We start from the raw sequence: 242665 nt of genomic DNA, 5'->3' as shown, positions 1-242665 counted from the left end.
AGTAGTTAAGTCCATTACAATGACATTGTTAATTTTTAGCATTTTTGGTAACTCCTCTGTTCTTCGTCATAGAACAACGGGACGTTCGCCAGTATGCTTATAATTCCTCAATGATTATTATGGATGGTTTTAAACTAATATTGAACACATATCTCATCCTTTTCTTGGATTGGTCGAAATGTGAACATGTTTTCCTGCAGAGTTCATGTGAACTCTCTCTGCATGCCAGCAGACCAGGTCATTAGTTTTCTTTATCTTTTAAAGGTGAATAGTTCATCTTTCGTTCGTTGAGAAGTCACATCCGAGAATCTTGGGGCTGTGGCCCCTACACTCCCTTATATGGGCTTTACTTCCTATAGCTGGTGTGTAACGCACACACAAAGAGACATCACTAATTCATGTCTTGGGGCCTCATCAGACAGCTAAGCTTAATTTACAGCTAGGCCTCTTCTCATCTTCCTCCTAACCTAAACATTCCTTACACCTTCACTCATGCAACATCTGTTATCACTCCAGGGCACGCTCCATCATAGAGCGTGCCTTTGGGATGATGAAGATGAGGTTCCGAGCCATCTTCCTCCAAGCGCTGGAGGTGCACCACACCTTTGTGCCTCAGGTATGTCATTACCCAACAGAACAGAATTATTGTTAAATGGTGAATACCACTAAATTAAGTTAATTAAAATAAAATTACAATTACTTTAAATTAATCTTTTTTTTCTCGTTTTCTACAGGTCATAACAGCATGTGCCGTCCTGCACAACATTTGCCTGGGTGCTGGTGATCATGGCCCCAGAGGATGAAGTGCAGGACGACATGCAGAAGAATGAGGGGGAGAACGGGTTGGAGGCAGCCAGTGGAGCACCGTGGCGGGACCAGCTGTCTGCCGAGGTGTCTGCCCTGGAGGAGGGTTTACTCGACCATGATTACCTTTAGAGGGCAAGTAAAATCATTTTAAAGCTATTCCTATTTTAAGTGTTTTGTAAACAGTTTTGTTTGTTGAAGTATTTTGTGGTGGGATGTTTAAATGTTGTGCAGTAGTATTTAGTATTAATATTTTATTCTTGCCTCTCTTTTAAACATTTTAGTGACATGGCAGCCGTCGATTGCATCAGCCCTGCAAACCCCGATGATGGACGATGTGGTGGACAGTGGAGACATGCATCCCACACCCACACGCTTGCGTACACATTGGTCTGGCAAGCGTAGGCCCAATCAGGTCAAGCAACTGGCGTATTTGTTGCCGTTGTAGTCGAAACTTATGCAATATAGCCGCGTTGATCAATATATCCATGGGATTGAAGTTGATCCTTATGAAATTATGTATTATAACTAAACGACTCCGAGGACGGCGAGGTCTTTAGTTCAGCACGAGGATGCGTTATATCGCTGCCATAGTTTTGCCACCTTCTCAACCGTCACCGGCGTCCATTTATGACATTTTAGCCACTCAGACCCTAAATGTTTGACGATGTGCCAATTTCCCAAATTGCTTGCAGGATTGTGCATGCCTTAACATTGACTAGGCATAATGGGCTAATTAATTGACACTGTAATATACCTAGGCTACTTCTGAGGTTGAGGTAAAGCTTAGCCTTGTGATGAAATGCATGCACATTTTATTTTCTGCTTGTGTGTTTCCAGCAATTATTTTCTTCATGAATGACTTAAAACCATGGGTGAAACACAACACTGGCAATGTGCAGTTCCATGCGCAACAGGGATTTCTGGGTTACTGTACAGTGGTGGCGACTAGCATCAGGAGCAGAAACATTACTACGGTAGAACTACGGTAGTACTACGGTAGTAAGGTCGCTCCAGACTAACCTTACCAACGTATGACGTACAAAAGAGATTCGTAGCAAAGAACTTTTCGGGAAACACGTGGATAACTGAAAGATGCCCTGGTATGTTGAACTCACTTCATAGTATAGGCCCCTGCTCTGTGGCTACTTCGCTCTGACGACATCATGTTAGAAGCCTCACAATTGCAAGATATTGTTGATCATTTGTGTCGTCTTGGTCTCATGATGTCAACATGTGAACAGCATGGTGACGAGGACTGTTTAAATACCAACTCTAATTCAACCAGGACATTGATTGGTCAATTAAAGGATCAAACAGCTGTTGTGAATGTTGCCGTTCAGCTCCGTTAGAGAACAGCAAGTTGTGTAAAAAAGTACTGAAACATTGAACAGTTGGACATGTGCATTGAAACGTTTTGAGAAGGTCAAATATAGTTCACCTGTAAAGGTTATAGTGCATTTTAGGTTCATCCTGAAATTTCACCTGAAAGCCAAATATCCCTAACTTTTTGTGAGTAGTGTATATATTAGGGTTGCACATCTCTTTGTGATAAACGGTTCGATATGCATCTAGATACACAGGTTATGATTCGATTAAAAAAAGATATCCTTTTATTACAGACCGATTCGATTCGAATCGATTCCATACAGTGTAAGAACGATACGATTCGATTCTACGGTTAATATTTGTTGTAGATATTTTATAAAATAAAGAAGCCGATTCTATGAAAGTGACAGTACAATAGTTTCTTTTTAAATATGTAAAATACCACATATCCCCAAACATTGTGGCTGTATGGCACTGGCAAAAAAAAAAAAAAAAAAAAATCACATGTCAATGTATTTATTTTTAGACATGGACCAAAAAAAGTCTGGCTGAATCGTTGGATGGCGGTCACAGGACAGTGTCGTGGACGCTACCCGTGCTGCGGCCGCCTCTTGTGGCGCAAGTTGAGACACAAGCGATTGACATTCAAAGCCATCGGTCTGTCACGTGCAGTCGTGGAGTGCCTGCGGTCACACGGCAGCGTCGCAGCCGCCTACCTGTGCTGCGCCCGCCTCTCCACCTCCACCTCCTCCATGTTCTGTGTTGTCCCTTGTTTATAACTCATACAAGCTAGCTAGCTACGGCGTTTCGCGGGCAGCTTCAGCTCTCGCGTTGTTTTAGAGACGCTGGTGTAATGCCGCCAACCGCTTCAAAGTCTCGCGATACCCGATCAATGACTCTATAACCGATTCATCTAGGAATTCATTGATAATTCGTATTGATTGAGGAGGCTGCTACCGATGCAGCCGTATCTCTCACTTGTTGAACCGAATATCCGGTCGCATCGGTTTATCGTTCACAACCCTAGTATATATTATACTGGTTTCCATCTGCGCACAGCATAGAAGTCCTCCTTTTGTAAGAGACCAGGGCCCAGTATTTCAAAAGTGATCCGACTGGATTATCCTGGTCGGATTGGATTAAATCTTGATCTGATCTGAAAACTGGGTATTTCAACACAGATCCAGAGAATCCCGATCCTGAAGATCAGGATTCAGCTTTGGTAATCCAATCCTCCCTTGAATCCAGATAAAGGGCTGGATTTGGGTATTTCAAAACGTAAGGCAGAGATCTGGATCAGCTTGATACCAACATTTCAGGATCATTTGGATCCCACCTCAGAGGTGGATTTGACTTGGATTGACAATGTCTCAGCTCCGCTTCTCCTAGATATTGTTACTCAAGATGTTCATTACACTTAATCTAAATTGTCAGTGCATTACTTGAAACAAATTGGAGTAATTTAAGAACATTTAAGGTATAGCAAAAGTGTTTGTGTGAGGGTTGTGTTTCTGCACTGTCTGTTTTTTCTCCGCCTCTTCTGTCTCCCTTACAGAGCCGGGCAGGTGGGGCTGACGAGGCACACCTGCTGTCACTCAGCTCATCACCACTTCCATAAAGCCTCTGGTCTTCGCTCTACTCCTCTGCCAGATAATTCTGTCTCGTCGGTAGAGCTGACCCTCATAAGTATAGTTTATTCTGTGTGCTGCTCGTTGATTCCACTGTGTAATTTAACGTGTGTTTTTCTCTCTCTCGTGTTTTTTCAGTTTCACTTTCCTTGCCGCCTCGTCGCCTGCGTTCCTGAGTTGGTTGCCTATGTGCCTGAGTGTTTTTGTTCTTCTGGATTTTCCCCGCTGCCTCGCAAGCCACCACTCGTTTTATTCGTGGACACCTTTTGTTAGCCACCACTCGTTTTATTCGTGGACACCTTTTGTTGAAATAAACTTTGTTCCGCTCATACATCTACGCCTGCCAGTCTGTGCTTCCGGGTCCTACCCCCGCTTAGCCGTAACAGAATTATCTGGCCAAAGAATGGACCCCGCAGAGATATCGGCGCTCCGACAGGCTCTGGTGTGCCAAGGAGTCCTTATGGGGCAACACGAGGAGGCCCTCAAACAGATTACGGACACACTTAAATGCCTTTCTCCTGGATTCACCCAATTCGAGGCTTGTTTGGATCAAATGGCCACACACCACCTCGCCACTCCTGCTCCGGCTTCAGCTCCGGCTCCGGCTCCGGACTCCGCTCCGGTTCCTCCACCCAACCATCCCCGTGAGCCCTTCATTCCCACACCCTTGAAGTAGAGTTGAGGACCTTCCTAATGGAGCAAATTAGTCTCTCCCATACTCCACCATGATGGGAACCAGTTGGAGGATTAAATGTCCACTTGATACCTCTCTGTAGGAGTTCCTCGTGGATATGAGGAGTTCTTTGGCCTGCCCTCATCTTGCTATAAAGTAGTGTACGGCATTGATGAAGGAATTGGTGTCCATTGATGTTGCTATTTCAATATGGATAGCTCTTAAGGCTAAGCATGTAAATATAACACCATATCTTTTCACTTGACTTCTTGAGTTTGTATGTGGCTAGTCTGTTTCACATACTGCCCCCTGTTTGAAGCTGGAAAACTCCTCTGGGAATCTTTTCCTTTGACAAAATGTGATTATTTCCAGCTTCCTTGACACACTGCAGCTCTTTCTGCAGAAAGTCCTTCTGTTTTCTCTCATATGACTTTGAGTCAGCCAGCAGTGCGCTAAGCTTTCCTCTTTTTGCAGAGACTTAAAAGCAGGTCTTTTAAGGCATAAAGTATAAATTATCACCAACCTCTGTTTCAACTTTATTCCAACTCATTACCACACATTTTAAAACATATCAACATTAGTTTCCAAAACATTTCACTTTTCAGAACAGAATAAAAAGAAAAAGAATGTGCCCTCAGTTGCATGTGAGGCAGGTAGCAATGGCGTAATCTTTGCAATGGCGTAATCTTTGCAGATGTATGCATTGCATTTTGGCAAGTTTTCGATGTTTTGAGATCACTCTGGTGAGGGCAGAATTTGCACCTACTCCTTTTGGGTGATGGGCCAGGAGGGGCAGCTGGGCGAGGGGGAGCTGCTTGTCAAGTCAAGTCAAACTTTATTATAAGAAATCACAGTGCAAATAGTACAAATTGTGAGGTCAATACAGAAGGAAGAGCAACAGAAATATAGCTTAATGCTGACCTTGCGTCGCTCAGTTGTCGCCCACGCTCCACCATGAACAGGCTCCTCCTGTTGTACTTGTTGACCCTGATTCCAGACTGGCTTGATCTCATGTCGCTTGTCGTATGCAGAGACGTTGAGAATGCCGTAGAAGACAACGAGGGGCCAACGGCTAATGGCCTGTCGTTCTTTTGCATGTGTACACACTGGTGGTAACCTAAAACAAAAAAACCAAACCCAAAAATATTCTGAAATGTACGTTTATTTTCCTACACACAAATTCAATGCATTATCCTTTCCACATATAATATTACAAATATTATGAATAATAAATGTGCAATACCTTGTCATGGTAATCGACACCCCCTTTGTTGTCATTGTAATCTTCGATGATTTTTGGCCTTTTGCCATCCCTGTTGCTCACAGCATCATGCAGAGTGCTCATCAGAAGAATATTTTTTTATGTTTTTGGGGTGATAGGACATCAGAGCATGGGTCTTTGTGAAGGAAAACCTTGATGAGAACCGAGCCCTGTCCGTTTTTGACACCAGTGCAGGGGGAAGCTCAGGTTTATTCCTCCGTACTGTTTCCACCATGTAGCTTTCTTTTCAGCAGCTCCAGGCCAAGGGCATGTGAAGTTGTCACAGGTTTTTCTTTTTCCTTTGGAGAGAACTTTAACCTGGACAACTCTCATGCCCTGACTGTGCACCAGGTTTGCCAGTGTATACCTGCATGTTCCATGCGTAGCTGGACCAGGCATCGCATGCTGCCCCCATATTTCCCTCGGGATGTACTGTTTGAATGGACAGCGACCTCTCAAGGGGACCAGGCACTCATTCAGTCACATTAGTGCCCAGATCGTACATCAACGGCAGGAGAGACACCCACTTGTCCCCTACATCTGGAATTGGAGCAAGTTTGTCTCGTGCATGGCAATCTTCTCTTGTGTATATATCATCAAATCGAATCACTCGAGATTTTCTGAAACATTACACTAACTGTAGCTTCTTTACTGGATAGGTAAACACCAGCAAGAATCAACATACCACATACCCATTTGTGCCTGTTTTTTTGAGCAGTTTCTTTTGGGATTAAATGTGTGAATCTCTTGGGGACTTGAATCTTGACTTTCTTCCTGTCCATGCCACTCTTTGCATTAGTCACTTTTGTTCAGTGACAGACGTGAAGGTACATGTCGTGGAAGGTAAAAACAATCAAACATGCTAGACTTTCTGTCAGGACATCTTGATGCAACAAAAGAGTGAGTGTGGTCAGTTTGATTTCAATTCAGATTCTGATTCTATGTTTTATTAGGTTTTTATAAATGTATTTAACTTATCAACCCACAGCTGCGGCACAAGTCATTTCTTCACCTTCACACATTTGATTCAATATTTTTCAGTTACATTTTCACCATATCTAAACACACGGTTTCCATCACATCTTAATTGTGATATATGGTGGAACATGTAGGTGTGTGTGAGCATTCACCTGGAAAGCATTTATACGTTTACTGATATTTAGTTTTACTGTAAGTTAAAATAAGGGTAAAACATACTTTTCATTTACATATATTGAATTTGTTCTTTTAGGGTTAGGTTAGCTGCACGGTGGTGTAGTGGGTAGCACTGCCGCCTCACAGCAAGAGAGGCCTGGGTTCGAGTTTGGGTTCGGGTTTCTAATGTGTGGAGTTTGCATGTTCTCCCCGTGTTAGCGTGGGCTCTCTCTGGGTTTTCCGGCTTGCTCCCCCCATGACCAGAAACGAGATAAGCGTTTGAGGATTGATGGATGGAATTTGTTATTTTAGATCAAATTGGATTATTGGCAGGAATCGCCAGTCACCTCACGATCGGATTTGATTACGATTCAGAGAGTCACGATTCATTTTTTAAACGATTCTCGATGCACGATTCATGATGCATCTCTATTTTTTATTAAAATATAATGATCATTTTTCCTTCAAATCTTTCAAAACAATTCCTATTTGTATAATACAGTTGATGTGCTACATTACTTACATAAAATGTGGGAAGATTGCCCCCAAAAAATAAAATTAAAAAAGAAACAATGATGAATAATCGATTATAGACTTTACTGCATCGATGCAGAATCGCATCATATAATTGACTATTTCTCCCACCTCTACATTGCATTATGTCATTGTTGGAAATAAAAGAGTGTCCCATTAGTTTGACATTTGAATCATTTATTAAACCAACGTCCATTACACTTCTCGGGTCTTCCCTCGGACAGAGTGTGAGTGACAGTGGACATTAAGATACAACTGAAAAAACCTGGAGGATTCACATTGGCTGTCACCTTCTCTTCATTGTCATTTTCTTTACATTAGACAAACAGCATCGACACAGACTACTAACTCATCATTAGTAGGGACCAAGTTAAAAAAACAATCTGAAAAACAGATTAGAAGAGCTTAATCTTTTTTTTCTTCGTGAATTGTAAAGCTAAATACTGTAACACTTATTTTCTGTAAATTCAGTTTGTTTTCCTTATTATTTTCCATATATTCTCATATTTTAGTAAATTCAAGTTGAAGAGAGTGAAGACCTATGTCTGCATGCTAATCGGTAGATTTGCTGGGTCTATCTATAACCATCTCTTACATAAAACAAAGACACTCACAAACACACACCACTTGCACACGCATACACACTGACAAAACTCCAAGGCTTCTCATTTACTATGACTTTACAAGAAATAATGAATTTGGCCATATTCATACCTCATAAAAACGTTAAGTTATCAAATGAGGGACACATTTGTTATGGTGACTAAGTGAAATGTGTGTCCTTTTTGAATTTTCTCTCTTAAACTGTCAAACAGATGAGATCACCTTCATGTCAAAAATGGACCTAACTGTGGACACATTTCAAGATCTAAAACTGCTGTAGCATTCGAGCACAGCATGGCCGGATCAGTGTCTCAATTAGGGGATGGGAAACTAACTGGAATCCAGTTTACTTACTTGCAAGTGTAGTTCATGCATTGCATTGTGTTAGTTAGTAAGTTTGTTGCCAAATCAACTGCATTTTCTGTTCGAGTTAGGGCAGTGTTTAAACCTGATAACCTGACTATGAGGGCAGGACTTTGGCAATACATTTTTTCTTGCATTTAGCAACTTAATGGCTGACTTGTGTGGGACACATAATCTCAATCACACATCAATCAATCTTTGTCTGCATATGTCTGGTTTTTCCAGACATTAACAAACGTTAAACTATTTCCCCAGACATATTCCTTCTTTTTGGAGTATAAATCAGATTAAAGTTACAGATAATGGGGCGTAAAACACATTGTGGTGCTTGGATTATGGGTGTAGATGTGTTTAAATAGAGACTTTTAGACCACTATCAATGTGAGGAAAATTTACACTGACAAGACTTGGGTGGAGAACTTCCACAGCAAGTTCCACTGGTGCTTTTCTCTTCTCTTGTTTCTATGTATACTTACGTTTACATAGTCTGTACAGTGTCAAAGTTATATAAGTGGAGGCAAGTGTATGTCAAAGTGAGAGAGTTACGTATCACACACACACGCAGACACACACTCACACAGTAGCACTCGTCAAACTCTTCACAAAGTAAAAGGGTGTAGCATTCACAATCAACCCCGCCCCCACCACCACCTCAAATGCCCATACATGCAATCATACACACACTGGAGGCTACAATACTGAGAAGGCATTAAGGAAATCTCCACAAATAAATATAAATAAATAATATAAAAATAATCAAAAGAATAGAAAGTCTGTTAAATACAGCAAAAATCTCAAATCAACAGAATAAACAGTACTTGGTTGTAGACAAGGAGCATATGGATGCAAGGCATGTTTTGTAAACAGACAAGCAGGTACACATTCACAAATAATTTGTGAGCAGCACGGCCTGTTGGGGTTCAGTGGTGGTGGTGGACTTGCTCTGTGGGGTCAGGGGGGCGGGGTTGTGGTACTTCTCCAATCCCTCAGGAAATATAAGCACGCTGTTCTGTTCCTAAACATTATGGATGGGGCCTTATTGGCAGTGCTACTCAGCCTCTGAACCACTGTACCTGTTGCTCATGGATTCAGGAGGGCTGTGGTCAACTGGCAGCACCAAATAGTGTACCAATAGAGGGCACTAGGGCTCCACCCTCCTGGTCCGCATCATTAATAAATTATTTATTTTTTAAATGTATTAATTACCTTCAATCCATTATTAAAAGTATGTGGTCAATACGTAGCTTGCAATGCATCAATAAGCATCTTGAAATGTAATTAGACATGTTTGTTTGTGGAAGCTGCTGGCAACAGAACTGCACAGCCTCAAGGGTTCTGGTCTTGTGAATTAACAGGGATCAGATGAGACTTTGGGCATCGAGGCTCAATGTCCCAACTTCCACATACACACTCATTAATAGGGTTGCGTGCACAGTTTGCTCTTCAACATGGATAGATAGATGGGAATCGGTACGCCGTCCCAAATCTCAGCAAAAGTGAGATTTGGGACTGCGTCATCACTGACAGCAGCATATGACTCATCTCGAGAACACATTACAATATCGGCTGGCTATGTTGAATTGATGAATTAATTTCATACAATAATTTAAATCAATCATTGAAAATTGTCAACCTTGGAAATTATGAGGTTGAGGATTTTCCAGTAAACAATTTGGTTGCGTTGGGGGATGGATTTGACCAAGAAGTTGCAGTAAGAAAGATTGAAAAGAAGGAATTGTATGGTTGTTTTTGCTTTTCCTTGGATTAACAGTTCAGATGTATTTGACTTCAATTAGCTGTATAAGACTTGATGATATTATCTTGAGTGTTCAAAACGAGAGCTTTGATTGGGTGCAAATACAACATATGTCGTCGAAGATCTTTAGCTGTAAAACTTGTCAAACAACAGTCCAGCGTGAGGTTTGCCAGAAAGCTTGAAGAATGTTGTAGTTAAGAACAAAGTAGGGCTATGAGTTATTTCATGAGTTCTCATTATACATTAGATTCACTCAGATCATAGCATGAAAGGTGTTTTTTGATTAAACCCATGTTCAGTTTACATGGTACAACCAAGGAGAGGTAATCATCTGTCAGAGCCAAGGGAAGAGTCACTTCTGCTGCTAGCATCCATTCAGCCAGAAAGGAGAAACCATTCTGGACTTCTATGTGTTAAGTGATTAGAACATGGACAACAAAACCCACCTGTTATTCTCCCCAGTGCTTTAGCTGTAAAACTTGTCAAACAACAGTCCAGCGTGAGGTTTGCCAGAAAGCTTGAAGAATGCTGTAGTTAAGAACAAAGTAGGGCTATGAGTTGTTTTATGAGTTCTCATTATGCATTAGATTCACTCAGATTATAGCATGAAAGGTGTTTTTTGATTAAACACATTTTCAGTTTACATGGTACAACCAAGGAGAGGTAATCATCTGTCAGAGCCAAGGGAAGAGTCACTTCCTCTTATTTTCCTATTATTAGCTGATGAACTTCCTAGCTATGCTGTAGTTAGGGGTAGTGTCAGTGTTTAGTACAGGTGTGCATTAGGTGTGTTAGTCTATAGGTTTAACATCACTGTTACTACTGTTTTTATTGCTGTCATTTACATGCATAATTTCTGACTATGTTGTAATCTTTGTTTTTTCTGTACACATGACATATATTACACTGTTTTACCCTGGGAGAGGGATCCCTCCTCTGTTGCTCTCCCTGAGGTGTCTTCCGTTTTTCCGAGTTAAAAGGTTTTTTTAAGGGAGTTTTTCCTTATGGAGGGTTGCGGGACCGACGATGTCATTGTCAAGCCCTCTGAAGCAAATTTGTGATTTGTGAATCGTGGCCATATAAATACATTTGAAAAATTTGAGGTGAATATGTCTCCAGACATGAAGAGAGCATTTTATGAATGCACTGATCCGGTCCCAGTATTAAATTAATAAGCTGTATGCCTCACTGTGTGACTGGGATCATTCTTTTGTAAGACAAGACCAGGCGTGACTTAAAAATGTGTAAACCAAAATGTAATAAATAAATACCTACATAAAATGTACTGAATTGTTATTTATTAAAAAAATAATAATGGTATTTGATACTAGCTTTAATAATAGAATGTAATTACTACATAATTACTAGAATGCACTAAAAATGGACATGGACATGATTCGGACATGGTCTACGCTAATGTGTCTACATTAGCATAGGTCATGGTCTATATGGTGGAAGTGCCTTGAATACAAAACAATACTAGGGGTGATTAAGTGTCCATGTTCTTCTCACCTAGCCAACAGAGTGATCAGCTTTTCACTGTCTTGTCAGGTTCCCTCCATTGCACAGTCCCACAGGGGAGCCTCTGATTTCTCAATTGTGGCAATGTAAAACACAGCTTCACCTTGATACCTGGTGTCTTAGGCAGAATGGTGCAGTCAGGCTTTACATCTCATGGTAATCTGGTGCTTAAACTTCTGAATGCATTGCTTAGCCAGTAGTATATGTCTGATGGACTTCAACACCAGCGGTAACACGTGTGTAAAAGGTATGCTTGATTCAATGCAATTGTCTCGCTAGTAATGCTTGCTTGGTGTTAGATGGTATTTAACACTGTAGAAGGTGGAATCCTGGGGCAAGACTTGTATGTGTTGAAGTCCGGAAAACCCAAGTGAATAATCAGTCCATATGAAACAAATAAGTTGGATTTAAAATTAACTTTTCAGATCATGAACTCTGAATGTGCCAGTGACACCAACATGTTTCCAGTGAAATGATTAGATCCCTGCTAATTCCTTCATACTGTAAGTGTATACTGTATCAATGCATGTGAAGGCATACACAGTACTGTTAGCATATGGAAATCTTGGAACACCAATACTGATGATTTCTTACATTAATGTCAATTAAGGGACTACATTTACAGAAACAGAGAAAAACAGCTGGTTCAACTCAAAATGTACCATGGTCAAACTCCAAACGAGGCAGTTTTGTTAGTTCAGGAAAAGTAAACGTAAATGTTGGAGAGGTTAAGTGTTCATCCAGTGGAAACAATGTGTATGTATGATGTTCCTGTGCTGGGGGTGTGAGTAGGGGCCTGTCATGGAGTGGGTTTAAAGGGAGCATTGGGGAGACTGTGAGATTATGGATTGTGTGTGTGGTGGGGGGGCTATAGGATTCCATCCATGAAGCCGGTGTCCAGTCGCTGGATTAGCACCCGGATGAAGGACATCTCCTTGCGGGTGTTCTCAAAGATCACCCTGGGGTCATCCGACTGGCAGCGCAGACAGTTGGGAGCCATGACCATGGCCAGGTTGTTCACATCCATCTTGGTGATGGCAACATTGGCAGGCTGGGAAAATACCTGAACATATACAACACACAGCAAAGTTGCCTCAAGTCAGATTGAAGATATTTTATAGACATTTTTAATGCTTTCTGGGGTAATGTTTAAGCTACTACTTAAGCCATTTGTATCTTGGCAATATTCACCTTCCAATGTATTATTTTTGTAAATGGTCACAAAAAAACATGGGTTTGCATACAGTATGAAAATACTAGATACTCAATCAAGTGTTATCATGACTTTTATCGTGTGATCGGTTGTGTGAGTGTGCACCTCTGTGTCTGTCCAGTGCTCATCTGATCATATTATGGTTGGCCAGTACTGACTGCATGATCAAGGACCTCTCGCGGTTGTGCTGACTCTTCACTAGCTCCCTGCTCCAGCTTTGTGCCATGTTTGAATTGTAATTCATTTTTGCAAGACTGTATGAAATGTCTTATACAACAACTTTGACCTGATTGCCTGCATACATCACTGCTTGTTTTTGAGTTTGAATAAAGTCCGTTTAATGATGCCTTACAGCCCATTGGTGTCCAGATGTGGAGTTTGCCTGGTTGTATTCATTCAATCATATGTTTTGGCAATGATTGTTGCTGACAAACCTGATAAGCAGTACCTTCCTCATTTTCTTTAAAAACACCTATAGCTGTGAGATAATGCATGCGGCAATATCCACAGCAAAAAAAAAAAAATCACCAGCAAAATGTCTTTATAGATTCAGTATTCATGTGTCTCTGGACACAGAACAGCTTTAATAGGAATGATTCCTTCTTGAGATACAGCTGTTAAACTAAATTCTATTCAACTCTTTTGTATTGAAATGGAAGCAACAGCAACATCAGGAAGAAGGAGCATGAGAAGCTCAAAAATAGCAATGGCTGAAAGAGGAGCTAGTAAAGATGTGGAGGGTATAGGCATTAGTGGTAATCGGAGCACTGAGGGCTGAAACCCCCAAACCGGGACAGGGGTTCCAGCAGATTCTAGGAACAACATCCTAGATCTCTGTCCAGAAGAGTGCAGCCGTAAAGTTATATTAGAGATATTTTTACAATCTCACTAACACATCAGCCGATATGTTGTTGTTAGTGTAGGGTTGTGACTTTATGATTTAGTACAAGTTGTAGTACGTTGTGTGTGTGTTACCTGTAGGAAGCGGATGAGGTAGCAGAGCACCAGTTTGTTGATGTGTGGCAGGCCCAGCACCACATTGACAGCTGCCTCTGGGTTGTCATAATGACTGATACAGTCCTCATAAAACTCATGCGGGATAAGTGGCTCCTCCAGCTCCCTGTACCAGAGCTTCAACAGAGACGCTGGGGATACAGAGGCAGCATGAGAGTACATTTAAAACCTGATGATCATTTGCGCTCATGTTACACCACATGTACATTGTCTTGTTTGAGACTCAGATTGTTAGTGTGAGGACTAAGTTATTCACCTCATGTCCATGGCACCAACTCCCTGCACATGGCAGCAAACCAGGTCCAGAGAAGACATGTTCAGGTGTACCTCCACCAGGCCGTTAGTGTGTGTGTGTTTTTACCTGGAATGTGTGGGTCTTCCAGTCCTGTGGGGATTTTCCATTGATCCACTTGCAGCTTGAGGGCATTGACTTCATCTATGTCCCCTGGTACCCTGGAGATCAAAGGTCACAAGTGGTCAAAGGTACACTTCAGCCCTTAAATTTACAATGTCAGTATTTTTACCCTGTTTTGAACATAGTTTTTGTGTAAAAATGTAAAATACTGCTAACAGTAAAGGAGAGAACTGGAGCTGAGTGGTGTTTCACACAAGAAATTACACTGTTTAACATTTTCTACAGAGTTCAGATTAAACATTTTTTTGTGCTGTAGCTCAGTATTATTGGGGCCAATATTCAGTATAAAGCAGCCACCTCTTGCACATTGTTGGACCTCTTGCACATTGTAGTCTGTGTTACACATGCTGAAGGATGGTGGTTCCATATAAAAGGTTTTTATTTACAGCCTGTAACATAACAGAAACGTCTGTACTCTGCTTTTGGCTGAACGTACTTCCTGTTAAATCAGGAGTATAGCGCCTGTCAATAACGTCACGATAGCGTTACTGACACTTAGTGGTGAGAATAAATATCACCATGCAGTGACTCTAAGAAGCTGCATTTCCCATTTTAAAGTGGCACAAAGCATCTAAATAAATACACCTTACCAGAAAAATAATAGTGGGGGGCCTTGTAAGAACAAGAACTGATAACAAAAATAATTGGACATAATCTGAGCAATTACAATGCCACACCTGTTGCTTACTTCAGTGTCTTTGTCTTGTGTGGAATAGTTCTTGTTGTACAGTTTACATTTATTATGCTGTCTGTTAGCACCTAGAAAGAATTGTTGTCTCATTTCACTGTGTACCATATAAAGATGGAATGAAAATAAAATCTGACTTTATTTGGCTTTAATCCAATTGCTACCCAATCTTTGTTTGTATGTACACAGGATGTATTTCTAACTTCCATTCTCTCTGCCGGCCATCAGGGAATGACTCATCTCTGATTACGTGGGAGTCTGCGGGAAACCTGCTTTTCGTTTGATTTATCATCTCAGTAAACCTTGTAAAAAAATCAAAACATTAAAAGATGTTAATTTAATAAATAATGGACCTATTTAGATCGAAATAGACCATAAAGCAGGGGATGCTTTAGGCGTGGCTACCTTGTGGACAGGTCGCTACCACGCCATTGTCAGGTCTGATCCACCCAAAAGTCGATTTGAGGGGGGATGGCATCCCCCTTGTTAGCAAAATGACCAAAATGTATCGCACTTGTTAACCCCCACCCCATCCCCTAGTTGAAAGATTTAAAACCACTTGCTTCCACGACATTTGTAACTTCGCTGGATGTAAAATAGGCCACACTTCTTACTGATGTTCACATTCACATTTATTCTACTGTGAAAACTTGAAAACTTGAAGAGAAATGTTTTAAGGATCAAGCCTGAAGAATAACAAAGAAACAATACCCTGTATCTCTTATTTCCAAATATAATCAAGTATAACATTACTTAATAAAGTACTTAATCTATTACGACCACAATTGCATGGTAGACCAGCATTAGAATGGACATGAGCATTAAAGAAATCGAGAGAAATATCTACTCCCTTGCTGTTCTGATTTTCAGGGGCTATCCCCGCCTGTTAAAAAATAACCAATTGCCTCATGGTTCTACCCTCATGTGGCAAAATGGCGTTGGTCAAAATTGCGAACTTGAGGCTTCAAATTCGTAAAACACAAACCAACGGGTGATGTCATGATGATTACGTCCACTTCTTTTATACAGTTTATGCTTGGGGAGCTCTAGAAATGTAGCAGTTTACAACACAAACAAACTGTGGACATAGTTTTAGTAAAGAAGCTAAGGAGGTTTTCAGGCACTGGCTCTTGTCTTCCACCACCTTCATTAACAAGAAAAACCACTGTATAGAACACCAACTACAGAATGTATTCTTGTTAATACACAATGTTGTCACAACAATCACAATAATAATCAGACCAGCACTTCCTCTCACAATTTAAACTTCCATTCAGAACAAATGCATAGAGGAAATCAGAGGAAAATAGAGGAAACCCTGTGGCTACTAGCCACCACCAGGCCCACCAGCAGCTAGCAACCACCAGGGCAGGTACTTTGTTTGAGTATTGTTACTCAGAGCTAAAAATGCCACCTAAATTAAGAGCAGAAGGAAAATCTGATGAAGATCATGTATCACTCACACAAGTATCAGAACTGCTACAACAGCAGAAGGACATGTTCACAGCTTTACTCCAACAACAACAAGAACATTTTAAAGGCTTTGTTAAAATAATAATGGACTCCACGAACACCAGGATGGAAACATTAACACGAGAACTACAAGACATAAAAACAAGCCTTCAATTTACTCAAAAAGAGGTGGATGACGTCAAAACAAATAACGCTAATCAAGCTGATCGCTGCAACTCCATGCAGACAGATTTGTTTAGAGTGTGTGACAGTTTACTAGTTGTCACTGACAAGATGGAGTATTTAGAGGGACAGTCCAGACGAAACAATTTGGTCTTTGATGGGATAATGGAGTCACCAGGAGAAACCTGGTTGGAGACAGAGGAAAAGGTGAAGAAGGTTCTGGCTGAAAAGCTACAGTTAAAGAAGGACATGGAGATGGAGAGAGCCCATCGCACAGGGAAACCCGGAGGTGACAGACCCAGGTCCATAGTAGTGAAGTTTTTTAGATATAAGGACAGATCAACCATTCTACAACACACCAAGAACCTGAAGGGAAGTAAAATCTACATAAATGAGGACTACACAGATGTTGTAAGGAGAAAGAGGAAAGAACTGATGCCAGATCTGAGAGCTGCGAGAGAGAGGGGGGACATTGCCTACCTACAGCACGACAAACTGATCATTCGTCCTCGCAGCAGTACTCCAAAATCGCCAAGAGCAACAAGCCTAGCAGGTATGGGTAACCCCACACACTTTTAATAATAACAAACACAACACATTCTGGAAATAATAATGTTACACAAAGGATTACTGAATATGAGGATCTAGAGCTAAACCCTTTTCAATATACTGAGCATCATCCACAGGACATAGAAAATGACATTGATCCAGAAAACAACTTTTTCCCTAACATCAAGAACAACTGCTACTATTACACTGAATAACAGTTCAATAACACTATAAAATCTGGAAACAAAATATCAATAATCCACTCTAACAGCAGGAGCCTGTATGTCAATTTTGAGAACATAAAAAAGTTTCTAAGCCAGATCACACAGCCTTTTAGCATCATTGCTGTATCAGAAACTTGGATGAACAGTGAACGGGCTATTGACATTGAACTGGATGGATATGAATTGGTCTATGTAAACAGAAAAAACAAGAATGGTGGTGGTGTTGCTTTGTTTGTGGACAGGAAATTCAATTTCAAGGTTGATGAAAAGCTGTCAGTAGTAGTGGATAATCTTCTTGAATGTGTTATAAAAATATAATTGTGAGTTGTATATACAGAACACCAGGTTCAAACATAGACTTGTTCAGGGACTGGATGGAGTAAAATTTCTCAAGAATAAGTCAGAAAGTCATGTTTATCTGTGGTGACTTTAACATTGACTTACTAAACACAAAATGACAGAAGAATTTATCAACACTTCATACAGTATAAGTCTATATCCTAAAATCACCAGACCCAGCCACATTACTTCCCATAGTGCCTCACTCATTGATAATATCTTCACTAATCAAATAGACAATGACACAGTGAGCGGACTGTTAGTTTGTGATGTCAGTGACCACTTGCCTGTTTTTACAACTTACAACAACAGCCACATAAATAACCAACAGGATAACAAACTACAATATAAAAGGGTTAGGACAGAAGAGTCTATGGTTAAATTAAGAAATGATCTGCTAGCACAAGACTGGGAATGAATATATAAAGAAAAAGACTGCAATGAAGCATATGATGAATTCTTAAAAATGTTTTGTGTATTCAATGATAAAAATTGTCCAATCAAACAATCAATAAATCATAAAGATAATCAGTGGATCACAAAGGGGCTTCAAAACGCTTGTAAAAAGAAAAATACATTATATCAAGAATTTCTAAAATATCGAACAACAGAAGCTGAAAACAAATATAAAAAATATAAAAATAAGTTAACTAGCATTATGAGAATACGTAAAAAGGAATATTACAATGAAATATTAGAAAATAACAAAAACAATATTAAAGGTATTTGGAATATTTTGAACAGTATAATAAGAAATGGCTCTAGACAGACTAATTACCCTGAATATTTTATTGATAATGATTTAAATGTTGATAATATGGAGGAGGTGGTTAATAAGTTTAATAATTTCTTTGTAAGTGTTGGACCGAAATTGGCAGAAAAAATCCCCGATCCACAAATGACTGGAAGTACCAATGAGGAGGTCATAGAAAGGAATCCTTCTTCTATGGTTCTCAGAGCAATAGAAGAAAAAGAAATTATAGAAACTGTTAATAAATGTAAAAACAAGATGTCATCTGACTGTCATGACATAGATATGAAAACAGTTAAAAGGGTTATTGTTGGGATTTCTAAACCACTCACTCATATCTTCAATTTATCATTCCAAACCGGGCAATTTCCTCATAAAATGAAACTAGCAAAAGTAACACCGCTGTACAAAACTGGGGATCGTCACCCCTTCACAAATTACAGGCCTGTTTCTCTTCTTCCTCAATTCTCAAAAATACTAGAAAAACATTTTTTCACAACAGATTGGACAGTTTTATAGAAAAACACAACTTACTCAGCAACAGTCAATATGGATTCAGATCAAACCATTCAACATCACTTGCTTTAACAGAACTCATAGAAACTATAAGATAGATAAATAGCAATATGCAGCAGGAGTATTCGTTGATCTAAAAAAAGCATTTGACACAATTAACCACAATAGATTGATTTATAAATTGGAGCAATATGGGATCAGTGGGGTTGCCTTGAATTGGGTGGGAAGTTATTTGAGAAACAGGCAGCAATATGTGAAGATGGGAGACTGCTCGTCAGAATGTCTGGATATTGCATGTGGTGTCCCCCAGGGGTCAGTGTTGGGACCAAAATTCTTTGTCCTATATATTAATGACATCTGTAATGTGTCTAGTCTAGTTAAATGTATTTTATTTGCAGATGACACAAACATTTTTTGTTCTGGTGAAAATTTGCAGCAACTTTTGGATGTCATCACTTCAGAGTTAAGTAAAATTAAAAAATGGTTTGACAAGAATAAATTATCACTAAATTTGAACAAAACAAAAATCATGTTATTTGGAAACTGTAAAATCAAATACAGGTACAAATAGATGGTGTAAATATTGAAAGAGTAAATGAAAATAAATTCCTGGGAGTGATAATAGATGACAAAATTTGCTGGAAACCTCACATTAAATATATCAAATCTAAACTGTCTTGCAGCATTTCAGTTTTGGTAAAAGCAAAGCATGTCCTAGATCATAAATCACTCTATATTCTGTACAATTCACTGATTCTTCCATATTTAGAGTACTGTATAGAGACATGGGGAAACACATACAAAACTGCACTTCAGCCACTTTTCATACTGCAAAAAAGAGCAATGAGAATTATTCACAGGGTTGACTATGGGGCACACACCAATGACTTATATTGGAAATCTAAAACTCTAAAATTGTTTGATTTGGTGGAGCATAAAACAGCCCAAGTATTATATAAAGCAAGGAACTATCTGCTACCAAGAAATATTCAGAGAATGTTTCATGAAAGAGAGCAAGGTTATGATTTAAGAGAGAAATCAAATCTAAAGGTTGGCAGAGCTCGCACAACAAAGAAAAGTTTCTGTATCACCATTTGTGGAGTAAAACTGTGGAATAATATGAGTACTGAAATCAAAAACATTTCGAGTGTTATCATGTTTAAAAAGAGACATAAAGAAATGATTCTCCAGAGGTACATTGAATAATTCACACAAGGTGTTTGCTTACTTACTATTTGGATTAAAATGTGGCAGAAAATGGTACATAGTATAATGGAGGAATTAAATAATAAATGTATGTCTTTGTGCTATGATTTTAATTAGAATATATAGTTAAAATTATAGGGGTAGGATTAGATAAGTTTATACTTCTTCCTACTCCTTTTCGCTCATGTAAACTGCGTTGCTTATGAGATGTTACTTTTTTGTGTATACATTTTTTGCTGTTCACTTATTTCCTTATTATATTATTATTTTATTTTATTTATTTTATCTTTTTAGATTGTCGTTTACATGATAGATTAAAGATATCAATCAATCAATCAATCATAAATACATAATATCCTTACTGTCATTTTTTTTATATCAGCTGTTCTCCTCAGCTGGTCAGTGACCAACTTTTTCTCTTTGCCTGATAAGTGGGATCAATAGTTAATAGGAATAAACTGATGATGGCTTCAACAGCCTGAGAGAAACCACAGATGAATCTCTTCTTCCTTCATATCATTACTTTGTGATTTCCAATGAAAGAGCTGTATTGTCTCCTCTATTCACAGTCCCTTCTGCTCTTCTCTCCACTCACCTGAAGATGCCTTCTGTCTGGTCCCCATTGAGACCCAAAACCTCCTCAGAAAGGCGAGTCTGCACCCAGGGTAGCTGTCTGTCTGGATAGCGTTCCTTCTGGAGCATCATCACCTCGTCCAGGGATGAGCCGAACATGGAGGGACTGAAGATGGCGTTCCTTGCATGCTTGATCTCCTCCAGACAGGGCTTCTGTAGGCCCTTAATATGGACAGGGGCAAACACGCACGCATGCACGCACGCATGCACGCACGCATGCACGCACGCACGCACGCACGCACGCACGCACGCACGCACGCACGCACACACACACACACACACACACACACACACACACACAGTGTTAGTTAATGTTAATGCAACAGGGCAGGTGAAAGGCAGCTTGGGAACTTGGAGGATGTGAGTCAGAAAGGAGTGGGAGGACTGTGAAATATTCAGATGACAGTGAAAAACATTTTTCCTAACAGGTACTTAAGAGGTTAGCAGATTCACACCAGTCAAACACTGTGAAGTCCTAAAAGTGACAAAATTATCTCTCTACATGCCACCTAGGCCTGCTAAACACAGTGTAAAAAGACATTTTGCTGCCATCTCCTGGATTATCACATTTCAAAAGTAAACTACTAAAGGCTCAAAATAAATGGATATGGGTTATTGAATATGCATTAATACACACACATCTCCACACTGCACATTTTAAAAAGCTTTATAGGTTGGTGGTGGAAAAAATAATTTATATGAAGATGCTGCTGCTTACAAAATGTTTAAAACTATGGTACCAAAGTACTTACTGAATTATTTTTCACTAATAAGAGACATGGCTGCCTGACAGATGTCATATCTTTTGATTCACTAGCCTAAGGGCACAAACACACTTGCCCACAGTGCAGCAGTACATCAAAATCTGTCCCCTGATTACAAAGCACATTCAAAGTAGCCTTAAAGACATTTTTAAAAAGGACCAGGTAGCATACCCTTTTAATTCTGAACTTTTTTTTACCAAGAACTCAAGAGCCTGTTGACATTTGTTTCCCCTGCCACCTGCTTTTTTGTTTTGTGTGCGCTCTCTGTCGTGCTGTGTGTTGTGTAAAGTACAAATAAGCCTTCTGCTTTATTGGCTTTTCATCCTCTATGATTTGTAATGTATGTAATGACTGCAATATGTTTTTATATTAGCAAATAAAATCAGTCAATCAAGCAACACACACACACACACACACACACACACACACACACACACACACACACACACACACACACACACACACACAAACAAAAGGAATACTTCACCGGTGGAAACATGAATCTGTAACAGGTCTGTAGTCTCAGTGGGTCCCACTCCTGGTCTGTAATAGGTCTGTAGTCTCAGTGGGTCCCACCACTGGTCTGTAACAGGTCTGTAGTCTCAGTGGGTCCCACCACTGGTCTGTAACAGGTCTGTAGTCTCAGTGGGTCCCACTCCTGGTCTGTAATAGGTCTGTAGTCTCAGTGGGTCCCACCACTGGTCTGTAACAGGTATGTAGTCTCAGTGGGTCCCACTCCTGGTCTGTAATAGGTCTGTAGTCTCAGTGGGTCCCACCACTGGTCTGTAACAGGTCTGTAGTCTCAGTGGGTCCCACCACTGGTCTGTAACAGGTCTGTAGTCTTGCATGTGCATCAAAGTCTGATATCACGTCTTCCACTGTGCTCCATTAAAACACATCAGAGAGCCACACTGTTGTAGTGGATGACCTCTTCCTTCATTACCATAAACACACACCAGTGGGCATGAACTATAGACAGGTGAGGAGAGTCAAAAAGTATTGAGTAATGGATTAAAACATTGCTGGTTTACATGATTTATTGACAATAAATATAGAATAACACCAGCCATATTCTTTAAAGAAAATGAGACATGAAAACAGACAAGACACAAAGCTACTTACCTTCTTGGCACCAGTCAAAGCAGCTTTAGTCAGTTTCCTGTAGCAATATTTAGCATAGCTGCTAATGGCCACTCCTGAAGAAATAAGAAATATTGACTTAGATGAGTTCCTATTTTGTCATGTTTGGATACATTTTGGTTTCACGGAAACAAATTCCAACTTCCTGAGCGTAATGAAATTGTTAATAAACTTCGGCTCAGAGCGGAAGCAGCCTGCAAACTTCAACGATGTCAATGAGTCATGAACCAGGGGCCCGTTGCACAAAACTAGAATTAAGACATCAAGGATAAGTGACTGAGCTGAGCTCAATCGATCCAAAACAAGAGCGTCCAGGGTTAATTTGGTTGCACAAAGACCAAGCCAGGATGAGCAGACACGGATTCATCAAGCCAGGTGAAACCAATCCTGGATAGGTGCGCGCTCACGGCTCCCTCAAATAGACCCCGCCGTCAATCACAGATTCACTGATTCACCATGGCAAATAGAGCGGCATACGTTTCCCCACCGGAGGCAGAAATCCTCATGGAGGCATACGAGGAGGTCAGGCTGCTCTCACTCAGCTTTCGTACTCAAAAGTACGATAAGTAAAGCATGATATTTTCATATGCTTTCCTACGTATTACCACAGAGCCTTGGTCACGCTATGCTGGGTATTAGAGAGCATCAGACGTAACTCTAGACCTAAACCGAACCATAACTCTCGGGGGGGTTTAGCTCAGGAGGTAGAGCGGGTTGACTGGCAACTGCAAGATTGCCGGTTCGGTCCCTGACTCCTCCTACGTAACATTTACCTAACCTTAACTCTAACCCTAACCAACGAAAGATCATATGCATTCACTGAACTAATATGAGAACAAAATGCAGATTTTTCGCTAGGAATGTCATCAAACGTACTTTAATACTCTCCTCCTCTAAAACAACGGGTAACAATATTCTGACTTTATTCACGTAAATTTATGACTTTATTCTCGAAGTCTGAATTTTGTTTTTCTCTGTGGCTCTAATATTCTGTCATTTTATATATAGCCTTATAGTCTATGGGAAACTGTAAATTATCTAATGATAGCAATATCATCTAAAATCATAATTTATCCAAAATGATTGAAATTATTGATCACAAACATTTAAACAATGACAGTGGGTCTAGTTATATGTGATAACAATGTGTAGTGGGCAGTGGAATAACTATTGGTTTCCGTTTGTGGTGACTGCTGACTGAGAAAAGGGATGAGATTAAATAGATCCTGGAATTTAGCCTGGTCTGGAGCAGGCTCACTCCACAGAATAAATCTCTATGGTAACTTATACCATAACATATCCTACTGCCCCCTATACCGCTTTAGTGCAACCGGATCACGGATGAATTGAACCAGGATAACCAAGATATCCCGGCTTAATCCCTTATCCTAGTTTTGTGCAACGGGCCCCAGATCACCACTTAATCCATGTTTATTATAACATTCAGCCAAGCAGTCCCTAAAAACTGTCAACTACTTCACACTGACACCGGCTGCACTTTAGTCTCATTATAATAAGAATAATAAATATGTGATTCCGGTTCCGGTGGCGCTGCTCTGTTGCGACTCGGACTCGTGCTGCCACTGCTGCTTTTTTGTCTCGTTTTATCAGTTTTATTTAATGTCTATCAGTCGTTTTTAACGGGTACGTCTGATTAGCCTGTATGCTGTGCTCACCATGGCGTTACGGGCACAAGGACTTTTTTTTGCTGCTGCTGGGAACATGCCAAACACTCTCACAAGGTGAGAGTTGCCACTCACTTACGCCAGAGACGTACTGCTCTCCCTCCGTTATACGAGAACCGATCCACCTTGAACAGTACATCAAATGCAGCACTCGAGGGGACAAGGTGTTAGATAAATGTTACGGAAACATAAAAAATGCATACGGGGCTAGATCAAAACCCCCATTATCAAATTCGGACCACAACACCATTCACCTTATGCCAACCTATAAAACTGTTTTTAAGAGCAGCAAACCACAGACAAAACCCATCTATGAATGGTCACACGAAATCATAGAGACACTCAAGGGGTCCTTTCTGTGTACAATTTGGGACATATTTCATGATTTGGACATTGATGAGGCTGCTAAAACTATTACGGACTATATTCTATTCCATGTTAGCTGTGTTATCACAAAAAAGGTTGTCACACTCACAGTGTATCCAAATAACAAGCCCTATATACCTAGTGAGATTAAGGACTGTATTATTCATAAGAAACTGGCTTTTAGAAACAAAGACTGGATGAGCATGAAGGCCATACAGAAGGAACTTAATCACATGCTGAGGGAAGCAAGGAGAAAACACAAGGACATTATTGAAAAGAATTTTACCTCCATGAACTCTAAAATCTTATGGGACTCTATGAAGGCTGCCACTAATATGTCCACTTGCCCAAAACGTCTCATAATTAATAACAAACATGAAATGGCAAATGAGCTTAATGATTTTTTCCTAAGATTTGATAAACAGGATTTCTCTTCTGAATGCAATAAAGTACTACTGTCTATTACAACCGATGCCTACCCAAAACTAGTAGTTGATCCTCTCAAAATACAGGCATTATTCAACCAGGTATGTAAGAGTACATCCACAGGCCCTGATGGTATCTCAGCTCTTCTCCTAAAGACGTTTGCAGACGAACTAACCCCAGCCGGGTGCCCCATTTTTCAAGCATCCATAGATTTACATAAAGTCCCCGCCATCTGGAAAAAGTCTACCATTATTCCCATACCAAAAAAATCCTGCCCCATTGAAAATAATGATTAGGGACCGGTTGCATTAACCTCAATTGTCATGAAGTGCTTTGAAAAATACATGGTGACAAAACTAAAAGCAGAGATTGGGCCTAAATTAGACCCACAACAATTTGCATACAGGCAAGGGAGGGGCACCGATGATGCAATCACTGGCTTCACCCACCTTGCCCTGAAGCATCTCGAAGCCCCTTGGGCCTATGCGCGCCTTCTGTTCATTGATTTTAGTTCCGCTTGTAATTCACTTCAACCATATCTATTAATTAAAAAGATGAACCAGATGAGTGTAAGCCCCTCCATCATTAAATGGTTCCACTCATTTTTAACTCAGAGAACTCAGAATGTCAGAGTTAATAGCACCTTCTCTGACTCTAAGGCCATCAGCACAGGTGCACCCCAGGGCTGCGTCAGTTCACCTGTTTTTACGTTGTACACAAATGACTGCATCCCCAGCCACTCAGAAAATTTTATTTTTAAATTCTCTGATGACACTGCCATCTTGAGGCTGCAGCACCAGAATACTGCCCTTCATCATACTTTACAGAAGTACAGAGCTTTGTTCGGTGTTGTGATAAGAACCACCTCACCATAAACATCAAAAAGACAGAGGAGATGGTGCTAGACCCTAAAGTCGTAGGGGACCGTACACCACTGTGCATCCATGGGGGAACAATCAACCAAGTCAGCTCTTATAGATATCTTGGCGTCCATCTTGATAACTGCTTTAGTTGGCAGGTTCATGTTGATCACCTGTGTGCTCGTCTCCAGCAAAGATTATGCTTCCTGCGTAGACTCAGGGTGTTTGGTGTCAACCAGAGAGTTATGTTATTATTTTACCAGGCGGTGTTAGAGAGTGTTCTGAGGTATGGGATGGCTGCTTGGTACGGCAACCTTTCTGTCCAGTTGAAATAAAAAATAATGCGCCTGATTAAATCCGCTATGAAGGTGATGGGGAGGTCTGGAACGCTCCCCATGCAGTCCATCTACGAGCAGTCTGTGCTCAGACAAGCTGAGAAAATCTTGTCTGACCAGACACATATTCTGCACACAGAATACCAGCTTCTTCCATCAGGTTGACGCTTCAGAGTCCCCGCTTGTAGGCTGAACTGTTTTAGGAATTCATTCCTGCCCACCTCAATTAAGATGTTAAATGCCTCCAGGACCAAACAAACTGTGCAACTGTACTATTGATTATGTCTCATGGTATAATACTGTAGGCGAGGGAGGGTTTGGGCGGGTGTATGTGTGTATGTGTGCATCGCACTGTTTCATGTACAGTGTACTGTGTATATTGGATATGTGGCCTGTGGCTCATATGTATGTATTGTCTTTATCTGTACTGTTACTACTGTAAAGCAGCTTTTTATATGACATTGGAGCATTGGAGTCCAAGAAACATTTCCTGCCAAGGACAATAAAGTGTATCTTAAATCTTAAAATCTTAAATGTTATTATGAAACTTGAACATGACTGACAAAATACTAGGGGTGTGAATCTTTGGCTTCACAGTGATTCGATTCGATTAACGATACAGTAGTTAGCGATGTGATTCAAGGATGATTTTTTTTGTAACGATTCAATTTGATTCTGTAAACCACGATTCAATTCAGTAACTTGTAACCAAAATTCTATGTCCACTAAATAAACATGCAATAATGCGAGTGAGACTATCTGTATTCTTCTGAAAGGTGAAAAAATAACATATTTATTCTATAAAAAAGTAATCCTGCATAATATTTTATGCTGAATACAAAACATTGTAAACATTGCTCAGTTATTTTTAACATTTTCAGTAGACTACATGCTGGCAGGGGAGAGAGTGTCTTAAACGTATTAAAACATTAATCATAAGTAAGAATCACGATTCATCCAATTAAATTAATTTATATTGATTATTGTTGAAGCCGAAAAACACAATTCATTCTATTTAATGATCGATTTAGTTGAATCTATAGGACTGACAATCGATTCATCGATTAATCGTTACACCTCCACAAAATACTGTTTAAGTGAACTGTTTTAAAGACAACACTAGCAAGCAATGATACTTTGCCCTCATTTGGATTATTGAAAAAAATAAAACAAACACATTGTAAATACTTCAGTCTTCCTGAATAAATTGGTTTCTATTTTTGTTTTTGGTTACTGAAATACTATTTGACATCTTTCTACATTTGCCTTATCTAGCTCCAGGTCTGTTTCTAGTGACTAAACCTAACAAAAAACATTCGCTCCTAAATTTGATTTTGTATTTGAAAAAAAGCCATGCACAGGACTTTTTGAAAAGCATTCGTCCTACTTTCGCACTGAGCTACCTGTTAAGGCTGAATTATGCTTCCGCGTCGACACAACGCAAGGGGGCTTGCGGACTCCTTACGTCCTTGCGGACCCCCTTACGTCAACGCAAGGGCCTGACGTGTGCCTCCCAAAAATCCTAGACGCGCGTCGAGGCGACGCAACAGCAACGCAACACCAACGCAGCGGCATCGGCTGTGATTGGTCCGCTAACTACATCCGCTGGAGACCGCTATCCGGTTTCCACTCATAAACACCGCCATTTAAACTTTTAAAATGCTACTTTTATTGTTTTCACCTCGTTTTATTGTTTGCACCTTCTCGCTTTTGCACAAATAAATAAAACACCAAGTTCTGAAAAATTGTGGACGTTTAAAGCCGGAAAGTAAACAAATACGCTACAACGAGGCTACGACGATATACGCCAAGAGTCTCGGTCGGTCGGTCAGTCTTTACAAAAACTATAGCGCCCTTTACCGGTGTGGCATTGAATTGCATTTCGACACGTAAACCCAACGCAGAACCATCACTGTCTCCAAGCAACTGCGTGGCCGTTGCGTTGCCGTTGCGTTATCACTACGCGGAAGCATAATCCAGCCTTTAGAGATGATGACGTTAACCTGCTATTCATCCTGTTGTCCTTTAGGGGGAAGCAGAGAACCAGTCCAGCTGGTGCTGAGCCAAAACAGGAAGACCTTTAAAATGCATTGCTGATTTGAAGCTCTAGTCTACGATTTGAAAGGTTTGAAAAAAAAGCATCCCCCCCCCACACACACACACCCCTTCCCTCTGTGCTCCTCCGAGCTCGTATCATTCTCCCCTCGCAGCCTCCCACCTCTAACCTGACTCTCGCCAGATGAATTTCGTTCCACCTAGCTCCACTCATCCATCTGGGATCGCTCCATTGGAGAGGTGTTTCAGAAGGCTGGGCCTTATCAAAAATCCTTGCATATGATTGGCACTCGTCCGTCATCTTTATTGACGTGCTACTTCAACCACTCACATCGAAGCCAACCCGTGACGCTGATGAGAGCGACGCAGGGAAAATCAAAACAGAATACTTGGATATAGAGAAGGGGTTGTAGCCGATTCCGTGGTCTGTCCAGGGACCATGGTCTCTGGCACGGACCAGTGGTCACAACCACTAGGGGCGCTAAAGACACTGGTCCCGACCAGCTCCTCAGTGGTCGCGACCAGTAGCTCTGTGGCACGGACCAGCTGGTCTCTGGCACGGACCAGTGGTCACAACCACTCGGGGCGCTAAAGACACTGGTCCCGACCAGCTCCTCAGTGATCTGCCCTGTGGTACCTGTGGTCTGTGAAGCAGCTTTAGTATTTTCTCCCCTTTACACTCGTTTTGGCAGCACTGTCAGCTGGATAAATGTCAGATATCATAATCTTTTGTCTATAAAATACACTTTATCAGAATTATTATGATTAATATTGTTATTATTATTGATTATGAAGATCCATGTGGTCGGGACCAGCTGGTCTCTGGCACGGCCGGTGGTCACAACCACTAGGGGCGCTAAAGACACTGGTCCCGACCAGCTCCTCAGTGGTCGCGACCAGTAGCTCTCTGGCACGGACCAGCTGGTCTCTGGCACGGCCAGTGGTCACAACCACTAGGGGCGCTAAAGATACTGGTCCCGACCAGCTCCTCAGTGATCTGCCCTGTGGTCCCTGTGGTCTGTGAAGCAGCTTTAGTATTTTCTCCCCTTTACACTCGTTTTGGCAGCACTGTCAGCTGGATAAATGTCAGATATCATAATCTTTTGTCTATAAAATACACTTTATCAGAATTATTATGATTAATATTGTTATTATTATTGATTATGAAGATCCATGTGGTCGGGACCAGCTGGTCTCTGGCACGGCCGGTGGTCACAACCACTAGGGGCGCTAAAGACACTGGTCCCGACCAGCTCCTCAGTGGTCGCGACCAGTAGCTCTCTGGCACGGACCAGCTGGTCTCTGGCACGGCCAGTGGTCACAACCACTAGGGGCGCTAAAGATACTGGTCCCGACCAGCTCCTCAGTGATCTGCCCTGTGGTCCCTGTGGTCTGTGAAGCAGCTTTAGTATTTTCTCCCTTTTACACTCGTTTTGGTAGCACTGTTAGCTGGATAAATGTCAGAGATCATAATCTTTTGTCTATAAAATAGAATTATTATGATTAATATTGTTATTATTATTGATAATGAAGATCGGTGTGGTCGGGACCAGCTGGTCTCTGGCACGGCCAGTGGTCACAACCACTAGGGGCGCTAAAGACACTGGTCTGTCTTGTGGTCCTTGTCATCTGCCTGTTGTCTTACCAAGTGGTCTTTGGAGTAGTTGTACATTTAATACACCTTCTACCTTTTCTCATTGTGTTGGCAACACTGTGCTGAATCAATGTAAAAATAATTATTTTGTCTGACAAATATTTTTACTATCAATAGAAATCATAACGGAATAGAAATAACTTTGTCCCCGAGGGGAAATTTGCCTTCGGCACAGTGCTATATTTGTTGCTTCACAGAAACAACACAAAAAACAATTATAAAAACATCTCATCTCAACAGTTTAGTTGTTCAACAGCTTGGTTGAAGTCAGGAAAAATGATAACTTCAGTCAGTATGATTTCTATTGATAGTAAAAATATTTGTCAGACAAAATAATTCCCTTATTATAGGGAGAAGGTGTATTAAATGTACAACTACTCCAAAGACCACTCGGTAAGACAACAGGCAGATGACAAGGACCACAAGACAGACCAGTGTCTTTAGCGCCCCTAGTGGTTGTGACCACTGGCCGTGCCAGAGACCAGCTGGTCCCGACCACACCGATCTTCATAATCAATAATAATAACAATATTAATCATAATAATTCTATTTTATAGACAAAAGATTATGATCTCTGACATTTATCCAGCTAACAGTGCTGCCAAAACGAGTGTAAAGGGGAGAAAATACTAAAGCTGCTTCACAGACCACAGGGACCACAGGGCAGATCACTGAGGAGCTGGTCGGGACCAGTATCTTTAGCGCCCCTAGTGGTTGTGACCACTGGCCGTGCCAGAGACCAGCTGGTCCGTGCCACAGAGCTACTGGTCCCGACCACTGAGGAGCTGGTCGGGACCAGTGTCTTTAGCGCCCCTAGTGGTTGTGACCACCGGCCGTGCCAGAAACCAGCTGGTCCCGACCACATGGATCTTCATAATCAATAATAATAACAATATTAATCATAATAATTCTGATAAAGTGTATTTTATAGACAAAAGATTATGATCTCTGACATTTATCCAGCTGACAGTGCTGCCAAAACGAGTGTAAAGGGGAGAAAATACTAAAGCTGCTTCACAGACCACAGGTACCACAGGGCAGATCACTGAGGAGCTGGTCGGGACCAGTATCTTTAGCGCCCCTAGTGGTTGTGACCACTGGTCCGTGCCACAGAGCTACTGGTCGCGACCACTGATGAGCTGGTCGGGACCAGTGTCTTTAGCGCCCCTAGTGGTTGTGACCACTGGCTGTGCCAGAGACCCGCTGGTCCGTGCCACAGAGCTACTGGTCGCGACCACTGAGGAGCTGGTCGGGACCAGTGTCTTTAGCGCCCCTAGTGGTTGTGACCACTGGCCGTGCCAGAGACCATGGTCCCTGGACAGACCACGGAATCGGCTACAACCCCTGCTGTGGATATAGCAGCAGTGCAATCAGCAACACACCAACACGGATGAAATAGCAGCATCAATGTTGACGCTTGCTTCCTCGATGCAAGCCGCCATTGTTGTCTGAATCAAAACAGTCTCACAGTCGCTTCTCCGCTACGTCGCATCTATGAAACTCCCGCCCTGCATCCTGATTGGCTCATCCATAAAATCTGGTGCCGACATAACTCCCAACGAAAGCGATCCCAGATGGATGTGAGTGGAGCTAGGCGGAACGAAATTCATCTGGCGAGAGTCAGGTTATCCCACCTCCCTGTTATTTTACGAAAATAGTTCACCGAAACGTGTTTCTGAAAACATTTTATGCGAGAAATAAGCTATGCAGTTGGTCAGTTTAAAAGATTATCGAGAGCTTGCGGGCGGCGGCGGCGTCTCTCGAAACTCGCCGCGACGGCATGCACGGCTTCTTACATAGACAATAAATGGGAACATTCCCTCCGCTTATAAACTCAGGCAGGAGGCCATTTAGTTTCCTGGGACTGTGTCCGGGACTTCCACAACATGTACAAAGCAGTAATAGTCTTTATTACGGCCATGAATGAGGACACATTATCGGTGTTAATGCAGCGGGCACCGGTCGGTGCCGGTTTCTCTCTCACCCCGACTGCAGTATGTCCCCGATCCCAAACTGCTCGGCGATCGCTCGCCACAATCCCCCCCCTTCCTCCCCGCTGACGCTGCAGCCTCAGCCAAAATCACGTGAGAGCCCTGCTCCATACCTGAACTGCTCAGGGCAACAAGCGTCTTGTCCGCTCGTAGTTTCAAACACGGAAGTGAGTTGGGACGAGACGTGAGCAGGAGCAGGAGAGTGAGCAAGGATTGGATCGAACATTTAGCCAATAGTAGCCATGCAAACCGGATGGGTACTATTGGCTAAAGTTTGGCTCAAGTGAAAAATCGTAGACTAGAGCTTTAAGACTACCAATGTGATGTCTGACTGCACCTCCTGCTGGGAACTTCTCTGGTGGCTTTAGATATGATTGTTTTGTTTGTCTCCACATCCTGAGGAACATGTTAAGCTGATCTGCATCTCTTTAACGTTTTGTAGCCCATATTAATAAAGGCCTTTTACTTAAAAAAACTATTGTCTGGATTCTGATTTTTTTACGTAATTGTCTGACCTTCCTGGATTTAGTTGTGGGAAGTTATTTAGTAATTGACATGTTTCTTGTTGGTCTTTATGTCTGTCAATATGGAGCTTTCTACAGCAACTCATATAGCAGTAGCAGTCCCTCTGATCCACAGCCATCCACAGACTGTCCTCAGTCCAGCTCAGATCAATGTACCCTCAATATAAAACACATTTTTAAAATGCAGAATCTGCGTTATTGTATTGATGAGCTTGTGCTGTGGCAAATGCCACAAAAAAAATGTGTTATTCAGCCATTTCTGTGAAAATAGATCTATGATCCAAAGAGCCACAAAATCTGTATTGGGATCTCTGGATGCTGTGAGATAAAGAATAATCTCCAGCTGACAGCAACTTTTTTTTTTTTTTTATCATTTTGATGTGGACATATGCCAAAACTGCAAACATACTATTAAAGAAACCTACTGAAAAAAATGGTATCTATTTGGATTTGTATTGCTATACAAAAAGAATTAAAGAATGCTGACAACCAGAACAGCTACTAAATTGACTTTGTTCCAAGGTCAAGACTGAACATTAAAGCCAAAATGGCTAACACACAAAAACAGTTGATGGACAGGCAGCTGTACTGAGATCACCACCAACAGTATGAAAACTACACAATGCACACATATCTGTAACACTGTAGTGTGTATGTGTTGCTCCCATCACCCTTGGTGTCGTTGAGAGGGTCCATGTGTCGGCAAATGTAGCCCTCCAGGTAAGTGTGAAAGCGGGGTGTGGGGGGAAAGAAGGCCAGGCAGATGGCCATCAGCTCCCAGCCTCGCTCCAGGCTGTCATAGCGGAAGTTTTCCGTGGTTTGACGGCACAGCTGGATGTAGAGCTCATCACGCAGACCCTGGTTGCTCCACCCACGCACCACCACCTGACAGAGAAAAGTCATTACTATTGTGGTTGATTCAAATCCAAGTTCATTCTCCAGGCTGTGGATTGTGCTGCTGTTGAAATATATTGTGTTTGTGTTTCTAATATTTTGTCCATCTCAATGAAGGTATACTACGTATTAGAAACATGCACTTATTCTGAGTTGTTCTTTTCATCATTGATATTATATTTATTTTATTGATCCAGTTTGAATTGTACATGAATTTCAAATATGATGTCCATAAAGGAGCAGTTTGCCATCAGTTTGTCATAGTATCATGTTGTTTTGTCTGAAACCAGTTCAACACATCTCTCGTCTCACAAATGTAATGTTATCTTACCTGATGTGGTTTATTGCACTCTTTTTATCAGCCGGGAATGAAAGAACGAGCAAGAGTAAGATTGTGAGTAACATTCCATCCTGGTAACAAACACACAGGCATTGTAGTTTCAGAGAGAGATGTCACTTACCAGGTTTGGATGTGTCGCCTTTATAATTATACATTTTCACAGTCTTATACTTCAACAGTTATACCACAAAATGAAACTTTACTGACATGCACAATTATCTGTTAAAATGACAAATGTCATGTGTAATTCATGGTACAATTCAAACAGGTTAAAAAATGTGTGTCTTTGACTCTCGCTAAAACATGGTGTGTTTTACTAAAATTAACAAATTTTGGTTTGTTAACCATGTGTTTAAAACTGTCTGTTCTGTCCAGATACAAATGTGTTTCCCTATAAACATGAATGTGAGTATTGTTTAATTGTATGTGAACAGAATTTTGTCAGAGACAGGGTTGATACATGAGTGTAGAGAGGAGACCAGAGGAGTGGTTTAAGCTGTCCGCAGACCTCCAGAGCCACGCAGAGGGAGTCAGCCTTGGAGCGACGGTCTCCCATGAAGGTCTGAATTAGCTTAAAGATGTCCACTGCTTCCCTCTTCACGTTGCGGTCTGAGGTCACAATCATGGGCTTCTTGATGGGCTCACTGCTCCAGGCCAGCATGTTAGCAATGGACACCTTTCTTCTAAACAGACCCTGGAGAAAAGAGTAAGAGGATGGAGACAAACGAGAGAAAAGGGTAAGTGATATGTCGGAGAAACAGTGAAAATATTTCTCATGCCAAATGAAATCCAAAGCACAGATAACTGCAGAGGTTCTCCTTCTTCTGGCATTTTTGAAAGTTAGAAAATGGCTTCAGGTATATGACCACCTCCTTCTCGGCTTGACGAGGACCACCCCTGATTTACATGTAACTGGGGGAAAATGTGACGTATATAATGCAAATTAAATTAGTCTTGAATCTCATCTGGAGTTTATGGGGCCTAAGATTAAAATGAGTTAGCAGTAGTTAGTTAATTAAAGAGTACCAACAATCTCATACTTGTCAGGAAGGTGGCTAAGCTACACTCCAAAGTTAGGGTTAATTTTAGGCCATTTTCAAAGAGGCCTCAAGATATGTGAAGGAAAATGGATTCTATAGATACCCATTAGTCCCCCCTTTAGAGACGTGCCCACTTTATCCTAATCCCATGCAGTCTGGGCCAGAAACCAAGCTGTTTTTGTAGGCAGGATAACTGTATTATTTCCACATGTTCTAAAATGGTGTATATGAATATTTCTGCATACTAGGGTCCCTAAATAGTCTTATAATTGCATACATTTAGTGTGACTTAAAAGCAAATACTCTTGTATATCCAATGAGTCAACTGTATTAATGTATGATGATGTTAGTAAATGGACCTGCATAAATATACCGCTTTACACTACATGTCTACATTCACCCATACACACACACACATATTCATAAACTGATGGTAAAGGCTGCCATGCAAGGAGAGGCAATTGGTTCAGGAGAAATTGGGGTGCAATATCCCAAGGACACTTATGTGGACTGGAGGAGTTGGGGATCTAACATCCGATTGGAGGATGACTCGTTCTGGTTTGGAGGTACTTTACAACTACAAACTAGAGGCCAAGGACATTTAGAGGACGTTTGCTTTACGAGATATATTGACAATAAGGGGGATTCTGAGCAGTTTCCTGAAGATGTATTTCTCTACGGTACACATTAGAACAAACTATTCAAATGTTCAGATATTGCACAACATTTTGGCGACATTTTATAAACAGCTATGACAGAAATACCAACAAAAATCCACAAAAGTATGAAACACACGTCCTCAAGACTACCTGTGTGTGTTTGTTGAAGTGCTTGGATGCCCAGTTTTCGATGTCGGTCTCTGAAGAGGGCTTTCTCAGGGTGAATTCTGGGAAAATACCACAGCTGGCACTCGGCATCATATTTCTGGCATTTCGACTGGCCTCAAACTGGGCACAGGCTCCGAGGTCCTCTGACTGACAGGTGAAGCAACATAGGAAAGAGGAAAGAACATTTATAGTGGCTTGAGAGCTGAAAGTCTCCATTTAGGTTTGGATAAGGAACCACATTGCTTCAATTTGCAAGGTTGAATAACCTCACGGCACAGAGGTAACATGCAAAATACATGATACTGGAGAGGCCTCTAAAGACATCCATCCATCCATTCTCATGTTTTTATATGGCGCCGGTTGCAGGAGCAGCAGCCTGTACAGCGTCTTGTAGATGTCTCTCTCTGAAGCAAACTCTGAGGATATAATTCACAATAATCTGTGGTTCAACACAAGCAGTCATGTTATAATGTTACATACCTTTTCTGTGTTCTTTTCCCTTCACACTGACAGTAGGGCATAGTCAGTGTGTAACTATTGTAATCAAAATAACATTGGTGTCTACATTCAAATTATTTCTACAATATTATTATTTATTTATGTTCAGAAATGAACCACAATGTTTTGACGACAAACCAAAACTTGAAAGAAATATACACTTGAAAGTGTATATTTCAGAACCATCTCTTCACTCAAAGACGTCACTTCCTGACCATAACAACACTACTGGGAGCAACAAAATTCCGAGGGCTGGGGTAACCACGAGTTTGCATACCACTTTGTTCTCATGTTTTTCCTTTAAATTTGCCACTTTTTACAATGGCTCTTATACACCATTGTAGTATTTTAGTGAAACTGCACGTAAACTACAGAGCATATATAATCAGTGTTGGGAACGTTGCTTTAAAAAAGTAATATAGTTTATTATAGTTACTTGTTCCAAAAAGTAACTGAGTTAGTAACTGAATTACTTTATAATAAAAGTAACTAGTTACCAGGGAAAGTAACTATTTGCGTTACCGTAAAAAAAAAAGTTGCTTTATGTCAAAGAATTTGGATTTTTCTGAGCAGTTTTCACAAGTCAGTTGAAATGAGTAGAAAAGACATCTCCACCTTGAAAATGCCAACTTTTCATCGGATTGCTCCGGACTCACCATCTCTGCTGCTTCTTCGAATTAGGGATGGCCAAAACTAAAAATATTTTTGACCGACCACCGAGCCTCAGTAACCGGTTGAAACCGGTTAACTGATCAGATTAAAATGCGCCCCCCCCCCTTGATTTCGATTCGCGCTTGCTGCTTATCGCTCTCCCCTTCTGTCTCCGACTCACTCACACACACTCTGCCCCGGCGCCGCCCTTCCACTCACGTCACTTTTTAAAATCCCCTACAGCGCGAAACATCGAGTCCCGCGGCTCATTTAGGAAAATGACAGCTCCGAGATGCTGCTTGTTTAGTTTGAGGAGATGGTAGTGCTAATAATAATAAAGCAAGATGATTATTATCATGACCTTATCTGTAACCATTGAAAATCCTGAAATGTAGTAATGTCCGAATCCAAGCCCATCCAAGATAAAACGGGCACCTTCGGAATGCGTAAAAGACGCACCGGCGTGAAATGTTTTTATTTGGGCTATTAAGTATAATTTATGAAAAATTCAGTGTTAGGGATAAGTTGTTCATTTCACACAAAAAAAGATCTAGATGGCAAACTGTAGTCTTGTAGTCTACTCCTATAGTCGCGTAGCGTGTAGTCTTGTGTATAATAATTGAGATCGCATTCTCCGCACCTCGCATGCGGGAATAATTAAAACTTGAGGAGAAATTATACAGTGGGAGACGCTGTGTCTGTCATATATCACAAAACAGGGTCAGAGCGCACAGCAGTAGACATAATGACGGCGAGACCCCGGTGCCTCCACGAGCCGCCGGGCCGTTCATCATCATCATCATCACCACCGTCATCACCATCCGCGCTCCACAGCTGCACCGGATTCCCGTCCAACACCAGTACGGCGGGACACCAGGGCGCCGCTCAGACCAGCAGCAGCCCCAACTCCAGCTCGCGGCAAGTTTGCACGTTTCTCCACGGACAACAGGCTGCCGAGACCAGGCACGAGCGGCGTGCAAGCAGAACACGATCCTGACTTTTTTTTTTTTACCGACAACCGACAAATTCAATTCATAGTAACTCACCGCATTTAACGTTCAGTAACGATAACGGCGTTGTAACGACGGAAACAGTAATTAGTTAGATTACCCCGTTACTGAAAAAATAACGGCGTCACCTAACGTTCTTTTAAACAGCGTTATTCCAAACACTGTATATAATATAACAATCTCACATAGTTGGCATGCAAATGCAAACATTAACTTGATGGATTATTATGTTTATTCAATTCTTCTTGCCCCTAAAGTGTTAATGACAAGTTTGACATTAGACATTATTTTTGTGCTTTTGGGTTTTTGTATTTTTTGTTCTTCATATTTATTATTGTTAGCGCTTTTCCTACATGCTGTTTCTTTTCCCCTATAATAATAGCAACAACAATGGATAAAAAGACAGAGATGGTAAGGTATATACAGTGCCGTGAATAAGTCATTGCCCCTTTTAATTTCACAAGACACACCCAGGAATGATTACAGCCAGGCCTGTTTAATCTGAACACTTAAAGGTCCCAGGCTATTATACCCATTTTCATCAATTTCACACAGCTGTCAGAGGTCCAACAACACTGTATTCGATATGCATTGCCCCAAACCCATCCATGGTCCTGAATTTCAGCCTTCTAAAAGTTGCTCAAATGAGCTCTCCTGAGAACAGGCTGTTTCTGTGCCTGCACCTTTAAATGCTAATGAGCTCCGTCGGTAAGAGGATGCCGCTTACGCTAGCGGTAGCATGTGCCAATGTTTACGGTGGATGTTTCGCTATGGCTCGCCTATATTGCTCAGGTGAAGTTGCTGGGTCCCGTATGGTTGGGGCAGATCCTTTTACGAGGGTCAGTGTCAGCTTTGTACTGACTGGGTTTGGGTAGAGTAATGGGGGGGGGGGGGGGGGGTTGGATGCAAAAGCAGGCAGGAGATAAAAAGTAACGGCAAACAAAGTGACACCTTATGGAGACTACGAGGGCAAATACGGCATTGAGAATGAAACATTTACGATCAACCAAAAACAAAAAAAGGACACAGGAGGCTGGAGACAGGCGTGGCGCAGCGCAGGGCGGCACAGTGCGTTGGAGCCGGCATAATGCAAGTTTCGACCAGCACAGCCTTGCGCATGGTCAGTTTGGCCTGTGCCAAGATGGGTGTGGCGGCGCAGCAGGGGGAGGCGTCACAGATTCGGCTTGGCACAGTGGAAGTTTCATGCCAAAAAGCTGCGCCGAGACTGCGCCAGAAAGCCCGCCAGCTCCAACCTGGTCTACTCTCGGCACAAGGCGAATTACAGCTGGCGGAGTGGCAGTTTGGCTCACCGGCGCGCAGTGCGTACACTTCACCAAGACCTCACAGGCAGGTTTCCACTGTTCCAGGCACATTTAAATGCAATAAATAATCACAACACACACTATCTAATGCAACTAATTGAATCAACACGTGAATTTATATCTCTATAGATTGTCCCGTCACATCTGACGTCAGATCAAAGGCGGATGGCACACGTAACGAAAAACTCCGCCTGACTGAATTAACACAGCTGAAACTGTGATGCAAACTAACGAGTTCACATCTCTCTCAGCCATCTGGCCCTGCTGCTGCGGTCTTCTGTCATTGGGTTGTCAAGTGACGAAACTTGCACTGCACCTCGCCTTGGCGCATTAAAGGTGAGGAGAGGAGCTCATTTGATTGGTCAAAATCTGAATCGGCTGTGTTAATCCCACTCCACGCCTTCTCTCCTCCTCGTCTCCCACTCACGGCTTCTCTCCTCCCTCTTTCCCACTTGCGGGGTAGGAGTGACGGGAGGAGTGACGGGAAGAGTGCCTGCGCTGGACTGCGCCGTGCACGAAACTTGCAAAGTCCAGGCGGACACACCCCGTTGGCGCGGCGCAAGTGCATTGAGCCCCGACTGCGCCTGGTGTACGAAATTAGGGCCCACAGACTATATACACAGGGAGGCAGGGAGCTGACAAGGAGGTGAAATACATTCAATCACTCCATTAAGGGCAGGTAGGGTAATCAACACAAGAGGGTGGGGGAGTCAAAACAGTGGAAACAACAAGGACCAGGAAATTACAAAATAAAACAGGAAATCAACCCTTGAAAAAAACAGATCATGATAAAAAAAAACACCAAAAGCACATCCGTGACTCATCCAGGAGGTCCCAAAAAGAGCCAGAATAACATCTAAAGGACTGGAGGAGCTTTTTCTCATCAATTTCCTCTAAAATATCTATTTTATTTTAATGTGAAAACATCTTCTACAAACAATTGAGTTTATCTTCGCCACAATATTCATTTTACAAGATTACATTTCAACACATCATGATAACATTAAAAATACTTAAGCTGTTTATTACTGAATAGAACCTGCACGCATTATAATGTAAATCAATACGACCTCTGTGAACGTGGTTAGCTGTTAGCGCCGTTATTTAACAAATCAGGACACCAGCATTTCCTGAAAACTTCAATAACTATTTGCTGTTCACATTATGGATCTGCGACTAGAAAGAGTTAAAGTTTAGCGCAGCGAAGCCCTATTAAAACTGTATCGTTTTTTCTTTTTGTTTCACGACTTGTGTTGCCTTTTTGGAGGCCTTATCATATTCAGAAGTTGAAAAAAATTTCTGAGCCCATGGGGACTGGCGAAAATCGCAACATTTTAGAGGTCTTGTAAAAAAACCTCTCTCTAGCTCTCTAGCGCCACCTAGCGCTGTTTAGGCCACACACCACACACCGTAACTCCGATTGACACAAAATTGGGTACACATGTGCAGGCAAGTGTCCTCTACAAAACTGCCATCGGGACTACTAAAGTCCGCATACCAAAATTTTCCACCATTTAGAATTTTGTGAAAAAAACGTTTTTGCTAACTCCTCCTAATGCCTAGATCCGATTCTCACCAAATTTGCTGTGCATCATCATTAGACCAAATTGGTCAAGTACTATCAAAAGCTTTATAAAATATTGTTGCGTTCAGAAGTTATTAGCCAATGAGGAGCGGGGCTCTAGAAATCAATACACATAACTCCATAACCTTTAACTCAATCATCATGAAACTTGCAGCACATATCTCCCTGGAACATATCCTGAAAGTTTTATTAAAATTGACCACTCGGGGCGCTACAGTAAATCAGCCATTTTGGGCCATTTTAGCCAATTGTAGGGTTCGTATTTAACGAACTCCTCCGACACCTTTGTTCCGATTCATGCCAAACTTGCTGAGACTGTTCTAGAGGCCCCAACATTGCAAAATCATCGAAAGGTCTTACAAAAGTCCTACAAGAGCGCAATCATGGCACCCTGAACATGGACGAATTGCATAGTTCGCCACAAAAATCTAAACTGTTATAACTTCAATGTATATTGTCTGATATGATCAATACTTCACATGTTTGTCAAAAGTAGCACCCTGAACACGTCTGCACTGCAATATTGACTCATTTTCAGAGCGCTACCTACTGGTGATAGAAAGTTTTAAGTTTTATACTTCAGCAAACTCTTCCTAGCAGCTTTATCAGATTCACCTCAAACTTGGTCATCATGTACTGAGGTCTTCAATGATGAAAAGTTATCAAAAGGTCTTGCATAAATCAAAGGGTGTGGCCAGTGCGTGGCGTTTTTGCCAGTGTACAGGAAGTTGTTGTAACGTCAAGATACAATGTCCAATCTTCTTGAAACTTGCAGAATATGTTGACATTTCTCCCTGGAACATATCCTGAAAGTTTTATTAAAATTGACTACTCGGGGGTGCTACAGTTAATCAGCCATTTTAGGCCATTTTTCCAATTGTAGGGTTTGTATTTTAACGAACTCCTCCTACAGCGTTGATCCAATTCCTGCCAAACTAGCTGAAACTGTTCTACAGGCCTCAATGATGCAAAATCATCGAACAGTCTTACAAAAAGTCAAAGGGCGTGGCCAGGGCATGGCCAGGGCATGGCGTTTTGTCCAGTGTACAGGAAGTTGTTGTAACTTCAGTATACAATGTCCAATCTGCTCAAAACTTGACATGTTTGATTAGAGTCTCACCCTGAACACATGCATTTCAATATTGACCTGAGGTCAGAGCACCACCTGATGGTAACTGGAAATATCATGTTTTACACTTTTACAGCTCCTTTTAAGAGATTGAACACCTTTAACTTTGACGTACCTGCATGAAACTTTGTAGGTACATAGAACATGTAGAGATGTACAAAAAAGCCTCCTGGACCCATACCCTAAAATGTACAGGAAGTCAGCCATTTTGCATTTTATGTGAAAATTTAAGCGATTTTTCGCCTTTTTCATGCAGTATATTTTAACGAACGCCTCCTACAGGGTTCTTCCGATTCCTACCAAACTTTGTGAACCTGTTCTAGAGGCCTCACCGATTAAAAATCATCAAAAGGTTACATAAGTCAAAGGGCATGGCCCTCATGCTTCGCAACACTCTAAACTGTTATAACTTCAGTGTCCATTGTCCGATCTAGTTCAAACTTCTAACGTTTGATGAGAGTCCAACCTTGAACGCGTCTCCACTGCAATTTTGACACAAAATCACAGCGCCACCTAATGGCGACATGAAATGTGACGTTTTTACATTTGTGTACGGTCCCAGTGTCGTGGAACTTTGCACCCCAGTCGAGCACGACGACTTCAATCGTCTGATACAGTGATCGACACGATTCAGGCAAGGGACGACCGGCGACGTGGCAGTGGCCGGGGAATACCCGCGATGTGGCGTTGGCCAGGCCAGGCGGTCCGACACTGAAGGTGGTCATAGCACTAACCGAGTTGCGTGTGTGCGAGGGCCCCGTGCATCACTGCTCGCAGTTTAAATTTTTCCTGAATTGGTGGCTGATCTGATGGTATGTCGCTAACAGAAAGCATAGAGGATGGATATACGAGCTGCTACTCTGAGTCTCTTAGCTTTTTTATCTTTAATATTTATTTTAAATGTGTAACTGCAAGATAGATAGTTCAACATCAAGTTAAAAGTCAATAATTAATATTTATACTGCAAACTCTGCTGTTTGTATCAGGAAAACACAAGTTGAATGTTTTCAGTTATTCTTAGAATTGTTATGGTATATTAAGTACAAATATCAGCAATCGGTACCGGCAAGTACTGAAATTGAAGGACTTGTGGCAAGAAAAAGTATGTGAACCTTTTGGAATTTCATTGTCTGAATAAATTTATATAAATGTATAAAAGCTGTTCTTCGTCTAAGTCAAGGGTATTGACAAACATAATGTGTCTAAAATAATAACACAAAAGAAATCTGATCTTTCATGTCTATTGAACACACACATTCAACATTCAAAATGGCAGTGGAAAAAGTAAGTGAACCCCTTAGATTTAATAACTGGTTGAACCCCCCTTGGCAGCAATAACCTCAACCAGGCGCTTCCTGTAGCTGTGGCTCAGACCTGCACATCGTTGAGGAGGAATTATATTCATATTCTTTGGACATCTCATGTATGGCCCTCTTCAAGTCAATCCTAGCATCTCTATTGGGTTGAGGTCTGGGCTCTGACTTGGCCACTCGGATTTTGTTTTTCTGTAGCCATTCAGTTGTGGACTTGCTCCGGTGTTTTTGGTCGTTGTCCTGTTGCATCACCCACCTTCTACGCAGTTTCAGCTTGGTAGAGTAGCAACAGTCCCAAAGTGTCTCCATTTGTAGATTGTTTGCCTAACTGCAGACTGGTGAATTTCTAAAGTCTTTGAAATAACGTTGTAACCCTTGCCAGCTTTATGTAAATCAACAATTCTTGATCATAGATCCTCTGAAAGCTCTTTTTGGCGAGGCATGGCTCACATAAGCGTGTTCTTCTTGTGCAGAGCAAACTCCAAAAGTTTGAGGGGTTTTTAATTGGTCAAAGTAGCTGTAGTCCACACCTCCAAACTTATAATTTTAATGAGACTACAGGTGTCCTAAAACCTGACTCCAATTACTTTTTTGAGGTCATTTACTCAAGGGTTCACATACTTTTCCCACAAGCACTATGAGTGTTTTTGGGTTGTTCTCAATACATAGACATAAAAGTTCAAACAATGTCATGTTATTATTTCAGACACATTATATTTGTCAATACCCTTGACTTAGATTAAGATCAGATCACATTTTATGACAAATTTATTCAGAAACCCATAAAATTCAAATAGGTTCACATACTTTTTCTTGCCACTGTATACTCCTTTTGTCTTTTATCTTTCTGTTCCCGTATACAGAGAAAATGGGAATATTTTGGATATAAACTACTGTTCAAAAGTTTGGGGTCACTTGGAAATGTCCTAATTTTGAATGAAAAGCACGTTTTTTTCAATAAAGATAACATTAAATTAATCCGAAATAGAGCCTAGACAATGATAATGTGGTAAATTAATATTCTAGCTGCAAACAGCTGATTTTTATTGTAATATCATCAATATCAATATAATGTAATATCTACATAGGTGTACAGAGGCCCATTTCAAGCAACCATCGCTCCTGTGTTCTAATGGTACATTGTGTTAGCTAATCGTGTTAAAATGCTAATTGATGATTAGAAAACCAATGTACAATTATGTTAGCACAGCTGAAACCTTTGAGCTAGTTGAGTATATGGAGCATCATCATTTAGAGGGTTCAATTATAAATGGCCAGAAAAAGAAACAAGAATAGACTGTCAAACTTGACAGTCTATTCTTGTTCTGAGAAATGAAGGCAAGAAATTACCAAGAAACTGAAGATTTCCTCCATCGGTGTGTACTACTACCTTCAGAAAACAGCACAAACGGGCTCTTACCAGAATAGAAAGAGAAGTGGGAGGCCCCGGTGCACAACTTAGAAAGAGGACAAGTACATTAGAGTCTGGCAGCTTCATTAAATGGTACCCGCAAAACGCCAGTCTCATCGTCCACAGTGAAGAGGTGACTCCGGGATGCTGGCCTTCTAGGCAGAGTGGCAAAGAAAAAGCCATACCTGAGATTGGCCAATAAAAGGAAAAGATGAAGATGGGAAAAAGAACACAGACATTGGACAGAGGAAGATTGGAAACAAGTCTTATGGAAAGATGAATCTGAGTTTGAGGTGTTTGGATCACACAAAAGAACATTTTTGAGATGCAGAACAAGTGAAAAGATGTTGACGCCATCTGTCAAGCATGGTGGAGGTTATATGATGGTCACGGGCTGCTTTGGTGAAGTGTACAAGGTAAAACGGATTTTGAATAAGGAAGGGTATCACTCCATTTTGTAATGCCATGCCATACCCTGTGGACAGCGTTTGATTGGAGCCAATTTCTTCCTACAACAGGACAATGACCCACAGCACACCTCCAAAATATGCAAGAACTATTTAGGGAAGAAGCAGTTCGCTGGTATCCTGTCTGTAATGGAGTGACCAGTGCAATCACCAGGTCACCCTATTGAGCTGTTGTGGGAGCAGCAGAAATTGCCTGGGTGACCCCAAACTTTTGAATGGTAATGTATTTACAAGTGGTAAATAATCACAATTAATCTGATTAAAATGTTTAATCGTTTGACAGCCCTAATGTTGTACTGTTGCCGTGACTGTTTTAGTGGGCTAAACTAACTTATGGCGTTAGTCTTAAGTAGTAACATTATGAAGCACAGGGAGCCAGAGTTAATGAGTAAAAACTTCAACATACTCTTGTCACAGCATGTATGAAAGCACATTGCTATCGCAAGATGAGTGACAACTTTGTACTTTGTTATAACCAATGTAGCAATAAGGTATGATGGAATAAGTGAACCAGCTAGCTAACTTGCGGACAGCTGGTTAGTTAGCCAGCGGCAGAAGGACAAGCTACCTAGCTAACAAGCTACCTAGCTAACTAGCTAACTAACCGCTCTCTATCCAGTGAGTTGCAAAAACAATTAATGTCCCCACTGACCACCACGGAGAACAGTAATTGTGTGTTGTAATCCTTTTCTATTTCTGTGACTGTATCAAATGATATTTCCATTTTAGTACTGGATACTGTATTTGTTTTAACCACATTTGCACATCCTTTGTTCTACTATTCTAGGTGTGTGTGTGTGTGTGTAGCCATGGTGCTACTGTGGGTGCAGTGATAGTGTCCAGTGGACAGGCAGCAGTGTGATAGTTATATAAGCCAGTCTAAGGCTCAGCAGCATTAGGTGAAACATCCATGACTTTGTGTCTCTATGTCTGTTTCTGTGTCAGCCCTGTGATAGATTATCCTTCTCCCCACAACCCTTAATAAGATAATGGGTGACAGATTACGAATGGATGGATGTTTGTTTCACAATGAAAGTCACATTACTAACCTGACAGCAAGAAGAGCTGAAATCACTTTATAATAAATTGATGGGTATTTATAGCCTGAAAACAACTGGTTTATCAAAAGTTGGGTCTTATGTTGGTAGTGACCTTCATCTGTGTTATAATATTTTACTACAAGAAACATGACCGGACAGACGATCACAAAAGTTGTACACTAATAGGAATAATGACCAAACTCTGAAAATAAGACCTGAGTTTGAAGAAAAATCAGCACACGGACTCCCAGCATGGAGAAGTACCTGTGACGGGTGGAGAAAAGGCTCAGGGGAGGCCAGGTTGGTCTGGACAGAGAGGCTTTTCTCAAGCAGGGCTTGGGGGAAGCCAAGCCTATCGAAGGTGCTGCGTTTCCACTGGTGGCCGTCACTCTGCGCCAGCGCCTCATCCTCACTGAAAGCCCTCACCACTGGACCTGGTAATGGCAGAGGCACCGCCCCGTCACTCTCGTAGCCGTCTTTGGAGCCGCCGTGTTTGGCTGCCCCACCGGTCTGCTCCGAGTCCCAGCTGCTCCTCTGCTTCATCACCTGCTGGGCCTCCCACGCCAGCCTGGCCTGGGCCAGCATAGCTTCGGATGCTGTGCCTGCCAGCTCCCCTTCTGGCCCCCCACAGCATGCCAGCTCCTGGGGTAGAGATGGCTTGCGGCTCTTGCGTTTGCGGTTACCCCCAGGAGAAAAAGTCCCAGGACCACCTGTAGAGGAAGAGGAGAGGGAGTGGGTCTGACTGGATGTCCAGGATATCGAGTCTTCATAAAGCAACCTCTGGCCTCCCTCTCCCCCCTCCCCACTGTAGTCCAGCAGTAGACGGGGATCCCTGATCAGAGACTGGCTGTGCTGCAGAGTATAGGACCCCCCATATGAGCCACCATAGCCCCCTGTAGTGCCGTAACGCAGCAGGCGGTCAGCAGTCTTGAAGCGAGGGCTGGACGACGACTGCTCAACATACACCAGCTGCTTGACATACTCCTTCCCCACAGGACTGTACTCCAGACTTTGGGTCTTTTCTGGACACTTTTGCCGGGTCAGAACCAGCTGGCCATAGGGTGACTGGCCCTGCTTCGGGGAGTGATAGAGAGGGGTCAAAGACTTGCGAGCAGGTGACTTGCCGGTGCTATAGAAAGAGTCAGAAAGGTGAATGTCAGTGGGAGGCTCCTCGTAGATGGGAGGGGGCTGGTACTCTGATGGCGGCTCCTCATACAGAGGAGGTTCATAACCGTAGCGGGGAGAGGGAGGCTGGGAGTCGGCTGAGGACCGGCGGTGGGTACCAGTGCCACCCAGCTCGGCCCGTTTTAGGAAGGGAGACTGGCGGCGGTCAACATAGAGAACAGGGGAGCCGTCAGGTTCTTGAGGTGGGTTTCCTCCAGAGGAACGCCGGGTTCGTGAGCTGGTGCCCCCTCCAGAAGGAGAACCAGGGGTGGGGGCATCGCAGGGGGAATAACCATTTCCTTGGTGGGCCAAGAAGCTGGGCTCTCTGTCAGTCACCTTGATTAGCATACGCTCCTTTGTACCAGTGTTCCACCTGAAGGGAGATGTCCTATGGGGAAAGGACAGGAGAATCAGGGTCAGACTGATGAAGAGCTGTTTGTCACATTCACATGAAAGGGCTTGTGTCTATATATATGTGTACTGGTGCTTGTCATCCAATTAGGTACGATACAGGACATCAAATGTATTTGAATCAACAAGTTTAAATGTTTATCAGATGTCATAACACTCTAAAGAGATTTAAAAAGGGATTTCCCCAATTCAACAATCACGGCTGTCTCTACACAGTGTGTCAAGCACAATTTTTTCAGCAACTACATGTCACTTGTCAGATGTAGAAATGAGTGCTACATTATGCGTGTCTTTGAGGAGAGACTATCCAAAATTATGGTTTGTTATCTACATTTGTAGAATTGATTGTCAATTGACAATTTGATGTTGAAGATGATGACAGGGCAAAGAAAGTAGCAAAGATACATGTAAATTTCATCCATACAAAAAATAAAACACTACTTTGGAAAGAAAACACTAAATGCATGGATCAACAGAAGAGGTTAAATAGACACAAAAAGAGTGTGATACAAAGGGCTACAAGACATGAAAATGTGTAGCGCATTGCTACAAAAAATGTGGTTATTTCAACTTTTGTTTAAAACGAAAGAAAAAAAATCTATTTTCCAGACTCAGCCAACACGGGCGACTTTAAGCCTAGACAATTATTGTGCAGATTGTAGGCAATTTAGTACATATGAAAAATTGTGTAAGTAGTCACCCGCCATCAAATAGAAATTACCATTATCATAGTAATTTTCATTTAGAATTTGGCTGCAGTTATGTTATTATGAATTTGATCATGTTAAATACATTTTGTCATACAAGATCCTAAAAAATGCATTTAACATTTTCAAATTCATAATTAAATACGTTTCTGCCGTTGTAGCAAAGATGTCAAATCTAACTATGATGAGCTCATCTTGCTCTCAATCGAGACTTGACCAGTCTTGCATTTGTGTCTCAAGGGCATTTTACAAAAGTTAGTCATAAGAAACAGTTTACATTCTAGATAGTGTTATTGGAATTCTACTTGGCTCCTTCAGTTTTCCAAATACATACCATATTCTTGATCAGTTGAGATTCTCATTCCTCTCAGTGAGTCAGACAACAGTAAGGAGTTGGGATGTGGGATGAGGAACAAGAAGTGAACTGGACAACAAATAGTGATCCCCAGTGCTTAACCGTGGCAATGTGACTGTTTGTGTTGTTGTGTGAAGGAGAGGGAAACCAACAGGTCAGGATTAAGTATTACAGAGCTGTGCTGGCATCTATCACAACACACTCCATCCTCGGAGCTCTAACTTGCTCTCTTTCTTACAGTCCATCTACTTCTCTCTAAAATACACACAAAAAGGGAAAGGTCTTCACACTGCATAGGTCAGTAAGGGGGTTCCTATCACATGGCAGCCGGCGAGTGAATTCGTTAATGGGCCTCGTGACTGGTGGAGGTTAAAACATGGTGGGTACAATGCTTTTAGCTTCGGTCCCAGTGGTGATTTGATATCAATGCGTGAATTTCTTTTTAAATTATTTTTATTGAATTTTCCTTGGATGCATTTCAACAGCGAATGTCAGGGCACAAGGGAATCACTTCAACACTTAAAAAGTAAATAAATAAAATAAAAATAAATATGTAAATATTAAAGTAAAAGCAATGCCAAGATCATACAGAATCAAATCATATCAAAACATTGCAAGTTAAATAAAATATGAATACCATATGAAAGAAATACATACAGTACATTCCCACCGCACTAGACACAGTAATAATCTTACTCTATATTTACCCTTTATCCGCACATCACACCATCAGTTTAATATGACATACAGAGGTCCAATGTTTTGGAATGGACTATCTCCCTCATTAAGATCCATTTCTTCTTATTCACTCTTTAAAAAGCAGTTAAAAATACATCTCAATTTCTCTTGAATTTCCCACTCTTTCCTCTCTCTCTTTCACTCTCTTCATATCCCACATCCTTACTCTGTCCTTTTATGAGTTTAATTAATTAATTAATTTTTTGTATATTATTTCTCTCTAACTATTGTCCTTATTTGTTACCGAATTACTTTGCACTTTATCTCTCTATTTTTTTCTCATTTCTGTTTTCTTTTGCTCACATAACATTGACCATGTATGCACTTTATCTCCTTTTTATGTTTATTTGTTAGCCATTGAAATTTGTCTTGTTGTAATTTGTTATAGGGGTGGAACCTATGTACAAGCCAACCGGCTTCGTTCCCTCCTTGCACCATTGAAATTTGTGTGCTAAATAAATAAACTCTAAACTCTAAACTCTAAAGAAATAGAAAAGAAAAGAAAAGTAAAACAAAAACAAAAAGGGGAACAAAAAGACACAAATACAAACACACAGAAAGGGAAGGACTGGGGGTGGGGGGTCCAGTTATGCATTCAATCACTCGTCCTCAGCTAGGACATAGCTACAGTGGGTCTGCTGAAAGACTATCACTCCAACTGAAGCCCATCTAACCGCTTCACAAATTCAACAAAGCCATCCCACGTCCCATGGAAGTTCTGAAGAGCACCATTAACAGTATACCTGATCTTTTCTAATTTGAGATGACACATGATACTCCTGATGAGATGTGTGTGGGTGGGTGGGGCAGAATTTTTCCAATTTAGCAAAATCAACCGCCGCGCTAGTAAGGAGGAGAACGCCAAAGCCTTGCGCTGACAGGAGGTCAAGGATATGTTTCCTGAGGTTACCCCAAAAATGGCCACAAAGGGACAAGGAGTAACCGTTTTATTAAATATTTTAGAAAATAAATCAAAGAAAGAGGACCAGAATCAATCTAGTTCAGGGCAACCCCAAAACATATGGTATAAAGTCGCAGGAAAAAATGTTGCATCTGTCACACAGGGGGTCAATGTCTGGATACATTTTTGACAGGGCAGTCTTACAATAGTGTAAGCGGTGCAATACCTTGAACTGGATAAGACTGTGACGTGCACATATGGATGAAGAGTGTACACGATCCAAGGCTGCATCCCAAATGTAATCCGAGATGTCAAAGCCAAGCTCCTCCTCCCAGTGCTGTTTTATAATAGTTAAAGAGGGCATGTTAACTGAGATTATGTATTCATAAACTTTGCCCAGCCTCCCCCTTTGAGAGTGTAAAAGCATTTTAATAATATGATCCAGATGAGTTTTAGGTGGGAGAGAGGGAAAATCTGGGAACTTCTTCCTAATAAAGTCCCTCACCTGCAAATACTGAAAAAAAGGAGACAGTGGGAGAGCAAATTTTTCTTTAAATTGTGTGAAACTGGTGAAGACACCATCTATGTACAAGTGCTCCAGTTTTTGGATGCCCTTATCATGCCAGATTTTAAAAGCAGAGGAATGGCTAGAAGGGGGGAATAAGGGGTTGTAAGAGAGCGGGGAGAAAAGAGAGATGCTCTGCAGGCCAAAGGAAAGTTTAAATTGTTTCAGAATTCTCAAAGAATGCCACACAACAACATTATGTTTGGGGATTGAAACGGGAAGTGGAAGCGATGCCCCTAAGAGAGCAGAGAGGGAGTACGAATGACAAAGGGAGGCCTCAATATTAACCCATTTGCACTGTCAGAAGATAAAAGCCAGAAAGACATGTTGGATAAGTTTGACGCCCAGTAGTATAGTTGAAAATTAGGGGCAGAAAGGCCCCCAAGCCGCTTGGGTCTCTCAAGGAACTCTTTACGTATGCGTGCATGTTTACCCGCCCAGATAAAGTCAGAAATTAGTCATTGTAAAGTTTTATAGAATGAACGAGTAATAAAAATGGGAAGACATTGAAAAAAAATAAAGACATTTAGGGAGAATGTTCATCTTCACTGAATTAAGTTTGCAAATTAAAGAGAGAGGAAGGGCTGCCCAACGTGCAAAGTCAGCTCTACAGCGCTCAAGAAGAGGAGCAAAATTAGCCTGAAATAGTTTTGAGTATGTCCAAGTGATAGTCACACCAAGATATTTAAATAAGTCCTTTACAATCTTAAATGGTATATCAATTTGCTGAGGGGGGGAGGGTGTTATGGGGAAATATTCGCTCTTATTCAGATTGAGTTTATACACTGAGATGGCCCCGAAGGTACTGAGCAGAGATAAGACGTGAGGGAGAGGGGTATCAGGGTTAGAGAGAAAAAGAAGGAGGTCATCCGCATAAAGGGAAACCTTATGCGTCTGACCGCCCCGAATGATTCCCTCTATCCTATCATCTTGTCTCAAAGCTATGGCAAGAGGCTCAATAGCAATGGAAAACAGGAGGGGACTTAAGGGACACCCCTGTCTTGTGCCTCTACCTAGATGGAAATGGTCAGACACATGATAATTAGTAAGTACAGAAGCCATGGGTGATGCATATAAAAGCCTGATCCACGAAATGAAATTTTGACCGAAACCGAACTTCTCTAAAGCAAAGAAAAGGCAATCCCATTCGACGCGATCAAAAGCCTTTTCCGCATCTAGCGAAATTACAGCCTCAGCACCCGAGTGTTGAGAAGGAGTATGCAAGATATTGAGCAGACGTCGTATATTACAGAATGACTGTCTACCACGGATAAAACCAGTTTGATCATTAGAAATGACAGAGGGAAGAATCTTCTCCAAACGGAGACCTAGGACTTTAGCTAGAATCTTAAAATCCTGATTAAGGAGGCTTATAGGTCGAAAAGAAGAGCAGCACTGGGGATCCTTGTGCTTTTTCAAGAGGAGCAAAATGGTGGCGTGAAATAAAGTCGGAGGAAGAGTTTTTGTTTGAAAGGATTCGGTATACATCGCATGCAAGAGGGGTACAAATTTGTCTGAAAACATTTTCTAAAAGTCGGCTGGAAAGTCGTCCGGCCCTGCAGCCTTCCCGCTTTGCAAAGAAGCAATAGACTTTTTTATAAATTTGGGGGTGATTGTTTCTTCAAGGAACAAAACATCCTCAGGGCTTACTTTGGGAATATTCAAATTATTAAAAAATCAACAAACTGGTCTGGGTTAAGCTGAGATTCAGAAGCATAAAGATTTGAGTAAAATTTTTTGAACTCATCGTTGATGAGCTTGTGATCAGAAGTGATAGAGCCGGAGACATTTTTATAGAAGGAATTGTGCGAGAGGCAGCTTTTTGACAAAGCTGATGGGCTAGAAGTCTAGTGGGTCTATCCCCGTCTTCATACAATTTATGGCGGGACTTAAGTAGCGACTCCTCTGCGCGCTGAGTTGTTAAGTGGTCAAACTCTGTTTGTAAAGCGATCCTATCTTTAAGGAGTTCGGGAGTAGGGTTTACTGCATATTGTTGATCTAGACGGAGAATGGAGGAAGTGAGGTCAGAGATTCTACTTTTGCGAAGCTTATTTACATGGGATGTATAAGAAATGATTTGCCCCTGCAGAAAAGCCTTCAAAGCTTGTAGATTGTACCCAGCAAAGTAAAAAAGCATCAATAAAAAAATGATCAATCCGTGAGAATGAATTATGTACAGAAGAAAAGAAAAAGTAGGATCTGGAGTTAGGGAATTTGAAACGCCAAGGGTCCACATAATTATAGGTCTCCAGGAATGATTTAACTACCTTAGATGATTTAGAGGCCAGATATGGTTTATTGGAGGAACGATCACGGACAGGGTCTAGAACTAAATTAAAATCGCCACCAAGTATTAGATGGTGTGTGTCCAAATTTGGCATCAAACTAAAGAGGTTATTAAAAAAGTTTGCATCATCCCAGTTAGGGGCATAGATGTTAACCAGTGCAAGGGCTGTATTATACAGGGTGCCAAAGACCATCACATAGCGACCATTAGGGTCCGAAATGACGCTGAATACAGAAAAAGGAACATCTTTATGGATGAGGATTGCAGTACCTCTGCTTTTAGAATGAAAGTTAGAGTGGAACATCTGCCCCGCCCACCCTTCCTGATCCTAAAGTGGTCTAATGTACGAAGATGTGTCTCTTGCAAAAAGGCAATTATTCAGACCGTTCACATTCCAGCTGACCAGATTCGTATGCAATTTCCTAGAGAGAGTGCTCATCGGTGTGATTACCTTTCACCAAGGTGAGGAACAGTGGTAACTGGACCTGTGGGGCAGGATGGGGTGGGGAGGAGGAGGGATGGATGGACAGAGACGCAACAACAAGAAACACATCAAAAGAAAAAGGATGGATGGACAGAGACGCAACAACAAGAAACACATCAAAAGAAAAAGTGAAAGAAATAGGTATAAGGAGAACCAAACACAAAAAAATTACTAAACTGACGTGAATGCACTTCACCCCTCCAAATGAGGTGAAGGCAACCTACCCTACAACACTTTGTAACTGTATGTATACATACTGCGATACCTATTTAGCAGCATCCCGACTAAATAGAAAACAAACAGGAGAATAGCAAACTTTTATATGACTAATGTTTTAGAAAATGAGCTAGATCTTTAAACCAGAGACAAATAACAAATCAAGGTAATTGAAGACCAAAATCAGAGCTCAAAAGTAAATGTATAGAGGTGAGAGAAAACAAACAAAGAACAATAATAATAATAATAATAATGATGATAATAATAATAATAACAATTTAAGTGGCAGAGAAAAAAAGGAAAAACACAATAAAAATATCAATAACAATTTAACAGCTAACACACATTGGTTCGTTTTTGAAAACTGTAACACAAGTCAAGTCATTGAGGGGGAATAACCCATCGACAGCTAGTCGTGCACACTGACTGCGGTGGGAGTCCGACAGGAAATGTATATATATAGGCTACATTTTAAGCATACACAACCAGTCATGTAATGCGTGAATTTCAATTGCTTTTATTAGAGTGATACAGTAATTTAAGACGAGCAAACGTTCACCTTTGGTAGTTGTTTTGCTAATCAGATTTCCACGGCCACCCGTATGACGTCTCTCTCGTTCCGCAAAGGTGTTATCTAAACGCAGACAAACAAAGTTCTATCTAAACGCTCCAGTTCACGGCATGTTTTAACTTGCCTTTCCACCATTACGGCGGAATCGTCTGTCTAAAGGGGCTCAATGCACACAAAATGTGTTAGAGACACATTACGCATTACATCTCTGCTAATGGAGAGAAGTCAGAATTAGGCTGGTATGGTCCTTAAAATTGTAAGTGTCCCAACTGTGGGACAAATAAAGGATCATATGTATTATTCTAAATGAGGACAGCCAGGACACAAATATTATTGAATTTCCAAGGTTGTATTTGACAAAAAAAGGAATATAGGCTTCCAAAGGAATATGGCTGTATATGATCAATTAAATTATTAATTGTTGGAGTTATGGAGGAGAGGTTGGATCTATTTCACTCCTTTTTGGAGATGCAATATTTGTTTATGTTGATTATAAATCGTGTTTAGAAGTTTCCTGTCAAATCCATAGATAGATATAGATAATAGAATTTAAATTAAATCACAGCGATTGGGTTCCACGTTTGAGTCCTGATTCGGTTCGGGGTTTCTTCTTCTGTGTGGAGTTTGCATGTTCTCCCCGTGTAAGCGTGGGTTCTCTGTGGGTTCTCCAGCTTCCAGCTTCCTCCCACAGTCCAAAGACATGCAGGATGGAGATACATTCATTGATTCCTCTAAAATTGTGAATGTGTGAATGTGAGTGGTTGTCTGTCTCTACATGATAGACTGGTGACCTGTCCAGGGTGTACCCTGCCTTTGCCCAATGTTAGCTGGGCGACTCTTACCAGGATACGCGGTTGACGATGGATGGATGCAATCACTGTCCACTCACATTTTTAAACACAATTCCAATTAGTATATGAATGTAAATGTTGAATATGCATGATCGGCATATCGCCTTTTTTCACGAATGGCCGATATGTGTGTTACTAAAAATGTAAATGTTGCTGTCACAAGGAATTGTGGGGTGGCTTTTTGTCCTTTTTGTAAAAGTCAGGGCTGTGTTCGAATAGTCTACAAGTGTCAGCCATGGTGAATTCTCTAAATGCAAAGGAAAGAAGCTCCAATGCTTCCTTTTCAGTTAAACAAGCAATATAGGCCTATAATAAATAATTAAAAGGTAAACATGGAACTGAACCGTTAAATTCGCATTATTACACAGTGTTGGTGCGTTGGTTTACTGGCAGCAGAGTTGATTGTAACAGCAGCAGGAAGGAGGAGCTGCTGGTCCTGAAGCCAGTCAGTGAATGAGCTGTTTGTAGAACTAACAACGGAGAAGTGGACGATGTAGTCCACTTTTTGCAGTCCATTATTATAGTTTCTCCAACGCAGACCCACGTCAACCTCTGGTTTCGATCATCAGCGGGCACATTATAATAACGTAGTTTAGTGAAAGTGCAGTCGGATCCTCTGAGCACCGCGGCCGTCTTTTCCTAAATCCTGATCAGTTTCCCTTGTCATATTTCCTTCACCTTGGTGACCTTTTGCCACCGAGGTCAAGGAAAAGGCGTTAGGATCTACACAATCTACACTTAACAAAAATATAAACGCAACACTCTTGTTTTTGCATGAGCTGAAATAAAACATTTAAGACTTTTTTGAGGTACAGATAATCCATCCACCTTCATGGTGTGGCATATCAAGATACTGATTAGACAGCATGATTAGTGCACAGGTGTGCCTTAGACTGGTCACAATAAAAGGCCACTCTAAAATATACATTTTGTCTTTAGAAAACGAGGCGATATCTGGTGTGAGCACCATTTGCCTTACGCAGTGCAACAAATCTCTTTTGATTTGAGTTAATCAGATTGTTGGTTGTAGCCTGTGGAATGTTCGTCCACTCCTCTTCAATGGCTGTGTGAAGCTGCTGGACATTAGCAGTAAGTGGAATATACTGTCATATATGCAGATCCAGAGCATCCCAACATGCTCAATGGGTGACATGCATGGTAAGTATGCAGGCCATGCAAGAACTGGGATGTTTTCATTTGTTTGCAGGAATGGCACAACAATGGGCTTCAGGATCTTGTCAGTGGCGTGGCGTGGGGAAAATTTCCGAGGAAGCCAAGTGAGACACAACCTCTAAGCTGTGTATGTTTTACGGGGTGGGAGCAGAAAAACGGATGTTGCAGTTTATATGTTGCTATTTCCCGTGGTCGTCGGATGAACTATTAGAGCGCCCAGCATCATTTTACCAGGACTTACGCACGCTGAGCACCGACTCAATACTCAACTTAATCCGGAGTTGCTGTTGTAGAGGCAGTTTAGTAAAATTATTTTTTACTAAATATTCCAAATCTCCACCCTCCATAATCGCGCTTAAAAAATTAGCTAGCTTTTCAAGAGATGAACACAAAGTCACGAATCTTCCATTATTTCATTCATTGACGTTGACGATAACATACTGTGATTTGATTGGCCTGATGCCAACGAGTTCGCGGCTTCCCTTTACACTGTCCTGACCAATCACAGGGGTGCAGTGTCGTGACAATAGCCTCACCTGATTGGTCAATCATTATTTATTTTTTTCACCAAGGGAGGCCAGCGCAACTTGGCCTCCTCACAGACAACAGAGTGCAATAGCATGTTTTCAACGCTCATTCATCCCGTAACATTTAGAGGGGCGCTGTTTTACACATCATGAAACGCTCAATAATTAATGAAGACGAGGAGGAGACGACAGACACATCATAGAGGGATTACGTAAACTGTTAAAACAGTGATTTTATTAAATGATGTTATATTCTGAAAAAAACTGAGGAAGCCTGGCTTCCCTTGGTCTCTGCAAGAAAATGCCACTGATGGTATCTCAAACCACTCACCCACATTACGCCATACTGTCTGCAATCAGGCTGGTACAGTGAAAACCGGGATTCCTCCTTGAAGAGACCACTTCTCTTTCCTGAGATGGTTTGACAGTTTGTGCAGAAATTATTTGGTTATGCAAACCAATTTTTGCATCAGCTGTTCGAGTGGCTGGTCTCAGGCGAACTTGCAGGTGAAGGTGCTGGAAACGAAGATCTAGCGTGGTTATACATAGTCTACGGTTGAGAGTCCAGTTGGATGTACTGCCAAATTCTCTGAAACGACTTTTGAGACGGCTTATGGTCGAGAAATGAACATCCAATTCACAGGCAACATTGTTAGAGTGTGTGACGGGGTTACAGCTGTGAATGTAGCAGTTAGCCCCGATATTAGCAACAGAGAGTGTGTGTCGGCATAACAGCTGTGAATGTTAGGGTCACCTTAGCCCCCTCTTTGTATGGGCTGATGCATGGGATGACAGGTGATCTGTTTATTTGCTGTTTATCTGTCATAATTTATGTAAAGCTGATACATTGTGTCTATCAGAAATCTGATGTTTATAGGACGGATTATGGACCTTCGATAATGGATTTTTTATTGTTATTGTCATTATTATTTATTGCTCCCATAAAGTGATACATAGGGGAAAGTGACGTCCCTCAGGGGAGAAAAACAAGGTGAGCGTGGACGTACAGTTCAGTGGTTTGATTTCCATGGGATCCAGGAGGAGACTTTTTGTTCAGTTTAATTCTGACTTTTACTGGGTTTGCCTCTGTGCTACTAGGTTAGCCCTTGTGCTACTGGATTTGCTCAATGAGGCTCCCACTCATTCTTTGGCTTAGTGAGTGTGTGCTCATAAACAAGTTAACTTCACTCTCTGTTCATTTGTCTGTGTTTTCTTCCATTTTAGTGTTTTGTATTATCCGTTGTATACACAGCTAACTGGTTTACAAAAATGGCAGTTGCCAGCATGGCAGAGGCTTGTATGTTCTAAGAAGTACGATTATTCCTTGTTCTTGTGGTGTGGACACATACTTAAGCATTTTAACCTCCAAAATGTATTGGTCCAGTTGCAAGCCCGTTAGGTGACGCGTCTTACCTGTCTGCCTCCTCTCTGTTGCCCTGTTTTTCAGAAAGCTCCTGATCGAGGGAGGAGGAGGTGCTTCCCTCACGGCTGACCCCACTGTTACGTCCCGGGCTGTTCTCAGCTGACACTCTCCCACCTCCACCTGTAGGACGGGGGTTGGTGGCATCAGTGTGCTGCTTCAGAGTTTGCAACTTGGCCAGGGGGATAATGTCGCAGCCCTGGGGCCGGTGCCACACTGTGCGCTGGGTGGAGGCGTTGTAGTAGTAGAAGCGTGAGGTGTTGGGATCAAACAGCTCCCACCACTGGTTGTCACCAGTCCGCTTGATGCAAACACCCTGTGGCGGGTCCCATACGCACTCGCCTGTCAGCAGGTTGGCATACATACGCTCTCGCGTGCGTGGCTCAATGATCTCCACCCACTCCAACCTGCAAGGGGAGAATTCAGAATTAGACTTTTAGCAAACTGCCGAGGGTTGTTGGAATGAACTTTGGGAATCGAATATAATTTGAATGGTAAAAAAAATCTGTACTATTCGAATGCTGAAATTAGTATTAGATTTTGTTTTTTTTAGAAAGGTTTTCTAACGTGAGGAAATCTCCCCCTCCTCGCCTTGGCCTACCCGCATAAATGGATGCTTTTGACACATGAAGTCTGATGAAAAATAAAGTTTTCTGAATCACAATCTCACTATCAGAAATAGCTGACAGCGGCGCACATGCAGAGGTAACTGCCTGGCAGCACTCGGTGAAATGATAACAAAGATATCGACGGACCTCTAGATGACGATGACGTCATGACAAATATTCATGCTGCTTACTGGGACCAACAGCAGGATGTACGTGAGAAAGTGAAAGTAGAGCCGATGGTGAGATGAGGGGGGTGTAGCCATGGCAACGGGGACACAGCGTCCCCAGGAGAACGGCAATGTCGTTTTTTTACTGTCACGCCGGTGAGGTAATGTCTCGTCTTGGGTTTTGTCTTATTTCCTGTTTTATTTTGAAAATAACTCCCCTCTCGTTTCAGGTCACTTGCCCTTCCTCATGTGTTTCCTGGTCTGATGTCATCCCTGATCCCTGATTGTTGTCACCTGTTGCCCATTATCCCTCTGTGTATTTAAGTCTGCGTCTCCCCTTGTCTTGTGCCAGTTCGTCCTACGTCTCTCGTCTTGTCATGAGCCTACCCCGATTCACAGCCATCAAGAAATCCCAGTTAAGTTGTTTTTTTGTTTATGTTTGTAGTCATGTTTTCCTCCTTGTGGAGTGATCTTTTGTTTGTAGTTTAAGTTTTTAGAGTTAGTCTATTTTTCCTTGATCTTTTGTTTTGTACGTTTGCCACCTTTTGAGTTTTTTGGAATAAAGACCATTTACACTACCTCTGCATCTGAGTCCTCCCTCCTTGCCCGAAACCTGACATTTACTTTCTTAATTATTACTTATCAAGAAAGCTGTCAGCTGTTAGTAATTCAACATATTTATTGGTAATGTTTTTGGTACGCCCTCTAGTGGACAGGACGTAAAACAACCACATTGCCGATAATGGCATTGGCAACGTATAAGCCTGTGTAGTGTAGTTAATATTAATAATAGGCTTAATTTAAATAAGCATTAAATATTGTAATATAATTTGAATATTGAAAACAATATGGAATGAAATTTGAATAGTATTATAGAGGAAAATTGACAGCTCTAGCCTGCAGCCAGTGTCTGAACAACCTTAGTTAAGCCCTAATAGACAGCAGTGAAGCATTGCAAACTTCATCAACACCTTGGATACGATGTTTATGGAAATAACTGGGCTGTTTACTGTGATAACTGTCTTGATTAGCTTAGCATTTTTTACTAGCATTAGCCAACACTCAGCCACTGGCTGCACTTGAAACTCCTCACCAACAATATATATGTCACCAGAACACTGTGTGAGATTTATGAGTCTGACACCCTAGTATGAAACCAGTATTAGTGAATTGCAGACTATTAACAGGGAAATCACAGTATAATGTACAGCGGTGCTAATGTAGATGATCATCATGCCAATCAAAATGTCATCAACAGTGTTGCCTTGGTTATTGACTGACAGGATGCAAGTTGTAGAGACGAGTTGAGCCGAGAAAGAGTTTGGTTTACAGGCATCAGTACTACAGAAACAACAAACACCATCAATAAATAAATCCATCTTTACTCCAACTGTATGGGCTCATTCTGTATCTTTTACTTTACATCAACTACTGACTAATATATGAACTACCATATAATGTGTCATCTGCTTCATTATAAGATCTTACAAACCAAACGGTAAGATATGAGGACAAGGTTTTCATCTTGTAAGTGCATTTGTAACATTTTACTCAAATGTAGCACATTGACAACACACGTTCCAGCCATATACTAGGTTTCACCTCGTCTTGTTTTAACATTAGTTAATTTTTTCAGGAAAGCCCTGTTCACACTCACAAGGTTCCACATATTCTCACTAGACAACCACAGTCTATTTAGCTGTTCACTGAGTAGCAATTGAGAGCATTGCTCAAAGGCACTTCAGCTGTGGTACTGAAGGAGGGGCAAGTGCTCTTTCACATTTTCCACACATATTTATCCTGTCAATCAAACTGATGACCTTTTCAAAGACAACCGTAAAGACATCCATGGTATTTCTAACTTTATACATCCATTCTCGTTTACCTGTTTATTGATAATCCTATAAAGGGTCACAGGAAGGGCTGCAGCTGATGCCAGCTGACAGGTTGCAAATCTCTCACAAGGCTGACACATCGAGACACGACCATTCACGCTCACATTCACACCTATGGGTTATTTAGAGAATCAATTAACCTGCATGTTTTTGGACTGTGGGAGGAAGCTGGATTACACATGGTAACACAGGGAGAACTTGCAAACACAACACAAAAGGAACCCAAACCCAGGTCCGACCGGCGCCGGCCAGGGCGGACCGACCGGTGGCAGCCAGTGGATTCTGGACAGAGCGTCATTGTTATTCTAAAAGGACCGGTCCAGTTCCGTTCACACACCGAGTCTGAAGTGAGGTCCCACCAATGATCTGAAATAGGACTGTAGCCTCAGTGGGTCCCGCCCCCTTTAGGCATGTTGAAACCCCCTCTAACCAAAGCTGATTTCTTTGGGTTAATGCATTCATTTTTGTTGATGCATTAAAGGGGCCCTATAATGAAAAATTTACTTTTCCATGGTTTTCAAACCTAAAATTGGTCCCTGGGGTGTCAATAGGTCCCCACAGTATCAGAAAAAAAGACCATCTCCCTTTTTTACTCTCTCAATTTGAAAGAAATCCTCCCGATAAAGAAACAGTTTGCAGAATGTCCACGAAATGACGTCAGCAGCAACATGAGCCGGTGACCGCAAGATTGCCGGTTCGATACCAGGCTCGGTTTGATACCAGGCTCCTCCAATTCTAACCCTAACCTTAACTTTTACCCTAACCCTAACCAACAAACCAAAGATCGTATACATTCACTGAAGGATTAATATGAGAGCAAAATGCATATTTTTCGCTAGGAATGTCATCAAAACGTACTTTAATGCCGAAACAGCTTTAAAATGCTGCATTATGCTGCATTATCCATTATGAATGAAAGGAATGGAAGCCATTTTTCACTGCAGGAATCGCGCATGCGCACTGGCGTCATTTTGATATTCGTAGGATAAAACACGGAAAAATTTTACATAACTTTTCGTACGTTTCCATACGAAAATTCATGAGAATACGTTGCAGTGTGATGTACAGACAAACCAGCGAACCAAAATGCCCAAATCAACGGAAATCGAGTTGGCAGTCCTTGGCTGCAGCAAGCCCAGGGCTGTACGTTAACTTTTTCAGCACATAGCACTAGTGCTACAGAGGCTGACAGTTTTTTAGCACAGGACCAGAGAGTTGTAGCACACCCTAAAAATGCAGAAGAAGCATCTTTATTACACTTTAACTCATTTTTACATAACAGGCGTTCAAACACTGCCAGTCTAAAGACTGTCTGCTGGCCACTGCTTTGTAAATGGCCTCCTGGCCCTCTGGGAAGTGGCCAGCCATTTTTACGCAACCTTGGGTCAAAGTCATGGACGTCGGAACTATTTTCTGAGAGGGGGGGCAGAATTTTTGTTGGGAGGGTCATGGGAGAGACGCACACAATGATTAACTGGATAAACGGTCCGCGTATGTTGCGGCCATCCGACTTTCACTTTGAAGTCAACAATCGCAAAACGGATAACGAGTCGTTTCTCGTTTTTCGCTTCAAAATAAAAGAACGAAAAACGGAAAAATGACTTGTATCCCGTTATTCGTTTTAAAAACGGAAAACGAGAAATGGAAAACGACTCGTTAACTGATATTAGATACTGTGTTTATGAATGGGATTTGGGGATGAAATAACAGTGCCATTTTTCATTCCAGATTTTGCCGTACGTCTTTTTTACCCGGAAGGCGCTGTGTTATGCCGCGAAATTACCTGAAAGCCTACTTTGAGTCATTTAGAGGGAGCTGTAAAACACTGTTCATAAACGCTCTGACAGCGTCTGACACTCGCCTTTTGAAGTAAACCTACTGTTTTAAACACGCACCAAAAGCGTTATGACACGGACATTAAAGCGGAGCCTCTGCCTCTGCCTTTTCGCCGCCGCCACTCAGCTGTTGATCCCGGGAGCCGCTCCATGAGTCGGTGTCCAGCTCATGGAGCCTGCTAACAACAGCGATTAATTAACATAGTGTAGAGTTATGATTAGCGTAATGCGTAAGTCTCTCCTGCTTCCTAGTGTTGCGCAGCCAGGTTTTCAATCTGTGCAAGGCTGAGAAAGAGCGTTAGATGCCGCGGGGAGGCTGATGGGGGGCGGATGGGACCGCACCCCTAGTTCCGACGTCTATGGTCGTAGTACCATCGTTCTACACAGAAAGATTTTTTTTTTATGGCTAAATCTGCCCATAGCACCCCATGCTACAGGGCAGATTAATTCTTAGCACAGACATTTTTTAGTGTAGCACGTGCGATATGTATATGTCGCACTGTACAGCCCTGAAGCCACACAATTGCTGATATTTACTCGCATCGTCTGAGCATTTACGATGGAAATGTGCGGACACGCGTCCGTAAATGTGTGTTTTTACTACGCACTTCACCGACAGGAGCTTTGACAACATGGGTCGGTACAGCTCAGGATATGCCTCTAACCTAAGGCTAAAGTTTGGATCAGTACCGACAGTCTGAGAGCCAACCACAGACACTGAAGCGGTAAGTTTCTAAATATTATGTTATATGCCGTGTTACAGTTTACCGTTGCTTTCTTAGCATTGGCGTGTTGCGCTAAAGTTAGCATTGGCGTGTTGCGTTAAAAGCTTCCATTGTATTGATATTGAGGACCGTTAACGATATGTCGTACTGGGGCTTTTCCAACGTGAAACACCTCAAACCTGTAAAATAACGCCTAGAGATCAGTTTGCTTGGAAACGTTTTGTAGCTTGAATGCGGCAGCAAGAGCAGCTGATCAGTGTTTGTTTATACATGGAGACGCAAAGACGACATCAAAAGACAAAAAAAAATCTTTTTGCACCGTTATCCGATTTTACGAGCTATTGGCGCATCACAACATCAGTTATAGTAAAATAGTAACTTGTTCCACATTTCAGATGTAGTTGTAAACTCTAACTGTCTGTCTGTCTGTCTGACTGTCTGTCTTCTTACAGAGCAGCAGCTCACATCAGCAGCTCACATCAGCGTCCCACACCGACCCACCACAGCAGCTACTGTTGGCACTCACCTGTCTAGGAGGACTCTTCAGGCTACTTACCCAAGTAAAGGTGTGTAGCCTGACATGTAGCCTACTTTAGATCAGGTTTAACAGCAACTACTAGTAGTCGTGCAGATGAGTATTTCTATTATGTGATATCATGGGTTTCATTCCTCCATACAACTCTGTTACAGCTACCCAGGCTACTGTGTCCTAAAAGGACTCTGGTGTTGGCACAGCCATGGTTCCAGCAGACCTGTTTGACATTCACTCCAATAATGAGACCATCAAAGAAAGCTCGCCTGGACCCGGTACACTCTGAGAAATAAAAGTGCTAAATATAACCATATAAGTACACTCTCAGAAAAAAGGGTTCCAATAGGGTTCTTCTACAAGGGCTGAGGTTCTACCTGGAACCATTTGCTTTTGAAAAACCCTTTCTTCGGGAAAGGGTTTTTCAATGGTTCTTGATAACACTAAGGGTTCCAGTAAGAACTATTTTGATCCAGAGAACCGTTTTTGGAAGACAGAGTTCTTCAGGGATTGTTGAAAGCATGGGTATAAGCTCCTGTGTCACCAGGGACATACTTTCTGATAAGACTTACCGATAATGGTGCAAAATACAATTCCTTGTGACTACTGATACAAATACTTTTCATATCCATTGTTTTTTTTTGTTTATTTGTTTTTTTTTAAAGCAAGCTCATCTTCTCCAGATCCTGTTGATCAAACTGTACCATAATTGCCCATCTTGGGATTTGAACACCTGCCACTCAGTCTAAAATCACTGGCAATAGTGACTGAGCTTACCAGCTAGCTATGTTGAGTCATCAGGTCCACCATACTAGTCTATTACCTTACACCTTCTGATCAGACATACAAATAATGGCAGTATAACTGAAATGTTCTGTTACCAATTTATTTTCACAACCATTAATTATAAGAAAGCAAGATCTTCATCAGCACATCTTGTTGACCCAGGCAAAGATTAGCTGTGACTGGGATTTTAACCCACACCCTCCAAATCTAAAGTCTGTACCATTACCCACTGAGCTATCCAGCAGAATGTGTAGATCAGGGACTTCTCTGACTCGCCACACTCACTCACACAGCCAGGTTGACAGCTCCTTCATGTCAGTGGTCAGACAGAGGGAGCTGATCATGTGTCTGTTTAGCTCTGTCTGTACAATATGTGACTTCTGCTTTTAGGTCACAGGTTCAATTCCCATATCAACAGATATCATACCTTGGCAAGGCCCCCAATGGCAGTCTCAAAATTTGTGTGCGGAAATGCAGTTGTGCATTTGGAGGATGAAAGCACCAGTATTATAAATGAAACCTGCAATCTTTAGGGTCCGGGCAGCTAAGCTGCCAGGACACTATTGTAGGAATTCTTCTACTTTCTTCTTTGAGAATTAGCTTAGTGAGTTAGGAGCTGGTTCTTGGTGCCAATGAACCTGGGTTCAAGCCCTGACAAAGGTGATGATGACAACACATCAAAATACCAGATGGTCTTTGTGAAAGTTTTAGAGTCATGGTAGATGATTGATTAAACATCAGTTATTCACTTATGGAGCAAATTTAATCAATAAAAAAAAACAAATTGACAACATCTCGATCCAATATGTGTATTTGTGTATTTTCCGATTTTTGTCTTGATAACTGATTTTTTTTTACAGTGGTTTCAAATCTGCCTGCACAACAGTGAATGGCTTACTCAATTTGTGAAGCCACTGTTGAATTGCCACTTGCCAATTAGCTCAGCACAATAGACGACGGTCTTTGGTTCTAGAAGTTGTGGATTTCAGCCTCAACTGGTGCAAAATGAACATTAAAATGTCAACTGTCTTGCCTTCCTATTCTCCTGTTTGTTGCTCAGAATTGCCTAAATTTGCCAAAAATAGCCCGGACCCGACCCATCGCTGGGCAGCAGATGATTGTTTATTTTTTTAAAGTTTAGTTACACTACTCCCTTCTTCAGGAGGAAACGACACACAGCAGATTACTAGCAGGGGTAAGGATATTACCCCTCTTTCTGGGGCATCTAAGTGAGCTATACAACTCACTGGACAAAGGCTTTTGAAAGTTTGTTACAAGTCAGGTGATCTAGGGATAAAGTTTGAAGTTGTGAGTTCAAGGCCTGAGGTCCGTTTCAGAAAGCAGGTTTAGTGAAAACCTCGAGTTAGTTAACCCTCATGATCATCTCGCGAGACTTCTCTGACGGTAAGCGCTTTGCGTCATTTCCTGTTTCTCCGTGATAGTCGCTACAGGCTGTGTTTTTCTCTCTAGCCTAACTCTGTTAATTTAACGTAGTTTCCCTGTTCAGCGGCTTACTACCGCCAAGTTTAAACTAAGCACACGCTATCCCTGCTTCAGCAGACACATCGCTCACTCTCTGAGTTGCCTCGCTAAATTTGCTATTGTTTAAGCGCTATCTCTGCTAGCTACTTTAGCGCAACAGCTAGCCTAGCGGCTACGATGGCTTCTCTCTTTCCCTGTCCTCCTTCTCTTCTCTCCTGCCCGGTGTGTCTGATGTTTAGCTACTACTCTGCCTCCTTTACTGATAACGGTACATGTAAATGTAGTTCACTTTTTGCTTTGGAGGCGAGGATGAATGATTTGGAAGCGCGGTTCCGCACCAACAATCCTCCGTCGGCTGCCGCTGTAACCAGCCAGCTGACGCTAGCTGTACATGGTGCGGACCGACATAGTGTAGCAGCTAGCCGTCCCTCGGCAAACCCCGAGCAGCCGGGAGGCTGGGTGAATGTCCGAAGGAGGCATAGTTCTAAACCGAAGCCCACGGTTAACCACCATGTTCACGTGTCCAATCGTTTTTCCCCACTCAGCGACACACCCGCTGAGAAGCCAACTCTGGTCATTGGTAGCTCCATAGTGAGACACGTGAAAATAGCGACACCAGCGACCATAGTCAAATGTGTCCCAGGGGCCAGAGCGGGCGACATCGAAGCTCAATTGAAACTGCTGGCTAAGGATAAACGTAAATACAGTAAGATTGTTATTCACGTCGGCGTTAATGACACCCGATTACGCCAATCGGAGGTCACTAAAATTAATGTTGGCTCGGTGTGTGAATATGCAAAAACGATGTCGGACTCCGTAGTGTTCTCTGATCCCCTGCCAAACTTTACTAGTGATGACATGTATAGCCGCATGTCATCTTTCCACCGCTGGCTGTCGAGGTGGTGTCCAGATAACGATGTAGGCTTCGTTAATAATTGGCAGCCTTTCTGGGGAAAACCTGGTCTGATCAGGAGAGATGGTATCCACCCCACTTTGGATGGAGCTGCTCTCCTATCTAGAAACATTGCTGATCTCATTGGTAGTCCTAGAACATGACAAACCAGTGTTGAGACCAGGAAGCAGAGTTGCAGTCTTACACACCTCTCTGCGCCTCCTTTAGAGCAGTCATCCACCCAAAACCAAAACCACATAAGAACGGTGTCTGTCCCCCGACCAACCAAATTAATCAGGTCAAACAGAAGAGTTTTCACATGAAAACCTAATAAAAATTAGCACTTCCGATGTAGTAAAACAAAATAAGAGAATTACATGTGGACTCTTAAACATTAGATCTCTCTCATCCAAAGCAGTATTAGTCAACGACTTAATATCAGATAATCATATTGATTTATTCTGCCTGACTGAAACCTGGCTGCGTGATGAAGACTATGTTTGCTTAAACGAAGCTAGTCCTCCCAGCCATATTAATACTCATATATCTCGAGGCAGCAGACGTGGAGGAGGAGTTGCAGCCATTTTTGATTCAAGCCTGTCAATCAATCCTAAGCCAAAACTAAACTATAACTCATTTGAGAGTCTGATTCTCAGCCTTTCGCACCCAAACTGGAAAACAATGCAGACAATTCTGTTTGTTATTGTGTATCGTGCTCCTGGTCCATACTCTGAATTCCTATCTGAATTCTCTGAGTTGCTATCAAGTTTAGTCCTTAAATCAGATAAAGTAATCATTGTGGGGGATTTTAATGTCCATGTGGACGTTGTAAATGACAGCCTTAGAGTAGCATTTACTTCCTTAATAGATTCTATTGGCCTCAGTCAGAGCGGACAGAAACCAACTCACTGTCATAGCGACACTCTCGACCTCGTCTTATCTTATGGTGTTGAAATCGAAAACTTAATAATCTTTCCTCTAAATTCTTCTTTATCTGACCATTACTTGATAACCTTTGAATTATTGTTGCTGGACTTCACTCCTCTAGGAAAAAACTACTACTCTCGGTGTCTATCGGATAGAGCAGTAGCTAAGTTTAAGGAAGTAATTCCGCCAGTCTTGAGTTCACTTCCATGTCTTAATGAAACGGAGGACTTCTTAGCATAGGAAGTTAGCTCCCTGGTATAACTCCCAAACTCGTAAATTAAAACAAAAACTGCGTAAACTTGAAACCATCTGGCGCTCCACCAAACTAGAAGAATCCCGCCTAGTTTGGCAGGACTGTCTTAAAACGTATAAGAAGGCTCTCCGTAATGCCAGAGCAGCCTACTACTCATCTTTAATAGAGGAAAATAAAAACAACCCTAGATTTCTTTTCAGTACTGTAGCCAGGCTGACAAAGAGTCACAGCTCTACTGAGCCATGCATTCCTAGAGATCTTAGTAGTAACGACTTTATGAACTTTTTTAATGATAAAATTCTAGCAATCCGCGACAAAATTACTTGCATCTTGCCTTCAATTGGAACCGCGTTACCCTCAAACTCAGGAGTTTTAGAACTAGCATTAAGACCTGATATATATTTAGACTGCTTTTCTCCAATCAACCTAAACCAACTAACGTCAATGATCTCTTCTTCTAAACCTTCAACCTGTCTCCTAGACCCGATACCAACCAGGCTACTGAAAGAAGTCTTACCCTTAGTTAGCGCGTCGCTATTAGATATGATCAATCATCATATGTCTTTATTAACAGGCTATGTGCCACAGTCATTTAAAGTAGCTGTAATTAAACCTCTTCTTAAGAAGCCTACTCTAGATCCAGGGGTTTTATCAAACTACAGACCAATATCAAATCTTCCTTTTCTCTCTAAGATCCTTGAGAAAGTAGTCGCCAATCAACTGTGTGACTTCCTCAACAATAACAGTCTACTTGAGGACTTCCAGTCAGGATTTAGAGTACATCATAGCACAGAGACAGCTCTGGTAAAAATTACAAATTACCTTCTTATTGCTTCTGACAAAGGACTGGTTTCTGTACTTGTTCTGCTAGATCTTAGTGCTGCATTTGACACCATTAACCATGAGAATCTAATATGTAGACTGGAAAAATTAATTGGCATCAAAGGAAACGCATTAAGCTGGTTTAAGTCCTATTTATCCAATCGATCTCAGTTTGTGCATGTCAATGAAAAAATCCTCCAGGCACACTGAAGTTAAATACGGTGTTCCTCAAGGTTCTGTGCTCGGACCAATTCTTTTCAACTTATATATGCTTCCTTTAGGCAACATTATTAGAGGACACTCTATAAACTTCCATTGTTATGCTGATGATACTCAGTTATATCTATCGATCAAGCCTGAAGAAACCAATCAGCTAGTTAAACTCCAAGCATGTGTGGATGACATAAAATCCTGGATGACCTGCAATTTCCTGATGTTAAACTCCGATAAAACGGAAGTTATTGTACTTGGGCCTAAACTCCCCCGAAGCTCGCTGTCTAAAGATATAGCGACTATTGATGGGATTGCCATCGCCTCAAATACTACTGTAAGAAACCTTGGAGTTATCTTTGATCAGGACCTGTCCTTTGACTCGCATATTAAACAAACCACGAGGACAGCCTACTTTCACCTGCGTAACATTACTAAAATTAGGCCAATGCTGTCTCAAAAAGATGCAGAAAAACTCATCCATGCATTTGTTACCTCAAGGCTGGACTATTGTAATTCTTTATTATCAGGCTGCTCTAATAAATCTCTTAAATCTCTCCAGCTGGTCCAGAATGCTGCAGCTCTTGTTCTGACTAAAACCAGAAGAAGGGATCACATTTCTCCAGTATTAGCTTCTCTGCACTGGCTGCCAGTAAAATCCAGAATAGAATTTAAAATCCTTCTCCTCACTTACAAGGCTCTTAATGGTCAGGCACCATCATATCTTAAAGAGCTCATTAAACCCTACTGTCCTCCTAGAGCACTACGCTCTCAGAATAAAGGGTTACTTGTAGTTCCTAAAGTCTCCAAAATTAGAACAGGGGCCAGAGCTTTCAGCCATCAAGCTCCTCTTCTGTGGAACCGTCTTCCGGTTCTGGTTCGTGAGGCAGACATTGTTCCCACATATAAAAGTAGGCTTAAAACCTTTCTCTTTGACACCGCTTATAGCTAGGGTTAAGCTGCTATAGGCCTAGACTGCTGGGGGATTATAGTGGCACACTGAGCCTCTCTCTCTCTCTCTCTCTCTCTCTCGCGCTCTCTCTGTGTATGTTCCCCCGGAGTCCCTATGCTCTCTTGCCTAGCAGGTCTCCCTGGACCGTGGTGGAACCTGATCCGGACTGCACCGATGTTGTGGTCTTGTTTGCCTCTTACCGCCTGTATTTTTAATTAAAGTAATTGACTAAAATCGGCATCTCTACTGTCACTAACTTGACTACTCCCGGGAGTCTGGCTATGCTTTCTGGTCCAGCAGAGTCCACTGAGGTCCTGACCGATGCAGACTGCTAACTGGCCTGATGCTGGAAACACCACATTGTAGCTCCACCTGCCCGCTGTGTGACTGCTCAACTACTCCTGCTTTCTGGTCTACGGCGACGTGGTTGGGATGGATCCATCTCGGCATGGCTGTGCCTGCTGCCATGGACTACTACTGTTGTTACTATTGCTTCTGTTAATACCACCACTACTGTTAATGCTACAACTACCATACTACCAACACCAAATGCAGTTGGAACCCAAGGGCCTGGGCTGCACGAGATTTCTGCCTAAAAGCCTATTAAGGCAGTTTTTTCTCGCCACTGTCGCTGTCACGCTTGCCCCTGGGTGATGTTGGGAATTTCAAATTGTGTTGACTCTTGAAATTTTGAGCGTATTCTAGTCCTGCTCAATGTGTTAAGTGTCCTGAGATGACTTCTGTTGTGATTTGACACTATAAATAAAATTGAATTGAATTGAATTGAATTAAATGAGGGAAACTCTGGTTTTTCGGTTTCACAAAGCCAGTTCAGCATAAATCTGAGTCAGTTACCCGGGTAACATACTCCGTGAACCTAACCTGCTCACTAGCAGGTTTGCTTCCACGAACCGTGAATTTCTCCCTACATGTCTCCGCCTTTTTCCGTAATCTGAACCAACTGTGAAAAAATGTGGCGTCATTTCATCGTCAACCTAATTTATATGGAAATAAAAGTGATTCTAGCAGCTTTGCATCGGGAGAGAATTTTGATTGCCTTTCCTTCCAATCACATTAGATATTATCTAAACAATATTCTCCGACATTTTCAACATTTCATATCGTGGACATAATCCGCAACCAGATTCTTTGCGGAGCTAGCGTTTTTGCGAACGGGAGATTTATGAAATGTTTAAGTACATTTCTGTGTTGACATACCTGCTTATATTTACTGTTTAATATGTGAAATATGATTAAAATCATATGCCTTAGTCAACGTATTTGCGCAAATTTTCTTCTGCTTTCAACTGACGCCACTTTCTTTCTGGGCATGGGGGGATTGCAACCAATGAAAATTATAATTCATTCAATGAACTGTTTTGTGAACAATGGGAGTTGAACCCCTGTCCCCTGCACTGTGGGCGGCGTTGCTAACCATTACACAACAGTGTTGCTCTGCAAAGTTGAAAATAAAGACTTATTACCTTAAGATCAATAGACTGTTTCATTCAGTTATACACATTAGATCGGGCCGTAATTGTCTGCCATGCCAACTATCGCTACTTTGCTGCAGTTATGTTGCTCCGCTTTCTAAGGATGAGCTCGTTTTCTACATAAACACGCAGTAATAGTAATTCAGGATGGATTTTAAGGTTCTTTTACTGGTTTTTAAATGTCTTAATGGCCTTGCGCCCTCTTACTTATCTGAACTGCTTTTACTATCAACCCTCGCGGACCTTGAGGTCCTCTGGCACCGGCCTTTTATCCATACCAAAACCCACGGTGAGGCAGCATTTAGCCACTACGGCCCCCACCTGTGGAACAGCCTGCCGGAGAACCTCAGGTCTGCAGAGACTGTTGACATTTTTAAAGGCAGGTTAAAGACACACCTTTTTAATCAGGCTTTTAACTAATATTTACATTTTTATTCCATTCTTATGTGGTCATATTTTATGTTGTTCCTCTAGCTTGTTTTTTAAGACGATTTTCATCTTAAATAATTTAATTTGTTTTATTTACCTATGGTACAATTTTTTATTTTTCTTATCTTACCTATTCTTATCCTGTTAACCGTTCACTCCATTTATTTATCTTTTGTCATGGTCTTAATCTTATCTTATGTCTTAAGGTTTTAAGGGTTTTACTCCAGAGTTTCCTCAGGGGGGCTGCTGCTGGGGGTACTATCGTTGGGTCCCTTCGGCCCGACCAGCTGTTGTCTGTCAGAGTCGGAGGGCCTTGGCACTGATGCCCCCCGTGGCACAGTCTGTGACTCCTCCCAGCGTGGATGGCCCCAATGACAGCGCTTCCTCAATTCTCAGTGCCTTGCCATGTCTCCCTATTGCCGGTATTGTGTTTGTGTGTGTGTGTGTGTGTGTGTGTGTGTGTATGTGTGTGTGTGTGTGTGTGTGGAGGGTGGGAGGGGTTTACTTTATTGTTTTTATCTTTGTGTAAAGCAGTTTGTGCTGCGCACTTGGTGTATGAAAAGTGCTCTATAAATAAAGATTGATTTGATTTGATTTTGATAATATCTAATAAAGCTCTCCCAGCTGCCATGGTGAATCGTAGTATCGGAGCTCCATTGATGATGGCTTTGTAGAATCGGCAGGCATGCGCGTAACTCCGAGTTTACATACTCAGAGTTGACTGAACTAATTCAAAACCGCTGTTCTGAAATCGAAAACTCAGAGTTGCCCATCTCAGAGTTGGTCAACTCAGAGTTCAGGGTTAGGTTCAGAGTTTGTTGAACCTGCTTTGTGAAACGTGCCCCTGGTTGATGCAGAGTGGCCATGTTAATGCCTACTGAGGTGATGTGTGGGTTAGTGACAGACAATTTGAAAAATATTAAACACTTATTTTACAGACAATTTTACTCATGTATTTGTCTCCTCATACTTTTCCATGATCGGCCTCATCCCTAAGCCAGTCAGCAGGGTACAGCAGGTACCCTGCTGACTGGCTTAGTCAAGTTGTGAAGCTGCACATAAGTTCAGTGTCAGAGGCCAAGACTTAACTGATGCAAAAATCATATTGTAATGCTGACTTTGGGGCTACCGCATCAGGGTTTGTTGATGACGGGAATTGAACCTGAATCTCCCAGGGAAAAGGGCAAGGTTTGGTGTGTTGGACCTGGGAGCTGGCCCCATGGTGGCTGTCATGTGTGAGTTAAGAGCTGGTTGCCCCATGGATTGCACCATATGGTCTGGTCTTCCCCCCTAAACATTTTGAGTTCTTGTTACATAACACTGAAAAGTATTTCAACATTATTTAAATCAATGTGAAAACTTTGTGGGGTTCCCTCACTTTCTCATGATTCTGTTCCACTGTCACAATTATTTGTACAGTATGTACTCTGATACCTTTCATTCAACCATGCATTATTTTATTGTTTGTAGATAGCTTACAATAAGGCGCAGTAAGTGCACCTTGGATTGATGGAACTAAAACTCTTTTTTGTCTCCCCTTTCTGCCATGCCACCATTGCTGGAGATTACACAAATTCACCTACTGAGGACAGCATGATGTGTCTGGCCTGTCATGTTGCTGATTCCACTGACCTATGCTGACTTTTGACCTGTTCTTCCCTGGGACCTTCACAGCCTCTCCTGTTCTGTTGGACTATCTTTAAATAAATGTTTTTCTCATTAAAATGTTTTGAATGTTTGTTCAATGTCAACATGATAAATGACCACAATATAATAAGAACTAAACTGATCTGTAGAATACAATATTGTTCTTTATAGAAACCTCAGAAGACAAGACGGTTATTAGTGAAAACTGTTGTTTTCAGAACCCCCTGTGTGAGGTCTAGATGAAACCCTTGAAACATGAAAGGGTTCTTGGTGGAACTCCCTTTGCGGGTTCTAGATGAAACCCTTGAAAAACAAAAGGGTTCTTAGTGGAGCTCCCTGTGCGGGTTCTAGATGAATCCCTTGAAAAACAAAAGGGTTCTTAGTGGAACTCCTTGTGTGGGTTCTAGATGAAACCCTTGACATACGAAAGGGTTCTTAGCCCTTGAAAAATGAAAGGGTTCTTCGTGGAAGTCCCTGTGTGGGTTCTAGACGTAACCCTTGAAATATGAAAGGGTTCTTAGTGGAACTCCCTGTGCAGGTTCTAGATAAAACCCTTGAAATATGAAAGGGTTCTTAGTGGAAGTCCCTGCGTGGGTTCTTTGTAGAACCTCTAATGAGAGGTTCTGGATGGAAATCCCTGTTTGGGTTCTAGATGAAACCCTTGGAAAATGAAAGGGTTCTTGGTGGAACCCCCAGTATGGGTTCTTTGTAGAATTTCCCATGGGGGGTTCTGGATGGGACCTTACACACAGTTCTAGGTATAACCCTTTATGTTGGGTTCTAGGTAGAACCCTCCAAAAGGGTTCCAGGTGGAACCTTTATAAAAGGTTCTACCTGAAGCCAAAAAGGGTTCTCCTATGAGGACAAGCCAAATAACCTTATATGGTTCTACTTAGCATTTTTATTTCTAAGAGTGTACACAGCCTCTCCTGTTCTGTTGGACTATCTTTAAATAAATGTTTTTCTCATTAAAATATTTTGAATGTTTGTTCAATGTCAACATGATAAATGACCACAATATAATATTAACTAAATTGATCTGTAGAATACAATATGGTTCTTTATAGAACCCTCAGAAGACAAGATGGTTATTGGTGAAAACCTTTGAAAAGGGATGTTTTTAGAACCCCCTGTTAGGTCTAGATGAAACCTTTGAAACATGAAAGGGTTCTTGGTGGAACTCCATGTGCGTTAGATGAAACCCTTGAAATATGAAAGGGTTCTTAGCGGAACTCCTTGTGTGGGTTCTAGATGAAACCCTTGAAATACGAAAGGGTTCTTAGTGGAACTCCCTCTGTGGGTTCTAGATAAAACCCTTGAAATACAAAAGGGTTCTTAGTGGAACTCCCTGTGTGGGTTCTAGATAAAACCCTTGAAAAACGAAAGGGTTCTCAGTGGAACTCCCTGCATGGGTTCTTTTTAGAACCTCTAATGAGGGGTTCTTAGTGGAACTCCCTGTTTGGGTTCTAGATGAAACCCTTGGAAGATGAAAGGGTTCTTGGTGGAACCCCCAGTATGGGTTCTTTGTAGAAACTCTGTCTGGGTGGAACCTTACAGACACAGTTCTAGGTATAACCCTTTATGTTGGGTTCTAGGTAGAACAATTGTTGATACGATGCTAAAGTAACTTGGACCATATCAGCTATTTTGACGAATGGGTCATTCCATGCCAACTAAGCCACCCATATACATGACTCCTCTCAGATTTTGCTGAAAAGTGATGAAAATATGCCTTACGTTACCAAACAAAGGAATCTGAAGTTTCAGGTCAATATCTCAAACGGTTTGCCCGTGGCGTCCATTTGAATTTCAAGTGCCACACCCCTTTTTGACACATTGGAATTTCGCATTTCATTGTTGGCATTTTTGGAGGCCCATAACTTCTGTTCTAATAGTGATAGAAGGCTGAATTGGTGTGTTAGTTCATTGTAGTTTGTACTACACAATTCTGCAGGCATAATCAACAGTCCTTACTGTTTGGATGAGAGGTGGGTCACCAAAGTCCTAAAACATTTTGAAGGCATGTGTGGTTTTTCACTTTTTGGGTGCCCCTAGCTCCATAATATGAATTTTATTCTTCATAATGCACCATTTTGGAATTTTATTCCAGAAGTCTGGAATGTAGATCAGGGAGAATTTATTGACGATAAAGCATGATAGTGGAATAGTGGAAATAACGTAAGGTTTCTAATGAACCAGTCATCATCATCTATCATGATAGATACAGGCAATGTATTTTCCTGGCTGGAAAATGGAGTTTGTGGCTGATCTGACTGCGAGTGTTCTGCCTCCGGGTGTTCTGTATCCAAGTGTTCTGAATCCGATTGTTGTCCTGCATCGACATCTGTGAACATTGTATCCTGTGATATTCTTTTCATATGTATCTTATTTTTGGAAATTGGTATAAAGCAATGATGCGATCGTGTTCCACTGATTGTTTTTGCCAATGCGTAACGTCTCTCCAATTCGTATGTTTCCTCGTGTTTTTTAATATCTTCTGCACTAACAAAGAACCCACATAGCAGTGACATTTGGCCCAGATTTGGCATGAAGCTGGCACAGGTGGCATTCAGTCGGCGCTGGCATAAGGCATGTGAACCAAACATGGCCCAAGTGTGGCAAAGGTGGCACTGTCTTGACTCTGGCAGACAAGATCTGGGCCAGTTGTTGAGTGTAGTATTCGGCCCACATATCAAATCAGAACACTGGGCCACATAATGTGAGGGTGGACTCAACCACCCTTAAAATGAAGTTTGAGATATGTTTGAGTGAGTTGTTGTTTAACCCTCTGGGGTCTGGGATATAATTGGCCGTTTTTTAACTATTTTTGATTTTGCCATTATATTTAACCTTAAAAACTATTTACCTTGCCCTACCTTTGGTGTCATTATTTTCAGCACAACCTCATATGTGTGACTGTACAGTTATTTTTTCATTTTAACACAATGGACCTAAAATCACAAAAAAAAAAAACGTAAAATCAGATCATTTTTATTAATGAAGAGCTGCTCCACATTCAGCAGTCTCCTCACAAAACAAAAAAAACATTTACACCAAACACTACATAACACACTAACTATAGAGTGGAGAAGCCCCCTTCCGCTAGACTTGAAAAAAGAAAAAAAATCTGGACGCACGAGAGGGAGAGAGAGAGAGTGAAACATGCCACTTAACGTATTGAACCAAAGAGAGAGAGAGAGAGAGAGAGAGCGCGAGAACGGCCCAGTAGACGTCCCCGGAAACACAATCCCATTTCTGGCTGTCGAGTGAGTCCGCCTACCGGCATTGTTGACTGTGCCCACGCACACCGGTGAGGCATCCAACAAAGACGTGGTGAGTGAAATGCATCTATTTTAAGTTTCCGATAACGTTTGTTTTTGAGACAGTGCGTTGGCAGTTGGCATACAAAGTAGGGATGCAAATTATCGAGTAATTCATTAATCGATAGTTGTTTTATCTTATCGATCGATGATCGATTAATTGATAAGCGGCAATTCTTCTGAGAAGCTGAATTTCCCTCTGAATAGGTTCTATCTACTGTATACGTAACATAAAATGCTATCTTCCTTATGATATAAAGAAAAAATGCAAATCATATTTTGAATAATTTAATTTTAATGCATCAATTTGGTGAATTTTCAGAACCAAAATATGGCATATCAATTACTGACCAATTTCTTAAAAAACTGCTGGTTCTGATCCAAATGATGACATACTAAATGGGGTTGAGGAGTTTAAGCATTTAAGAAAAGATGAAAACAAAAATGAATAAAACACAGTGCTGAGCCTATACTATTAGTTTATTATGACTATTATTATTATTATTATTAATAATAATAAAAATAATAATAAAATAAAATAATATGGAGATAAAATAATGTAACTTTCTGCGATGCAAGTGAAGCGAGTACCAAGCGAGTACCAATCGAGTACCAATCGGAATGTAGAATAGAGATGATTGACAGTTGACGTATACAGAGAGTTCCACAGAGAGTTGCCGCTTGAAACTAGCCGTCGGCGGCAGTGAATTTTTTTTGCCAGCGAGTAGAATTCAGCGAGAAAGCGAGTGACGGGCGACTAGCGACATATGTGAAGGGGGCTATACGCGCCGTCAAACTCGCCAGCTGAGGGGGGGTTGGCGCGGGGGACGCCTTGCCATGGCAACGGGGGAAAACAGAACGTTGATAAGCCAAACCAGCCGCGAGGATTTCCCCTTATAATAAGCGCTGCTGCCCTCCTGTTTAGGCCTATCATTAGAGCCGCTAGTTAAGTCCATTTGCCTTGATGACATAATTTTGGGCGAACATCGACATTGACGAAAGGCGGTGCGCCATAGCCATCTAGTCATCTATGGATAACTATTATCCAAGAAATTATGGAAGCAGTAACATAATTTTGTCATGGTCCTTTTGGTCACGTTTGTATTGGCGAGCACTGCGTCCATAGATTAATTTTACAAAAACATCACCATGTTTATCTGAACGTTCAACAATGTTTCCAATGAACCAGTCATCATCATAGATACAGGCAATGTATTTTCCTGGCTGGAAAATGTAGTTTTTTGGCTGATCTGACTGTGATTGTTCTCCCTCCGGGTTCTGTATCCAAGTGTTCCGAATCCGATTGTTGTCCTGCATCGACATCTGTGAATATTGTATCCTGTGATATTCTTTTCATCCGTATCTTATTTTTGGAAATTTGTATAAAGCAATGATGCGATCGTGTTCCACTGAACGTTTTGGCCGAGGCGTAACGTCTCTCCAATTTGTACGTTTCCTCGTGTTTTTTTAATATTTTCTGCACTAACAAAGAAGAATGCTGCAAGTCGCTTGTCACAGGCGGGTCTCTTTCATCGGGGATAAGGGGTTAATTTGTGATTTTCAGGAAATGAATGGCCAGCAGTCTAAATATTTAATTGTTTGCCATCACTGAGTAGTCTGGTTTTCACCATACTAAGGTCAATCTTTTAAGATTGAACATTAGTCTGGGGAAGCTGCGCTTTGTTTCTACTGCTCAAGAGGCGGGATCAATGGGCATCGTTCAAATGAACGATGCCCATTGTGTTTCGTCATCGTCACGTCACCGGCCAATAGCGTGCCAGGAGAGAATGGCCGGGAAGCTGCGCTTTGTTTCTACTGCTCAAGAGGCGGGATCAATGGGCATCGTTCAAATGAACGATGCCCATTATGTTTCTTCATCGTCACGTCACCGGCCAATAGCGTGCCAGGAGAGAATGGCCGTTTCTGATTGGAGCCAAAGATTCTGGCAATGTAACAGCGAAAGTAAGCCTGAGGGTGTCCAGCCTAAACTGCCGAGCGAAATCCAAAATTTCCCGGAAGTTCAGGCAGGGTTCACCCAGCCTAATCACTGAGCATAATACTAAGTTATTTCCACTATTTTCATGCTTTATCATCACTAAATTCTCCCTGATCTACATTCCAGACTTCTGGAAAAGTCCAAAATGGTGCATTTTGACAAATGAAATTCATATCAAGGAGCTTCATAGTCAAAGGTTTTATTTAATTAAAAGAAAGAACAAATATGTATCTTTATCTGGTATAAATCCCATTAGGATCATCAAGTGCCCACGTGGTCATTTGGGGGTCCAAATATGGGGTTCCAAAAGAGTCACCTCTGCCCGGGAGGGTTTTTGGACCCCCATAAAACCCCCACCAGTGGTACCATACCCTTCAAATTCATTTTGGCAAGAGCAAAGGTCCCAAATATAACAAATAATCCTGTTTAGAATAAATATGATCATTAATCGTGGTGCTAGGAGCACCCAAAAACTGAAAAATAATTTTGGCCATCAAAAAGAAATTGGACTTTGGTGACCCACCTCTCACCCAAACAGTAGGGAATCTTGATTCTGCCTGTAGAATTGTGTAGTAGACATTACAATGAACTAACCGACCAATTTTCAGCCTTCTATCACTATTAGAACAGAAGTTATAGGCCTCCAAAAATGCATACAAATGAAATGTGAAATTCCAATGTGTCAAAAAGGGGTGTGGCATTTGAAATTCAAATGGATGCCACGGGCAAACTGTTTGAGATATTGACCTGAAACTTCAGATTCCCTCGTTTGGTAACATAAGGCATATTCTCACCGCTTTTCAGCAAAATCTGTACATGATTTTGGCTGTTTTCACATGGAATGACCCATATCAGTTTTTTCTTTCTTTTTTCCCGATGACTATAATGCAACTTGGCTTTAACTCCCTCAAGGCAATTGTCCCTTCAATAGTTGTTTTTTAATCTGTGGTGCACAACATTTGAAAATAGTCCAATTTTTAATGAAATTATTCAATTGTTTTTAGACGCAAGAACATTTTATTCCCTGGAGAGGAAGATGACGACGATGAGAATGATGAGATGAAAGGCATCAGGAACTTGACAGTCAAGAAAGGGGTAAGAAGCATCAATCCCTATTTAAATGATGATCTATTTTGTTACAACAGATAGTACTAAGATTTGATTTGATTTTTTTAACAGATTGGATTCATTGCCGAATGATCCAATGATCCCTGGGCATATCCACCTTGCTCACAGTCGTGACCTCCATCCAAGCAAATGCTGACCGTCTTTAAATGTGCAGAGAACTGGTTCATGTGTCACAGGGCAGAGTTTTGTTTTATCATTGTTTGTGTTGATTTTGGTTGGTTGTGTTTACATTATTCCAGTTGCGTTTTGCATGTTTATTCATTTTTTTCTTTTCACCTTGGTTCTATTGTATGCTTTTATTTTGAAATGGTATTTGTGTGTGTTGATGCTGTTTTTTTACTTCCGCCACTGTGACCCCGCTCCTGGTCCTGGTTCATGCACTGACGGTGCTCATAAAGGTGCAGAGTCCTGGTTCATGGACTAGTATTTAAATGTACAGAGTCCTGGTTCATGTACTGACAGTATTTAAATGTGCAGAGTCCTGGTTCATGGACTAGTATCTAAATGTGCAGAGTCCTGGTTCATAGACTAGTATCTAAATGTGCAGAGTCCTGGTTCATAGACTAGTATCTAAATGTGTAGAGTCCCGGTTCATGTACTGACAGTATTTAAATGTGCAGAGTCCTGGTTCATAGACTAGTATCTAAATGTGTAGAGTCCTGGTTCATGTACTGACAGTATCTAAATGTGCAGAGTCCTGGTTCATAGAATAGTATCTAAATGTGTAGGGTCCTGGTTCATGTACTGACGGTTTTTAAATGTGCATAGTCCTGGTTCATGTACTGGCAGTATTTAAATGTGCAGAGTCCTGGTTCATGGACTGACAGTATTTTAATGTAAAGTCCTGGTTCATGGGTTCAATCTTAAAAATGCATGTGTACTGCGTGTGATGGGTTTGAAAATAAGTAAACATTTGTACTCGTACTTGTTGAAGCTTTTTTTTTTAAATCTGGATCGAATATGAAATCAATTATGGCACATAAATTAAGTGGCTGAGTTAAGGTTTAATTAAGGCTGTTATCAGGAACCACATCTAAAAAAATGGTTTGGCCCAGAATAGAGCCAGTTCTAGTTGTACAGTTTGGCTGAGTTACGGGCCTTATGTGGCCCACGTTTTGGATGCCGGATGTGGGCCACTAAAGGACCGTAATTAATTACCACAGTGGATAAACAAAAGTAGTGATTTGTGACATAATCGACAATGCAGATTGAATTGCAAGGCTGCTTTATTTTCTTTGATTGGTTAGTACTGGTTAGTTTATGAGGAGACAAGCCAAACAATGTTCTGTTCGGTATTCATCAGAATGTGCATAATACAATATAATTTTGAATTTGAAGTCCCTAAGAAAAGTGTCGAAGTCAGGGACAGTGCCTAAGGACTGGCAGAAGGGCAGATGGGTAGTGGCCCCCCTGTTCAAAAAGGGGGACCAGAGAGTGTGTATCAATTACAGGGGTATCACACTGCTCAGCCTCCCTGGTAAAGTCTACTCCAAGGTGCTGGAAAGGAGGGTTTGGCCCAGTGTTTCCCCTACCATTGTACAGGCCTGGCGGGGCGCCAGGCCAAGGAGGCCTGCCGCCAGGCCAAAAAAAAAAAATCAATACGCCAAAAATAAGCTACCTATTAATTAATTCATAAATCAATAATCATTTACATTAGGAGCGCCTCCGTGCAGCACAGTAGACTTGCTCCGCAAGATGCGCAGCCGCAACAATCCTCGCCGCGCGCTCCCGCTACGTTCTTCTTCGTGTACTTTACACGCTTGATGTTGTTCTGATGCCGTTCCGCCTCGTCAAACCACCACGATGTCGCTTTCTACTTTGAAAACACGGAAAGTTGACACTGTATTTTGACAAGCTGTTGCACTCTTCAGACTCGTGGTGTGAGCGGAACCGGACCGGTACCGGAACCGGACCGGTGCATTTATAAGAAAAATGCCGCTGTGTGTCTCCGTCCAAAATCCGCTTTCCTCGCGCTGCCTGCTCGCACAGATCCGCTCGTGCGCACATTCGCTGATGCAGGTCGAGTGTTTAATATAAATATATGCAGAGACGGCGCTCCTTCAAAACAACATCAAGCCATGCGTATGTAGTATTAGGACGTGATGACGTATGTACAACCGAGCAGGCTGGAGCAGTGTGAATGCAAAGCCGCGGGGGACCCCCCTGGCGCAATCGTGCCGAGGCACGCTACTGATCGCGCCCTTAGGCAGCCTATGTTAATAAAATAAGGATTGTTTTTTGATAAGCTGTGGAACTCTGAGTTAACCTATTCCTACCTGAATTTCTATGAACTATCAGGCTGTTGAGTAAACCTATAACTTATATTTTACTTGATAAAATAAGACAATATATGCACTCATATGTCGTTATAGTGTTTTACAGTATCTGTAGCTATTAATGTGATGCTCATCATTTTCCAGCCATATTTTTCCGGCCCCTAATTTTGGATCATTTCCATCAACCGGCACCTTAATAAGTCACTCTCCCCTTGAATCCTTGAAAACCTTGAATACACTCTGGTTGAACAAAAATGTTGAATGCAAATATAATAATTGCAGAATTGCAGACTGCTTGCTGTGCCACCTGACGTAATCCAACTGCACCAATACACCCTCCCACGCGTCTCGTCTGTATAGGGTTTTTTCGGCGGGTACCACCGGGCCTGAAAAAAATTCTAGGGGAAACACTGGGTTGGCTGATAGTCGAACCTCTGATTGAAGAGGAACAATGTGGGTTCCGTCCTGGCCGTGGAACAATGGACCAGATCTTTACTCTTGCCAGGATCCTGGAGAGGGCCTGGGAATATGCCCATCGAGTCTACATGTGTTTTGTGGACTTGGAGAAGGCGTATGACCGGGTCTCCCAGGATAGTTAATGGGAGGTGCTGTGGGAGTATGCTGTGGGTGAGGGGGGTCACTTCTTAGGGCCATCCAGTCTCTGTACTCCCAAAGCGAGAGCTGTGTTCGGGTACTCAGCAGTAAGTTGAACTTGTTTTCAGTGGGGGTTGGCCTCCGTCATGGCTGCACTTTGTCACCAATCCTGTTTGTGATATTCATGGACAGGGTATCGAGGCGTAGTCGGGGGGGGGGGTTTGCAGTTCAGTGTGCTGCGGATCGCATTGCTGCTTTTTGCAGATTTGGTCCTGCTGGCATCATCGGTCTGTGACCTCCAGCACTCACACAGCCGAATGTGAAGCGGTCAGGATGAGGATCAGCACCTCTAAATCTGAGGCCATAGGGCTCAGCAGGAAATCGGTGGATTGCCTGCTCTGGGTAGGGAATGAGTCCTTACCCCAAGTGAAAGAGTTCAAGTACCTCAGGGTCTTGTTCGCTATAGAGGGGACAATGGAACATGAGATTGGCCGGAGAATCGGAGCAGCGGAGGCGGTATTGCATTCGCTGTACCCTCACCTATGGTCATGAGGGATGGGTCATGACCGAAAGAACTAGATTGCAGGTACAAGCAGGCGAAATGGGTTTCCTCAGGAGGGTGGCTGGCGTCTCCCTTAGAGATAGGGTGAGAAGCTCAGTCATCCGTGAGGGACTCGGAGTAGAGGCGCTGCTGCTTTGCATCGAAAGGAGACAGCTGAGGTAGTTTGGGCATCTGGTAAGGATGCCCCCTGGGCACCTCCCTAGGGAGGTGTTTCAGGCGCAACCAGCTGGGAGGAGGCCAAGGGTATGCCTGTATGTATATGAAGATGAAACAAATACAAAATGTGCCTGAGACTTTGTTCTTACATTTTGTATGCAATTTTTAACAATATTGTTTTGTTCTTACACTATGGTCTATGGTGAATAATTTCTAATACACTCCAGGATTTCCACCAGTGCTTTATAGGCCTGGCGGGCCGCCAGGCTGTTCTTGCCCCCCCGCTAGGCTAAGCGTTGCTTGTTTATTTATTTTAAATAGTTTTTTTATGCACCAGAAACAGTGATACCAAAGACGGTACAGCGCTTTTAACCACATCTGAAAGCGCAATGGCGACATCTTATGGTCGATACAGAACATACTGTATAGGGGGTGAGAGGCCAGGTGTATTTTCTGTCACCTGAACCCCCAAAACCACTGCCTGTCTCTACCCGTTTACACACGAACAACTCTTACGCGACATGTCCCGGAGAAATGGTAAAAAAACATTGGACACTTTATTTTTCCGAAGTCGGAGGAGCACTGGAGGAGACGATGAGCCCCCTTGTTCCAGCCCAGGCCAAGGGTAGTGCATCCCCAGCGAGCAGACAGAGCCGTGCCTTGATGATGAGGCAGAGCTAGTGAGAGTTAGCACGGATGTTTGCAAGCCGTCAAAGCAGCCTTCTGCGAGCCGCGATGGTAAACATCGAACTAGCGGATTTAATCCAAAATCCCCAAAAATCGTATTTCATCGGAGCCAAGGAAGTCTGCAGGAATACTTTTCAGTTTCTTAGGGGGTGAGTTTCCGTTAACATCCAAGTTATCTACTTTGCTTGGCTAGCTAAGCTAGCTCATTACTGTCGTTTTCCAATTATATGCACATCGAAACTAATAATAATAATAATAATACATTTTATTTATAGGCGCCTTTCTAGACACCCAAGGACACTGTACATTTGTTAAAAACAGTGCAACACAAACAATAATACAAATAAGGAGTAAACAAAATGATCAAATCAGTTTAAAATAATAACAGCAGCACAGTGCAAATGAAATCAAAGGGAAAAGGCAGTTTTGAACAGATAGGTTTTCAGTTTGGATTTGAAGAGAGGGAGTGAGGTAGTGTCCCTGAGTTCCGGTGGTAGGCAGTTCCAGAGACGGGGAGCAGAGCGGCTTAATGCTCTGCTCCCCATGGTGGTGAGACGGGCAGGTGGGACAGTCAGGTGGATGGAGGAGGAGGATCTCAGAGTGCGGGAGGGCATGGCAACGTGGAGGAGGTCAGACAGGTAGGGAGGGGCGAGACTGTGAATGGATTTAAATGTTAAGAGGAGGATTTTGAATTCAATGCGGAACTTTATTGGGAGCCAGTGGAGCTGTTGTAGGACGGGCGTGATGTGGTGGATGGATGGGGTCCTCGTGATGATGCGGGCAGCTGAGTTCAGGGCTGTGTTCGAAATGCCATACTAACGTACTGCCTACTACATACTCAACGTGTATGTACTACATACTGCCTACTAAATGAACGTTTGAGTATGCTTTTTAACTTTATTGACATCTCGTCATCTTCTCTAGCGTAACTGAATTGATTCTATTCGCAGTTCTAGCTCCTGTTTAATGGAAATGACTTATCAAAATATAAAGCATGATTATTATTACGCTTAATTAAATATTTCTAAATATTTTTTAAGTAAAATTACCATTGTCGAATGTTTTCTACAATTTATTATGCTCTGACGCTTTCCCTGTCTTCCTCTTACCTGAGTAGCTGCTTCACTCGCCATTCATCGCAACTTATAAGCAGCTTTTATCGATCATTAATCTTCCATTCAGAGATCATATTATACCTCTGACCACGGAACACCAGCACCTTCACCGCAGAGACGACGGAGGGAATCGGCCCGTGCAGCCTGAGAGGTAGGATCTGAACCAGTTTAGTGGAGTATGGGTGATGCCAATGGAGCATAATCTATTGAGGAGGGTGGGGTGGCTGATGGTATCAAAGGCCGCACTCAGGTCGAGGAGGATGAGGATAGTGAGTAGACCAGAATCAGCTGCCATGAGGAGGTCATTGGTGATTTTTAAAAGTGTGGTTTCGGTGCTGTGGAGGAGACGGAAACCAGACTGGAACAGTTCGTACAGGTTGTTAAGTGATAAGTGGGAGTGGAGTTGACTATCGACTGTTTTCTCAAGGATTTTGGAAATGAAGGGCAGATTTGAAATCGGACGGAAATTATTGAAGTTGGTAGGATCTGCACCAGGTTTTTTCAGGATTGGGGTTATTGCAGCTGTTTTGAATGATGTAGGAACAGTTCCAGTGGTGAGAGAGGAGTGGATGATGGCAGAAATGAGGGGGACCAGAGAGGGGAGGCAGGATTTAACCAGAACTGTGGGGAGGGGATCCAGCTGACATGTGGTGGGCTTGGACTTATGGATGAGGTCAGAGATCTCTGAGAGGGTGGGGAGCTCGAAGGAGGAAAAGGGGTGGGTGGGTGGATGGGTGGAGGTCAGAAATGACACTGGAGGAGTTTGAACCAAGATCCTGATGGATTGTCTGGATTTTGGTGTTGAGGAAAGACATAAGAGAGTTACAGAAGGCAGTTGAGTACAAATGGGGTGGTATGGAAACTGGGTATCGAGTGATATTGTTGAACTGTGAAAACAATGACTTGGTGTTACATACATTTGAACAGATTATGCTGGAGTAATAGTTTGATTTGGATTTAGCAATACAGTCCTGGTAATGCAGAAAATGATTTTTGTACATCTCTTTGTGAACAGCCAGTCCAGTTTTACAGTGAAGCCGCTCAAGCTGCCTGCCTTTGGCTTTCATGAGCCTACGTTCGGGCGTAAACCAGGGAGCAGAGAGGGAGAAAGATGACAGATCTGGTTTTTAGTGGAGCAAGGGAATTGAGGATATCATGAAGTCCTGTGTTATAGTATGAAACCAGCTGTTCAGGGGTGGATAAGTCTTCAATGTCCATGAAGTTGACAAAGAGAGAATCCATGTTTATGTCCTTAATATTACGGAAGGAGATGAGACGGGGGGGACTTAGTGATGGAGAGAGTGAGATCGACGTTGAATGAGAGGAGGAAATAGTCAGTGAGTTCAGCTGCTGCACGGTCAATAGGAGTGACACCAGAGCAGCATATTAAATCCAAGATGTGTCCTTTGGAGTGTGTGGGAATATGGGTGTGCTGCTGAAATCCGGAGCTCTCAAGGCAGGACGTAAAGTCTCTGGTAAGAGGGTGGTTTATATTGTCCATGTGTATGTTAAAATCTCCCAGCAATATTGTGTTTGGTGAGAGAGTGGAAAGATGTGTGAGAAAAGCAGCAAAGTAATTTAAAAACTCGCTACTTGGTTTCGGGGGGCGGTAAACAGTTGCAACAGTTGTAGGAGTAGGTCCAGGCAGTGCGCATACAGTGGATTCGAAGGAGCTGAAGGCAGGGACAGACAGCGGCGAAACTTTCCACGTATCGCGGTAAATTATCGCGAGACCTCCTCCCCGGCCGGAACAGCGGGGTTGACAGATGTAGACAAACCCCGGAGGAGTTGAGTCGTTGAGTTCGGAAAAGTTGTTGGGCTGTTGCCATGTCTCAGTTAAAAAGATAAAATCAAACTTTCGGTTACTGAGGAGATCCTCCATGAGATGCCCCTTGCTCGTGAGTGAGCGGATGTTTAGCAGATCGAAGTTGACAGTTGTGGTGTTGTACTTGACAGCTGTGTTAGCCGACCGGGCTAGGCTGTTTGGCACGCTGTGATTGGCAACACGGCCGGTGTTGGGTGGAGAGCGACGGGAGTTGGACCAGATGGACTTGATTGTTTTCAAAGTGTCCTCTCGGACGTATCTCCAACGGGGCAGGAAAGCGGTGTCCGGATGGAGGTGTAGTGGAGTCGGCGGAGGCTTGAGCAGGTGGAAGCGCAGTCTCAGGAACTCCACAGCTGAGTACTGGAGCAGTCCTGTCACGGGCTGGCGAGCAAGCACAGACCAGGTGTATATCCTGTCAAACCACATTGTTGGCGTGGACTCGGGCAACTTAGGCGTCAAGGTTCAAGTTCAGGTGAGGCTCGATAGCTGGAGCAGAGCAGGTGAACTAGTGTTGCATACACAGTCACGCAGGAGTGACAATCGTGTCGTTAAACTGTTGCGAATAAATGGTGGACGTTTTCCCCGAGTGAGAACAAATGCGCAGTCGAGGGTGGGTCATGAGACAGTAAAAACGTTTAAATAAGTTTAAAAGTGCTGGTGAGCAGCGGTGGGCAGCGGCAGCCAGTCGCGCCAGCGTTCACTCCCATCCCGTAATGTCTCAACTAAGCTGTAATGGGAGGTTTTTGGCTCGTAATGTGGGCATCTGATTTAACAGTAAGGTGCCAAGGGGCCTGTTGGCATTGCTTGAATTGACTGTGATGCTAATAGTTTAGCAACTAGCCTACCTGAGGACAATAGGCTAGTTGCTAAATCATTAGCACTAGCTACTTAGACGGTGCCTGCAGGCTAAAGGCCCCCACACACCGCCCAGACGTCCAACTGCCTTATCCGACCACTCTCCGCCCACTCTGTTGCCTCTCGTCTGACCCGTTCGGCAGAAAAGTTGCGTTGTACACACCACTTCGACGTGCTTCCGACAACACAGCAGCGTGTACGTTCTGCGCTTGCATGAGATGCAATAAGCCTCCTTAACAGCGGGTGGCGCTAGTCCTTCTTACTCCGGTTGGAGTAGCACTGAAGAGTTATATTGTACAGTGGTGGTCTCTTCTCCACCAGTACAATCAGCTGCTCTTCCGTCTCTTCGCTCCACGTAGCCATTGCTTCGATAAATGTGCAGAAATAACCAAAAGTGCGATGCAACGACGAAGTAAAATCTGTACTCTGCGCCATCTCTGTTTATGTGGTTTGTTGTTTACCATTGTCACTTCCGCCCCGCCCCACACACCGCCATTGGATACTCTGATTCGCTAGCACACCGCCAATCAGAGTATCCAATGGCCCACCTCCTCAGACTTCGTATGCTCAGTCTGATCAGACAACGTCCGCTCGGCTCCGAAAGCTTCCAACGCAGCTGTACACACCAAACATATGTGTTCCCGACCTCATCCGAGCCTCTCCAAACGCTTCAGACGTCCAACGGTTGGGCCGGTGTGTTCCTGCCTTAACAGATACCAGATATCAGAGTGACATCTGTAGGGGGGAGGGCTTATCTGAATGAGATGCAAATGAGCACCATTGTGTTTCCTTTCTGGCCAGGTGAGGGGAGATTTGCAAATCTTTCAGGCCAGTTTTCTCAGTGAACGGTTTTCAGAGCAGCATACATTCAAATGGCCACAACTTCGTCTTCATGTGTTAGACATCATTGGAAAGCTTAGAAACTACACTTTCAGAATCTGTGAGTAACTCAAAATGCCCCGAGGTCGACTTGTTCCGGGTTTTGCCGTGGCTGGTCACATATTTATTTACTTATCATGCAGTTGTTTGTAGTCAAGCTAGGTAGATGGCTTGCTAATTCTGTAATTCTTTACACTGGATACAAAAAATAATTTGAGCAGCTAGCTCGTGAACAGTAACAGACCCTCCACCTCACTCTCCACTGCTGGAGAAGTAAAACACTTTACAGCCCAACTGATGTGTGTTGTCACGATAACAACAAACTACAATCATGTCTATTCATTTAAATAAGTTGGCAAACATCTGTACTTTCACATTCATTTCCAAACAGTCCACAAAGCCTCTCCAACAGTCTTTATCAATTTGTGGGTCATGACCAGACCCGTTTTCAGTGGGTCCAGGCCTTTGCCTGGGGGAAAAATGAAAGAAAAAAATCCTGTGCTATTATTTTAAAGGGGATTTTTTGTCATCTATTATCACTCCATAACAGTAGGTGGAGACAATGCCCTGTAATGCTAAGTTTGCAGTGTTGGTTGTCATAGATTCAGTGAGCTAAAACTACATAATTTGACGCTGTATCCGAAACCGCATACTACCGTACTGCCTACTACATACTGCGTTAGTATATACTGTATACTGCGTACTGAATGTGGGATTCAGTATGCTACTTCAGCAGACAGACGCCGTTCACACCGCAGTATGCAGTATGCAGTATGTCGTCTCAGAGGCAGCTGCCCGCCTCCAGAGGTTTTCCGCCGGCCAACATGCGTCGTCGTCCCGGGGGAGACAGCAAGCTAGTTATCTTAACCGCTGTTTGTAGTGGACAGTATACAGTATAGCGCTGTCTCGGGAGCTCTGCATGTACAGAAATCACCAAATATTAATAAAAAGTCTGAATTAACTGAGTACTTTTTTTTTTTTTTTTTTTTACAACAGCCTGGATTTCTATTGTACCTATATAGCTTTCGTCACAATAATCAAGTAGCCTATGCACTGTACTTATGTAAACAAATATAAACGCCGTACTGCTCCGGAGTATGTAACGACGTCATGAGGCTTATGGACGGTATAAAAGGTGAGCAGAAGCGGGAAAAAACTGAGGGAGACAAAGGAGAACAGCAAAAACAGCAAAATACTGTAAATGTCATATTTATCAGTAGTAAGAGGCCACAATGTGGCACAAAGAAGACGGAGGTGGGAGAGGACCAGGATGAATCTTCTTTCAATCATATGTGAATATGAATATGAAGCCAATGTAAGTAAACCAAACATTTATAAGTGTCAGTTAGGGGCAGTTGTAGTTCTTAACCTGGGCATACAGTTGTGCCAGATAAGTCAATAAATAATATTCAGAGATAAACACGTTTATTAAGAAACAATTTATAAGGCCTTCTTGAAACAGTTAACTTAAAATAAGACAACTTGAACAGTCATGTGAAGTGATACAACAAAGAAAAAGCATTTGCCCCTGCTCCCACAGGCTGCGCCTCGAGGGCAATATTTAAGATTAAATGCCCACACTCCTGTGGTCCGCCTCTTCTTGGGAGAGGGGGACTTAAGGCGAGACTTCCGCCTTTCAAGGCGGACAGTAAATGCCTTGGTCCAGGCTTTGGGGTGTGGCAAGGACCACGGATGGGGAGACGCCCTGGAGGTTGCAGTCTTCCTCTACTGGCTGGCCAGTGCCACCTCGTATCGGGTGGTATCGGAGGGCTTCAATATCCCCACCAGCACAGTCCACGATATCGCGCATCGGGTGGCAGACGGCATCATGGCCATCTATCCCAGGGTGGTGCATTTTCCTGCTGCAGATGTGCTGGAGGGCATTGGGGAAGGCTTTGCCCACCTTGCTGGCTCCCGTGCCTTTTGCCGTGTTGTTGGCTGCATCGACGGGACGCACATCAGGATAAAGCCACCTGCAGCAAACAAGGATGATTACCTGAACAGGTATGCTGCATACAAAGTTCTATTTAATCCCATCTTAATTAGGGCTGCAACTAACGATTATTTTCATTATTGATTAATCTGAAAATTATTTAAATAATGAATCGATTAGTTGTTTGGTCAATAAAATGTTAAAAAAATGTTGAAAAATGTTGAAAAATATCAATCACTGTTTCCCAAACCACACGATGACATCCTCAAATGTCTTGTTTTGTCCACAAACCAAAGAGATACTCAGTTTATTGTCATAAAGGAACAAAGAAACCAGAAATATTCACATGTAAGAAGCTAGAATCAGAGAATTTGGACTTCTTTTTTCTACTCAAACCGACACTTTGAGTATCAAAATAGTTGACGATTAATTTAATAATCGATTATTCTTCAATTTATCGATTAATTGTTGCAGCTCTAATGTTAAATTTTTCTTTTTACACAGGAAGCTTTTCCACTCGATCCAGCTTCAGGCGGTCTGTGATCATAAGGGTTTCTTCCTGAACACATTCACTGGTATGGATGGTGAATCAATATTTAACAGGATGATAATAGGCCTAATTACTTTGACCTGGATTACATTGATATGTGATTTTTACATTTTTTTGAGGAATATCGATTGCTTTTATTTGTGATTTAAAAGGTCTGTATCAGAAGTGTTTACAATCAAGTACTCATTTTCTTTTTTTTCACGACCACTACTTACAGGCCTACCTGGTGCAGTCCACGATGCACGGGTCCTGCGGTGGAGCTCGATGTACCATCGGCAGCTCTACCCTCCACCGGGCTGGATCATCCTTGGGGATGGGGGTTATCCCTGCCTGGCGACACCCATCTCCCTCATAACCCCGTACAGGGAGCCGGTGCAGAATCCTGTGCAGGCCAGGTACAACCGGCATCACTCCAGGGCCAGATGTGTGGTGGAGAGGGCATTTGGGATGATGAAAACCCGGTGGCGCAGCATCTTCCTGAAGGCTCTTGAGGTAAAAAAGAGCATAAGATGTGTGTAAATGTAACTAGTACGTAATGGCTGACAGCTGAGCAGTACATTATACAGAAGTACAGGTAAAAAAAAATAGTTTACACAGCATTTTAATAAATTAGGATTAAAATGATTTTGGTTTAATAACTTTATGCAGTTACATAACTCACCTCTTTGTTTCTGTAGGTTAAATCTACCTTTGTCCCGGTGGTGGTGTCCACCTGTGCCTTCCTCCACAACCTCTCCATCCACAACGGGGATTTGGTGGAGCCAGATGTGGAGGAAGGGGTGGACCATGGAGACGAGGAGGAGCAGGCATACCAGCCCGGAGACCAAATGCCAGGGGACAATGTCAGAGACAGACTGGCAGCAGAGGTCTCAGCTCCTGGAGCCGTCGTCCCTGCACTGCAGGAGCATGACTATTAGTCAAATAACTTATTTGTATATATTATTTTGTATATAGTTGACATAAGTATAAGCCCTGTGAAGACAATCTGTAAAAATAAAATCTACTAATCAAATAGAATCTGCCTCGCCAGGATGTTTTTAGTTAAGGAATTTTTGGAAATGTACCTGAGGGTTAATAGTAACCATTCTCAAAACAGTATTAGCAACTAGGCAATTAATGTCATGCGTGTTCTCCCAAAATCTTTTTTTTTTAAAACAATGAGCCTCATCCACCTTCATTGTGATACAAAATATAACATACAATAACATTTATGCAAGATGTCATACTGTTATATGACATCTTGCATAAATGTTATATGAATATGTTTTCTGGGATGACATAATTTGAACACCAGTGACACTAGAAACAAATATAAACATAGACATAGACAAATGCAATTTATTTTTTAAAAACTTTCTCCAACATCAGCATTAATGACCTCTCCCTTCTCTCCTCCCTTTCTGCATTCTTTCTCTCTGTGCTCAGTCCACTCTCTCCATTCTCTCTCCCTCTTCTCTTCTTTCTCCAATCGCTCTCTCTCCTTCCTCTCCTCTCTCTCCAGCTGCTCTCTCTCCCTCTTGTCTTCTCTCTCCAATCGCTCTCTCTCCTTCCTCTCCTCTCTCTCCAGCTGCTCTCTCTCCCTCTTGTCTTCTCTCTCCAATCGCTCTCTCTCCTTCCTCTCCTCTCTCTCCAGTGCTTCTCTTTCTCGTCTTTCCTCCCTCTCCATACATTTTCTTTCCCTCTCCTCATCCTTCTCTGACACTCGAGAGAAGAGCTGAAGCCACTCGGACCCCCTCTTCCTCTTGGCCACTGGTGGCTCTGAGGTGGCTTCCCTTGGAGAGGGAGGAGAGGCCACTACCACATCCTGGCTGGATGAATCAATTGAGACCGGAGGCACAATGCTGGGCCTCCGGCCCAAAAACTCATCCATTAATTTAAACCACCTCCAGGATGCGGCAGTGGCCTCTCCTCCCTCTGTGCTTACTCCCGTCTTGGGGGCTTTCAACTCCTACACAACACAATATACACACACACACACACACTTGAAGCATCTTAAACATTTATACAACCTCATTTATCTTTTATATTTTCTAATTTAACATGTCTTGTGTACCTCTATGTTGACAAGTGATTGCATTGCAGAAGGTCTAACAGAACGTGTGGAGGCCATGTTTGCCAGCTTGATAACTTACCTTATATTTTTGTTTAAGGTTCTCCCATTTTCGTTTTGCCTTGGTGGGCTCCACCTTCCCCACCAAGGCATTCACTCTGACAAACTCTCTGAATAAAATAAAATAAACGTAGTTACTTCAACAACAAGTTAATCCAACGTACCGGTATTATAATTCAAAAATCTAACAGAGGAGCACGACAAGATGAATTATGTAAGACTATCGCCTTCATTAAACGGCTTCGGAGGAATTATGATGGTTAACTGACTTATTGCAGGAGCTACGACGTCTCCCTCTGTCCCTCCCTCTCCCGAGCAACATCAGCGCCCACGAACCGATATCCCTACCGACTGTCCCTCGTCTCAGCGGCACCGTGACAGAAATGCGCGCCGTAACATGTAAACTATTTAGCTTTTATATACTTAACTATTCAATTATTGAACTATTAACAACCAAACTTACTCGAAACCCTTTTGGGCGGCATTTCGCCTTCCACTTAAAAGGCTGTCGTTGGCTGCGCGCCACTCGATCAGCCGCTCCGTGTCCTGCTCTGTCCCTAATTAAAAAGAAATAAAACACGATACGTAACGTGACATTAGTGTTTAGTTGTTTTCTGATCACTCGCGTACACCAAATTAAGAAGGAGAACATTTAAATGTGATACTTACATTTGTATTCCCCTGCACCGCTCTCTTGCTCCGCCATTATTGGATTTATCCAGGCTCCAGCGCATTGCATTGTGGGAAACAGTAGGCAGAGTAGACTGGTCGGATGCATACTGGAAATATTCTCTGAATCAGTACGACATCCGGGAATTTTTCGCATACTGCAGATTTTACTTTTGTTTGCATACTGCATACTGCATACTACATTTTGGCCAAATCAGTACGTACTAGCAGTATAGTATGCGGTTTCGGATACAGCCTGAGTCTTTTTGAAAATACTTCTCAGTAGCACTTTTATATTTCATGTATTTTGCATAAAAACACCAACTGAGTCTGTTACAAATGGCTGTTACTGAAATGTTCTTATTGTTATGTCAGCCTTATGATTGATGCTTGAATAAGTGACTGAATAGTATTTAAAGGTCAGTGTTTGTTATTCAAGTAGTTAGACTTCTTTATTTCATGTTCGTGCATGAACGGACTGTTGAGTCCGTTTTTGTGTTGGCATACTGTGATATTCTGTACTATCACAGGTTCAAATTGCACCATCTATTCATTGCATTAATTTGAGTTGTACACAGTGGAATATTTTCCTAGATTTGGGTCATTAAGGCATGTCATTAAAGGGTGATGGTGGGTCCCGAAGCCAGACCAGTTGAGAACCACTGCCTTAGAATAACAGGAAGGACCACAAGGACAGAGTCCTACTTGAGGATCAGCAATATGAACAACTTTATTTGAAGGTGCGACTGAGGGTGACACCAGAAGTGCAGGTAATAATCTATTATTGAACTAAACACTGCATAATTACAGTGAGTACAGTTGGCGAAAGTTGAAGTAGGAAGCTAGGTCTCACTGCATGAAAAGTCGGATTTTCGTCCCTGTAAACGCCCGGAAATCTCCCTAATTTTCGGGAGTTAACGACAATTTACAGGCTGCGAACGCCGCGTTCGTCTGTGCCGAAAATTGTCGAAAACGAACCACAGCGAAGGCTCTAATTAGCATATGAATAGCAGCGAAACCACGCCTGGCCAGAGATGGCTTGAATATCGTCACTCAGGATTGGATGAAACCACTAGTTTTAAACAAGTATAATCGCTCGTGATTGGTTGGCAGATCTGGTCATTATAAATGTAAAGCCAACCCACGTTGGCAGATCTGTCACTATTGGTCAACCTGATGAGTCATTATAAATGTAAACCCCACCCCCGTTGGCAGATGTGTTACTATTGGTCACACTGGGTGTTTTAAACAAGAATAATCACTAGTGATTGGTTAGCAGATCTATCACTATATATATATACATATATATATATACATATATATATATATATATATATATATATATGTTTATATATATATATATATATATATATATATATATATATACATATATGTTTATATATATATGCTTTCTGAAATGTTGTTTCGTTGTGAAGTTATTAGCCAATGAACATCAGAGGGTCGGGGCTCTAGAAATCAATACACCTAACTCCATAACCTTTAGCCCAATCATGACAAAACTTGCAGGATATGTTGACATAGCTCACTGGAACATATCCTTAAAGTTTTATTAAAATTGACCACTTGGGGGCGCTACAGTAAATTAGCCATTTTGTGCCATTTTAGGCCATTTTAGCCAATTGTAGGCTTTGTATTTTAACGAACTCCTCCTACAATGTTAATCGGATTCATGCCAAACTCGCTGAGACTGTTCTAGAGGCCTCAACGATGCAAAATCATCGAAAGGTCTTACATAAGTCCTACGGGAGCGCAATTATGGCGCCCTGAACATGGACGAATTTCATGCTTCGCCACAATACTCTAAACTGTTATAACTTCAATGTACATTGTCCGATCATGTTCAAACTTCTCACATTTGATGAGAGTCCCACCCTAAACACGTCTGCACTGCAATATTGACTCACAATCAGAGCGCCACCTAGTGGCGACATAAAATGTCATGTTTTTACACCCGTATAAGGTCCGAGTGTCGTGGAACTTTGCACCCCAGTCGAGCGTGATGACTTCTGATACAATGATCAACACGACGATTAAGGCAAAAGAGAGGATTCAGGCAAGGGACGACCGGCAACGTGGTGGTGGCCGGGGACGACCCGCGCCGTGGCGGTGGCCGGGGACGAGCCGCGCCGTGGCGGTGGCCGGGGACGACAGGCGCCAGCCGTGGCGGTGGCCGGGGACGACCCGAGCCGTGGCGGTGGCTGGGGACGACAGGCGCCAGCCATGGCGGTGGCCGGGGACGACCCGCCCCGTGGCGGTGGCCAGGCCAAGCGGTCCGACACGTCAGGCGGCCGTAGCAATAACCGAGTTACGTGCCATGCGAGGGCCCGTTATCACTGCTCGCAGTTTTAATTCACATTATTTTTTTTAATATAAAAATAATACCCAATGAATTTGAGTCGTTTATATATCTGGTGCTGAACAACTGCTATTCTTATTAGTTCTGCTGGCAATTTCTTGGTGATTCCACACTTTTCCATTACCCTATAGAGTTCTCTGCCAGTGTATCACCTTATTGCTAGCCATTATCCGTGCTTGTGTGTGAGAGAGAGAGAAAGAAGTGAGAAGGAAATGGTACACTAGCTGTCACCGTGAATGTTTGTCAAATGGAGCAGAACGAGCCAGTTAAATAGAGAGATCCAAAGCGGAGATAGTAGGATTAATTGGCCATAACTGGTTGATATGTTGGTGTTCCAAATGACCCAGTTTAGCTGGTGCCCGTCCTCCATTGCCTTGCAGGGACAGGCTCTATTAGCATACACTCTGAAAGCTACTAAAGTGTATTCAAACTTGACAGGGGGTTTCAAAAGGCATCATATCTAGGAACCTCAAAGCCTGGCTTTTAAATACACACTCTTCCTGGTTATTTAGTAACAATACAAAAACAATTATGAACCACTGGTTTATATCATAGATTGTATATAAGAAGTGGACCTTGTCATCTTGATGTCACCCATTGGTTTGTGGACTATAGTTTTGAAGCCTTGATTTTTCGGCATTTTAGCCTTTGCCATCTTGGATTTAGTGGGACCTGGTCTCACAGTAGGGCTGGGTATCGCCACTGATTTCCCGAATCGATTCGATTCCGATTCACAAGGTCCAGATTCAATTTAATATTTAATATCTCAAACGGTTTGCCTGTGGCGTCCATTTGAATTTCAAGTGCCACACCCCTTTTTGACACATTGGAATTTCGCGTTTCATTTGTTGGCATTTTTGGAGGCCCATAACTTCTGTTCTAATAGTGATAGAAGGCTGAATTGGTGTTTTAGTTCATTGTAGTGTGTACTACACAATTCTGCAGGCATAATCAACATTCCTTACTGTTTGGATGAGAGGTGGGATACCAAAGTCCTAAAAAATGTTGAAGGCATGTGTGAGTTTTCACTTTTTGGGTGCCCCTAGCACCACGATTAATGATCATATTTATTCTAGACAGGAATATTTGTTATATTTGGGAACCACTGGTGAGGGTTTTATGGGGGTCCAAAAACCCTTTCAGGCAGAGGTGACTGTTTTGGAACCCCATATTTGGACCCCCAAATGACCATGTGGGCACTTTGATCCCAGATAAAGATACATATTTGTTCTTTCTTTTAATGAAATAAAACCTTTGACTATGAAGCTCCATAATATGAATTTTATTTTTCCAGAAGTCTGGAATGTAGATCAGGGAGAATAAAGTGATGATAAAGCATGAAAATAATGGAAATAACTTAGTATTATGCTCAGTGATGGCAAACAATTAAACATTAAGACTTCTGGCCATTAATTTCCTGAAAATCAAAAATTAACCCCTTATCCCCGATGAAAGAGACCCGCCTGTGACAAGCAACTTGCAGCATGAGCAAGTCTGTAGGCCACTGCTGCAAACCATATTCTGACACCAATGGAGATGTTTCAACGGGCAAAAGAAAACATTAAGAACATTACATTCTTCTTTGTTAGTGCAGAAGATATTAAAAAAACATGATGAAACGCACAAATTGGAGAGACGTCGGCCAAAACGATCAGCGGAACACGATCGCATCATTGCATACCAATTTCCAAAAATAAGATACGGATGAAAAAAATATCACAGGATAAAATATTCACAGATGTTGATGCAGGACAACAATGGGATTCAGAACACTTGGACACGGAACACCCGGAGGCAGAACACTCGCAGTCAGATCAACCACAAAACTCAATTTTCCAGCCAGGAAAATACCTTGCCTTGATGCTAGGGGTACCCAAAAAATGAAAAATCACACATGCCGTCAAAATTGTTTAGCACTTTGGTGACCCACCTCTCACCCAAACAGTAAAGAATGTTGATTCTACCTGCAGAATTGTGGAGTACAAACTACAATGAACTAACACACCAGCTTTTTCAGCCTTCTACCACTATTAAAACAGAAGTAATGGGCTTCCAAATATGCCAACAAATGAAATGCGAAATTCCAATGTGTCAAAAAGGGGTGTGGCACTTGAAATTTAAATGGACGCCACGGGCAAACCGTTTGAGATATTGACCTGAAACTATAGATTACCTCGTTTGGTAACATAAGGCATATTTTCACCGCTTTTCAGCAAAATCTGAGAGGTGTCATGTACATGGTACCCCGATATTGGCTGTTTTCACATGGAATGACCCTTATCTTTGATACCTGCGATTTTTCAAACAGAAAAAGTCCTTGAGCTCTTGACTTTACTTAAAGCTCTAGTCTACGATTTGAAAGGTCGTAGACTAGAGCTTTACACACACACACACACCGCTCCCCTCTGTGCTCCTCCGAGCTCGTATCGCCATACGGATGGCTACTATTGGCTAAAGTTTGGCTGAAGTGAAAATCATAGACTAGAGCTTTAATAATACATTTCTGAATAAATAGTTAACAGTACATCGTAGTCTGTCTTCTCTGTAGTCAGTCTTAACAAATCTCAAATAAACAAACACGCTAACAGACACATCGGGGAAAGTTCGCTGACAGAGCCCACTCTGTAGTTGTGACTGCGGCAGACTCGGCACTGAGCTCTGGGGTCCAATGTGAGTCCGGGACGTGTTGCCTTCCACCAAGAACTCCTCGTGTGTCCTGTTTCCGTTAAACTGCGCGGGGCTGCTCACGCAAGTTGCTAATGGACATCATGTGTCTGCGTGTCTAATTTGAATGTGGTAGAAACAGTGGTTTGATAAAAGGCAAAATGCTGCATTCGATGTGCCGTCAGCCTGTCATGAGCCGCAAATCTTTCGGAGACGAACTAGGACCTGTAAGGGCCGCTCCAACGCATCATGAAACATGTTTTTACTGTGTGTAACTTAAAGAAGAAGGTTCTGGTTTAGTAAATAATTGCAAAGTTTGCAACCCTGGCGAAACAACTAGGCTACGGGCGGTACAGATGGCAAGTGCTCCACGGCGTCGCCGGACTCCATGCTGGAGGGGATTTTTTTTTTAAATTGACGCGAGTGGAAGGGCGGGGGCGGGGCAGTGTGCCGGAGGCAGCAGGAGAGACAGAGAGAGTTGCGAAAGAGCAGGCGGCAGGCGTGGCACAAAATTACTGTTATTTGGACCAAATGTGCAGTACTTTAAAAGCAAATTATTTTCTATCGATGTTGACGATAGTGTTGCGTTCCATATCTCGTTTGAGAAAATATCTATATATTTAAAATATCTATATATCGCCCAGCCCTAGTTTACAATTTGTTTTTTGTAATTTGGTTTCATAGATGTATTGACCAAATTTAACGTGCTGAAATTTTAGTAAATGTATTAGATTTATTTTGACAATTGAAAGTCCAGTATGAATTTAATTAACTTAAAAACTTGTAGTAAATGTAGCACATTAGTCTTATTAAATTATAGTTTCTTTCAGTTACATCTACCAAGTATTTTTTTCAGGTAGTTTTGAATAAGGATTGCTATTGCATTGAGTTAGGCTTTTCATTATATCTACTCAATTTTAAATGTCATGGTACTGAATTAAGTTATTCAGGTCTACTTAAGTTTTGCACTGACATTCACTCAATTCAAATGGTATATTACATTGATTTCACAAGTTTCTTATTAATCAATCTTTTTAGGGTAAAAATGTTTCACCAAAATAATTGAGTGGAGTATAGTTACATTTTTTAGAGTGTTGGGTTGACCCATCAAACCCATCATCACTTTCAGCAATTTATTCTGTCATGTGTCAACCTGGGACTGACAGTTCAAGCACATAATATCAAGTCTATTATTGTTTGAAAAGTATGTTTTGTTGATAAAGTTGTTACTGTAATCATAATGAATACAATTATACTAGTGGCGCATTACACTTCGCTGCACCAGAAAAGAATAGATGTTTATGTTGTCACCACAAGATGGCGCCCCCTGACATTCTGCACCCTAGGCGACAGCCTATGCCAAGAATTGGTCCTGCATGAAGTTTTTATATATTGGGCAGTTTAACAATACTAAATACTAGGGCTGTGTATAGGCAAGAATCTGATGATACAATATGTATAATGATACAGCCGTTATGATTCAATACATTGAGATAAGCACAGTGATATATTGCAATTTTAGGAAAAATGTCACAGTAAAAAGATCTCACCGCCATATGCATACAATCACAACAATGAGTTAAACTATGATTACTGCTTTGGTTGCCTTGGAGATGCTGCATTCACGAGAATGGACCGTCAACCCAAAAACAATGCTTCTGCGCCATGATGTCACTAAACTTCTCACTGGTGATTTTAAGTCAGGATTTGATATTTTCTATAACATCAAATGCTTTGTACAGTGCGGCAGTGACGGCGCGAGGGGGGGCAAGCAGGGTCTCAAGACCCTCCTGTCAAAGGCTGCGCCCCCCCTTTTGCCCCCCCCTCCCCTCGAAATATTTATAGATTAAAAACTATAACAAATATAGAACAAATTAAGACACCGAGACATTAACAATCAATCATCTGAAGAAATATTGTTTATAACGTTCCTATGGTGATTGTTTTTTTTTTTTTCCTGTGTCGTGCGATTTGATTGGCTGGTTTGCACGCAGACGGCAGGCTTAATTTGACGTTCACGTTAGCGGTGGTTGATGCATAGCGAAAATGACCGATTTGTGATAGCCAAAAAGCGAATAAGAGTGGACGATGGTGGTGGTGATTTACGGACGCAGGACAGAGTGATGACGGACTTGGAGGATGAGGATGAAAGCGAGGATGACGAAGGGGCGGTAGTAGGTGAGGAGTGTGACGGAACCGAGGGTGTTGCGAAACACAAAAAATTGTGGGTTTGGCCAAGGATGCAGAGGCAGTAGTAATTCTTTTTGGACAATGTTTTATTAAGAGGGCTTGCAGCAAAACAAGCAATTCCGGTCCAAATATGCAAATACAAAATAACTAGATTAAATTTAGAAAATAACAAAAATAACAAAATAAAGTACTACGGCAGTTCTACGCTCTGCTGTAACCTCAGCAGTGAGGTCTACAGCTCTCCAAAAATCTGTCTCGTGACCAGTACATATGTGTGTCTCACACTAGACATCATAACCCTCCCATACAAGAAACAGGGGGGTAAACATATAGAAGGCGGCCAGCACCATTATGAAGACACAGGGGAACATTAGACAAACAATTACACGATGACAACAAATAACACTCTGAGACTATACATAGATATCTATTGCACCTGCCCACAACAATTATTATGCAATATACATGTCGCATAATTTATGTATGAAGGGATTCCTAACAAAAAAAGTTGGCTTGATCAGGGCCTACTCTCCCCGGAAACCCCCATACTAAACTCCACATTGGTACGGAACCAATCACGCACGGAACCTATAAACGCTCTGTTGTTTGTCGTCGGCACTCTTTGCCTGCGGACGCAGGAGCCAAACGAGACGGCAGCCGGTAAATCTTTTGTTTGTTTAACTTTAACATTGTGATATATTTTTAACAAATAAAAAGGCGCAACATTACATTTCAACCTTTCATTGTTCGTGTCATTCTTTAAAAGAAATGTCCATGACGTTGTGCAACTACTAAGACATGATCACTGCAGATGTGGCATCAGTATAAGTGTGAGACCATGATATGTATGCGTGTAACGTGCGTGCCGCAGCTGAGTCGGGCGTCTTCCTGTGCGGTCCTCTGGACCGTCACAAGGAGAACAGACAGAGGAGGAGGAGGGGAGAGGAGAAGAGAAGAGAGAAAGACAGCATTGGAGAGCGAGTGAAGCACAGTTTAGAGGACAATAAGGGAGGAAGAGGAGAGGAAGACAGGAGTGGGGAGTGCGTGAGGAGGAGAAGAAGGGAGGAAGAGGAGAGGAAGACAGGAGTGGAGAGTGAGTGAGGAGGAGTTTAGAGGAGAAGACTTGAGTGGAGAGTGAGTGAGGAGGAGTTTAGAGGAGAGGAAGACAGGAGTGGAGAGTGAGTGAGGAGAAGAAGGGAGGAAGAGGAGAGGAAGACAGGAGTTGAGAGTGAATGAGGAGGAGTGTAGAGGAGAGGAAGACAGGAGTTGAGAGTGAATGAGGAGGAGTGTAGAGGAGAGGAAGACAGGAGTGGAGAGTGAGTGAGGAGGAGAAGAAGGGAGGAGGAGGAGAGGAAGACAGGAGTTGAGAGTGAATGAGGAGGAGTTTAGAGGAGAGGAAGACAGGAGTGGAGAGTGAGGAGGAGGAGTTCAGAGGAGACGAAGACAGGAGTGGAGAGTGAGGAGGAGGAGTTTAGAGGAGAGTAAGAGGAGGAAGACAGGAGTGGAGAGTGAAGGAGAGGAGAACAGAAGGAGGGAGAAAACATATTTAGTGAGTAAGAGACAGTTGTAAGAGTATACGATACACTGTGCTACAATTCTCAGTTACACTCTTGTAAATCCACAGATGTTCTCTCTGGTGGATTTGTATTGTTTTTTGTGCTTGTTGTTTGGCACTTCATTTCATTAAAAGTAGTTAAATATGCTTGTGTTTGTTTTATGATAAACCTTTAGTAACATGCATTCAACAATATGTAGTGTATCAGCACAGCCACGGGAACAGTACATCTATTATAGTATTATTTGTTGGTGTCAGAATTCACTAGCACCTCCTATAAACAATCAGATCCCCTCATTGCCCCCCCAATAATAATTTTCTGGTGCCGCCACTGAGTGCCGGACATGGATTTCTTCAAATAGATATGAAAGAAACATGATTCTAAGTTTACTGGAACTTGAAAATACAGGTCAAAGTTGAAACAGGAAGTGGGTCTGTAAATTGTGATGGTTAACAACCAACAGTTTAGGTAATAACTTTAAGTTTGCCTTCAGGGGTGTTTCAACAAAGATAGACTTGTCACTGACCAATACATTCTAAAACACTAAGATAGATCTTATTCTATCCCATTAGGGTTGGGTATCGTTTGAATTTGAACGATTCCAATTCCGATTCCTTGTTTTTCGATTCCGGTTCCAAACGATTCTCGATTCCGATTCTTTTAAGAGGCAGGGTAAAAAAAGTTTAGGATATTTTAAATGAGCTAGCTAACCAACGGTCTTTCTGAATGAAATAGTCTGACCTTCTCCATCAATTTTAATTCTATGAACATTTTTACTTTATATGAACTTTACTATGAATTTCTCACAGGGCTGTTTTCAAGTACAATATAAATATCAAATCTATGAATTTGAATATAAATATTATGAATTATGAATACATTTTCACAGGGGTAGACTTTCCTCAAGAGAGCTTTGTTTTTGAAAACCTTATGAAAACGCGTTTACAGTGTATGATGCTGCAGGTACTTTAACATGTTACCGTGCTCCCACTGATGGGCTAACCTGGTGCAGAATAGCAAATAAACAATAAGAAACAACTTGTAAAACCTTCCTTTTGCACCGACATCTTCCCCTTTGCCGCTAAGGTGAACGGAGTAGGCTCAGCACATCGCAGAGTCGTGGAGTCACCAGCCTGGCTAACGTTAGCGATCTCAGGTCGTAAATTGTCTATGAAATAATACGCGGGCTAATTTGTTAGCTGCCTTAATGTTGGCGCAAGACATTATTTATTGTTTAACTTTCCGGATCCGGACTGCGGTTCAGTCACTGCGGTGCCACGCTGAGGGTCGGACCCGGACCCAGACCCGGAGCCAGAGGAAGACGCAGCGGAGGACAGTCGGAGCAGCGTGTCAAAGACGGGGCACACATTTATTTCTACTCCATGAACTTGGAGGAGGTGCTTTTGTCCGTCGTGCACCCTCCTATGCACAAAATAATCTTGTCGCAAGTGTTACATTTTACCGAGATTTCGTTGTTTTTATAAAAGTGAAGCCACACTTTGGACCGCCGACCCACGCTATCCATGCTCGGCTCGCTCGGTTATGCAAACACTTCCGGTGGCATTTCTTCGTTGGTGTTCAGCGGCTTCTTCTTCTCCGTTCGGCGGACTGGCAACAAACCGCATAAACAAACTAGTGCGGGCATTTAGGAACCGAAATTCAAACATCTCCGTAACTGTCTGGAACCGGACGTTAGGAACCGGTTCCTATTTGGAACCGGATCTCGGTGCCCAACCCTAATCCCAGTATACCAGTAATAGTTTCAAACACACTGAGACTTATTGTGAACCTGCCTACCTGAGAAGATTATCATTAATATCTGATTATCATCGACAGATAGAATCACCACACTGTAGTCTTACGCCGGGTTCACAGCGGTTGCGGAAGCACCAGACGCGTTATTTCTCCGCGACAGTCGACAAGCGCTTCTGCTCAGCTGTTGTTCATTCAGAGCTATTTTTTTCATTATGTAGTAAATAACCTCATGAAATGAATATGCCATGTTTCTGTAACCAAGAAGTTTGTACACGTCTTTTATTCATCCGTTCTGGAGAGAGAGAGAGAGACACAGACAGAGTGTGTATGGTAGTAGACAGTAGTAGTGCAGATATAACTTTGAAATACACATTTGTTTATCTACTCTTCACATTTATTAAATGTATTTTCTCTTCCTGTTTCCCAGTCCAAGTTTAGATACACATATATGATCGCATTTGTCAATCACGGTATTTTATCTTGAAAATTGCTTTTATTTTGAAAATTCACTGGATTGTCTCATGTTTCTCTGTGTGATTTCCTTCCAGATTTGCAAAAAATAGAGCAGACGCTGAAACGATCACTTCACGGCCGCACTTATTCGCGGCGCTCCGCCTCTGGTGTGAACTACACTATCGCTTAACAAGGGCGCCGAAAGGAAGCGGGCTCCGCTACGCGCCTATTCGCGGCGCTTCTGCGGCCGGTGTGAGCCAGGCGTTACACTTTGGACATGTCAGACAGACAAATACAGCATGGCTGCTACAGCCATTCACCTTTCACAGACAAACTCCTTTAAAGTGATGGTTCGGGGTAAAATGCACCCTAGGTAATTTCCACCATGAAAAAGTTTTGCTGATTTACCTGTACCATCGCGCTATTGCTAAGCCATTCGGCTGATCGCCCTATCTTGACCAATGCTGACCATCGCTAAAAATGCTTCCGAGGGGGTGTTTGGCTGGATGGCATGGTGGAAATTACCGAGGGTGCATTTTACTCCGAACCATCACTTTAACTCAAATTTTACAAACCCAGAATGCACCGAGGATCTGATTCTCTAACAAACTTCCAGTGTAAACCATCCCAAATCCTGTCACATGAAAGACATCAGTAATTTCTGTTTAATTTTACATTCGTCCTTGCAATGAAATTTAATTAGTTTTGAAATCACTAAATATAGTAAATTTCTAATGGTGTAAAAAACGGATCACCACTGGTATGTTATGTCCATATCATGACATAACTTCAGAGGTATTTGTAGGCGCATGATGGGCAAGAAAAACTGTTTATTAAAAGGGAACTCATCAAATAGAAAAAAACATGATGAGTCCTCTGTATACTTAGAATGAGCTCCAGTCAGTATGAACGAAAAAGTGTTGCCCCGTCTCCTGGGACCTCAGCAGTGTTCAGTATGGGCTCCTGTGTATCTTTTGGCTATAGGCTCAGCTCATTACGACAGCGGCCAACATGATTTATCTCATGCGCAGAGGTATCAGAAACCTGCTACTAAATTACTACTGAAACAAGAAGGTGATGTTGGGACCTAACCGTTAGGACTACACAATGCGGCCTACAAAGCCTACACATGGACAAAGGGACAAAGGGGATTAAAAACTACACCGCCATTTTAGTTTCACATCTCACCCAGGTGAGAGATGCGACGCCACCCAACTGGTGCCCTATTGGCTGACAATCTTCAGGGAACCCCGGGGGGTCCCCTGGAGCGGCCTGAGCTTTATAAACCGAAGCCGCCTGGAGAACGCTCTCTTACTCACTCTGACTCTTACTCTGCCGTCTCTTCCTACAACCAGCGCAACACCACGTTGCAACGGGAGGCGACCCCCTCCTGCAGCGCACCGCTGCAACAAGAGGAACCAAGCCGGTTCCTGCCTTCCAGCTACCAGACGCTGTCTGAAGTAAGCTGACTAAATCGCCAAGCCGCGATTATATCGCCGCTCGTGGAAGGAGGAAACACCAACTGTTTCCTTTATTTGAGTTTGATCAACGAGAGGAAACCCGCTCCGCTCTCGTCTGGACGAAGCCGACTCATCACGTCCCCCGCTGACGCCGGGGCCCACGAACTACCGCCGTTACGGAACGCCGTCATCGCCAGGACGGACTCGCAGCTTACACAACAACACCAGTAAGAGGCTATCAGTCTGGGCAGAGACATAAATTGATAGTGTAGGATATGCGTGTAATTCTTGTTAACGTGTTTTAAGTTTTGATCACGGACCGCCGAGTCCGGTGCTTCCCATGTTGTATTTGAATGCTGATCGTGGGTTGATTTCTGTAAACAGTGCTTTTGACTAAACCTCAGCCATACTCGCGAGCCCGGTAAGCGTCTACTATCAGTTAAAAGAACGGTCCCGTTGAATGGACGCCAGTTCATTCACGCGCCCGTGTGGTAGTAACACGCCTCCCGAGCCTTAAGAGTATTGCGCGCGCATTCTCCCCCTCTCTTTGTTTGTGTCCCGCTAACGCACACCCACACATTCGCCGCCCGCACATATCCTCCGCCAGCTGTTTCCAGCTCCGGACGTTAAGGACATAGCTCCATAGCTCTCTCTCTCTCTCCCTCTCGCGATCCTGTCGGACGTCAGTGGCTCCGCCCCTGAACGCTGTGAGGAATAGCTCCATCTGGTGGCCGCACATAGCCATCTCTCCCTCTCGCTCTCTCTCGACACACACGCACCCACACACACATGCACGCACGCACGCACACACACACACTCCACGTGTGTCCCTCCTTCTGTTTAGCTTAGTTTTGTGTGTTAGGTAGTTAGGTAATAAGGCTTTGTTAATTGCAGTGTTATTGATTGTGATCATTATTACTGATTTTAATAAATCTTATTATATTATAACTAGCGGTCTCTTGTGCTTGTTGTGTATATGTCACTGGATAATAGCAGGTTGTGAAGGCTAGTGCTTGAATTTCACGCCCTTTTGAATTGTTAGATTGTTTTTATGCTTCCATGCCAATGATCACGATGATTGGCATGTGAGTATAAAACCTTTATATTGAGACTGAATACAGTTTTAGGTTATCTTTTCCCTGATCCCAGGGTGGTGCCCCGTTTATTCATGATTATATCATGATAATATATTAAATATAATTATTAATATCGATAATCATATTGACATTAATAATTAACTGTTGATAACCAAATCTGCTCCTGCTACAACCCCAACAGTGATGTGTGAAGTCGTGGGAGACTAAGTATCCCCGCATCTTTGACCTGGAGGGAAATTACATTGCAAAGCACAACATGCACAATAAGTGACATATCAAGTTCATGAGTACAAAGTAGCATATTCTACAGAACCACAAAGACAAGTCCTGGAGCGCCTATTCATCTTGTGGAGAGTGGGTGGTGGGGGGGTGGGGGCTCCATGTCCTGTGATCCTAAAGAGGTTCATGCCTCACCACTTTCTCTGTCACACTTTATTGTGGGTGAATAAAAAACGTGGTCTGCATGTGAAAATGCAGGATCATTCACTCCAGCATGTCCTGCTGACACTATTAGCAAGTTATTTTCTCCATTATCTGAAGACACAAGCAACATTTAAAGGACCAGGAAGGACGGAGGGAGCGTGGGCTACGACGAAGCGAAAAAGGTTTCCACCGGCCAGAGTGGAGGGGAAGCACCGTGGGAATGTAGAGGGGTGTATGTCACGACGCACTCCTCTCCCAGTGAAAGCTCTAGTCTACGATTTTTCACTTCAGCCAAACTTTAGCCAATAGTAGTCATCCGGTCCGCATGGCTACTAATTGGCTAAATGTTCGATCCAATCCTCGCTCACTCTCCTGCTCACGTCTCGTCCCAACTCACTTTCGCGTTTGAAACTACGAGCGGACAAGACGCTTGTTGCCCTGAGCAGTTCAGGTATGGAGCAGGGCTCTCACGTGATTTTGGCTGAGGTTGCGGCGTCAGCAGGGAGGGGAGGAGGGGGGAGGGGGATTGTGGCGAGCGATCGCCGAGCAGTTTGGGATCGGGGATGTGCTGCAGTCGGGGTGAGAGAGAAATCCGACCGGCACCCGCTGCATTTACACCGATAACGTTTCATTCATGGCCGTAATAAACACTCTTACTGCTTTGTACATGTTGTGGAAGTCCCAGACACACCGGGAAACCTGCCTGAGTTCATAAGCGGAGGGAGTGTTCCCATTCATTGTCTATGTAAGAAGCCGTGCATGCCGCCTCGGCGCGGCGAGTGTCGAGAGACGGCACTGCCGCCCGCTAGCTCTCAATAATCTTTTAAACTGACCGTTGTCGATCTAATATAAAGACAGATTCAGCAACTACATAGCTTATTTCTCGCCTAAAATGTTTTCAGAAACACATTTCGGTGAACTATTTTATAAAATAACTGTCTACCTGTAAAATAACAGGGAGGTGGGAGGCTGCGAGGGGAGAACGATACGAGCTCGGAGGAGCACAGAGGGAAGGGGTGTGCGTGTGGGGGGGATGCTTTTTTCAAACCTTTCAAATCGTAGACTAGAGCTTTAAAGGGATAGTTCGGAATTTTGGACATAAGACCTATTTTCCAAGTCAGTCGGTGTGTTCGAGACGTCTGGAGACGTTTTCAAGAAATTTCATCCAGTTCTTCTAGTTGCCGAGTTCGCTTGTGCTATGGCTAGCGCAAGTCAATCGTTCTAGTTTTAGCATGGCATTAAAAACACTCATACCGACTCCACAGTGCACCCGAGGCAAATCAATAAAAACCCTAGATTGTTGATGTACATATCTGTGTTGATAGAATGTTTGAAATAAAACCAACCTTGCATTTTTAAGGATTTATGTCTCAGCAGCAGCAGCGTGTCATACTTCCTAGTAGGCTATGGCAGCGGCGGACTGATATCACCTAGCACTTATAAGTTACCGGTTCTATAATAGTTTGTTTACCTGCTGTCATTGCTACAGACGCAGAGTAGCCTGCAGTGCTAGTTTCTTCAATCTCACAGAAATGGCCACTTTTGGATTATATACTGAAACTTTTGAAGACTCTGATGAGGAGTTTTTTTCCACCCAAACCCAACCGTACCTGTACGAGCCTGAATATACAGAGGAAGAATTGCGCGAGAGGGATGCTCAAAGGGCAGAACGTGAACGAGCGTCTGTGGAGACCGAGATAGCCCCCGCTGGAGCTGAGAACCGGGACCGAACAAACGGAGACTGGTGGTGCCAGGAGGGAATCCCCCGCAACCCGTCCGAGGGTTTACGGTTCTCCGGATGGAGCAGAGGTTCGGGTTCGCGGTGCGTAATTGTGGGTTTGCGTGGCCGTGGGCTGCCTGGTCTTTGGGTGAGGTCCAAGGGCTTTTCACCCAGGTCTGACAGCATGAGGCCCGACAATTCGACCCGGTTCGATTGCCTATTTACGGGCAGTATTTGGGGCGGCGCGTCTTAGAGTTTTGAGTCCGACGGAGAGTCCCCATGTGTGGATTCGCGGAGCCGCCCGCTGCCCGGTGTTGGTCCGGGCTCCAAGGGCTTTTCACCCAGCTCTGAGGGCAAGAGGACCAACTGTTCGGCATGGGTCAGGTCTCTATTTACCGGATTCCCCGCAACGCGCCCGAGGGTTTACAGGTCTACGGACGGAGCAGAGGTCCGGGTTCGCGGTGCGTAATTGTGGGTTTGCGTGGCCGTGGGCTGGCCGGTGTTTGTGTGAGCTCCAAGGGCTGACAAATCGGCGATGTTCAGGTGTGTATTTACCGGCTGGATTCCGAGCAGTGCGTCTTAGAGTTTTGAGTCCGACGGAGCAAAGTAAAATTCCGCTGCTGCTGAGAAACTAGTCCCTCAAAAAATGGATGATTCATGCGATGCAAGGTTAGTTTTGTTTCAAATATTATTCTATCAACACAGATATGTACATCGACAGTCTAGTGTTTTAATTGATTTGCCTCGGGTGCACTTTGGAGTCGGTATGAGTGTTTTTAATGCCATGCTAAAACTAGAACGATTGACTTACGCTAGCCATAGCACAAGCAAACTCGGCAACTAGAAGAACTGAATGAAATTTCTTGAAAACGTCTCCAGACGTCTCGAACACACCGGCTGAGTTGGAAAATAGGTCTTATGTCCAAAATTCCGAACTATACCTATAAGTACCCCTCTTGACTATTTTAAAGGACTGGTTGGCTTTTTTTAATCAGGAATTTTAGACTCTGGACATTCCTGTCCAACCCAACGAATTTTAGTCCCCCTAACTATCCCTGTTGTTCTGCCCCCGTATATGTGTGTCGGAGCGACTGAGGGCCTCTTCTGACGCCTTGGGGGGTGGAGGACGGACCAAAAGACTGGGACATCGGGAGAGACTTGGGGCTGGGTTAACTATTTTAAATTGTTTTTTGTAATAAATCTTTTAAACTTTTAACCCAATTGTGTTTTTAACTCTGCTCAACCCTGGTTTTAAAAGAACCTGTGTTTTTATTAGAGTCCTAGGCTCTTTTTAACCTAGGTGGCATTGTCGGCAATACTTTTAAGCATTTTATCTATATTATTTTGTATCTATTTTAATATTTGCAATTTTTCCACGTGTGTGTCTCCCCGAGTCCGAGCGCATCTCCCTCTCCCTCCTGTTTCAGTGAATGTGTCATAAATTTAGAGGAGTGTCTGATTAGGTGGTGTCCCTGATATGTTTGGGATTACAAAATGGGGGTTGTTATCAATCTGTACACCCCCCCCCCCCTGGACCCCCCTCGCGTTGCCTGGTTACCAACTCAGAGCACCACTGCTATGAAAATTTCTCGGGGAAACACTGACTTTAGTCCATAAATCATCCATCCATCCATTTTCTACCGCTTATACTGTAGGGTCACGGGGGGGCTGGAGCCGATCCCAGCTATTAGTCCTTAAATCAGATAAAGTTATTATTGTGGGGGATTTTAATGTCCATGTGGATGTTGTAAATGACAGCCTTAGTGTAGGGCTGCAACGATTCATCGAGTTACTCGATTAACTCGATTATGAAAATTCCTCGAGGCAAAACATCTGCCTCGAAGCCTCGTTAAATTCCTATGACGCGCCTATGTGCAGGGATCCGATTGTTCCACACGGACCGTTGTTCAGGAAGCACCAGCGCGTCATACACGGTCATTCATTCTGAATTTAGTTGGCGCGATGGCGGAAAGTCAGACTCAGAATGTCCGTAAACGACAGAGAGTATCGGGGCTAAACAACGGTACCCTGCTTGCCCATGTGAGCGATTTATTTCTGACAACAAAACGAATGCGTAAAGTTGTAAAATGTGTGACTAGATGTCTCCTCGTCTCCGTGGCGCATTTCTCCGTTTTGTTGTATATCGATCACTTTTCATCCGCCATCTTGCGAGTGACGTATAGAGTTACGTTTATGCATCGGACGCTCGTATTGGCTCCCGTAGCGGCTTTTACAGCCAATCGGAAAGCCTGATTTACGCTTGGCTGTGAGTCGTTGTGTTTGCCCAAACGGACGGAGGAGTTCAGAGCAGAGAAAAGAATGGTCAAACAGTTACTGTAGTGATAGAGAAAGCTAAATACATAAATGGCACAGAAGAAGTATACACTATATACACACATATTTAGGGCAGGGAGAGGAAAGGGCCATTGCTGGCAAAACAAAACGTAAATTAAATGTTATCCATGTTTTATCCAAGTTGATTTAACTGTATTGTTGTTAAATTCTCACTGGCACTTAATAAATGGGCTTAGTTTTGGAGCCAAATTTTGGAGTTGGAATGAATATCTCTGTTTATTTTTTTTAGAAATGCTTGATCATTTTACAGCCACATCATTTTCGTTATGCATTATTTGTTTTGTTTGTTTAAAAACGCAAATTTTTTTTATCCGATTCCTCGATTAATCGATCGATAAAGTGCTAAATTAATCGATTACAAAAAGAATCGATAGCTGCAGCCCTACCTTAGTGTAGCATTTACTTCATTAATAGATGGTATTGGCTTCAGTCAGTGTACATAAACCAACTCACTGGCATAGCCACACTCTCGACCTCGTCTTATCTTATGCCGTTGAAATCGAACACTTAATAATATTTGTTCAAAAGTCTTCTTTATCTGACCATTAACATAACCTTTGAACTATTACTATTGGACTACGCTCCTATCAACAAAAGCTACTACACAAGGTGTCTATGGGATAGTGCTTTAACTTAGTTTAAAGAAGTGTATCTTAATACAACGGAGGACTATTAATGCCTTTATGAACTTTTTTAATAACATAATAGATATCAGAGACAAAATTACTCATGTCTTGCCTTCAACCAGAACCACGTTATTTAGACTGCTTTTCTCCCATCAACCTTAACCAACTAACGTCAAAGATCCTCATCTAAACTTTCAACCTGTCTCCTAGACCCGATACAAACTAGGCTACTCAAAGAAGTCTGACCCTTAGTTAGCGCGTCCTTACTAGATATGATCAATGTGTCTTTATTAACAGGCTATGTGCCACAGTCCTGTTAAGTAGCTGTAACGTTAGTCCATTTATAAACAAACACAATATTCTGTGAACCATTTGTCATTATTGCTGCTTATGATTAATGCAATATAATATGGGTGACACCATTGGCACAGGTTGCTGAAGTAAGTTTAATTTTCCAGAATGTGTTATAGGCACAGGTTGCTGAAGTAAGTTTAATTTTCCAGAATGTGTTATAAGGTTCAACTGGTTTAGCATAAATCATATGTAGACTGGAAAACTTAATTGGCATCAAAGGAACCGCATTAAGCGGGTTTATGTCCTATTTATCCAATAGATCTCAGAAGTGCATGTTAATGAAAAATTCTCCAGTCACACTGAAGTTAAATATGGTGTTCCACAATGTTCTGTGCTCGGACCAATTCTTTTCAATGTATACACTCACCTGCCACTTTATTAGGTACACCTGTCCAACTGCTCGTTAACGCAAATTTCTAATCAGCCAATCACATGGCAGCAACTCAATGCATTAAGGCATGTAGACATGGTCAAGACGATCTGCTGCAGTTCAAACCGAGCATCAGAATGGGGAAGAAAGGTGATTTAAGTGACTTTGAACGTGGCATGGTTGTTGGTGCCAGATGGCTGGTCTGACCCACATAGGAATGACATTTGGCCCAGATTTGGCTTGAAGCTGGCACAGGTGGCATTCAGTCGGCACTGGCATAAGGCATGTGAACCGAACATGGCCCAGGTGTGGCAAAGGTGGCAGTGTCTTGACTCTGGCAGACAGGATATGGGCCAGTTGTTGAGTGTAGTATTCGGTATGTCAAATTAGAACTCTGGGCCACATAATGTGAGGGTGGAGTCACCCACCCTTAAAATTAAGTTTTTGAGTTGTTGTTTAACCATGGGTCTGGGGTATAATTGGCCGTTTTTTACTATTTTTGATTTTGCCATTATATTTAACCTTAAAACGATCTACCTTGTCTTGTTTGGTGTCATTATTTTCAGCAAAAAAAATCAGAGTAGGAAAAAGTTAGATTTTTTACTGTGAAAACCAAAATGATATGTTTAACGAACCATTTTTATTATTCCTGCTGCTCCACATTCAGCAGTCTCCTCATTCAGAGCGGTCACATATAAGATCGGGGGGGGGGGGGGGGGGGTATCTTCTAAAATCCCTGTTCACATGCCGTTGAATAATTCCAATAATGGTCAGTGACCTGGCTGACTCTGCTTCGTTAGATGGCGCTGTAGCCCTTTCTACAAGACGGTGTTAGAACTACTTCCGGTACACGGCGACTTAAAAACAAACTATCTGGCGGCACACAGACAAAGATGGCGTTCGAGGAAAATGAGTTGTTGATTTCTTCAAAGCCATGGTATCGTTTGACTAAGCATTCAAGAAAAGATGAAAACAAAAATAACTAAAACACAGTGCTGAGCTTATACTATTAGTTTATTATGACTTTTATTATTATTAATATAAGTGGGTGACTATTCCTCAGCCTTCCTTGGTGATTTGGTTTTGTTCACATACGTCGCCACTCGCCCATCTCTGAGTGACAACTGTCAATGAATATGAATGTGTTCTAGCGGAATGTGGGCGGGTACGGAGATCAAATTAAATAATTGTAACTTTCTGCGATGCGAGTGAAGCGAGTACCAATCGAAATGTAGAATAGAGATGATTGACAGTGACGTCAGAGAGTTCCAGAGTTGTCGCTTGAACTCGTCGCTGGCGGCAGTTACATTTTTTTTGCCAGCGAGTAGAATTCAGCGAGAAAGCGAGGAGTGACGGGCGAGGTGACGGGCAAGGAGTGACGGGCGAGTAGCGACGTATGTGAACGGGGCTATACGCGGCGTCAAACTCGCCAGCTGAGGGGGGGTCGGCGCTGGGGACGCCTTGCCATGGCGACGGGGGAAAACAGAACGTTTATGAGCCAAACCAGCCGCGAGGATTTCCCCTTATAATAAGAGCTGCTGCCCTCCTGTTTAGGCCTATCATTAGAGCCACTAGTTAAGTCCATTTGCCTTGATAAATAATTTTGGTCGAACATTGAGACTATGGTCAATGTGTGTGAAACACTGCTGCCAGCGTCCCGCTTCCCGTACGCCTTGTTGTTGTCGTCAGAGCCCTGCCTCGCTTGTGTTCGTGCATGTGCGTCAAGTACGTCTGGCGTCAAGCGCGCCCTCACGTGGACTGGCGGGGAATTACGGGTTCAAAATGCAATTAATTGCAATTAATTTATTTTAATCGAGTAATTTCTTATCGACAATTAATCGATAATCGATTAATTGTTTGCATCCCTACTATTTGCATAAGCCTATTGATGTGTATAATAGCGAATACAAATTACATTTTATGAAATTATGAGATATTCCACTTCACATGTATTCGGCGTGCATCTGTGTTAAGTGCCATTACTTGAACCGAAAGTTTGAACCTGTCGCTGGTGGCAGCATGGCTGTTTTACCGTCTGGAACTACAGTCTAAATATGGTTTGGACACATAGCTGGAGAAACACCACTAAGTCACTAACTCACTCAGTAGGCTACCCCTCGGCATTCCTCCTCCACACAAACAGGCTCCGCGACGTGCTGCATCACTCTCTTTCACACACCAACATGTCGCAAACATCTGAAATGCCTCGCATGTATTTTTTTTCACCCGTTAGCTCCGTTAGCACGTACAGAAAGTTTCTGTGCCTGTAACACCTGTCTCCCTTTGCGTCCGAGCCGGTGTCGTGCAAAGAGTACGACCAGAGCCTGGCTGAACGCTGCTTTTACTGTCGGAGCGTTGTCGTTCAGAATCTTTAAAAGGCACCAGAAACAACACACATCGTGATATATCGTTGATGAAATTTCTTGCAATATATCGAATATCGCAGATATCGTGTATCGTGATATTATCGTTATCGTGGGCCAAATATCGTCACAGTATCGAATCGTGAGTTACCCGTATCGTCCCACCCCTATTGTTAAATATATACAGAAATGTAAAATAAATATAACCCAATTTATTTTAGTATTCCATAGCTTTTTATTTCAATTATTTTCTACTCAAAATATGGAATTAAATCTACCCAAAAAAAGTAGATGCAAATTGTTACCTCAGATTTATTGGGTAAATTCTATTAGTTAGTTTTAACAGTGTACACATAGGGTCTGTACTCACAAAACGAGGCATTTTTAAGTTTGTAAGTACATCAGGAGTTTATTTAAATGAACACTTGCCTGATAGCTTCTACTGCTAAAGCTACCGCTATTGTGTAGACAGCACTTCCTGTTTACCCAGCTTCTTCTTCTTCGTTGTTGTTTAATGGCAGTCGGCGTTTACACAGCTGTTTCCGTGACGCGAGTTTCACGCCAGAGTATGAAAAAGTTTCGCTGATTTTTTTATAAATGCTTCTATTATCAGGTTGACAAGTGTTGACATGATAATACAAGCAAACTCGCGTCACAGAAACAGCTGCCATTAAACACCAACGAAGAAGAAGAAGCTGGGTAAACAGGAAGTACCGTCTATGTCCGGTTGTCCCGCGCATTATTAAACAAACATGAGAGTGCAGCATCAAATCTTTCTGTGTAGCAACGTAAAAATGTGTGGTTTTAACCTGCTGTACAGATATCGTCTTTGCATGCCTGTTTTACTGTGCATATAAGTTTAGTGATAATGCAGTTATGATGCTATGTAAAGCCCTTTGCGACAAATTGTTTGTTAAAATGGGCTATAAAATTAAAATAGCTTTGCCTTGCCTTACATTGGATAATTCAGTGATTTAGACTATTCTTTGTCTGTTTCAGGTTGAAGCACAATAAAATTCAGTAAAGTTATGGAAAAATCTTGGATGTACAATGATAGGGGCAACGCCCGTAGGAAGGCATTAAAGAGAGTCAGTGATTTGATTGAAAATGAGCAGAATAAAGAGGGGGTGGGGGGTGCCAATTCTGAGTTGAGTGTCTGTGTTGATGATTCAGAGGAATCTGATATGCAAATCATTGACGAAGAAAATGATCAGGGTCTTGAAATTGAGGATCTAGACGTACATGCAGAGGCTTTAGTTTCTGATGAGGATTTGCCTGGTCTTGGAGATCAGTATCAGAATAATGATCTGCAGAGCTCACTGGCAGATTGGTCTGTTTCATTTGGCATTTCTCTGATAGCTCTATCAGCGCTTCTGAGCATCCTTAAAATCTACCATCCCTCCCTGCCCAAAGACGGACGAACGTTGCTGAAAATGAAAACAAGCTTTACAATTAACAGTGTAGCAGGTAGGGCTGGGAATCGATCCGAATTTCCTGGATCGATCCGATTCCGATTCATAAGGTCACGATCCGATTCGATCCACGATTCGATCCGATTCGATTCGATATCGATCTATTTACAGACATAATGCAAATAAATACTGTCCCATAGACAAAACAGCTCCATGTGTTTGTGATTGTATCTGTGTATGTGTAAGAGGGACACAGAGAGAGAAGAGTCAAGAATCAAGTATTTATTTGAAATTTAAGTAACATATCCATGGCAGAATTAAAACAATGACCAGAACTAAACAACAATGACCAAATAAAATATTAATAAATTAAAATTAAGTGGCCCTCTATATTAGAAAACTACAAGAACCCCTGTACCCAGTCTTTGACAACCAGAGACTTGTGAAATGCCATACAGGTTGAGAGAGAGAGAGAGAGAGAGAGAGAGAGAACTTTCTCTTCGCTTGAACTCAAGTTTTGGTGGACGGTCCCTAGACCCGGACTGGCAGAGCGCAGCCGCTCAGTCCGGCTCCGCGCGTCAACACCGCCGCCGCATGAATGACGGCGCACTTGACCGACGCAGAGGAAACACTTCGCCGCTTCACGGGAGCGGAGTCAGCGGAGCCTTCATTCCAGAAGGTGATTTTAGTGGTGCCGCTTCAGCCATCTCGCTAGCTTAAGTTTCGGTTTCGTTTAGCCGGCACTCGCTTTTTATAGTGCGCCTTGCGCGTCAAAGAAAACAGTGCCTTTAGTCACCTGGAAAAGATCGATCCAGACATTTTTGGATCGATCTCGTGCTTTTTGAGCGTGAATCGATATCGGATCGCGGATCGATTTTTTGAACACAGCCCTAGTAGCAGGTGGCATGTTCCATTATCGTGGAATTTTAAATTCCATTGAGAAAATTCTAGATAAAGTGTGGTCTACTGTGCCTGACAGACATGCCTTTAAACTGCAGTTGAATTTTGATGGTTTACCCCTTTGGAAGAGTACTAGTCATAGGCGTAATTTATGGGGGGGATGGGTGGGTTGCAACCCACCCAATAATCCAAACCAGCCACCACAACCCACCCAATATGATATCATAATTATTGATATTGAATGTTAAGCATTATAATCACAACAGTGTGGTAGATTTTCTCAATTTACCAGTAAAAAATAGTGACGTTTGTCTGTGCCCCCTCCCGCTCTGAGATTTGGTTTCGCCCATCTTGCTCGGACCTGCGCTTGCTCGGACCTGCGCTTCTCTACTGTCTCTCCCGGTCTCTCCCCGTACGTGTACGAAGCATCAGCGGTGGTATGAAGAAAGCACGGGAAAAAAAGCAAAAGAATAAAAGTATCTTCCCAACAGGAGGTAGCTACTGCTAGGGCTCCAGTGCCACCACTCACGAGTTAAATCATGTTACTGAACAAAAGTTAGTCCCCCCCCCCCAGCCGGCGAGTATGACAGTGCGTGCATGTATAGCCCCGTTCACATGCGTCGCTACCCGCCCGTCACTCGCTTTCTCGCTGAATTCTACTCGCTGGCAAAAAAAACTCACTGCCGCCGGCGGCGACTTCAAGCGGCAACTCTCTGTGGAACTCTCTGTTGACGGCAACTGTCAACCATCTCTATTCTACATTGTGATTGGTACTCGCTTGGTACTCACTTCACTCGCATCGTAGAAAGTTACATTATTTTATCTCCGTCCCCGCCCACATCGCATCGCCTGTCCTGGCCATTCCGCTAGAACACATTCACATTCATTGACAGCTGTCGCTCAGAGATGGGCGAGTGGCGACGTATGTGAACGGGGCTTTAGTCAAAACCAAAACACCAAGGAAGGCTGAGGAATAGTCACCCACTTTTATTATTATTATTATTATTATTATTAATAATAATAATAATAATAATAATAATAATATGAATAATAATAAACTAATTGTATTTTAGTCATTTTTGTTCTCATCTTTTCTTGAATGCTTAAACTCCTCAACCCCATATAGTATGTCAACATTTGTATCAGTACCGCAGTTTCTAAGAAATTGGTCAGTAATTGATATGTTGATATTTTGTTTCTCAGAATTCACCAAATTGATGCATTAAAATGAAATTATTCTAAATGTTCTCCCGGGGGGACATGCCCCTGGACCCCCCTAGAGGATCGCAAGCCCCCCCACCATAGTCTCCAAAGATCCTGTGGGAAACACTACAAACCCATTTGTAATCGGGACAAAATAATTAAAGTTAGAGGCAATTAAGGACCACAAGTCTTAAAAAGAACACTTGCACACGCTTTAATGTGTATTCTGTACAAGTTCAAGAACCATTCTTATGCATTTTCTGAGTCAGTCACCTTTATTTTAGGCACAAACTATTTGGGCTGGTAAACCCAACCTGCCACAGTGGCTGGTGGCCAAAGAATTTAACTTCAGGCCCTGTGTGTGTGTGTGTGTGTATATATATATGTGTGTATATATATATATATACCTGCTTCACAGGTGGAAATCTCAACCCCCCCAATGTTCAACTCAAAGTTACGCCCTTGGTACTAGTACTCAGTTCTGGCCAATCCTTGGTATGTTACAAGGATACACAAAGAAACCAGTTTTGATTGGACTGTTTTGTGGTACTTCTAAGCCAAATTCATTGGCTGAGTATCTTCATGATTTGGTAGAGAAGTTGAAAACATTGAAAAGTGGGTTTCTGTACAAGCAGAAAACCTTGTTTGTTAATGTTGTGTGTGATTCCCCAGCCAGAGCCTTTATAAGAGGTTTAAAGGGTGTCCACAAATCTAATCGAATGACATTTCCTGAGGTCAATGCGAGGCGCAGAACTGATGACACTTTTAGACAAGCAGTAGATGAAGAACACCACGTCCATCAATCACCTCTTGCAGATGTAGGCATTGATATGGTTGCTTGCTTCCCATATGATTATATGCATCTGGTTTGTCTGGGTGTAATGAAGCGTCTGTTAGATTTGTGGATCAGCACCACTGCCCCCCTGCGCTGTCGTATTTCATCTAGTCTTCCTTCCATGGTTTCAGATAGACTTTCACTGAGAAGTTACATCCCAAGTGAGTTTGCTCGAAGGCCACGGACACTGGCTGAACGATGTAGGTGGAAAGCCACAGAATTCCGACAGTTCTTGTTATACACTGGTCCAGGCGCTGCGCTACTATTGGGCCTGGTGGGCCTGGGCCCACCCATTTTAGGCCTGGGCCCGCCCGTTTTGACTCATGCCTACTGATTAGTGAGTGATTTTCTTTCTAGCTGTTCATCGAATAAGCAGCCTGAGGAAAGCTTTGAGTGAAAGCTTCTCAGCCAATCAGCGGCTTCTACCCCGTGTGGACTACTAAGCCCGCCCACAGGCTGCATCGTCACCAGCAAGTGATCCAATAAAATGAATGACTTTGGCGCGCAAGCTTTGAAATGAGAAATCAGACAGAACAGACAGACCATGATCCATGAGATAGACACAGACGGTAGCTATAGAGTGCCGAAGCGGAAGCAGGAAGTAACGGCGCCATGGGTCCTTTCGGAGCGAAAAAAATGAATGGTGTTCAATGGACGGAAAATAATTATTATCTGATCCCCCGGTCGTTATGCCTTGGATTACACAAATGTTGTTTATAGGCTTAAATTATAATTTTCCATGTCAAGAGTTTGACCGTTTATTGTGCAATTCTTCAGTTAAAATTCATTGAGAAAACACAATGATAAAGACTACATGTTGTGTCGCGTATGTGACGTCACGTCATCGCCCTTTCCCCATCGGCGAAGTTGAGGCTCTCCACATGACCCGACTTATAGTGGTTCTCCCCCCTTTCGATACTTTTATTCTGCCCTTGGAAAAAAGCGGTGAAGTGGAGCAGAGAAACAGCCATCTCGGCGGACTTCGGACTCGGCGGGTGGTGACGTATATCATTCGCGACGAGAACAGCGAGGGGCTGTAGTTCACAAAGCGGCTCACACAAAACCTAACTTTATCAAAACTCTTCGCGCTTAATTGTCGTCTTCTTTGCGTGAAAAATTTTCTTTAAATATCACAAAGAACATATGTGAAATCCATGGCACAATTCAAACGGGACCAGAAAATAATTTGTATCTACCCATTGAATCGCATTGATATTTTTTTGCTTTTGAGGACCCATGTCCCGGAAATGGAGGGGCGGGACTTCACCACTCTATTAGCTTATATGAAACTTAGCATGGCGAAGCAAAGCAGCTTGTTTTCATTTCAATTTTCCAAGAAACGCTCCGAGGAGCAGGAGAAGAAAACTACCATTTTAAGTAACGTTAGTGATCAATTACCATCCAGCTCAGCCGGCCTCTCCACGTCAAGTCCTCCCCTAGCCACTCCCTCAAACCAGCAAGGCAAGTAACGGTTAGGCTAACGTTAACGTTATAGTTTAACGTTAACGTTATAGTATAAGGTATAGTGTCCGTATGCACAAGAGCCACACAGGTAGGCTACTGAGTCGCTGTCCTCAGTGCTGAAACAGAGATGAAGGGGAACCCCGTTTTTTTTTTTTTTTTTTTTGGCTTATTTTAATTGGCCCATCCACTTTTCTTGTGGCCCACCCACAATCAAAATCCTGGCGCCGCTAGTGCACTGGTCCGGTTGTGCAAAGGGGTGTGCTACAGCCTCAGATCTATGATAACTTCATGCTTTTGTCTGTAGGTGTGTACATTTTGGCAAGTCCAAAGTATTGTTGGGAGATGAATGACCTAGCTAATGCTCTTTTGGTTTCATTTTTTGAACATTTTGGCAAGCTTTATGGTGAAGAATTTGGGGTTTATAATACTCACGGTCTGGTGCATCTCAGAGAAATGCCAAAATCCATGGAAATTTAGATCTTATATCAGCATTTCCATATGAAAACTTTCTCGGAAAAAGAAATTGGTTCGGGGGCCATGCAGTCCTCTGACTCAGGTGATGCGTAGATTATCAGAGATGGAAAATAGCGAGTACAGTCCTGATGTTAAACAAACTCAAAACCTGGATAAAGAGCATATGGATGGGCCACTTCCAGAGGGCTTCTCACGACGGGTTCGGCAGTTTAAAGTTTTTGCCTTTGATGGAATAGTTGTGAAAGCCAACGAGAGAGATTCTTGTATCAGAATTGATAACAAGTTGATTTTAGTCCAAAACATTGTTGAGGATAAAGGAACAGTATACATTGTAGGAAATTACTATAAACAGGTGGAACACTTCTTTACATATCCAGTTGACTCAAAAGAGTTGGGAATTTATGTGGTTTCCAACCTCTCCAGCAGTGTCAAGTGTTTCATATTTGGAAAGAATCTGCAAAAGTATGAGGATCATCTTTAAGACCATACAGGGCATGAAAGCCACTGATGAGGCCGAGATGGGCCTTGATCAAAATTTGCTGCCACTGCCAGATGTTGGTTCTCTCCAGAGCCTAGAGGAACAACTACAGAGTAGCCCCGACCTTCAGAAACAATTGGTATGTTGGCATATGATACAGTACCACATTTCATCGAACTGACACGGCTTCCATAAATGCACTCTTATCTTAAACCTTTGTTTAACAACTTTTCCAGTGTGTGCTTTATTTATTTGTCTGGAAAAAGAGAAGAAAAGTTTAATAAATATGGGATGATATGATTTCAGGTAAACACACTGGCTCTCAAAGGTGGAGTGGACATTCGGGAGTGTGTGTGGAGGATCATGGCATGCAATGATCACAAACTCCCTGGCAAGAACCATTAACATGAGAGGGATCAATGGAAAAATTGGTTTCCAGCGCTTGCAATTAAGAAATGTTGTTATTGGTAAGTTGGCCTTGATACCTGTAGTGTCATACCTATGTTTAATTAAAGAGTCTGATAGGATTTTCCTAAAAAAATATATATATTGACTTATACGAAAGAAATGCTGTTTAATCATCAACTATGGGCTTCTACTCATGTGTGGTGGTGACTGTATCTGTAGAGTCCTAACAACTGCTGTCAGGGGCGGGGGGGCACAGTTGAGCCAGAGAGGAAGGGCTCAGTTTGACTGTATACAAACTGCAATTTGTATACAATTTTTATTGATTAATATCGATACTGACTACTCATAAATAGCTTTTTGTGTAACACTGTCAATGCTTGTTTTTACATGTACATAAATTACAAACAAATGCATTGAAATTTCTTGTACAAAGCAGTAAATGTAGGGGAAACACTACAAATATTGTCATCAGGATCAGTTTTACTAGAATTACAGTAGCCATATTACCTAATGATACAAAATGTTCATGTTTCAAATCATTTGTGCTTTGTGCATGTATGTTTGAAATTGACTCAACCATCAAAAGATGGCTACATCTGGCTCCAGATCCAAATGGTGGCAGAATGGAGAGGATGAAACGAAAGCAGACAATGGATAGTACAACAGGTTAAACTCCTGGTGAGTCCTGGTTCATGGACAGTTTTTAAATATGAGAGTAATGTGGAGAGAACTGGGGGGGCAGAGTTTTGTGTTATCATCGTTTGTGTTAGTTTGCTGTGTTTTAACTATTCCAGTTGTTTTGCATGTTTATTTTTTTTTTCTTTTCACCTTGGTTTTATTGTATGCTTTTATTTTGAAATGGTGTTTGTGTGTGTGTTGATACTCTTTTTACTTCTCCCACTGGCAGTATTTTAATGTGCAGAGTCCTGGTTCATGGACTGGCAGTATTTTAATTTGCAGAGTCCTGGTTCATGGACTGACAGTATTTTAAGGTGCAGAGCAGAGCATGACATTTTTCGGGAATTCCCGCGGGTCACGTGATTCCCGTGGGATTCCCGCGGGATGGGAGTCAAAGTTTTATTAATCCCATGATTGGGACGGGATGGGAATACAAATCAACGGGAGCGGGCAGGAGCGGGAACGCCATTAATAGATGATGATTTTCAGCCGTGTTAAACAACCAAAAGGACAGACACGTCCATTTTTGTAGTAATCTTTCAGTGAGCCAAAACTATTTTGACTCGCGTTAGCAAGTCAAAAGAACTACACATCCAACAGTGCTTTGACTTCCGGCCGGGCCGGCCACTACCGGAAGTTAAATGCGCGGAGGGAGGTAGAGGCGATGAAGCCGGGAAGCGAGAGCTACAGACTAAAGTCCGACACAATGATCCGTCGGTGAGATTAACTGACTTTATTGGGAAGTCGCAAATATTGCATTGATTCATGCGAGTTGAATGTGATGAAAAAAAAAAATGGAGTTGGATGGGAGTGGGAGTAATTTTGAGTGGGAGCGGGATGGGAGCGGGAGTCCAGCAGGGTCCAGCAGGTTCATATAGGGTCATTCCATGTGAAAACAGCCAATATCAGGGTATCATGTACATGACACCTCTCAGATCTTGCTGAAAAGCGGTGAAAATATGCCTTATGTTACCAAACTGAAGTTTCAGGTCAATATCTCAAACGGTTTGCCCGTGGCGTCCATTTGAATTTCAAGTGCCACACACCTTTTTGACACATTGGAATTTCGCATTTCATTTGTTGGCATTTTTGGAGGCCCATAACTTCTGTTCTAATAGTGATATAAGGTTGCTCTGTTAGTTCGTTGTAATGTGTACTACACAATTCTGCAGGCAGAATCAACATTCCTTACTGTTTGGGTGAGAGGTGGGTCATCGAAGTCCAATTTTTTTTCGATGGCCAACATTCATCAAAATGTTATTATGATACTGCTTCCACAATTTCTTGGATAATAGTTATCCATAGATGAATTTCACAAAAACATCACCATGTTCATCTGAACCTTCAACAATGGTTCAGATGAACCTTGAGGCGGATGGGCTACAGCAGCCGGAAGACCACACCGGGTGCCACTCCTGTCAGCTAAGAACAGGAAACTGAGGCTACAATTCGCACAGGCTCACCGAAATTGGACAATAGAAGACTGGAAAAACGATGCCTGGTCTGATGAGTCTCGCTTTCTGCTGCGACATCCGGATGGTAGGGTCAGAATTTGGCATCAACAACATGAAAGCATGGAGCCATCCTTCCTTGTATCAATGGTTCAGGCTGCTGGTGGTGGTGTAATGGTGTGGGGGATATTTTCTTGGCACACTTTGGGCCCATTAGTACCAATTGAGCATTGTGTCAACGCCGCAGCCTACCTGAGTATTGTTGCTGACCATGTCCATCCCTTTATGACCACAGTGTACCCATCTTCTGATGGCTACTTCCAGCAGGATAACGCGCCATGTCATAAAGCGTGAATCATCTCAGACTGGTTTCTTGAACATGACAATGAGTTCACTGTACTCAAATGGCCTCCACAGTCACCAGATCTCAATCCAATAGAGCACCTTTGGGATGTGGTGGAACGGGAGATTCGCATCATGGATGTGCAGCCGACAAATCTGCAGCAACTGCGTGATGCTATCATGTCAATATGGACCAAACTCTCTGAGGAATGTTTCCAGTACCTTGTCGAATCTATGTAACGAAGGATTAAGGCAATTCTGAAGGCAAAAGGGGGTCCAACCCGGTAGTAGCAATGTGTACCTAATAAAGTGGCCGGTGAGTGTATGCTTCCTTTAGGCATCAGTTAATCTCCAAGCATGTATTGACGCAAAAAAAACAAAAAAACTGGATGACCTGGTCATGGATGAAGATACAGCCTCTATTGATGGAATTTCCATGACCTCAAACACTACTATAAGAAAACCTGTAGCTATGTTTGATCAGGATCTGTCCTCTAACCCACACATTAAACAAACAGCCTACTTTCACCTGCGTAACATTACTTAAATCAAGCTTGTTGTGTCTCAAAAAGATGAAGAAAACTAGTCCATGCATTTATTCCCTTGAGGCTGGATTATTGTAATTCCTTATTATCAGGTTGTTCCGATAATTCCCTTAAATCTCTCCAGCTGGTCCAGAATGCTGCAGCAAATGTTCTAACTAAAACTAGAAGAAGGGATCACATTTCTCCTGTATTAGCTTCTCTGCACTGGCTCCATGTAAAATTTACACCAATGAGTATAAGGGGACTCAAGCCAATAAAGAGTCTTGGAGGATATGTGCAGCCTAGTCGTAAAAACGACAGATAGGCAATGCTGTAGCCCCATTGATTTTCCCCCTCTGAAGTAGAGTTTTAGCAATCCTAGAGGCTTTCCCATCCCATATAAAGGAGCTTATCATTTGGTTGAGTGTTTTAAAGAACTTTCGAGACAGTAATATAGGGACGTTTTGAAATAATAAAAAAAAAAGACATTTTGGTAGAATCATTTTTGCAAGATGCAAACTACTCCATCTCTGAAAGTCAGTCTTGGCTTTGGAGATAAGAGGCTCAAAGTTAGCTGCAAAGAGACTAGTAAGTGTACAGGGCCCAGTTTACCAATAACGTCCACTCTTAGCGCGCTACAAAGACTCCTACGTTATGACTTACCAAAGTTGTTTACCTCTATAGTCGTAGTTCCTGAACGGTCTCTTAGGAGTCTTCTTAAGAAACACTCCTTACGTCGTATGTACACGGCGCTGTCCAGAAAGAAAGTGCTGAAATCGATTGCTCAGAGTTTGATTTTCCATTTCATGCGCAGGTGCATGACAGCACTATATTATAAAATGTAGGCTATTGCAGTGTTTGAGAATAAAACATTGCTAGAAATCCTTCTAGGCCTAAACATTTATTTAACCATGGTCGAACATACTACCATAGCCTATACTGATTTAAAAAAAGATATAATAAATATAGAAACAGCGGAGGAGATTGAGCCAATTACATCCTTAATTACATGCGTATTTGTTGCCGTTGTAGTCGAAACTTATGCAATACGTCGGTCAATATATCCATGGGATTGAAGTTGATCCTTCAGGGCTCCAGACTAACATTTTTCACTAGGAGCACAGTGGCCCCTAACTTAAAATTTTAGGGGCGCAAGCAGAAAATTTAGGAGCGCACACCGAAATCGACTTGCTAAGTTTTCCTATAATTTTCACTGTATTACTGATAAATGCTTTGACAATAAATCCAGAAACTACAATCTTATAAATTCATATTTTATTGTGCAACAGTTTTAACAACATTAACCAGTTAAACAGCTTAAAAATACAAAGTGAATATTTATCCTGTACTGAAATTAACAGAACAAGTTGTAGACACATAACTTGTGCCTAAACACTTCCTAGAAAAGATCCCCCCTTGGTGGGGGATGAGGTGCCTGTGTGGGCCAGCCTGAAATACCAGCCAGGTGAACTCGCGGAGCCACTCGTCGCGAAAGCTGAATTTCCTGGCTTTTTTCGCCACGACCGTCTCCTCACAGTCTGAGTCGGACTCATTCTTGACGTTTGTGTCCTCCGGAACATTATGTTTAACACAACTGGGTAGAAAGTACGAGCTGATAGTCTGCTTCGCCGCCATTGTCCATTGTTTTGATGCCGGTATGTGAAATCTGTGGATTCCCGCGATAACCCCAAAGAACCGGCTCTTTTCACATATTAGCCTATCACAGTGGTCATTCGCCCCCCCGCTCTCACGCACATTGGCCAGCCGTCTCCTTTCTTCTTCTTTTGGAGTTAATGTCGGTTGGCAAACCAGCTCATTTTTGCATTACCGCCAACTAGTGGGCTGTAAGTTTGTCAGCAACAAAAAATATTTTAAAAAAATAAATAAAAAAAAACAGCAAATTTACTGGTCGCGCATGCGCGAGTAGATTAAAAATGTACTCGCACTGTCACAGATTTAAGTCGCAAAATGCGACCATTTGGTGGCGTCTTTGGTTCAGCACGAGGATGCGTTGTATCGCTGCCATAGTTTTCCAACGTTCACAACCGTCACCGGCGTCCATTTATGACATGCCTTGACATTGACTAGTGATAATGGGCTAATTAAATGACACTGTCATATACCTAGGCTACTTCTGAGGTTGAGGTAAAGCTTAGCCTTGTGATGAAATGCATGCGCATTTTATTTTTATTTTCTTCATGAATGACTTAAAACCATTGGTGAAACACTACACTGGCAATGTGCAGTTCCATGCGCAGCGGGGATTTCTGGATTACCGTACAGTGGCGGTGACTAGCATCAGGAGCTGAAACATCACTACGGTAGAGCTAAGAAGGCTCTAAGAGTGTTCCAGACCACTCTTACCAACGTATGACGTACGAAAGAGATTCGTAGCAAAGAACATTTCGGGAAACACGCAAAATGTTAAGTAGGAACTCTAAGTAGGGGTTACGAATGACGTAGCGTTAAGAAGGCTTTAAGAAGGCTTCGGGAAACCAGGCCCAGGTAACTCTAATGCCAAGATAATTAAAGCAAGCTTTACTAAGTGTAAAGGGCAAATCTGTATGTCGAAGATGCAGGACATATTAAGGTCATATCACTCAGAAATTGATCAAATAAATAGCAGGTACATTTGAAGCAGGATCGGTTGTGAACAATAATAAACGTTAGCGTTAACGTTTTTTTTTTTTTTTTTCAAAATCTTTTTATTGAAGAATACAATTAGATATTTCCAATTACAGGGATACAATTATCCTTTTCTTTTTCTTTTAACATATATGTATATGTAAACTAGGGCTGCAGCTATCGATTCTTTTTGTAATCGATTAATTTAGCACTTTATCGATCGATTAATCGAGGAATCGGATAAAAAAAAATTGCGTTTTTAAACAACCAAAACAAATAATGCATAACGAAAATGATGTGGCTGTAAAATGATCAAGCATTTCTAAAAAAAATAAACAGAGGTATTCATTCCAACTACAGAATTTGGCTCCAAAACTAAGCCCATTTATTAAGTGCCAGTGAGAATTTAACAACAATACAGTTAAATCAACTTGGATAAAACATGGATAACATTTAATTTACGTTTTGTTTTGCCAGCAATGGCCCTTTCCTCTCCCTGCCCTAAATATGTGTGTATATAGTGTTCTTCTTCTGTGCCATTTATGTATTTAGCTTTCTCTATCACTACAGTAACTGTTTGACCATTCTTTTCTCTGCTTTGAACTCCTCCGTCCGTTTGGGCAAACACAACAACTCACAGCCAAGCGTAAATCAGGCTTTCCGATTGGCTGTAAAAGCCGCTACGGGAGCCAATACGAGCGTCCGATGCATAAACGTAACTCTATACGTCACTCGCGAGATGGCGGATGAGAAGTGATCGATATACAACAAAACGGAGAAATGCGCCACGGAGACGAGGAGACATCTAGTCACACATTTTACTACTTTACGCATTCGTTTTGTTGTCAGAAATAAATCGCTCACATGGGCAAGCAGGATACCGTTGTTTAGCCCCGATACTCTCTGTCGTTTACGGACATTCTGAGGCTGACTTTCCGCCATCGCGCCAACTAAATTCAGAATGAATGACCGTGTATGACGCGCTGGTGCGCTTCCTGAACAACGGTCCGTGTGGAACAATCGGATCCCTGCACATAGGCGCGTCATAGGAATTTAACGAGGCTTCGAGGCAGATGTTTTGCCTCGAGGAATTTTCATAATCGAGTTAATCGAGTAACTCGATGAATCGTTGCAGCCCTAATGTAAACAGTCACATATACACATAAACAAACGAAAATTAACAAAAACACACTGATAAAATTGTAGAGGAAAAATAATTACATTAAGTTACAGAGTGCAGAATAAAAAAACAAACAAACAAACATACAAAAACAGTGAACACCCCCCCACCCACCCATGCCCCAACTCGGCACATCACGACAAACACGCATACTACTGGTTGTTTATGCAATATAAAATGTACAATGGTAATAGGCAGAAATTCAATCAGGTAGTACCTCTAAATTAGTGAAATAGGAAATAAAGGGTTGCCATTTGTGGAAAAATTTTACTGTACATCCTCTTAATGTATATTTAATTTTCTCAAGCTTTAAAAAAAACATCATGTCTTTAAGCCACTGGGAAACAGAAGAATATTTAGCAGATTTCCAATGTAACAATAATAAACGTCTTGCAAGTAAGGATGTGAAAGCTATAATATCCTTTTGTGTAGAGTTGAGTGCAAGTGAGGGGTTAGGAATCCCAAATATAGCAATCAGAGGGCAAGGTTGGAGATTTACACCAAGAACAGTTGATATAATAACAAAATAACCCGCCCAAAAATCTTTCAGAACAGGACATAGAAAAAACATATGACTGAGGTGACAAGGAGAGCCATTACATTTATCACATTTGTCTTCCAGTTCCGGATATAGTACCGACAGTCTAGACTTGGAGAAATGCACCCTGTGTAGAACCTTAAATTGAATAAGTCCAAGACGTGCACAAGAAGTGGTAGATTTTACCCTCTCTATGGCTTTTTCCCAGGACTCCTCATGTATTTGTATTCCAAGTTCCTCTTCCCATGTACACTTAAGTTTAACATTTGAATGGTCGCTAAGAGCCAAAATAATATTGTACAATTTCGAAGTGATTCTTCTGTGATGAGGAGTAGATGATAACATTGTTTCCCATTGCTGTTCCGGTGGTAAAGAGGGAAAATTTGGGAAACACTTAGTAACAAATCTGCGAGTTTGAAAATAGCGAAATAAATGACTAACAGGGAGACCGTAGCGAGATGACAAATTCGCAAAGCTATCAAATACACCACCTACATATAAATATTTAAATTGCGTAATACCCTTGTCATGCCACATTGAAAATGTTGAGTCTGAAAGTGATGGAGGAAATAAATGGTTGTTATTAATAGGACTTGAGGAGGATGCAGCTACAAATTTAAAGTGCCGCCTAAATTGAAACCAGATTTTAAGTGTGTTTAGAACCACTTGATTCTTAGTATATAAAGAGGGTTTTGCAGGTAAAGAGGAATAAAGTAGAGCAGGTATGGAAGATCCTGTACATGATGATAGTTCCAATTTACACCAAGAGGGTCCAGAAGATTTTAACCAGTAGCAAAGTTTATGGATGTGAGCAGCCCAATAATAGGCTTGGAAATTAGGTAATGCAAGTCCTCCACTAAGTCTGCATCTCTGCAGTAATGATTTACGAACTCTAGGTGACTTCCCGCCCCAAATAAAAGAACAAATGATCTTGTCCAGTGAGTCAAAAAAATGTTTAGGTAAAAAAACAGGAATTGACTGGAAGAAAAATAAAAGTTTTGGTAAGATATTCATTTTAACAACATTGATCTTGCCGATTAATGAAAGGGGGAGGTTACCCCATCTTTGAAAATCAGATGTAATCTTTGAGATAAGGGGAGTGAAATTAGCTGATGCAAGGCTGGATAAAGAACGAGTCACGTTAATACCTAGGTATTTAAACCCTGATGGACTAAACTGAAAAGGTAAATCTGCCTGCTGAAGAAGACATGCTGCAGTATTAATGCACTCACTTTTCCCCAAATTTAATTTATAACCTGAAAAGGTGCTGAAGTCCTCCAGAATACTCAAGACAGTAGGGATAGAGAATGGAGGATCAGTTATATACAACAACAAATCATCCGCATACAGCGATAATTTATATTCAATTCCATTACGGTTGATTCCTTTAACTAAGGGGGAAGATCTTAATGTAATAGACAGAGGCTCGACAGCTATAGCGAAGAGCAAAGGCGACAAAGGACAACCTTGGCGAGTTCCGCGACCAAGAGCAAAATAATCAGAATAAACATCATTAGTATGGACACTGGCTTTAGGGGACGAATAAAGAAGGCGAATCCAAGAAATAAATTTATCATCAAAACCGAATTTTTTCAAAACTGCAAACAAATACTCCCACTCTACCCTATCGAATGCTTTTTCGGCATCTAAAGAAATCACAAGTTCAGGAAGTTCAGCCGAATGTTCTGAATAAATTATATTAAAAAGTGTACGGGTATTAAAAAACAATTGACGACCCTTTATAAAACCATTTTGCTCCTCAGATATAATATTAGGAAGCACATTCTCTAAACGAGTTGCAATTACTTTAGCCAACACCTTTACATCAGCATTAAGCAGAGATAATGGTCTGTAGGAACTACAGGATGTTGGATCTTTGTCCTTTTTGAGAAGGAGCGCTATAGTGGCTTGTGTCAAAGTTGGAGGTAATGTACCACTTTCTAAGGATTCATTGAATACAGATAGAAGTAGTGGCGCCAATTTACCAATAAATGTTTTGAAAAATTCAATCGGAATCCCATCAGGGCCTGGGGCTTTATTAGACTGCATAGCTTTAATAGCATTTGACACTTCTTCAAGGGAGAGGGGGGAGTCCAATTGCAGGGAAGTGTTAATATCAATGACTGGATTCGAAAGGTTCTGAAGAAATTTGTTCATTTTAATGTTGTCTGTAGGAAATTCAGATTTATATAATGAAGAGTAAAATGATTTAAAAGTGGAATTAATTACCAAGGGATCTGTAGTAATAGTGTCATGAGCGTTCTTAATACTAGGTATCAAACGGGAAGTGGTTTGACGTCGTAACTGATGTGCCAGTAAGCGACTTGCCTTGTCGCCGTGCTCGTAATATGAGCCACGAGTGCGTAGTAGCAAGCGCTCTGCCTCCTTAGTTGACATGAGATTAAATTCTGCTTGCAAATCAAGACGCTGCTTAAGTAGTTCGGGAGAAGGGTTCAGCACATAACTTTGATCGAGGTTACTAATTGCAGATCTAAGTTCATTAAGCCTAGCATTATTCTTTTTATTAGATAGGGCAGAGTAAGAAATAATTTGACCTCGAAGGTAGCATTTAAGTGTCTCCCATAACAATGAATATGAAGAGGAGTCATTTTGATTGAAAGACAAGAACACGTCAATAGAATTTGAAATGAGTTCGCAAAATTCTTTATCTGCCAAAAGAAGAGAATTGAATCTCCAAAGTGGAGGGCTACGTTTATAAGTAGAAAGTTGAATCTCTAATAACAAAGGTGAATGGTCAGAAATTACAATACCTAGATAGTCAGAAGACTTTACACATGAATTAAGAGTACTGTCAATAAAAAAATAATCAATCCTAGAATATGAGAGGTGCACCTGAGAGAAAAAAGAAACATTTTTAATAGAAGGATTACGAGATCTCCACGGATCGATGAGACCATTCTGTTTCATAAAATCTGAGAATGTTTTAGACATAGCAGATTGAGTCAGATTACGAGGATTAGACCGATCCAAGATTGGATCAAAGACACAATTTAGATCCCCTCCGAGGATCAGCAGGTGCGTATTCAAGAAGGGGATGTTACTTAGCAACCTATTAGCAAATTCAACATCATCGAAGTTCGGGGCATAGATATTTACTAACAGAACCTTTTTTTGCATCAGGGTACCAGCAACTATAAGGTATCTGCCGTTCCTATCAGCAATCACATCAGTGGATGAGAACTGAACTTTTTTATTAATGAGAATAGCGACCCCTCTCGCTTTTGAGTTAAAATTTGAGTGGAAGACTTGACTTACCCAAGGGCAATGTAACCTACGGTGATCTTTAATGCGAAGATGAGTCTTCTCTCCTGTAAAAATACTATATCAGAGTTTAAACGTTTCAAATGAGTAAAAACTTTGGATCTCTTAACGGGATTACCCATACCTCTGATATTCCAAGTAATAAATCTGAGAGGTGTACCTGACCCAGCAATGCTGGGATCTATATTGCCATTAACCATTTAAATAAAATAAAAAAATAATAAAAAATGCACATTGTCGCTGAGGTGGGACACCCTCCCTCCCCCCATAATACCCCAAAACACAAATACACCCAAAGTCCCCATATAACAACAGAACAAAGGGGACAGCAGTGTTTCCCACAATAACCAAAAGTTGTCCAGAGTAGTGTTAGAACAACCCGGAGACTAAGCAGAGCAAGTAGAAGTAAGAGAGAAAAAACTTCCGCCGACTTCAACTGTGTTTAACAGTATGCGCATGAGTTGTAATGAAAAACGAATAGACAAAAGAATAAGAAAAAAAAAAACTCACAATACAATAGTGTTTCATCTTAAGGTGAGCATTCAAAAAATAAATAAATAAAAATTCACCTTAGTAGCACAAATCAAATTTCCACAGATCAGATGGATAAGAATGTAAATATGAAATGAATATAGAAAAATAAAATTAACAATAGAGCAAAAATAAGATAATAGGCTACTGATCTAAACAGAAGTGCAAAAACTCAAATGTGGGATCCTTATTTGTAAGGAAGAGGGGAAAATTGCCTGCTATAAACAAACAATAGTAACACTAATTTAGTTAGTGCAACAAAGCCCCAGCAGTATAGAGTTAAGGCCACATGTTTTAAGCAATAATGCAACACAGGACTGTAGAGCTATTGGAGCTCACCCAGAAATCAAGGTTTTGACGTAGTCGCTGGCTTCATCCGCTGAAATGAAGTCCTTCTCAACACCGTTGTATGTGATGCGAAGTCGCGCTGGATGAAACAGGCCGTACCGAGCGCCGTCAATGCCACGAAGTTGCAGCCTGACCTCGTTGAATGCAGCCCGAGCCCGGGCTACCTTGGCCGTGTGGTCAGGGAAGACTGAAATGGTCAGGTCTCTGGCTTTAATTTGTCGGAGCTCTCTAGCGCGGCGTAAAATGTCAACACAGTCACTGTGATAATGAAGTATGCATACAATGGCTCGTGGACGCTCACCGGGCTTGGGCTTGGGTTGGAGGGTCCGGTGGGACCGGTCCAAAAGCGGCTCCTTTGTCAGGCCAAAAGCTTCCATTAGCAAGGCGGCTACAGCGGCCGTGGTGCAGGTGTCAGGACCCTCCGGTACTCCCACTATCCTAACGTTGTTCCGCCGTGACCTGGATTCCAAATCTTCACATTTATTTTCCAGCTTGGCTACGTTAGAAGTGAGGGACTTGACAGTAGTTTTCAACTCGGCGATGTCATCTGAGCACTCAGTGAGCGCGTACTCCATCTCCCCGACCGTACCTTTTAGCTCGGACACGGTAGCATCGGTAGCTGCTTTATCATTCGCCAGCTGTGTTTTCACCGCTTGCAGGTCGGGCTTGATAGTAGACAGAACATCGCCGAGGGTATCTTGGAGTTCCTTCTTAAAAATAGCAGCAATGTCTTTCCGTAGCAAAGTCAGCAACTCGAGCTTGAGGGCAGCAATGTCAGGATTAGCTTGCGTTGGGGCGACACCTGTAGGAGTCGGTGGCCTACTCGAGGGTGGGGTCGCGGTTTGCAGACCAGGCCTCAGATGTGTCTGGATAGTATTGCGAGACATTTTACGCAGTCCAAAGTAAAACTTTTCAACAAAAAAATACTGCGGTGTAAGACAGGACGAAAAAAGTAACCTAAAAGCGCAGAAGAATAACAATTTTTATCGAAATCGGCAGGAGCTCCCAAACTCACGTCCTACTCCATTCAGGCTCAGCAGCGCCCCCCCAGCGTTAACGTTTTAGCTGAAATGCGTGATGTGCGGACTTCGGGTTGAGGGAGAATGCAATGATTAGTCTGTCTATCCGTCTGTCTGTCAGTAATGTTAACATAAGCCATAACCCACCGCCAGCATTAAAAATGCGTCTAGCTGCTTACTACTAGCAGCAAATATTCTAAGCTAACAGCTAAACTTTCATTCACATAAGACGGTGAAACGGTGAAATGAAGACACAGCATTATTGGGCGCTAGTTGAAGCACAACAATGCCATAAACTTTGTTTGTTTTAACCATTTTAGATGACAGTCACTTCGTGTGTATTACCATATAATTAATGTACGTTGGAATCAACCAAATACGAGCTAGCAGCTGGATCATCTAAATTGTAAAACATGAAACATGATTTGCCCTGTAAGATAATACATTTCTATCCAATCACTTTCTTTAGATTTAGCAAGAAAAAACAAGTATAGGCAAACTTGTATATTGATATGCAGTGTTTCCCCTAGAATTTTTTTCAGGCACGGTGGTACCCACCGAAAAAACCCTAAACAGACGAGACGCGTGGGATGGTGTATTGGTGCAGTTGGATTAAGTCAGGTGGCACAGCAAGCAGTCTGCAATTCTGCAATTATTATATTTGCATTCAACATTTTTGTTCAACCAGCGTGTATTCAAGGTTTTCAAGGATTCAAGGAGAGAGTGACTTATTAAGGTGCCGGTTGATGGAAATGATCCAAAATTAGGGGCTGGAAAATGAGGAGCATCATTAATAGCTACAGATACTGTAAAACACTATAACGACATATATTGTCTTATTTTATCAAGTAAAATATAAGTTATAGGTTTACTCAACAGCCTAATAGTTCATAGAAATTCAGGTAGAAATAGGTTAACTCAGAGTTCCACAGCTTATCAAAAAACAATCCTTATTTTATTAACATAGGCTGCCTAAGGGCGCGATCAGTAGCGTGCCTTGTAGAGCTGTGCGATATTACGATATATATCGTAGTACGATATAAAAATGTCTACCGTAGGATATAACACTCTGTCGTTTATATCGTAATTTTAACGTGTAGGCTACTTGTTTAGCACTGTTGCTACACGCATTTCCACTGCATGCGTCTCCGCTGCGTTGCGTCTCCGCCACGCCAGCGGAGCAGATACGTTTCACTTTAGTCTATGGGTCAATCCCCACCAGGTCCGCTGCGCTGCGTGTCCGCTGCGTCTCAGCTCCGGCAGTCCGCAGCTCTCCGCAACAAATACGGACTTCTATTTCTGGCGAATGCCGGACCACGGCGCAGCAATTCAGCACAGGGCAAATATAGCGAAACAGGAAGTTCGGTACATACTCAACAATAAAACTTTTCAAAATAAAACACTTGTGTTAATAAAACCACTTGACTACGTCAAAAAAAGTCTTGTACTCCTTCCTTGGGAACACTGACCTTTGTATCGCTTGGTTGCTGTGTTTACACATATCTTTAACTGCAGCGCGCGATTACGTATTTATTGCGAACGATGGACTGTGCCGTGGCGGACTCAAACGCATCCTGTGGGGATTGGCGGACCGAAGCCGGATCGGAGACGCACCGCAGTGGAGACGCATGCAGTGGAAATTGGGCGTCGTTAACGTACACTACGGTTGTGATTTAATACGCCGTGTAAAGCACAACTCAATGTCGGAATGACCGTTGGATATCCAAATTTTGAGTTCAAAACAAGTTCTGAAGGCGAATGTAACTGCAGCAACGCTACTGCGTTGTGGTAGTATTTTTACGTCACCCGCAAACGTCACCTGTTTACGGCACTGGTCACTGGTCGAATGGTATTTGTCCACTTGATATTTGTTTTTATAGGTCCAGCTGCGAGGCCTACTGGCTGTCCTAACCTGAACAAGATATTTATTTTTTTATATTTACATAAAAGCTTGTAATAGTTTTCGTTGCAAAAAGTCACGAATAAAAGGAAAGAAGAAAGTGCCATTCATTTGCCTTTCATTCACATGGTTATCAAAAATAGTGCTGAGATGTGATTGATTTATATATATATATATATATATATATATATATATATATATATATATATATATATACAGTATATATATATAATTCTAAGAAAAAATACTATATCGGGATATATATCGTTATCGGGATATAAAATTAGCTATATCGGGATATACATTTTTGTCCATATCGCACAGCACTAGTGCCTTGGCACGATTGGCCCAGGGGGGTACCCCGCGGCTTTGCATTCACACTGCTCCAGCCCAAACGGGCTTTGGCCCGTTAGCCGGTTGTACATACGTCATCACGTCCTAATACTCGCACGCATGGCTTGATGTTGTTTTTAAGGAGCGCCGTCTCTGCAGCACAGGCAGCACGAGGAAAAGCGGATTTTGGACGGAGACACACAGCGGCATTTTTCTTATAAATGCACCGGTCCGGTTCCGGTACCGGCCCGGTTCCGCTCACACCACGAGTCTGAAGAGTGCAACAGCTTATCAAAATACAGTGTCAACTTTCCGGTTTTTCAAAGTAGAAAGCGCCATCGTGGTGGTTTAACGAGGCAGAGCGGCATCAGAACAACATCAAGCGCGTAGAGTACACGAAGAAGAACGTAGCGGGAGCGCGCGGCGAGGATTGTTGCGGCCGCGCATCTTGCGTAAATGATTATTGATTTATGAATGAATTGATAGGTGGCTTATTTTACAAGGTCTCCTTGTACAATGGTAGGGGAAACACTGATATGAATGGTAGCCTAATGATAAGGATTCATAACAGAAATGACATGCCTATTTTATATATATATATATATATATATATATATATATATATATATATTATTTATTTATTTATTTTTTTTACAGAGAGGACATACGGTGAGGCAACGAACTGCTACTGGATCATCAATTACACTTGAGCAAGCATTCCAAAAACAGACTGCTTAACCGCCTGCATCCAAAAATGCTCAAGAACGGACTGCAGCAATCGCCTATTGCATATCGAAAGACATGATGCTTTTCCGGATTGTCGAGAGGCCTGGGTTTCTGAAGATGATGAAGGTTGCCGTGCCTCATTACAAAGTGCCTACACGCAATTATTTTTCAAAGACTGAAATCCCAAAGATGTACAACGCAGTCAAAGCTGATGTTACGAAGAGTTTGGCTCAGGGTGAATTCTTTGCTGCAACTACTGACTTCTGGACCAGTGAAAGAGGGGGTGGTCTACCATACATTAGCTTTAAAGTTCATTATCTCACCCCAGACTGGCAACTGGAATCACACTGCTTAGAAACCCAGTTTTTTCCAGAAGATCACTCTGCTCAAAATATTGCAAATATTGAGTTTTTTAAAAATATGTTGGAGGGGTGGGAGATAAACAAAACAGATCTGGTCTCCATAACCACAGATAACGCAACCAACATGACCAAGGCCTTTCGAAGATTTTCCAGATCTGTGGCTTGGATGCTTCGGTCACAATTTGAACCTGGCCATCTCAAAGGCTCTGAAAATACAGAGTTGAAACAGCAGTCAGGGCCTGTCGTCATCTGGTCCAAGGCTTCTCACGGAGCTGGAAGCGAAAGAGAGCACTGAGAGAAAAGCAAGCTGCCCTCACCTTGCCACAGAAGGCTCTCATCCATGATGTTGTTACCCGATGGGGATCTACATACAAGATGCTTGAGCGGTTCATCAGCCAGCAGCGGGCAGTCTGTGCAACACTGGCTGCAGAAAGGGGAGTTTGGCATTTGATGCCCAAGGATACTGACATAGCTATTATGGAGCAACTCTGCCAGCTCCTTGACCCTCTGAGTAAGTTTACAGATGCACTTTGCTCAGAGACACGAGTAACTTTATCAGCCATTAAGCCGGTCCTTGACCACATCACTGGTGATGTCTTGGAGGAAAATGATGAGGATCCAGCCCTGACCAAGCAGATGAAACAGGCAATGAGAGAAGACCTAAACAACCGGTACACAGACAAAGCAAAGGATGTCATGCAGATGGCTTGTTTCATTGACCCCGGGTTCAAAACAAACTTTTTAGATGACCCTGTGGATGATGTAGTTGACAACTGTGTTCAGGAGGCCTTGAAGCTGACACCTGTACAAGTCAGGCAGGAACCACAAAGCACCAGCAGTACCTCCACAGCAGCATCTGGAGGGAAAGGCCTAGCTGGGTTGCTAAAAAAGATTACCTCAAGAAGGCAGCAGCGATCTGAAGAGGGTTCAGGTCCAGCCCCCCCAGAAGATAAAGTGAAGGAGGAAGTCAAGTTCTACATGTCTCTGCCATCCATTCCAGCTGAGGATGATCCACTGGTGCAGTGGAGCAACGTGGCATCATGACTTTTCGTAAATATATTATCTGTACGCAATCCGAGCTATCCGCGTGTATGTGAACGTTCTGAGCGAAACGACCCATCACATCCGCATGTTTGTCAGCACCCTCTAGCGAAACGACCCATCACATCCGCGTGTATATAAACGCCCTTTAAGGTTAGGGTTAGGGTTTGGGTTCGGCGTTGATAAACACGCGAAAAGGCGATTGATCGTAGTGATAACACGCCATAATGGCATACGAGTTGGCGTGTCATACATACGCCGATTCATGAGATCAGTCAGAGTGGGCCCATGCATCAGAGCTGCCTCATCTTGCCACGCTGGCAAAAAAGCTTTTGTGTATCCCAGCAACCAGTGTTCCATCAGAGAGAATATTCAGTGCCAGCGGGTACATTGTTTCCCCTCTTAGATCACAACTTAAACTAGAGAAGGTAAATATGTTGACATTCTTATATTTCAATCTCAAGTAAATGGAGATGAAGACATGATGCTGGATCAGCAGCATCTTATTTGTTGATGATGGAGAGAAGTATACAATCAGTTTCGTGCCATTGATTTGTTTACATATTTTTTTTACTTTCAAGTTTTTTTTTTAATTTGTTTACATATTGTTCTTTATGTCTTGAATGTTTGGATCTTTATAATTCAAACCTGCACTATGTTCCTCACAAATAAGCTATTTACATGCTCAACCCTTTAGGGATGTGCCGATCCGATATTTGGATTGGATGCCGATATTAGCAAAAAATGCATATCAATATCGGATCGGCCTGCATGGGAAAATCCCGATCCGGACTCCCGATCTAGTTTTTTTTTTCAAAACTCCGGTCCGTGTTTTCCAGCGCACCGATGTAGGTAATTCATTCCAGTTTCTTTCCGTTTTTTACCCAAAATCCGGTCCGCGTTTTCTAGCACACCTAGCGCACACCTAGCAATCTGTCCAGCATCCCCTAAACAACAACAAGACGGACTTGTCTGTGCATGTCCCACTAAGAATTTAAAGTTATCAATAAAAATGTCAGCTGCGTGGGATTATTTTACCCTAAAAGACAAAGTTTGTGTGTGGTTAATTGACTATTTATTTTCTACTCAGGTTTTCTGTGTGTTTTGCTTTTTTTATACAGTTTACAATATTTGCACTGATGGCTTTTTAAGCCTTGGTTTACACTCTTGTTGTTCAAGAGCAGAGCACTGATGCCAATTCAGTTTGTGTGGTTAATTGACTATTTATTATTTTGTCTATTTTGTGTTTATTTAACCCTGTTAAGAATAAACAGGTCAGCTTCTCATTACCACCCATTGTGGATTATTCAAACTAACCTAATTAAGTTGGCTAGTTGTTCTTAAGAGTAAAACCCTTTTCAACGTGAGTCTGACAACAAAATAAGTAAATATCTTTAATCTTTAATACATGCTTGGATCGGCGGTATCGGTATCGGCCGATACTAAAAGCTACAATATCGGTATCGGATCGGAAGTGCAAAAAGCTGGTTCGGGACATCCCTACAACCCTTGTTCCTTTACTTTAATGTGAAAAGTTGCAATTTTGATAAGTTGGTATTTTTTAAATATAATAAAAACTGTTACACTTTTTTTAAACAATTTCAGCTTGTGTAGGACTATCAATGCTTTCTGAACATATTGAACACTTTTTTTTTTTATACCGTGATAATACTGTGATAATACCATGATAATACCATGATAATACCGTGATAATACTGAAAACCGTGATAATTTTGGTCACAATAACCGTGAGGTTATATTTTCTTACCATGACACCTCCATTGAATTCAGCCTGCAGATCGAGTCGCTGTTAAAATAATTCCGGGGAGGGATTTGAAGAATATTTTTGGTGAAGTACGAGAATTGGTTGTGAGCTTGTGAAGCCTAAGTTTATGTATTTGTTTTGAATGTGTTGAATAGGAGATGATTTGCCCTATGTGACTTCCACATTAAAGTCCCAGTCAGCAAGTCCGGCGGATCGAGGTCAGATTTTGAATGTTGAAACTCTAACGCTCCTCCCCCACGACCACCGAGCTCCTTCCCCTCGAATTCGTGCCCTTTGAAATCCCTTAGATCACGGCACCTTTGAAACGCGGGTCCGATGTTGACTCTGGTTTTATCACGGGCACCGTTGCAATCTTTCTTATTTTCCTTATATTCCACCAGAGTTTTCTTTTCTTTGGTTGTTTTGGACCTCCTCATTTTGGTTTTTAACGAGGACTTGGAAGCTTGTTGCTACTTCCCTCCACCTCCCCCCTGTGATAGTGGAACGACCCGAGGGATGAGGGGCTCTGTGTGTGCACGAACACAGCCCCCCCCTCTGTGCTGATTGGACAGGATGATCCGGGCGCTGTCGGATCTTTGCACACAAACAACAGGCTCTATGTGCACGTAGAGGCACGCTTTTTTTTTTCTAAAACCAGATGATTTATGTTGTTCTATTGGAGCATAGTGTCGGCTTCAGTGAATTGGATCAAAAAATGTTTGCCGACTTGGACTTCAAAGAATAGGAGGTGGAATCATCCTGATTTAAAGTGACAAAATCATCAACAGTTTGAGATAAATTTACAGAAGTCACTATCAGACAGAAGTAGGTGGTTGAATCTCCAAAGAGGAAGATTTCTGATACGAGAGGAGAATTTGACCTAAATATGGCAAGCACTCTGAATTCTGAGTTTAGGAGTAAGACCAAAATGAAATCTAAAAATGGCTGCACATTCGAATTAGCATGTAACCGCAGTGTCTCATTAATCTGTTAGTGAGAAAAAATGTAACTTACAAATGGGTTACATCAGTATAGTTGTTTTGGTAAAAAGCTTATGATAACATTCATTCTTCTTTGCGATCAGTTGTCTAGTGGATAAGTGGTTGGCTATCAAATTGTTTATTTTTAATGTTGTCCTCTGACATTGATCTTTCAATATACAGGTAGTACTTCATCAAGGCCTTCCAATTCTCTATTGAAGGTGCTTCCTTATTCTTCCAGTTTTGCAATATTAGTTTTTTAAGGATAAGTGAAGAAAAAAGTAATTGCCAACTAGTCAGATATCTCATCCCCTCAATATCTTGAAAGATGCACCTACTTGGAGAGAATATAATTGTTCTGTTGGTATATCTACATAGCCAACGATCTATGCTCTCCCAAATCTTCTTAAATTCTGAAATTTACTTTTTTAACAAGAACATTTATTATTTGTTATTTGACATGATTTTGAGGGACGATTTTGGGCAAAGTCTCCTAAAATATCGAGATACCTACCTGCCACCTTAACTTTTTCTGGATAACTTCTATCCAACAGTAACATAGATTTGCACTGCCCCTGGTCTTAACACGTGTTAGATGGAAATGCCCACACAGATAAATCATCTTCGGAGCATCAACCCAGCATTTGGAGATCGGAAGTAGATGGATATTATGCTACACACACACACACACACACTAGAGCATGACATTTTTCGGGAATTCCCGCGGGTCACGTGATTCCCGTGGGATTCCCGCGGGATGGGAGTCAAAGTTTTATTAATCCCGTGATTGGACGGGATTGGAATAAAAATCAACGGGAGTGGGCAGGAGCGGGAACACCATTAATAGATGATGATTTTCAGCCGTGTTAAACAACCAAAAGGACAGACACGTCCATTTTTGTAGTCATCTTTCAGTGAGCCAAAACTATTTTGACTTGCGTTAGCAATGGAGGGAGGTAGAGGCGATGAAGCCGGGAAGCGAGAGCTACAGACTAAAGTCCGACACAATGATCCATCGGTGAGATTAACTGAATTTATTGGGAAGTCGCAAATATTGCATAGATTCATGCGAGTTGAATGTGATGGTGCCAACACCGTCTATGCTGCTTGTAAATCCTGCGCAGTACTGGTGAAATACTCATGTGAGTCGGGGACGAGTGGTCTCAAAAACATTACTCTAACAAAAACACAAAATCCATTGACTTTCCTAATGACTAACTTATTAATTATAAAAAAAATAAAAAATAAAAAAACCGGAGTGGGATGGGAGTGGGAGTAATTTTGAGTGGGAGCGGGATGGGAGCGGGAGTCATTCTACAGGAGTTGGACGGGATGGGATTTTTTTTTTACTCCAGCCCGGGATTGGGATGGGATGGGATTTTTTCTCTGGGAGTGGGATGGGACGGGAGTGAAAATCCACTCCCGTGTCATGCTCTAACACACACACACACACACACACACACACGAGCTTTAAATCCAATATCAGTGTGCTTAATAGGCTTTCAGTGAGTCAGGTAGAGGAGGAAGCAACAGGATGAAGAGGGTGAGTGATGAAGAGAAGGACAGAGTTGAGGAAGTTGAGTTGGTGGAGACAGGATGAGAATGGAGATGGAGGGGGGTGGGGCCAGAAAACAACTGCTGTTTGCAGATAAATGAAGCAGCCTGCTGTCAGTTCCTAATATTACATAAGACAATGGTGCAATGTAGCCATCTGACCAGCAGTCGGTATTAAGAGTATGTTTCACACAGGAGAAACAGCAGACGTGTTACTGTACTGAGTGAGTGGCCAGACTTCCATTTCGTACATTTCCTCGTGTTTTTTCAATATCTTCTGCACTAACAAAGAAGAATGTAGTGTTCTTAATGTTTTCTTTTGCCCACTGAAACATCGCCATTGGTGTCAGAATATGGTTTGCATCAGTGGCCCACAGACTTGCTCGTGCTGCAAGTCGCTTGTCGCAGGCGGGTCTCTTTTATCATCGTTTTATTATCGTTTGCCATCACTGTGCATAATACCAAGTTATTTCCACTATTTTCATGCTTTATCGTCACTAAATTCTCCCTGATCTACATTCCAGACTACTGAAAAAATGTCCAAAATGGTGCATTATGAAGAATAAAATTCATATGATGGAGCTTCATAGTCAAAGGTTTTGTTTCATTAAAAGAAAGAACAAATGTATCTTTATCTGGTTTAAATCCCATTAGGATCATCAAGTGCCCACATGGTCATTTGGTTTGGGGGTCCAAATATGGGCTTCCAAAAGAGTCACCTCTGCCCTAAAGGGTTTTTGGACCCCCATAAAACCCCCACCAGTGGTACCATACCCTTCAAATTAATTTTGGCAAGAGAAAAGTTCCCAAATATAACAAATAATCCTGTTTAGAATAAATATCATCATTAATCGTGGTGCTAGGGGCACCCAAAAAAGTGGGAAAAAAATTAGGACTTTGGTGACCCACCTCTCACCCAAACAGTAAGGAATGTTGATTCTGCCTGCCAAATTGTGTAATACAAACTAGGGCTGCAGCTATCGATTCTTTTTGTAATCGATTAATTTAGCACTTTATCGATCGATTAATTGAGGAATCGGATAAAAAAAAATTGCGTTTTTAAACAACCAAAACAAATAATGCATAATGAAAATGATGTGGCTGTAAAATGATCAAGCATTTCTAAAAAAAAATAAACGGAGGTATTCATTCCAACTCCAAAATTTGGCTCCAAAACTAAGCCCATTTATTAAGTGTCAGTGAGAATTTAACAACAATACAGTTAAATCAACTTGGATAAAACATGGATAACATTTAATTTACGTTTTGTTTTGCCAGCAATGGCCCTTTCCTCTCCCTGCCCTAAATATGTGTGTATATAGTGTACTTCTTCTGTGCCATTTATGTATTTAGCTTTCTCTATCACTACAGTAACTGTTTGACCATTCTTTTCTCTGCTTTGAACTCCTCCGTCCGTTTGGGCAAACACAACAACTCACAGCCAAGCGTAAATCAGGCTTTCCGATTGGCTGTAAAAGCTGCTACGGGAGCCAATACGAGCGTCCGATGCATAAACGTAACTCTATACGTCACTCGCAAGATGGCGGATGAGAAGTGATCGATATACATAAACAAAACGGATAAATGCGCCACGGAGACGAGGAGACATCTAGTCACACATTTTACAACTTTACGCATTCGTTTTGTTGTCAGAAATAAATCGCTCACATGGGCAAGCAGGATACCGTTGTTTAGCCCCGATACTCTCTGTCGTTTACGGACATTCTGAGGCTGACTTTCCGCCATCGCGCCAACTAAATTCAGAATGAATGACCGTGTATGACGCGCTGGTGTGCTTCCTGAACAACGGTCCGTGTGGTACAATCAGATCCCTGCACATAGGCGCGTCATAGGAATTTAACGAGGCTTCGAGGCAGATGTTTTGCCTCGAGGAATTTTCATAATCGAGTTAATCGAGTAACTCGATGAATCGTTGCAGCCCTAATACAAACTACAATGAACAAACACCAATTTCCAGCCTTCTATCACTATTAGAACAGAAGTTATGGGCCTCCAAAAAATGAAATGTGAAATTCCAATGTGTCAAAAAGGGGTGTGGCACTTGAAATTCAAATGGACGCCACGGGCAAACCGTTTGAGATATTGACCTGAAACTTCAGATTCCCTCGTTTGGTAACATAAGGCATATTTTCAGGTGTGGTGAGGTGTCATATACATGGTACTCCGATTTTGGCTGTTTTCACATGGAATGACCCAATGGTCAAAAAGTCCCACAAACACAATCCTAAACCTTGTTGAAAGCCTTGCCAGAATAGTTGGCAATAAAGTGTGTCATCCGCCATTTTCATTGCATCATTTGCACCTCCCTAATAAATCTAAAAAAACACAGGCTCTAGTGATTTTACTTCATATAATAAATTTGAGGGCTTTCATTTACACAATTACTAAAAGCACTATTCAACACTGTAGGTAGCGGTAAACTATTCATGAAGAAAATTGTTGTATGATCACCAGATTTATGCTGGATTTATTAGTTTAATAAGACACCACAATTCAAGGGAAAAATAGGCGTTTTGCACAATGCTCCCAATAATGCTCTTAAATCTCTTCAAAATTTAAGCCATACATGAAATATTACATAATAGAAGGGAGTCGTCGCTGACTGATGGCAAATGGGCAGTACAATGGGTGGTAGAGGGTTTGAGTCTTTTTTCAGTAGTTTTACATGGCATTTCACCATTTATTATCATCGTGTAGACTACACAAACTCCAGCTTGCCAGGAGGAGTCTATAGTGAAAGGAAAATGACTGGAGCTAGCTTTAGTTCCTGGTGAGTTTTGTGCAGGCGAAGAGACAGACAATGATTGTTGGTAGGGTTGTAAGTAGGCTTATATCACGGTATGAATAATTTCATATCACGGTAACGGTATATATCACGGTATGGTTTTTCCCCCTGTAAATTCAATTGATGGCTTAAAAATAACCATACTGTCGCATTTGATCATTTCCCTCTTTTATTTAAATTTTCTCACAGCAGCATAACATTATTTTAAAGAAAGTATAATAATATAATAAATAATAAGCCACAAAGAATGTGCAAATGTCTGGTAAACTATAAGCTATAGTGTGTGTGCAAATGTAAACACAGAGCTCCATCTTAATAAGAAATAAAAATAACAAATGAGAAAAAGTATGCGTCGTGATGGCCTCCGTTATCTCCCTCCATCGACGTGATTTATTGTCATACGGGGTGCCTTTGGCGAAAGACTCATAATACTGCTTCGCATGTTTTAACTTTAAGTGCTGGAAGAGGTTACCGGTGTTTCCACCTGCAGCAGCAACAGTCGCGCGACACTCTTTGCAGAGTATCACTTTTTGTTCGTTGTCGGATTTTCTAAATCCGAAAAAGTTCCACACAAGAGACGTAGCGCCCTTTTTCGGAACGAGTTCCTCCTCTTCGTCATGGGTGGGTCCTCGTGACGTTCACTCTCCGCCTCCGCCATGATTGTTATTACTCAGGTAAAGCTGTTTCTTCTTCGTCGTGCTCATGCAACCACGCAAGCAGTCTGCTGCAATGCCTGCAGTGCCCCGTGTGTCGAGGCGGTGTAATTACAGTGACTCAGAGCGATGCTGCAGACATCTGCGCTTTCTCCGGTATAAACGGTATTGCAAAATCTCTACCGGTAGACACTTTTATACCGTCACACGGTATAATACCGTCATACCGCCCAACCCTCATTGTTGGCATTCAGCATTTTTGCCAATATTGTAATTGTTATCAGATAGTTGATAAAATCAATAAACTGAAAATTTTGCTAATTTGTCTCTGATGCAGCTGCCTCTCTCTGGCTGTAGTCACACTCAATGCATCGCCCACAACACTATCTGATTGGTTACTTGCGCAAGTAATGGCATTTCAACACCACTGAAGGAGACTGTGCCACGGACAAATGAAGAGCTGTCTGTCAGCCGGGAGCCATACAGAACTTGGAATAAACACGAACCTCAGTGTTTCCACTGGTAGCATTTTTCCCTTATTAATAGTAGTTACTTGAAGTAACTTGAGTTTTATGAGTAAAAGAACTGCAAGAATATGAAGAGGGCATGAGACGGCATCTGGGTGAGAGATGTGGTCAGATTATCACAGTTGAAAAATGTAGCACAGTGATGAAACGGATATTTCATACACCACACAGGGCTCCAGACTAACTTTTTCATTTAGGTGCACCAGCACATCATTTAGGTGCACCCAAAATGTTTCACTGTGCCCTATGGTACTGTGATAAAACACCTATTATACCTTTTCTTTATAGTTCCTATATATACTAATAATTGCAATACAATATGTAAATGACTATAAACAGTAATAAAAGGTGCAAATAAAGTATTATTATTATTAAAATCTCAACACAAACAAGAAATCACAATAAAAAATTAACTTAAAATGCTCTTCTTTGGTGGTATTATAAGTGTTGACTCCTCACTGCTTCAATTTGTGACTGCCTGTCATGGTCCAGGTTGTGTTTCTGGTGCTTTTTTTAACGTTTTCGATTCGACTGACAGACCACTTCGGGACACCGTCTCGGAGTCTGGCGAGACAGGACCAGGATCTGATTTCTTTTTCCCACCAACATTCAGCAAAGAAGAAACTAGGGTAAGAGACTTGTCGAAGGCCCACCCATACTCTGCTCTTCACATATTATTGGACCAAAATAGTTGCACTCTGGAGCCATGCAAAACGTACAGTATAGGTGTCTCTGTTTAACTTTCTTAGTGGAGATTCCAGCCTGCAGGGCAGTTCACACAACAAGCTCTATATTATAATTACATTCTGAAAATATTCATGACTCTCCAGATAGGCCATGGTTTCAACACTATCAGTCAGAAAACAGCCGTATCAGCAATATTGCTCAAAGGTTATATATTCTTTATACTGGAGCTACAATATCTGACTTTCTCAACCTCCCTTCTAACAGATGAAGGGATCAGAGATGCTTCTGTACGTTGAGCAACCGGAGTGCCGCTATGTTGTCTAATTTCATCAGATTTCAGTCTTCACCACCCACACTGTTATGTAGTGCTCCGTGTTTTGTTCCTGCACCAGTGGCGTAGGGGGAACCTCTTCAATGATCTGGTCGGCTGATTTGGACCTCTCAACACCCACTTACTATAAATAGCTGCAGCAGCAGTATGATGACGTGGTAGAGGCAGACTACCTCCCAACAGGAGCTTCAGGAAACAGATTTCACTCTGTAGCATTACAATGTGTGTTATGGTCGTATTGTGCCAGCCTCAGAACAACTGACCCTACTATCCGATCTCCACACAACAAAAACATACCTTTATTTAGTTTAACATGTTTCAAATATGTAGGGCTGCAACGATTCATCGAGTTACTCGATTAACTCGATTATGAAAATTCCTCGAGGCAAAACATCTGCCTCGAAGCCTCGTTAAATTCCTATGACGCGCCTATGTGCAGGGATCCGATTGTTCCACACGGACCGTTGTTCAGGAAGCACACCAGCGCGTCATACACGGTCATTCATTCTGAATTTAGTTGGCGCGATGGCGGAAAGTCAGCCTCAGAATGTCCGTAAACGACAGAGAGTATCGGGGCTAAACAACGGTATCCTGCTTGCCCATGTGAGCGATTTATTTCTGACAACAAAACGAATGCGTAAAGTTGTAAAATGTGTGACTAGATGTCTCCTCGTCTCCGTGGCGCATTTATCCGTTTTGTTTATGTATATCGATCACTTCTCATCCGCCATCTTGCGAGTGACGTATAGAGTTACGTTTATGCATCGGACGCTCGTATTGGCTCCCGTAGCGGCTTTTACAGCCAATCGGAAAGCCTGATTTACGCTTGGCTGTGAGTTGTTGTGTTTGCCCAAACGGGAGACACGGAGGAGTTCAGAGCAGAGAAAAGAACGGTCAAACAGTTACTGTAGTGATAGAGAAAGCTAAATACATAAATGGCACAGAAGAAGTACACTATATACACACATATTTAGGGCAGGGAGAGGAAAGGGCCATTGCTGGCAAAACAAAACGTAAATTAAATGTTATCCATGTTTTATCCAAGTTGATTTAACTGTATTGTTAAATTCTCACTGGCACTTAATAAATGGGCTTAGTTTTGGAGCCAAATTTTGGAGTTGGAATGAATACCTCTGTTTATTTTTTTTAGAAATGCTTGATCATTTTACAGCCACATCATTTTCATTATGCATTATTTGTTTTGGTTGTTTAAAAACGCAATTTTTTTTTATCCGATTCCTCGATTAATCGATCGATAAAGTGCTAAATTAATCGATTACAAAAAGAATCGATAGCTGCAGCCCTACAAATATGGATGGCATGTTTCTATTAATGATGTTCTAAACAAACTGTGTGTGTGTCTATGTTAAGTGTGTGTACAGTAGGGATGCAACGGTTCTCAATATAATATTGAACCGTACGGTATGCCATGCACGGTTCAATACGCACTTGTGAATTGAGGTATTTTCGTTTTTTCAATCAAATTTCACATTTCCATCCTTGTATTTCTCTCTGAATTGGCTATGTCGGAGCTTTAGAGGAGCACAGCATGTGTTCGAGCGCTGCGATGGGGAAAGGCCTCCCTACCGAGTAAATATCCAACCTCCTGGAAGCAGGACGACTGAGCAGGTAACACAGTCAGTTAAAAACAGTTTTCTCTCGTTGATGCTTCCAACAAGCTGATTCTACCGGTGAAGAAAACACAAGAACACAACAAGTGCAGTGGGACGTTTATTGCAAAAGATTTGCATCCCTTTTCCATAGTTGAGGGCTTCAGTCACCTAATCAAAATGTTCGATCCGCGCTACACTGCCATCGCGCACACTTTTCAGCACTAACGTAATTCCCAACTTCTATAAAACAGCAGAAAGGCATTGAATTAATTAATTAATTAATCGAAATTAATCGCATTTAAATATTTGACCCGAGCACAGTGAGAAGTAATTTTTTTCACATGGATTTTTATTTTACCATTGAATAATGACTGAATACATAAGCTTAAGCAACAAAATATTGTTTATTTTTGTTCAACCAAGTCCAACAGACCAGTGCAATTTTTGCCATTAAGTGTAGCAATAGCATATTTAGAAATATAGTACATTTCAGAAATTCATGTAGCCTATAGGTAGGTAGACCTTCTGGCCTGTAATTATTTACAGGCCACCTAAATATTCATCACATTTTTTCGATGATTTTACTGAATTATTGTCTAGCATCTCCACTGATTTTGACTGCCTAGTTATAACTGGTGACTTTAATTTTCATATTGATGATTTGAATGACAAGGGTGCAAAAGAACTTTTTAATATTCTAGATACATTTGACCTTTCTCAACATGTGAAAGAGGCTACTCATTGTAAGGGACACACCCTGGACCTGATTATCACAAAAGGTCTCCATGTTTCTGATGTTTTTGTGACTGATCCTTCATTGTCTGATCACTTCTGTGTTTTCTTTAATATTTCTTTCATTCCTGACACACAAACAGAATCAAATAAGGTCAAAAAACGGTACATCAATGAACATGCCAATGTACTCTTTAAAAATGCCATCTCCTCGTTGCCACCTCTAAACCCATGTCATGCTGATGATCTTGTAAACATCTTTAATTCCAAAATTCTGAATGTCATAGATGTCATGCACCTGCTACGGTTAAAACTATTTCTGGTAAGCAAAAGGCACCCTGGAGAAAAGCTGCTGTTGTGACAGCCCAGAGAAGAGAGTGCAGGAAGGCTGAACGAATCTGGCGGAGTACTAAACTTCATATTCACCATGACATCTATAAAGAGAGCCTCCAGGCCTACAATTTAGTCTTAAAAAGTGTGAGAGAAACATTCTTCTCCAATATCATAAACAACAACACTAATAAGGCGGAAACCCTATTTGCAACTGTTGACAGACTGACCAACCCCCAACACAAATAACAGCTAAACTCCATTCCACGCAGAAATGCAATGAGTTTGCATTCTTTTATACTAATAAAATTGAAGGCATCAGACGCGCCATCAATATCTCAAACAAAAAAGTTGGATCACCACCCTGTTCAGGCAAAAGTAACAGCAATGTTGGCAAGTTTTAATGCCATAGACTCTAAAACTCTAGTGGAAACGGTGACAAATCTAAAATCATCCACCTGCTGCTTTGATGCTTTACCTACCAACTTTTTTAAGGATGTTTTTGACTGCCTATCAATAGACGTATTGCAAATAGTTAATAACTCCATTCAATCAGGCAATTTCCCAAAGGCCTTCAAAACTGCAGTCATTAAACCTCTTCTAAAAAAGCGGAGCCTAAATGCCTCTATTATCAACAACTACAGACCAATTTCAAGTCTACCCTTCATAAGTAAAATAATTGAGAAAGTTGTCCTCCAACAACTAAATCACTTCCTGGCTTCAACTGGCTGCCGCAACAACTTCCAGTCAGGATTTCCACCTTTTCATAGCACCGAGACGGCCCTTATCAAAGTTGTAAATGACATCCGTCTTAACACAGACTCTGGCAAAACTTCAATATTAATGCTATTAGACCTCAGTGCTGCATTTGACACTGTCGACCACTCAATACTTTTGGACAGGTTGGAAAAATGGGTGGGGCTTAGTCTTAGTTGGTAGCTGGTTCAAGTCATATCTACAAGATAGGAACTATTTTGTTTCCAGTGGCGACTTTGTATCAGAACCTACCAATGTAACTTGTGGCGCGCCGCCGCTGCTGAATTTTCTCCGCCGCTGCAATAAAAATCCTTAAAAAAAAAATATATATATATATATATTTTTTTTTTTTTTTTTTTTTTTTAACGTAGCTCCTTTTAGAAAATGTACAGCGCGTAACGTCAATTGCGCAGCACGCGGCACATCGTCACGTAACCAACATCAAAGAAGAAAAATACACAGCGAGTGTGGCAGTTGTTGGCAGTAGGCTACCCTACACGGTTGCAAAGTTACATTGATTCTAGCAGTAGCGAGTAAAGCGGAAGATCGAAGACAGAAGGAAAGAGTGAGACAGACAGAGAGAGAGAGAGACAGACAGAGAGAGAGAGAGAGAAAGTAAGTTGCTAAAATGTGTCGCTACATGACCACCAGTGTTAAAAACCCTCTGAGCCCAATCATTTTATTGTATCTATAAACCGCAACCTCCGTGCCGTTTTTCCTCTAGTATTGTGTGTGTGTGTGTGTGTGTGTGTGTAGGCCTATGTGTGTGTGTGCGTGTTGTCGCTCTTTTTGGGATCACTCATAGCCTTTACAGGAGCTTATATCCAGTCAGGAATTTATAGCCTAGGTATTTTCGGGAACTTTGAAAAATGAATCCATACTGTTAGATCCGATGTTGTTCTTTATTGCCATATAAAATCCGTTTTCATCGCGTATTTTAGTTAGGGATTTATGCTAATCGCCTGTAAGCATGTGGTCATTAGCATAAATGCAGGGAAAAAACCTAAGGACTTCTTAAAAGATCATGAATAGTTTCTATTATGTATAACTTATATTTATTTTATAATTTTCTCATCACTTTTTGACTCCCAAGACTAAGAAGAAGTGTTTTAAGCAATAACAAGCTTAATCAATTTGCCTTTTTTGTGTCATATCAATAAATAATTGTGAGATATTATTTGCTTTTTTTTTTTTTACTGTCTAATTGATAATTTCCTACATTCAAACGACATCACTGCAGCACACATATTCTGATAGTCCAGGTTGTGACCCAAATAAATGATAGCTTGACAGCTATGCATTTACTATACAAAAATATAAAAATCTGTAAATGAAGACACAAAAGGCAAAGTAACAACACCAATAATCCCATCTACAGTAATACACAGGACTGTTTGAATAGGATTTAAGTGCATATTCTCCTCTCAAAGTGCACCAGATTCATGCATTCCAATGTAAAGGGTACAAAAAAATTCCGGCAGGGGGGGCATGCCCCCGGACCCCCCTAGAGGGTTCGGGGACCACACCACCTCTGCTGAAAAAAATCCTGCGGGAAACACTGTGCTCCCACTAGGACAAATCATGCAAAATAATAACATTGACCACCATTGCTATGCCGATGACACCCAAATCTATGTAGCACTATCACCAAACGACTATCGCCCCATAGATCTTCTGTGCCAGTGCATTGAGCAAGTCAAAGACTGGATGTGCCAACATTTCCTACAACTAAATGAGGACAAAACTGAGATAATTTTTTCTAAAAAGGAAAGGCTTAAAGAAATTCAACACCTTCACTCTCTGTCCCTGAAAACCTCAAACAAAGCCAGGGCCTATATGGACCCTAAACATGTTGATCGGTGGCCCTCAAAGTGCCGATCAGAAAAGCCAATTGCATATGACGCGTGGTGAGCTTTTATGGAATTAGAGCCACCCTAGTGCGCACAGTATGCTCGTAACTTTGCGAGCCGTGCAGGTGAAGTATCAACATCACATGCAAGAAGAACTTCAACCGTTCGTCAGCTTACAGCCACCCGAGTGGAGCTGAGCGAGCGGGCAGTGAAAGCACACAGCGGCATTTTTATTATAAAAGTACCGGCCTGGTTCCTGTCTGGTTCCGCTCCGGCATCTGCACATGTTTGTAGTCAACACGAGTGGAGCTGAGCGAGCAAGCGGCCACAAGCAGGCAGCGGATTTTGCAGAGAGCGGCATTTTTATTATAAAAGTAGCGGTCTGGTTCCGCTCTGATCCCGCTCACACCACGAGTCTGAAGCCCAAGCCCGACCCAGAATCCCGCTGTGTCCTACACAGTCATCAACAGTATTTTCAGTCATAAAACGGCTTGATTATTATTATTATTATCCCATCCATTCTTACTTATGATTAATGTTTTAATACGTTTAAGACACACTCCCCCCTGCCAGCATGTCTACTGAAAATGTTAAAAAAATAACTGAGCAATGTTTAATTACATTTTTGTATTCAGCATAAAATATTATGCAGGACTACTTTTTTCTAGAATAAATATGTTATTTTTCACCTTTCAGAAGAATACAGATTGTCTCCCTTGCATTATTGCATGTTTATATCATGGATATAGAATTTTGGTTACAAGTTACTGAATCGAATCGTGGTTTACAGAATCGAATCGAATCGTTACAACAACAAAATAATCGTCCTTGAATCGAATCGCCTACTGTATCGTTAATCGAATCGAAGTGAAGCCAAAGATTCACACCCCTATTATTCTCCCATCCATTCTTTGATCGGTATCGGCAGATTTATGATTCCTGTGATCGGATCAGCCCCCAAAAATGCTGATCGGAGCATCCCTAGTAAATGCAAGTCTTTTCTCCTCTGCTTATAGCAGTTGCAAATAGTGTTGTCACGATACCAACATTTTGGTACCGGTACCAACATGTATTTCGATACATGTATTTGGCTGCCCCTCATTACCATCTGTCCATTTCTGTGTACCATTAAAACTGTCCATAGCATCTGCTCTTGGGTTGAACTAAAACAAATCCATAACAGAAACTGTGCTCATCAGATGGAAGTTTCTTTTATTCCTGTACTGCGTAACAGGAACATCACTCATGAAGTGGACAGTATTTACTGAGGGAATTTGCTCCTTCACCTCATTCAAAATAGGCTCAGGTGTACCCACACAGCTCTTTCATCATGGCATAGGCTATCCGATATGGTAGTATACGACTGGCACCCCTGAGATGTCTGTAGTATGTATGAAGTATGTATTGTGGCCTGCTCTCTGCCAAAATGAAAGGCCTGCAGTGCTCCTCCTCCGCCTCCTCAGCTGGCTCCCATTAAATCCAAAACCGTTCCATTCACACACTCAGCTACCTGGTACACTCCTGAACTCCTGAACCAAATAGAGCTTTGTTCAAATAATCAATTTTATGATTAAAATCAATCTTCATGTGAATGTTCCGTATCGATTAATAATCCCAGGATCGATCTTTTAATATAGTGTAATTAGTGGCACACCACTTCATCCAGCGTCTCTCCTCTCGGTTTCACCAAGGGGCGGGGCTGTGACACACATATACACAGCTCGATAGTCATGTCGAGGACTTTTATTCTAACTTTTCAACAAAAAACTTTTCATCAAGAATGACTCGACCCGCAATAATCCGTAACCAGAATATCACATTAGGAATGTTCAGAAACTCACAACTGAAAGTGAAACTTACAGTGGGTACGGAAAGTATTCAGACCCCTTTAAATTTTTCACTCTTTGTTTCATTGCAGCCATTTGCTTAAATCAAAAAAGTTAATTTTATTTCTCATTAATGTACACTCAGCACCCCATCTTGACAGAAAAAAACAGAAATGTAGAAATTTTTGCAAATTTATTAAAAAAGAAAAACTGAAATATCACATGGTCATAAGTATTCAGACCCTTTGCTGTGACACTCATATTTAACTCACATGCTAAATTTTAATGTTTTCGTAAGGCTAAATTTATCAGTAGCATTTAGTCACATGTAAGTCTTTGGTAAATGGTAAAAAACACAATTGAATTGCCCTGCTGTGATGTGTACTAGTAGGATATTAGGACATGCAGTACCAAAACCGGCCACAAAACCCCACCAATATCAGGATTTTAAAAAATCACTGCGACAAATTGAGGCAAAACACCCTCCAGATTTTTTAATATGATTTTAACAAGACTATGATCTTTCAAAAAAAGTAAGTTTGGACCTGATACTTGTTTTTTGGAATATGACTCTGAAGTTGGGCAAAGATGTGTTTACTTCCATTTTTGAGCCTTAATATCTGTGAAACTGATCATCTGAGAGAGACCATATTTTGTAGAATGTTTAAGCTAACACCAGAGATAGAGGCAGAAGTGATAGAAGTCTTTTCTCTGCAAAAATGGGAGCTCAGCCACTTTTCAAATGTACTACTTCATTTCGACAAGCCTCATTTTAAGTACCTACCATACTAGGTTATCATTGAGCTACACCCCCGATATTCCATGTCTGGAGGCTATTAGTAACTAGGGTTGGGCATGGAGATCCGGTTCCAAATAGGAACCGGTTCCTAACCTCCGGTTCCGGAACCGTTAAGAAGCTGTTGGAATTGAGATCCTTTTTTTTCAGTTCTTAAACGTCCGCACTAGTTTGTTTGTTTTACTCCGCTCACACTAGTTTGTTTGTATTACTCCGCCCAGCGTGCGGAGACTCCGCGATAGAACGATCAGTAACGAGTAGTCTGATGCGCTACTATTGCCAAACCAGTAGTCAGATTAAAGTTACTTATCCAAATACACGGTGCGTTACTATTTTTGTCAGTAAAAAAAAAGATCTGCTTTCTTCGTGCGTCTCAGCAGGGTGACGTATCTTAGCCGACACCTTCACGGACGGTCGCGTGTAGTCGGCTATACCGGCAGAAACATAAACAAAGGAGGGGGAGAGATACGCATTTTCCAGCTGGAAATACAAGCATTATTTCGACTTCATCTCAGCAAAAGATGGCAACATAAAGGTTCGTTGTACACTCTGTGTTAACAACAAAGTGTTGTCTACTTTCAAGAATACAACGTCAAACTTGGCACAACCACATTAAACGAGCAGGTCCCGCCCAGTGACGGTGAAAAGGCGCAGCGTGTGAATAAACAAGACGAGTTCTCGATTTCACGGAGCTCCTGCCAACTCAGTCTGTGCTGAAATGCGAGCGAAGTCTCTCTTGAGTGTTTAGTGGAGAAATAGGCTTGTTCAGGATGGTCTTGGCTTGACTTGACTTAACTTACCACGCCGACGAGAGCTGCAGGTGTCTGAGGGGGCGGGCTCTAAAAGAGACGGCAGCCAAACGCCGTCAAGTCGGACAACAAAGTCAACGTGACTACGGTGCTCAAGCGATAAAACACAGCAGCAAACCAAAGAGGATATGTTTTATATATATATATATATATTACACACACACACACACACACATACATATAAATACATACATACATACACACACACACACGCAAGGCAACATGTGGAAGGCATTATTTTTTTCCAGTATATTTGTATTATCATTCTATGTTTGTATTAACCAGACCTCACATATAATAGGCCTACTTACAACACAATGCACTGAACTTAAGATCAAGCCATGAGATCAATGCGACCAAAATAAAAAGTATCATTTCACCACAAGGTGGCCGCCGAGTGCGGACCTTGAACACACGTCATTGAACTTTTAACCAATGAGAACCATTCCACTGTAGCGGAGGTGTGGACAAGCCAGTTGCAGCCACCGTGGACCGCGCTGCCAAGCGCTGCAAGAAGCGGCTCTTAAAAACTTGTTCCCGCGATGTTTTGGGTCACGTGACATGGCCGCGACCCTGTGACGTCTTTGCAGTCGGCTGCTAAGTCGGACACAATTCTAGTCATCATGCATCGCTTTCAACCCACAATACATCACGTTAGATAGCGCGCTGCAGGCGGCTACATCAAGTCGAATTCGCCTATTATTTCGACTTCATCTCAGCAAAAGATGGCAACATAAAGGTTTGTTGTACACTCTGTGTTAACAACAAAGTGTTGTCTACTTTCAAGAATACAACGTCAAACTTGAAAAAACATTTAGAGTCACAGCATGGCACAACCACATTAAAAGAGCAGGTCCCGCCCGGTGACGGTGAAAAGGCGTAGCGTGTGAATAAACAAGACGAGTTCTCGATTTCACGGAGCTCCTGCCAACACAGTCTGTGCTGAAATGCGAGCGGAGTCTCTCTTGAGTGTTTAGTGGAGAAATGTCTCGCTGGTTGCTGGCCCCGCCCCCTCTCTTCGTCATCACGCCGCTCATACTTGAGGACTGTGCTCATTTGTTTCATAAAACCAATCCTTGCTGCTCTAAAGCCGGTTCAATATTTATAAAATGTTCATTTATGATGTTACTGCCATTACAATATGCAAACAATTATTTAAGTTAAGTGAAGTCAAGAAAGACTGTCTTTATTTTTTTATATAAAAACATGTATTTTCTATCATGACATAGTTTTCAAGTGCAACTTAAAATGGATACATTGTTGATGTTACTGTTAAAAAAGCACATCAATAAAGTGAGTATTGGCAAAATCGGTAGTCTGATGCAGCTGTTGAATGTAACTTATAAAGTAACTTGTAATCTAACTTAGTTACTTTTTAAATCAAGTAGTCAGTAACTTAACTAAGTTACTTTTTAGGGTAGTCAGTAGTCAGTAGTCAGATTACTTTTTCAAAGTAACTGTGGCAACACTGGACCTGTTGACCTGCACCTCAAAGAATCGGAATCGAGAATCGTTTAGAACAGGAATCGAAACAGAGGATCGGGATCGGAATCGGTAAAATCCAAACAATGCCCAACCCTATTAGTAACATATACATTGTAGAAAATTTGAAGGCCACAGGTGAGATAGTTTTCCAGATATTGCTGTTTAAAAATGGCTTTTCAGAGTATGATGGCAAAAACCGTCTAAACTAGCCTTCATTCAATGATGTTTCATGAGAAAACTATTGACAGTAGAGAGCTAATATTTTGGATTTGTCCTATTAACAAGTGTGTCTTTGTACTTGAATTTTTTCAGGACATTCTGAGAAGGTCAGGTGGAAAGATGTTCAGAAATGTTATGAAATGACACGGAATGACCCTCTTGTCACCTTGACAAGATTGACTGAGGCCACATCATCCTTGGGGTCTATGCCAAAAGGCACAAGAAGTCCATCATTGCTGCGGCTGCCAGTTTGAAGTGTGAATTACGGAAACAAATGCATAAAATAGATTGTGTTTCAATAAAAACAGAGAAAAGCACATGGTCAGAATGCATTGACCTTTACTCTGGCCAGTCAATAAAACAATGTAAAAACACACTAGCACGCAACCTCAACCAAGACATCAGCATGGTCATGGTTAAACTTACTGACCCCAAAATGCTTCCCTTATCTCTTGAGCCTGAGTGCAACCAATGGAAACAGTGCAGCCAGAAGCAGGCAGCAATATGTGTGATGTCTGGTGTAAAGATCTCCTTGATTGTGCAGAAAAAATAGTTCAAGTTTTCTTATCAAAATCAGAGGCAAGCCACCGCTTGTCCAAGTCCTGACATGCATTCAAGTTTATGTCTTGACCCACATTGACATGTGTTCATCATTACTGCACTTGTGAGTGATGATGGTGTATTTTGACTAAGATCCATGAGGTGAACTTAGCCTCCGATCAGTGTGATAGGACTCTGACGAACACACCTACATTTGTACAATGCTCCAATGCCCACAGGGCAGACCTGCAGTCGTGATTTACATGAGGCCTAATTTAACAGAAATCCATTATTTACTCAGCTATATGAGCTTGTTTGCTGCTGTGGAGAAACTGCCATTGTCTATATTCAAGATGCAGCCCACACTCACTCAAAGGCAATAAACGCAATAAAAAATATTAGTGATGTTCTCTCTGCTGTTACGCCAAACTCACTTTAAATTTCTGATGTTTTAATTGAGCAGTGAGTTTACAAGCCAGGTAATGTTAAAACAAGGAGAATTGTTTGGGCATCCCTTAATATGATCTCAAATGAAGACAGTCAAAGCTTCCCCAAACAACTCTTAATCCAGTAACGGTACACTTTCGTCGTTAGTTCTCTGCTTCTTGCCATCAGTGAGATAAAAAGTGACATGATACTGATAAAGACTGTAAAAATGGCGGTAAGATGCGTGTTATGAAATAGAAGTGCTACTCATTAGTGGACATCGTATTTCAGCATCTACAGGGGTAAACACGATGGTGTTACAGAGGTAACACTTCTCCATTGGCAGCGCCTCTGATGGGAGGCGCCTTCATCCATCATGAAGATGACAGATGCTGCGAGTGAGAGGAAGGATCGGGAGCAACTCGGCTGGCCAAACCTCAGCCCATACTGATGATGGGCGCATAGGTGCGCTATGGCTGCTAGCATCAAGCTTACAGAGCATGTTAGCTGCATTCCAGCAAAGAGACGGCGATATAGACCGACAGGTGCAACAGCATCATCATCATCACCAAGCACAACCTTGTGCTACCCTCCTTCCACCTTGACAAGTAAGCAGAGAAAAATGCCAGACCATCAACCAACAACCCAGTGAGTGGAACGAAAAACAACCTGACTGCATGGAAATGGTTTTCCTTATAAAAATTGTTGAATCGTGTGAGCGAATAAGTGGCGAGCTAGCTAACAGCCGCTTCAGCACTAAAGGAAGCGCTGTTAGCCTCGTCGCTGGTTGGCTGCCTCTTCTGCTCTGGATGATGCTTCGAATAAAACAGGTGCAGCAAAAACACATGTATGTTGTTACACTCACCTCTCTGCCATTTTACCGACGGTTCTTAAAATCCTTTTAGATTCAATTCCACAGCGGCTCCCATGTTCGCCGCAGTCAACGAGTCACTCCTTCCAGATCAGTGTCAAACTACCAACAATGGCGAAAACCACTTCCGCTCACTACTTTCACAATAAAAGCTTCTCACCAATCAGGTCAATGTGGCACCTATTTTGGAAATGGAGAACTACCACATAATTAGTATGTAGGCTATAAACAGGACTAATAGAAAAAAAACTTAACGAAGTACTTGTTTTCAAAACCTATAGTCTGTCACATAATAATAAATATAATAAATCCTTGAAAACCCTTAATTTATCAATTGTAGTAATGACAGTCAATCACCTTGACACAGCTACAAACAATATTGCATTTAAGGGAAATCATTTTATCCTTAAAAGAGTGTCCATTTACAAAATATAATACACAATTTATGTCATCTGTAATAGGATTTTAAAGAAAACATCTTTATCAAGATTCTTGTTACAGAGTGAATTTTCTTTAAACCACACTGTGAAAAATAATGTAAAATAATCCAAATACACTTGGCAACTGAGCTCCAAGATGTTTTGATCTTTTTTTTTTCATGTAACAACACCACAGATGTTTATCTTATAATGCCAGAGGGTGAAGTCAGTCAGCAGTAGTTAAATATTCGGCACTTTCCTCAAAGTTAAGACAAATATGACAAATGTTCACATCAACTATTTTCTTCTGAAGTTCAACAACTTCCGGTATTGATTTTGCTAAGTTAAACTACCTTTATGCAAAAGGAACACACACCACTTGTTTCAAATGATGATGTATGTATGTTAAATGAAAAGGACTGTTTATGGGAATATTGGTATTAATGTATTACTCACCAGAGACGCTACCAGTCAGTAGCAGTACTACTTTGTCAGCATTTAGGGGAAGGCAGCCAGTCCCAATATGCTCTGGGTTACCTTTGACATGTCTTCAATGCATTACAGGGCTACCACAGAGACACAGAGACACTCCCATTCATTCAGAACTATTTGGAGATATCCACGCATGTGATTGTGGGATGAATCTCATGAAAACACAACAATTCAAGAGTCAAACAACTTCATGGATGAACTCACCGGCCAGGGAAAATATAGCAAATCATATTTATATTTCAAAGAAGCCCAACAAAGTTAAACCTTTTCACCACCAAAGTAATTTTGTGATCACAACTTTTTAAATCTGTACATGATCACTTGACAGGCATGATTACACTCACCTCTAACTCTCCTTAAACCTGAAGCCTGAATGATACCCAGGCTATCTGAGGGGTATTCCATCAAACTCGCTAAGCGCAAAGCCGGGCTAATTTCGATAAGCCTCGCTACCTTTAGCGAGAGTTGCGTTCCATCAATGTGACTTGAGGCAGTCTCCGCTAAGTAACCATGGGAATTTAAACGACCAAACTAGCCTGCCCCGGGGCAGGGCAACCATCAGGTTTACTTTAGTGGGGTTTCAGAGAAGTCCGTCTGTCGGAAACAACTGTACCAGCAGAAGGTTTCGGCCAAGCCTAGTCCTCGTGATTTCGTAACGTGAAAGACCAAAAATTACCAAAATTACATATATGAAGTACAAACAGACTATATCAGAATCAGAATCAGAATCAACTTTATTTGCCAGGTTTGCATAACAAACAAGGAATTTGACTCCGGTTAACCTTTGCTCTCAAGTACAACACACACAAAAAACAGTAAAAATAGAAATAGAAAAAATAGAAATAGAATAAGGGCAGTAAGCTATGTATAAGAATAAATTAATAAATACAGTATACACATTTACAGATATATAGATGCTATGGGTGGGATAATACAATTGTCCGGAGGGGGAGTGCAGCCTTGTTGTCCCTGTCAAGGTTGCCATGGTCGTGGACACCCCAACAGGCACAGACAAGACGCAGGATGCAATATACAATTGAAAAGAGGGTGGGAATAGTGCAGTATCAGTATGGACTGAGTTTTAAGATTAAATATAAATATAGTGCAAGGCAGTTCAGTGCAACGATGATGTATTAATAACAATATTGTAACTGTAAGATTGAAGTAGACATGACATGAGGTAGATGAGCAGAACAGGTTGATTCACTTTGTTCAGTGTAAGGGTGGTGCTATTTCTGAGTGTTCAACAGAGTGACAGCTTGGGGGAAGAAGCTGTCTTTGTGTCGGCTGGTTTTGGCAAACAGTGCCCTATATCGTCTACCAGAGGGAAGGAGGTTGAACAGTTTGTGACCAGGATGTGAGGGGTCTGTAGAGATTTTTGCTGCCCTTTTCCTGACCCTGGACTGGTACAGGTCCTGGATGGAAGGGAGGTCAGCTCCAATAATCCTCTCTGCAGCCCTTATTGTCCGTTGCAGTCTGGCCCTGTCTCGTTTGGTGGCTGACCCAAACCAGACAGTGATGGAGGTGCAGATGACAGACTGAATGATCGCTGAGTAGAAAGTGGTCAGCAGCTCCTTAGGCAGATTAAACTTCCTTAGCTGTCTCAGGAAGTATAACCTCTGCTGGGCCTTCTACTGGATAGTGTCAATGTGGGGAGACCATTTTAGGTCCCTTGAGATGGTCGATCCCAGGAACCTGAAGGAATCCACATTGGACACAGTGTCATTCTGAATGGCAAGGGGGAGGAATGGTGGGGGACTTTTCCTAAAGTCATTTTCATCAAGCGTCTAAGAATACATGCTTGCAATTAAAAAAATATGAATAAATCGTTTATTTTGTTTAACACCGACTGGCCATATCATTATCTAAAGCCCCTAGTTGGGTGAGTGGTGATGCACCTGCCCCCGAACATGGGCATTCCAGGTTCACATCCCGGCAAGACATCTCATGTGTGTTTTTTTTTTTTTTTTTTTGCTTGTATAATTGTCTTTAGATCAGAGAATTAGACCAACATTTTACCTTAACTATGATAAATATGTCATACAATTTCCCCAGAACCCAAATATAACTTGCAAAAACATGATAGGCATAAAAATGTTATTATTAATAGCATGTTATAGATCCCAATGACAAAGGCATTGCTGCATGCAATTTTCAACCACATAAATTCCTTTCAGGTGAGTTCATTAATAGGTTCATTGAATATGTTCATTGAATTGTTGAGATAAATGAGTTGGTCAATGTAGATGCATTTACTAGGCCTATCTAAAAAAAGAGAGACAGAGAGAGAGAGAGACAGAGAGAGAGAGTTCCGGCCAAAGAAAGAAGTTTCACAAAGTTTCATAGTCGGGAACCGTGGTAGGGCTGCAACGATTAATCGAGTTACTCGATTAACTCGATTATGAAAATTCCTCGAGGCAAAACATCTGCCTCAAAGCCTCGTTAAATTCCTATGACGCGCCTATGTGCAGGGATCCGATTGTTCCACACGGACCGTTGTTCAGGAAGCACCAGCGCGTCATACACGGTCATTCATTCTGAATTTAGTTGGCGTGATGGCGGAAAGTCAGACTCAGAATGTCCGTAAACGACAGAGAGTATCGGGGCTAAACAACGGTATCCTGCTTGCCCATGTGAGCGATTTATTTCTGACAACAAAACGAATGCGTAAAGTAGTAAAATGTGTGACTAGATGTCTCCTCGTCTCCGTGGCGCATTTATCCGTTTTGTTGTATATCGATCACTTCTCATCCGCCATCTTGCGAGTGACGTATAGAGTTACGTTTATGCATCGGACGCTCGTATTGGCTCCCGTAGCAGCTTTTACAGCCAATCGGAAAGCCTGATTTACGCTTGGCTGTGAGTCGTTGTGTTTGCCCAAACGGACGGAGGAGTTCAAAGCAGAGAAAAGAACGGTCAAACAGTTACTGTAGTGATAGAGAAAGCTAAATACATAAATGGCACAGAAGAAGTACACTATATACACACATATTTAGGGCAGGGAGAGGAAAGGGCCATTGCTGGCAAAACAAAACGTAAATTAAATGTTATCCATGTTTTATCCAAGTTGATTTAACTGTATTGTTGTTAAATTCTCACTGGCACTTAATAAATGGGCTTAGTTTTGGAGCCAAATTTTGTAGTTGGAATGAATACCTCTGTTTATTTTTTTTTAGAAATGCTTGATCATTTTACAGCCACATCATTTTCGTTATGCATTATTTGTTTTGGTTGTTTAAAAACGCAATTTTTTTTTATCCGATTCCTCAATTAATCGATCGATAAAGTGCTAAATTAATCGATTACAAAAAGAATCGATAGCTGCAGCCCTAAACCGTGGCCAGCCGCGTGCAAAGCCGGCGCGTTACCTCTACACTATCCTCACGTTCGAGAAATCGTTGTCAGTGTTATATCAGAACATGTTACTCTTAACGGTACTTCCGTATGTAAACGCTCTGCAATTCTTGCCCAAGCAGCCTCGCGATTTTTATTTATCACTACAGTATAACCTTTTTTGGTTATGATGGGTTTGTACTCCTCGTACAGTTCCATCAATAATTTTTGCTCCGGTCTTTTCTGCCATTTTCTCGATGATTCAATATTCACGATTCTGGGCTGGCTTCATATCCCGTCAATGCGCGTAACACGCGACAACGTTAACCTGGCTTGAATTAGCCTCAACAAGGCGCGGCTGAAATGCGTTAATGGAATGGGTTTAGCTGCAAGTGAAAGTTGGCGCTAGTTCTAACCAGGCTTAACTAGGTAAGTGCCGCCTTAATTAGCAAGTTTGGTGGAATATCCCTCTGGTTATTTGGCTAACTAACCCAACAATTGTGATCCCACTAAACAGTCCTACAATGGTGGTTATCAACTCAGGGTTTCTCAATCTGGCGTGTTCAGATATAAGTGGCGTTGTTTTCAACATATGGCCATTCGCACACATGGGCAAGTCTACTGACAGCAGAGTGGCATATTTTTAAACTGAAGAGCAATCTTATAATTGAATAGAATAGCAATTAAAATACACATTAAAAGACATTAAATACATAATCAGGCTAGAAGCAACACAGTTGCAGCTACTAAATGCAGGAAGTACAGCTAGCAAAACACTGTTATTATGTGTAAAGTAATAGGTTCTTAATATCACTGCCCCAGCTATAGCAAAATAGATCTGACATTAGTTATTTGTCCATTGCATCAGCTGAATTAGCCACACCTGAGCTGCTGTGTGCTGTCCATTTACACTCCTCCAGTTTGCAGCATCTCTCTCTCTCTCTCTCTCTCTCTCTCTCTCTCTCTCTCTCTCTCTCTCTTTCTGGAGGTGATCCCTCTTCCCTGGTCACATACAGTTTCGGTTATTGTTCATTCTGTCTCCTGGCATACTTTGCCACTCACTCATACAGCACTTTACTACTGATTAACAGATTTCACACATTATATTGCTTGGGCTCCCTGTAATTGTTACAGCCTCTAAGCCAGGCCATGACAAATGGGGGCTCTTCCATTCCTTGTTTGCCCGGTATTTGCACTGATGTTAGGTATTAAAGTTGTAGGAACAGCTGTAGCGGAGTAGGCCATGCGCCTCATGTTATGAATGGGTTGAGCAATAGAGTTTGGGAGACATTTCAGTCTGGTAAGTAGGTGGTTTTGCTGTGTTGGGTCAATGTATCTGCGCACACATCTTTCTTTCGTGTGTAGCTGGTTTGTTGTTGGGCTGGACTACAGTCACCACATAGCAGACCAAGAAAAGATGATTGCTCAATTTAGTATGTTGTGTTACAAGTACTCCTATCATTTTTTGTTTTTGTAATGAGAGCAAAATGTCTGATGGAGATTTAGTGTGTTATTGTCATTTCATATGGAAATGCAAAGTGCTGTGCAATGTATGGTAATATGAACATTTCACTGAGGTTGACCTCCTTTCACTTATCCCCGGTACAGCAAGTTGTACACCAAGAAGTCCAGGACATGGAGGTTATACACACTGAAGATGGACAAGGACTGCAGTTAAATAACAGATCTGCAAATCCATATGGCTTACTTGTTATGATTTACAATAGTTCTATAAACAAAGTCATGGCTCAGCCATATGAAAGTGTTGCATTGTCCACCAACACAAATGCTATAACAAATCACTAAAACAATAAGACTTGGCTCCCACAAGTGCAAACTGCATAAAATACTGCCAAAGTTGTGTAGTATTGTCAGTCTTTAACAGTAATGTTGATATGTAATTATGTTATTTTTTCTAAAGGACTGCTGCCTAAAGATGGGAAGACTAGCATATTCATAGCTTGACCCGACAGCCACCACTCACCTGTTCTAATACCAACCAGCTAGGAGACCTCTGTGCAGATGATTTCTTCCTTTTTTGTGTACATATTTTATGGTGTTAAAAAATATATATATACAGGTGTCATGACACATTTGGTTCTCATTGTTTGTGCAGCTTGTAAAGAGATAAATGTAATAAACAGATTCTAGTCTGTAGGCCGGCCCTCCACTAGTGGTGTGGGAGCATGGGAGTTGCACAAGATGGTGCTCTAACCACACACGCTTGGACGAGCTCCGCAAACCTAACCTCACCTTTTAAAGTGTAGGGTGCGAACAGACGAACTACCTTAACTGATAACGACAGTATCTCTACCGGCTACCTCTGGAGAATGTCGATATGAATGTTAGAATGTTAAAGCGATGCTTTAACAATGCTAACGAGTGCTGCTGACTCTGCTAGCAAGCCTGCTACGCCCACGCCCCATGCTACTGATGGGCTAACTGGAGCCAAGAATACACTCATTGACAACATGCATGACTACTTGACGGTCAAGTACAGGTATCACTTATGGAAGAAGAGTTTCCACCTCTTCCCACTACACCGATTAAGCCTCCTGCAGTTAAGCAGAGAAGAGTTGAAGACACGGAGAAGGCTATCATCCTCTCCCAGTTTTCCTGGTGAGCCAATGAGGTGTTATCAGTAAGGTTTGCAATATGACCTTTCATTTCTTCTCTCGTTTGGAACAATGCCAGAGGGTTATTTTTTTACAGTGGACATTTAATTTCAATGGCAAGGTAATGCTAGTAAGGAGTGAGGTGCCTTCAAGTTAAAAGCTGCTATTTTTATTTTACTGTATTATTATTTTGAAGATATACATGTGCCTTATGAAAGTCGTTTCTAAGTACAGTTTAATGCAGCTGTTTTTAGTTGTTAACCTACCTAAAAATGCACCTACCTCTGCTCACAAGAGAAGAAAAAACTGCCTTGGTTTATTTTTTGTGAGAGAATATCTGCTACAGTGAGTATATTTTACTGTCTCCTCAGGTCATTACTTTACTTGAAACCACACTATAGGTGCGCAACTGTTTTGAAAAGGGTTTACTCTTACATTTACATTTAGGTCATTTAGCAGACGCTTTTGTCCAAAGCGACTTACAATAAGTACATTTGTCAAAAGAAAGAAACAAAGAAACCACAACATATCATTGCCGATAAAGTAAGAGCTAAAAATAGAACAAGTGTTAGATCCTCGTCTGAGTAAAGTAGTAGTTGTTCAGCAAACATACCTTAAGAACAATAGTGCTATGATCAAAGTGCTATAGGTATAGGTTTTTTGTTTGTTTTTTTGGAGGGGTGTTAGTGGGTCATGCTATGCAGAGTCGAGGTGAAGTCTGAACAGGTGAGTCTTGAGCCTTTTTCGGAAGATGGCAAATGACTCTGCTGTCCTGACATTGGTCGGGAGTTCGTTCCACCACTGAGGCGCCAGAACAGAGAAGAGTCTGGACTTTGCTGAGCGAGATTTGTTTGATTTCAGCGATGGTGGTACTAGCCGGTCAGCTGAAGTAGAGGAGCTAAGTGCTCGCTTTGGGGCGTGTGGTTTGACCAGTGTTTGAAGGTAGATGGGTGCCGTTCCATTGATGGCCTTGACGGGCCAGTGCCATCGTCTTGAATTGGATGCGGGCTGCAACAGGGAGCCAGTGGAGGTCACAGAGGTGGGGGGGTCACATGGGAGAATTTGGGTAGATTGAAGACAAGGCGTGCTGCAGCGTTCTGGATACGCTGCAATGGTTTAGTTGCCGAGGCCAGGAGTCCAGCCAGGAGAGAGTTGCAGTAGTCAAGGCGGGAGATGACCAGTGCTTGGACCAGGAGTTGCGTTGCATTCTTTGTGAGGAAAGTCCGAATCCTGCGGATATTGTAGAGGGCAAATCTGCAGGATCGGGCCACAGCAGTGATGTTGGGGGTGCAGGGTAGTTGGTCATCGAGGATAACACCCCGGTTCCTCGCAGTTGAGGAAGGCAATACTGTGATGCCCTCGACATGCGAGGGCAGTCTTTTCCCGGGATGAAGAGGAGTTTGGTTTTATTCAGGTTAAGCTTGAGGTGATGTGCAGTTGTCCAGACAGAGATGTCTGCCAGACAGTCCGAGATGCGAGTTGCAATATGAGTGTCAGAGGTTGGGGGAAAAGAGAGGAATTGCTGGGTGTCATCTGAACTCTGTCTCAGCAGTGAAGTTGACAATGGGATGAATATTGTTTCCTCTTCTTTGATGTGTGTTGTCTTTAATGGATGGCCCATCCCCATAGCCATCGAACACAATGGTTGTAGCTGAGCCATAATGTTGGATGGTGAAGTCTGCATATGACTGCGCAATTTTACCATAGCTTTGTCCGTGCTTCCATGGTATTCGGTGAAGGAGTGAACCTCCATCAAGAACATAATGATCTGTTTCTGGTACAGTATCTAGGATTGCATCAACTTCAACTTTACTTTATTTATAGAGCACTTTTCATACAAAAGCATGTAACACAAAGTGCTTTACACACATCAAAAAGAAAAAAAAAAGAAAAAACAATTACAAATAAAGCCCCTCCCTCCCACCCTCCATACTGCACACGCACACACACACAAACACACACACACCTGCACACTCTCACTTCTGACAATAGGGAGACATGGCATGACACTGATGATTGAGGAAACGCTATCTTTGGGGCCATCCACACTGGGAGGAGTCGCAGGCTGTGCCACAGGGGCACCAGTGCCCAGGCCCCCCGACACCGACAGACAACAGTCAGCCGAGCCGAAGGGACCCAGGGACAGCACCCCCAGCAGCAGCCCAGACACAGCTCCCAGTGTGGAAGACCCCCCTGAGGAAACACTGGAGTTAAAGCTAAAAACTAAAACACATAAAAAAATAAGTGACCAGCTTAATAAAAGATAATAAAGATAATAACATAAAACAATACCAATGATAAGTAAAACAACTAAAATTATTTAAGATCAATATCATCTAAAAAAAAGATAAAAGCAAAAATATAAAATAAGATAAAATCACATAAGAACGTTAAGAAGAATTTAAAATACTAGTTAAAAGCCTGATTAAAAAGGTGTGTCTTTAACCTTCCTTTAAAAATATCAACTGTCTCTGCGGTCCTGAGGCTCTCTGGCAGGCTGTTCCACAGGTGGGGGCCATAGTAGCTAAATGCCGCCTCACCATGGGTTTTAGTTCTGGGTTTTGGTATGGATAAAAGGCCGGTGCCGGAGGACCTCAGGGTCCGCGAGGGTTGATATGGTAAAAGCAGGTCAGCTAAATAAGAGGGCGCAAGGCCATTAAGAAATTTAAAAACTAGTAAAAGAACCTTAAAATCGATCCTGAAGCGTACAGGTAGCCAATGCAGCAACGCTAAAACTGGTGTAATGTGCTCCGGCCCTCTGGTCCTCGTCAGCACGCGTGCGGCTGAGTTCTGTAATAGTTGGAGATTTAAAATACTCTTTTTGGGAAGACCAGAGAGCAGGGCATTACAATAATCTAAACGACAGGAGATAAAAGCATGCATCAGCACCTCCGTACTGGCCTGAGAGAGAAACGGGCGGACTCTGGCTATGTTCTTAAGATGATAAAAACCTATTTTCGTCATATTTTTGATATGTGGAATAAAATTCAGCTCAGAGTGAAAAATCACGCCCAGATTTTTTACTGACTGTGCTGGTTTAAGATCTTGTATTTTTGGTAAAAGTTTCTCTCTCTGGCCTTCAGGACCTATAACTAAAACCTCAGTCTTGTCCTGGTTGAGCTGTAGGAAATTCTCTGCCATCCATGACTTAATGTCTAAAATACAGTTAAAAAGGGTGTCAATTGGCCCTGTGTCATCAGGAGACATGGCAATGTACAGTTGCGTATCGTCAGCATAACTATGGAAGCTGATGCCGTGCCTCCTGATGACGTCCCCAAGGGGCAGCATGTAAAGATTAAAAAGAATTGGCCCTAAAATTGACCCTTGGGGAACCCCACATCCAATTTCATGGGTTCTTGAGGAACATGTATCCATACTTACATAAAAGCATCTGTCTGTGAGATAAGAACAAAACCAGTTAAGAACAGTACCAGAGATGCCCACCAGGTGTCTGAGCCTATTTAATAAAATGTGATGGTCTACTGTATCAAAAGCTGCGCTTAGATCCAGTAGAACCAACACTGTGAGCTTTTTATTATCAAAATTCCACCTGATGTCGTTTAAAATCTTTAAAAGTGCTGACTCGGTACTGTGGTTTTTCCTAAAACCAGACTGATGCTTCTCTAAAATGTTAATTCTGTTTAAAAAGTCGTTAACTTGGTTAAAAACCAGTTTTTCTAAAATTGTACTTAAAAATGGTAAGTTGGATACAGGTCGGTAGTTATTAAAAACACTTGGATCTAAATTGCTCTTCTTCAGAAGGGGCTTCACCACCGCCGTTTTAAAGGCGCTGGGGAAGACACCCGTCTGAAGAGAGCAATTCATGATGTTTAAAAACTGTTCCTCGAAGAATCCATAAAACGATTTTAAAAGTGATGTGGGAATGGGATCTAAAAGGCAGGTTGTTGGGTTTACTTGGGAAAAAACTCGACCAAGTGTCCTTGCATCAACCAGGGCAAAACTCTCCAGTGTTTCCTCAGGCAAGGACATCAGTTCTGTGTTAACAGATAAAACTTGATGGGATAAAAGACAGGATCTGATGTCCTTGATTTTGGTTCTGAAGTGGTCTGCAAAGTTCTCGCAAAGATCATCTGTGGGTGTAAAAACTTTATAAGAGTTAGAACCTGTTAAAATATCGAAGGTGGAGAAGAGGAACCGGGGGTTGTCTTTATTGATGGTGATGAGTTGTGAGAAATGTGAAATTCGTGCCTTTTTGACTGTATTATTGTAGGTTTTGAGTTGTTGACGTAAAATCTCGTAATGAATTGTCAGTTTACTTTTCCTCCATCTTCTCTCTGCACTCCTGCAATTTCTTTTCAGTTCATTGATTTCAATGTTTTTTCTCCACGGGGGTATAGGTTTTCTTTTTATTGTTTTAGTTAAAAGTGGAGCTACTGAGTCCAAGGTTGACTTCAGTCTGCTGTTAAAATCATCAATGATAAAATCACAAGGTGCAGGTAGAATTTCAGCAGGAGTGCTCTGTAAAATCTCCATAAAATTTGCAGCCACTTCAGAAGTAAGGTAGCGCCTCCTCACCGTTCTCACCGGGGCCTCCTCTTGGTTAAAACTGGTGATGTTAAAAAATACACAGTAGTGGTCAGACACAGCCAGGTCGACAACAGAGGACACACCGATGGACAGGCCATGGGTTATGACCAGGTCCAGGGTGTGTCCTCTGTTGTGAGTTGGCTGTGCGACGTGCTGCTTAAAATCAAGACAACTTAAAAGATTTAAAAACTCTCTGGATATCGGATCCGAGATATCGTCAACATGTAGATTAAAATCACCAGTTATTAAAATCCTGCTAAAAGAAGTGTGGATAATTGATAAAAGTTCAGAAAATTCACTGATAAAAGAGCTAGAGTGATGGGGTGGTCTATAAACAGTAAGGCAAAGAATTGGAGGATTGCTAAAAGTAAAGGCATGGTGCTCAAATGATGAGTAACTGTTAAAAAACACTCCATTTGAGGTCAATGAGTTATCTAAAATCGATGCCGTCCCTCCTCCTCTTCTACCCTCTCTAGTAGAAAATAAAAAATTAAAATTTGGTGGGGAAGCCTCGGTGAGAACAGCAGGTGCGTCAGTGCCAAGCCATGTCTCAGTTAAAAGAAGACAGTCTAACTTGTTATCTAAAATCACATCATTCATTAAAAAAGTTCTATTTAAAAGAGAGCGAACATTAAAAAGTGCCAAGTTTATGGTGACAGGTGGTTTGTTGACTGGAGTGGTGGATTCACGGCTGCCGCTGGGTTTTAAAAGGTAGTAAAAGGTAGTAAATTAAATTAGGCCAAATTAAAGCCAGTAAAAAGTAGTAAACGTCATCTGACGAGGTAGTAAATTTTGAACCCTAATCCAACTGGACCAATGCCTTTTTCAATTAATGTTACTTACGTGAAGGCCTAGCTTCTTCAATTACTAAACTTGCGTGAATATATTTTTATGTTGCGAGTAGGACCTGTGACCTAGGATCACGTGTACCCCGCACGCGCGTTAAAGTCAGTTTGGGTACCCGGCTGGCTTGCTACCAAACCTCTCCGTGAGTTCGCATCAAAATGGGTAAATGTAAATTTTCAGACCTCTGGCTGGAGGAATCAGCCTTTTAAAGACTGGCTTAGGCCAGTAGCTGGCAAAAGCCGAGAGGCGTATTGCAGTGTCTGCAAAAAGACCATTAATATTACCTGGATGGGGGTGAAGGCGGTCAAATCGCATATGGAGTCTGCCAGTCACCAAGCCAGGATGCGGGGACGTAGCGCGCAGCTACCGCTGTCGCTGTTTTGCCCTAGCACGACTGCTAGCTCTACGCCCTCAACCTCCACTGCTCCCTCAACTTCGTCTGCTCCCGCCCCGCAATCCACCGCCAGTATTCCTACGACCAGCACACAGATGCTCTGCGCTGCCTTGATAGTGAGCGGAAAAAAAAGGAGAGCGCCACACAAGAGCTTAACGCCTGGTTCACACTGGACGTGGAAGCGCCGCGGCGCGGCGCGCCACCGAAAATCCCGAGCGATCCGCGCACTCCCCGTTCAGACCAGACGTGTATTTCTCCGCGGCGGTCGACAAGGGCTTCTGCTCAGCTGTTGTTCATTCAGAGCTATTTTTATCCATTAAACCCCGTACAATTAATACGCCATGTTTCTGTAACCAAGAAGTTTGTACACTTCTTGTATTTATCCGTTCTTGTGTTTATCCGTTCTCTCTCTCTCACTTCTTGAGAGAGAGAGAGAAAGAGAGCGAGAGAGAGAGAGAGAGAGAGAGGGACACACACACACAGACAGAGTGTGTATGGTAGTAGACAGTAGTAGTGCAGATATACCGTTGAAATACACATTTTTTTTTATCTACTCTTCACATTTATTAAATGTATTGTCTCTTCCTGTTTCCCAGTGCGAGTTGAGATACACAAATATGATCACGTTTGTCAATCGCGGTATTTTATTTTGAAAATTGCTTTTATTTTGAAAATTGACCAGATTGTTTCGTGTTTCTCTGTGTGATTTCCTGCCAGAATTGACGCGTTCACTCGCGGCACGCGCAAAAAATAGAGCAGACGCCGAAACGATCGCTTCACGGCGCGGGAGGGCCGCGCGTATTCGCGGCGCTCCGCGTCCAGTGTGAATGACACTAGGGCTGGGTATTGTTTAGAATCTCACGATTCGATTCGATTTCGATTCGTTGGGTCACGATTCGATTCAATATCGATTCGATTCCATATTGATTGAAATGCTTCGATATTTATTTTTTATTCGCATTTATTAAATGTATTGTCTCTTCCTGTTTCCCAGCGCGAGTTGAGATACACAAATATGATCGCATTTGTCAATCGCAGTATTTTATTTTGAAAATTGCTTTTATTTCGCGGCACGCGCAAAAAATAGAGCAGACGGCGAAACGAGCGCTTCATGGCGCGGGACGGCCGCGTCTGGTGTGAACTACACTATCACTTAACAAGGGCGCTGAAAGGAAGCGGGCTCCGCTACGCGCCTATTCGCGGCGCTTCCGCGGCCGGTGTGAACGCTGTACTCACTCCGGTCGCCATATTGTAATGGTTTGGTCTAGTGCGGCCCCCGTCCGTACAGCGCGAATCACACAAGGGTGTCGGTCACAGCGCCCCCACTGGCCAGGGGCTTGAATCGATTCAGAAGATTGCTGAATCGATATTGAATTGCGGGGAAAAGAATCGCAATGCATTGCTGAATCGATATTTTTACCCATCCCTAAACGACACCATAGCTTAACAGGGGCGCCGAATGGAAGCGGGCGCCGAATGGAAGCGGGCTCCGCTACGCGTCTATTCGCGGCGCTTCCGCGTCCAGCGTGAACCAGGCGTAAGAGGAAAGCAGCAGAGAAAGAGCTTGAGGACCTCCGGAACCAGCGGCAGGTACTCAATAGCGTGTGCCATTCACTTGAAAATGATGCCGACAAGTATGCAGAGATGGCTGAGGGAAAGGCAGGAACAAAGATGGCTGAGCTCATCACAAAATCCAACTCTCTTCGGAGAAGACACAGGGACAAAAAAGCAGACCTTCTCCAAGTGGAAAAAATGATAGAAGAAAAAGCCACACAGCTGAGGCACTTGTGACTGCAATTTTAATTAGCAACTCGTATGTTTGCCTGTTGTTAATATCATTGGTTATGTTCTCTCTCTCTTGGTCATTTTTTGTGTCCAGTGTTGAAGTTATTAAGTTATTAAGTTGTTTGTTAATAAAATACTATTACAGTGTAAAGTTGCACTTTATTGCCATTTTTTTGAGGCCCTAATTTAACCATTTTGTTTCAGATTCCAATTCACAGTGTAGCTGTTTATTCTAAAGGTCCAGTCTGTCTTCTAATTGTCATGGAATTGTTACTTTTTGACATTAAGTAAAAACCTATGGACCAAGGCCGGTTGGGACATCTTGATTAATCCAACTCCTATGTTAGAGTTCCCTCTTACTTCAATGTAGCTCTCTCGCTGGCCCTAACACAAACACTCACATACACCATGTATGTATTTGTGTGTATATATATATATATATATATATATATATATATATATATACATATATATTTACTTTAAGCTGCTACAGTTGAAGCTGGAAGTCGTGCTGGTAGTAAAAAAAATTGTGACGGTAGTAAAAAGGTAGTAAAAAGGTAGTAAATTCAATTTAAGAATCTCTGTATAAACCCTGGGATTGTTCTGTGAGTGGTCTGAGATTATGACAGTTTGCAGAGTGGGTGTGGTAGTGTCTGATGTGGTGGTGGTGTGTAATGATTACGGGAATGGGTGAAGTGTTGGTGTGAATATGAGGTCCAAGTCCGGTGTTGTATGTATAGTGGTCAGAGGTGGAACTGAAATCATAGGAGCATGGACCTGGGGGACATCAATTGGTGGTGGAAAAAGCAGCTGGTGCGGGTTTAGGGTGATTGGCATGCTGAACCCCGTATCACTTGCATGATCACAGATTGCGTGTGCAAGTTGTGGTTTATCAGCCTTGTGGAAGATGTTTCCAGCTTCAAAGAGGGCAGGAGGGAAAGGACTGAGTTCGTAACGCATAACCTCCTCCAATGATAGCTCTCCAGTTTCATCTCTTCTTCACACCACTACGCTGATTGGAGAAGATACAGATCTCCTTGTCTTACTACTTCACTATGCACAGAGAGATAGTTAGGGCGTTTATTTCAGATCAGACAAGTCAAAAGCTGATGGCAGTTTTAAAATGTATGCCGTAAACCATTTAAAAGAAGTACTTGGACATGATGTGTGTTCTCATTTGATGTTCATCCATGCTCTCACTGGCTGTGACACAACCCTCGGATCTTCGGGGTTGGCAAAAAGACTGCTTTCCAGAAGCTTGTAAAAGGGGATCCTGTCCTTCGATCTTGTGCCAATGCATTCATTGTCCCAAACCAGACCACAGAGGTGATCGATGACCTTGGGTGCCAAGTAATGGTTGTCCTCTTTGGTGGAAAGTGCACAGATTCCCTTGCAGCAATGCAATATAACATTTTCAGCAAGAAGGTTGTCTCAGCTTCATTAACTGTAACGCCTGAACGTCTGCCACCAACTGAATCTGCGACCAAATTTCACTGTCGTAGAGCATACTACCAGGTCATGGTCTGGATGGGAACAGAAGATGGTATGGATGCCCTGAACTGGGGGTGGAGCCTGCAGGACAATAGATTTGTCCCACTCATGTAAACAATGAATGTTGCTCCAGACAGTCTCTTGAAGGTCATTCATTGTAACTGTACCACTGCCTGCAAGACACTCCGCTGCTCTTGCAGAAAATATGGACTACCTTGTACTACTGTCTGTGGACCATGTCCACTTAAGGAATGTGACAATCCACATAACAAGTTTCTTCCAGAGGAGCCCGAAGATGATGATGAATAAAGACCTAAATAAGTGTGGCATTTATGTTGTTCAACACCAACACCACCTTTCTAGTTTGAATAGTAACCAATTTTAACCATTTAACCAATGAAAGCTTACAGGCAGTCATTTTGATAATGATGCCTTTCTAGCAGTTATATTTGCCTGGATTTGTCGCACATTCTTAATGTATAGAGGTACCAGAATCAGTTGAAACCTTCTTTTGTAACATTTTCCATTTGACACTGCATGAAAAGTCGGATTTTCATCCCTGTAAACACCCGGAAATCTCCCTAATTTTCGGGAGTTAACGACAATTTACAGGCTGCGAACGCCGCGTTCGTCTGTGCCGAAAATTGTCGGAAACGAACCACAGCGAAGGCTCTAATTAGCATATGAATAGCAGCGAAACCGCGCCTGGCCAGAGATGGCTTGAATATCCTCACTCAGGATTGGATGAAACCACTAGTTTTAAACAAGTATAATCGCTCGTGATTGGTTGGCAGATCTGGTCATTATAAATGTAAAGCCAACCCACGTTGGCAGATCTATCACTATTGGTCAACCTGATGAGTCATTATAAATGTAAACCCCACCCCCGTTGGCAGATGTGTTACTATTGGTCACACTGGGTCTTTTAAACAAGAATAATCACTAGTGATTGGTTAGCAGATCTATCACTGTATATATATATACATATATATATATATATATATACACATATATATATATATATATACATATATGTTTATATATATATATGTATATTTATACATATATATACACACATTTATTTTTTATTTATTTATATATTTATAAATATGAATGAATGTATTGAGGAAAGGAAAAATTGCCAGGAGGAAGTATTCAAAGAAAGAGCTTTATTGACAACACAACACACAACTGTACAAATTTGCCCACACAACAAACAAATGAACTGGCGACATTCTGTCCGAATTTGGTCAATTTTACAGCCGCCTGCGGTGCGTGGCCCTGTACTTGGGAGTCTTCTCTAATCGCGACTGTAGAGTCGCACAGAGCTCGGTGACCTCCTGGCTGTCGCACAATCCATCCAGACACCCCGCCAACGACGCCGTCCTCCTCATCAAACATCATGTCTGTGGTGGAGCACTTCCAACGGTCCACCTCATCGCCAGCAAGCACACTCCGTCTCGCTTCCAGCAGCTGTAAAACAATAAATAAAGACAATCAGTACTGCGCGATGCACTGCGCATGGACACAACACATCTATTAATGCACCTGAAAAATAGGTTTAGGTAGGTTTGGTCACATTGACCAAAAACGGATCTAATAAATCTAATAAGTCTTACCCTCTTTCTCCTGGAACGACTCCGAGCTGACGTCTTCACAGCTTCCGCCTGCGATGCGAGATCAGGCTGTGTGTGTCTGAAGCTCCTGCGTACCGTTTCATAGTATGTCTTACAGGCAGCTGGAAAACAATTAAATGAGTGGTATGAATAAGAAAACTTAAGTCACAGTCAAATTAAAACAAGGAAGAAGAAAACAGTAAAAGTTACTTACACACAATGGCGTCACTATCAGCGTCATAGAAATCCGGACTTGCGGACAAAGCTCCGAGCAAGTAAGAGGTCACAGCTTCGTTATGAGGCGAGGTTCGTCTGTGAAAACAAAATGAACAGTTAAGATCGGTATCTATGTTAACGCATCTATTTCCTTATACAGCAGAATGAAAGCATATTCTTTAAATCGTACCCTTGCTCCGGTTTGTAGCGCCTACAATTCGTCTCCGAGTTGTGAAGACGGCGTACTGCTTCCTGTAAAAGACCAACAACGTACACTTAACAAAGCAACTTAACGTTACACTGGTTCCTCTCTCTTGTTCTTTTACAAGGCTACTATGCTACTTTTAGCTTGGACTATTAGCTTTTAAGCTACTTTTAGCTTGGGCTTGCTTTGCTAATTTTAGCTTAGCTAGCAGTCACCGAACATATTCTTACCGCAATCATCCTGAGAGTCTCCAGCAGTCCTGGGACATCCTGAGAGTCTCCAGCAGTCCTGGATATAAGAATTATAACATTTAAACCACATTTTCTTAAGTGAAGCCTCTCAGAGCAGCATTCCTGCTGCCGGTGAACGTGAACGTCTCCTCATCGTTATTAATCACCGTTAGTAAATATATAACCACGGTTTAACATAAGCACTATATTATTAGTTAACGTCGGTAAAAACGGCACATTTTCCGCTTCGCTTGCGCTCGCTAACCTCTGTGGTAAATTAGCGTCAGTAGGCTAGCCGGCTGGCAGGACCTTCGATTCGTAACGTACAATGCCAACAACAATAAAGTAACGTTCATTATCAATACGATTTAAAAGTCATCTGGAAACATAAAAGTCATGTTACAGTATACTTACATGTGTACGCGGTTTGTGTCGGGCTCCTCGCCAGAATCACCACTGTCGTCCGCCATTATCCAAAACTTGTGGAGTCAGACGAGCCGCAATGCATTTTGGGAAGTTGAGTAGATTTAGCAAGGTCCGCTGTATACTCTGAAATTCTTGCCAATGCAGTATACATCCGGGCATTTCTCGCGTACACAAATTCACATACTATTGTATGTGAACGCACTACGTACTCAAATTTACGTCACAATTAAGTACGAGTAGGACGTTAGTATGGCATTTCTAACACAGCCGAGATCTATGATCTATGAACCCATCCTTGACCCTCTAGCAGAACTACGACCGGCCATTATAAAGCAGTTTATAGTTGTTAATGTTGTGTCAAAAGGTACTGCATTTAAACATGTTATTGCGCAAGTTTCCTGGCTTCATCCCCATCCGGACAGACATTTTTATGGAAAGCAAATAGAAGTTTGGAGCTTGCAGGGAACAGACACGTCATACCCAGCATCATTTCTGCCTGTTGAGCGCATTGCTGGGAGATGTGTGGTTAACACATCCACTGTGCATTTAAGCACAGAAAGGGTCACTGTAGTCATGCCACTATGCACAGTGGTTGAGCTCTAGGAGACTGTGATGTTGTTTGCATGAATGTACATTTTACCTTTGTGGCAAAGCCTGATTAAAAGTAATTTTTGAAGCAAATTGTTTTGTGTATCTTTGAATGAAGATGAAATTAAGTTATATCTTTGAATGAAGATGAAATTAAGTTAACACCTATCAGAAAAATCTCAACTGGGGGAAAACTCCCCCTGCTACCCTGATTTGCATTTGTATAGCTCACAGCATTTTCATTTACATGTTAAAGCCTCCCCTAGGATTACGGGGAGGGGGGTCATGGGGGGACAACTGCCAAGCAAGGCCCACGTCAATTCCCGGCAATTTACGTCAGTTTTCGGTGTTTCCTGCAAATTGCCGTTTGCAGTCGTAAACCCGAACTTCCACGGCAATTTACAGGGCCGCTAACTGACGAAAATCCCACTTTTCATGCAGTGTATGGCCCATTTCAGCGCCAGAAATTCTAGCCTGTGTGCAGGGTAGTTCATTTGAGAATGGGTCAACGTCTTGCTGGAAAAGTCTACAGGTCTTGCAATTGTCTCACCAGGTGCCAGCTGTGACAAGACGGCTCCAATGCCATCGAAAGAAGCATCAACAGCAAGGATGAAAGGCTGGTCGAAGTTAGGGTGAGCCAAGGTGACACCATGAGTAAGTTCACTTTTCAGGGTTTGGAATGATTCCTGACAAGCAATAGTCCAGTCACTTGGTGTTACAGCTGGAGGGGCAGAGGACTTTTTCTTGAACCTTCCTTTTTTCTTTGCCTGAGATTGAACTTGCCGACCAGAAATGAGCCTGAAGAGAGGTTTGGCTTTTGCGGAGCAGTCAGGAATGAAATAATAAAATACCATTCCAAGGAAAGACCTGATCTTTTTGCAGGAAGGTGTGACCATAATTTTCCATCAACTCTGCCTCTCCTACATCAGCAATGGCCATGACCTTGTCAGGGTCAGTTCTCACTCTATCCGCACAGATGACATGCCCCAGAAACCTGACTGAGCTCTTCAGCAGATGGCATTTCTTGGGAGCCAGTTTAAGTTTGTGTGTTTTCAGACGGGAGAACACCATCTCCAGACGCTCAATAGCCAGCTGCTCACTGGGGGCGAAGACCATCAGGTCGTCTAGGTAACAGAGCAAGCTGCTGAAGTTTTCATCTCCGAAGATCGATAACATCATCTTCATGAAGGTTGCGGGACTGTTAGATAGGCCTTGGGGCATCCTATTGTACTCATGGAGGCCAAAGGGGGAGGAAAAGGCTGTATACTTCTTGTGTGCCTCATGAAGTGGTACACTGTAAAATCCAGAGGTCAAGTCCATGGTGGAAAAGAAGACATTTCGCCCAAGTGCAGCAAGGGTATCAGCTTGATGAGGGAGTGGATGCGCATCTTTCAGTTTTTGCATTGAGCCATCTGAAATCAGTACAAATGCGCAGACTGCCATTCTTTTTCCACCCCAAGACCAGTGGTGAAGCGTACTCACTGTGTGACTTCCAGATTATGCCTTTTTCCTCCATCTCATTCACTGTAGTTCTCAGCTTCTCATACTGTGTCGGTGGCACTCGGCGGTAAGGTAGGCGAAACGGCTTCTCGTCCACGAAGTGTATTTTGTGGACGAAGTCCGTAGCCTCCCCGCAGTCCATCTTGTCCCTTGAAAAGATCGACTCATACTTCATGACAAGCTGCAAAAGACTATCTTTCCACTGGTCAGACACCTCACAACCATCCAAGTCCAAGTCTTGTAGTCCCAAGTCGACTAAAACCTTTTTTCTCTGCTCTGGGGACTTTGTCGGCACAGATCCCTGTGTGACATCTTGGACATTGACAGAAACTTTTTCTAGTAAAGGCAGCTCCTCAACTGGGACACATGGGAAGACATCTGCAATCTTGCACTTTCTCCTCAGAGTCACTGCCTTACTGCTTGGATTGATCAGTTTAAGGGGGACCCACCTGTCACCCCACAGAGGTGTCACAACACGGCCAACCAGCACATTTCTTGATCTTGACTGAGTCGGTTCAACAACGACTGTGCTCCCCACTGACAAAGGTGCTGATTGATTTGCCCCAGACAAGGTGTTCACGCAGAGGATCAAGTACAATACTCTGCCTTAACTTCACTGCGCCGATTTTGTCGGGCATGAGCCGGCCCGCCATTTTTCAGAATTGGAGAGCAAAGATAAGAACTGGCCACAGTCATCATCTGCAATGTCAAATGGTGCAGCAAGAAGTTTCCAATAGTCCTCAGACTTCTTCATCAAGTGTATGAGCAGCTCATTAACATTACTACCGACAATTATGTCGTCTGTTTGTCCAGGGATGACCAGTGTTGGAATGAGCAGCTTGAAGCCATAGATTACTACCTCCAAATCATAGACTGCTTTCGGGTAGACATGATGACCTCCTGCACCAACAACAACAATGTCATCAGCAGGACTACTCTTCAAATCAGGGCAGAGTTGCAAGAGACGTGCAGCGGAAGCTTTACTTATAGAGCATGACATGGAACCACTATCAATCATGGCTTTCAGTTGAACCCCCCCTGCGGCACAAACATCAGTGTAGAACAAGCTGTCAGATTTCTGAAGTCTGTGTGTCGATTGGAAAATTACCGTCTTTCCAGATGGTGCAAAGGAGCAAAGAGATTCATACCTATTTAACCTGGCTTTTAACTAATATTTTATTCTCTTAGCCAATTTATATTTTATTTCTTGCTATTTATTTCCTTTTATTTTAGTTATTTATTTAGTTATTTATTTATTTATTTATCTTTTTAGTTACTTTTACTGTTTACTTACTTATTTATTCTTATAGCAGGGCTGATGTGAGCTACTCTTAGTGTTTTATTTATTTAACTTTCTTAGTCCATATGTTTTTATGTAGCTTTTATTCAATATCTCCAGTGTTTCCTCGGTGGGGGCTGTCTGCGCTGGGGGCTGCACTCGGCCGTGTCTGGGATGCCTCTCTCTCGTGGCAAAAATCACCTGGGCTTGGTGGGGGCCCTATGGCAGTGCTTAGCCGCGCTGCTGTGGGGCCCTCACTGGCCTGTAGCTGGGTGGGCGCCTAAGAGGAGGTGTCCTGGCCTGGGCTGTCGGCGGCCCCTGGTTCAGATGCCCTCCTGTGACAGCGTTTCCTGACCTGGCTCCTCTGTGTTCAGCCACATGTTTTTAAGATCAATCTTATTTGTATGTGTGTGTGTGTGTGTGTGTGTGTGTGTGTGTGTGTGTGTGTATGTGTGTGTGTGTGTGTGTGTGTGTGTGTGTGTGTGTGTGTGTGTGTGTGAGTGTGTGAGTGTGTGTGTGTGCATGTGTGTGCATTTATATGTGCTGGGGTTGGGGCCTTGGGTGGGGTAGGGCGGGATGGGGGTTGTTTTTAAAACATGTAAAGCACTTTGTGCTACATTTTCAAATGTATGAAAAGTGCTTTAAAAATAAAGTTATTATTATTATTATTATTATACAAAGATTCCAAGTCATAACTGTCACAGCTGGGAGACCCACTATCATGATCCACACTGTCCTCCCTAAAGTGCAGACCCACTAGTTTTATGGCTGCTGATGAGTGGTTGATGCCGTGCGACCAGGACAAGCACGACTCGAGTGGTTTGGTGAGTGGCACTGAAAACAGAGCTTATGGTCACGGCAGTGAGTGAAGGCAGAGCGGGCAGTGTCATGACAGACAGAACAAGACATTTCATGTAGCCCTTCAATCCTGGGAGGCCGTGGGCCAGACTGTCTGGTTGGCCCTGACTGAACAGGTCGCTGCCGAAGCACCTTCTCCAGCATGCTGATAAGGCGTTCCAGGGTAGCAGAGTCTGTGGTCTGCGACTGTGGTGGGCCTGCCCCCTAGTAGGTGGTACAGGTGGTGGAGAAGCAGTGTGCTGTACGTTCATTGTTACCTTCTCCTTGGTTACCTTGCTCACAGTGGACGTCATGCCTGAATGATACTCGCATAAGACATCTTGAACTTTATGAGCAGTCCACTTGTCCATGGTCTTTTAACAAAAGGTCATACAAAGTTCAGGTGTGGGACAGTTTCTTATGAACATGCGTGTTACCTCAGTTCCAGGACTTTACAGCGTCTTACCTTGCTCTTTCAGCCGTTCAACAGCAATGTCAACGGCACGGTGCAGCCTGAACCAGTAGTCAAATGCCTCCTCACCTTTTTCAGGCAGAGTGGTATAGAAGTCTGCTAGTGGAAGAGGTGAGCATGAGGCAGAGCCAAAGTGCTTTCGTAGGAGACCATAGATAGCTTCAGGGTCACGGGTGATGTCTATGTCACTGTTTCTGGTACCAACCCGGGCGATGTCTTTAGCTTTACCTCTAAAGGCGGGCTCACACCGGACCGAAAATCGGCGTCTTTGAGAGAGTCGGCGTCCGTGACATGAGTCTCCTTGGTGTGGTCGCTCGAATCAGCCCACGTCGGCGTTCATTTCAGCCGATTCAAATGTGTAATCCGCCATTCGAGTCGGTCATTCTTTTACCATTCTGATTGGTGGAGGCTAGCAGCTTGACTAGCGAATCAGTGAAGCCCGGAAGTGACTATGGTAAACATACCAGATAACCAGTGGAATCGAAGAAGGTGGTCTAGAGAGGACCGGCTACTTCCGGTTTTCGTGTTTTTTGGCCCACAATACAGATTAGCGCCGCCTGTTGTTTTGGAGACATTACATCTCGCGCAAGCGCGGAACGTATGGCGTCGGCTGTAATTCCGCAGGTGTGAACCGCCCATGTCGTTGTTCGAGTCGGCCATATTAAGTAGCCCGACTTCATTTACCGACGCGAGTCGGGCAGTTCTTCCGGTGTGTACACACCTTAAGGTGAACAAGGATCTCCTCAGCTTGTTCCTCAGGTCTCAGGTTACTTTTCTTAATATAAGTCCTCATAAGGTCCTCCCACTCTGGGACCTCACTAAGAAGAACAGAGAGCGGCCTGCATGATGACCAAAAGCCTTTACATGCGGTCAGAACAAAGGAACAAAGGAGATGAAAGAACTAGAACCCCCCAAAACCTCCATCTTGTTCTACCTCTCACTGAGGTGTGGAATGTGACGTCACACAACTGGTCCCCTATTGGCTAACAACCACAGGGACCCCAGGGGGTCCCTGAGAGACAGCCGTGAGCTATGAAACCCGGCACCACCTTAAAACTTTCTCTTACGCTCTTCTCTCATACACCTCTTCACCGTAGCACACCGCTACAACAGGAGATCGCCACCCCGTGCTCCTTTGCCTACACACACACACAGTATATATAACATGGATTATTTGTCTAATAAATTATTCACTAATAGCCCACTACTTTTACGTACGTACGTTTTTTTTATCCCACCAAACTCATACATGATATTATTAAAAATGTCTCTATGCATACTGTTGCATACATAATGTATACTCTTACCAATCCATTTCTGTACTTCTAGCTTTTAATATATTAACTGGTGCCAACACTTCCTCTTCCACAGTTTTGCCTTGGTGACAGACTGGAGGTTGTAGAGAAGATTTGAGTCGAGGGAGGGGTGGATTTTATTTCATGTAATGTTTAACTTAGAGTACTGTAAATACATTACATTGGGTACCAGAAACACAGGAAATGGCTGAACTTCACAAGCTCAATTCTTAACTTTATACAAACTGTATAAAATACTGACTAATTAATAAACAGTCATAGAATGAGTCATTTTCTTCATTACAAGAACTTTCAGATCAAACATTTTATCACGAGTATGAAGTTTTGGTCTTATGAATGCATTTGTAACAATTCACTCAAATGGAGTGAACATGTCATGTCAGCTGCAATGAAATGCTTTGTTTGCCTCCGATCCAGCCCTGTTTTGTTGGTTAATATGGACTGTACTGGTGATGCAAATTTGTGGCCACCAGGGGGCATCTGTTAGAATGCACTGCACAGACAAGATATTCCTTTGACCATTTATTGAGTGTAGGTGTGTGTGGTTCTGTAACAAAACAACAGAAAATAATCAGTATGACAATACAGAAATCAGCTAACAAAGCAAAATAGACACAAATTACAATGGTGTTACTATGACTGACCAATTGGATACAAAACCTAGGAGTGACATAATAACTGAAAAACATGACATCTCTGTCCACACTACAAATAAGTGACATGCAACAATATTGACAATCACATAACACCCAGTTGCTCACATTGTACAAAGAACACTTATTAGCTCAAGGCTTGTGAAGCAACAAGTCTATAACCGTATACATCATATTAATAACACAGAAATAATGAGCGCATTGAACAGCGCTCCGCGTCGCCATCTTGTAAACAAGAGACGGCAACGCGTTCAACATAATTACCAGGCAAAACGGTTAAGTAAGATAAAACTAAAGTAAACATATAATAGGTGAAAACAATCTCTACTTACATGGTGTTAACACGCACACGGCTCTCACACATGAAAAGGAACAAAAACAGAGACGATGTTCTCAACTCTCTAGCACCGGCACTCTCATCCAAACTTTTACGCACAGGTCTCCAGCGGTATTCCTCCACGCTGCGGTGCGTAATGCGGCTCGGCGGAGGCCGTCCTTCGTCACAAGCCATATACTTTCACCTAGACTCGTTTGGTTTTCTCAAAACAGGTCGTCATGAACACGCCACAACCTGTTGGGGAAACAAACACATGATCACATATATTAAAGAAAAAGAAAAGGACATTTACAATTTAAGTTTCATAAGATGCCCAGCAAATAGTTACCAAAATTCAATTTGAAATATCCAATTTGAAAATGAAAATGCATTAGCATAAAGGCGTTTTCGGTCCGTGTATGTTTTGGTCATTCGATTTTCAATTCACAATTTTCAAATCAAAATTCAACTACAAGGCGTGTTTCTTTGTCCAAATTTAAAAAATGATTAGTTTTTCATTTTCTAGTTATAATAACAAAAATTAAAATCACTACAAGACAGAAACTAAAAAAATGACAGTTTTTTCATATTGTACGACCGGGAGTTGCCGTTTACCGTACACAGTTAGAGCGTAAGTGAGGACGGTGCTGTGTATGAGACTGGTCGGAGAGGGGGGAACGTAATTGATGGACATCATGGATCAGTACGTTGTTTTTCGAAAAGATAAGAGAGTATCTCTCAGGGAAGACGACATGACTGCAGAAAAACTTTTCTTTTTGAGACAGGACGGGCCTGTTACACAGGTTTCAATCTTAATGCTCAGGTCGTCTCACTGTTGGAAGACATAACTCACCTGATGTTGTGGCGTATTATTGTTTTCACCATTTGATTCTGCCACTCTGCCGGCTGGAAATCTAAAATCCCACTCATTCGGTGTGTTATGGAAGCCTTGTGATTGAAGACGAAACAGCCAATCAGAATTGAGCTTCTCGAAGTCTCTGATTGGTTGATTTGTGGCACATTTGTAACGCTGTGCCAAGTTGAGCGAGCGTAAAGACAAAGTTGAGCGCACACAGAAGGGACAGCTTGAGAGCGTGCGTGCAGCGGTCTGCAGCGCAGCGAGCAAGAGTTTGAGAGAGGGCATGAGTAAAACTGAGTGAGAGTAATATATTTTTGCCTGCTCAAATGACATTATGTTTTGTTCGCGTATCATTTCTCTTCAAAATATAATTTCTGTGCTCGCAAAATATATTTTCTGCGCTCAAAATCTCACATTTCTCCTTCATAAATGTGGCACAAATATAACGCCATAAACAACGTCCAGGACGCAAGCGACTTCGAAGAAAACCAACTCAGTGTTCCGCCTAAATCATCCCTTCTCAACAGTCAAGACTACCATAGCTTGCCCGACGAATCCTCTGTTTCTCCCAGCCCACCTCCTTTAGGAGCTAGGGGAGGACGAGGAAACTCACGGACAGAACGTCACCGGAGTTCGCTGACCGTTTCGCCTCCGAACATCACTCCAGCCTCCCGCCATCGTCCCGACAACACCGGCCGAACAACTCGGCGCTCGCAGCGTCACCACGCTCCAGTGAGATCCCCCGACCAGGCTCCATCTTCAAAGAATCTCCAACCGGAAAGACGCCAAAAGACGTTCCATCGATCGGACAATAAAGCAAACTCCACACTCATGGCCGCTTGTTCCGCCAACACCAGGTCGCTTCCGGGTGACGTCATCACGCACACCCGTACACGCCCGCGGGCGGTTTTGCTCTAGTTTTGCATTCATTCCATTTAATCGCATATTATTTTGAATGTGTCTGCATCATATTATACACCATTTGAAAGCTGCGATTCTCGTGAATCGAATGAAACAAGCCGTTTTGGGCTCACGGAAACGCATCAAAAGCAAACACAGCTTGCGTGCAAGGAGCGCAAAAAAAAAAAACCCGCCGGAAGGACAACACTCAAAAACGATTGATATTACATTTCTGTAAGTTTAAGTCAGAGACAACTGACCAGTAAGACTAGTAACACAGCCCTAAGAAAACAAGAGCAGTAGCAAAAGCAGAGACAGAGATCCTCTGCCAGATCAAACAACCATAGCAACTCGTTTCAGCCGGGGCTCCTGACACTGGGACGCCAGCGCCCCCCCGCCCCGCCGTCTTCCAACAACAACAGCAGCCCGTTCACCTGGGGCTCCTTGCACCGGGATGCCAGCGTCCCCCGCCCTTTCTCTAACAACCACAGCAACTCGTTTCAGCCGGGGCTCCTGGCACCGGGACGCCAGCGGGATCTACTATATCCCAGCTTTCTCCGTTCCCACCAGCCTACGTAGGCAGCTAATCGACAGTAACTACATCGACCTTGCACTCCCTATTTCGCTAGGGAAATAGGGAGTCCATTTGGGAGTTCCCCAGATTTATTGAAGGATACGAGGGTGCCCCCACTCTAAAGTGAGAGCACCCACACGTTCCAGAGAGCTTACTCCTACAGAGTTTGCTTGCGCCTTCTCCCTTTACAAAGACGCTCTCTGTTCCAAATTCCCCACGCAACGCAATGAACTGGACGATTACTTGTCCACCATTCTTAATCTGGCCCTCCGCTTTGGCAGCATGGTTTCTATCAATACCACACACACTTCGCCTCCGAAGCTGCAGCCCGCCTCTCACAGTTTAACGAGGCCATCTACTGGGGCGCTCTCGACAACGAGATTTACTGCCGCATCTTCGCCGCCCGTGCAGCCCTCACATGCTCCCTTCGCGGTGCCCCATCTCACCCAGCCTCCTCTTGCTGTTGGGGATGTAGCAGGAGCAGATTTGGTTATCAACAGTTAATTATTAATGTCAATATGATTATCGATATTGATAATTATATTTAATATATCATCATGATATAATCATGAATAAATGGGGCACCACCCTGGGATCAGGGAAAAGATAACCTAAAACTGTATTCAGTGTCAATATAAAGGTTTTATACTCACATGCCAATCATCGTGATCATTGGCATAGAAATACAAAACCAATCGAACAATTAAAAAGGCGTGAAATTCGAGCACTAGCCTTCACAACCTGCTGTTACCCAGTGACATATACACAACAAGCACAAGAGACCGCTAGTTTAATATAATAAGATTTATTAAAATCAGTAATAATGATCACAATCAATAACACTGCAATTAACAAAGCCTTATTACCTAACTACCTAACACACAAAGCTAAGCTAAACAAAGGGAGAGACGCACGTGGAGTGTGTGTGTGTGCGTGTGTGTGCGTGTGTGCATGTGTGTAGAGAGAGAGAGCGAGAGAGAGAGATATGGCCGGGCGCGGTCACCAGATGGAGCTATCCCTCACAGCGTTCAGGGGCGGAGCCACTGACGTCAGATAAGTAGCGAGAGAGGGAGAGAGAGAGGGAGAGATGGCCGGGTGCAGCCACCAGATGGAGCTATTCCTCACAGCGTTCAGGGGCGGAGCCACTGATGTCCGATAGGATCGCGATAGAGAGAGAGCGAGCGAGAGCTGGCCGGGTACAGCCACCGGATGGAGCTATGTCCTTAGCGTCCGGAGCCGGAAAGAGATGGCGTAGATACGTGTGGGGGGCGGTGTATGTGTGCGTGTGTGTGTTAGCGGGACACAAACAAAGAGAGGGGGAGAATGCACGCGCAATATTCTAAGGCTCAGGAGGCGTGTTACTATCACACGGGAGCTCGTGAATGAACATTCGTTCATTCAGCGAGACCGCGGTCTTTTAACTGATAGTAGACGCTTACTGAGCTCGCGAATATGGCTGAGGTTAGTCAAAAACACCGTTACAGAAATCAACCCAGCGGCGTGGGTACACAATCAGCATTCAAATACAACAGCACATAAACAACGGACTCGGTGGTCCGTGATCAAAACTTAAAACACATTAACAAGAATGACAAGCATAGGGGCGGTCGGTTGCGCAGTGGATAAGGCAGCCGCCCCATGTATGGAGGCTCGGCCTCGGCGCGGAGATCAGGGGTTCGACTCCCGGCCCGGCGATCTCTTTCGCGCATGTCTTCCCCCTCTATCTCCCCTTTCCACACTGTCTCTCTCTACAAAAAATCAATAAAAAAAAAGGCTTGCATGGCACTCTAGCCAAAAAATAATCTTTAAGAATGACAAGCATGTCCGACACTATCGAATCTCTGCTTCTGCCCAGACTTACTTTTGTTGATGTGAGATGCGTCGATGTGAGGTTTCCGTCCCATGCGGTGATGGTGTTTCTTGACGCCGGCAACGGACGGCGGTGGTTCGCGAGCGCTCGTTCAGCACCGGGGACAATTAGTTTTAGAAAACAGTTAGTATTTCTCCCTTCTGCAGGCAACAATAAAATCGCGGGGCTCGGCGATTTAGTCAGCTGATTTCAGACAAAAACAGGTCGTAGTTATCCGTTCTGCTGGCAGCTGGGACGAAGAAAGTGTTTTTCTTCCTTCCGCGGGTAAACAGGTGTGTCGCGCTGTCGCGGCGGTCTCCTCAGGATCCAAAATGATAAACAAAAAGAAAAATAAAGCGAGTAGAGAAAAAGAGCGGTAAAACAGTCTGTTGCTCGTCCAGCGAGTTTGGGGGAAAGACTGCGGCCTAGCACAAAGGAAAATGCTGCAGACGTAACGTTCACCTCCCGTTGTAACGTGTGTTACGGTGGAGAGAGGAAGTTCTTCAGGCGGCGCCGGATTATATAGCTCACGGCTGCTCACGGGGACCCCATGGGGGACCTGTGGTTGTCAGCCAATAGGGCACCAGTTGTGTGACGTTGCACTTCGCACCCAGGTGCGAGGTGACACTAAAATGGTGGTTGTAGTTTTTTATCTCCTTTGTTCCTTTGTCCTGACCGCATGTGAGGGCTTTTGTAGGCCGCATTGTGTAGTCCTAATGGTGAGGTCCCAACATCGCTAAAGAAGTTAAGGAAGCCAGCGCCTTCAGCTGCTCTGCCCCCCTCTCTGGAATTCCCTCCCACCCAGCATCAGGGACATTGACTCACTCTCCACCTTCAAATCCCATCTGACAACCCACCTTTTTAAACAGGCCTACTCCCTCTAACTCTCTATGCCCACCTCCCCCTGCATCTCTCATTATTGACTATTGCAGATTTGTTTTTAGTGATTTAGGATTCTTTTATTGTTATTGTTTTTGTTATTGTTTTTGTTGTTGTAAGGTGTCCTTGAGTGCCATGAAAGGCGCCCCAAATAAAATGTATTATTATTTATTATAGAAGAAAACAGTGCTGCTGAAGAAAACACAATAACAGTTTTCATAAAAATTGGCATAGCACTGGTCTGTTGTTAAAGCAATCATACAAACTATTAAACTGTACCCTTGTTGATGAAGTCTGTAAGTAAGGCCTTCTCTCCTGATTATGGCTATATGATGATAGCAGCTCCTGAATGAATAGTGACAAATAAAATTCCTTGCCATGATCTACTCGCACCTGATCCCACATTCCATTGGCAAGTACTGCAGACCTATTGGATGAAAAAAAAATGTAATTTGTGCTAAACTTTTTAAACGCAACTGCTCTGAATAAGTTGCTCTAAGTATCGGCTATGATATGATAATATTAAAGCCTACTGACAACAACAATGTACATGTTTAGCTGTCATTTAGTCACATTGTACAAATAAGGTTTAGGAGTATGGGATTAATAAATGTTGCTTTGTCATTTGCCGTTTTTTTTCCTTTTTTCTCCATTGTCTAAAAGGAATTATAATTAACAGGTGGGTCAATAAATAGGGGAAATCTGCAAGTGGCCAACACAAAACAGTTGGGGGAACTAGGCCCAAGCTCACATATCATAATATCTTTGACTGAATACCTTGAGACCTCATGAAATATTTATGCACAACATATTTTTTGATAAAGAACCATTAGTAATGTTAATATGATGCCCGGGCTAGGGGCAAAGAATAAAACTGCCATAAGTTCATTATATTTATATAAGTTTTATAAATTCATAGTTGCATAACTTTACTAAAAAGCAGTCTTTAAACCATAGGCTACACTTCTGTCATATTGTTATGATATCCAAAATCCCAGACCATATCTAGTGTCATAGTTCAGCACAATATGGATATAATATCCAGAAATTGGCTGACAACCACCGTCTTGCAGAAATTACAGATTTAATTAATCCCTTTAGTGTCCACAACAATAGATGGGCTATTACCTGAAAACATTTTGGTAGATCACTAGGTTGTTTTTTATAGGCATTGTAGAATGAGCAACAACCTTTTTGCTGAAGCCATCAATGGCTACAACATGGGTGACCCCAAACATAACCAGCTTTTCGTTTTGGTCCATATGAACCTATTGACCCATGTAGTCTGCTTGATATTTATTTATTTATTTATTTCGGGCATGTCAGTTAAATCATAATAATAATAATAATAATAATAACAATACATTTATTTTGTATAGCGCTTTTCAAGGGATCTCAAAGACACTTTACATATACGGTTAAAAATCAATACATTTAAAACAAGTACTATTAAACACAGGGAGGCTACAAGTGAGTGCATTAAAACAAGCAGGTTATTCTTAAGTAGATAAGTTAAAAAGATGTACTGTGAAGTTATAAAACGGTTAAAAACAAGTAATATAAGTTATAAAACGGTTGAAGAGCAGGCACATTTAAGAACAAGTTAGTGATGCAGTACAGATGAAGTAGTGGATTAAGGGGGGTTGAAGGCAATTCTGATGAGGTGGGTTTTGATGAGTGATTTGAAGGTGGTCTGGTCGGTGCAGGCTTGGATGTGTGGGGGTAGTGAGTTCCAGAGGGAGGGGGCAGCAATTGAGAAGGCTCTGTCACCCCAGGTACGGTGCTTGGTCCTGACAGGTGGGGAGAGGAGGTTTGTGTCCGAGGAGCGAAGGTTACGGGGGGGAGACTGGTGGTGGAGCAGGTCGGTGAGGTAGGAAGGGGCCTGGTTGTGGAGGGCTTTGTGGGTGAGGAGGAGTACTTTGTATTCAATGCGTTGGGGAACAGGGAGCCAGTGGAGATTTTGCAGAACAGGGGTGATGTGGTCACGGGAGCGGGTGTGGGTGAGGAGGCGGGCAGCAGAGTTTTGTATATATTGCAGTTTGTCGAGGATTTTGGCAGGTGAACCGTAGAGGATGCTATTGCAGTAGTCTATTCTGGATGTGATGAATGCATGAATCAAAGTTTCGGCAGCAGAGAAGGTGAGTGATGGGCGGAGACGGGCAATGTTCTTGAGGTGAAAAAAGGCACCTGGTGGTGTGATTGATGTGTTGTTGAAATGTGAGGTTGCTGTCGAAAATGACTCCAAGGTTGCGCATGTGTAGGGACGGGGACAGAGTGGAGTTGTCGACGGAGAGAGTGAAGTTGTGGATGTTTTTGATGAGGGATTTGGGGCCGATGATCATCATGTCTGTTTTGTCACAGTTGAGTTGAAGGAAGTTGTTTTCCATCCAGGTTTTTAATTCAGTGAGGCAGGTGGTCAGGGTGGAGCAGGTGGCTGTGGTGATGGATTTGGTGGAGATGTAGATCTGGACGTCGTCAGCGTAGCAGTGGAAGTGGAGACCATGTTTGCGAATAATGTTGCCAAGGGGGAGGATGTAGAGAAGAGGACCAAGCACCGGACCTTGGGGGACGCCTTGGGACAGGGGAACAGTGGAGGAAGTGCAGTTATTAATACTGATGAATTGCTCTCTGTTGGTGAGGTAGGAGCGGAGCCAGGAGAGTGCAGTGCCAGTGATGTTGTAGTAGTTTTCCAGACGGGAGAGGAGAATGGAGTGGTTGATGGTGTCGAAGGCTGCAGTGAGGTCAAGCATGGTGAGGATGGTGAGGTGGCCGGAGTCAGAGGAGAGGAGGAGGTCGTTGGTGACTTTTAGGAGGGCTGTTTCGGTGCTGTGTTGTGGGCGGAATCCAGATTGAAATGGTTCATACAGGTGATTAGAGGAGGTTTTATAGAGGTTTTGAGTTGAACAGCGACGACACGTTCCAGAATTTTTGACAGAAAGGGAAGATTGGAGATGGGCCGGAAGTTGGACATGATGTCGGGGCTGAGACCTGGTTTCTTGAGGATAGGGGTGACAGCAGCAAGTTTGAGTGGACAGAGCCAGAGATGAGGGAGGAATTTATGATTTTGACGAGGAGTGGGGTGACGGATGGAAGACAGGTTTTGATGAGAGCTGATGGGATGGGATCTAGGGTGCAGGTGGAGGTTTTCATGCCGTTGGTGAGTTGAGGTACGTCCATGGGAGACAGCAGGGAGAACTGTGACAGGCACTGAGAGAGTGAAGGGGTGGGATCCAGTGATGGGGTTGAGGGAGCTGGGGAGGTGGTCAGGTTGCTGTAGATGTTGTTGATTTTATTTTGGAAAAATGACAGAAAGGAGTTACATGTTTCCACTGTGAAAGCTGTAGAGATGTTATCGGGGGGGTTGAGAAGTTTGTTGATCGTGGAAAAAAGAGTCTTGGGGTTGTTGGAGCCGGAGTGTATGAGGTGTGAGTGGTAAGTGGCTACCCTGTGTTGAGAGCAGTTTTGTATATATGGAGAAAGTCTGTGTAAGCGTGGAGGTGAACTGTTAGGCCGGTTTTATTGTAGAGTCTTTCCAGTTGTCGTTTGCGGGATTTCATTTGATGGAGTTCAGGGGTGTACCAGGGAGCTGAGTGGGTGAAGGTGACTGTTTTGGTTTTAGTGGGAGCCAAGAGATTGAGACAGGAGGAAAGAGTGTTGTTGTAGTAGTCCACAAGGTTGTTAGGATCGTCAGACAGGGGGGGAGGAGAGATGGATAATGCACCGGTGAGAGAGGCTGAGGGGTTGATGGACTTGATATTTCTGAATGAGATTTTGCGTTTATCTTTTGGGATAGGGATGGGGATGTTGAGGTCGATGATGATGGCGAGATGGTCGGAGATGTGGAGGTTGATGCTGGAGAGATGGTTTAGTGTGAGTCCAGTGGAGCAGACCAGATCGAAGATGTGACCATGGGAGTGGGTGGGGAAGTTGATATGCTGTGCGAAGTTGAAGCAGTGTAACAGTTCCAGGAATTCAGTGGCAGGTTTGCAGTTGGCGTCGTTGATGTGAAGATTAAAATCTCCGAGGAGGAGGACAGAGGGTGAGATGGCGCAGAGCTGGGTGAGAAAATCCGTGAAGTCTGAGAGAAAGGTGGGATTTGGTTTGGGAGGGTGGTAAATGATGGCAATGACAAGTGGAGTAGGACCAGGGAGTTTGAGGGCAAGATGTTCAAAGGATGGGGCGGCTGGGGTGGAGATGGTGGTGATTTTGATGTCCTTTCTGTGGATGGCAGCAATACCGCCTCCCCGTCCTTCAAGACGGGGTTTGTCCGTGTAGGTGAATCCTGTGGATGTGATCTGGTTAAGTGAAAAATAGTCCAGGGGTTTTTGCCAGGTTTCAGTGATGCAGAAGAAGTCCAGTTTATTGTCAGTGATGAATTCATTCAGAATGAGAGTTTTATTGCTGAGTGAACGTGTGTTGAGCAGAGCCATTTTCAGGTGTCGTTGTTTTTGGGTTGGTTGGGAGGACTGAGGGAGAGGACGGAGGTTGGAGAGATTCACGTGTGGTTTGTTGTGATGACGTTGTGAGGGAATACTGATGGAGGCTCTGTGGGTGATTATGGTTTGTATGGGTTGGATTTCTGGAGAGAGGGTTAGTGACGGGTGTGGCCTGCAGGGGGAGCCAGCGGGGGGAATAGTGCTGTGGGTTGGTGGAGCTGTCGGCGGATGTTCCGGGGAGGGGGCGTGTTGGGTAGACAGTCATGCAGGTGTGTGTGATTGGACCTGAACGGTGTGCTGTATGTTAGCAGTTAGCAGGTGACTGCCTAGCAAGTTGGGGTGAATACCGTCCGGTTGGAAGAGGGAAGGACGGTCCCAGAACAGATTAAAATTGTCAATAAAACCAAAGTTGAAAGCTGTGGAGGTGAGCTGAAGCCAGGTGTGAAGACTGAGGATTCTGCTAAAATGTCCTATCCCCTTTCCCAGTGAAGGGATTGGACCGGAGATAAAAACAGACAATCCACAGGAACTTAAAAAATGAAAAAGAACGTTAAAATCCATTTTGGTCAGTTCTGACTGCTGGCGGGCTGTTTCGCATGTCCCCACGTGGACTATAATTCGCCGAACAGAGGACGGGAGTGAGCGTAGCAGCCCCGGGAGTTTGTTCAGGAGGACTTGCACTGTAGCTCCCGGTAGGCAGTGAGTGATGGCGTTGAAGAAACGTGTTTTCCGTGTTATGGAGTCTCCAACTATTACTGTAGTTGGAGAGAAGAGTGGTGTGGGGGATGACAGCTGTTGGTTTTCTCGTCCGGAGAGAGCGCGGCCAGAGTCCGCACCGCAGGGCCGGACGGCCGAGCGAGGACGCCGTGCCACGCCGTCGGCCCCGGGTTTGGGAGAGGAGCTCCGTGGTTCAGGGCGAGGAAGACCTCCGGAGCGTCTGAGTACGGCCTCATGAAGGATCCTGCGGCGGGAGGCGGTGGTAGTCCGGGATGGAGAGCGCTGAGCTGGTCCCACAGTGGAGCAGCGGGTCCCCCCACCACTGCTAGCCACTGGTGCCTGGTGAGCAACGGTGACTGCAGGCGCCGATCTCGGAGATGGATCCGGATCGGGGCGAGCTGGAACCGGAGGATCGGCAGCTGGTGGAGCAGGAGTGTCGGCCGACGGAGCCGCGTGGTGGTTCGACAGGCGAGGCGGTGAGGCAGTCCCGTCTGAATTCTTCCTTCGTCCTTGGACCACCACTTCCGACCACGAGGGAAAGCGGTTTGGAAGTTGAGCAGGAAGACGGCCGAGGGCAGGTGGACGGGTCCCAAACAGCTGTGTCATGGATGGCTGCGCTCAGGGAGGCAAGTTGCTGGGCCTGATCAGCGGCTAGATCCATGAAACTGGACAACATTGTCTCTTTGCTGCGCAGTTCATCAGAGAGCCTTTTGATGTCATTCTTCAGGTCAATGATTTTTTTATTTGCTGTTGTGAGATCATCTCCTTGACTGGGCATAGTTTGTGGGGCCTGGGCCGGGTGGCGGCTGGCTGCCGGTAGGGCCTGGTGGTGGCTCGCTTCCGGTAGGGCCTGGTGGTGGCTGGCTGCCGGTAGAGCCGGGGCCAGGTGGAGGCTGGCTGCCGGTTTGGGCCTGGGCCGGGTGGAGGCTGGCTGCCGGTGGTGCCGCTAAACTCCGTGCTAGCTGTGGTGCGGAGCTAGCTGTGGTGCGGAGCTAGCGGCTGTGGTGCGGAGCTAGCGGCTGTGGTGCGGAGCTAGCGGCTTGTTACGACCCATCCAGGGGTGACTGGGACGCAACATGAATAAGCCCCCATTCTCCCCAAAAACCCCAAGCAGCCACCAGGATGCAAACTCAAAGACGTTGAATGAACAATTTATTATGCCAACAGAACAGTGATTTAACGATAACTCGGGATGGACTCAGGCCAACATAACAAACAAAAGAAATCTACCTCCGGAAACCAGCTGACCTGTCGGGAAACAAAACAGAACTCAAAGACAAAAGCTAACCTCCCTGACTGGCCAAACACAGGAGAAAACGAATTAACAGAAATGGCAGTCCACCCCTAAAACACAGAAAATACAAGGATGCTCTGGTGTGGCTGAGTGGATTTATGGGGAGTGTGCGGACTTCGTCTCCCTCTGCCTCTATCTCTCTTCTTCTCCGACGCCATCTCGGTCTCTTATAATCTCCGCCTGATCCGGCAACCAATCAGCGCTCAGAGGAGGAGGAGTCCAGTCAGCAGGCGCTGCATTGAGAGAGGGAACACAAGAGCACACACACACACACACACACACACACACACACACACCTGTACATCTGACAATACGACAGCAGTCGTAACACCCCCCTTCCCAAGAATTAGGCATCCCCCCATGATGACTAATTCTCGTTAAGTTCAGAGGTTCTGGAAAGGGCATCAGCTATCACGTTCTCTGAGCCCTTCTTGTAGCATATCTTAAGATTGAAATCCTGCATAAGAAGGGCCCAGCGCATGATACACTGGTTAGAATTTCTCATCTGAGCGAGAAAGGTGAGAGGGTTATGGTCAGTGCACACTGTAACCGGGTGAACACTGGAACCGATGTAAACCTCGAATTGCTGCAAAGCCAATAGCATAGCGAGCGCTTCTTTTTCAATGGTACTATAATTTAGTTGATGTTTGTTGAACTTTTTGGAAAAGTAACAAACCGGATGCTCAACAGCGTGCTCGTCCTCCTGTAGGAGAACAGCTCCAGCGCCGCACGCGCTGGCGTCCACCTCCAACTTAAAGGGCCGCGCGAAGACGGGCGCTGCAAGGACAGGTGCACAACACAGTAAGGCTTTAGCGGACTCGAAGGCAACCTGACATGCATCGGACCAAACGAACGGTTTCAGAGGGCTAACAAGAGCTGTGAGGGGAGCTACCACATCAGAAAAGTTTTTACAAAACGCTCTGTAGTAACCACACAGGCCAAGGAAGCGGCGCAAAGCTTTCTTTGAGTGTGGCACTGGAAAATCAATAACCGCCTGTATCTTTGCCTCCACAGGACGAACCTGACCCTGTCCCACCTGCTTACCGAGATAGGTAACGGTCCCTTTACCGAACTCGCATTTCGCGAGATTGAGAGTGAGGGAGGCGTCGCGGAGACGGCGAAAGATAACAGACAGGGTTATCAGGTGCTCGGACCAGGTAGAGGAGTAGGCAACTACATCATCTAAATACGTCTCGCAGTTCTCTACTCCAGCCAACACAAGGTGCATGAGACGTTGAAACGTGGCCGGAGCATTTCTCAACCCGAATGGCATTACTAAATACTGGAGGAAACTGTCGGGCGTAACAAAAGCGGAAATCTCGGATGCACGCGGTGTGAGAGGGACCTGCCAGTAACCTTTTAACAGGTCCAACTTTGTGACAAACCTGGCAGATCCCACTCTATCGATGCAATCCTCCATCCTGGGTAACGGAAAAGAGTCGGGTTTAGTGATGGAGTTAACCTTCCGGTAATCGGTACAGAAACGGGCCGTTTTGTCGGATTTCGGGACTAATACACAGGGAGAGCTCCAGGGACTAGTGCTGGGAACGGCTAAACCATGCTCCACTAGGTAACTCACCTCCTGCTGCATCAGAGACCGTTTCGTGGGATTTATCCTGTATGCATGCTGCTTAATGGGCCGGTGTCCCTCCACATCGATGTCGTGACTTAACACAGGGGTTTGACGGGGATGATCAGAAAAAAGTGACAAGTTACTCTCAATTAACTGACGGACATCTGCCCGAGCGGCAGCGGACAAGTGAGACAAAAAGGACTCCAGGTCATTTAAAACCTCAGAGTTTGGCAGACGAGCGACTGGCATCGAACAACTTTTTTCCACTAACCCGTCATCAGCCAGTCGGTACAGCGGTGGAGGAGCAGCCACGGCGGCAGCAGCAGCAGGACGCACAGGGATCATTGGTGCCACAGGTGATGGACGCGGAAAACTCTCACTGGAAATGTAGCTTTTGAACATGTTAACATGACAAACACGAGACTTTCTTTTCCGATCGGGAGTTCGTACAACATAATCGGTGTCACTGATTTTCCGCTCCACCTCATAGGGGCCAGAAAACCGAGCGTGCTGGCTGGATCCAGGTAACGGAAGCAGCACTAACACTTTTTCACCCGGCTGGAAAACACGGAACACTGACTTTTTATCGTACCGTTGCTTCATTTTACATTGGACTTGGGCCAGATTTTCACGAGCCAGCTGACAGGCTTGGTGAAGACGCTCACGAAAAGAACTGACATAATCAAGAACATTATGCTCGGGAGTGGGTTTTCTCCGACAGCCACTTTTCTTTAAGGAGCCGAAGAGGACCTCGCACAGTATGACCGAATACTAAGTCACAAGGACTGAAACCCAAGGATTCTTGAGGAGTTTCTCGCACCGCGAACAGCAGGAGAGGAAGAGTTTCATCCCACTCTCTGCTGGACTCTAAGCAAGCCTTCCTCAACATAGACTTTAATGTCTGATGGAACCTCTCAAGTGCACCTTGGCTCTCTGGATGGTAAGGACTTGATCTAATATGTTTAATGTTTAGTTCGGTCATAACCTGCTGAAAAACCTTCGACATAAAGTTTGAGCCTTGGTCAGTCTGAACTATTTTTGGGAACCCGAATGTGGAAAAGAATTTAGTGAGAGCTTTGATGATAGGTTTAGCTTTCAGAGTGCGTAATGGGATGGCCTCAGGGTAGCGACTAGCAGCACACATGACAGTTAGCAGATACTGTTGACCCGATTTCGTTTTTGGCAATGGGCCCACACAATCTAACAACACACGTTCAAATGGCTCCCCAAGCACTGGGATCGGATGTAGAGGAGCTGGCGGCACAGGCTGGTTAGGCTTCCCCACCACCTGGCACGTATGACAGGACCGGCAGTATCTGGCAACGTCGGCTTTTAACCCTGGCCAAAAGAAATTACGCAGCACCCGGCTATAAGTTTTCCTAACTCCCAAGTGTCCAGCATAGCTAGAATCGTGCGCCAGGCTAAGAATTTGAGGCCGAAATTCTCCTGGCACAACCACTTGACTCACCGCATTTACCACAGATGAATCGGGGCTCCAGCGCCGCATTAACACACCATCTTCAAAGAAAAACACAACAGGGTGAAGCTCATCACTCGTAAGAGCAGATGATAGACAGTAGGCCAGAGACGGATCATTTTTCTGAGCCGTCACCAACATCTCTCTAGTGACATTCAAGCTAAGCTCAGAATCAGCACATGGTTCAGAAGCACTCACACTCTTAGATATCTCCACATTGTTAACACTGGGTGAAACTGAACAAGGAGACACACACTCATCTAAAGTAGCCATGAATGACTCAGACAGATCACTAACTTCACCCATTTTTCGAGCCTGTGCGCGCGTAATGGCGCCTGCAGGAAACACTTTTGAGACAGAGGAGGCAGAAGGGACCGAGTCGGGCACATTAACAACTTCGGGTGGAGGGAACACATTCCCACCGGCTAAATCATTCCCGAGAATGAACGACACCCCGCTGATGGGGAAACACGAATGCACGGCTACTTTAACGCGCCCTGTCACTAGGGGCGAACACAAATGCACCATGTGTAGTGGTGCTTTTACTACACTCATTTTGATACCCCACACCAACAAATCAGAGTTACACGAAGTTTTTGACGAGAGAGGTAAAACACTATCTAGCATAAACGAGTGATAGGCAGCTGTATCTCTGAGGATTGTTACGGGCACTTTATCCTCGCCAGATAACGAAACGAAGCCCTTGGAAATGAACGGCCTGAAGCGGGGATCCACCTCGCCATTCATTTCAGACTCCGGTGCCATGTCAGAAGCTTTTTCAGGTGGGGACGCGGTTTTAATGAAACCCACACGGGCGGGACCTTTATTCGGTTTAACATATCCTTTGCGTTTAAGCACAGGACACCCCGCAATTAAATGACCTGGCTCATGGCAATAGAAACACTCGCGGTCAGCTGCTAGAAACGGTGCGCTTCTACGCGCTGACTTTGGCGACCTTACCCGTCTCTCTGGTGGAGAATAAAAGCTGCGATTTGGCGTAGTGAACACACTTTTATGAGTCAAAATGAACTCATCAGCTAAGACCGCGGCATTTGTTAGTAAAGCCACCTTTTGCTCGTTTAAATAGACTACAATTCGCTCCGGGAGGCACTTTTTAAATTCCTCCAACAGAATTAACTCTCTCATATCAGCCAAATTCCCCACACTACATGCTTGACACCACTTGTCAAACAAAACGCTCTTTTCACGCGCAAACTCGACGTAAGTCTGGTTGACAGTTTTTTCAGTATTTCAAAATTTTTGCCGATAGGCTTCGGGCACGAGCTCGTAAGCCTGCAACACAGTCTTTTTCAATAGGTCATAATCAAGACTCTGGTCAATCGTTAAACTTGAGCAAACTTCCTGGGCTTTCCCCACCAGCTTGCACTGCAACAACAGGGACCAGAACTCCCTGGGCCAACTTAGTGCAGCAGCTATTCGCTCAAAAGCGCTGAAATAAGAGTCAACCTCTGACTCACGAACGGGGGGACTAACGCTATGTGTTTACTGATATCAAAAGCAGGAGCAGCAGAGTGTGCGTGGTTAGTGGATTGTGGTGTTAAGACTGGAGATGCGCCTCGCTCTAGCTCCAGAGCTCTCACACGGAGATGCATAGCCTGAACCTCAAGCTCTTTGTTCCTCGTTTCAACCTCTTTTATTCTGAGGGCTAGGCGGAGATCCTCTGTGGACCTACCGCCAACAGGAAAACCAGAGGCAGGCTCACGCTCCACCTCAGCGGCGAGTACGCCAGCAACCCCCGTCACTGTCGCCCCAGCCACCGGAGCAGCTTCTTTCACTTCCTCTTCCTCCTCAGGTGCAGCTAACACAGGTAGCAGCCCGCTCTACACCAGCCTTTCACACACCACGCGTTTTAAATCTGCTTTCCGCGCCCCATAAGACACAGTTACATCATAGCAGTTAGCCACAGCTAACAAATCTGCTTTCTTGCACTTATCAATTTTCTCCCAGGAAGGATTCTTCACAAAATCATCAATTGGAAACTCCATGATTTCCCCCGCACACAAACGAAAACTGCCAACCAGGACAGACGCCGCTACTCACCGAACTTACCACTACAGAACAACGTGAAAAGAAAATGGACGAGCCCCCAATTCATGTTACGACCCATCCAGGGGTGACTGGGACGCAACATGAATAAGCCCCCATTCTCCCCAAAAACCCCAAGCAGCCACCAGGATGCAAACTCAAAGACGTTGAATGAACAATTTATTATGCCAACAGAACAGTGATTTAAAGATAACTCGGGATGGACTCAGGCCAACATAACAAACAAAAGAAATCTACCTCCGGAAACCAGCTGACCTGTCGGGAAACAAAACAGAACTCAAAGACAAAAGCTAACCTCCCTGACTGGCCAAACACAGGAGAAAACGAATTAACAGAAATGGCAGTCCACCCCTAAAACACAGAAAATACAAGGATGCTCTGGTGTGGCTGAGTGGATTTATGGGGAGCGTGCGGACTTCGTCTCCCTCTGCCTCTATCTCTCTTCTTCACCGACGCCATCTCGGTCTCTTATAATCTCCGCCTGATCCGGCAACCAATCAGCGCTCAGAGGAGGAGGAGTCCAGTCAGCAGGCGCTGCATTGAGAGAGGGAACACAAGAGCACACACACACACACCTGTACATCTGACAATACGACAGCAGTCGTAACAGGCTAAATCATCATCATCACACATCTTTGTTCAAATAATACAATACACATGGCCGAAAGGGAAAGCGGGAGAAGCCAAGGCTTATCTAGTCCCGCCCCCATTACCCACAGGATAAAATCGTCATCATAATATTATCTTATCTTTAGCATTTTCCATTTGACATAACATTTTCTGGTAACACTTTCTATGAAGGTCTAGTTTATAATGCATTAGGAGCACATGCATAAGACATTATAATGCATTTATAATGCTTCATACATGTCATTATAATAGTGTATAATCATGTATAATAACTTATACCAAGGTTTATAAAGTATTACAAGTGTGGACATAATGTATTATAAATTAAGCACTTATAATGTTTTATACCTGCATACTAAAGTGACAACAGTGTTTGAATGAAGAATCTGAAGTCCTGGGTCACATAACACATTATAACCATCCTTACTCTAGCCAGTAGTAAAGACACACATAGAACTGCTTAACATAGAACAGATACTAAATGCTCAGTTACGGAAAGGGCGTAATGCCTTATAAATATCAATAATATGTTATAAGATGACTTTAAGAGCTTTTAGTAAAGTGACAACACTTTATAAAGTTATTAGCAATTGTATGATATTATAACACAATTATAATCACTTAGGAGCAGTATTTTGCTGGCTGTAAGTAAAGTGTAAGTCAACCATAATGATGTTTAAAGCAACTCTTTATTTTGCAGAAACAAAATGGTTTATTGACCTATGGAGTGAATATAGGTCAATAAAAAAACAAGTCTCTTACCAAACCAAAATCAGAAAAAAATGCATATTACTTTGTACATCTTTAAAAAATACTTTTACAGCTCTACAAGTTTTAAATACGAAATAAAACAGGTAGGTAGAGGCACAATATTTTGGTACTCTTATCAGCTGATGTACCTCATTTTTCAACAGTTACGAATTGCATATTTACGAATGTCATGCAGGAGCCGGCCAATGATATGAAATCTATGAATCCTGCCCAGCCAGTATTCCCACTCAATCACTTTTAAATGTTCTTGCAAAAGTTTTGTGGTACGGTTTCCACGGTGCCTCCACACTTCAACCTTGAACGTCTGCCATGCACGTTCCAAATGCTGAGTGTGGGCTCCAGTGTTTGGGTCAACAAAATGCCTTTTATGGCATACTGTGTGATGGTCAAATCCCATATCTCCAAGTACCCGCTGGTAAGCTCGCCATTCATCAGAGACAATCTGTGAGCCTCCTCTCACATGGTGTAGTATGATTGGCAGGAGATCTTCTCTCGAACGGCCTCTCACCACCTTCAGTATGGGTCTTCTTGATGTTTGCCCAACTTCAAGTAAGCCCAAAACCCACTTTTTTGTGCGGCGCCAGGCAGGTCCAACGCGTCCTCTGTTATACTGCAAAACCAAATATTTTCAGATGGAGTGAAAAAGCTTTCTTGGAAGCCACTTTTCAAACCAGCTCATTACTTTTTAAAAATCACACTGCAAAAACAAACAACAAATGGATAATTTACAAAAGAAATAACTAGTATACACTACTTACTTTCCTCTTGTGAGAGAATTTGCTTTCATCCAACATCACAAAGCAATGATGTCCACCAATCTTCAATTTCCCCTGGTGTCTCAGTTTGTCAATGGCTGTAATGCAGACCTTGAGAGATGGAAGTTCAATATTAGAGCTTGCTCAGTCAGGTAAATTGTTCCAAATGTTATGTTCTTCTCCAAAAAAATATATTCTACTGCTTTAAAATAAATCTAGATAACTACTGCAGACCTTTTTGAGCTTCAGTCATATAGTAGTATACTCTGTCACACGTACATGTCAAATGTAAGTTGTGATCTCCAATTATGCACTATTCAAGAAATAATGTTGGGTAGTTTTTCTGACACCACTTGAATGCAGCACACATATTATGTATAGAGGCAAAGTTATGCCCTCAAAAACCTATGCACCTTTCTCAAAGTGGAAGCCATCTTCGTCAAAGTGCGACTGCTGCGGGCAATGCCATCCTCCATCATATCCATCTGTCTCAGCCTCAATCCCTGAGAATACCTTTGACAGAAATGGTTGATCTTAGTAAAATTAAAAATTAAAACATAAATCATGTACGGGCAATCAGAAGTCTATGAATAATTTGGACCTCAGCATTTGCATATGGGTATTAAAATGGGTAATGTTAACAAATAAAACACCAACCGATAGATGAACTCCAAATGGCTTCGGAGAGGCCTACGAGAGTTGAAGAAGATCGATCCACTTCTGACAGATCTCCTCTTCTGGCGATGGCCTTTTCTGCCACAAGACCTAATGGGTGAGTAAGAAAAATAATGTTGATAATTATTAATTGGCGATAGATTTAACTAGCTGATAATTACAAAATATTACATCTCTGCCTGCAGCAGGATGGGGATTTACCCAGACCAGATGTCATTCATTACACATGCGTTATGGATAAGGGTATGTGCTACATGAATTAATAATGAATAATATCCTATAGGTGAGTCAATCTATGAAAAAAAAGGGCTTAACCCCAAAAAAATTGATACAAAAGGTTTTTCAATGGATTCTAGTAGTATTTGGTGTGCTGAATAACCTCCCAGAAAGCCCTCATTTCCAAGATGGCCGCCGAAATGGCGGCGGGGAGCTTGAAATGGCTATATCTCAAATTGAAAAAATGTTGCAAAGGAATTTTCAACTGATTCTGGTACCTCCGGACATGCTTACGAGCATACTAAAAATCTAGGAAAATACACCTTCCGGAAAGGCTTCATTTTCAAGATGGCGTCCAAAATGGTGGCCAGCCAAGCTTAAAATGGCTATATATCTCAATAGGAAAAGATTATTCGAATGATTTTTCACTTGATTCTGGTACCTGCAAATATACTTATGAACATACTAACAATCGAGGAAAATATACCTCCCAGAAAGGCTTCATTTTCATAATGGCGTCCAAAATGGCGGCCGGGAGCTTAGAATGGCTATATCTCACACTGCATGAAAAGTGGGATTTTCGTCAGTTAGCGGCCCTGTAAATTCCCGTGGAAGTTCAGGTTTACGACTGCAAACGGCAATTTGCAGGAAACACCGAAAACTGACGTAAATTGCCGGGAATTGACGTGGGCCTTGCTTGGCAGTTGTCCCCCCATGCCCCCCCTCCCCGTAATCCTAGGGGAGGCTTTAACATTTAAATGAAAATGCTGTGAGCTATACAAATGCAAATCAGGGTAGCAGGGGGAGTTTTCCCCCAGGCGACATTTTTCTGAAAGGTGTTAACTTCATTTCATCTTCATTCAAAGATACACAAAACAATTTGCTTCAACAATTACTTTTAATCAGGCTTTGCCACAAAGGTAAAATGTACATTCATGCAAACAACATCACAGTCTCCTAGAGCTCAACCACTGTGCATAGTGGCATGACTACAGTGACCCTTTCTTTGGTCTTGCTTAAATGCACAGTGGATGTGTTAACTACACATCTCCCAGCAATGCGCTCAACAGGCAGAAATGATGCTGGGTATGACGTGTCTGTTCCCTGCAAGCTCCAAACTTCTATTGGCTTTCCATAAAAATGTCTGTCCGGATGGGGATGAAGCCAGGAAACTTGCGCAATGACATGTTTAAATGCAGTACCTTTTGACACAACATTAACAACTATAAACTGCTTTATAATGGCTGGTCGTAGTTCTGCTAGAGGGTCAAGGATGGGTTCATAGATCATAGATGTGTTCGAAATGCCATACTAACGTCCTACTCATACTTAATTGTGACGTAAATTTGAGTACGTAGCGCGTTCACATACAATAGCGGACCTTGCTAAATCTACTCAACTTCCCAAAATGCATTGCGGCTCGTCTGACTTCACAAGTTTTGGATAATGGCGGACGACTGCGGTGATTCTGGCGAGGAGCCCGACACAAACCGCGTACACATGTAAGTATACTGTAACATGACTTTTATGTTTCCAGCTGACTTTTAAATCGTATTGATAATGAACGTTACTTTATTGTTGTTGGCATTGTACGTTAACGTTACGAATCGAAGGTCCTGCCAGCCGGCTAGCCTACTGACGGTAATTCACCATAGAGGTTAGCGAGCGTAACCGAAGCGGCAAATGTGCCGTTTTTACCGACGTTAACTAATAATATAGTGCTTATGTTAAACCGTGGTTATATATTTACTAACGGTGATTAATAACGCCGTGCACCGTTGTCCGTTAAAGGGACGGATGCAGACACCGGGCACCTCATTCAGTGGAGGGAACGAGGAGGAGACGTTCACGTTCACCGGCAGGAGGGATGCAGCTCTGAGGGGCTTCACTTAAGAAAATGTGGTTTAAATGTTATAATTCTTATATCCAGGACTGCTGGAGACTCTCAGGATGATTGCGGTAAGAATATGTTCGGTGACTGCTAGCTAAGCTAAAATTAGCAAAGCAAGCCCAAGCTAAAAGTAGCTTAAAAGCTAATAGTCCAAGCTAAAAGTAGCATAGTAGCCTTGTAAAAGAACAAGAGAGAGGAACCAGTGTAACGTTAAGTTGCTTTGTTAAGTGTACGTTGTTGGTCTTTTACAGGAAGCAGTACGCCGGCTTCACAACTCAGAGACGAATTGTAGGCGCTACAAACCGGAGCAAGGGTACGATTTAAAGAATATGCTTTCATTCTGCTGTATAAGGAAATAGATGCGTTAACAGTAGATACCGATCTTAACTATTCATTTTGTTTTCACAGACGAACCTCGCCTCATAACGAAGCTGTGACCGCTTACTTGCTCGGAGCTTTGTCCGCAAGTCCGGATTTCTATGACGCTGATAGTGTGTAAGTAACTTTTACTGTTTTCTTCTTCCTTGTTTTAATTTTACTGTTTTCTTCTTCCTTGTTTTAATTTTACTGTGACTTAAGTTTTCTTATTCATACCACTCATTTAATTGTTTTCCAGCTGCCTGTAAGACATACTATGAAATGGTACGCAGGAGCTTCAGACACACACAGCCTGATCTCGCATCGCAGGCGGAAGCTGTGAAGAGGTCAGCTCGGAGTCGTTCCAGGAGAAAGAGGGTAAGACTTATTAGATTTATTAGATCCGTTTTTGGTCAATGTGACCAAACCTACCTAAACCTATTTTTCAGGTGCATTAATAGATGTGTTGTGTCCATGCGCAGTGCATCGCGCAGTACTGATTGTCTTTATTGATTGTTTTACAGCTGCTGGAAGCGAGACGGAGTGTGCTTGCTGGCGATGAGGCCGTTGGAAGACATGATGTCTGATGAGGAGGACGGCGTCGTTGGCGTGTGTCTGGATGGATTGTGCGAGCTCCATCCTCTCGTAGCCAGGAGCTCACCGAGCTCTGTGCGACTCTACAGTCGCGATTAGAGAAGACTCCCAAGTACAGGGCCACGCACCGCAGGCCGCTGTAAAATTGACCAAATTCGGACAGAATGTCGCCAGTTCATTTGTTTGTTGTGTGGGCAAATTTGTACAGTTGTGTGTTGTGTTGTCAATAAAGCTCTTTCTTTGAATACTTCCTCCTGGCAATTCAATAAATTCATTCATATTTATATTTATAAATATATAAATAAATAAAAATAAATATGTGTGTATATATATGTATAAATATACATATATATATATATATATTAGGGGTGGGACGATACGGGTAACTCACGATTCGATACTGTGACGATATTTGGCCCACGATAATGATAATATCACGATACACGATATCTGCGATATTCGATATATTGCAAGAAATTTCATCAACGATATATCACGATATGTGACTGAAAAAGAAAAAATATGCATAAAAAATAAATTCCAAAACTTCGTACAATGTACAAATGAATAAACACTGTCCAGCTGGACACATTAAAGTGCATGAACATTAATAACATGTCTTATGTAAACCAGGACAGTGCTTTCTGATACTGAAAAGTCAGTAGCAACTTGTTTTATGTAAACTTGGGCCCGTTTTAGTTTAACAATAGCTAAACAAGATAAGAATAACATCAGAATTAAATGAAATATTGGGCACATTTCAGTATGCAACCAATTATGTGCAGAGTTATGTTCACCCATCCAGTACCTGGGAAGTCGGGCCTCATGCCCTCAGAGCTGGGTGAAAACCGCTTGGAGCTCACAGCAACACCGGGCAGGACACGGCTCCGCGGATGCACACATGCGGACCCTCCGGCGGACGGTAAACATGCGCCGCCTGGAATCCTGCCCGTAAATAGGCAATCGAGCCCGGCCGAAAAGTGGGTCCTCATGCCCTCAATGCTGTGTCAAAAGCGCTTGAAGCTCACAACAGCACCGGCCAGCACACGCCCACACTTATGCGGCGTTCACACCGGACGCGATAGACGCGAATACAATCGCGTGAGACGCGTGTATCGCGCCGCTTGATCATTTTGGACTATTCGCTTCATTCGCGTCATTCGCGCATGACGCTCATTTTTGAACCGGTGCTGCTCTAGCGGGGGAAACGAGGGGAGCCGGCGGGTCACGTCGGCGGACCCTCGTCCTCCGCCTCGGGGTACCCGATGCCAGAGTCCGTGAGTCCGTGAGTCCATGAGCCTCTAAACTCTAGCGCGCCGCTCGGAATCCTGCCCGTAAATAGGCAATCAGACCGGGCAGCGGGCGGCCCCCGTGGATCCGCTCCGGAGAACCGTAAACTCTTAGACGCACCGACGGGAGTCTAAAAAAACCCGTTGACCCAAAATATCGATATTTGCCGTCAGTGTATCGATTTATTTATTGCGACAGAGAGCACAACAATATATTGCAATATCGATTTTTTTTCCCACCCCTAATATATATATATATATATATATATATATATATATATATATGTATATATATATATATATATATATGTATTGATAGATCTGCTAACCAATCACTAGTGATTATTCTTGTTTAAAAGACCCAGTGTGACCAATAGTAACACATCTGCCAACGGGGGTGGGGTTTACATTTATAATGACTCATCAGGTTGACCAATAGTGACAGATCTACCAACGTGGGTTGGCTTTACATTTATAATGACCAGATCTGCCAACCAATCACGAGCGATTATACTTGTTTAAAACTAGTGGTTTCATCCAATCCTGAGTGAGGATATTCAAGCCATCTCTGGCCAGGCGGGGTTTCGCCGCTATTCATATGCTAATTAGAGCCTTCGCTGTGGTTCGTTTCCGACAATTTTCGGCACAGACGAACGCGGCGTTCGCAGCCTGTAAATTGTCGTTAACTCCCGAAAATTAGGGAGATTTTCGGGCGTTTACAGGGACGAAAATCCGACTTTTCATGCAGTGTATGAAACGGTACGCAGGAGCTTCAGACACACAGCCTGATCTCGCATCGCAGGCGGAAGCTGTGAAGAGGTCAGCTCGGAGTCGTTCCAGGAGAAAGAGCGTAAGACTTATTAGATTTATTAGATCCGTTTTTGGTCAATGTGACCAAACCTACCTAAACCTATTTTTCAGGTGCATTAATAGATGTGTTGTGTCCATGCGCAGTGCATCGCGCAGTACTGATTGTCTTTATTGATTGTTTTACAGCTGCTGGAAGCGAGACGGAGTGTGCTTGCTGGCGATGAGGTGGACCGTTGGAAGTGCGCCACCACAGACATGATGTCTGATGAGGAGGACGGCGTCGTTGGCGGGGTGTCTGGATGGATTGTGCGACCTCCATCCTCTCGTAGCCAGGAGCTCACCGAGCTCTTTGCGACTCTACAGTCGCGATTAGAGAAGACTCCCAAGTACAGGGCCACGCACCGCAGGCGGCTGTAAAATTGACCAAATTCGGACAGAATGTCGCCAGTTCATTTGTTTGTTGTGTGGGCAAATTTGTACAGTTGTGTGTTGTGTTGTCAATAAAGCTCTTTCTTTGAATACTTCCTCCTGGCAATTTTTCCTTTCCTCAATAAATTCATTCATATTTATATTTATAAATATATAAATAAATAAAAATAAATATATGTGTGTATATATATATGTATAAACATACATATATATATATAAACATATATGTATATATATATATATATATATATGTGTATATATATATAGTGATAGATCTGCTAACCAATCACTAGTGATTATTCTTGTTTAAAAGACCCAGTGTGACCAATAGTAACACATCTGCCAACGGGGGTGGGGTTTACATTTATAATGACTCATCAGGTTGACCAATAGTGATAGATCTGCCAACGTGGGTTGGCTTTACATTCATAATGACCAGATCTGCCAACCAATCACGAGCGATTATACTTGTTTAAAACTAGTGGTTTCATCCAATCCTGAGTGAGGATATTCAAGCCATCTCTGGCCAGGCGCGGTTTCGCTGCTATTCATATGCTAATTAGAGCCTTCGCTGTGGTTCATTTTCGACAATTTTCGGCACAGACGAACGCGGCGTTCGCAGCCTGTAAATTGTCGTTAACTCCCGAAAATTAGGGAGATTTCCGGGCGTTTACAGGGACGAAAATCCGACTTTTCATGCAGTGATATGCGACAAATTCAGTCATTGGCTTAAGGCGAAGCACTTCACCCCCTGGACGAATAACAATCCCCTGTCCTACATCCTGACAAAACCATGTTTGGATGCATGTGAGCAAAGGTGGGTGGCCAAGCTGGCAGCGTTCAACTTCGATCTTAAGTGCGTTCCTGGAGTTAAGAACACTGTCGCAGATGCCTTGAGCCGCGAGCCATTCGTTCAGTCATGTGTTGGTCACCGCTTGCTGAGAGAGCCCTATGTCGCATTGTTGGACGAAGTCAATGGCGTTGTCTGAGGTACAGTGCAGGATGCTTTTCAGCTGTCTAACAACTGTCACGTTGTTCAAGGTGCGCGTTCAGACCTCAGTGATGTGTGTGATCCTCTGATTGAGGGAAGTTCCATCAGCTCGGACGAGGTGTCAGCTGCAAGTGCTCACCGTGGTTGTGGAAATCTCGGTGCTAATCTCAGTGCTAATCTACCATTGCTACAGTTGCCTGACGAAGACCCTTCTACTGTTCTCCCCCAGAGCCAGCTTTTAAGTCTGCAGGAGCAAGACCAAACAATAAGCAGAGTCCGATTCTATGTGCAGCGGAAGAGGAAAACTACCAGACGCGAGGCTCACTGGAAAAAGCTTAAAGTACAAAATGGTATTCTGTATAGGGTGAGAAAAGACAACCAACTGAACAAAAAGCTGTCCCTGTTCATTGTGCCAGATGGCCTTAAACATCAGATTCTCCTTGGCCTCTATGACAATGCTGGTCATCAGGGCCGTGCACGAACTCTTGCACAGGTTTTTCTGGGCCGGCATGGAAACGGACATAATAAACCATGTACGACGATGTGAAAGATGTATTGTTGGCAAAACCCTCGAACCTGCGGCCTGTGCACCCCTTGAATCCATTCACACATCTGAACCAATGGAACTGGTTCAAGTCAATGTCCAAAAGTGCATTGACTTTTGGACAGCTGAACTGAGTGACAAAAAGACAATTGATGTCTTGGTCATAACCGACCACTTTTCCAAAATGGCACACGCTTTCCCCTGTCAGAGTCAAACTGCAAAACATGCAGTAAAAGCCAGGCGCTGCGGACTCTTACTTTTTGCTACAAATGTACGATACATGAGACGACCGGCTTTGCCCCATTTTACCTCATGTATGGGCGGGTTACTCCCTATTGACATCATGTTCCAGCATGTGCTTCAAGAGGACAAAGTGGTCAGCCATAATGAGTTTGTCTTACGGTTGAAGCAGGACTTGAGTGAAGCCTCAAGAATTGCTCAGAAACACTGCCTTGATGAGCAGGCACGTCATGCCAGGCTGTACAACCGCAAAGTCAAGGGTTCTCCACTGGCTATGGGTGATCGAGTGCTATTGGCCAACTGTGGTGAAAAAAGAAGAAGGAAGCTTGCTGACAAGTGGGACTCTACACCTTATGATGTTGTGTCGGTGAGGTCTGGAATCAACCTGTACAGGATAAGAGATCCCATATCCGGCAGAGAGAGAGTTGTACACTGGAACCTTCTTCTCCCAGTTGACTTTCTAACCGTGGATGAAACTCCTGCCTCCGTTGTGGACTCAGATATCCAGGATGTGGAAAGTTCAAGTGGTCGAGACTCTGTGGAGATGAATGGTGCAGATGGCTACAACCGGACTATGGACTGGCTAATGCACTCCCCTGACCCAGCCCCCATCAGTGTGGCCCTCTCATCTGACCCGGTCTGCACCAGTGTTGATCACTCCCCTGTACCAGTCCCCATCAGTGTAGATCACTCCCCTGTACCAGTCCCCATCAGTGTGGCCCTCTCATCTGACTCAGTCTCCGCCAGTGTTGCTCACCCACCTGACTCAGTCTCCGCCAGTGTTGCTCACCCACCTGACTCAGTCTCCGCCAGTGTTGCTCATCCACCTGACTCAGTCTCCGCCAGTGTTGCTCACTTACCTGTGCCGGATATGTCTCACTTGACTCCCACAGGAGATGCTGATGAAAATGCTGCTATCTGTTCGCAGCATCATAGTGTTCATGCAGGCCAGGGTGGTGCAGTCACTACCAGATATGGGAGACATGTTAGACCTCCTCAAAAGCTGATTCATGAGATGTCAACACAAAAGGTTGAGCATCCCTTCCCTGGTTCAAGTCCTGTGTATGCATTCTTCCATGGACTGTTTAAGGTCTAAACGACCAGGTGTTTGTTTTTTCCTTTTACCCCCCAGTTTTGTATGGGCTGAATCCTAGTATCCTATTTGTTTTGTTTTTGTGAACTTGGGTATGTAAGGTGTATTGCCTTGAACTCAATGTTCAGAAGGTGTATATGGCACCTTCTGCTGGCCTGGAAAAGCGTTGGGCTTGGTACCTCCTGATCCTTTTGCACTCCTTAAGGGAAGATTTAGTATAGGCTTTAATTTACATCAGTGATATGGTTTCACCTTGAGCGACCCCATTTTTTTTCTATTTCTTTTCTTATTATGGTACTCTGGAGTGTCTGGAGTTTAACAGAATTTAAAGGGGGTGTATGTAACAGTGTAAATAATTAATTTGTTATTTTGTTAAATTCCTGTTAAACTTGGGACTGCAACCAACGGTTTTATTTTGTAAATGCACTTTATTTTGGAAGTCCACAGCGGATGCTTGCGTTGCACTTAATGCTGGACATCTGGTTTAGCGCTCAGAAGCGAGTAACGTTGCACTGTGGGTGAGATACCATTCAGTTCGCTCGGACATAAAGATAATTCTAAATGCAAACTATGTTTTCATATTATTATATTATTATGTAGACTCGGTCAGCATTTAATGTGTATAATTGCTTGTTAAGCGTAAGTCTTGTAAAACTCGTAGTTTGACTGTTTTATGAAGAATTGTTGCCGTAATATGTGCGAATGTGATTTAAACTAGCTACCAGCAGCACGAGGTGTACGTGACCTGCGTACCCTCATCTCTCTCATGCGGAGCTCTTCTTTTGTAGTTCGAGGAACTGACTGACATCTTTCATTGACACGCTGGTTGTGTGTTGTTCCCATGTTTCAGGTATGTTTGTTTGTATTGTTGTCAGAGATGGACAGAGTACTCAACCCCAGTACTTGAGTAAGAGTACAAATACTACTCGTCAAAATTTACTCCGTTACAAGTAAAAGTAGCTCAGTCGAAATGGTACTCGATTAAGAGTAAAAAAGTACTTGCTTTTAAAAGGTACTTAAGTATCCAAAAGTACATGCTTTAATACTTTAAGTAAAAGTAAGAGTAAGAGTAAATTTCAAATAGCCTAAAATAAATGTTTCTAGGCTTAACATAGTTCATAAATATTTGTGTAAAAAAGTCTTTGGGGGTTCATGTCTTTCTGCACCACCAGTAAATACCAACTACTGCTATGCGCTATACAGTCACACAAGATAAGTAAAATATAATACAATACATATTGTCACGGTTCTGCCAGGACAGTGGGAGGGATTTTTGTGTTTCTGTGTGTTTTCCCTTGTCTGTCTTCCCCCTCCTTTTCCCTCTCACTCTCCAGCCGCTCTGGGGGGTGTGGCCGGTGGGCGTGCCGGCAGCAGAGGACCAAGCGGGCACACCTGATGCCAATCATCAAATCACCAGCAGACTATTTAAACCTGGCGTCCTCATCACTCCGGCGCCAGATTATTTCGTGCCTACGGTGATGTGTGAAGCTCTGATCTTCGTCTCCGCAAACAGTGCTTTCTCCTGCCTAGTCGTAATCTCTACTAACACCTTTTTTGTGACTTCGCTCTCCAGAAGGACTCCAGCGTTCTCCCGTTGGACTCATCCCTGCCTGCCAGTCCACCTGCTTGCTCGTCACCTCAGCAGTCCTCTGCTAACCAGCTCGAATGGACTCGTCACCCGCACCAGCCTGCTGCACCATTCATTTCTGGTTTACAATAAACATCTTAAACCTGCCATCTGCCTCTGGTCTCTCAGTCCAAAAACATAACACATATACCTTTAACTAGTATGACTAGATTAACATAATGTATCTTACGGTGTTATATTGCCAAGGAAACTGCATCGAACATAGCCCATCTACAGGCATCACAAACGCATAACTTCTGACTTCTGCTATGAGCCTGCCTGTTAATCAGGCATGCAAGGATGTTGTACGACAAAGTATACATCCAGCTTATTCAGCCCAAAAGCAGCGTTCCCCCAGGATTATACTAGAACAGCATTTCTCAATAATATGGCAAATGGATTAACTAAAGCAAAGCAAGAGGTTCAACAAAAGTTTGGTGAGTTTTAATAACAAATACCGTTACGTTATGAGAGCGTTTCATTCGGCCATCGTTTCAAACCACAACACACACACACACACACAGCGCCACTTCCTACAAAATGTAGTTTTTGTGATCAACACACTCACATTCTCACAACATGATGACATTGACCGAGACAAATAGAAAAAAAACATGGTGAAAGTCTGGTTAACTTACGTCAACGTGTTTCTTTAAGTTGGACGTGGAGTTGTTGAAAGCAGAGATGTAGTTTTCCTTCGGCAAACACAATACACATTTGAAAATATATGACTGTTTGTCTGTGTCCATGTTTTTTACTCTGTAAAACTCAAACATGGAGTCCAGATAAGGCCAAGGATTTTCTGAAAGTTCCTCAGGATCATTATCACACTCAGTCTGAGACTCAGCCATTGTTGCGGTTTCGAGAGCGTGGCTACTTTGGCGGTATCATTATGGGGAGGAATTACGTATTTCTGCTTTTACGTAGATCCCAGTGGAGAGCCTGCACTGTGATAGGTTTCCTTCTTTGACAAACGGCTTGTGTCCAATAGTATTTTTTTTAAAAAAGAAAGAAAAGTAAGAGTAGATCTGAAAGTAACGAGTACTTTTCAGCCTTTCTAGAAATTAACTCGAGTAAAAGTATTTGTCTTGGAAATGTATTCAAGTAAGAGTAATAAGTACCAAATAAATCTAATACTCAAGTAAAGTACAAATCCTCTGGATATGTACTTAAGTACAGTACTTAAGTAAATTTACTCCGTTACTGTCCACCACTGATTGTTGTATGTGAAATATTATGTGTTATTTGTGAATGCAGGCCATTATGATCTTTTGTGTTTTATATTTTATTTTCAAGTATGCTGTTACGGCCACCAAGTCAAAAAGAACACAAAGGCCAATAACATAAGACAAAACCAGGTTCCAAAGCAAAAAGGATTTATTATTGCCTAACAAAAAGGAGATAAACCTGGACGAAAACAACAAAAGGGTCAGATGGGCTGGTGAAAATAAGATTAACAGGTGCTCTGGCCAACCACACAATGGGCCGTCGGACCAGAGACTCTGAACTACCTGGAGAGTTAATTAAACTAGAAACCAAGCCACGAAAACAGTGATGCCAGCCCATCCTTACCAAGACTAAATGAAACCTACATAAAGAACATTATGTCATGAATCAAACCAAAAAACACCAGGCTGCTGCCACCAGTCAGGGAGGGGATGAAGAGAGAGAACCAGACTGTGAGGGCACAGCTCTCTTTATAGGCTGTGGCCTCATTAGGCCCAACATGATGCAGCTTGGGCCAGGAGCCTCCAATCAGCCAATCAGTGTGCAGGATCAGCAAGGCAGCCTAAGGTACCAATGGAGCAGAGAGACAGGTTAGTATTATTAACAGAACAGAGGGAGCGCGTAACACCCCCACCCTAAGTTACTGAATATGTTTCTGAAAATACAATAAAAAAAAACCCCCACCAAATTTCAGAAACTATTTAGTAGCTCACATCACAGGCGCGACAATGCGTCAGCCAGGACATTATCCCTGCCACGGATATGCCTGACTTCCAGATTGTAGCCCTGCAACTGTAAACTCCAATTCATTAACCGTCGGTTTTTATTTCGCATCCTACTTAAGAACACCAGCGGATTGTGATCGGTGTTTACGACGACGGGAACATTTGAGGAGCCAACATAGACCTCAAAATGGTCTAGAGCCATTAGCATTGCAAGAGTCTCTTTTTCGATGGTAGAGTACCATTTCTGATGGCGGTTAAACTTTTTAGAAAAGTATGAAACTGGATGTTCCACCCCATCAGAACCATCTTGGAGAAGAACTCCACCAACTCCACGGTCACTAGCATCAACTGCTAACTTAAACGGCTGCTCAAAATCGGGTGCCATAAGTACAGGTGCGTGCACAAGAAGACTTTTTGTCTGTTCAAAAGCAGTTTGACACACATCGGACCACTCAAAAACGACTTTTGGACTTAACAGATCCGTTAAAGGAGCAGCCACTACAGAGAAATTGGACAGAACCCTCTATAATACCCCACCATTGCAAGGTAACGACGAAGCTCAGTCCTAGAGGTAGGAGCTGGAAACGCAACAATATGCTCTACCTTTGCCTGGAGAGTGCGAACCTGACACCGGCCAACCACTTTACCCAGATATGTAACCGTGGCCTGGCCAAATTCACACTTTCCAAGATTGATTGTCAAGTTTGCATGAGCAAGTCGTTTGAATACCTCTGTCAAGTGGTCAATGTGATCGACCCACGACCTGGAGCACACAACCAAGTCATCAAGATATGCCTCACAATAAGACAAACCAGACAACACTACATTTACCAACCGTTGAAAAGTTGCTGGCGCGTTACGCATACCAAAAGCCATGACCGTGTATTGAAGGAAATCATCAGGTGTAACGAATGCAGAGATTTCTTTTGCACGCTCAGTTAGAGGGACTTGCCAATATCCCTTCAATAAGTCCAAATTTGTTACAAAAGAAGCACTTCCGACACGATCCACACAATCCTCCATACGTGGGAGAGGATAACAATCGGGTTTAGTTACGCCATTAACCTTGCGAAAATCAGTACAGAACCGGTCGTCACCATTAGCCTTATTAGCAAACAGACAAGGAGAACTCCATGAACTACAGCTAGGCTCGGCAATGCCATGCTGCAGCATATAGTCAACCTGATTCTTTAGACGACGGCGCTTGTCTGGATTGACGCGATACGGGTGTTGCTTGATTGGCTTATTATCAGCCACATCAATGTCATGTTTCAGAACGGAAGTTTGTGACGGCACATCAGAAAACAGCGACTTATGTGACTCAACCAAAGCAATCAGATCTCTTTTCTGACTCTCAGTCAAATGAGGCAAACACAATGGAAGTTTTTTCATTGCCTCAGAATTTGACAATTTACCATGCGTCATAGCCACAGACAAACCGGCCTCACCAACTTCAGCACCAGTGTCTGGGGACAGCACCATCGCAGCCAAAACTGGTTTGGACGATAGTGTCTGACCCAGCGTCTCTGGTTCTCCCAGATTTTTTCTCATGATATTGTTTTAGCATGTTTACATGGCAAAGCTGATTCTTGCGCCTCCGATCAGGAGTGGCAATTAGGTAATCTCTCTCACCCATTTTCTTTTCCACCCGATATGGTCCGCTATAACGAGCCTGCAGACTAGACCCAGGAATTGGCAACAACACCAAAACTTTGTCACCTGGCAAGAAGTCTCTGCTCTTAGCGTTTTTATCAAACCATCCTTTCATCTTTGTCTGGGCAGTTTCAAGATTTTCCATAGCCAATTCACATGCCCGCCGCAATCTGAATCTGAAGTTACTGACATGTTCCAAAACATTTTGTTTTGTTTCTTCCTGTAGCCACTTTTCTTTTAGGACTCTTAAAGGACCACGTACTGTATGAGCAAAAACCAAGTCAGCAGGACTAAAGCCCAAAGATTCCTGCACGACCTCCCGTACTGCAAACATCACCAGATGAACGCCATCATCCCAGTCCTTCTCAAATTCCAGACAGTACGTACGCAACATAGACTTCAATGTCTGATGGAAACGCTCAAGAGCGCCCTGGCTCTCAGGATGATAAGCGCTTGAATGACAATGTTTGAGGTCTAGTTGTTTCATCACTTGAGCAAATACTTTAGACATAAAGTTTGATCCCTGGTCACTTTGGTCTACCTTAGGTAGACCAAACAAGGGAAAAAAAACTTAGTAAGAGCCTTCACTATTGTGGGAGCAGTTATCTTCCGTAATGGAATCACCTCTGGAAAGCGGGTAGATGCACACATTATGGATAACAAAAACTTGTTGCCAGCTTTTGTTCGAGGCAGTGGACCCACACAGTCTATCATAATGCGCTCAAAAGGCTCACCAACTACAGGTATCGGATACAAGGGTGCAGGAACAATAGTCTGATTTGGTTTGCCTGCTACTTGGCATGCGTGACAACACTTGCAATGCTGCACTACATCCCTCTTTAACCCAGGCCAAAAGAAATGTCGTAGTATACGGTCATATGTTTTATTAACACCTAAATGGCCAGCAAGAGGAATGTCATGAGCCAAAAGAAGGATTTCGTTTCGATACCTATGTGGGACTACAATTTGCTTAACAATGCTCCAGTCATCCTGACCAGATGCATTTAAAGGAGACCATTTACGCATCAGCAAGTTATCCCTCAGAAAATAACCCTTTGACAAGGAATCCACTTCCACCTCTGACACTGCGCTGTCAAACAAAGCAGACAATTCAGCATCACCTTTCTGCTCAGCAACCAACTGGTCACGTGACAACGACACTGGTTTAGTCTCAGACCTTTCTCCAACTTGGGACGCAGACACACCCTGCGCAACACAGGATCCTCCATCCTGCTCCATAAAAAAACACTCACTCAAGTCAATTTCATCATCAACTGTAGCTTGGTTTTTAGCCATAGCGCGAGTGACAGCACATGATGCAAAAACCTTCGGGTACTGTGCAGCAAGTTTATCTGGACACTGCAACATCGGAACAGGCGTCACTTCAGGAGTGACCAAAACTTTCCCCCCAGCCAAATCGTTACCCAGAATCAAAGACACTCCCTTTATGGGAAAACGTGGCCGTATCCCTACAGCTACAGGACCCGAAACAAGCTCAGACTCAAGGTTAACATTATGCAATGGCACTCCCATGCCCTCCATACCAAACCCTACAACTGGTACACTAGAACCAACAGAGGATTCAGCTGAAAAAGGTAGCACATCTTCCAAAATGAAGGATTGAGAGGCAGCAGTATCACGCAAGATTGTCACAGGCACCTTACTGTCCTCTTCCCCCATAGACACAAATCCCCTCATGAGAAAAGGAGAAAAATCCACCAAATCATCAATCTCAGGCACCACAGGAATTGCATGTGCCTTCTGTGTGTTGACCAAAACCACAGGCTTCGCTTTTTTCTTTTTAAGAATGGGACAGGTTTTACACATGTGCCCTCTCTCCTTACAGTAGTAACACATTGGACTATCCTTAACCCCCAAATCAATGTCAGTTTTATCAGGTTTGACTTCCCATTGTTTTGGAGTGCTGCTATCAACTGGCACAGAAAAGGTTTTAACACTGTTACCAGCACCACCACGGTCAACTGGTCTCCCACTGAAACCAGAGGATCGCTCCCCAAAAACTGTCTTATGCGTGAGCACATATTCATCTGCCAACACAGCGGCCTTAGACACATCTGATACTTTCTGCTCATTAAGGTATGTTGTCACTCTTTCAGGAAGACAGTTTTTAAAATCCTCCATTATCATCAAAGATTTTAGCTGGGGAAAATCTGTTACCCCCTGAGACGCACACCAGCGTTCAAACAGAGCCTCCTTTTCGCGAGCAAATTCAACATAGGTTTGGTTATCATTCTTTCTGAAACGCCGGAATTTTTGACGGTACGCTTCGGGCACAAGCTCATACGCTCTGAGGACAGCAGATTTTACAATTTCATAGTCAAGACTATTGTCTACAGACAATGAAGAATATACCTCATGCGCCTTTCCGACAAGGACACATTGCAACAGCAATGTCCACACGCCCTTAGGCCATTTCAGTGATGTAGCCACACGCTCAAACAATGTGAAATATTTGTCAACATCTTTTTCACTGAACGGTGGAACCAAACGAATATTTCTGCTCACATCAAACTCATGCTCTTTAGAAGAGAACCGGGAAATATCTAATTGTTTCTCCCGCAGCTGAATTTCAGCCCTTTTGGTTTCCTCCTCAAGCCGTTTCATTTCAAGAACATGTAGGAGCTCTTTCTCTTTTAAGGTCAGTCGCTGTGACTCAAGCTCCATCTCCTTCAACTTAATGACTGCCTCCATGTTCTGAACCGGCTATATAGGAGATTTAGGATTGTCAGGACTACTAGGCAACACCTCTTTGTCAACTAAAGCAGTCCATAACAATGTCTTAATTGACTGTTTGTTTGCTTGTTTATTGATAGAAACGCCATAGTTATCTGCAAGCAATACTAAATTGTCCTTAGTACAGCGATGAAACATTTCTAGGCTAGGAGCCTCAAACTCTTCCACCTTGAATTCCATTTTTAAGGAAAATCACTTGCTCATACAATATGACAAACAGTGGGAGCAAACGTTAAGCACATAGCAACCACAATGGAGTACCAACCCAAAAACCACTTTGCTGCCCACAAATGCTACCACAATAGCCAAAACCACAGATTACTAGAACCACAAAACAGCTAAAGTAATTAACTGCCCCAATAGGCTACCACTGCCACAAGAAGCCTACTAACATACACCAAACGTCTAGGGTTTACTCAAGAAAGTTTGGACGAGCCCCCATAATTATGTTACGGCCACCAAGTCAAAAAGAACACAAAGGCCAATAACATAAGACAAAACCAGGTTCCAAAGCAAAAAGGATTTATTATTGCCTAACAAAAAGGAGATAAACCTGGACGAAAACAACAAAAGGGTCAGATGGGCTGGTGAAAATAAGATTAACAGGTGCTCTGGCCAACCACACAATTGGCCGTCGGACCAGAGACTCTGAACTACCTGGAGAGTTAATTAAACTAGAAACCAAGCCACGAAAACAGTGATGCCAGCCCATCCTTACCAAGACTAAATGAAACCTACATAAAGAACATTATGTCATGAATCAAACCAAAAAACACCAGGCTGCTGCCACCAGTCAGGGAGGGGATGAAGAGAGAGAACCAGACTGTGAGGGCACAGCTCTCTTTATAGGCTGTGGCCTCATTAGGCCCAACATGATGCAGCTTGGGCCAGGAGCCTCCAATCAGCCAATCAGTGTGCAGGATCAGCAAGGCAGCCTAAGGTACCAATGGAGCAGAGAGACAGGTTAGTATTATTAACAGAACAGAGGGAGCGCGTAACAATGCTAAAAAATGTTATCACTATACGATCACTGCGCAGAAGCGAGTAACGTTGCGCTGTGGTTCGAGGAACAGACTGACATCTTTCATTGACACGCTGGTTGTGTGTTGTTCCCATGTTTAAGCAATAAACAAGTCCAGTGGTCCATCCAACCTGTCTCGTCGAAGTTCATAGCAGCAGAGCAAAATCAACAAGGTCACACATAGGGCCCTAGTTTCGTGGCGCAGCGCAGGGCGGCGCAGGGTGGCGGAGCCGGCGTAATGCAAGTTTCGACCGGCGCAGCCTTGCGCACGGTCAGTTGCGCCGAGACTGCGCCGAAAGCCCGCCAGCTCCAACCTAGTCTACCCTTGGCGCAAGGCGCAAATAAAGTCCATTCATTCAAGACGAATTACAGCTGGCAGAGTGGAAGTTTGGCTGACCGTCGCGCAGTGCGCACACGTCACCGAGACCTCACAGGCAGGTTTCCACAGTTCCAGGCACATTTAAATGCAATCAATAATCACAACAAACACTATTTAATGCAACTAAGTGAATCAACACGTGAATTTATATCTATATAGATTGTCCCGTCACATCTGACGTCAGATCAAAGGCGGAGGCACGCGTAACGGAAACTCAGCCTGTTGGAGCAAAACATCTCCCTCTCTCTCTCCTGTTTTTTATAATATCGGCATTGTTATTATTATGATACGCACGCACAGCGTGTGATGCGCGTGGTGGGAGTGGCGGCGCTGCTTCTGTCATCGGGTTGTCAAGTGATGGAACTTGCACTGAACCTCCCCTAATGCATTAAAGGTGAGGAGAGGAGCTCATTTGATTGGTGAAGATCTGAATCGGCTGTGGTAATCCCAGTCCACGCATCGTCTCCTCCTCGTCTCCCACTCATGCCTTCTTCTCCTCCCTCTTTCCCACTTGCGCTGGTGGGAGTGACGGGAGGAGTGCCTGCGCGTGCCTGCGCGGTGCACGAAACTTGCAAAGTCCAGGCGGACACACCCTGTTGCCGTGGCGCACGTGCGCTGCGCGCTGACTACGCCTAGTCTACGAAACTAGGGCCCATAGACTTCAAAAAAGCATTCGATAGAGTGGAGCATAAATTCTTGTTTCAGGTATTAGAGAGGATGGGGTTTGGGGAAAACATCATAGGGTGGCTGAGACTACTGCATAGTAGGGCAACAGGCAAAGTCAAAGTAAATGCGATGCTAACCAGGGAGTTTAGTTTGGAGAGGTCAGTGAGACAAGGATGTCCGCTGTCGTCCTTATTATGCTCAATTGTTGTTGAACCTCTAAGCAAGCTGCTCAAGAATGACGAAGGTATGAGGGGAATCGAACTACCTGGGGGAGGAACGTGCTTAATCCAACAATACGCGGATGATACAACTCTGCTGGGACATGGGAAGTGTAAAGAGAGCACTAGAAATAATAAAAAATTACGGCAGAGTGTCTGGTTCCCAAATCAACGTGGAAAAATTGGAGATCATGTTTATTAATATGGACAAAGCTCAGCGAGGGGAGTTTCTGTTCAAAGTGCAGACAAAACACATCAAAATATTAGGCATAAATATTGGCATAGACAGCTCAATTGCAAGAGATGAAACATGGACAGGCATATTAAGTAAAATAGAGGGAACTTTAAACTGGTGGAAGGGGAGGAGCCTAAAACTGAATGGGAAGGTGGTGGTTTTAAACAACCTAATAATGTCAAAAATGAATTATGCCTTGGCAGTAATGGATCTACCCTCGTGGGTATCGAAGCGCCTAAACGAAATCACAACCCAGTTCATATGGGGAGCAAGGGTGGGGAAGATAGCTAGGAAGACGCTGATAAATAAATACACGGAAGGAGGACTGCAGCTGATAGACACAGAAAGTAAAAAAAGAGCCTTCAGAATCAAACGTATACAAAAATATTTATACAATGACACTAAGTTTGAATGGAAACGAATAATGTTTTTTTTTTCTAAATAATATTATGAATATCGGGGATCATGTTTTGTTGATGAAACTGAGAGAATCCATGACAGGAGAAATCCAGGCTTTTTATCGCGAGGATGTTTCTGCTCAAGCCGATTTTTTAGATCAACTGCAGTGTACAGCTCCTTCAGTAAGCATAGTGAAGGAGCTGCCTATCTTTCTAAATTAATATATCAAAAAAGGAGAGTCCATGTTATACAATAGGAACATGCTGAAAGCAAAATTATCACAAATAAAAGATATAATGTATGAGGTGATACCTGGTTTCCTACCTACGCGGGCAATCTATGACAGCATAAGGGAAGTAGATGACAATACAAAATATACAGCAATATCACAATACTACGAAATTGTTAAACAGAGCATCCCACAAATGTGGAGATCGCTGGTGGTGGTAAATACAGAAGTGGAGGGAGCAAGCAAGTTTCCAGACCTACAAATACCTCAAGGGGGAAAACCAAAAGATTTTAAAATGGTAAAATGTAAAGAAATATATAATCTTTTCATGAGGAAAACAGCACAAAAGCCGGCCTCCCTGCCCCACTGGCGCAAACTATATCCAGAACTCAACGAAAACAAGATATGGGAAAAATGGAAAATAAAGGGAAATAGCATAGAGGCAGAAGAACACGACTTCAAACTAAGACACAACAAAATCTTCACAAATACGATTCTGCACCAGTTGGACAGGGAAGTTGGCAGAGAGTGCGATGTGTGTGGCAGAGAGGATGAGGATGTCTTACACATGTATCTAAAATGTATAAAGCTAATGGAATTTTTTGAGCTATTTAAAATCTGAAATTAGGACTGGAGTAGGAAAATGCAGACTCATGGGAGGTTTTCTTTCTTTTCGGTCACTGAGAGAGGAGCAAGATCAAAAATAAAGAACTATGCAGGTTCCTTATCAGTCACGCAAAGTGGGCCATCAAGGCAAGAAGGAACAGCACATTTTAACAAAAAAAAATCAGACCTGTATGGACAATCTTTACAAATATAGTACAAATCCAATTTAGATATACAACACTGAAAGGAAACTGATCACGCTCCTCTCCCAGGACCAAAGCTTATTCACAAATAAGGAGGGAGAGGGTTTGAGGTGGAATTGGTAGGGAGTAGTCTTGGTTTTTCTCTCAGGGAGTTTCCTCCTCTTTTTTTTTGGTTGTTTGTTTGTTATTTGGGGAAAGACTTCCACATCTGGGGAAAACAGATGTGCTTGCTTTAAAGGGGAATGGTCCGTGTACCAAAATAAGAGAATAGAATAGTTCATTCTATTTTCAATTTTGAAACGAAAAACGAAAAAACAAGTCATTTTTCTTTTTTCAATATATGTAGCAGGTTTTAAAAGACCAAACAGGAGCCATTTTCTATTAAAATACAGCCATAAAATTGGATTTTGTGTTGTTTTCCTATTGTGGATTTTTATATTCCCAGATAAACACGAAGAATCCAATCTATGTTAATCCAAAATGCAAAAATGCGAAGATTTTTTAACATCTGTATTATTACAAGGTCAACCGGAAGCAGTATACCCGGAAGCAGTATTTTAGCCCTTTTCCAGCGATTAGCACGTCTTTAGCGTTTTCTAGCAAAACAGTAGCAGATTCGGTCAGCAGGAGTTTGAAGCCTGGACGAGATGGTGTCTCTCGAGCCCTATGGACATTTAATAAGAGAAATGATAGCTCAAAATCTCTCGCACGCGGACATTTCCACAAATTTATTACAATTAGGTGTGCAGAAAGGGTGTTCTGAAATGAGTGTCAGGAGATTTTGTGCACATCACAACATTTCCAGGAGGGGACATGTATCGTACACACAATTAGAGGTTACGATCAGCAGGGCAATAAATCAGGTAGGTTATTTTGGTTTTTTTGACAAGTCACATTTACTCTGTTACATATACTTGATTAGGTTTTTGGATAAATTGTACAAGTAGTTTTACATCATCTCCATACTATTTACTTGAGTATAGGCTACTTGTGAAGAAGAATGTACTCTTACTCCTCTACATTCGGCTACACTGAGCTAGTCACTTTTCTTTTTTACCCATTCAGTATTCTAGGCATCATTATTACCACCCTCCTCAGTAACGCGTTAGTAACGCGTGATGCCAGTGACGCCAGTAATCACTGAATATGAAATATTCTTAGTTACGTAACGCGTTACTCCAATCTGACCACTTTTTTCGAGTAACGAGTAATCTAACGCATTACTATTTCCAAACCAGTAATCAGATTAAAGTTCCTTATTCAAATCATTGTGCGTTACTATTATTAGCGGCGAGAGCAGAGGTGGGTAGAGTAGCCAAAAATTGTACTCAAGTAAGAGTACTGTTACTTTAGAATAATATGACTCAAGTAAAAGTAAAAAGTATTGTCACCCTGTGTTACTTGAGTAAGAGTAAAAAGTAATGGGTGAAAAAACTACTTAAGTACAGAGTAACTGCCGAGTAACCTCCTTTATTAATCAGGTCAAATAATGTCAAATAATGCACGGAGAATTCCCTTAGACAACTGAAACAGTTTATAATAAACAATAATAAATAAATAACTCCACTTGTTTCGGGAGACACAAATGGCAACGCATAATGTAGCTGTTTTTTTTTTTATTTGCCTGGAGTGTGAACATTTCTTTTATGTGGGGCCAGGGGTGTTGTGCCTCCTCCTCTTCGGCTTCTTCGGAATTGCATGCCGTCTCCATCGTTTTGTTTCTGCGCTCTTTTCCGCCTGTTTGCCGCAGGGAATGTGTGTGCGGTCATGTGATGGCTTAGGCTTTGCCTGATTGGTGAAACGGAGTTAGACGTCGCTAGGATTCAATTTCAATGTACGCACAGAAACGGCAAAATACAACAACAAATGGAAAAATACTTTTTTAAGACAAAATCTAATGTTTTCAGTATCAGTGAAATCAGTAGCGTATATCATGGTGATCGGCCCGGTGCAAATATTTTTTTTGTGCCCTCCATCCGCGCCCTAAACACAAGCGCACGCTTGTGAGCACTCCACGCACGCACGCACGCACGCACGCACACACACGCTTGGACACACACGCACAGTACGGTATGATAACTCTCCCGGGGAGAGAGACCTGCATCGGCTCGGCCCACAGTGCTCAGCAGCAGAGAGGTGACGAGACTAGAGCCGAGCTGTATTGTGTAGTGGAGAGGGCCAACACGCTATGCGTAATTGCGCACACACGCGCGATCGTCCTGTCAAATGCGGCTGCGTCTCTCCAGGTCACTGTGTGAGCGAAAGAAAAGCTCTGACTTGCTTGGGCAGACGTGGTTTGGTGTCACCCGCTGAAATTTAAATATCTAGTCCACCTTCAAAAAAGTACGCACAGTGCGTACAGGATTCCGGCTGGCGGCGCCACTGGCTATGGTCCCCACATAAACAAATCAGACCATGCAGCAGACGGATCGATAAAAAAAAAAAAAGTAGCGAGCAGAATCAGCCCAATGTAACGGAGTAAAAGTACCGCTCCTTCTTCACAAATTTACTTAAGTAAAAGTAAAAAGTATGCTGCTTTGAAACTACTCATAGAAGTACAATTTTTCCAAAAAGTTACTCAAGTAAATGTAACGGAGTAAATGTAGCGCATTACTACCCACCTCTGGGCGAGAGGTTTATGCACTCGACTCTGTTTACTTTCGATTACATCTGAATCGAAAGTAAACAGAGTCAGATCTGATATAATCCTATTTCCTCTCACCATGTTGATTTTGCAGACTAAATTGAGTGGGGACTTTTTTTTAATTGAGTGTTGGTTTTACATTATCCATCTAAAAAAAAAATCTACCCTTTTCTTGTCTACAGAATCATACGGTAGAGCGAATGTGGGTAGAGATCAACAACCGGGTAAATTACCCATTGAAGGAGGCCCTCATCCAGCTGCAGGATCAGGAAGTCCTCAATATGGACGACAACGTCACCAGATACTGTACATCCAACCTTACTGCTGAGCTGTGCAAGATTGGCATAACAAGAGCTGTTCTTGCATGGAATGCACATAGAATCCCGGGTGAGTTACGTTAAAAAAAAACATGCAACACATTACAGTCCAGTCCTTTTGTTTGAAGTTTTTCTTTATTTTAAAGTTGACAGTGAATTCACACAATAGCTGACATTTTGTGACCTATGCTTTGCTTCACAGGCAAAGGAACACCCAATCATTTGGCTGCAGGAGGATGTCCAAAAAAACTAGGAGATGATTTGTTGCCACATGCTTCCCAAGCAGCAGACATGTACCAGCAGGATGTTGGCTCTTCACTTACTAGAGTCTCCTGTTTTGGAACTGACCCCTTCTCAAATGAGGAGGACAAAATATCAGCAGAACAACGATTTGCTGAGGGGTACCCTGATATTTCAGTTTTATTAGACAATGTGGTAAACTATAATTTTGCACCTTTTCAGGATGCATTGCTTTATCTGATAAACATTACACAACAATATGCATGAAAATGGCAAATAAAGACAAGTTGGTACTGGATAAACTGTATATTTTGTTACTTTCATTGAATTGCAACTCAAATCAAACACAATCAACAATATGTTTTCCACTAAGTGAACATATTTTTCTAAAGTGCAACATGAAATACAAAAAATATTCTGTATCCTCTACAGCTGTTGAACAAGTGCACAATTCCAACTGACTTTGAACAAGGCAATTAGCCAGATGTACTGTTACAGAGGCAATCAGGCTTAATTCACAGAACGTGATACAATCACACTTAAAGGGTTAATCCATCTTAATTACACCACCCAGTATGGAGAGAACATTGTCAAGACTGGTCAGCCTCTGGGCATTGAAAGAGAACTCATCTGCCCTGCATTTGAGGCACTGGTTGGATGTCAGCATCCACTGGTCAACGCAGCTTTTGCAGCCAACAAAGCTTTTGCAGCATACAGCAATCACAGGTTCTTCCATTAGCCCTGTTTGATGAAGAAAATAAAAAGGACAATTCACATGCAAGATTAGAGTTCAATATATTATCTTCTCTTTACTTTATCTACATATTACATATGTTTAAAAGCTTGGCAAGGGACAGTTTCACTTTAACATGCAAAAGTAAGTAAGTAGTAAAACAATAAATTATGTTACAGACCTTTGCACACAATACAACCAAAGGCCTCCTTCATGTGTGTTATCATGTTGGTCAGAACCAGCATAGCGCCGCTGGTGCTGCTGGCATGTGTTGACAGGTCCTTCATGACTGTGGTGACTTCACTCAGTCCTTGAGCAGCCAAGACCACTTCTTCTATTTTATCATGGACATCCTGAAGACTTGTGGAGTACATATCTTTAAGACTACAAGGAGGGACAAAAACGAAAAACCTTTTTTCTAAGAGATGGTATTAAAAACAAAATGAAAGACAAATATTAATAGGCAGTAACTCAAATTTTTTACCTCAGTTTCTTTCCCTTTGTTCCATGCTGGAACTCATGGAAGATCTGCTCTGGGACGGCAAGAAACTTTTTCGCATTTTGCTTCCAATACTTGGAGCCTAGCAAGAGAGGAAGACAAATCATTTAGCAGATATAATGTAAACACATTTGCAGCTAAACAGAATACTTTGTGGGTCCAAAAATGATGAGAAAAAGAGAGCACAGTATTGAAGTAGATGGGGCAGGTAGTTGATCAAACAAACTATTATTATGTAATTATTATTTTTTTCAATCAGTACCTTCGGAGTCCACAATCTCATTTCCCTGGGCATCAGTCAGGATGAGCGGCTCATCACTCTGCAGGGCATCATGTATTTTTGCAAGGATACCTGTGGTTGTGGCTTCAAACTCAAACAGTCTGAGTACAACCATACGAGCAGGCTTCAGTTTCCCCTGGCTGAGCTCAGCAATGAAAACAGACCTAGAAAGATTGTTGTGGGAGTGGTTTACATCAAGTCGAATCAATTAATTCCATCTCAAACACATAGTCTACATTACGAAAACAAATACAATTATGTTGAATTATGTTGGCTGTGAACTGATGAAACTTGGTGTACCTTTGGAAGGTGTTACTCATGCTTGCTCGGGGGGGAGCAGCAGCTATGGCCTGAGCAGGTGACCCTAGAGCAGCAGTGGGCTGTGATGTACGGTGGAACTGGAAATGGTTCTGGCCTGACGATGGATGACTCTGCTCGGCAACTGGTAGACCAATATCATCCCCATGAACCTCATAGGGGCCACGAGGTCTTAGGTCCAGGCTGCTGAAATGTCCAGCCGATCCCGGGAATATCGCCACATTGTCATCATCAGTTATGTACAGGCTAGGAGCATATACCTTTGAAAGAAAAGCATCAGCTAAATGTTGAATACAGATATGTACAGCCTACCAAACATTTATTTTTATTGCAATGCTATTATTATAATATTCTATTGCTCCCCCCTCAGCTTGCACTCACACACACCCCAGTTCTCTCTCCCTCTCTCACACACACACACACACACACACCCACCCCAGTTCTCTCTCTCTCACACACACACACACACACACCCACCCCAGTTCTCTCTCTCTCTCTCACACACACACACACACTTTTGTAAATAGGCTTATAGCTTTTAAATTTCAATTATCTTACACTGAGGAGCCTTAATGAGTCGGCTAGCCGTATGCCATGCATAGCATCCTTTGGTTTTAGCATGTTCTCCAAGCATACGAAAAAAGTGTTACCTACCTGGAATATTCTGGCGACTTTATCTCCAATCATGTCGCTCTCCTTAAGCGTGAGCCTTTTGTTTCCTTTAAAAAGGATAAAACTCGACTCCATTCTTACCGCACCGACACCACGCTGAAGTTAATTAAACTAGGCTACCGCACTGCTTTCTGCGCTTCCTGCAACGCGATTCAATCCGCGCGATAATTAATTTTATTTCCGGCCCACAGGCTGAAAAGCGTAAAAATTGAAAATTGAAAAATGGAATTACAGAAATTCGAGGCCTTTCGCGAAAACTACATTTTGGGTCAGAAAATGCAATGGTTTTTGGTTGTCCGATTTTTGTTTAAGAAATGGAAATAGAAAAAATGGCCCTAAATTAGTTTTTTGATTTGCATTTCAAAATTGGAAATAGAATGAACGGACCGGGAATGTTTCATTGAATTGTTTTTTTTCTTCTCTTTGAAACACAAGACTGTAATGAGATGTTTTGTTTGTTTTTCTGATTTGTGAAATTCTGGAAGTTTGGGAAATGTAACCCAAAATAACACAATATATATATTTTAAAAAAATATATATATTTTCATAATAAAAGACAAAAAAACACGCCTGATCTCGGAAGCTAAGCTGGGTCGGGCCTGGTCAGTACTTGGATGGGAGACCAGCCGGAATAGGCTCATGACCCCCCAAGTCCCTATCCCTGAACCCTGGGATCGATCAAAACGATCGAAACGGATGGCGCCATCTGGTGGTGAATGTCCTGAAATGTTATTTACAGAAATTGTCATGTACAAGGCCTAGTTTATTGAAATCCACTGCTGAATGTTGTTTGCATTATTTGCATAGTTTGAGTTGATGTAGATTGATGAGATTTATATATTAAGTTAGAAAAGTGTACAATCATTACATTTTTGTCCTGAACCATAAAGGGGAAACTGATCATACAAACAATAACATTTCTAAATGCTTTCACCTCCTGTTATGATGTGTGACATGAGATCTGCCCCATCCAGCACAGTGGGGGTGTATTCACAACTCTGGTAGCGGGGGAGAAGACACAAGGTCTTCTTATTGCTTTGGTGTGTTTTTTCTTTCCACTGTCCCACCTCTTGTGAAACCCAAGCACACAGAGACTCCAAATACTTTTACAACTTTTATTTTTCACCCAGAATGTGTTTAATTTAAAAGGCAATGCATATAAAACACAAGTAAACAAGATCTGTTTAGTTTAAAGCTCGCTCACCATGACAAGGTACAGATCTACGAGCGAGAACACGAGACAACACGAGAGACAAACATTTACTACCATTTGCAAACATTTAGTTAAACATGGAGCTGACAGACATACACAAATAACATTAATAATAATCAAAAACACTCAACAATTAAAAAACACACACTTGAACTTAAGATACAAATTAACAATTAGCTTGTACAGGCTAAAGTGCAATAATGAACATGATTATCCAAAGACTCAGGTGACCAATCAACAAATAAAGGCTCAAGCCATTCTGATATGGAACATAGACCAGAACAGATACTACAAAGTGCATTTTAACAGCAATATAAATAATAATAAAAAAAAACAAACAAAAGAACTTTAACACTGTAAAGTGCATTTTTTTGAACTATATAAATAAACAGATTGTGTCTGTTTTAAAGTGCTTCAGCAAGCACAAAGAAAGAGACAAACACACACACAAACAAGCCTCTTTCTCTCTCCTACAGATGGCACAGGAACAGTGGCATCACAGAGGTAAGTTATTTACACACACACACACACACACACACACACACACACACACTTTACACAGTCCTCCTTTCCAACTCCGCATCCACGACACTCTTAAAGTGTTCAAAGTTGTCATACACCACATTGTCGAAGCCAGAGGTGGTGGACTTCCTAGTGGATAGACAGTAGGAAAATATTTTCTGCATGCTTCCAGCCACTTTGTCCTTGGAAGGGGTGTACCTCTTCCGCTGTCCACCACAGTTTGGCACGTGGCAAGCCACACATGGCCGTGAGGACTTGTTAGGCATGAATGCCTTCACTGTTGGTGCAGGAGGGACAAAGCTCTGGCTACAGGATGGCCCACGAAAGAGGACGGAGGGGGCCTGTGGCTGTGCGGGGAGGACCAGCAGTATGGGTGCTGCCTTCACAGGGAGTGGGCCATAGGCAGTGGCGGAGCCAGGAAATTTTCTGTGGGGTGGCCAGGATGGTTATGTGATCATTTTGGGGTGGCAATGTCTCACTGTAAAATATAGCGATATTTAGGTCAGGCTTTACATGGCATCATAACAACATCCTCTGCCCTTAGACCCTCACATCGACTGAGGAAAAACTCCATGGAAAACCCTTTTAACAGGGAAAAATTGGAGAAACCTCAGGGTGAGCAACAGAGGAGGGATCCCTCACCCAGGACGGACAGACGTGCAATAGATGTTGTTACAGACAAGAAAACAATTTATAGTTTATGACAGAATGTTAACATAGCTACTGTATCATATCTGGTTTAAGTACAATTCCAAGTTACAGTACCACTGTGTAGGTGTTAGTATACCTGGAGGTCCTCTTGAGCCACTGGGCAGTACTGGGGGCTGCTCTCCCTCACTCTCCGAGTCTGTCTGCTGATGAGGTCCTCTTGAGCCACTGGGCAGTACTGGGGGCTGCTCTCCCTCAGTCTCCGAGTCTGTCTGCTGATGAGGTCCTCTTGAGCCACTGGGCAGTACTGGGGGCTGCTCTCCCTCACTCTCCGAGTCTGTCTGCTGATGAGGTCCTCTTGATCCACGGCACAGTGCTGGGGGCTGCTCTCCCTCACTTGAGTCCGTCTGCTGATGAGGTTCACTAACATCTAAAAATAGAAGTGTCACATTTTAAGTGTCACCAAGGTTTATAACTGTTTCTGCATGATTTGTTTAATAGACAGAATAAATAAGAGGACAGCAACACAAGAGAACCAAACATGTGAATTCAATATTTACCTGGAGGACCTCTTGGGTCACTGGTATGAGTTTCTAAAAAGGTTTTTTAAAAATGTTTTTTGAACATAACACACTAGTGGACATTGTCAAAGAGGGTGACAGTATGGCCAAGTGCAAGTGTGAGAGAGTTTGTATACCTGGAGGCTGAGTTGGGACAACTGGGCACTCACTCTCTGAATCTGTCCCTGTCTGTTCATCCTTCATGTCTCTCTGTGCCTCAGCTGGCTTCTTCACTGCTCTCTTGCTGAAGAAGGAAGCTATATCTGCTGTCTTTCTCTTCCTCTTCATGCCTGTGCTGCTCTGACATAATACAGTGCACCAATGCCAAATGCAGATCAACAGTACCACCATCATTATAGCTAGTACTTACAAAGTTAACAAAAAACAAACAATAGAACTGACAGCCCACGTTTACAAACTATGACATATTTATGTTTGATTTAACTTATTTGCGGGAGTTATCTAACACCAATAGATATTCTAGTCAATTATCCTGTTATCAAAATTATTAAAAAAGTAATGAGACTCTAGTAGGAATGACTGTGACATCGTTTTTTGTTTTGTTTTTTGCCTCGTGTAGCTTACTAAACAGTTTAAGTATGACTTCACCGATCGATGCATAAAGAAGTTAGACAATGCTTATACTTTTACTATCTTTTCTTGTATGTTATATTACTAGCATTTAAACACTTACCTGTAATTATCTGTTCAGTCGCATTCCACAACGCCGCCACCGGTATTCAGTGTTGAGAGAGACTCAGGCTGTGTTCGAAATGCCATACTAACGTACTGCCTACTACATACTCAACGTGTATGTACTGCATACTGCCTACTAAATGAACGTTTGAGTATGCTGTTACCCTCAGACTGTTCACACCGAAGTATACACATCTCATACTACATTTTTTTGTTTTTTTTAACTTTATTGACATCTCGTCCTCATCTTCTCTCACGTAACCGAATCGATTATGTTAGCGGTTCTAGCTCCCGTTTAATATTAATTACTTATCAAAATATCAAGTATGATTATTATTACAGTTAATTCAATATTTCTAAATATTTTTAAGTCAAATTACAATTGTCAAATGTTTTCTACAGTTTATTATATATGCGCGCTCTCACGCGTTCCCTCTTTCTTCCTCTTACCTGAGTAGCTTCTTCACTCGCCATGGATCGCGACTATTAAGCAGCTTTTATCGATCATTAATCGTCCGTTCATAGATCGTATTATACCTCTGACCACGGAACACCAGCACCTTCACCGCGGAGACGACGGAGGCAATCGGCCCGTCGGAGGAGCTACATTATTAACATGTACGGGATTTCCCTCTGAAGTAAGTAATATGACTTATCTGGTTTAAATACGTTCCTTTATCATTTGATTATCAATAGATGTGCATATGCATGCATAAACAAATGTAGGCTACATGTAGGCTAATATAAGTGGTTTTAATAATATCATGCATGAGTTTGGTGTGATAAAAATAAACAAGTACAAGCAAGTGGGATATTAGTGAATAATTTATTAGACAAACAATCCATGTTATATATACAGGTTGCAATACGTGTATGATAAGAAGAAATAAGTAGTTTATCAACAAATGAATAGGAAAGCATTCAGAATAAATGTAATATCTGATGTTTTCTGTTACAGGTTGGTGCCAGACGGCCGTACTGCAGGTCAATCCTCATGTTCCCCCGATGGGCCTCTACTTCAGGAAGGGGATTTAAGGAAGGACTTCTGTCTTTCAAGGCGTTCCACGGAGAACCTCGTCCACTGCTTACTAACAGAACAGATGGGTTCCATGTCCATAGTTCCACGGTGGTGATGGGGGTGACAGAGACGAAGTCAACGAGCCACTCCAGCAGTCCTGGGACATCCTCAGAGGCTCGTAGCTGCAGTGTCTGCTCCAAATGTCCAGATCCCTGTGTTGCAGGAACATGATTATTGTTGAGGTTTTATTTGTGTTTATCAGTAGTGCAGTTTATAAGTAATACCACACAGTAGAAGTTCTTACAGACAAATGTTTCCTGTTAAATGTTTTAGGGATATATCTGATGATCTGTACAAATCTAAATAATAAATATCTGAATATATATATATATGATTGTTGACTCGTGTTTTCGGCCTGCAGGTCTATTTCCCTCCTGCTCTGGAGGAGAGACCCTGCAGTGGTTGGCATCATGGCTGAGGAGATGGGGTGTAGTGGAGTAATAGCAGGTCTTTGCTCCATCACCTCATCCATGACAACAAACACTTCCAGTGTGCAGCAGTGACCTCTCCTCCCTCAGTGCTGACATCTTCAGTTCATACTAACAACACTTCTCATGATCATTGTTTAGATCAACTATTCACCACTAGTCATATATTAGAATATGGACAGTAATACTGTTCCACATGGGACCAACTTAATGGACTCTGATGTTTGAACACATTGTAGATATTACCCAGCACTGACTTTGCCTGATTATTAATAAGAAAGACAACTTCATCTGGTTTCTTTTATGCTTCACATCAAGCATGTAGAGTTCAATACTTTAAACTGCTTCCAACTCACCTTGTATTTCTGCTTCATGTTCTCCCACTTCTTCTTCTTAGCTCATCCAGCTCCACCTTCCCTCCATCTAATGTTCTTCAATAAACATCCTATATGAAGAACAGCACGTAGAAAAGTGTTACAGTTCATTGATGATTTCTTGCTGTTCAACAGAACGTTTCAGGTATATATCTCAGGAGAGCAGGACATCTCCCATCTATATACGCTGGTGTTCAACCTTATATCATTGAGAAGCTAAATATGCAACAGTAGTAGTTAAGCCCTGCATATGAGAATTATAACATTTAACACCACATTTTCTTAAGTGAAGCCTCTCAGAGCAGCATTCCTGCTGCCGGTGAACGTGAACGTCTCCTCCTCGTTCCCTCCACTGAATGAGGCGCTCGGTGTCTGCATCTGTCCCTTTAACGGACAACGGTGCACGGCGTTATTAACCACCGTTAGTAAATATATTATCACGTTTTCACATAAGCACCATGTTCTTAGATAACGTCGGTAAAAACGGCACATTTGCTGCTTCGCTTACGCTCGCTAACCTCTATGGTAAATTAGCGTCAGTAGGCTAGCCGGCTGGCAGGACCTTCGATTCGTAACGTTAACGTACAATGCCAACAACAATAAAGTAACGTTCATTATCAATACGATTTAAAAGTCAGCTGGAAACATAAAAATCATGTTACAGTATACTTACATGTGTACGCGGTTTGTGTCGGGCTGTCGCCAGAATCACCGCAGTCGTCCGCCATTATTCAAAACTTTTCAGAAGTCAGACGAGCCGCAATGCATTTTGGGCAAGTTGAGTAGATTTAGCAAGGTCTGCTGTATACTCAGAAATTCTTGCCAATGCAGTATACATCCGGGCATTTCTCGCATACACAAATCCGCATACTATTGTATGTGAACGCACTACGTACTCAAATTTACGTCACGATTGAGTACGAGTAGGACGTTAGTATGGCATTTCGAACACAGCCTCACTCGGTCGCGTCGCGTGGTACCAGGATGTGCGCACACAAAAGTGTCCGGTACTGCGGTGGCAGTGCAAGAAAGGTTCCGCATCGCGCGGGTGGTTGCATGGGTGCCTGTGGTCAGGCCAGGGGTGGCCAATAGGGTGGCCAGGATTCAGCATGAGGTGGCCACGGCCCCCCCCTGCCCCCCCCTGCCTCCGCCACTGGCCATAGGTGGACGCAGCAGAAGGCCTCGGCTGGAGGTGGGTAGGCGCAGGAGGACACGGCAGAATGGGGGTGAGCGCAGCAGGCTTCCGCCGGGTGGAGGACGACAACGGAGTGGGCTGAACGGGCCGGTTCACGGGAGTCACAGGCTCTGGCTCATCAACAAATAATCTGGAAATATAAAATACACATGTGATCAGTATTGATATGACGTGTGTGCTCTTTGCTTTCCACAGCCAACAGGTGAAACAAAGTGCTTATGACAACTTACCTCCGCTTCTCACCATGTCTCCTTCCAGCCTCGTGATGGATGTGCTGGTACTGGACCTGAGGCCGGTCTGGCGGAGGGACGGATGTTGGCAGCACTGGAGCCTCCGGGAACGGTGCGTCCGACAGCACTTTCAGGTGAGGAGTCACCTTCGGTAGTACTGTCGCCCCATAGTTGGCCTTCTTCTCCTCCTTAGCAATGAAGGTCGAGATCGACTTGGCGTTAATGTTGGGCAGTGGAATGGCGAGACCGCCGAGGATGGGGTCGTCTCGGACACGGTCAGCAATCCTCTTGTACTGTCCCTTCAAAGAAGCCGTGACCTTGCTAGGGGAGGTGAGCTGGTTGGCGGGCGCGCGGTGCTTCAGCATCTTGAGGAGGAGGTAGAGCAGGCGACTGTCCTCGGTCACCTGTGCCGCCTGAGCATACCTCATCCAGCCAAACTTTGTCTTCTGGGCTGCTCTGGTCTCAGGAGAGTCCGCCCCAAGACACCGACCGAATAAGGTGTAGCCCCACCTTGACTCATACCGCTTGACAAAGCGGGCAGCGGTCTTGTCGTGGTCATGAAGAGCGTTGGCTGCGGCGGCGATCTTCTGCCGGAGGTCGGCCGGCACTAGGAGGAGGTCGCTGTCGTCAGCCAGTTCTAGGAGGAGCACGGCCAGTGCCTCCACTTCCTCTATACCTGGCAGATGCAGGTGACGGTGGGTCATGAACACGTCTTGCAGGGCAGGACTGTCCTCCTCTTCCGCCTGTTCTGCCTGAGTGAGGACGACGTGCTTCTCACCGACGCGGTCTATAGGGTCCTCCTCTGCATCGGAAGCATGCCAAGACCCTCGTCCGCCGTCTCGTCATCGTCGTCCTGCTCAGTTGACTCCGACGACTCCTCCTCCTCCTCACGCGACTGCTCTTCCTCAACTGCAAATATATAATTGTACTAATCACAAACATGTCTACACAACAATATTTTTTTTAGCACCAGGTTTGTCATTGTTTAAGTGTGTGCTTTAACTACTGTACCTTTCTGCACGTAGTAGTCCCTGGCAGTGAAGCTGGTGGACTGGCACATGGAGTACTCCACACCAAGGAGCTCCTCCTCGTCGGGGTGCTCGTACGGTTCGGGGACTGGCATCGGTGCAGCAAAGTTGGGCTCCAGGACGTGCTTCTTGCCGAAGAGAACCTCGGCCTGCTGGTTAATGCGCTGGATCTGCCGTGGGTCCAAGCAAGACGTCTGCTGGCCTTGACCACCAGCGACACGGAGCGATGCCATGCGGTGGTTCCACTGCACGGCAAAGGACACCAAGTATACCTGAAACACACATTTTCATTTGACTGTTATTGACTGTTATTGTGTACAATTCTTACAAGTGATGACTGAAGCTGTGAAATAAAATTTAACATTGAAGCGATCATTGACACTTTTATTTTTAAATTATACCATATGAACATGTGTCTGCAATAAAGCTTTATATATGTATATATATATGTGTCTGTGTGTGTGTGTTTTAATCACTTACTTGGAACAGCATGATCCCACATCGCTGTGAAGGGACGGCGTTGAACAGGTGTGCATGCAACCCCTCGAGAGAGTTGCTGCCTCGCCGGCACTTGTACTTGTTCAGCCGGATGCCGTTCATCACAACCACCTTTACAGAGACATACAGCTGTATGCCAGGGGGATCCTGTAACACACAACATATTGCAAGGTCCTTATTTATTCTGGTGTCATTTTGAAATGTTACCATATACAAGTTTGAATGGTTTTGACACACGATGACTGCAGAGACATTAACCCACCTGCATGCAACTGAGGTGCTTGCTCGCAACTGCCCGGTGTGCATCGACTGCCTCGGGCGACTTGAAGAGGTGGATCCCATCAATGTCAAGGCCGGCTGGCCCCGGAACTCAGCAAGGATGGACTCCATGACCATAGCAGTCTCCTGTAACACATATGATATATTGTCAGCGTCAAGTGTAATCACATTACATTCACACATACGGAACAGTTGAATCCATGAATGTATGAATATGAAAACCACACTTACCGCAACCCCACGGGTAATACGCCTGACATACGACCTGACCTGATGAGGCTTGAGGAAAGCCATCATCATCTCATCAGTGTACCTGTCGTAGAGCTCTGGGTTACCCAACCTGACCGCCTGGACCAGCAGCATCATGTCTGCCTTGTTGTAGGCAAGCACGGCACCCGCCATGGCACTCATGAATGCCCCGTACTTGGCGTGGCTCTGCTTGATGACGATGGCGTCCCAGCGGTGCAGCCAGTGGCGGATGTCCAGCCTGATGAGGGTACCCAGCTTCACCCAGTCACCAAACAGATTCTCAAAGAAGGACGAACCGCTGTAACTGAAAATTATATCATGACATTTTGTGTAGTTGTGTTACATGTTGGATTATCCATTTCATCATAG

At 42.8% G+C, this 242665-nt stretch overlaps 6 protein-coding genes across 6 annotated transcripts; all 6 read right to left on the bottom strand.

The window, feature by feature from the left end:
* Window positions 1-7406: 7406 nt before the first annotated feature.
* Window positions 7407-162253, bottom strand: arhgap39 (Rho GTPase activating protein 39). The gene is made up of 11 exons (XM_084011551.1): window positions 162161-162253; window positions 58480-58893; window positions 46381-47668; window positions 35673-35837; window positions 34332-34517; window positions 33261-33474; window positions 22676-22749; window positions 20752-20951; window positions 14195-14286; window positions 13795-13964; window positions 7407-12669 (listed from the first exon to the last, which is right to left on the bottom strand). The coding sequence occupies exons 1-11, from the start codon at window positions 162169-162171 to the stop codon at window positions 12475-12477; spliced, it is 3009 nt and encodes a 1002-aa protein (XP_083867677.1). The 5' UTR covers window positions 162172-162253; the 3' UTR covers window positions 7407-12474.
* On the bottom strand, window positions 91168-95027 carry LOC311014650 (uncharacterized protein; the record flags this gene model as incomplete). Its single annotated transcript, XM_084011370.1, has 5 exons — window positions 94794-95027; window positions 94588-94681; window positions 92676-92905; window positions 92238-92500; window positions 91168-91504 (listed from the first exon to the last, which is right to left on the bottom strand). The coding sequence occupies exons 2-5, from the start codon at window positions 94607-94609 to the stop codon at window positions 91168-91170; spliced, it is 852 nt and encodes a 283-aa protein (XP_083867496.1). The 5' UTR covers window positions 94610-94681; window positions 94794-95027.
* Window positions 162254-179244: 16991 nt separating the features above from the next.
* LOC311015253 (uncharacterized protein) lies at window positions 179245-180843 on the bottom strand (the record flags this gene model as incomplete). Its single annotated transcript, XM_084012382.1, has 6 exons — window positions 180771-180843; window positions 180357-180414; window positions 180112-180173; window positions 179920-180017; window positions 179709-179827; window positions 179245-179562 (listed from the first exon to the last, which is right to left on the bottom strand). The coding sequence occupies exons 1-6, from the start codon at window positions 180824-180826 to the stop codon at window positions 179245-179247; spliced, it is 711 nt and encodes a 236-aa protein (XP_083868508.1). The 5' UTR covers window positions 180827-180843.
* Window positions 180844-235096: 54253 nt separating this feature from the next.
* On the bottom strand, window positions 235097-236635 carry LOC311014441 (uncharacterized protein). The gene is made up of 3 exons (XM_084011061.1): window positions 236379-236635; window positions 235821-236111; window positions 235097-235459 (listed from the first exon to the last, which is right to left on the bottom strand). Exons 1-3 carry the CDS (start codon window positions 236436-236438, stop codon window positions 235340-235342), a joined length of 471 nt encoding a protein of 156 aa, XP_083867187.1. The 5' UTR covers window positions 236439-236635; the 3' UTR covers window positions 235097-235339.
* Window positions 236636-239921: 3286 nt separating this feature from the next.
* Window positions 239922-240946, bottom strand: LOC311015252 (uncharacterized protein; the record flags this gene model as incomplete). Its single annotated transcript, XM_084012381.1, has 3 exons — window positions 239922-239970; window positions 240005-240142; window positions 240243-240946. 3 exons carry the CDS (start codon window positions 240944-240946, stop codon window positions 239922-239924), a joined length of 891 nt encoding a protein of 296 aa, XP_083868507.1.
* Window positions 240947-241020: 74 nt separating this feature from the next.
* LOC311014525 (uncharacterized protein) lies at window positions 241021-242404 on the bottom strand. The gene is made up of 5 exons (XM_084011178.1): window positions 242279-242404; window positions 242031-242173; window positions 241751-241915; window positions 241254-241542; window positions 241021-241151 (listed from the first exon to the last, which is right to left on the bottom strand). The coding sequence occupies exons 2-5, from the start codon at window positions 242034-242036 to the stop codon at window positions 241030-241032; spliced, it is 582 nt and encodes a 193-aa protein (XP_083867304.1). The 5' UTR covers window positions 242037-242173; window positions 242279-242404; the 3' UTR covers window positions 241021-241029.
* Between the last annotated feature and the right edge of the window lie 261 nt (window positions 242405-242665).

The sequence above is a fragment of the Eutrigla gurnardus genome (assembly GCF_963514095.1).
Source record: "Eutrigla gurnardus genome assembly, chromosome: 6".
Lineage (NCBI taxonomy): Eukaryota > Metazoa > Chordata > Actinopteri > Perciformes > Triglidae > Eutrigla > Eutrigla gurnardus.
Note: the sequence above shows the minus strand (reverse complement) of the source record. Positions and strands in the feature narration are given on the sequence as shown.

What these genes read in the sequence shown, in the direction of transcription:
- arhgap39 (XM_084011551.1), bottom strand. An exon ending in CAGACAGAAGGCATCTTCAG is followed by an intron (nt 14,287 to 20,751) that starts GTGAGTGGAGAG and finishes TTTGATCTCCAG; the next exon opens with GGTACCAGGGGACATAGATG. An exon ending in GGAAGACCCACACATTCCAG is followed by an intron (nt 13,965 to 14,194) that starts GTAAAAACACAC and finishes CTGTATCCCCAG; the next exon opens with CGTCTCTGTTGAAGCTCTGG.
- LOC311014441 (XM_084011061.1), bottom strand. Translation starts at nt 236,438, where the DNA reads ATGAACAGACAGGGACAGATTCAGAGAGTGAGTGCCCAGTTGTCCCAA. An exon ending in TGTCCCAACTCAGCCTCCAG is followed by an intron (nt 236,112 to 236,378) that starts GTATACAAACTC and finishes TTCTATTTTTAG; the next exon opens with ATGTTAGTGAACCTCATCAG. An exon ending in TGGCTCAAGAGGACCTCCAG is followed by an intron (nt 235,460 to 235,820) that starts GTATACTAACAC and finishes GCCACCCCACAG; the next exon opens with AAAATTTCCTGGCTCCGCCA.
- LOC311014525 (XM_084011178.1), bottom strand. An exon ending in GTGGGATCATGCTGTTCCAA is followed by an intron (nt 241,543 to 241,750) that starts GTAAGTGATTAA and finishes TGTGTGTTTCAG; the next exon opens with GTATACTTGGTGTCCTTTGC. An exon ending in GGACTACTACGTGCAGAAAG is followed by an intron (nt 241,152 to 241,253) that starts GTACAGTAGTTA and finishes ATATATTTGCAG; the next exon opens with TTGAGGAAGAGCAGTCGCGT.